Source organism: Xiphophorus maculatus, chromosome 4, assembly GCF_002775205.1.
Source record: "Xiphophorus maculatus strain JP 163 A chromosome 4, X_maculatus-5.0-male, whole genome shotgun sequence".
In the NCBI taxonomy this organism is placed as follows: domain Eukaryota; kingdom Metazoa; phylum Chordata; class Actinopteri; order Cyprinodontiformes; family Poeciliidae; genus Xiphophorus; species Xiphophorus maculatus.
The window spans coordinates 15,581,332-15,843,549 of NC_036446.1; the positions used below are offsets into that span (position 1 = coordinate 15,581,332).

The 262,218-nt window shown below is 38.4% G+C and overlaps 11 protein-coding genes across 20 annotated transcripts; 2 read left to right on the top strand and 9 right to left on the bottom strand.

The window, feature by feature from the left end:
• Positions 1-6,669: 6,669 nt before the first annotated feature.
• LOC102221934 (ammonium transporter Rh type C 2-like) lies at positions 6,670-11,192 on the bottom strand. Its single transcript, XM_005807696.2, has 11 exons — positions 10,904-11,192; positions 10,239-10,431; positions 9,961-10,111; positions 9,735-9,882; positions 9,488-9,654; positions 9,251-9,388; positions 8,925-9,061; positions 8,280-8,404; positions 7,990-8,063; positions 7,838-7,914; positions 6,670-7,751 (listed from the first exon to the last, which is right to left on the bottom strand). The coding sequence occupies exons 1-11, from the start codon at positions 11,112-11,114 to the stop codon at positions 7,718-7,720; spliced, it is 1,455 nt and encodes a 484-aa protein (XP_005807753.1). The 5' UTR covers positions 11,115-11,192; the 3' UTR covers positions 6,670-7,717.
• Positions 11,193-23,989: 12,797 nt separating this feature from the next.
• On the bottom strand, positions 23,990-53,235 carry fes (FES proto-oncogene, tyrosine kinase). Of its 2 annotated transcripts, none has more exons than XM_023331751.1 (18): positions 52,869-53,235; positions 52,120-52,293; positions 45,917-46,013; positions 45,654-45,837; positions 39,912-40,049; positions 39,707-39,826; positions 39,448-39,570; positions 36,954-37,149; positions 35,995-36,075; positions 33,984-34,106; positions 33,441-33,563; positions 32,707-32,760; positions 30,334-30,452; positions 30,136-30,230; positions 29,938-30,061; positions 24,577-24,734; positions 24,348-24,470; positions 23,990-24,264 (listed from the first exon to the last, which is right to left on the bottom strand). In XM_023331751.1, the coding sequence occupies exons 1-18, from the start codon at positions 53,091-53,093 to the stop codon at positions 24,122-24,124; spliced, it is 2,400 nt and encodes a 799-aa protein (XP_023187519.1). In that variant the 5' UTR covers positions 53,094-53,235; the 3' UTR covers positions 23,990-24,121. The 2 variants fall into 2 exon arrangements, with proteins under 2 accessions (XP_023187519.1, XP_005807754.1); XM_005807697.2 differs by having other exon boundaries at positions 33,897-34,106.
• A 5,393-nt stretch (positions 53,236-58,628) lies between these two features.
• LOC102222459 (furin-1-like) lies at positions 58,629-145,518 on the bottom strand. Of its 4 annotated transcripts, none has more exons than XM_023332001.1 (16): positions 145,341-145,518; positions 135,371-135,688; positions 101,182-101,280; positions 95,402-95,497; positions 93,476-93,604; positions 93,293-93,369; positions 83,801-83,889; positions 79,973-80,145; positions 78,199-78,411; positions 74,031-74,131; positions 72,870-72,973; positions 70,747-70,864; positions 67,589-67,768; positions 67,382-67,506; positions 65,624-65,746; positions 58,629-63,074 (listed from the first exon to the last, which is right to left on the bottom strand). In XM_023332001.1, the coding sequence occupies exons 2-16, from the start codon at positions 135,572-135,574 to the stop codon at positions 62,488-62,490; spliced, it is 2,418 nt and encodes an 805-aa protein (XP_023187769.1). In that variant the 5' UTR covers positions 135,575-135,688; positions 145,341-145,518; the 3' UTR covers positions 58,629-62,487. The 4 variants fall into 4 exon arrangements, with proteins under 4 accessions (XP_023187769.1, XP_023187771.1, XP_023187770.1 ...); XM_023332003.1 differs by lacking the exon at positions 145,341-145,518 and adding an exon at positions 144,755-144,927; XM_023332002.1 differs by lacking the exon at positions 145,341-145,518 and adding an exon at positions 141,218-141,277.
• Positions 145,519-150,866: 5,348 nt separating this feature from the next.
• On the bottom strand, positions 150,867-169,138 carry LOC102229901 (stereocilin). The gene is made up of 30 exons (XM_023331985.1): positions 169,057-169,138; positions 168,597-168,745; positions 167,362-168,483; positions 166,053-166,077; positions 165,396-165,954; positions 163,090-163,977; positions 162,948-163,010; positions 162,743-162,868; positions 161,825-161,991; positions 161,560-161,746; positions 161,208-161,323; positions 160,901-161,033; positions 160,604-160,789; positions 160,051-160,089; positions 159,794-159,970; positions 159,435-159,584; positions 158,512-158,570; positions 158,288-158,411; positions 158,108-158,190; positions 157,893-158,028; positions 157,270-157,472; positions 156,994-157,084; positions 156,702-156,873; positions 156,436-156,605; positions 155,476-155,631; positions 155,245-155,387; positions 153,697-153,845; positions 153,348-153,445; positions 151,106-151,253; positions 150,867-150,992 (listed from the first exon to the last, which is right to left on the bottom strand). The coding sequence occupies exons 2-30, from the start codon at positions 168,682-168,684 to the stop codon at positions 150,904-150,906; spliced, it is 5,847 nt and encodes a 1,948-aa protein (XP_023187753.1). The 5' UTR covers positions 168,685-168,745; positions 169,057-169,138; the 3' UTR covers positions 150,867-150,903.
• Positions 169,139-170,926: 1,788 nt separating this feature from the next.
• On the bottom strand, positions 170,927-183,541 carry LOC102229643 (growth arrest-specific protein 8-like). Of its 3 annotated transcripts, XR_002752614.1 has the most exons (12): positions 183,384-183,541; positions 175,704-175,796; positions 175,304-175,501; positions 174,250-174,450; positions 174,115-174,169; positions 173,825-174,030; positions 173,400-173,555; positions 173,221-173,301; positions 172,931-173,140; positions 172,773-172,838; positions 172,525-172,622; positions 170,927-171,167 (listed from the first exon to the last, which is right to left on the bottom strand). XR_002752614.1 is itself a non-coding variant. In XM_023331867.1 (11 exons), exons 1-11 carry the CDS (start codon positions 183,441-183,443, stop codon positions 172,575-172,577), a joined length of 1,374 nt encoding a protein of 457 aa, XP_023187635.1. In that variant the 5' UTR covers positions 183,444-183,541; the 3' UTR covers positions 171,484-172,574. The 3 variants fall into 3 exon arrangements, 2 of the variants coding, with proteins under 2 accessions (XP_023187635.1, XP_014330155.1); XM_023331867.1 differs by lacking the exon at positions 170,927-171,167 and having other exon boundaries at positions 171,484-172,622; XM_014474669.2 differs by lacking the exons at positions 170,927-171,167; positions 183,384-183,541 and adding an exon at positions 176,012-176,395 and having other exon boundaries at positions 171,484-172,622.
• Positions 183,542-184,256: 715 nt separating this feature from the next.
• On the top strand, positions 184,257-191,623 carry LOC102229123 (lysosomal protective protein-like). The gene is made up of 11 exons (XM_014474667.2): positions 184,257-184,549; positions 186,409-186,520; positions 186,604-186,741; positions 186,818-186,976; positions 187,630-187,721; positions 188,546-188,630; positions 188,705-188,857; positions 188,945-189,090; positions 189,799-189,961; positions 191,069-191,158; positions 191,234-191,623. The coding sequence occupies exons 1-11, from the start codon at positions 184,371-184,373 to the stop codon at positions 191,315-191,317; spliced, it is 1,401 nt and encodes a 466-aa protein (XP_014330153.1). The 5' UTR covers positions 184,257-184,370; the 3' UTR covers positions 191,318-191,623.
• Positions 191,624-194,004: 2,381 nt separating this feature from the next.
• slc38a7 (solute carrier family 38 member 7) lies at positions 194,005-203,839 on the bottom strand. The gene is made up of 12 exons (XM_005814370.2): positions 203,739-203,839; positions 201,322-201,680; positions 201,188-201,241; positions 199,679-199,823; positions 199,017-199,161; positions 198,841-198,939; positions 198,688-198,745; positions 198,489-198,603; positions 198,233-198,380; positions 196,136-196,335; positions 196,006-196,057; positions 194,005-195,460 (listed from the first exon to the last, which is right to left on the bottom strand). Exons 2-12 carry the CDS (start codon positions 201,568-201,570, stop codon positions 195,358-195,360), a joined length of 1,368 nt encoding a protein of 455 aa, XP_005814427.1. The 5' UTR covers positions 201,571-201,680; positions 203,739-203,839; the 3' UTR covers positions 194,005-195,357.
• A 688-nt stretch (positions 203,840-204,527) lies between these two features.
• On the bottom strand, positions 204,528-212,158 carry got2 (glutamic-oxaloacetic transaminase 2). Its single transcript, XM_005814369.2, has 10 exons — positions 212,001-212,158; positions 209,471-209,627; positions 209,239-209,367; positions 209,094-209,153; positions 208,849-209,010; positions 208,516-208,620; positions 208,191-208,341; positions 207,847-208,012; positions 207,098-207,248; positions 204,528-205,730 (listed from the first exon to the last, which is right to left on the bottom strand). Exons 1-10 carry the CDS (start codon positions 212,081-212,083, stop codon positions 205,608-205,610), a joined length of 1,287 nt encoding a protein of 428 aa, XP_005814426.1. The 5' UTR covers positions 212,084-212,158; the 3' UTR covers positions 204,528-205,607.
• A 3,148-nt stretch (positions 212,159-215,306) lies between these two features.
• On the bottom strand, positions 215,307-232,225 carry LOC102228863 (calretinin-like). Its single transcript, XM_023331809.1, has 11 exons — positions 232,025-232,225; positions 226,542-226,618; positions 224,934-225,023; positions 224,748-224,828; positions 223,770-223,826; positions 222,224-222,301; positions 221,713-221,768; positions 221,585-221,624; positions 218,286-218,339; positions 215,951-216,022; positions 215,307-215,828 (listed from the first exon to the last, which is right to left on the bottom strand). Exons 1-11 carry the CDS (start codon positions 232,116-232,118, stop codon positions 215,712-215,714), a joined length of 816 nt encoding a protein of 271 aa, XP_023187577.1. The 5' UTR covers positions 232,119-232,225; the 3' UTR covers positions 215,307-215,711.
• Positions 232,226-242,217: 9,992 nt separating this feature from the next.
• On the top strand, positions 242,218-246,646 carry cmtr2 (cap methyltransferase 2). 4 transcript variants are annotated; one of them, XM_023331901.1, is made up of 3 exons: positions 242,218-242,241; positions 243,373-244,632; positions 245,340-246,646. In XM_023331901.1, the coding sequence occupies exons 2-3, from the start codon at positions 243,382-243,384 to the stop codon at positions 246,387-246,389; spliced, it is 2,301 nt and encodes a 766-aa protein (XP_023187669.1). In that variant the 5' UTR covers positions 242,218-242,241; positions 243,373-243,381; the 3' UTR covers positions 246,390-246,646. The 4 variants fall into 4 exon arrangements, with proteins under 4 accessions (XP_023187669.1, XP_005807772.1, XP_023187670.1 ...); XM_005807715.2 differs by having other exon boundaries at positions 242,223-242,300; XM_023331902.1 differs by lacking the exon at positions 242,218-242,241 and adding an exon at positions 242,243-242,266.
• A 6,886-nt stretch (positions 246,647-253,532) lies between these two features.
• Positions 253,533-261,167, bottom strand: LOC102227189 (putative sodium-coupled neutral amino acid transporter 8). Its single transcript, XM_005807716.2, has 10 exons — positions 260,979-261,167; positions 258,876-259,074; positions 258,008-258,164; positions 257,827-257,928; positions 257,682-257,739; positions 256,517-256,631; positions 256,291-256,438; positions 256,022-256,224; positions 255,480-255,531; positions 253,533-254,253 (listed from the first exon to the last, which is right to left on the bottom strand). The coding sequence occupies exons 1-10, from the start codon at positions 261,165-261,167 to the stop codon at positions 254,145-254,147; spliced, it is 1,332 nt and encodes a 443-aa protein (XP_005807773.1). The 3' UTR covers positions 253,533-254,144.
• Positions 261,168-262,218: the final 1,051 nt, after the last annotated feature.

The following is a 262,218-nucleotide window of genomic DNA, read 5'->3' on the forward strand; positions in this document are numbered from 1 at the left end:
TGACATCACTGCTGCGTGCAGGAGCATGGTGGTGTGTGTATGTTTTGAGGGGTGGGAGTGGAGGAGTGGGGCGCTGCGTTTGTTTGTTGAGCAAACCGTGGGAACAGGGAGCTCTCCAGGGTGGCGAGTCAGGGCCTCCAACAATACATATGCTGTTGCTTTTCACCCAAACACCCTCCCTTCCCAAGAGAATCATTACTCTCCCCACCTCTCCTGTCTCCGTCTTTCCCTCCTTTTTTCCACAAATTTCCCTCCTTTGCTTGTCGCACTGTAGGATTACCGCCCCCTCTCTGTGCAAAACAGCTTGTGCAATTCCTGCAATCGTTTTAGAAAGAATCTTTACTGGGCTTAAACTAAATGCATCCATGGTCATTTCTAGTAAAGTAGGTGTCAAAGTAAAACACCCACACAACAAAAAAGGGGCATGAGTTACTATGTGTTCTGATTTCTTCCTCCATTACAATCCAAGAAAGCAAGACCTTTAATATTTTGTAACTGTATGGAAAAATAAGTGTCACTGCCCTCTTCCAGAGAAGCTCACTCTTTCAGTTTTTGACAAAAAGGAGTCACTTTTTTAATGATCTATACTCAACACAACTGAGGACGTTGTTTCCCTGTGGATTAATAATAATCTTTATTTTACACAAAAGAGATAGATAGATAAAAAGAGAGAGTCTTTTGCAGAGGTAAATGCTAATTAGAGGTTATTTCTGCACATTTACCTTCTTTAATCATACACAGCAGGTATTCTGGCTCTCAGACATTAACATGTGTTACTTTGACTTTGATTTGTTGATAATGCTTTGGTTGCATTAAGTAAATTGTTGGTTTTGTCGACAAACTCTGGGGGTTTGTTGAGGATTAATCATGTGCTTCATTTTTGGTGTCCTTTACATTTATTTGTCCAGGAATTGGAATTTCAACTTAATGCAAAATGTTAGCAAGTGGAAATATTTTAGCTTATTTTTCTTTGGCTTTTCTATCTACAAATATTTAGCATCCTATATGAGCTTAAGTTTAATATTATTATTTTTACTTAATGTCTGAAAGATGAGCAGCAAACTCTGGGACACCAGGAAAGCCTTGCAGGCCTCTAAGGGCCTCCCAGGCTGCAGCATGAAACACTTTTTAATCTGTTGAATCTAGTAACTATTATGCGCCTAAATGTTTCACTGTTATTCCGTAGGTTATGCCAGATGTTTCATAGTTGGTAAAGCATGGGCCTACTCCTGTACAAACTGCACAACCTAAAGAGAAAATGATCATAATGCTGACAGATGACATAGAAACCTAGAAAGAAAACAAGTACAGCATTTCAACGCCAGGAAAATTCAGTTGTAGTTAAATAATTCCTATATTTTCTACTTTGCATGTTTTGCCCAAATGTCGATATTTCTGTCACTGATTTTCTTTTAACTAGTATATTTTTAAAGTGCTCGATTAGTTATTTCTATTTTTAGGAATTATGTTAAGTGTCTTACCAGCTGCAAACAGATATATTTACAGATGTGTCTCCTCCAGATTTACTGAAAATGTTGCCGATTTCTTTTTGCAACTAGAATAAATTAAAATAAAAGACTGAAAAAGCGTGGCATGTCTATGTACATATGCCCCCTCCTGATTTCCCAGTAATAAAATTCAAGACGTTTCCCCCCCTCATCAATGACTTATTTCGTGAATAGGGTTCGCATTAGTGAACAAACGACTTAATAAGAACAGACAGGCCAGAGAGAAAGTTTGAAAGAAGTTGACAAGTCTACTATTGGTCCTATTTGGCTTCATGAAATTGTGGCAACAAAAAACAAACATTGCTGGGAAAAGTCATGAGAAGTCTTGTTTAAAGTAGGTGACGCAGCAAACATGTGGAAGATCGTCTACTGATCAGCTGAGACTGAAACTGAATGTTCTTACTTGCAAAACGTTAAAAAAACTAATAGCACAAAACACGATGTTGGCAGTATCATGCCAACGTCATGCTCTGAGATGTCTTCCTTTCAGTTTGGCTGAATCTGAGCTACTTTACAAGGAAAAGTGGGGACAATTTTCAGTAGGCTGTGCAAAGGTGGGTTACACACGCAACAAAAGGCTCACACTCTTTACTGTAGCAGAAAGTGTTTCTACAAAGTACTGCCTCATGGGTGTTGAGCATAATATAAATGTCTGACAAACATTTCTGGTTTTAATTTTTTTAAAGTGTCATTTTCCTTCCAGTTCACAAGTAAATACCTGTAAAAATAGATTAAAATTACTATTTCATGGGAAAGGGTAAAAATCCCATCATATCTATAAATAAATTACCTTATTAATGGCAGAATACATGGCCTAGCAGCATAAGGTAATATAGATCTAATACCTGCTAAGCATTGATTAGCTCTCTGATCTGCAGGTGCATCTAATTAGCCAAATCATTCACTTTGGATTCCTCACATATTTTTTTAAACCCGCTTTCGTTTCTCCTTCTTTCAGTCCAAGCGGGGAACCAGTGGCCTTTGTGACCAAATCTCCAGCTATGAATAGTGATTCCACTGGTTTTTCCTCCACACCAGTGCTTGCTGAGAGGTCTTCCCCCCCTGAGACCTTCCCCTTTGACCCCAACAAATGAACTCCTGTGAAGCACATTAAAAAAACAGGTTCACGGTCCTTCACTGGTTCACGGTGTGCAGTGCTGTGGACGGGACTCTGTATGAGGAATTTAGGTGAAACGCATGAAGACCTGCGGGAGATTTATTACCTTACAGTAGGAGTTGAGATCTTGCCCCTTGGCATCGTGTGATCATTTTGTGAACACAGAGAAAAAGTTTAGGACGCTCCGTCTGTGTTGAAGCCCGGCTGGACTTGGCAGCCTGCTCCAATCAGCTCAAACAGATGATATAATTGCCAAGGCAAGATAGGATGAGGCCATCGCCTCTGCAGTCCTCCCGTCTCCTTCTTGCTTCTATCACATCTATTCTCTCCAGCTCTATACTCGCTGATTGTCCTCCCCTCCCTCATTGTTCCACGATCCCTCCCCAACAACAGGCCAATTTGTCCCTCCAGCTTGGCTCCCGCCTTCCCTCCTGCTGTGTTATTTAGCCTCTTTTCTGCACTTCAATGGCAGGTACTGATTAGGGAACTTCCACGACATCTTTGCGAGTCCTCAAAAATCCCTCCTCCCCTTCTCAGCTGCCTTTAATCTGATTACAGGCTTTTCAGAGGAGTCCAGTCCCAGGAGGACAATAGCAGACCAAGTGGTTTCACAAACACTCTCCCCAGGGTCATATGATCTACGAGGAGAGGTGTGTTTACTCTCCTCTGGCATCAGGTCCCTGGAAGCGCCATAATTTAAGAGAAACATCTATTTTAGCAAAAGCTTCCTGATCCTCCTCCATCTTTTCTTCAAAGAAAATTTCTACATTCTCTTAACATGCTTTATTTGAGTTAGTATTTGTTGTGTTGACCTGCTTTTCTATATATAAAAAGATGAAAAGCCATTTTCAAACCTTTTAAACATACTAATGCACCAACATTCACACAGCGCCATAGTGAAAATGCAATTAAGCCAGTGGTTTCGTTTCTGTGCTCCAGTCTGTTTCATATGTTTTATGATGTGCCTGTCAGATTTTGTCTTGAAAATATATATTTTTCTTCTTTGGTATTTTTTGCCACAATCATCATAGAACAAACTTTTTTTTTCTCCAGAAAACCTCAATAGCGTTCCTTTAATTGGCTTTAAATACTCTTAACTTTTCTAAAATTAATCACAATTCTCTTGAAATTGTTTTAAAGCTCTAAGCTTGTTGTTTAAAATCCAAAGAATGTTTAAAACTTCTGAGTTTTGATGCCTTTTATACCGGAAAACAAACCTTAATGCAACCCTGTAGTTGAATGCACCATCTTTTAAGAAAGGCATTTAAACGGATAAAGACCCGGACTCTATGTGGAAGTTATTGTACTCAGACTCTGAGGTGACAGCAGCAGCTTCGGCCCTCAGTTAACCTGTTTAACCTCATCCTTCAATAAAGCTTCTGCCAGCAGATAACCTGACAAAGCCAGCATGCAGCATATGTCCAGCCTCTGTTTTCGCAGTTCATTAATGTCACAGTGATTGGTCAGGAGATGATCCTATTGACTGGTCTGTCCGGGCATCATTACCATCAGAATGAAAGGGTGCGAAGAGGCCAGAGGCCTTGGGGCAACAAGTGTCCAAAGACCTCAGGGAGCCGCCTTAACAATCTGAACCTCTCCATCCTCACAGCGGACGTCACAGAGAAAATGTTCCTGCAGACGGCTCTCAACGAGTCTCCTTGCTTCTACAGCTTGTTGTCAGATTCTGCTTTTTGAATATTTATGACTTTATCATCGTGTGATGCTTTAAAAGCTTACAGTTGGAGCCAAAATACTCTACTTGCTGGGCGTGCCGTGGTGGCGTAGTGGTTAGCGCGACCCGTATTTGGAGGCCTTGAGTCCTCGACGCGGCCTTCGCGGGTTCGACTCCCGGACTTGATGACATTTGCCACATGTCTTCCCCCCTCTCCTTTCCCGTTCCCTGTCAGCCTACTATCATTTAAGGGACACTAGAGCCCACAAAAGACCACCTGGAGGGTTAAAAAAAAAATACTCTACTTGCTGTAATCAAATACCTGAAAAATGTGCTTAAAAATGAATGCGTGGCTATTTCACATCATTTTTCAAAGTTTTTGTGTATTCGCTAATTTCTAATTTGGACACAGGATTGTTTAACATCTCTACATTGCTGAACGAATCAAGTAGAAGTTAGCAAACCAAAAAACGTTAACATTTTCAGTACCATGAAAAATGCAATTGATTTCTGGTGAGGAATAAATAATAACCAATATGTTTGTGGGTCTAGAAAGGGATTTAAAGATGTCTTGAAAGAATGTGAAGTCAGTCAGTTTTCTGTTTAGTAGTTTGCAAATGGAGGATCATCAAAACAACAGAACTTAGTCCTAAAACAACAAATTATATGTCACAAAACCCTAAAACGTCACCACAACACAAGAGTCTTTTTAATATTTATGTGTGTAATTTATTTATGTGTATTAAGTTTTTGCCTGTATGATCACAAAGAGACTGAACAGACTTGACTGGAGATGTTTTCAGAGGGAACACAGATGCAGACCAGGACTCCTATAATAATGCTCTTTGGACAAACAAGTCTAAAATTAAATAACCTGCACACCAGAAGAAAAGATGCGTTTAGTATAACCCAAGTGGAACATTACAGATATAAAAAATACTGTGCTGCAGCAGAACCTGACCAACTCTAATTTGTCATGTATCAGAGAGTACTTAGGAAAAATGTGAGAACATCTGTAAAATGAAGCAGAATTAGTCCCTGCAACATCACAACGACCCCAAATCTGACAAAAAGTGGACGAAAAATAAAAAGCAAAAAAAAACAGGTATTTATCCTGAAATGGACTAAACATGTATAAAAAAACCTCAAACACAATCACAGAGAGATTGGTGGATGGCTGCTAGAAGTATCTCACTGAACTTACATACCAAAAAGTATCATTACTGCAGGTTCTATAATAGTGTAAAAAAAATCTATTAATTTTAAGAATTAGAAAACAAAAAATAGATTAAAAAAACATTTAAGCCTTTTGCCAGTTTGTTGGTGAAATGTGTAGCGATCTGGATAGATTTTTATTGTATGTATTTATCAATTTGCTTTGCAGCTCTGTTTCTGTGTGAAGTGTCAGGATTCCAAAGGAGACAATAAATTATATTCTAGAAAACAATCTGGAGGGAAAAAGTTTGTTTAAGGCATCAGACCCCTGAATTAGTAAATGACCCCAATGTCTGTGAGACAGTAAGACCAACAATAATGGGGTTATTTTTCTTGTTGGATTGAAACAGATTAGATAAACTTGACTGGTTTGTTTCTGCAGTGCTGAATTAGAAAACAAAAATAAAATCCATTGTAAAGAAAAATATAAAAAATGTCAGAGATTCATGAAAAGCTTCCTGAATCTTAATGCATGACTTCAGAGTTGCACATTGTTTTATTACTAACATCTCCTGCTTGAACAATTATTTCTACTGTTCTCTCATTTACTGGTAGAAAACTCTATATAGGCTAAACTTAAATTTTGGCTTGTTTATGGATAATGTGGGGCCAACAGACTGTATATTATCTTTAATGAAAAATAGACTAATAAAACTCTTTAAGTTACGCCCTACAACCTTGAACTGCACTAATTTGTGTTCAGAACAGATACATTATGTGTGTTATGCAGCGCCACCCTGTGGCTTAAAGTAGGAAAATCCAGATATTTATATTGTTGCATTATTTTACATCTTATTTTAGTGCAGGAGAGAAATTCGGCCTTTTCTGGGAATTATTTTATTCTTATTTTCCTCTGATATGTCTTATCACAAAAGCCACAACTTCTGCCATTTGTCATATATTTACATTCAAGGAGTAACGTTTCACTCAGATTTTTCTTACTTCTTGTTAATATTTGTGTGTGTGTGTGTGTGTGTGTGTCTGTGTGTGTGTGTGTGTGTGTGTGTGTGTGTGTGTGTGTGTGTGCGTGTGTGTGTGTGTGTGTGTGTGTGTGTGGAAATCTGGGGCACATCTTTGCTTTTCAAGCATCTTAATTTTTCCATTGACACATCTTACAATTCTAAAACAAAGTACTAAATAATCCACAAACTGTGACATTATGATTCCTCAGAATTTTTTATTTGTTTTATTTCAGGTAAATACAATTTCATCCTACAAAATCTAGAACAATAATATGTCAATAAGAGAAATAACTTTTGAAACTGTTAGAGTTTCAAAAGTTATTTTGAAACTCTGAATAATATGCCAGAAAATATGTCTGGCCCATTATTTTACATACGACTGAGGTTTTATTGGTGGTGAGGTTTCACGCTGCATACTGATAAAAACCTTATTTTTTTTTAAATACACAAGACTTTTCAACCCCTACTGTCTCATAAACCTTTACAAACAATTCAAAGGACTTGTAATTAAATATTTAAACAGTAGCTGTCAGAATTAGTCCTGTTTTTCTTAATAAATATCATCTTAGGACAATCCTGTTCGTGAGATGCAGTCATTAATGGAGCACACGTTTGTTAGATGTTTGAAATCTGAGTTTTTCTGGTGGTGCACTTCCTTTGGCAACTGGAGTTAACAATCAACATTCCAGCAATCAAACTGAATAAATTGTATCATGGTTACTCTGTAAGAATTAATGATAAATGCAGACTACTATGGAGGTAGATACATTATTCAAACCTGTCATATTTGACAACACCAGCCTTTTTCAAACCTGATTATTTCCTGTTTGCATTACATAAAATAGCACATTTTAAAATCCTTTTCAGCTACACAATTTTCTGTAGTAAGTTAAACTGCTTTAGACATAATTACATTGAAAAAGTATTGACAAAAATCAGCTTATAGAACATAAAAACATCCAACTTCACATCATACAGGCTGAAGTAAGAACCATGGTCACAGCAATAATTTATAACATTTGTTCCTCAATGAAACGTCCACACTAAATCTGGTTGAATTGATTTTAGATCTAAAAAGAAAAAACATACTTAACATTTTAGTTTCCGATAATCAGATCCTGATTATTGTATCAGGTGTAGAAGTCGTCAAAAAAGAAAAAATGGCAAAGTGAAAACCTTTATAAATTATGTTGCTGAAGAGCTGCATTATGTTCAAATTTAAACTTGGGCCAACAGCTTGTCTCTAACTCTGCTCAACACAGAAACTGGACTCGGTTCTGCCAGAAACACAGAAGAAAGTCACAGTTAGCTAGAGGTTCAGAAAAAAGGGGCAAAAATAGTGTAAACGTGTGAATACGCTTACATGTCTTGGCCTTTGTGAATCATGTGGTTGTTGTACTCCAAAACAGGAGGAAGAGTCTCCTCCTCTTCCTCAGGAAGCTGCAAAATTATGTTGGTTAGAGACGTAATTTAAAGGGAAAGAGCACCACCTAGTGGTGGAAAAGGTGATCTTACCTCCCAGTAAGCCTCATCGTCGAAGCAGTGATCATCAGCAGCGTCACCCCAGATAGGAATCTTCAGGATGAACCCTTTTAAAAAAATAAAATAAATACCTCTGGCGTCCTTTGATATCACATCTCAATGTACATGTATGCTCTTTCCATAAAGAAATATTAGCATGTTAGTAATTGTCAGTTGCTAACATGCTAAGTCAGTCAGTCTGACTCAGATTTAATGTTTTTTTTTAATATGCATTGCCAAAATAAGCACAGAAGCCAACTGCATCCCACTTCTTTTAAACTCACCAACAATGGCTCCTCCAACCAGTCCAAAGGCAATCGACACACATGTCCCAGCAGCTTGATATCCTCCCTGCGTTCCCATTCCTCTGTTTGCATATTTGCCCTCCTTATCAAATACATTTATCAGCCTAGGTGGAAATAAAAATGTAGATAGAGATGTATATCAGATTTTAATGAATGGTTAACACATCTTTACATCAGTTGTTGATGAAGTAAGGAGATTTTTCCTGTAGCACTATCTGTCTGGAGAACCAAGGTCTGGGGTGTGTCAAAAGGAAAACAACATATATTGTCTCTCTTTTCTGCATCTTTCTGGTGATTATTTCAATATAAGCACCAAATCAGTGATTTGACCGATGACTGACGGATAGTTGTGACCGCTTTTGGCTGACTACACTGAAAGAGGAAACTGAAATGCTTAGGATTTGGCCTATAAGTGGTCTTTGATTTGTGCAAAATGGCCCCAAATTGAGTCAAATATCAGAATGTAAATCTATAAATTAATAAATCAAAACAAAAATGTTCTACAGCAATTACATTTCTTAATATTTTTGTTATTATTGCCTCATTTGAGAAAACAGGAGGGGCTAGTACAGGGAACCACCACTTGAATGAGGTTTGAGTTATGACTGTGTTCATTTGGCTCACCCTTCTTTACTGTAGACATCCTCACTAGCCGCTGCAGCAACGACAGCACCGAGGAAGCCGCCAAGCATTCCTGGGACGGCATGCAGATTGTGAATACCGCATGTGTCCTGGAGCTTTAAGGTTTTCTCCAAAAAGGGCTGTCAACAAAATTAAAGTTGTTTCTCAATCTGTCCATTTCATGTTGAAAATGTAGATGTGCCCAAAATAACTCTTCTGAATAAGTTGGTACTTTCCTGCCATGCTGCCAACTTCCTGTTTAAAACACATTCTTGTCTTTTTTCCACCTCTACGTCTGCAGATGACACAGTAAAAATATGCAGACTTACTGTGACAAAGACGAAGCCGAAGGTGGAGATGATGCCCATGCAGAAGCCCACAATAAGCGCGCCGTAAGGAGTGATCATAAACTCTGCTGCTGTTCCCATGGCTACAGCACCTGCCAGAGTGGCATTCTGGATATGAACCTGTCACATAAGGGGGAAAGAGGACATGTTATTCATGACAAATATGAGAAACATGCCTGATTATTGATTTATTAAGAGATTCTGCTTTAGCAAATGTACCATATCCAATTTTCCTCTTTTGTGGAACATGCTGGACAAGGCAACAGCAGTGAGAACGGAGGAGGCGAGGGCGATGTAGGTGTTTATGAACGCTCTGTGCTGTCCGTCGCCGTGGTCTGCGATAGCTGAGTTGAAACTGGGCCAGAACATCCACAGAAACAATGTACCTGCAATCAGATTAATAATTTACCTAAAAATCTGTGAGAGAAGAGTTCCAAATTTTAAGCCAAAATAAAGCTTTAGTTACCAATCATTGCGAACAGATCCGAGTGGTAGTTGGACCCGTGGAGCTGTTTACTTTGATGTAAGTTTGGTCGATAGAGCACCCAGGAGATGGCCAGTCCGTAATACCCTCCAAAGCAGTGGATGACCATAGATCCACCAGCATCTCTGCACTGCAACGTAAGCAACACGTCAGGAAAAACTCTCTCTAAAGTGAATGAAATCTGGTTTGATTGGTCAATCAGACTCACGTGAAGCAGTTCAAGGATGATGTATTCCTCCACAGCAAACAAAGTGACACCAAACAAGGTGACAACCATGAGCTGGACGGGACTCACTTTACCCAGCAGGGCACCGAAGGCGATCAGAGAGCCGGCGCAGCAGAAGTCTGCGTTGATGATGCTATTTGGAAGAAGGAGAGTTCAAGCTCAACTGGAAATATGTCTTTCACAGATCACATCAGCTGACAGGTGAAAGAATGTAGTTTCACTTTAGTTACATAATAAACTCCACAGGGAAAAGTACTTACTTCTCGACCCCAATGTAGATTTTTCCAGTGTCCAGATCAAGGGAGTGGAACCAGCCCTGCATGAGAAGAGCCCACTGCAGGCCGAACGAGGCGATCAGGAAGTTGAAGCCCACGCCGCCGTAGCTGTAGCGTTTCAGAAAGGTCATGAGGAAACCAAATCCAACAAAGATCATCACATGGACGTCCTGGAAACCTGCAGGAAACATACGCCGGGTTGTTATGTAACAGCTTATTCCAAAGAAGACAACGCAGTTTCTAAAAAAACAATATCTGTACAACTCCAAATCCAATCTGCATGATTTAAAAATGAGGTCAGTTTATTTATGGAAGTTTCATTTATAATTTTATCCTATATGTGCAATAATATTTCATGAGAGTAACTTGTAGAAGACAAGGATTTTTGTTGCAGAATATAGTTTTGTTCAACTGCTGCCAGGCTACCCATATAATAGATATGACAAAAATAGATCATCTTTAATTAAATATTTCCCCATAAATTAGTTCTTAGTTGCTGTAAACACCTGGTGTTTTCTTTGGCTCTGTGGAAAAGTACCTACATTCTTCCTGGCAGAGAAAGAAACTGACAAAAGCACATACTGCATTCAGACATTTTTTCTCAAACATCCATCACACATTAAAATCTCTGGCAACTTTTTCATACTTACTGGGATATCTGAAGTAGAAATCATTGTCAATGTCGGTGAGGTTATTTTTATGTTTGTACTCCACCCAGTGTGCGTCTGATTCCTTGCCATAGCGGATGAAAACCCCAAACAGGATGATCATAGCAATCTGCCAGACAAGGCAGACGGCTGGCAGACTCACACGGACGTACGTGTTCTTCTGTGGACCCAATCTCTCGCAACAGTTTCCCATGATGATTGTGATGGTGCTGACCCTCTCCTGGTACTGGTCCTATCAGTCCGGTTCCCCGTCTGTGTCTTGCATTAGCATGTCATCACTTTTATAAAGCGATTTGTGTCGGGGGCGGGATCTTGTCCACCACCCAGAAGCAAGGTGTGGACTCATTACACCTGCTGAGAACAAAGCCACTCCTAATCTGATGTTTCCAGACTGGTAATATCACTTCTAGAAAAGTGCTGCGGGAAGTGGAAAGCACAACACAGCACAGACAGAATGTGCTACTGAAATTAATTATTAAAAAGGAAAATGTTTGATGTTCTCATGTTGTGCTATTTCTCTAAATGCTTTTAAAAGTGTTGCACTGTTGTTTGTTTGATTATTGGAAAAGGTTTATTGGTTTCAGCTTTTTGAGAACAAGTTAAACTTTTACCTTGTAACTGGTAACACAGAGATATCAGAAACACATAAATCTCATATTAGTAACTTGTAGTTAATGTTCTAGGGACTGTGAATATTTAAAGGAATTAAAGGTTAGCTGTAACATATGAAATGTCTTTGCTCCAGCACAACACAGGGAAAAGTAATGAATATCAATAGGCAAAATGCAAAGCAAATGTATAAATAAACAATATACAACAGATGACTAATGTTGACAATTGAGCATCATAAAATTAGACACAGTAACAGAATCTCCTATGATCTTTTATGGCTGATTCCTGGAAAAGGAGAGCTAACCTGAAGAAACTGGGTGCAGAAGATCAGTGACTTAAAGAATACTGCTGGTACGTTTATTAATTTAGAAATGTTTGGATGAGAGTTACTGCAAATCAGATAAAGTGTGTGGGTTTTAAAGGATCTTGGATGAAGAAGTGAAGAAGGTCTGTATAAAAAACTTCCAAACTGACATCAGTACAAAGTAATTCTGGGAGAAGGTGAAGTTTAACAAAAAATCAAGCTTGAGTTTCAGAATGTCATTTCCTAAAACCAGAACTCAAATTTCTGGTTTGAGTTCCAGAAATTAAAAAAAACTCTTTCACTGGGATTCAAAATGTGCACTCAGTTAATCTTACAGCAACATATTGCGGATTAAATGAGAAGATGAAAGAAAAAACACTTCAATGTCTAAAATATATACTGAATATCAACCTGAAAAGATTTTTTTTTTTCACATTTTAGAGTAAAACCTGAAATGTAATTTTTAACTACTTTTAATGAGATTTAAAATAATGACAATCTACATGTCGAAATGTCATATTTAGAATAACAAAACATATTTTCTTCTTCATTATATTCGTATTTTACCAGTTTAATGTCTCACTGCTAGCAGTTTTGACCATTGTCTTCGTGGAAGAGTGTGAGGAACATCTTTGACGTACAAAGTCACATGCTCACCACCTTTGAAAACGTTTTGTGTGCTTCATATCTCACTGATCATCTGACCAAAGATAAATTACAGTTAAAGAGTTCATCATATTTCAGGTACGGCTCCTTGAGTGACACCTAGAACATTCCACTAGATATCTGTTTTCTCATTTAAACATACTTTTGTAACACTGGCTTATCAGAGATCTTGAGATAAATTCCCAGTATTTTCTAAGGAGCGATGAACGATAAAGATGGTAACATTCGATTGAACAATGGTAATAATATTATTTTTGAGTGCAGAGTTAATGGTCTGGAGTTTTTTAGTGCTGCGTTTTTATTTGACGTTTTCAGTTTCTAAAAGAGGTCATTTGTTTACAAGAATATCTAGCCCTTTCATGCATAGTGGTCACTACAGTGGACAGCTATCTAAAAGCCATTTTCTTGTGCTTCCTGTGGATTTTTATGTTATAAATGCACACAGACCACTGAAGTGGACACTAATGCATCATAAAATATACCATCAACTACTGGCCATCAGCTGCAAATGCAAGAAATTATTTTTTGTTAAATACAATATGGCCGACAGACAAAAAAGCATGAGAACCGACCCGGTCCCTCCTTCTACCGTAGACGACTCTTGCAAGTAAAAAAAATATTGTGACATCAGATAACCCCTAAGGAACAATACTACTGATGTATTTTTCAAATAACAACTTTGTATTTGGAGAAAATTACAATTGATCACATAAAATAAATACATTTAAAAAAATTAATTTTTACAAAACAATTTTCCTACCTTTTTTTATGCCTTAAGAAAAAAAAATTTAAAAATGGAAAAAGAATTCTGACACAAAGGATCATAATTCATGCATGAAAGGGCTAGAAAACAAAACATAAATATGCTTTCTAACTGAGTTGAAAGTATAGACACAAAGTGTATGTTAAGTAATTTATCTTCTTGTGTTCTTAGAAATATGCGCTGAATGCTAAATTAATGCAAATTTCTAAGCAAGATTTTGTATTTCAAGTGAAAAAGTATCAGATCTCTTCCACATTTCTTCTTGTTCCTTTTTTGTACACTGACATTTTTCAGATAATCAAACCAATTTTAGCATCAAAAGTTTCTGAATTATGATTTCCTTTATTCAGTGAAGAAACTTATAAATTCAACCTGATCTTATGTGAAAATTATTCACCCTAAACTCACTTGGCAGAAACAAAAATTGGTGAAAAGGATGCGTGACAACTGGCAAAGACTCCCTTATCACTGTGGAGAGGTTTGTTAATTTATCCCTATTTGAGGATTTTCAAATATAAATATTGGAATCAAATCAAAGTCCAGACTTTGACTAGGCCACTGCAATCCTTCTCATTTTTAGCCATTTAGAATAGGACTTGCTAATATGTTTTGCATTATTCTCCCAACTGGCTTAGAGCTTAAGTTCACAAACTGGTGGTCAGACTTTCTCTTTTAGGATTTATTTATTTCTGCAGAGCTGAATTCATGTTTCCATCACTTACAAAGAAATCATGGAGAACCAGCAACGTCTCTCCAGACCAGCGTGTTTCCACCATCAAGTCTGACTGCTGGTATTAATTTAAGCTTTTAACCATTTTCAAACCAATATATCTCACTACCTTTGTTTCTCATCTGCTCTTAAAGTCATTTAAATCAAAGTATAGAGTGTTGATGTTTCTGCCTACTTCATGTTGTCAGACAATTTCTTCCTATGTGTTCAATTCAACACGTCATGACTGGATAAAACTGAGCTCAACTTTGTAAAACAATTGTTCATTCACAGTCATTGCTTAAATCAGATTGTTTTGGATATTTATTTTTTATTTAATAAAAGAAACCGTCATTAAAATTTTTATTTTAAAGTGTGTTGTGTTTAGTCAGATTACATACATCCTCAGGTTATATTTGTGTTATTAATATTTAATACCTTAGATGGAATAGCTTGTTGGCGAATAAGCAATTTCCCCTTGGGGCTCAATAAAGTCTATTCTATTCTATTCTATAGATCTGATGCTCAAATCTGTTAGAAACATTTTGATATAATCTACAAAGGATATATGTGGGGAAAACACTTTACAGCTCGGCATGTTTTTCATCTTGTGCAGAACTTTTGATCATCAGGACTATATTTTCCATTTTTATCATGCTTATTTTCCACTATATTTACAATGTTGTTTAGTATTTCAATTAGCCAATATGACCAAGTCAAAATTAAATCAACTTTGTCAAAGTTGACAAAAGCATAAATGCTGCATAAGTGGTAAAGCGATAATGATGCATCTGTTAAAAGGCTCTTTTAAAGGAGCACTTTGCTCCTTTTGGTTGATGAAAAACATGTTTACAGACACAGAGAGTCCTCAGTCAGGAGACAGAGAGCCATGAAAGTGAGGAATGTCACTCAGTCACAAGGTCACATTTAGACATCTATACACAGAAACATTCAGGCAGCTGAAAACCCCTCAAGCAAAAATAAATCTTGTTGTTATTCAGTACTTTGTAAATATTTGGGCCATGCTGGAAATGCGGCTGTCATATAAGTTTACAGAGCAGATAAATGACCAAATGTTTTACTAGAATTATATGATTTTATTATGTTTTCATGCAAAGTATAAACATATAGAAAGTTTCCACACCAAAATAATTTACATTTGCCAGTTCATTTTGGACGTAGTTGGATGAATCAGAAAATACAATTTTTAAACTCCCTAAGCAATCATCAGCTTTAGTCAGTTTTCTTGTTCAGCTACAAAAAAAGTCAGGAGTTGTTGAGTTTATGGTCTTTAGAAGTTAAAGAAGGAAAAGTTTCTCTGTTTTAATGCATCTAATATTTATTTACTTCCCCTTATTTAACAGTGAAACCAGCTAGCCTTTAATACAGTGAGAAAAACTGATATAAGTCAGAAAGTACAGAATTAATTCAAACAGAAAATGCATGAAAGCATAAGAACAGGGCATTATTAGAAATAACCTCCCACAAGAGAAAATGTGTTGAACGATACTTGAAACCAATTCAATTCAGTGTATTTACATAGCCTCAACTCACAACAAATGTTGTCTTGAGTCATTGTACAAAAAAATTCAATTCAATCACACATATATACCAATTAATTATCTTCATCAAAAAGTACAAAATGCTCAAGTAATTATTCGGTAGTTTAAAAAATGTTTGTCTAAGGAAACCCAGCAGAGTGACTTTGTTTTGTTGACACAACAAAAAATATCAATGTAAAAAAGTTCACACAAAAACTCTTAAAACACACCATCAATTATCTCCCGGTCATCTCTCGTCAACCACTCCTTCAATAGCTTGGTTAAATATTGAATAAACAAATGATTCTGTTTACATAAATGAGTCCTTTACCTGCGCTGTAGGTTGAATAAAACCTCCTGAGTGTAAAATACATGTTTTTGTATCTAGAAAAGTCAAAATAAGTGAATAAATCACCAGATTTATATTGTTAATCTCTCATAGAAACCACCAACCTAAGCAGATCGGGGAACTGTGATGTATGTTAAGATTCCCCCAAGGACCCTTTAATATTGGAAATGCAGAATTAAAGCCTTAAGATGTTTTTTTTACATCTGCTGTGTCAGTTTAGTCCTGATTAATAATCATATTTAAAGAGTTTTCAGCTGGATTTAGCTCAGAGCCCACAGGATGCTGTTTCAACAAGAGTTGAGGTGCAACAGTAGCTTTTGTTTACATGTCGCTGTTACAGATTCCTCTCAAGTCTGAGTCACCTGCAGACTGCACCAGCAAAGACGACTGCATTTTATCACCTTTATAGTGAGAGAGAGCTCTGTTACAACACAATGTTCACTTTACATTCTCCATCCATTGCTGCTGAGGGTGGGACAAAAATGGAATGAATTTTTGAACAGGGAGTGCTCAGATTTGCTTGGGTCAAAAACAAGCAACAAAATGATCAATGCGAGTAAGTATATTCTTTAATATACGTGGATATATTCACAAAGTATGAGTACATCCAGATTTGAAGTGAGAGAGTTTGAGATTAATGCTGATAAGAGCCAAACCAGACCTGCTTTGTTCCTACAGCAGCTTAATTAAAGTTTACTTTAACTTATCATTATCGTCAATCTTCTTAAACTTGCTTCGTGATTCAAGAACCACCAGGACCAATTTATGGGGAGGCAAATATTCTTAAAAACTTGGACTTTTCAATGATAACTAGTGCAGGGAACACACTGAATGCTGATGATGGCTCTACAGAACCCCACTTCAAAATTGTAAAAACAATCTTTTCACCTTTTTTATATTTGTTGTTGTAAATGGGTTTTAGATGAAAAACTTACACCTGGGATTATTATGAACTAAGCCTCAACTGTGCTAAAGAATAAACCCTGGTTATTTTGACATAAAATGTCTTATAAAGTAAAAAATGAAAAAAAAGTTAGATAAATAAAAGTTTTTGGCAAAACATAATTTTTTTAACACGAGTTTAAAACACATGCTCATATTTTATTACAGAGTGACAGATAAGTCCACAGACAACAGAGAACAGGAGCTGCAGACGCAATGATGACGTTTTGAGCAGAAAAGGGAAGTGACTGTGGAAATGTGGAAACATCTGTCTGTAAGCCAAGTGATAAATACTAAGAAATGATAAAATATTGCCCTGAATAGACGGAACAAGTGACAGAGGAGCAGTACGGAGGTTTCAGATCTAATCCAAAGAAGGAATCTAAGTTATGCTTCGTCACATGGTTTGGCGCGCAGCACTGGAATGAACGCAGCACAGATACAAAGAGAGACTGTCAATCTCAGGTAAGTGAGCCATACCACAGTTATTTAAACAAAAATAAAACTTTAAAGGTTTCCCTGTTGTTTGTTTAGCATTGTCTGGTACTGTGGCTGATTAAATGGAGATGAATGCACATCCAAACACAAACTGCCACAGTACACGAGTCAAATTGGGCACACTTTGATTTAACGAGCCAACCTGCAGAAAGTGACTAATATTGGAGGAATTTCTCTGCAGGTACAGAAACCGCACAAGGACAGATGCCATGGAGATATCATAGAGTCAGCCGATCGGTCGGCTTGTTGTTGGTGACGGAAATCTGCCCCACCGCAGGCGATGTTCCTTTCTGATAATTTTCAGCATGAAGAGCAGAGGTCGCCTTGTCGGCCAGCATCTTTGCTCCTCACATGCTGCCCCATGCGACAGCATGCAGAGATCTTTCTGCAGGAGTTCAGTCACATGACGCAGGGAGACGCACAGTAATGACTGTGACCGAGAGCAGCCTCCATTCTCAGATGGAGCAACATCAGTTGTTGTTGCACTTGCAGTTTCTTCTTCTTTTTCTTTTGCTTGTTTTATTTTGTAGATCAGAGAATATCCCGTGTTTATTTTTCTATTAAAATGCACACTGATGTTCAAAATACAGGTGTCATGAGGTGAAGCAGGTTATTTTATCCTCCACATTATTTAAATAATGTTTCTCTGTCTGGTAGCATATGTGTTTATTTTGGAACGTGGTTTATTTTAAAAATTAAGCTCACATAATCCACCTTATTTGTTTAAAAAAATTTTCAAACATGATGATTCTCATGTTGGAATATATATAGTATAATCATCCAAACAACAGATGTGATTATTTCTCTTCCTCCTGTAGTTTGCTTATGATAAACGCTAAAATATGTGTGAAAGAAAACATTATCTTGAAATGAAAAATATTGAATTAAAAGCAGTCTTATTTTTAAATTAAAATATATTTGTACTTACAAAATGCTTAGAGAAATAGGATATAAAAACAGATGGGGGGGAAAACCATTACTGTTTTTAGAGTTTTCCCTAAATTGTTTTCCAATTGTGGTTCACTGGAAAAACATTGGATCTTAATTAAATATTCATTTTCAAATTAATTTCTAAAAGTTCAAAACAATAAAAAAAATCCACTTTTTGGAATTCATTGGAGAATGACTCCAATGAATTCTCCAATGACTACTGGAGGACTACTCCAGTAGTCATTTTTACTACTGTTGCTGTAAAGAAAAAAATACACTGAGATTATTTTAACTTGAACATCTAGTTAGTAAGAGTTAATTTATTGTCTCCAGACAGATTTACTATTTGACGAAACAGTTAAGGTACCAACTCTAAAAAAAACAACTCCCTGCTGTTGTCTCACACAGACACTTTAACAGTGTTGAAATCAAATGTGACAATCTTAATTTGGTCAAATTTGTTGTGTACTTATCGCAGCTAAAAACCAGACGTGCCTGTAATTCTGGAAGCTGACAAATGATTTGTCTGATTAACTAATCGATCACTCAAGCTGTCAAAAGAGCAGGGAGGAATCTTCTCCTAGTGCAAGAACTTTGTTCTGTTCATGTTTTGTTTCCTTGGAGGCAAATAAATCACAACTCTTTCATCAGACGAACTAAACGTTACAGAAAACAAGCTCAACCAGTGAGGTTTCAATTACAAAACCGCCTCAGGGGGGATGGAAAGCGTCGACTGATGAGGGACACACCTTCCTCTTTGCACAAACTGTATAGAGCTTTATCTAGTCTAGAGGACTCCAAAGCACCTCAGAATACATTCAGTCATTCACGCACTGATGGTGGAGTTACGTTGCAGCCACAGATCCTCTGTGGCTGACTGGCAGAAATAAAAACGGCTCTACTGGACCAGTTGGCCACCAGGAGGCAAAGCGGATGAAGGTGACTGAAATGGACACACCATCAACCCTACAGGATGAACTCTGACCTCCTCAGCCGCTGTCGCCCCATCATTCTCATATATAACTTGTTTGGGAATTTCTAGCCGTGATATTCAATTTCTAATAAAAAGTAGCAACAGTTATTCATATTATACTTGAATGCCTGTTTTTTTCCCCTCTTTTATCTACAGGATTAATCTCAAATTAGGTTTGTAGCATGAAGTCTCAAAGCATGTTCTCACTGCAAAGAGGATTATCCACACTGAAATGTCTAATCCACATTAAATAAACGTCAAGAAAAGAAGCTGCACATATTTTCATGATTATTTAACTTGATTTAATCTGTGCAGCTGATACAAAGGACCAGACAAAGGTGTTTTCTTAGGTCTCTGGTGACAGTATGTAACCTCTGAGTTACCATCACCAGCAGACAGGTTTGTCACTCAGCAATGTCACCTGCTTGCTCTCTAAAAATGCAGCTGTTAGCAGAAGTTTTCCTCTCCTGTCACATGACAGATTTGAACAATGCGTTAGGTAATAGCTTCTGTTTTTGGCAGGAGAAAAAAAAGGCAAAACTATTCATTGTTTTTTTTCATCAATTACCAGCAGGAAACAATTTGTCCATTCATCTGAGGTAACACATTTATGCACACAAGGTCTACAGGGATCTGGTGCCTATTTCCAGAAATGAAGGGGTGAGATGCAGGACTGCACTGTGGACAAGTCACAACAGCAACACAGACAAGATGGCAATTATGGGACGCCCCCTTAGTCATGAAGTCTCCTCATTTTACGATGTCACCAGGTGACTCTGAATCCATCCTTGCACTGATCAGGTGTTTGGAACAAATCAATGTGTGGATGTTACCACAATGTTCTCCAGTTGAACAAAAACAGAACTGAAGTTATTATCTTTGGACATAAACAGGAACGATCCAGAGTCAACACAATAGATATTACAGATAGAAACTAGAGATCAGGCATGAAATCTGGGTGTAGTGATGGATTCTGACCTAAACCTCCAGAGTCACATAAAGACAGTTACAAAGTCAGCCTTCTATCATCTTAAGAACATCTCCAGGATTAGAGGACTAATGCCTCAGTGAGATCTAGAGAAACGTATCCATGCGTTTGTCTTCAGTCGCATTGATTATTGCAACAGCGTCTTCACAGATCTGCCTAAAAAAAAATCAATCCTCCAGCTGCAGCTGATCCAGAATGCTGCTGCTCGCGTTCTGACTAAAACCAGGAAGTTAGAGCACATCTCCCAAGTTCTAAAGTCCCTACACTGGCTCCCTGCAGCTCAGAGAATAAACGTTAAAATACTTATTTTAGTTTATAAATCACCAAATGGCTTAGCAACAAAATAAATAAAAAAGCTGCTGGCTGTTGCTGTATCAACCCTCCAGACCACTCAGGTCTCCTGGTTCTGGTCAAAATCTTTCATAAACACTTTCCTTGCAGAAATCCTTCCTATAAGGACTGAAACAGCATAGGGTGTGTCGACATTACATTAAACCTCATGGATTAACCATGGGATGTTCCTCAGGTTCACACGTTGTGAAGCAGATATGGTTTGTTTGGGAAAATGTAAGTATTGAGTCGATGCACTGAATGCTATTATTTTTTTAAAGTTATTTTGATACAACAGAACATGCAGCAGAATAAACAATTTATCACAAACTGGTTATAGATGTGAATGAAGTAGCAACATTTCACCACTTGTTAGAAAATGCAGCTGTCTCTGTTTCTGTTGTAGCTGCACTTCATGCGACTCCTGCTTCAAACGTGTCAGCAGCAGCTCACTGACATTATCTGCTTTTGCACTGGTCACATCTCAGCTTTTATAAGATGATTTGTATTTATCTCAAAGTTAAACAACAAAGCTGCAAATTTTGCCCCTGAAAAATAATTGGAATTTTATTTATTTAAAACAGATTCATACCCAATTTCTCCTTGAATTAAATATTAATTCAAATATTTATTTATGAAAAAAGTACTTTTTGTTTTTCCATCTGTTATTTGTACACAAATGGAAACGAGAAAAAATTGTAAAAATTGTCTGAGTGGATACAGATCAAAAAATATTTATACAAGTGTAGAGTGGCTCCTACACATCATAGTGCAAGTTTGTGTTTTCTGCAACGTGTTTCGTTACTAAAGGACAACTTCGTGTCAGATTCTCTCCTAGTGCTGCACCCAAACTCCAGTTCACTGTCATCATATGAATTTTCTCATTGACTTTAGAAATGAACTCTCCTTCAAATAATTTTCACTTGTCCTGAGATGTTGCAGCTGCAGTTGATAATGACTCTAGGGAACATGTTTCTAAGGAAATTCCTCTCAGCTAAAACTAACTACTGATCATCTTTTGGGAAAAAAACAAGAAAGCTAATGAAAACATTTCCATGTACTAAAAACAATTTTCCCTGACAGCTGCTTATTTAAATAGTATGACAAACCTTTTGAGTCATTTTGCATTTTTTTCTTTAATAAGAACAGAAAACTGAATAAAAGTGATTCACTTTGCGTTCATACCTGGAACCAGTTCACCAAGCTCTCTTTCAATGGGATATTTTTAAAGGAGTTAGGCAAATTATAATTTAAGATCATTTATACATGCATCACTTTGTATGCTGCTCATTGTTTTACCAGGCTCAGTGGTGCTCTAGCTTTGATACATTATCTAAAACCTAAATTAAACAATTCAGTGATTACTAAATGAAGTGAAAGCTGTGTAGATCTGTTTAAAGTGAGATTCCAGTTATCACTGGTTTCTAAGCTAATCTCTCCAGCTACAGACTTCTGCACCAGCACCAGGCCATCTCTCTTGTTAAAAAGCAAACCGCCACTCCTTCTTTATTTGAGAAAGTTGCAAAGCGTTGCACAATCTTTGAGAGGCGGGACTGGAGCAGGGACTATAACTCATCTAGCTTTATAGCTCTCTCTCTCTCTCTGCATGATCCAAGGAAGTTGGACCGGCTCCAGATGAGTATGTTGGAACAGGTTTGCACACACCCTCGGCTTACTACTCATTGCTTATTTGCACTTTGAATTACAACTTTGAATGGACTGAATCTAGAAAGATTATTATGTCTGGAGTTTATAAATCTCTGTTGTGGGAACAATTTTTGATAGGTATTTTTTCAACCTATATAAAAGGAACTTGTCTTTTTATTAGAAGAGAAAGGGAGTGAGTGGAATGTGGGAGAGTGATCTTAACAAAACAGGGGGGGTAACACTGATAACAAGTGAGGAGGATAAACAGAACTAAACTCTACACACAGACAGGTTTACAACTAAGGAGTATCTCAGGAAGGCCCCCTAAAAAACACTTGTGAAAACGTGAGTGAGTTCAAGGAAAAGTCTTACACACAGTTTATCAAGTTCCTCCTCTCTGGGGTGATAACACTAAACCTTAAAACTAAAAAACAACTTGTAATATAAAACTACTAATGTAAGGAAGATAACAAAACATAATAATTCCAACAATTTTAATTAATAAGTTTACAGACTCACCATGGGAATATTTTGGGAGAGTTTCTTTGTTATTTTTTGTGTCTTTTCTCTGTGAACCTACAAGGAATGACCTCAGTCAATTTTAAAAACAATACCTGGGTCACAAGTTTGAACGTTTTTGTGTATTTACACCAGAAAGGTTTGAAAAGCTCAGCTTACACTAATGCCGCCAGCAAGTCTCTTCCACATTTCCTGCAGGATATTTGATCCGTTTTCTTGATAAAAAAAAAGCCTTGGTATTGTAGTTTGCTATTTTCACTTGGGTTCCTGAAGCTTGATGAAAGTCTGCTTTATTTATTCCAAAGTTAGTTTTATGTATCCAATTACGTCCAAGTTTCAATCATATGTTGAAAAGAAAATGGCAGCCTGGCAGCCCCAAAGCATGATGTTCCCACCACCATGCTTTACAGTTCTGTTACTTAGTCTTAAATCCCCTTCTTACTGTAATCCCTCCAAACATAATTTCTGCTCACTGAGGCCAAATCGCTAAATCTATGGAAGTTTGACAGTCTTAATTAGCAAAAGCTTCTCGAATGGTATCAGCTTCAAACCCTTTGAAATATAAAGTTTATTCTTAAAACCAGATCCACACTAGGAAACCAGAAAACTTAAATTAACTCTTATAGCAACAGTGCTAAAATCAATGCCAGAAACTTGACGATGGCGATAAAAAATACCTTCAAAAGGACATTTACACAGAAACAGAGGATCAAAAGTGTATGTCTTATATCAGACCCTGTGTGTACAAATGTTTGTTTCTGAAATTCAGCGTTTTTTATGTGATTCCTTTAATCCTGAAAAGACCGAATGTCTTAAAAGCAACAAAAAAGGCAAAAATGTATTTGATGCTGCATGAAAATGTATCACCATGTCTGTAGATTTGTTGTATTTTCCGAACTGCCTCCTGCTCTCAAACATAAGAGATTTTGCCCCACAGGGAAACCCGAGCTGCTGTTTTTATTCAGCTGAAAATATAAAGTCTCATCCTTTAGGCGGTTACAGATTGTTAGTTCTGATTAGACTCTTGCATTTCTTTTACAGTGTTTAGAAAAAACCTATACAAACGCCCCTCAATTCCTCAGAGCAGCTTTACTGGACAACACAACTGGAGAGCGCTCTCTCTCTCTCTCTCTCTCTCTGTCTGAAATGAAGTTTTCTTGTGTTGAAGGCGACTTTGGGAAAGTTGAAATAAGAGAGAAAATGTCCCCAGGAGGCCAACCAACACACTTCCCGCCTCTAAAAGTAATTCTCCATATAGTTTTCACACCAAAAAAGTAAAAAAAAAAACCCAGTAAGATCCATTGATTTTCTTTTTTTATTTGAGTTCTTCTTCAGTGTTCAACTCTTCGCCAGAAGGAAACTAAATATATAAAACAAGTGTGCAGACTACTAATAAAAAGACAGAAAAGGCCTATAACAGAGAATTGCATCATATGATTTTGTTGTGTATAGCATTGAGCTCAGTCCGAATTTTCTTGAAAGTTGGTCTGTTTCTGGGGTCGTACTGCCAGCAGTTGCTCATGACCCTGGAGATCTCCACGGGGCAGCCGTGAGGAGCGGGCATCCGGTATCCTGCAACAAGAGTCACCATCAGCTCTCCGCAGGATTACCTGAACTCCAGCGTTTATCCTCCGCAGGCCGAGAGACGTCTTTACCTTTCTCCACCTCGTCACGCGTCTGCTGGTTATTCATGCTGGTGTAGGGCGTCATCCCCATGGAGAACGTCTCCCACAGTAAGATCCCAAAGCTCCACACGTCACTCTGAGTGGTATAGCGACCTGAGAGAGACAGCAGGGGGCAGCATTCGCAAAGGAAAAGGTGTTGTGTTCTTTTGACGGTTTGCAGTTTGCAAAGTGCAATAGGATGAAATGATTTTTGGCCTACCATAGTTCAGGGCCTCTGGAGCGGTCCATTTGACGGGGATCTGCCTCAGACCCCCCTCTGCAGAGTAGATCCCGTCATCTCGCTCGCGGGACATCCCAAAGTCGCTTATCTTCACCACGTTGCGTTCTGCAACAAGGCAATTTCTTGCTGCGAGGTCCCTAACAAAAGAAACAGATGCATTAGGGGAGAAAAATAGACAGAAAACTCATGTTCTGCAGAAGAAACAAGATGGAGAGAACAGACGATACTGAAAAGGAAAGAGAAAACGTGTCTCTGGTGTTTTGTGTGGGTTCGTTTTGACATTCTGTGATGCAGGCTGGGCAGCCATTCTTCCAGAAACCTGTTCTGATCTGTTCCCGCAGTGTGAACTGTACTCAGCCAGATATCACATCGCCGCCTCCTCCTCCTCTCCACAACTCCCACAGCTTCATGATGCCTCAATTCCTCAGCCCACATCCACTGTTTAACTCTCCAGAATTTTCTTGTTTTCAGAAATTTTCAATTTAATTTATCTCTACTTTTAAGTTTTTGTTGAAATGAGCTACAAGGACATTTCAAGTCTGAATAAAAGAACCTGTTAAATCTGTGCGCAGTCAAACTAGAGATAATGGGACTTTTCTCAGTTAGCTCCCATATGAGAAGAAACATATTCTGCTAACAGAATAAAATAACTTCTTTCCTGGAATGAAGATGCAGAGCTGCTCCTATCATAACTTCACTGTGAAAAAAAACATTTCTCTGCATGAAGTTTGATTACGTTTCAACTTGGGCACCGCGTCTGCACATAGGGGAAATTCTGCATATTTATATACAGTAAAGCAAACAGTTCTGAAAGAGCAGAGCTGTTTGCAATAAAAATAAAACAAAATGTACTGAAAGGCGGTGACAATTGTGATGCTGGAAAGAAAAATAAATGTGTGGAAAAACATATCCAACCATGGATGTTACAGAAGGTATAATGCATCCTCTCCTCCAGGAACTTACCTTAGATTACATTGCAAATAATGTTTCTAATTTAATAAACTGTCTAAATTTTTTTTAATGCTTTTTAAAATACAAAAAATAAAAGTTTATGATTGCAAAGAAAACAAACTCTTCAGCTGCAGAGATAATCAAAATTATAAAAATATAAACTCTCAGAAAACAAAGATACTTTTTTTATTCACCAAATGAAATTAACAATATAACTGACAACTAACAATATAACAATATAACACAGGACAGAGGGTGGAAGGAGTAGTGACCCCTTGTATTTTTCTCCATGCTTATCAGGTCAAACCACATAGTGCAATACGATATCACTGGTCAATCTATCCGCCAAATTCTTATATATATATTTTTTTTGTGTTGTACTTATATTTACTCATATTCTTATATTCTTATTCCTTGTTTCTTACATAATTTAAGGTTTTTCTTGCATAATTTAAGGTTTTGGTTACTCACATTTGGTGTGTACCTTAGTATTTAATTTGTATTTGTATTTTTTTGCACCTTTGCTTACTGTGTGTTATCTTTGTTTTTTGCCTGGGAGCTGCTGGTAACTTCAATTTCCTGAGGGAGTCTTCCCAAAGGATCAATAAAGTACAAGTCTAAGTCTAAGTCTAGTCTAAGTCTAAGTCGAAAAACAAGACTGCTTGTTTTGATACAATTATAAGTTACTACAGACTCCTGTAATGTCATGCATATTTAATTTTTATCTCCAAATGAGTAAAATAGATGAGTCATTCCTGCCTTTTTCAATCTGCAGCATCACATTGATTTAGCAGCATTAGTTTAGACCCGATTGTGCCAGATGTTGTTCTTAAAGCTCTGAAGAAAACCTAATCAGGCCAGGACTTGGAGTTCCCTGAAAATCATAGAGAAAAATTATATTCTAATTTTCTTCTCCTTCTTTGATCACTTCAGCTTCTGCTCTGTTTTTGGGTGAAAAGTTAAAAAAATTGGTGCAAATTGTTCCCATCTGTTGAATCTGGTCGACACGTTTGCTCTGGCATCTGTTCGGCTCAATCTGCCTCCTGAATCAAGTGCATTGATAAACTAGTGAGAGAAAAATAGTAGCAAAAAATGTAGGATATTATGAAAATTAGTGACATATTGAGCTGACTGCATTTAAACATTTGCAGGTTTGTTTCTTACTACTTTTGCTGACATATTGTGTTTAAAGTCGTCTCTTCCAGTTTGAATAATTCAAGTTTTACTTTTTAAGATCTTGACTGTTTGCATTAAGTCTCCTTGAACAATTCTGTCTTTTCAGCTTAATCTGATGCAGAACTGAATGCTTGTGTCATTAAATTACGCTCACGGCAATAAGTCAAAGGGGACTTTTCTCACGTTTTATTTGAGGAAATTCCGTTATTCCTGTTTTTTAAACTGTCATGACAACATATGAGGAAGTGTTGTGAGGAAAGGTAGCAGTTTGATGACGCCTGTGTGCTAATTTAAGGGCTTAAATGTCAGTCCACATCAAAGGAGCTTGAGCTGCTCGTCTTCTCTGAAATATTTCCAAAACTCAACATTAACATAAGGGTAAAGGTTGAAAATGATCAAATAATTTACTTATATTTCTCTCATATTCTGCTTTTGGTGTTTCTGTGCTCAAATTGGGAAACCCGGATCTGTGCAGAGAAGTGCAGAGAAATCCTGTTGCAACACGGGTTGAAAGGCCCCTCATAGAGAGCAGGAAGCCTTTATAAGATGCCAGATTTGCAAATGCATTCAGCAACAAAGATCTTCACTTCTGTAGACATGGTGTGTAATCTGAAAAAATAAAAATTAAAGTGGTTGGACAGCATTATCTTTGTTACATTTGGAGGAAAGAAGGGTAAACCTGCAAGGCTGAAAACATCATCCCAAGTGTTAAGTGTAGGGTTGGCAGCACCATGTTATGTTTTACTGCAGGAGGGACTGGTGCATTTTACAAAAGATGGCTATATCAAGAAAGAACATTAAATTGAAAAATTGAAGCAACATCTCAATATATCAGCCACAAAGTTAGCGTTTAAGAACACGTGGGTCTTCTAAATGAATAATGACTTTAAGCATAGATTAAATCTTGTTAGAAATTGCCTTAACCCTCTATGGCATGACTTTTTATTTTTGTGGGGAAGAAATATTTTCCTGCATTCTTTGGGAGCTTGGTGGTCCCTAATTACATGTCAATCATAAAATCGGATTCTGACACCTCCTGGAACCAGATTTGGGTTTGTTGCCTCAGGGTAACATTGGTCTAGAACACCAAGATTGTCTACACTGATTATGAGAAATGAAATACAAATCAAACAAAAACTATATTCATAAAAGAACTATTTTTTGGACAAAAATATGTCAAAAATCATGCCCCCCAAAAAATAAAATAAAGGAGCAATGTGAGGTACAGCTATGTGGTTTGTTGCCTGAGGGCAACGCCATGCCATAGGAGACAAAGTCAATGTTTTGGAGTGGATGTCTTGATCTCAGTGCTATGGAAATCTAAAGAGTTCAACGTTTTTTCTTCTGATTCCCCAGAATATTTTCCTAAAAGTCCTGGGATTCATCAAGATGTTTTCAGGAAAATCTGAGACGAGCCATAATGATCTCTTGGATTTTGTTTTGAAACTTTGTCATGCAGACCATTTTTGCTTCTTTCTTTTGGTGAAGACATGAACTCTGACCTTGGTTTAGGCTTCACTTGCCTAAACTTGCCTAAACCAAGGCAAGTGAAGCCTTCAGTTCTTTGGATGCTGTTTTGGGATCTTTTGGGATCTCATGGATGTGCTCTTAATTTCTGTTGGCCAGCCGATCCTGGAAAGTTCACCACTGTTCCTTTGTTTTTCCATTTGTGGATAATGACTCTCACTGTGGTTCAGTGGAGTCCAAAAGCTTTAGAAATTACTTAATTTTTTACAGACTTTTGGTTCTCAATTACTTTCTTTACTTGCTCCCAATTTGTTGGTGATCTAGGCATGATGTGCAGCTTTAGAGAGTATTTTGATGTACTTCACTTTGTCAGCCAGTCTTCACTGAGAGCAGTGGTGCAGGTGTGGCTAGAGACAGTCATAAACCACCACCACTTTTCATTCAAGACCATGTAGGTTTGCATCATTCTTTCCCTAATATTAAACACCTTCATTTAAAAACTGCATTTTGTGTTTACTTGTGTTGTTTTTGATGTTCTGAAACACTCAAAGTGCATTAAAAAAAAAGGAATCACAAAGGGAACAAACATTTTTTTACAGCACTGCGTAGCTGGAGTACAGGAGGCCCTCGCTCTGGATCACCCCACTCTAACCTTCCCTGCCGCAGGCGGCGCCGACTCATTTCCTCTGCAGTGGCTGAGTTTCTCTGAGTGTGACAGCTTTGCTGTTCGAGCTCAACTATCCATTCCTAGCGTTCCGGTTTGTATCAGCTCAAAAACGGCCGCTCTTGCACATTATAGATTCACAAAAGGAATCAGCTAAACAAAAAGGGATAAAAAACTGCACTGGAGGGATGATGGCTGGAGCAGAGTCCAAACAAAATCTCTGGTTCAAACACTTCTGTGTGTTTGTTGTCAGATGAAAGCTGCATGCCGCAGTGGAAAACCACCGCTGTGGAAAACCACCGCTGTGAAGCACTGAGTGAGGTCAAGGATGGTTTCAGGGTGCTGGGCTGCAGGAAAACTTTCTGATCTCTGTAAAATCAATGGAACATGCAATAAACATGGATAACGCGCCATCCTGAAGTTTCACACTAAGCCATCAACAGCTTTAACCCACACACTCAGACTGAGCAAGAACCAGTTGGCAGAGAAGAAACAGACGAATGATGACCTCAAGATGGCTGGTTAAAAGCTTCACCTCAGTCACTTTACAGGAGGTCCCCTCAAAGAAGGAAAGATTGCAGCAGTGAAAATGGCCGAAATCCATTCTAGTAAAAGGTCACAGAGGTCACATGAATGCCTCAAAGATGTGATGCCTTTAAAATGTAACTTTTTTATTATTCTGAATCAATAAATTCAGAAAGTTTTGTTTTTGACTTCAGTGGCAGTATTTAGGGCTCCAGAACTCTTTTACATGGATACAGATTTTGCTGTTTGAATGCATATTAGTTGTTACGATTGTTTAAACATTCCTTAAACTTTGTGAGTCATGTGAAATATTAATTTTACCTTTCATTTATTGTGGGCGGAATGACATTTCCTTTTGGCTAAATGAAGATCTTGCCTTAAATCATTCATCATCCATGCTGCTTTTGTAAGAAAACTAAACTAAATCACAGCCTTGCTTTAAAAGTTTCACAAGTTTTTACTAGTTGGAAAGATGCGCAAAAATAAAACTCACTGTACAAAGATACCAGAAGGATTTTTGGTGATTTATTTTGTCAGTAAAACACATCGCCACCAACCTGTGGATGCACTTCTTACTCTCCAGGTACTCCATTCCTGCTGCTACATTTTCAGTCATTTTGACCAACATCTTAGGAGTCAAACCGTGACCCTCGTTCCGCAGGAAGGAGAGGAAATCCCCACCTAGAAAAGTTTAAAACAGAGAGTGAATGATGCAGCTGAGCGGACGGAGCTAAAGATGCAGAGATGGTGTCCACCTGAAACGAGCTCCATGATGATGTAGATGGGCTGTTTCTGTGTGCAGACGCCGATCAGTTTTACGATGTTTGGATGGTTGTACTGCTTCAGGATCCTGCAGGACACGTGAGCAACTCAGAGAGTTTGCTACTGATTGATCTGTGTGTGTGTGCGGGGGCGTGCGGGCGTGTGTGTGTGTGCTTGGGAGCCACACTGACCTGGCCTCCATCAGGAACTTGCTCTTATGTTCTGAAGCCAGATTCTCTTTGCAGGACTTCACAGCTACAGGAGTGTTATCAGAGCGTAAACGACCGCTGTACACCTCTCCAAAGTTGCCCTGCAGAGACATTTTTAAACATCTATGAAGCTCCTTCAAGATCTTTTCACTCTATCATAGACTTCTGTCACTAACTGCGTTTCCTTTAACCATATAATTCCACAACTTGACATGTCAAAAATAAATTGACTTAACTTTTCAAAGAAGCTTACTTTTTAGGTCTATAATGAGGTGGGGTTAGTGTATTTCGTAAAACTGCAATGGAAATATTTTTTTCTAGACGTTGCCACTGGTGCAAACCATGAAGAGGAAGACAACAGGAAGTAGTTGGAGGATGATGGTCCAGCATGATTTTAAGGACTAATTGATTGAACAAACTTATTCACATGTGATTTTAATTGCATTTCTTATTTACTGCAATTACGAAATTGTGTATTTTCAACATTAGTGGAATAGTGACAAAGTTTTGAGCACATTTGTAGTGCAAACACAGATATAATCTTCTTCATTTGTTGCAATTGCATCATGTTCTGTGCATCTTTTTGTTCTTGGTGAGTTTTTTTGGTTATTCTGTAGTTTGCGTAGAAAATCTAAACTTTTTAATTATCACATTTTAGAGTTTTGGATTAAAGAAATAGTATTTTGTAAAATTGTGCAGCGTCTTAGCTGTCATTCAGCCTTAATACTGAAAGGGCCAAAAAGTTTCTAATCTTTTATGCCACGCATGAAGTCATTACAAAAGGTGGGAAGTTGTGTGGAATAAAATAAAAAAAAACTGGTGTTGATATAGATCTCAGCAAGACATATGTTGCATCACCTCTTCTAATAATAGCACTTAATTTTTGGTGATTTAATGAGACTAAATTCTGTTGCTTTAAAAGGAAGATTGATTTTAATTTTGTCTAATGGCTTTCTTCAGCTGAGAAACGGCATTAAAATTCAAAAGTTGCATCTCAGACTCTAAAGGCCTTTTGCAGTATCCTATTTTAAAAATTAAACATGAGTTAATTTAGAAAAAGACTGAACAAGTTTGGATTGCTTGAAATAAAAAGGGCTGCCAGAAGAATCTGTCAGCACTTTGCAAAGTTGCATGAATCCCACGGCTTCTGGAAAGATGTAATTAGAAAAGATTAGACTAATGTAGAAATATTTGGTCCTAATGCACTGCAGCATCTTTTGCAAAAAGCAAACACGGCACAAATTTTCTTCTCATAGAACATGAACGCTCTGCAATCCAGATCAAACCTTAACTAGACTGATATGTGGTGAGACCTTCAGTGAGCTCTGTACATATAAATGTCTGAGAACATCAGCAATATGAAGCAATGTCAAAAAAAAGAGACTTAAATGACTAATTCAAACTGTTTTGACTAAATCTGATCTCACAAGTTGCTCGGGATTTTTTTCCATGACTTCAAATATATGAATGTACCGGTAATAAGATATTAATAGTTCAGATCCTAACACGATATCCTGCACTGATTTCTATCCGTGTCCTGATAAAAACTCTTCCTTTCTCTCTTCAGCCCTGAGGACGCAGCAGCCATGATTTCCCAAAGGAATCTAAAACTTAACAGCAGATTAAATGAAACCAAAGAAAGACTGTGTCGTTTAAGGATCTTAAATTACTTTTTCCCCTTCATGAGGATTTAAATTGGGCTTGCAAATGCAGATGCAGTAAGTGTTCTTGACCTGCTGCAGAGATTTTTTTTTGTATAGCCTCATGTTTTACTCTCGATACTCACGGTTAAAATCTGTTTTTAATAGCCCTTCTTACAACCCCCCACTGGTTTTGTCTTACATCAATGCATCCATCAATATTTGCTATCTAACAGAAACAGTGCAATGAAAATTTTACTTTTAGATTACAAAACAGCTTGAAGGTTTAGTGTTTCACAGATGAGTTAACTTTTCTCCAGCCTTTCTGTGTTGTAACATTTTATACCCAGCAGTGTTGCTGACCTGTAGCCAGCAAACATAATCAAGTGGGACCGCTGTGGTGTTTCCGCCCGAAGCAGTTTAAATTTAAGCAAAAGCAGGCAACATCAATAGTCTTCCTGCTGTGCAGAAATTAACTCCCAAGTGAAGGTACAATTAAAATGAACTTTCTAGAGACAGAACGCTCAGAAATCTGAGTTGAAGTAGCAGGAACACCAAAACAGGCACCAGTTAGAGGAAAACGTCAGAGGGAAACCACAGAGGTGCAGCTAAGCTTGAGAATATATGTTAATTTTTCCATCACTTTCACTTGAAAACAGTGTTGAAGTCCAGATTTTTTTCATTGTTTCTGCCAATAGATGTGAGATGTACTCACCTTTCCAATGAGGGGGCCCAAGATAATGTCATCATGTTCAAGCACCCATTTATCCTGCAGGGGTTGGAAACCAAAGGAGAGGCTGCGTTACTCCGTGACAGCAGCAGGTTACAAAGTGGAACGGTGAATATTTGGGAAGAAATTTAATAGAAGAAGATTAGATAAAAAAGACTTTTGCACAAAATCATTCTTAGATAATGACATTTCATTCTGCTCAGTTCTGCCTATTTTCAGCTTCTTTCAGAATGAGCTGTTTTAGGGCCTCCTGTCACTTTAAATCCAAATAAGCTGCTGCTGGCCACACCCTCTCACTCAACGCTTACACTCACACATGAACATTTTCTGCAGACAAATGCAGAATTAAACAAACGTACATCTTTGAAAAGCAGAAGCAGAGCCTTCTACGCAACCAACAATTATGCAGCAAATGGTTTCTGGATGGTAAGTCGTCATTGTACAACGCACACAGCGGTAGGGCCTGCTGACCAAATTTGCTGGAGCTACACTTGGGTTGCTAGGTAACGGTAGAGTGGCTGCCAATTTGGGAGGTGTTTGAAACAGCTAATTTTAAAGACACCAAAAAACAGCGATGAGAAAGCAACACAGTTCATGCAGCGGCTTGGACAGAAAACCAGAGCGGAGCGCCAAAAGCCAGACCACATAGATAACATCAGGTGATAATTATGAGCACAAAGTTTATTAGATGAGCAAAGTTATGAAAATCATGGTTTTACTTTCAGTATTGGTTTCTTCAGGGTGGCCTCTGTCTTCCTGGTGACGGGTGAACGAGATGACTGCAGGTGATTGATAAGCTTTGGGATGCTGTGGAAACCTTCTCCATCCAGACGGTACAAATTCTACTGACACACATGGAAACGAGTTCAGAAGAAACCGTACCGACATAAAATGTTGTTTTTAATTGCTATACTAGCCGAACTGATGTGTTCTTGTATCCAGTTGGTGTTGAATTAGCAGGATAAATACACAAGCTGGGGAAAACTACATAACTGCTAAAATGCTTGCATAGTTTTTATTTACATAAAACATTTTTAAAAACAACATCTTTTTCAAAACCTTTGAAGATATAAAAAAAACTGTATTCTTAAAAAAAATTGAATGCAATATTAATTGAGGATGGAGTGATGCAAGAGAGTGAAATGCGAGCTGTGCTTTTAGAAAGGTTTACTTACATCCGTGTTCTGAATGAGGAAGTGCTTGCACGATCCTTCCCACTGCACAGAGATGACATACACCTGTTTTTCCTGACTCATCCTCACCAGAAAGTCTCCGTCGTTCTGGAGCAGCTGCTGCACCTCCAGCCTGGGAATGGCTCCGTGGTACCAGTCCTGCTGAGACAGGGGCCGGTCCACTTCCTGCACGGCGGAGGGGACTGGGCGAACCTGGAAGCAGGAGGAGGAGGACAGGGAGATGGGATCTTTAGTGGTGCTGGCAGGAGTCTCAGGAAAATAAAAAGAGACAGAGGATGCGCAGAGATCTGGGAGAGATTATTTGAAGACACTTCAGTCGAGACTCTATAAATGTTAAAAATCTGAGCACTCCACCGTCCGTGCATGCCTGTCGGGCACCAGAGTGATGTGAAATAGAGAAGGAGGAGCAGCTCACTCAGAAATTACATTTTATACTTCAGGTGCAGCATTTTAAATTTCACAGCATTTCCCCCATTTGAACTCTCCACCCCGTCGGTGTGTTTCTCAGCATTTTAAACGTAAACTTGCTGATTGTGAGGTAGAGCTGAATTTGGGTCGAGCAGAACTTTGAAAGCAGTTGACCTTAAAATGTCCCGTGCAGCATGGTGTCAGAGCTTGTTAAACCCACGGGATGTCCTCCGAAACTCTGACACGGCGTCTGCAGAGTGATTTATTGTTTGTTGCACTGTGAGGTTTGGGAAGTCAAAAACAAGCCCTGCAGTCAACCTGCTCTAAGGTAGGACCAAAAGAGGAAGGGACGTTACCTTCAGCAGGAACAAATGTCCTTCACTCATAATATAATATAATTATATAAAGCTGTAACCAGTATAGCTGTGCTGTGGTGGCGCAGGGGTTAAGCACAGCCCATGTATGGAGGCCTTAGTCCTCGGCGCGGTCATCGCAGGTTTGATTCCCGGCCTGGTGACCTTCTCCCTTCTCTCATTGCCCTCTTTCCTGTCAATTTACTATCAAATAAAGGCCACTAGAGCCAATAATAATGAAAAAAAGCTGTAACCAGTACTATGAGGTTAAAGAGTGCACTAATCAACTCCACAAATAAATGTCTAACAGAATTTAATGAGAAACAATATTATAATAATATTGCCATATTTTATTATTTTAACATAATATAAAATAATTATATAATATTATAAAATTATAGTACAATTTTATATAATATAATAAAATATTAGGAAAAAGTCTTATCTATAATATATTATAATATCCATCCATCCATCCATTTTCTAACACCCTTGTCCCTGTTGGGGTCGGAGGTGCTGGTCCCGATCTCCTGCTCACGTTCTGGGCAAGAGGCGGGGGTCACCCTGGACAGGTCGCCAGTCTGTCGCCAGGCAACACAGAGACAGACAGGACAAACAACCATGCACACACACACTCACACTATCTGACAGTCATGTTTATGGACTGTGGGAGGAAGCCGGAGAACCCGGAGAGAACCCACGCATGCACAAGGAGAACATGCAAACTCCACAGAAAGACCCCGGGCCGGGAATCGAACCCAGGACCTTATTTCTACCAACAGTGCTACCAACTGTGCCACTGTGCAGCCCTGAAACTATGATTCATTTAAGATTTACTAAAACCATCATGATCTCTGTTTCTTGCAGGTAAGACAAAAAGTTAATTTCCTTAATTCAGGCTGAACCAGTCCTTATAAACCTGCCGTTATAAATTTTATGACCTAAATTTCTCATTCATATTTTCGTATATTAGTCTCACATTTATCCCTGGCTCATTTCATAATCAGTTATTGACTAATATTGGCCTTTTTAATTTAATGAGATCATGATAAGTTAATGATCATCTACATTCAGTTCATAATTTCTGTACAACAAAGATTGTTTTTCTGGCCCTTATTTGTAAGATGTTACCAAAATGTGGTAATTTTTATTACCTTTCAGAAGGAAGAGAAGTTTTATTCTGATGAATTTCATAAACACTCAGTTTGTTAGACTGATCTGAAGTGGAATTAGAATCGTTTTAATTTCCTTGGGGAAATATTTGGCCATGTCCACATAGTTATTGTTCGCTGCATAATGAAATATGAATCCCATCCTACCTCAGATTTGTGTCTAAACAGGTTGCTCAGGTTGTTTATGATCCCGTCCACGAGGATTTTACCCGAAGTTTGAACATTTTCCTAAAAATAACAGAGCAAAACATCATGGTCAATATAAATGTAAGCTGTAAAATGGAAGGAGAAACATTTTTATGCAACAAACAAAAGGTAATCAAAAGAAAACATTTGCTTTAATTGTTGTTATTTATGTTTCATGTTGCTTTCAGTTTGACTCATAATGTAACCGAATGATTAACCATTTCAGGACATATTTTTGTTCCAGTAATCCCGTTATGCTGCAGTAATACCGTTAAGTTTGAACAGTGACCTTGGTATTCTGAATAAAATTTTAAAAATAAAAAAAAGCAAAGATTTCTCTCATTTGCAACAGTGGATACAAATATTTCTGTTTTGTCCTCCTACCAACAACGACACTGAAAAGTTATGCAACTTTTTTTTTTAAATAAAAGAACCTTGTGAATTCAAAGCATAGTCAAAGGAAAATAGCATAAGGTTTACTTTAACTAGACCAATGTTTGGGATTTGTTACCTGGTCAATCTATATAGAAACGGAAAGAGGTGAAAACATCCAGCATATCTGCCTCCCAGCAAAGGCTGCAATTTGTTTTTGTTTTGAATTTTTTTCCTGAAATTTTATTTCTAAAATTTTCTCCAGTTTTGTGTTGGTCCTCATTTCTATTCCATGTTAGTTTTTTATTTAATTATTTATACAAAAACCTCCAGCTTCAACTTGATGAGAAACTTTCTCTGTACCACATCAAGACTCGCTCATTTTAAAACCAAATGTCGGTGGTTCTTCCCCACCGAAAACATCCAGTCACTTTCAGTGAGACGTTACACACATTCTGCAAGACGCCTGTTTACCGGCCTGCTTCAAAGAACTGACAACAGCTGAGGAAAAGGCAAACCAGAAAAGGTCTGCAGCAGGGGGAACATACATTGCTTGTGCTGGATGAAAGCGAAACAGAGTCCATGTCCAGCCTGAGGGCTTGTGGAGGTTCTCTGAAGCCCAGCTGGTCCAGTTTCTCCTTTAGAAGAAGTCTCTGAACCTCCAGTTTGGCTTTTATACCCTGAGACAGAGCAACCTGCTGTCTGGACTCCTCCATTGCATGTCTCTTGCTGAACTGATAAACCCTGAGGAGAGAAAACATAAATAAAGTTACTTTTTTTGTATTTAGCACAGCCTGAAGTTCACTATCTGCACCTCAGTCAGCTGTGATGGTCCATGAAACTAATCAGAAACATGCAAACAGCCACAAGTGTCAGGCCACAATAACATCCTGAGCGTGCGAAGATGTTGCCATCTGCTTTTGATCGCTAAGGTTGTTTGTGTTATGAAATACTTGAGGGGTTTCCGGAAAACAAGTTCCTGAATTTTAACGAAATTTCTCAATTTGACATGAAAGTTGGGAAAAATATGTTGAGCAGAGCAACATCACAGTGAACATTTTAAAAAAATCTATCCCTTAATTTGACTAAAAAACAAAATGATCCACTTCATGTGTTTATTTGTCTTTATTGTTGGCCGACAGTTCAACATAAAATATCTTCTATCTGCATTCGTCCCAGAGCTGCTGATGCAAGATTTGTTATTTTCACAACTGTTGCTCTGATTTCAGCAGCTGCAGCGAAGTGGTTTGTGTTGGTCTGTGTGGTGAGCGGCTTTGCAGAGCTACTGGTTAACAGTTTAGCCAAAGATTTCTTCTTGTCTGTTATGATAATCATGGGCCTACTGACATTTCAAAGATACACCTGCCTACTTCCTGATCAGCTTGTGGCTCAACCTTACAGTTGAAGGCTCCAATTGGTGTGCTTTAAATAGGACCTATTGTGCAGAATTTACATTTTGGACATTTTTAATACTTCCTCTTTTACTTTTACTTTTAAGTGCAAACCAAGCACTTAAAAACACAAAGCCATTTTCTGGTAATAAGTTAATGTTTTATAATATCTGGAAAATTAGCTCTTTCAACAACCTCCAGATTGTTAAATCACAATCACTGTTACCTAGCAACCCCAGCAAAACCACAGGACGTTTGGTCGGCTGGTTTTACCACTGTATGGACTGTACAATGGCTGCTGGATAAGACAAATGTTTTCTTGTTGACTTACTACACAGAAATCACTTGCTACATTATTGTTGGTTATACAGGATGCCCCACTTCTGCTTTTCAAATATTTGTGGTTCTATAAATACGCATCTGTTTGCAACCGTTTTCATATGAGTGTAAAAGTTGAGTTGGGGGGGCGTGGTCAGCAGAGGCTTATTTGGATTTAAAGAGACAAGAGGCCATAAAATAGCTCATTCTGACTAGAGATCCAAATAGACAGAACTGATCAGACTAAAATCTCATCATCTCAGAGTGATTTTGTGCAAAAAATGTCATGAACATGTTCTGTATAACACACAAACCTATCCAAACCTATTCAAGGAAAATAATAGTTCTCTTTTTAAGATCGATATGACTGTTTTCCATTGGTTTCTAACAGACATGAATCAAGACAAATGTGCATGGAGAATCTAAATTTAAAATTAGGACTCCTTTAATCTGCAAGCTAACATCCAGGGGGGATGGAAATCGACAGACGACCAGAGAGGAAACTTTCTGAAAAGGGTTAACAGAACTGCTGAGAGCAGATCAGATATGATTTTAGGTTTCAAATATGAAAAATGCAGGTATGCCCATATCATGAGCCGCAGTAACTTAATGGTTGACATCCCGCTCTTCCTCCTTCTGACTGATGATGATCCAATTACACACAGCCAGCAGCATGCATGTCGGCTTTCTGTTACTTTACTTCAGCTGCTAGTAAATTATTTGCCATGTGCTGAAAACAATGAAGCATCTGTTAAACTAGCTCTTCCCTGAACTGTGTTTCCCAGTCTTGAGATGACAATGTTTGTGAATTGTTTCAAGAGAAACAAGCCGAACTGAATTACTGTGCAGTCTGAAGCAGAGGAACATTAAGCCTGACAGCTTCAAAAAGGTCACAGCAGGTCAGCTTGGAACAGCTTTTATTGCTGGTTTACAAAATGTTTCTGTGAAAATCTGACCCGAGGGCAGCACAACCTCCACTTACCTAAAAACACCTCGAAAACACCATATGTGCTTCCTGCCTTTCTTTAATGATTGTCAGAGTTGTGCAGATAAACACTCTGTTTCCTTTTGTCCTTCAGGAGCTAATTAATGACTGGATCAAACCTGTGACACCTCTGGACAGGCTTGTCAACCGAGAAAAACGAGGGAACCGAGATTCATAACTCCATGCATATTACTGCCTTATTGTTATTAATAAGGTGCTTGCTGCCTCTTGAGACCAGGCTGGCTATTAGCAGTCACTCAGGGCTGCACACAGAGGCAAAGCGGGAGCAAAGTTTCAGCAATTTGTTTCCTTCATTGTGTGAACGCAGCAGCCCTACGCTCTCTTCACCTCTGGCCTTTTTTGTCTCCATCCAGCTCGTTCTCCAGCTCCAGCTCCAGCTGCTCCACAGACGTCTGCTGAGAGCCCAGAGACCGAGCCAGGGCCAGCAGCTCCTCTTCGATCGCAGTCAGCCTAAGAGCAGAAGTACCATGAGGAAAGAGGGGAAGTAAAAGGAGTGTTTAAAGGAAATACAAACAGAAAATAAGAAGAGGAAGTCATTGAGATATTAACAGAGGAAACTGGGCCTTTGCTATCTCATTGTTCTCACTTGTGCTGGATCGTCTCCAAGGTGAGGTCATTCAGCTCGACCTCTTTGGGCCTCAGCTGCTCTGTGTCCTCCAGGAGGCTGCAGTCAAAATCCGCACAAACAGGAATCTCCCCGACAGACCTGAGATCAGAAACACGGACTCAACAGCTTCACCTCCATCAGAGTATCATGATCTTTACTCTGCAAAGGTTTTGCGTCTTCGTACCGGTTCTGCTGGATGAAGCTCTCGTATTCTCTGTGCGGGTCGATGGCGATGAGGGCGGATGACATCTCCCTGTGGACCTTCACCACTTCCTGCTGGAGGAGGGTGGAGATGTCAAAGTATTCCTGCAGGATCTCCTTCCTGGATGTGAAGAAGTTGGAGAGTTATTCACCTTTTCCAGCCTCCTATGAATTACATTTCTTTTAGACCAGTGATGTCAAACTCATTTTCATTTTGAGTCTAATCCAGATCATTAATGTCCTCAAAGGGCGACTGTGCCAGGATGTACTGATAAAACCCATTAATAAACTGTAATCCAATTATCCATCCTTAGACAGGTTAAGATAGGCCTATGGGCTAAACATTTCCATCACATTTTTTGCTCAAAATCAATCTTAGATAATGAGATTTCAGTCTGCTCAGTTCTGCTCCTTTCAGAATGAGCTGTTTTATTCCCTCTTGCCTCTGCTGGCCACGCCCCATCTCAACATTTACACTCTCACTTTATTCACACTGCAAGCAGCTGCACAATTATACTGCTGTACATCTTTGACAAGCAGAAGTGGAGCCTTCTGCACAGCCAACAAGAATGGAGTAAGTGGTTTCTGAATGGTAAGTCAACAACAAAACACTTGTCTTGATTTGATTTGATTTGATTGATAATGTAATATTTAAGCACATAGCTCTTTTTTGAAGGTCCTATAAAAAGTTATGGAGGGCCACATTTGGCCCTCAGGCCTTGAGTTTGACCAATGTCAAAAAAATGTATACACAAATAATCTTAATCAAGAATTTATCTTCAAATAAAAATTTCAAGTGAGGTATGCATTTGTATTCAGCTCCTTGGAGTCAATTACTTGTATAGCCACTTTTTGCTGCCGTCTCCAACTTTCCACATCAAGAGTTTTTTTTATTTGTTTGGTTTTTTTTAGATCAACTTTCAAGTCTTGCACAGATTCTCATAAGTGTGGCTCTCCTGCTGAAAGTGAACGTCACAGAACAGCTGAGCTGATACAAGACTTAATTGCCCACATATGGCCAACATTTACTAATTGGGTGACTTCTGAAGGGAAGTGGTTGCACTGGTTTCTATGTAGGGACTTGACAGTAACAGACGTCCAATACAAATGCAGGTGAAGAAACATAAAAACACCAGAGGAGAACGAAAACCTGCAAATGTAACTACTTTCAGAAATGTTCATTTGTGAGACAGGTTTGATTGCTTGCATGATAATATTTAAATCTGATTAATTTCTCCTATAAAAATCTGGTAATATGATGTATCGGAGAAGAAGAATTAAATAAACTGTATCACAAATACAACCAGAGAATCCTTCCATGTTTAACTGAACTAAGGGTGCCTCTCAGGTTCAAAGCATCCTCTGATGTAAATGACATCCATTCAGGAATCCATGCCTTATTGAGTTTTATGAAAAGGGTTAAACGCTTTTGAAAGGGGCCACAGTTTTTCCCATTTTCACCAAAGCCTCTCAGAAATGATCATACGGGTGTCTGCATTCTGAAACCTCTCATCTGTCAAAGCAAACTGGAAACTCCTGGTCAGATCTACAACTTTCTTCTTTTTACAGCTTCAGGTCTGATTTGACTTCATCCTTTTTCATTAATAATGATGAAAGAATTAAGGGGTTCTTACAGCACTTCATTTTTCAGTTTAAAATAATTAATAACATCAGTAATTTGGGGAAAATTAGGCGCTTTTTAGCAGATATCTTTTTTATGCTTTGACTCTTAATCATGTTTGATATGTGCAATATAGCTTTTGGCACCAGTCATGCACAAAATACCCAACAGGTTTGGGCATAAATTAGTCAATCCTCCTTATTATGGCGACTTTTATCAGCTCCTCTGAGCTTCACTTTTATGTTGTGTGTAAGTTGTGTCTTTCTTGAGTTTTATTGTTTTACATAATTTTATGTCCAATGTTTTATGTATTGAGGTTAGCATCAACCTGCTGAGGGACAAACAGATAGAAACCTTGGGTTATAGTGCAGCATGTTTATAAATATTGTGTTTTTGTCCATTAATATGCTCCATTCCTGCTTAAATACATAAATAAATCTGAAATATGAGCCTTGGATCCATAAGTGCAGAACACATGTGTCTAACTCAAGGCTCGTGGGCCAAATCTGGCCCGCTTTAGCTTTTTATGTGGCCCTCTAGACTCCAACTTACATCAGTAAGTTCTTCCACATTTTAGTAAATCCACAAAAGATTTTACTACAATTTTTTCTCAAAATAGGCCAAAAACATTGTGTTTAAGAGACTGCTTTACTTGACGTAAAGTTGTAAAAGGTGATTGATGTAATTAATAAAAAGTCACATTTAACATCTTATATTAGCGTAAATATTGTAAAAAAAAATCTTTACAAATATTTCTAAATGAACACCACAAAATCTGTGACTTTAACCACAAAAGAAACACAAAAACAATCAAGAAATTCTGGATGGACTGAAAAGATCTTCAATCATTATCTCATTTTAAGGAACACTTGCTGAAACCAACAGATATTTATTGATACTTGAACAGTTTAATGGATTCTATCAGTAAATTCTGACACAACCGGCCCTTTAAATAAGATTTTTTTGATTTGGCCCAAAATAAAAATGTGTTTGATGCCGCTTGCGTAAAACTGTCCAAACAAAAGCATCAGTATTTTTAGAATCAAATGTTTTTAAATTTAATCTGACTTTTGCATTTTTCTCTGTTTTGCATTAAATAGGGGTAAAACAGCTCCCTTCATATTTTTGCATACTATTTTTACTTGCTACATACAATAGATAAAGTGGTATCAGCTATAAATAAAAGTGCAACAAATCGAAATAAAATGAGATTAAAATCCATGCATACAGACAAAGAACATTTTTTATGTTAATTAATAAATAAAGTAAGCAGAAAATTGGTGGCTCTTGTCTTTTGAGTGTTGCAGTGAATAACAAACCATTTTTTAAGTTTTAAGCATCAACTTTATCTGCACTCTACTCTTCACCAACAATGAAGCACATGTTCATCAATGTGTCAAGCTAATGTTAGCGGGTTAATGCTCTGTGTCGTTATCTGGGTTCTTAGCTTTAAACAATGTTTACTTGCTGGCACTTCTTTTAGTCTCCACATTAATACTGTCCATGTTTTTCTCAACAGGAAATAATTTCTTACATCCATATTTGTATATTTTCAGTTGTATTATTATAAGAGATATATACTGTAAGTGTAGCAGCCTTTGTTCGATGAAGGGCAGGCTGGAGAAAACTGAGCTTCTTCCAGCGGTTTCTCTCACATTTTACTAAAACTTTAAACCACAGGAATAGCATGACGGAAAATTTCAGCAGTTTTGGAACCATAACTTATCAAAACCTTGTCAAAACCTCCGTGCTGGTACCGAACCGAACCTCTACTCTTCATTTTATCCAAACGGATTACTGACTGCTGCAGCAGTTGCTGCTCCTCATCTCTGAGTAAAACGTCAACATTTTATCGGGTTTATCAATATTTCTCACTTACTTTCAACAAAAAGAAATTATTATGAATTATTTATGCAGCTGAAGCTTTACTTTGTTCTTCTGCAGTCGGTTTGATATTAATAGCCTCTGTTTGAGAACAGCAAAAACAACAATTCAAAGTGAATAAAAGACTTCAATTCAAATCTTTAAATAAGTGATGAGGATAAACATGTAAGATTCAAAGAAACATCAACAAGAACAAGTTAGAGAGATTGATGTGTGTTAGTTAGATGGAAAAGTTGTTACAAAGAAAAAAGCAGAAAAAAGCTTCCCTTCAAGCTGCGGTTATTTGGGTTTGTCTATAAAAACATGAATTGCAAAAATGTGTAATGTTTAAAAAACAATGAATATTTTAATGTTAAGCCAATATTTTTACTTGAATCCATGTATCACAATTAAAACATCAATAACAAGATAATTATACCGCTAATACTTTATCATTAAACAACAGTGGAAATTGTGTCCCTTTTTATTTCAAATAAAAGCAATTAGATTCTGTTAAACATTCAGAAGTTAAATCTGCAGCTGTATTTGGAGCCACATGTATGTTTTCCTTCAGGAACTTTGAGATTTTAATTTTCGTCCTCGTCTGACCTCACGTGCAGAAACACACCTTCATGTCTGCAGGCTGATCAAAAAATAATGCCACATTAATCCAATCCCAGCCTGGTTACATTAGCAACCCATTAAATGTGGAGTCCACTTAAAAATGACTACATTTAGATTTTAATCAACTGCACATCAAGTTCCAGCTCATGTGTCTGACCTTTGACACGGATGCTGACCAGAGGTTTCCCTCTGTCCAAACCAGCTGTGTGAGGTGGAAAGATTCTCTGATGATTTACTCAGGAGCAAAAGATTATTAAACCAGTCAGACTGGATCAGAGTCTAATTCACTTTAAACCACATTTTAATCATCTTTGACTTGAATCGAGAAACATTGTCTCAACTTTTGCACTGCTTTAATTTTACATCATGTTTTCGCTCTTGACACTTTCAGTTTTGCCACAAGTGTTTTACTTGTCCTTATTTTTGCAAACAAACTGCAAAACAGCCTTTCTGTGAGAACTAATTTCTGCTTCTATAAACCGAGTTGGATCAGAGAGCTGAGGATTTTACAAAACGTCTCCGCGGTCGTTTAGCGGGACGCTTGGACATCGCGCAATAACACGCAGTCTTGTCAGTTAATTTTAGCTAAGCTAAGTAAAGTATATCACTGATATATTTTAAGTTGTCAGTACAAATTCTCAGGAAAGACCAGAAAATGTGGGAAGAAGAGCCAAAGAGAAAGAATAAAGTGATTCCTCATGAGGAAACTTGTTTGTTTTACACTTTGTAAAAAGAAAAATTGCTGTTCTTCTTCTTCTTCGTCTCATGATTTGACTGTTATTTCCTGATCTGCAGCGTTTATGACGCCGCTCCCTGACTGAGGTTAATATTTTTATTACTGTAGCTCATCTTAAAGTCGTAATTATAGAGACGCTTAGCGGACGACAAACGTCTTGCAGGTTTTAAGTACAGCGGACAGGAAAGCTTCAATAAGCTACATCAGGTAACATACTGACTACAACTTTACAGAACCCGACTTTGTAAACTTAGAATATCCTTTAAATCGATGCAGGAATAAATATATTTAAGAGTTTATTATTGGTAATTAAAGAATCTGAAAATATTAGGCAAATGTTCCTACAGTGCTGAGAATAAATAACAAAACTGAGGTCAGCTTTTTTTTTCTCTGAGACTGAATACAAATCAAATCATCCGAGATTACTCTTTATTTTATTTTACTATATATACTATACTATAGGATGCAAATATAACCTTAACTAATTTGCAACATTTGTCCTGAGAAGGACCTTTAGCAGTTGTTTAAAATAAAAAGTGTAAGTTCAAAAGTAAATAAAATAAAATAATGCAAAATGGATATAAATTTATGTATTTTAAACTACTGTATTTTAAACTACTTTTGGTCCAAACAGACCAAAAGTTTGGACACAACTGTGTGTCTGTACTGTATATATATATATATATATATATATATATATATATATATATATATATATATATATATATATATATATATATATATATATATATATATCCACTTCATTTAAATGAAAGTTTGTTGAGATTTTAAATATATGTCTCTAATTTTTTTTAAGCCTCTCTCACACACACACACACACACACACACGCCCACGCAGACTGTGTTGAATGCAGCCTTACAGGATGAGCACCATCTCCTGCTGCAGGGTCTGCAGCGCGCTCAGCAGAGCCGGCTGCATCTGGCTGTAGTGATGCTGATGGTAAACCTGAGCCGCTTGCACTGACAGCACATACTCATTGTGGAGCTCATGCAGCTTAAGGGAAGCCTTTATATAGCGCTCCCTGTTCTTTTCTCGCTCCTTATCTGCATAAAGAAGAAAAAAGTACAAGGTGTGTCTGAAGCTGATCCTGTTTAGAGAAGTAAAAACCCTCAAAGTTCTCACCTTTACTCATGTCCTGGTACTTCCTCCTCGCCAGAGCTGCGTCTTTAACCGCCTGCCTGTAGCTGCTCTTCAGCCTCTCCAGCTCTGTGTGGGTCACCTATGCAACCAAAATAAAGCACTTTTGAATTCATAAATGACAACATAAATTATGACTCCGACAAGATGTTTTTTCTTTTTCTTTGTTTTGCTTTGGGTTTGTTTTTTTTTTGTCTTCTAGCTAAAGTCTTCCTTCAAAGCACAAGATGCAAGTGAGCTGGAACAAGAAAACAAATTGCTTCACGGACACTGAAGAAGCCAAATCAATTCAGAAACTGACAGCAAACCAATGCAGAGGCTCTTGAACGTGTAATGTGTTCTCTCCCTTTGGTCAAACACAAAATCAGTCAGCAGCAGAGTTTCAGTATTACTGCCTCTGTCTGCTTCTGCCCTGCCTACAACTCCACAACTCTTCTCATTACAACCACAAGGTTGAATGCATTTACTGGGATTTTCCGTGACTGACACACACTAGTGTCTGACTGCGAAGTGGAAGAAAAGCACATACAGTCTTCGAAAATCTTAAGGTGTTTGTGTATTTGTATTTACCTCCTTTTACTTTGATTCATTTAAATAAAATCCAGTGTAACAAAATCCTTTGGTAAAGAGAGCATGGCTCTGCGTGAAGAAACTTATTGCTGACAGAAAAATAACGTATTGGTAAGTATTGCAATTTGCAAATGTGTGGGGAAAAAGTAGGCCAAGATTTAAAAGTGTGTGAAATAAAGGAAGCAAAACACACAGTCTCTAAAATAAAACATGACTTCATATTGTGACGATGATTTTCTTCATCAGCGACAAGAAGTAAGTCAAAGTTCATGAGTAGATAAATCAGATTAAACAGGGATTAAGGAAGAAAATGTGTTAGAAGTAAAACCTGGAATAGGATGAAGGTCAACCTCTCAAACAGTTTGACTGCATTTCCAGATTTTTTAAAATATATATATAAAAAAGGAAAACCATGAATCCTTTTTACTTCCACATAGCAGTTATGAAGTGCTGTTTGTTCCTCTGCTGATAAAATACCAATAAACAATTTGCAATTTGTCGTGTTATTGCGCTTTATAAAGCATTTATTAACAGCTTTTGGAGGCGTCGGAAATGGCAGAGTGAATATAGCCGGGTGTCAAAATAAGTGTAAGCAGGACTCGCACCTTTGTATGTTTCATCCGTTTATTGCTTTTATAAATCAGTCATGATCAGCAAACTTTAGCTTTTTTGACAAAACAAAATACAAAAAATAGCATTTAATATCAAAAAATGATTTCTACAAAATAAGCGACTGCATAATTTAGTCCCTTCCCACCAGTATTTAGTAGCTGCACCTTGAGCTGCGATCACAACATGGAGTCTGTGAGTCGGTTTCAACAGGGATTACACATCTGGAGACTCTAATTTTACTCCATTCTTTCTTGCACAACTCTTCAAGCTCTGACAGATTACATAGGAATCAGATTCTTTTCAAGTGCTGTCAGGAATTCTCTATGGGATTGCGCTCTGGGCTTTGACTGGGCCACTCCAGAACATCCACCTTGCTGTCTTCAAACCAATAAATGTTCTCTAACTCTAGCAGATGGAAAGAAATTCCCTCAGTATTTCTCTATATTTGTAACACTGAATTTTACATAATGCTGCCAGCACCGTGCTTCACTGTGGGGATGGTGTGTTCGATGTGATTTGTTTTGTTTGACGGCCAATGAACTCCATTTTGGTCTCATCAGAACAAATAACTTTTTTTCCATTTGACCATGGAGTCTATCTAACTGCAGTCAAATTCTGATGTAAGTTTTTTTTTTAAAATGTGTTTCTCATTGCCACTCTCCTTTACTTAACTTAACTGAGGTTATGAAGATAGTCTTTCCATTTCTTGATGATGGATTTCACTTTCACTTTTTTTTGGTATCCATCCCCTGACTTATACTTTTCAAAAACCTTTTCTCTGACTAGCTTGGTGTGTTTTTTCTATCTTTATGCTATAATGGTAGCCAGGAATAATGATTTAATGAATGAATGGACCTTCCAGATACAGGTGTCTTCACACTACAATCACCTGAAACACACTCACTGCACTCAGGTTATTTCTGTTACACTTTTTGTGAGAATATTAGCACAAATTGGCTGGACCTCTGTTGAATTAAGTCAGTCACTTTAAAGCAGGTGAATAATTATGACTATTGGTCATTATTTTTTAGAAATCAGCTTCCACTTTGAAGGTTTTTGTAAATGTTTTGTCAAAATGTGTTGCTCATGACTGATTTGTAAAAACCAATAATCCAAGGGGAGTGAATACTTTTTACCAGCAGAGTTTCTTTGCACCTTGAGAGTAAATACCATGAAACACAGACACAGGAAGTGGACAGCAGACCTGCAACATTTCTCCTCTGAAGGAACATGAAAGCTGAGAAACAACATTTGAGGAAACGATCTGACCTTTGTCGTGTGGCTGGCTGGTGGAAACGTTTCAAAGCTCTTTGATAGCATCTCTGACTGCTCTGTTGGCTCAGTCAGGACAAAAAAAATAGCTATTGTAAAACCGCACAGTGATGCTCGCTTTGCACTGCAAAGTAATAGCACCATGTTAAGCAAACGACCCAACAAATGTTTGTGCTGCAGCCCAGCACGGATTTACAAAACTTTGCACTTCATTTGCTTGATGTAATTGGATAATAAAACAAAGAGGACGGGCTGGTTTTAAACTGCACTGGGCTCTTCTGCTTAGGTTTATGAGAATTATATCTAATTATAAAACTGCTACTCATCTCAACTGCAGAGGCAAACAATCTCCAATGCTTTGACATGTTTGTTTAAGTCATTTTTTATATGCAAACACACATTATTGCCAATTTTCCACATTGTGTAAGTCAATTTGTGTTTTGTTTACCCAGAAAGAGGAGAAGACTTTTGGAAATGGTCGAGACTGGAAGAAATAAGATGATGTGTGTAAAAGTCAACTTTAATTTTACAATGTACCTTTAAATTGATTGTTTATATCTATCTATCTATCTATCTATCTATCTATCTATCTATCTATCTATCTATCTATCTATCTATCTATCTATCTATCTATCTATCTATCTATCTATCTATCTGTCTGTCTGTCTGTCTGTCTGTCTGTCTGTCTGTCTGTCTGTCTGTCTGTCTGTCTATATATATATATATATATATATATATATATATACAGTATATATATATATATATATATATATATATATATATATATATATATATATATATATATATATATATATATATATATATATATATATATATATATACTGTATATATATATATATATATATATATATATATATATATATATATACTGCTCAAAAAAATAAAGAGAACACTTTAAGTGTTAAACACCTGTTTAAGTGTTCCCTTTATTTTTTGAGCAGTGTATATAATGGTATTTAAAATACTTCTGCAACAAGAACAAAACCTCAGTGATCTAAAACAAAACATGTTGAGTCTTTTTATTCTCATTTTTTATGTGAAAGTGGAAGGAAGGGAGTCTTTGCTGAGTGTGTCTGCATTATTAAACTGAATATATTAGCGTTTCTCAGCGGGGGCGACGCCGCCCCCCGGGGGGCGTTCAGAGGACGGCAGGGGCGCTGGCGGAAATTTTTACAAGAGGGGGGCGCTGCGATTCCTCTGGGGGGCGTTTGGTCGAAAGTAAACTTTCCTTCTTAAATGCACAATAATGCCAGTTTAGACTTTAAGCAACTTGTTAAACTTGTATTGTGTAACATTAATACAAGATTAAAACATGCTTGGCTGCAACTGTATCGATGGCACAAAAAAAAAAAAAAGTTGTGCAAAACTCAGAACCGTGACATACAGTAGAAAGGAGCGACAAACTAGATGAGAATCATAAAAACAGAGAATCCGACGCTCAACAGTGAAAAATCAATATGAGTGGCGAATCAAGACATGATGCTTATAGGCGGCGCGGCAGGTGAATGACATGGTGAGTGAAGATTACTGGTGGTGAGCGTCAATACAAACGATAAGATATAACTAAAGAAAGAAACTAAAGAGAACATAACAATAAACCAGGAGAGGATAATACTAATCAGAGAAAACTAAATGGAAATGAATGAAGAACAAAATGCAAGAATAAACTAATAAACTAAATTAAATACAGAGGAATAAGCAGGTATGGCGAGACCTTTCGAGCACTAATTAATACAGAGGACTACAGTATGGCAAGAACAAACAAACAAAAAAGATATAATCCATGTTCCTGTCTCCTATGACAGGAACATGGCATTAAAAGGATCTGAAACTTTTGTTTTTCCACTGAAAGCTCTGGTTTACGCAGTAAATGCCATGTGGGTAAAATTTTATGGATGATACTCTGATGTCCCATTCTCTTGAAGGCAGCACAGAGCTGCACCACTAGAAACTTTCAGAAACACTGAAGAGAAGAAGAGCTATGATAAATGTAGCTGCAGTTCTATTCATGTTTCAATGTTGCAGAGCAAATAGATCAAAGTTTAAACTGGTCTTGCTGTACATCTTTTATCTGGTCATTTTGTGCAAGATTTAGCAACTAACATCAGAAAATGGCACAGAACAAGAATATTATTTCCCACTCTGATTGGCTGCTGTTAGGCCTACCGATTTCAAGTTGAATGCTGATTGCAATTTTCACAGACACCTGTAAAAATAATTTTTATTCAGGTGACTTTTTGTTTTCTGGAAAATTACTATTGATGATAAATACAAAAATCAAAACATCAACAATAGTGATAGTAATAAAATAATATTCGGTGCAAAGTAGCCTACAATTTCTTTGGTGGGAGACGGTGAGGGAGCTGGATGATGGACAGTGGGGCGCTGGCCCAAGAAAGGGTGAGAAACACTGGAATATATTATTAGGAGTCTTGAAGAATATTTTTCTGAGTCTTCTGAGTTACAGGAAGGAAGTCCAAATATGGACGACGATCATGATGATCTATAATGGCGTCGTCTGGAAACTCTGTTATGTCTATAAGTAGTATTCTCGATAAATAAAAAGAAAATAAAAGGTAACATGTTTGATGGATGCATGATGTTCATGAGAGGTCCTCACTTTCCTGAGAACTTTGAACTGAGCAAATTTATTTTTTAGATTATAATTTAATGGTGCTCAACTTAGACATGAACAAATTAAATTACTTTTTGGGGGAAACTAAGGGTAGCCATAAAATGTATTTTCCTTGACCTTCAGCTTGGTAACTGCTGACACATTTCATCTAACCATGAAAACCAAAATTTTAGCACCTTAACTTTTGTTTTAGCACTTGAGTTTTTCTCTGAGAATTAGACGCTCTAGTAGAGAGGAGGAGAGGACAAGTGCAGCTCGTGTTACTTCTAACATTTCTTTCAGAAGACTAAATTTCTAATATTTACTTTGGTGATGATTTTGTCACACATTAGACTTTAACAAAATCAGAATTTTATCTCGCTAACTAAATATTTAGCTTATAAAAAAAATATTAACTTCTGACTTAAATATTTCACTTGGAACTCTGACTTTTATAATGTCAATAACATTAATAAAATATGACTTTGACAAATGAACAGGCACAAGGTAATAGAGAAATTACCTTGTCATTTTTCTATGACAAGGTAAATAAACCAAATTACTGCTGTTGTATTTTTACTCTTTTAAAAACGGTACGCCAGAGTCCCAAGTCTGCTCCTCACAAACGTTAGATCCCATCATCAACAAGCTCCCAAAGTCTCTCCAGCGTCCAGAGCGTCTCTAAAGATGCTCTGGATCGCTTTTCTTTTCCAGATCATACTTCTATCTGGTCTTATGTGTCAGTTTGTCTATAAAAGCAGAGCTATGCTTTTAATCTCATTGTACAGCTTATTGTGCAATGACAACAAACCTAATCTAATCTAAAACAATCTAGTCTATGGCTGTTCCTCGCCACAGCAACACAAAGTTGACGCTTTTAATGCAACTTTTAATGCAACTTTACAATAAAAGTGTCATTATTTTTGTCATGTTTATGTCAGTGTCACGCCAGCCTTACGCACACCCCTTCAAATAAAGTGTTTACCGAATATTAAACATTTTAAAGACTTTTAAAAACAAACTCCAAGAGTTAGAAGAAAAACACTCCAGCAGGAAGTGAATGTGTGATGGAAACACCTCTCTGTGGTTTGTTTCGCACCTTGTTGAGCTCCTGCCGCAGAAGGCTCCAGTGCTCTGCGTAGGTTTTGCGGAGCTGCTGTTTGTCTCTGATGAGCAGAGTCAGTTTGCTGATGGGCCCGTCCAGGAGCTCCTCGGAGCGCCTCCTCATCACCTGGCTGAGGGACTCGGTCTGCGAAACCAGCACTCCCCACGACTGACACACACAGTGGTGGGGAGAAAAATCATCAGCTTTTACGTCCAACTCAAGAAAAACATTAAACAGGTTTTAGATCTGAATACAACGGCATGCAGATTGCACGAAGTGCCATAAAATGCCCTGCTTCCACTTTCAACAACTGAAGCTTTACAACATCCAAATGCCATAGATACCAAACACTGAGTGACTACATCCCCTTTTCTGGTGGCTCACCAGCATTTTTACCTGAATAGCAAACCATATTTTAAATAATCCATCTTCATGAGCTCGTCAGATATTCTGAAAGCCATGCAGATGAAAAATTAAAAAGATTTTCCAAGATGAGTAATGGTATTGCAAAATAAGTGCAATCTTATGTGGGACTAGGAATTCATTAACATTAAATTAATGGGGCGACTAGAGGAGAAAGGTCTCTTAATAAAACCATTTTACAACTTTTGGTCTTTATTTATATTTTTCTGATACGTTTTTTAAAATTAACATCGTCTACTTTGACATTTTTAGACTCAGAAGATAAAGTGAACTCTACCAGATGTTTCAGTCCATCATCGTAGAAGTAGAGAAGACCCCACCTTGTTGAGCTGACTGATGTAGTCCGCTCCCGGATTGGTCTGAGGCCGGTCCATCTTCTCGGCCATGGCAGTCATTTGGTGGAGTTGCACTGAAAAATCCCGTTCGCTCTTCGCCCGCTGACCCATCCACTTCTTCATGACTTCCATCAGGTGAAGCTCAGAGTCCAGAAGCCTCATGACGGCCGCGTGCGCCTGTGGACACCGGAGATCCTCACCGAAACCCATCTCTGGACTGATGCAACCTCCTTCTGCCTGGGATGCGTCGTCAGCAGCGCGTTCTCATGAGTGAAGCAGCAGCTGCTCTAATGACCAGCAGAGTCTCTCTCTCTGCGGCCATGCAGAGGTTTCACTTCCCTCTGAGCAAGAAAGAAGTGCACAGCGGTTCATGAGAGGCAGCACTTCCTCGTGTACGTTTGAATGTGGTTCTACTTTCAATTTGCAAACAACTTTAGTGGCATAACACCTCCCAAACTCCATCATATAAATGCATGTGTGCCATAAACACACATGCAAAATATATATATATATATATTTTTTTACTTCTCTGGGGAAAAAAACTAATGAAAAGTAGATGTTGAACACAGCTTGTGTTAGAGCTGGAGTCATGCTCCTTATCTACATAATTCATCATGTCTGTTCATTTGCTGCTCTGTGCAGCACAAACATGAGATTTGTGCTGCACAGATCTGTTTGATCGGCTCGGTTGTGTTTCCTGGGCTCAGAGATATCTGCAGGGTCTCTACAAGAACACATTCAAAGTCATCAGTAAAGCATTTAGCCTCATTAAGTTTCTCTTTATTTGGAATTAGTCGATTTACTGCGACTAAATGATGAGAATCTTAATCATTAAATCATTTGAATTGTTGTGCTTGACATGATGATTCTACTTCCTTCACATTGCTGCTCTGCTTTGCCGTAAAAATGGGTTTTCCTTGATTGATGTAACGTGTGTGTTACATACAAACATCCTCTGATTGCATGGTTACATGAAGAAGAAAACTGAACAGTTTCTGTTTGACAACCTCTAAAAATACCGTCAACATGAAACAGGTGAACTCAACATTGGGCAACTTACAAGAATTTCTATATTCTAGGTGGCATCAAAACAGGATTGATTTTATTGTTACTGCCTTGAATCCAATCAGAAAATGGAAATTAAACTGCCTGGCAGTGGAATATACATAAAAAATGAATATTTCCCTCTAGAAAACAATTTTAAACATCTTCTGAGCAAACAAAGATGTAGTTTTATGGGAGGTTTGGTCATGTTTCATCATTTAGTGAAGCTAAAACAGGTGTAAAGCACTGATAACAGAGAACATGTTATTGTTTTAGTATAGATTGGTTTGCAAATGTTGTATAAATAGACCATCTAAATGTTTCCCCAGAATCTCAACCAGGCTGTGAACTGTATCATCACATCATTATAATCTATATAATGAACTAACATGTTACATTTCTACATATATTTCCTTTTTTGACAGAAGATTGTCCCTCAATATTGATTACAAGAAATTAGCAAACCAGCTGCTCTTAAAGCACACACCGATATGTGTAAGTCCTCCGTCACAAACTATTCTGATGCAAAAACTATAGAAAAAAGACCCCATGCAGACAACAAGAACTGACCTAAATTAAACTAAATTAAAACTAAAATACAGCATGACAAGGAAGTTGTTCTGACTAAACTGCATTTAAAGCAGCTTCCCCCCAACTATCGAAGACACAGTAGTCTAATCCCTCAGGCATTAAATATTTTACATGTGGAAATACAATATATTCAACGTAGGGAAAGAAAACTGACTTCTAAAGTTTTCAGAAGAGACACAGACAGACACAAATCACATCTATGTTGATATCTTGGACAATAAAAGTGCAGAAACCTTCAGCCTGTCCAGAGCTTTTCTGGTTGGCCTGTGTTGTTAGAATCAGTCGGATTCAGCAGTGTTTGAAACCTCAATCATCCACCGACTCATGGAGTATGTTAACCCCCTTTAATTACACCTCCTGCATTGTAAGGGGTTCCAAAGGTGCCAAAAATGCTTGTACATATTTATGTGTGCTCTGACTTTTATTTACTTTGCCTTTGGGAGCAATAAAGTATTTTTGAGTTGAACTGAATATGCTGCTGACTATGTGAGTTGTGTCAGAAGTTGGAACTTGGAGCTGGTTTCACATCTAGTTAAGAAGTTGGAATTTAAACTTGGCGACATAAACAAACGTGATCTACAAACATCATTTTAAGCTTTACTTTACATAAGCAAGCACCACTTTCAATTTGTTCGCTTTAGAGTCACAAACTATTCTGATGCAAAAAACTATAGAAAAAAGATCCCAAGCAGACAACAAGAACTGACCTGGGTAACATTTCCAGTTACCCAAGGAATGTGGCACATTTAAACACAGTCTGCAATAGGTCAAGCTTTAGGGATGTTGGGTGTTTTTGGCTTATTTAATAATAAAGTAATATTTTAAGACAGGCTGGAAGGAAAAGGAAGACTGTGGATGAAGAAGAGATGATGCCAAATTTTTTCATTGGTGACCCAGTTTATCCTCTACAGCCTCACTTAAAGGAGCCATTGAATTCAGGTGTGTTGCATCTAAGAGTTGACATTGATAGGTCATTCAGCGACAGGTCTATCCAGGAATAAACATACAGCTTGCACTGGATTTCAAAAGAACATTGGTTGAATTATTTTTCTATGGTATACCACAAAAAATTCAGCAAACAATGGAGAGTCTATGTTGTATTAAACCAAAAGTTTTCCCTTTTTTTTGACTGAGCACAGCATTAAAGTTGGCCTTTTGCGGTTATTTTAATTTATGAGATGGTTTTATTGCTGAGTGCAACCTCGCTGCTGTAAACTCCTTCACAAAATTACACCGACCATAAATTAGAACCACTCTCATTAGACAAGCTTTGGAGGTGAAGAGGCAAGATTCGCTCTGCAAACACAGACCACAGAGGAAACAGCTGCAGAACTTGTTAATGCGCTGCATGCACAAAACCTGGACATGGGGTTAGATTATTAGGCTGTGTCCACTGGCCCTCGGGGGCCACGGTCCCGCATGGTTAAGTTATCATGATTCCAAGATTTAAATCTCTGAATTATTCCCCTGGCCTGTTTCCAGGTTCTGCAGAGGTCTGGGTAAGAATCTGTTCATTAAATTCAGCTGTGCTGAACCAGAGAAACATCTGAAGCATGCAGGACTCCAGCTCCTAACGACTGGCGGTGGACATCACTGCTCCGGGATCTGGACTTTATCATCTTGAAGTCCGAACTCGGACTTCAAGACTACTCTTCCCCTTTGAATGTCACTTCAGAGTCACTCAAGAGAAATGAGTGACTGAGCACAGGACTGGTACAGCTTTGCATGTCTTTGTGGTGCGTAACAAAAGACTATCTATTTGAGGCAACTGTGTAGCGAGCATGTCTACCGGTTATTTTTTTCTCCTAAATATTCGCATCTCTACGGCATCTCTAAGTGCTCTGCATCTTAGAGCACTCAGCTCTATGTGAATTTTTCTATATTTTTTAGAGTGCTCTTGATTACAAAACACTGGTGGGAAAAGATGCACAAAAAACAAAGATAATTTCACATTGAACAATTTGAGTGGGGACAATGGATGAATTTTCATTTCTAAAAGCCACTGTGGGTTGCAGTCACTGATTTTCTTGTTTTAAGCCATTGCAAAACCAGAGACAGTATAAAAGTCTTCTTTTCATTAAAGTATATTTTGCATTTAACCTGCTAACATCCAGTTGGTGCAGACATGTTGCACTTCAATGGAGAAACATGGTTGTGACGATGTGCTGAAGGCGGAGTGTCAAAAATGAGCAGGAGGTTCTTAAGGAGACAGAAGCCCAATTCAAGGTGTTAAATTGAAAAAACAAATTTCTCTCAAGTCATGTTTCATATATACAGCATTTCATAACAACAGAAATTAACACAGATACTAGATAGTGCTACATAGTGCCACAATGTGGCTGGAAAATACATAACATTGCCCCTTTGACACCTGAGCAGGCATAAAGACTGATGACCTTCATGCCACAATGCATTTTTGAGAGTTCTTTTATGCACCTTTTCCTAGCAGTTTTTCTTTCCACTTAATTTTTAGTAAATGTGCTTCATTATAAGATGTAAACAGCCTGTGTGTCTGTGGTTTAGCCTCCTTGTGAAGAGTCTTCATCATCCTCTGCTGGGTAAATGTGAAGTCAGTAGAGTTCAAGTAAACCTTCAACACTTTTGAATTGGCTTTTTGTGATGCTTCATGAATTTCAGGTTTTGGTGTTGAAAGTATCTTTATATTCTGGTAAAAATGTCTATGTGGGGAAGAAGTTCCTTGAATTTCCCATCTGTCATTGAGCTGCTAAAAATGGAAATGTCCAAAAGCAGCAATAGAGTATTAAAATTCTGGTTTTTTTTCACTTATTTCCCTATTATCAACTTCATGACTTGACATTTACTCTGTAGCTTTCCTGAGCAGGAACAACTCGTCTACTGCTGGGAACAACTGGAATATTTTAAAAAATAAACTATGCAAATTTACTCATATTTGGAATAAGGTGTTTTTTTAAAATACAAGGCACCAGCTTTCTGTTTTAGTTGCATTATTCTGCTGCAGAAACTTTGTAAATTTAACTCAAAATGTATTTTTGTACATTATTAATTCAGCGGATGCACATAGGAAGGTTGAGTCACAGCTTCAGCACCGTGTTTATTTCACTTCAGCTCACTCAACAGACTAAGATGTTCATGGAAAAAAAAACTTCAGGCGCTCGAGCATTCTCAGACCTTAATACCAGATTTAAATACAAAACACAAACTTTAGGAATACAATGGGGAAGGATTTAAATACCTGAAAACAAGAAACTTCAAAAGAAGGAAAAAAGGAACAAGAGAAAGGAAAATAAGGATGGTAAGAAAGTTGAGACAAAGAAAGAAATGGCACATGGAAGGAAATGTTTGACAGGGAGAAAGAAAAATTAAAAACAAGGAGGAAAGGAAAGACATGGGCCCAGTAGAAGAGAGACAAAGGAAAGGGGAGGAAAGGATCCAATGAAGGGGAGAAGGGAACAGAAGTACACAAAGACGAGGAAAACCGAAAGACTTGAGGAAGATAAGAAAAAATGGCAAGAATGGAAATAAATGAAAGACGAGAAAGGAGCTAAGGTAGAAATGAAAAGTGCAAAAATGAAAGAGACAAGGGAGAAAACAAGAGGAAAAAAGATACATGGAGGAAGGAAGAAAATGGAAGGAGGTAAGGAAGAAAGGGAGGCAAGAAGCAATGAACAAAAGGAAGGAAGGACATGGAAAGCAAAAGAAATGAAAGCAGGGAAAAACAAGAAAAAAGGAGAGGAAGTACACATACAGGAAAAATAAAGAATACTGAAGAGAAATGGTATGAGGAAAAAAGGAAAGAAAAGAAAAGAAGCATAGAAGGAAGGTATAAAAGAGATGATAAGTGAACACAATGATGACAGCTTCAAAGTACACGAGGAAGGTGGGAAAAGAAGGGCACAAAAAAGGAAAGGGCATGAGTCAGTCAAAAGGGAGGAAGCAATGAAGGACACAGCTGTTAGGAAGGACAGAAGAAAAACAAGCAAAATGAAAATGAAGAAAACAGGAAACCAAGTGAAAGTGAAAATAGTCTGAAAATATTTTTCTTTCTCCAGGCCTTGGAAATGCTGATTAAAATTGCATAGTTTTCCCAAAAGCACAGGAACCCTGGAAAAAAAACGAGTAAAGACACGCTTAAATTTGCATAGATCTTTATTTTTAGTAGAATCTATAATTGACATCAATTAAATAAAAAGGAGAAAACAAAAGAAAAACATCTTTAAATTACAAGAAAATTACACTGCACCATTCATATAGTACAAAAATAGGCCTTATTTTAGAGTTATGTCCCATGTAGGATAGTCATTCTTGTACATTAATCATAGGTCACAAATCTGTAAGGTACTGTGTGCAGCCACAGGTCAGGATCCTCACCAGGAGGCGGGAGGAGGTCAAAGGAGTGGACTGAGACGGCTCCTCCATCGCAAAGTGTTTCGCTTCGACTTAAACAAGTTTGTGCGCGCAGATCCGGTTCAGCCCTTAAGGTCATGGCGATGGGATACATTCTACCTCCTCCCTCCGCAGCTGCTCAACAGGCAACACGTCGTCACAGATCACCGATGGGTTTCAACTAAACACGCCGAACGCAGCTACAGGAGGACGAAGGGACGAACCGACCTGGAGGCGACACGTTCTAATACGAAACAGACGGCATCTGAATGATTGTCTTTGGTTATGCCAAAGATATTGCTCCTATCAACTACGTCCGAGTTCGTGTGGATAACTTCAGACTACATCCTAAAAACGGGGACAGGAGCAACACCGAGCTCCGAGTGACAGCATTAAAACGACATGATGGGTTTCATCTTTATGATCAGAAAAGAAAAATAACTAGCATCAAACTGATTTTTGTCAGCATTTAACAGCTTCGAGCTTTACTGCCAGCGAGGTGGGGGCCACACAGTCATGAAAAAGCTGCTTTCTGGGACTATTAGCGAACCGGTTTCCTTTTTAGTGTGTACTTTATATCACATTCTGGCAGTGAAAGCTGCTGATGGGCTTCAGCAGCTCAGGAAGCACAAGCTAATTAATGCTGCCATCATTCAGGAGTTTCTGTAAAAGTTAAACCCTTGAATGAAAAGAGTGAGAATCGGTAAAGAGTTGTAGTGAATAAATCAACCTAAGATGAAAGAAAAACAAATCAATCTGTGAGCTTTAATGGGCTCCAAAAAGTTGCAAAGAAAGAGTTTGAAGCGGGTAAAGGCAAAGTGCCTTTTTCATTATAATTCTTCAACATTCATATTTTAATTGGAACCTGTTTTGTTGCCCATTTTCTGGTGTTTGCACAAAGCCGGTTGAGTCTGAGGCCGGAGCTCAGTGGAGACCAATCAAAGCATTAATGGCGGTAGGCACCGAAGTTCATCACTAAAAGCAACTATAACAACTTTGTTGCTTTTGAGAGTGTTTTCCACCAGATCCACTCTCATGGGTCTCTTTCCAGTCCAGAAACGACCACACTGCAAAAACACAAGATCGTACCAAGTATTTTTTGTCTAGTTAAGGAGGCTAATATGTCAGTACACTTTGAAAAAAAACAGAACTATCTTACAGGTAACTAATCAGCAAGATATGAGATTAAGTGAACAACTCCTTAACATTGATGCCAAATTAAGAGTTCCACTGACAGATTATTTCACTTATAACATGAAAAAAATCTCGAAATAATTTGTCAGTGGAACTAGTACGTTTTTTGACATAAAGTTAGCTTTCTCTTATTTCTAGTGTACTAAGATATTTGCACTAGAAACTAGATCAAAAATACTTGGTAAGATTTTGGATTTTTGCAGAGCAAACATGTGTCTCTCTTGCATTTTGGCCATCTGAGGGGATTTTATGGTGTTTGACAGCCTCCATACTAATATACCTGCATCCCTCAGCTCAGTTTCTGAAACACCTGTGAAGACTTTACAACACCAGTGGTTAAATTAGAAGCTAAAATCGATCTGTTTGTGTGCCTTTGCACCCTCTTGCACTCAAGACAAGGAAATTGATTGTCAGTGACATAAACGTAAGAGGAAAAAAAACACAACAACCAAAGAGTTTGAGATCCAGAAGGAGACGCCCCATTAGAGATGGAGAGCAGAAACGCCCCTGTTGGTTTAAAGGTTGATTTAGCACTTGAATGCCAGCCATTTTCATCTGTGAACATTTCATCTCAGTAACCCTTTTTAAAGCCCATGTGTGACCACGCATGATGCCGATCCTCAAAGGCAATACATTTAAGAGAACAGAAGAGTTTCCAGGAAAGTAGAGCTGACAGTTTCTGATTTACTTTCGCCCTTTCCCTTCTGAAACATGAATTTAGCACGCGCACCCCGTCACCTAAATCACCAGAGAAGATTTTCATGCCTAACCCACATTTAAATTCACCTCTGTAATTAACAGCTCCTCTAAGAGTCTGCGAAGCCTCGCTGTGGGATATGAGAGGTAGATAAAAGGATGAGCAGCTGCAGCTTTCTATGCACGCCACCATCTGAAAACCTCTCCCAGCAAGCTTCAGCATTTTTGTGCAGAAATTTAAACAAAAAGGAAGAAAACAAAAATCAACATGGCTATAATGGATTTAACAATTAGATGCTTATTTCATATGATTACAGCTCAGGAAGGAAAAAAACTGATATCACTTAAGGAGAAATGATATTAATAAAATCTCTTTGCTGTAGTATCATCTGGAGTATAAAGTACGCCGACTTGATGATTTGAATTTCTGATTGGATGAGGATTGGAGTGCAGGGACACTGATGAGCTGAGGAGCGCCGTCGTGGGGCTTTAATCAATACTCGAGATTTGAAGAGCGGAGGAAAGAAACCATCACTTACTTCAGAGGCCAGGTGAGTCAGGTGATACTTTACGTCCTGACGCACGAACCCGCATCCAGTCATTACAGCAAGAGGCTGGTGTTTGTGGGGCTGAATTGCTCTGACAGCAGGGGAGAGCCTTGATGTATTGTTACGGCGTCGGCGGAGTCGAGGAATCAATCACAGGTAAGTCAACACCTGCCAGCTGCTTTGAGGCTCACACATGCGCGGCAGCGCCTCGGCTGATTGACCTCTCACCCCTGAGGACGGGTGCATCAGATGCAGCCATTAAACATCTACGGTTGAGTGTTTGAGATTCTTATCGTTTGCTTTTTTGGGGGGGGCATTTTTTTTTGTCCTAAAGTGCAGAAAATGTGAGGCTGGAATCTAAAACGATGGAGCAGCTTTTAGTTATTTCTTGCTTTTTAAATGATTAAATTTAAATTCTTATTGCTAGTTATGCTTTTCATTTGAAAGCACTTGAGAAGCGTGACTCCCTGCTAAAACGTTGGATTTTGCTGCACCGGTTTCAAATCCTGATGTCAACAAATAATGTGGAGAGAATAAATGCTTTTAAGTGAATGCCTCTTTAATAACCGTCAGTTTGTCATCAGCTAAAATATTAAACGACAGGAAACGCTTTAAACGACTTCACTAGGGGCGCGACGCTCCATGCTGCTCATCAGATCTCGACACCCTTTATTATGAAGGCTCATTCATTCAGAAATGCACACGCACACAAAATCATCTCTTACTCTCACATTCAAAAATCTCATCTGGCTACTGCACTGAGACTAATGGAAGGTAAAGGGGGGGAAAAGCAGGGAGATGCAGTAAATGATAAGCATTTGTTTACTGTAACAAAAAGGAGCTGGAGGGAAATGAACTCTGCACCAACAGATGCTGCGAGTGATCAGAGGTTTGGAGGAGGGAGACACCTGAACAGAAATGCAGCCAACTGTGAACAGAGCGAAAAGCTTAGGCCGTCCCCAGCTTTCAAAAACAGCAGCTTCCCATCAAGGCTCCCACAACCAGTTCCTAAAAGCAGATGAGGATCTGACAAGATAGAAAGAATAAAATTAACTGGGTGTATGTGCGGACGAGACTGAGCACCGCGAACAGCCCTGAAGTGTCAGACAGATGGAGAGGAAGGGAGTTTAAAAGTAGAGCAGGAGGAGGAGGGAGTTATGAAGGCATTAAAGAGCACTTTGTGTTTTGATAAAGGCAGTTCTCTCGTTATGGACGGCGAACTCTTCATTTTCTGAGTCAGTGTTCAGTCCGTCGTCCCCCCAAACCGTCGGGATGCCGCGGTACGACACCACTCTGCTCCCCCTCAGGCTGAAGCCGCCGCCGGGCTCCAGCAAGGGCAGCTTGATGAGCGCGCCGGAGCGCAGCTGCAGCATCAGGAAGACGCCCGCGAAGGTCGCAATGATGGCCATGCAGCCTAGCACGGCGACGGTGAAGGGCAGCCGAGAGTCGTGCTTGAGCCAAGGCTTCAGCTCCTCCATGAAGGCCCCCGGCGACTCGCGCATGGAGTGGTTGAGATGCAGGCAGGTGCCAGAGACCTGGTTAAGGGAGCTGTGATCGGGGCAGGTCAGGCAGAACGGGGGGCTGAGGCTGCTGCAGGTGACGCAGGGCGACGGGCACGGCAGGCAAGCCGGGACGGAAGCTGGCTGGATGTAGTTCCCCACCGTGTAGTTGAGGGGCTGGGAGCCCACCGCGAAGCCCGCAGGACATTCTTTCACACAGCCCTGCTGAAAGAGGTAGTAGCCAGGGTTGCACTCTGCAGCGGCGAGAGAGAGACAGAAAGTGAAATCAGCAGCTGCACTCAATATTTACCCCCTTTGGGGAGTCAGAACAGCCAAAAATAAGGAATAAAAAACCTCCAGAGCTGGGGCAGTTTTAATTTATGAGTCTCAAGTGGTTTCACTCAATTTATAAACATTAAACTTCAGTTAAACAATTGGTCACATTACAGAGTATTTTGAGTTTTCAATAAGTAAATACACAGTCAAGTTAGAATAGAGTAGAAACGGCCTTTATTGTCGCTCAAAGGGGAAATCGAGATGCAACAGCGCCATCAGATATAAAGGTTCACACACAAAAAAGTTCCTAAAGTCCTAAAAACAACATGTGCAAACATCAGCATGTATTTAAATACTTATTGATTTTGTTGTGAGCTTTGATGGCTGTAGAGTCTAATAGTTGATGGGAGGAAGGATCTGTGCCAACGCTCCTTTGTGCATTTAGGATGCAGATATTTGTATCCAGAGGTTGATTTTCGGTCCCCAGACACACATTTCAACATACACCACAGAGAACAAATATGACAAACTGGAAGCAGAAGTGGATAAAAAAGAAGTTTACCAGAAGGAAACACAAAAAGCTATATAACCTGTTTATCTGAGTGATAGGTATTGGAACAAAACCATTTTTAAATGTTGCTCTTTGGGACCCAGAGACCTTTTGTATAAGGAACAAACTGAAACTGTGTAAAAAAAAAGGTTGTCGAAACTGGACCAGCCAACCACTGGAGCTGCAGTTATTTCCCAGAACAAATATGGAGGAAAGGAGGAACTAGTCATTTTGTGCCTTTGTAGATGTAGTTATTCAACTTTGTTGAATGAGATTTTATTGTTTGTCACAAGACGATTTGTGCCGAACATCCATTACTTTGTCCCGACAGGTAAATGTTTCATATCCGCTTTGAGAACCGACGGTCTAACTCTAAACTAATTTCTCAAGCACTATTTATATTCTGCTATAAGGTAATGGCTTATGTGACAACTACTAGTCATTTCAGGATATTTTGTTTTAATCTGCAGTCATGTTTAGCATTAACTATAATAAATGTAAACAGACAGTAGTACAAAGTTTCAAATAAAATACAATTTAAGCATTTGTACGTCAACCTAGCTCCACAATTAATACAAATACTTCACTGCCAATAAAAATAAATATATAATATAAAAAATAAATAATAAATAAATAAATAAACTAAGATACATCTTAGTGGTTGTAAATGGTTTCTTTAGAGGTAGAAGGAAAGGGCAAAGTAGCAATAAGGTTGGATGTTGGTGAATTAACCTGATGTCAGTTAAAGTCCAAAACTAAATTAATAAATCAGTGCTGACGTTGCACTTCATATTAAACATTAAACAAATATAAAGTTAGAAATATTCTGTCCTTTTTTACTTTAGGTTACAAGCATCTTACTGAAGCAACGGTTTTTATTTATTTACGCTACTGCTACTATAATGTGACTGTTGCTGAAAGTTTTATCAAAGTTAAATAAAAGTGTTAAGAAAATTATGGATGTTTCTAGAACACAGTTTTCCTGTCTTTTCCTGCACATACAATAGTTTTATTCACTGGTTATGTTACAAATACAATTTTAAGAGGTTTTATTTGCAAAAACAAATATCTGACATGGCCTTCTGTTTACTTCACAAATTCTAAATAAATGTAAATGTTTGCAGCTTTTCAATTACTTACTATTTTAACAGCTTTTATTCATTTTTAATAGAACTGATGTTTAAGATGTTCTTTAGAGAAAAGTCAGGATGTCCCTTTAAACTGGGTAAATTTCCTTTTTCTTATTTTGGTGAAAACCTTTGCTGAATTCTCTCTGCTGTAAAGACAGCAGAGACATTCCCACATCTGTACCTGTACCGGTCCAGGTACAGATCACTGCCTATAATGATCATCAGCAGCATGAGGGCCTCAGAACTGAAAACATTAGGCTTGAACGCGGCAGCATTTTAGCATCTAGAAAATAACATAATTGTGATTCAGCTGTCATGCAGCACTCTGTTTTTGAGATACACAATTATCATAACGCTCTGTCTGCGATGATTCAAATGCACGATAATTGCATTCAGTCAGCATTCGAGTGCCAGCATGCATGACCCTCAGACAGCCTGTAGGGGTCACACCGTCTCCACCTCCGTCAACATGCGGCTGGATTCAGACTAGGCTCACTGGGAGCGTGAAACCTCGCCTGTAGCAATATTTGTATTGGGAAGAGCGGAGAAGAGCTTTAAATTAAAATGAGATTAGCTAAGAGACCTGAAGTGAAGATTATTTGATCTCATCAGAGGTTAGCTATTCATTTAAAACACTGACGATGAGGTCAAGGCCCCCAAGCAGGAGTGTGGTGAAGATCTGAGTGAAGCTGCTGTAGAAACGCCAAGCAGGCGGGTGCAGCTGAGCACAAGCTACCGCATGTTAGGGCTTTCACACCAACGCGCTTCCTTTTATCTGTTCTATCCACCCTCTGAATGCTGCGACTTCCTGCGAGGAGTTAACCAGGGGGAAAATAACGGGTCTTACCGATGCATTTCATACTCAGATCCAAAGTCTTGCATATGTCGCTGTTGGACTGGGGCTGTTCAGAGGAGCTGGAGGATGGTGAGCCGGTGCCGTACAGCACCAGGGTGAACTGGGTCAGGGTGCCTAAAATGAGATGAGGAGATAAAAACAGAAATTAGAAGTAGGCCTGTCAGAAGCTGTAAGGCTCCCACACTCCCAGGGGATTCTGGTAATTGTATTCTCTTGATATTTCTGACAGAACATGACTCTGCGACACATTTCAACAGAGCAGCCTCTCTCTGTGACTAAGTTCAGTTACTGAAAGGATCCACACACAAAAAAAAACAGAGAAAAAAAGACTAAATAGTAAGACTTTAGTAAATAACTCTGGACTAATGGACCTTTTTCTGGCTGTTTATCGAGTTGTGGGTGAAGCAGCTTTGTTTATTAAGCACTGAGAGATGGATATGAAATCCAAAGGCAAACATAAAAACACCTTTTTGCTATAACTTATGCTGCCTCGTGTACTCCTTGCACTGGTGACCTAGAAATTGTTCCCTGCCCACGATCCTGAGCCATCTTTCAATCCCCTAAAAGCACCTTGAGGAGATGAGGACAAAGGAGGCTTCAGGAGGAGCTTAGAGCTGAGAAATCAAAGGTGCATCCTTCCTTCGATGTTTTTTTTTCTGACATTCTCTCAGAGATGAGGCAGAAATGCGTTTTAGTATAATGAAAACACCCACAAGTTGTTTACTTCGGTGTTCTCAGGCAGAAGTACAGAAATCAACAGGTAAACTGGCTGCTGTAAGGCAACGCAGTATAAACTAGTGCAAAGAGAGAGAGCAAAGACACCTCGGCTTCAAGAGCCACTTGATCGCTAATCGCCTTGCAGTGAACCTTGACCCTCTTAGCTGAGGTGCAGACACAACAAATTACAATGAGTTGAAGAATCTTAAATAATGGTGGCTAGATCTATTTTTCTGTACTTTTAAAAATAATTTTTACACATTGAAAAAAATAAAAAAAACAACTCAGGTCACATCACAAAAAGGTGAGCAGAAAAAACAAATGTCATCTTTGCATTTATTTAGTTCATTTTGAACCCTTTCTATACTTGGGTTTCAGAGACAAATACTCTGTATGTAAAAATTTGTATTCCATTTCGTCCAATTCTTAAAGAATCCTTCCAGACGTAAATTCACTGAAGAGGCCATTCTATACTTTTCATAAATTTATTTAATGATTCCAATTCATTCCTCTTTTATTACAGGGTCCTTATTTTGCCATTTACTCATAATTGCAAAACGTTAGTTTTGTCAAATATTTGTCTGCTAAATTAGTTTACTCCATATACTCGTAGGAATGTGGAGTAAAACCCATATTCTATATTCTGACTAATAATTAAGTGAATAATGCTGGCCGACTTCTGCAAATAAGGCTGGAGAACTTGACAATCCCAAAAACACCTGAATGTGATCTGCCATATAGTTTCCACATTCCCTTCAACATTTGGCGTTTTGCTTTTGCTTGATTTCATGTGTAATAAAAAAATAAATAGTGATGTTGAGGTTGCTACAGGAATTTTACATATATCAAGCCATTCATCTTCAGTTATAATTGCTCCCATTTACTATTTTGATTTAATGTAAAATGCAGAAATTTTGTTAGGTTCCTGCAAAGATGATTATATTCTTTTCACTAATCTTGCGTTAATCTTACTTAATATTATGGTTGATTCTTATAAATTTAATTTTCCAAGTAGAAAGAAATCTGCTTTACCGTAGTCACTGGCACCGGCGACATTCTCAATCTCCAGTCTCCACACGCCGCTGGGGTTCTCGTCCCAGGAATGGGTGGTCATGAACGCCCAGTCATTGAAACCCTCCGATGAATAGTCATGAGGCCTGTAGGAAACCAAGGAAGCAACTGCGTTAAAAGGTTTGTCCACTGGGACTGAATGCATCCATATTCTGGTATCACTGGTACCTCGGGTGGAGCAGGGTGGAGCGCGTGCCGGCGGGGCTGATGAGGTGGATGGCCAGGTTCCCCCTCCGGTTGTAAGTGAGGGTGAGCCGGGCCTGGACGTGCTCTAATGAGGTCACATAGCTGTCTGAGCCCAGGCAGGCGTCCACGTTTTTGTCAATCAACAAATGGCTGCCAATGTTCCTGTAGGGCCACAACAAAGACGGTCAGGAACAAACATCATCTTTGCTTTGTTGGATTTTTTTTTATTAAAGGTTTTCTTTTGTCACAATTTAGAAAACAGTAAGATTTGGCTGCTGTGAGGGACTGTGAAGGGTGAAGAGGATTAATGCCTTAGAACCTGTAGCACCGCTGTTCTCAGGCGGGTAAAGCATCAAACACTCCTTCTTTCCTTCACCTCAAATCCTCTTAGGAGATTAGACACATCCACAACCGTTCTGAGGACGACCGCAGCACCGGGCTTCGGATCCACAGATGCGAACATCTTTTAACAGCCGGAGTGATTCTTAAACTTCACATATTGTCTCAAAAACAAAGCCTGCCTCTAGTTTCAGTCCAAACATATACACATATTTTAATCTCCATTAAAGGATTACCTGCAGTAAAACACTTTGACCCGTAAAGCAGCTTTACTGTGGAAAAGACGTCTACAAGCTGAACTTAAAGCGCAGTGGGGGAGTGATAAAATGCAGCTCTGTAACCTGTAATTAGTTTCTTTTCAAACCAGATCTGCTACCTGCATATCATTTAAGATACTGGGTCTAAAACGTCATCAAGGTCTGCTGCAACAAATGACAGCTCACACAAGGCCTGAGATCCTAATAAACATAAAACAGTTACTTTCCACTGTCACCACAAGCTACTTCTACAAATTGTCTAAAATGTTGCTAAAAACTTTGACACTTGAACTCACAGAGTTCCTTTAAATCATGTTTTAAAAACCCACTTGTTTAAAGCTGCCTTCGATTCATAATTACTGGAACATGGATCAATATATATAATGTACATTTGCTTGATTTTGATCAAGCAAATATAGATGCATTTGACAAAATTTAATGTTTATTGCTAGCTTCATAATTGGTTACTGTATGATGTTTTCATGGTGTAAAGCACTATGTTGCTGAAATATTCGATACAAATAACTTGACTTACTTCAACCCTTAAAGCTTCTTTAGATATAATTTATTACCCATTAGCATAAAAGTAAACTGGCTATCTGTATTGTAAAATAATTAGGATCATTGTACTGTATTTTCACTGCTATAAACTGAACAAATTATTTACTAATTTTGGACTGAACTGGATTGTGCATACAGTAATTGCATATGAATTTTTAAAGTGTCTAGAGATGCCATCTGCTGTAATTTAGTGCTGTATAAATAAACTAGATACCGGCAGGGCTCATTAAGGTTGTTTTATATAGTTATTTTCCTACCATGTTTTTTTTAATAATCACCCTTTTTGAGCCATTTTTTCCAAAGGCAACACCTCTGTCTCCCTCTTCTGTCAGTGGGAGTAATTACACCCTTAATGGACGTGGTGGATATGAATAAGCCCCAACATAATGATGCTTGACAGGCAGCACTTTAAAACACTGACTCTTATCCTAATGGCACCAAATGGGGGGAATTCAATATGAGGTATAAATCAAACATTGAAGATATGAAGTTGATTTTTCTTTTCCTCCCTTCTTCAAGCCTCAACGGACAGAAATCAGTATCAGCCAGAAACTAATTCTTATTTCTTTCAAGTGTTTGTACGATTTATCTTAGCAAACAAAAAACAATTCTTTGAGCCAACCAAACGTGAGGCTTTGTGATGCTGCGGCTGGGTAACCTAGGAGAAACAGGAGAGTGTATCGAGACTATAAATCATCTGTTGAAAAGCTCCCAGAGAGCTTCCAGCTCATCCACCTGGTCTTTTCTCAAAATGCTCTCTCTCTTTTTACTCATGATTACTTGCCATCAGCATGTTAAATTCTCAGTAACAACAAAATGGATAAACAAATAAATTCATTACACATTCAGAGGTCACAAAGAGGGCATGAAATTCAGCTTACAACATATCCAACCTTATTCAGTTGGGGGAAAGCTCAGAGGAGTTTTTCTTCCAGTAGTATTTTCTCTTTGGTTAAAAATCTATTTTCCAAACATGAACACAGAAGCTGTCCGAATCACAGATTTTAGATAGCAGAGCAACAAACTGATGCTATTCTGCAAAACATTAAGAAGCCTTTTTGATGTGTTATCTATTATACAAGTACATCTCCATCTGTGGCTGAGATAAATCCCTGCAATTATGGGCGAACAGACATTTTAATCAGATACAACTCTGTTCGCACAGCACTGCCAGCATGTAGAGAATGCACCGTTGGTAACAGGATAATTCCTTCTTCTAATCATTTTTTGTAAATCACTGTTGATAAGCGAGTCAGCTAAAAACCTAGAATGTAAATTGAATAACCTGCAGCTCCCAGACTCTCGACCATCTGCTCAAACCCAGCGAGACGAGTGACAGCGAGAGCATAATGAACAGAGCATGTCACACAGAGTTTAGTCCGTGTCATCAGGAAGAGGGGTGGGAAAAAGATGGCTGAAGAATAATATTGAACATGTAATTGGGAGAAGCCTGAGCAGACAAATGTTGGCGGAGATTTTAATGAATGCCACCAGGTTGATGAAGATGAAGGCACAGCATTTGACTGAATTGATGCATGAAGGCTCAATCAGACACAGACATCTCATTCACATGCATTTATGATGATGAAGCATTACAGCTTCACAAACTTGACTGGTTCAACAAAATCCTGGAACTGTTTTCCATGCTGAATCGACTCCATCGTAATTTTGTTGATTATTCTCCAAAGTTGTCATATTAATTCAGTCTACAAGCAGCTATTCTTGCTTTCATCCTTTTCATTACAAATGTTGTAATCAACACAAAATACAGACATAATGCTACAGTAAGTGCTCCCAGGAGTACATTTTGCTAAATAACACATGAAAATTGGCCATCTTGTGCAACTGCTAATAGCAGATTTGTGGTTTGAAATTAGTTTGCTCATTATTTTTTGTCAGATGGATAATTATTTAATGTTTATAAACTGAAATGTTAAATGAATTGAGCACAGTGAGATCTGTGGTCATGTACAGCATACAAACCTCGGCTCACTGAGAACGGAGATCACACACTTTCTCTGTGGCCCCACATTTGTCCATGTCTTCGCCTGTGATACAATTGCACTGGCATCAAGCAGACCGTATCCATATGAATGACTAACTGCAGAAACAAAGAGAGAACAGAGATGAGATTTTCAGAGATGTCCTGAAGGTCTGTACTGGTCCAGTTTTAGAAAGTTTTCAACTTGATACACGTTTTTAGTTCTCATTCCACAGTCCCATTTTAGCATATCTTTTTAACATGAAGACTTTTGTGATTGCATTGATTGCACTTTTTTGCATTGTAGCTCAAAAGATCATCATCTCTAGGCTAAAGCATTGGTTGGACATCAAAGATCCTATCTTTTTGATGCATCACCAACAACCTTTTATATTTAGCCTTGGAGGTGCTTCAGCTTCAGCTGTGCCTCCCAAACCTCACTAGAGTAAATCAAATATTTAGGTGTGAGAATGGAGTCTTCTTAGACTCGATAGTCACGTTAAATGCCTGGTAAAACCCTGTATTTTCCAGTTTAATTGGTTGTCAACGATGAGTGTGTATTCTCTCTTGATGAAACACTGAAACACTAATCCTGCTTTTGTAAGACTGTGTGTTGATTGCTGTAATGCTTCTTTGTGGAATTAGTCCATTTTCCATATTTCATTTACAACTGGGACCAAATGCCTGCAGTTGATTTTTACTGGTACGAGCAAAAAAAAAAAGAGAGAGCCTGTTTCTCCACTTTTGGCACCCCTTCCCTGGCTTTTTCACTGCATTTCCTTTTTTTGTCTTTAAGCCTCTTAACAGTTGTGCTCCCTTTTATCTGTGAACCGCTGCATTCTAATGCACCGTCTCATTCCCTCAGGTCAGAAGACCAGATGCTTTTATATGTTCCAAAGATGTGATGAAACCTCAGAGGACGTAGAGATTTTCCTGTTGGAGATCCAAAACTGTGGAATGCTTTGGTTTTGTATCAAGCAGGTACATTTTCTTATGGTTTCTAAATCTCTGACTTTTAATCCAGTGTGAATTACTGACAGCGTCTTCAAATTCATTTCCTCTCTATCCTACTTGTTCTAATCCTTGACAATGTTTTTCTTCATAGAATCCGCTGTTCCTGTGTGATTTGTTTATTTCTTATGTTTGGTTTAACTGTGCAGCACTCCCGTCAACGTGTTTTATTTTTATTTGATTATAAACAAAAGACTGTGGCACTGTAAATCCAGCATTGTGCAAAGGTTTTAGGCAGGTGTGAATAACTGACGCAGACTAAGAATACTTTCAACATGGTATTTTCACCATGTCTTCGCCTGTGATATAATTGCAATGGCATCAAGCAGGCCAAGTAAGCAGTGAAGTAAATTACCAAAAGAAAAATCTAAATCAGCAATATTTGGTGTAATCACCCATTAAGACACCATCAACTCGGGATGCACTGTGGTGGCGCAGTGGTTAAGCACAACATGAGGAGGCCTTAGTCCTCGATGCGGCTGTCGCAGGTTTGATTCCTTTGCCGCATGTCTTCCCCCTTCTCTCATTACCTACTTTCCTGTCAATTAACTATCAAATAAAGGCCAATAAAAACATTTTTAAAAAGACACCATCAACTCTTCAAGGTATTCTTCAAGGTTTTTGAAGAAATGCACTGGGTCACCTCTAAGAACTAACCACAGATTTCCTGTAAGCTTTCTCAGCTCTTCCGGGCCTTCCTGATGGAATTGGACAATTCATGATTATCTGCGTCTGTCAGCCTTGAGGACACCAAATATTGTGACCAAATCAAATGCAGCATCAAACTTGTAAGGAACAAGCACCATGCTTCACTGTTGCCTACAGACGCTCATTACTGTACTGCTCTCTCGCCATTTGGTGAACAAACTGCCTTCAGCTGCAGCCAGATATTTTAATTTTTGAATCATGAATGCAAAGCACCTGCTGCCATTTTTTTCTTGACCCCAATTGGGAGTCTACCAGCCTCATATCATGCGAAAGAATATAAATTTTTCTCTGTAACTCTCTTATAATACCCACATTTGGTCAGACTTCTCTGAAAAGTAGATGTAACTCAAACTAACCTGTGATTGATTTAAAACTGACCAAACAAAAATAGATTATATTTCTGTACCTTTGCGTGCAACTCCATTGGTTCTCCAGTCATTGGTGAGCAGGTGAGCAGGCCGAGAAGTTCGCACAACCAGATGCTGCATGTCCCTCCAGGTGAGGTTTTTACTGGAACAAATGGAAATGGATGTTAGCACGTAAGAAAGGCACATACAGCCTAACGTGTATAATAACATATGCTCTAGCTTGTAAATCAAGCTGAAGCTCCCAAGATCAGGCTACAGTTTTAACTTGCAGGTGGACAGATAAATATAAACAATGAGCTCAGTGTCCAGGCAGTCTCTTAAATCTTCAGCCAGCATGTGGTTGGAGGCTCATTTCAGCCCTTTGGCAAAACAAAGAAAAACTGATGAGTCTCTATTGTTATTCTTTCCTGGAGAACACTAAGATTTAACCGGCAAAAAAGGGTTAAACACAGTCGGAGCCTGATTTGTCTCCTTTTCATTAACTTCATACAAGCTTTAAATTCATTATTGCTTTTTATTGTGGATTTGGCTTAAATGACGGCATATTACAAAGTAACTCCAACTAAATCCTTTCTCATCAAATTCATTTCCATCTACAGTTTTTCCCCTCAATCATTTCACTCTGCTGCGAGACTAATTACTTACATCCAGCCTTGTGCTGAACATATTTTATGACCGTCCATTAGTGCTGGGTGACCAGATAAGAATGATTAGTGCTCCGAGCTATTTGTAAAAGCACAATTTAAATATGCGGCAGACGGCTTGAATAACTTTATATTTTAATTTTTAAAAATAAAAAAACAGCATTAAAATGGATGCTGGCAACACGACCAGAGGTGACTTAATCCAACATGAAGGCTATAAAACGTATCAATTTATTACTCTTTTTGAAATATTCACACTTTTTTTAATGAAGCGTTTGCTGTCAGGAGTTTTCGAGCCACATGGCAGGAACTGATAACATGTGGCCATTAATTCAAGCGGCTTTGAAAACTAATTTACTCAAACTAAAAACTCTCAAACTGTCCCTATGAAAATGAATGCACAACTTAACGAGGTTGTTGTGTACACATTTCGTTTTTCCTTTTTGTTCATTAGATTAATTTTAATCAAGTAAATTTGAATAAATATGTCAGAATTTAAATGAGGCAGTGCAGCTCATGGTCCAAACTCATAGAAAAGTGGTGATAAGCACTTACTTGGCTTCTAGGGCGAGAGCGATGATCCCAGCAGCCAGGGGGGCGGAGGCAGAGGTGCCAGTGTGAGAGTCGGTACATTTGGATTTGAGGTCTGTTGTAATCTATGGAAGAGAAGCAAAAAGCTGAACATATTGCTTTGTTCTTACAGTGCTGTGAAAATATATTAGCTGCCTCACATTTGCTTCTTTTTTTTTTTGCCATTTTGTGTCACTTAAAAGTTTCAAACTAAATTTAACTAACACAGAGAATCAGAATAAAATGTTTTCTTTAAAAACCGGTTGTGCCACCTGTGTTGGCAACAACAGGCATCAAGAGTTTATGATAACAGGTAAGATTTTTTACGTCACCATGGAGAAATTATAACCCAGTCTTGTTATAGTTGTTTTACTTCAGACTCTTTTTCATAAGTGATGGTCTGGTCATACAGTACTTGCTTCAAAGGTCATACCACACCAAAGCAATAAGATGTAGGTCTAGGCTTTGACTGAGCCATTTTAAAACCTGTCACATATTTGAGCTACTCACCTAACAGTGTGTTTCAGATTAATGTCTTGCTGCTTGTGCTTGATTTTAAGGTCACAAAGCGATGAGTGAACATTCTGATAATAAGTAATGGATCCATTAACTCTGGCAAGTCATCCAAATACTGAAACAGCAACATAGCCACAGATCATTACACTCTCAGCAATATGTTTGACTGTCATGTTAATGTATTTTTTCCTGAAAAGCTGTCTTTGTTTTACACTAGATGTAACGAGGAACACCGTTTCCATTACATTCCACTTTTGTGTGGTCAGTCCACAGAACACTGGGGAATCAAAAAAGTATTTCTCAGGTCCAAGATGCCTGTTTGTGTTCACTAAGCAGTGGTTTTCACTTTGGAAATCTTCCCTGGTCACCCTTTTTGCCCAGGTTGTTTCTTATTATTGAATCATGAACATTCACCTTAACTGAGGCAAATGAGGCCCGCGGTGCTTTATATGTTGTTCTGGTTCTTTTGTGACTTCCTGGTTGAATCCAAATTGCTCCTTGGAATAATTTTGGCCACTGTTTCACCCTTAGACCCTTTCTGAACTAACCGGTATCAATGCGTTGGTTTCTGATCTGATCTCATGTTTCTTTAGATAAGTGCGTGACATCTTGCGTTTTAAGCTCTTTTAGCCCACTTCATGTAGCCAGAAAGGTTATATTTAAGTATTTTTCTTTATTATAAAGGCCTACAAAAAAAAGGTCTGGGTGTGGCTCGGGAAATGTAATCAATGTTGCTAATCACAGTTAAAGGTTTAGAAAAGTGGTAACTAATTTTTCAAAAAGGGCCAGGTTTCTTTGGAAAGCTTTGTTCCTCTAATAAAATCATCATTTGGAAACTGCTTTTTGTACTTTGGTTAACTTTGAATTTGACACAATATGTAGTTTGATTTTATAAATCTAAATGCTTTCAGGCATTAAGATAGTTAGTGCAAGTATACTTTATAATAATGCTATATTACAAACGCTAAATATTCGTACAAGCTGACTTGCGCCTTAAAAATGCATTTGCAGGATTCCCTTCAAATAACCAGATAAGTTGGAATTGGCCTCAGTAAAATGAATAAAATCCTTTACTCCTCACCACATTCTCATATGTTATCCCATACTGCTTGTATTTGCTAGAGGCAATAATCATCAAACGCATAAAGAAGCAGACGGTTAAAAGTAAAAAGCCGCCAGCTAGAAAATCAAACCGCGGAAAGCATGTGCTCTCCTTCTCTTTAAGAGAGACTCCTTTTAGAATGAACTGCTTCAGCAGACATCCCCTAAGTGATCCACAGTGGAGGGCTGTGGATTCACTGGCCAGCTCCCAGATGTTAATATCTCCCACCGCAAGAATAAAAAGTAAGTTGCTGCAGAAGCAGAGAATTTTTTCAAAGAAAACTCTGTCTCCAATGGTACAAAAAAAGTCTTTTTATATGTCAGAAGTCTTGCATATGAAAAGCCTGCTGTCCTGCAGGATGATGCAAAAGAAGAGGCCTGTCTGTTACTGAAGAAGACTGATAAAATAAAAGATATATTTCCACAGGCTTTATATAATGATTATTTAAAAAAATAAAACCTAGGATAGTTTTGATATTTCTAGAAGCTCCCCCTTGCTTCATTTGGTTTCTAGTTTGGTTTCCAAAGCAAAACAAAAAATCTTAAGATCAAAATATTCTCTCTGGTATAAACTCACAGATGTCAACATCTCTCCTCTTCTCCAGCTCTTTATTTTAAAGTTCATGAGTGACATCATAATTAAGTCGGTACATCACAGACACATTAAGGGACCAGCCACATGTCATGAAGTTGTCATCGGCTGCCTGTCAAGCTCTTCACGCTGCATGGCTGCATGCTAAAAGGAGGCAGTCAGTTTGTGTGTGTGTGTGGGCCTGTGTGCGGGTGTGTGTGTGTGCGTAGGGGCGTGTCTGCATGTGTAAGAAAGAGATTTAATGCTTGTCACAAGAATGTTAAGCAGAAACAGATTTGATGGATAGAGCTCCAGCACTTTGCTATGAACTTTTTAATGACTCAAAACAGCACAAGGTCTGAAGAAAAGGTATGTAGCAATTGCAACAATTAACTGTTAGTTGAAATGGAAAAAAAGCTGCTGCAATAAATTTGACGATGGGTTAATGTACGTAAAAAAAAAACCTTGTTAATCAGTTAATTTACTTGCCAATAAGGTAAATATCCAAAGTGATTGATTTCAAAATGAGTGGGTATTTTCTACTGTTAAGAATTACATTAAACAGGAAATACATGTACATGTTCAGTTATAAATGTAGATTTATAGTATTTTATCTAGTTCCTCTCTTTCAGCAGCAATCATAAAATTAGCAACAACCAGACCAAATCTGATCATTTAAGTCATGACTTACTGTTTTCAAAAACATTTATTCATCCATACTGATGACATGTCAATGAAAGTGTACATCAGTTTACATACTTCATCCATCCATTTTTGCCTGTCTTGAAATTTGAATCCGGTTTAGGCAAACCCTGCTTTTCCGAAGGGACAGTGAGGCATTTCCAAGACATTCAACAGATATAATCTGTCTACATTTGCTTCCTGTCAGTCAATTTGGACACTCCTAAGCTAAGAAATGTCAGGTTTACTGGATGCCGGAACCCATTTAGAATCACTCCTTTCAATTTAGAGGAAAAACAACTTTTCCCTAGTGATTGTGCTTCTCTGCAACGTCCTCTAAACATCCTCAGATGAGCAACACCCTTGTTTAATTTTGTTGCAGACAGAGAAACAATCTGAGGTTTAATCTCTGACTCTGGTAGCAAACAGGACTAGATTGCAAACTTAAAGCAGGGCCGCTTTAAGTTTGCCCTTAAACTTCATCTTCGATTACACTCACCGGTGTAATCGAAGATGCAGATGAAAAACAATCTGTTTGCCTTTTTAACATTTAATCATAGGTCAAACTTTTTTCCCCCAAATTACTGTGTGTAAAGTTAGTTCCCTGTCTGAAGTCCACAGCAGAATCTGTGTGTGTCTGTGTGTGTTGCACACATCAGCTGTGTTTAGCTCCCCTGACCAAGAGTACCAAAGTACTCACTGATAAAGAATTCTGGTTATTCAGATTTCTCAAACACCGAAGTGGTCGAAAATATGGAAACATGATCACTCAGCAATTCATTATGGAGGAAAACAAGCAGAGAAAATATTTACATATACAAAGTGTGGACATCTGCTTTCAATATCTCCATGAACATGAAGACAAAGTAATCACCTTACAAAAACCTTTTTTTGTCTAGATTGAAAGAGTCCAAACAAGTTCACAGGCTATAGCAAAAAAACTGTTTGTGTTCCCTGCTAATATTTGAATATTATCTATTAATATCTCTGGGAGAAGGAAGTTGAAACTTCAGTTTTTGAACTATTGAAGGCTTAACACTAAGCCCCTTGTAGCTGGAATATTTTTTTTATTTATCCAGTTACTAAAGGCAAAAATGTAATTATTTTTTACAAATCCAAAGCCTCCATCTGGTCAAATATTTTAGGAATGACAGCAGGTCCGCTTTGAAACCAGTCAGCAGAGAAAGGATGGAGAAACTCAAGGTAAAGTCAAAGCTTTTGTGCAACAGAAACATGAAAAGGCAGACAAACGCAGAGGACACGCTACCCTCGGCCCCAACTCACAATCTGTTTCTCATTGATGTTCCCCGAGCTGTAGGTGGTGGCGAGGGTGGAGGAGCAGGCCTCACTGTACCAGGGGACGTTGCCGTTCTGCGTGGTGCTGCTGATGGACAGAGTGTAAATGCTGTTGGTGTAGCCGTCGCAGTTACAGTTGTCCTTCTCTCTTCCTCCATTCCCAGACGCCCACACAAATATGGAGCCCAAACCGCCACGACCCTGAGGAGCAGAAAACACTCTTATAAAAAAGCTGAACACTAGCAGGGGGATATGCAGACTTAAAGGTTTTATCACTATATTTTGCAATAGTATTGTGATGACAATAAAAGGGACAATAAGAACTATTTATCACATCTTTTTTTAGTTAGCTAAAAAAAAGCAATCATAGCCCCACAAACTTAATGCTCTTGAAAAAGATTCCCACTTGTTATGTGCTTCTTTACAACACCTGCCACATAAACAAGTGTGATTCGTATCGCTACATTACCCATGGTCACTGTATTTTCACATTTATTGGCATTTATTGATACTTTCATTGGACAAACAGCAGAACAAATAGTAAAGTTGTCAGTCATAGTGATATGGACAGTTTTGGGGGGTTTTAAACATTATAAATAGGAATTTATCGCGACAACAATAAATCTAAATTCTTATAAGAAATTTATCACAATAAATGATACGATAAATGCCTACCCTACTGAACACGAATCCTTTTGCTTAACTGCCTCACAGACCAACAACAGACAAAGAAGAAGAGATTCTCATTCAAACTTTAGTAAGAATCCCAATTATAGGATGGTGACTGTATCCTGGGCCATCCCTCAAAGAGGTCCCATTAAAACCCAGTGTACATCGCCGGGGCCAAGGTGGTCACTCAGTAAATTGCAAAGAGCTAAGTATCGCATGACAGCAATGCAATACATAACGACTCAAAATGACAACAGCTCATTGTAATAAATCATCTAACCTCTCAGCCTTTAAAGTGCAATAATTTTCATCTAAGAGCTGCTTTATTGTATTGAGTGGCACCATCTCTCCATGTGTTGATCAATTCCAGTGATGCACCACCCACTCCACTATCTGACAACGCTGTCACAGTGCCAATTATTTTAGTAGTCAGTGTCAGCGCTTCCAATCAGCTTTATGGGACATGCTTTGAATCCTACAGCCTCACAGCAAGAGACAAAGCAGGCAGAGACAGTGTGAGGAGCAATCTGTATTCTTACAATTCTGTTGACTTGTTCATTTCTCATGTGGTCCCAATGTGCCAAACGCAAAGAGCTGCGATCAGCAACAAGGCTGTCGACATCACAATATGCATCTTTTCATGTTTAATATTCAGACTGTTACTGTTAAGACGCTGACAGACTGGCTTTTAGCATTAATCTTCTGAAATCTCCAATGTTTGTGCATATATATATAGACATTAGAGATTAACTGGGACTGTTTAATCATTCAAAGCTGCAGGAAAGCCACCTTTATTATAATAAATAGCCTTACAAAAATACCTAAAACAGTTGTTCAGATGACAACACTGCTTTAAAACAAATGGGGAGAGGAGGGAGGAACCTGCCGGAGACAGTTTTTTCTCCCTGATTGTCCTCGCTGGCGGCTTTTAGAGGACATTTCTTCCCATTCGGGATGGCCAGGGTCAAAAACTGCTTTGTCCCTCTTGCTGGTGTCCTCTCATGCCTGAACAGTTCAATTACTTACTGGTGAAAGGAGGCAATACAGAGGCAGTAAATAATTCTGCCCCACACAGACACAATCATACACCCACCTCTGTGACTCCTCGAAGAAAGGCTTCCTTGGCCAGTTTAGCGGGTCCATCGACTGTTTTGCCGTCGTCCTCTGGGCCCCAGCTGGCGCTGTAGATGTCGATATGTTGCGGGTTCAGACTGAGAGACTGGGCCTCCACCATGTCAGTCACTTCTCCATCCAGCATGCGCACTCCTGCAGCCAGGTTCACAGCAACAGATTTTCTTTAAGCACTTCTCATTGAAAGTAAAAATGGTGAATTTAAATGAATACCTAATGCACACAAATCACCAGCTTTATATGATTTGTAGTCAAAGATCCCCGGTCTTCCAACAGGGTTAATCCAACTTTAGTTGAACACCACATGACCCCATTTCATTAACGTTATTTAGTTAATAAAAACTAAGCCAAGCTGTCGAAGCAGTGTGTAAAAAAGCTGATTACATATTTAATACTGTCACTGCAATTAGGAGGATAAGCAGCAGCCAGGAAATCCGATTAACTCACCGTCAGCCAGTGAGAACCTCTATAAATGGCAAAAGTTTTGGCAGTTTGCTGCTTTGGTGCATTAAGATGAGTCAACGAAAAGACAAGGAGTAAAAACTTCAGCAACTTTAGAGGAGCTGTTGCTGCTGCTTATAAATCAAGGAAGACTTTTACAGGCATTTTAAAATGGTATAGTCTTTTAACAGATGCATCTCAATAAATTAGATTATAATTTACTTTAGCTACTCTTTAAAAAGAGAACCTTGTGAATTACAAGCATTCACTGCACTTCTAGTGATATATATTTTATTTATGATATGTTTGATGATTAAGGCTTACAATTGTAACTCTTAAATATAATAACGATGTTTCTCAGAAAATTTTACTTTGCAGGTTAATATTATAGTTGGTCAGTTATTATTTGATATAGATTTTAGTGATCGAGATGCTAAATACCATCAAGAGCTGTGAGGACTCCAAAAAAAAAGAATAATGAAGATAATGTTGGCTAATCACAACAATATCACAGTCACATGTTGCTATCTGCTATGCTGCTATCATGAGTATCTACTCTCAAGTAAAACAACACTTAATAAAACAAATAGTGTTCATTGGAAAAGACATCCAAGCCAATCAGTGCCAACAAAGCACTGAACAAAACGGCATAATCTACATATCTCTCTCCCTCGCCTCACTTAGGGTTTTCAATCCTCAAGTTTGATAGAGTAGCCGCAAGAAAACATCTGCTAGAAAATGAGATGACAGGAAGGCTTAGCTTTGCAAAGCTGTGCATGAACAAACCACATAACTTCAGGCAAAAAAAAAAAAAAATCCTGTTGACAGACAAAACAGGAGAGATTAAAACTATAACACACAGCTCCGAGTTTAGTAAAAACAAATCACTGCAGAGAAGAACAAACACCATGTATCAATAAATGTGGAGGAGTGATGATTTTAAATTTCTTTCTGCAGTCACAAGACCCTGTAAAGGTTGTAGCTGGTGTCAACTATAAACTCCTCTGTATTGAAAAGTATGTCCAACAGCTAAAGCCTGGTTCAAACTGAGTCATGCAACTGGACAATAACTTCAAACGCTACAGCAAATTCACAACATAATGACTCAAAATGCGGGCAAAAATATGGTTCGCTCTTCAACAAGGATGTAGCTCAGATGAGAAAAACCTCAAATGTTTCCTCTTAGTGATTGATATGCATATTAACATGTGTTATATATTATGTAACCTACATGTGTTTCATGTAAAGAACATTCAGAATGGAAGGAAATGCCACTAGTGTGCAGATGCTATCATTTCAATTTAGAGCCAGCAGCATAATTCAAACAGTAACTCTACTGATTTTTGTCTGTACTCGAGATGGTTGTAAAAGAAATACCAAAAGAATGAGATCTGTTGAATCTTGAGTGAAATCTCCTTGAGAGTTAAGAAGACATCTGAGACAAAGCATTCATCAAACAAAAGAAACGGTACTTGACTCTATAGACAGGATTAGAGCAGTAAATTGAACCAGATTTGCACTTCATTTTGCAGATGCAAACAAACCAAAGTTAATCAGTAAGGTACAAATAAAGTGAATTTATAAAGAACAGTAAAAAAAACAAAAAAACAATACATGAAAACCAAAATTCTCTGAATTTGAGGAGCTTTTCCAACCTATCATGTATACTGTATCTGTATGTAATAAAAGAATCTAATAGATTGAAGCAGAACTTACGGTAACTTAAAAAAATTCTGCATTAATTAGAGTACAAGAACAACAAACTGATGTTTTTTATTAGACAAACCAAAAGCAGGCTCCCATATGTGAGTTATAATAGATTTTCCATTACTCCATCTGCAACAACTTATTAAAAAAATGTCATGCACCTCATACATTGTCTTTAAAAAAAAGAAAATGTATTTAGATTTGCAGTACAAGTTATTGAATTTCTGTCGCTTCCTTTTTCTCTGACAACATCAGCACAGTACAGAGGAAAGGTGCATTTCAACTCAGCAACCCAAAATGCTTTTCCTGTGGAACTCATCTTCCTTGAATTTATTTTATTCTACCCCATCTGTCAGCTGTGTGCGTTTACACTGTGAGGTACAAAACTGTGTGGTTTACATAAATTACGTCTACTGACGCTTAGCAGTTCCTCCTCCTGCAGAAGAGATGCTGCTGTTACTATCTGGGGATATAGATCTCCCACCGCAGAGTCCAAAATATGATTTAAAACAATGAAGTCAGACAAATAAAGGATTAATATAAGATAATTTCATAGCATTTATTATTTAACAGCTATCTAAAGTCAGTCCAAACGCTGTTCAAAGTTAGAACAGATTTAATTCAACTTGGTCAATCCTGCTTCCCAAGTCTGTTTAGTGAAAAGAGAAAGAAGCCTCAGCTGTAAAAATAAAATGTGGTAAAGATTCCCATGCATACATGATTATTTCACTGTGATTACCCTCTGAAATTGATGTGAAATCACTTTAAGCTCAAAGGAAGCTGGTAATAATCCACATAACTAAACAATTAAAGTCTAAAATTTATGTCCAGAAGGAGCAATGACTATGCAGCAGCTGCACATCCGTTTCTTTTAAATATCTCACAATAATTAAAGGCTGTGATGTTTTAACTTTGCATTTTGGAACATAACAATAGAATATGAGAATATTACTGGATAGATTTCATTAAAATAGCCTTGATGAGAGCACTCACTCCACTGAATTCATTTAATTAATATTTCCACCAAGTTAAACAGATTTTATTGAGTTATTTGAATGGTAACACGCTGATTTTTAACATGACTGTGTGGATTTCAATGTTCCTTCATTGGAAACACATCAGGCATTATTTGTAAATTACATGATTTTTAAATAATCCCACACAAGTCACATATATATGTATATATTTTTTTGCTAAAATAAAGTGAAAGAGCAATTAGCCTGACATTATTAAAGTGGAAGCTGCTGATGATACTTTTGCACTGAAGGTTATTTAAAACCCATAGTCACAAAATCTACATAATCTACTATTTCTGCTGAACATCGATAAAAACTGAGAGAAGCGAGTTTGACAATACATGCACACAAATTGAATCAAGGCTATTGTACTGTGTCATTTCAGGAACCACATCTCATGACTGTTACTCCTGGCAAAACCAATACACTTACAGCAGCGTGCCAATCCTCCCAGCTGCAGCGATGCTTAAAAAGATTTAGAGACATGCTGTGTCTGAGAAATGCAGTGAAGAAGTAAAAAAAAAAAAATCAGGTGCTGCAGGATCACTATTTCATTTTAGTATTAGGCTGTTCAACATGCAGTCAAAAAACAACTGTGACGTAGCTTTGAGTAATCAAATCATTACCTCCAATCTTCGCATTGTAGGCAACGCCGATTCCACAGACCCCATTGTTGGCCACGGCCGCTACCTCTCCAGCACATCGGGTTCCATGCCTGGAAAGAAGGAAGAAAAAGAAACAGAAAATCCTTATTCTCGTAAATTTGGTCGACCTGCTGACAACCATTTACTGCACGTGCAGCCAAAAGAGGGCTATATGTCTCTTAAAGGTTACATGAGAAAAGATATCTCCCATCATGTGGTGTGGCAAAGCTGTACAGTGAGACGATACAAACTTTTGGAGACAGGTACTTGGCATGGATACTGTTAAATAAATTCATCCGTGTGGGCAATCCATTGTGCATTATCTCCAGCTTTGTAGCATTAGTAACCGTGGAATGCCTCAAGCTTGAATAACGAGGAAGCTGTGAATTAGGCTTGCCATTTCCATTAAACATGAGCCCCTGCGGTAAGGGCTAGCTCCAGGCACCACAGTGCGGGGATCCAAAATAAGAGCGCTAGAAGGGCAGATGATCCCACCGCAGTCAGGTGTGTGTACCCTTCCCAGCCAGATGGATACACAGGTTTTTAAGCCCTAAAATCTTTAGCTAAGTCTCCCTGGACTGCAGCCATTCCTAGACAGGAAAGCTGGATCCAAGGCCGTTCATTCACTGCTCAAGAAACATTCTGAGTCAGCCAGGCTCGGCTGAGATGCTCTAGCTGACGAGCCAAACCAAAACTAAATAATCAAACACAGCAACAGCAGCCAACATCTTCCACTGATAAAATACTCTGCATATAATGTCAGGGTAAGGACATTTAGCTGTGCTTTAGCTTGTAGTCTGCCAGTGGGGCTATTACCGGTTATTAATCTGTAATGAATTCTGCTGCCATGGTGCATTTTGAACTGTACAAAGAAAAAAAAGCAAGAGGTCTGAGGAGGCGCAACCTGAATCTTCAGGGACATCTAATTAGAATCAAGATTTCTGGCTTCATAAAAAAAAGCTTGAGTATACTGACATAAGGTCAGAGGACTGTAATTCACTTTCCATTCCCCTGAGTTTTCTTAAGACACAGTGGTGAGCTCAGAGGGCGAAGGCTAATGTAAATGCCACAATCAACAGTAACACCAGGACTCCAATATGTCGCAGGATGTTATTTAGAGGGAGACAAGGCTTGACTGAAGCATGCAGAGAGAAACATGGTGGCTGGGTATGAATAATAAAAAAAAAAGCTCATTGTAGACTCAAAAAGAAAAACACCTTCACACAAAAATGTCGTCTGAGTCATTTTCCACTGAGTTTTATCACAACATCCCTGGAAGTGCTGGTTGATGCTCTTTGGGGTATTATGTTGCTCTGCATCTGTTATTTTTGTGATGCAGCTGATAAGCAGAAGCCAAGGTGTATGTGATCAGATGCCAGGCATGCACAGACGCATTCCTCTCGTTGTCAGCAAAACCCCTTTTCCAGCTGTTTTTAATAGAATAATTTCCTGGGTAGGCCGATGTACAGAATGCAGCAACACTAGCAGAGGTCAATCTTTACACTCTCATTATACAAAAACGGCTTGCATTATCAGTACTCTCGAACTAATTATTGTGGGAGAGATATAACAATCCAAGATGATATCTTCTAACTTCTCCCACTCACTTGTTAAATGCCGAAGAAAACAGCAGGGATACATCTGACAGTAAAACACTTTAATTAGAGACCTATTCCTTAAACAACCATACAGGGTGGTTATATCAGAAATATGCCAGGGAATGGCAATGTCACTAATCATCAGGCCACCACACAGTCTGAATTTTAGCTCCACTGAGAACCTTTAATGGGCTGGAGCAAATCCATCATTAATAGTCTACCAGTGAAACAAATGAATGCAGCGCTGGCGAGAAATCAATGACACATTGCATACTGTAATTGTTAGGAAACAATGCAGACAAAAGAAAAGGTAACAAACATCTGGTCAAGTAAAATATTAGAGGCTTTCACCTTTTTTTGCTGGGCAGTGAAAATACACAGATGACAAATCATGCAAAGAGTCAAAGTAAAGGGTTTCAGGAATGTGCTTAACCACAAAGCTCTGCCAGAAAACCATCGGTACATGTTGGCATTGATCCTAAAGTCTGCAGATCTTCACTGCAAGGTTGAAATGCCAGTCTTATTGATGATGGAGATGGTGCAGAGAATTATAATACCTGTGCAGTAAAAAAAAAAAAGAGAGAAAATCTCTTGTTTAAGCTACATTGAGATCTCAAGACCAAAGGGCACCAAGTAGTTTTAATTAAAAATGACCTTTAAATGCCAAACGAAAGCCAATTATCTCACTGTATGAACACAGGCTGTGGATTTTCTTTTTCATTTTTATTTATTCCATTTGTTATGGAGCAAAGGCTAAAAACTATAAATCTTTACGGGACAATATCGGGAAAAACAGAAGCGGTCAACAGGATATGCGTTTATTAATGGTTCCCCTAGGGGACAACTAGTCCTCCAACAAAAAAGGCAAGATGTGAGGAAATTTTCTACTGCTCTGTGGTGGCTGAGCAGACTGCACAATGCACAAGATCATCACAGGATGCACACCAGTAAGCATAGATGTCAGGAGGAACAATGAGCTGATGAGTGGGAATCGTTAACAAGTCACCCTGATTAATTCTGTAATACCTGCCTCATGGATTCCCTTACACACTTCACAAACAAAGCAACATTAAACTGCTTACCCGCCTTCTGCATATTTGATTATATATTGCTGTAGTTTTATGTAGCTGCGGCTAGTATTTCAGACAATTGTACAGGCATAAAACTTGTAGAGACACAAACATACGACAGATAAACTATTATTCCACCAAAATTAAGAAGACTTGTTCCTGTGCTTCATGCAGTCAAAAACAAATGATACAAGAATCAATCAGTGTGGATTCCCCCTAATTTTGACACATACTAGCAGTAAGTGCACCGTTGGACTAAAAGGTCAACACCTTTTCTTTTCACGCAACAAATGTTACACCCAACATCCTGATGACAAAAGAAACAGGAAGATAAATGTGGTTTGTGTTTAGACACGTATGTCCTAACACATTCACACCAGAATCTTGAGCAGTTCAAGGAAAAAGAAAGTAAAACAAATGCTTATTGGGTTCCTATATATTCTTCAGCCTTGTTAGATACACATGGTGTAACGATAGTAACCATAATTGATGACAAAAATAAAAAGTTTTGTTTAAACATATGGAGAACCAGTCTGATGGAGGACTGTTGGTACAGAACATAACTGAGTGAGGTGAACAAGACAACCTAAAGAAGACAAATTACCAGCATTAACCAAAATAAAAGCCTTACAGAACCCATGTAAGGGAGATAGTATTGCAAAACAGATGTCTTCCAACCTTATCCAACCTGCAGAAATAGCACATTAAAGAGTAAAAATGGGAGAACAATCTCTTTTATTTGGCTGTTTAAGAAGGGGATCTGCGGAAAAAAGGGAAATATTAACACCAGACGGACCCGATCTGATACAATCCAAGAACCGGATCCGATATGGGCATCATTCTTTGATCTAATGTTAGGTTTATAGACGACAGTGCCTATATATTTTTTTCCTATTCACTTATATAACACTAAACATTGATGTTAAAGTGTTTTGGATTGGAATAGGTAGCTGATTTAAATGCAGATAACAGAATCTGATCTTTACCCAAGAATCATAAATCAGAGCATCTCTATGGTTATACCTGACGAGATCTAAATTTGGCTCCTGCTGTTTAAACTCAATGTGAAAACTTGGCTCAAACAAACAAAAGAAGAACAGAAATCATTTAAGAAGGACTTGATTACATAGGATTAGAAATATTGCATTCTTAATGCTTGTGCTACTGAAATGGACTGAGACACTCAGGATGTTTATACATAGATTTTAAGAGAGTATCACTTCAATTATTATCTTTAGAGTGCCAGCGCTCCCACATTTAAAGATTTACACAAAGCATATGATTATGAATCTCGCCTCAGAGCTCGATTACATTAAAATAAAACTTTTGAAGAATCCGAGGTTCCCGAGGTTGTAGATAGTGGCATTTGCAGTTCAATAGTTCCTTGGCTTCACTAAACCTCAAAGGTAAATCAGAACAAGTGTTCTGCTCTGCTCCTTCTTGAGTCAGTTAATGGGCCTGTCTGTTAACTAATGAGCTGGTCTGCAGCACAAAAGGGCCAGTGATTTTTAAAAAAATCCAAAGTAAAGAAACCAATCTTTCAAAATAAAATGAATTAAGCATGTCCCAGGGAAGTCAGGCATCACTTGATTGCAGCTTTGTAAAATCTTCCTGAGTTTTCAAGTATTTCTTTTATATGCTTGTTATATATGTCAGAGATTATCTAAAAATATATAATTAAAACTACAACAGCTGACACTAAGTGTACTTATCAAAGTTTATGGTTAAATTTATACAGTTCTATAAGCAGTTCCACCCACAAAAATAATTGTAAAATCATTCAAATAGGTTTTTAGAGAAAAGCCTGGAAAGAGAAACATCTAGATTACATGCTGCTTTAGATAAACATGAGGGTGACTGGTGCTCTCCACGGCTTGCATGCAGTGAAAGAAAGGCAGCCTTATGGGAGTGAACAGAGTTGAGCTTTCAGAAGAGAACAGACAGTTACAGTCTCTCATATTCAGGCCCTCACACAGGTTGTTTGAACGTAGATCTGCACAAATGGTACAGTATAGTATACAAACACATGTAGAAGCACACATACAAACGTTCTCCCTCTAAACTGGTCCAGCCAGATGGAAGCCACAAAGGGCTGGGTGGCTCCAGATAGGAGCTGGAGTTTGCTTGTGAGAGCTGGAGAGTGAAGGTTAATCCACATAGAGGAAAACCTCAATAAGAAACGTCTTTGCTGGGCTCTGGGCCACCATGAACCCCAGGAGGGGCTTAACCTTCTTCGACATAGATTTTTGACTTGAGGAACTGCACATGAGGCATTTTTATATGAAATCTTTCTCGAGGAATACCACCATTTAAGGTTTTATTAATGATAGTGGGATAACTTTCTGGGACACCAGTCCCAGAGTGTCTTAAAAATCACTCAACTAGTCAGCACTAGAAAGCCATGGTTTATTGTTTGTATTGAATCATTACTTGTCAAACTTTTCTCCCAGTTGTGTGTGGGTTTAAAGAAGTAACCTATTTTTAGTGGGATTAGATTCACAGACCTATGGTTGTCCTCCCTATCTCCCAGGATATGACACAAACATACCAACAATCTTCCATCTGTAGCTTACAATACACCTCGTTTTCCCAAAGTCTAATCTTCTCTGCCCATCATCAGCAATCACACAGCGCCTCCCCTTAAAAAGGTTTCCCGGGCCAGCGGCCAACAAACAGCAGATTACTGCAAATCAGACATTAAAGGGGAGAAGCAGGGGCAGGCAGCGAGGGTGAGGGGGAGACAAGTAGGGACCTTTCTGAGCCAAGAGATTTGCTGTTTCATTAATGCTGATGAACTTAATTCAATCCAATTCACTGCAGGGCACCATGGTGGCGATAAACAAACCCTAACGTCATCTGGAGACACAGCCGCAATAATGATGTTTTCTACACGCAATACCTTAATACCACAGCAAATTTACTCAGACTATAAGAGAGTCTTGGTGGTACTGTGATGCTTTAGGAAGCCAGAAAACTGAAGTCCTGTTTCCACTGAGCGGTACAGAACAATGCGGTGAGCTATTTTGTCTGTTTTCATTGTAAAAGCAGCCTTTATAATCGACCATTACTGCACTATTCCTGGGCCAACTTCAGCAGTAGGTCCATAGGACAATGCTACGGTAGCTATTGGCAGCACAAAACACAGTTCAGAAAAACATCTCTGCTTGTGATAAGAATGAGACATACTACTGCGTCAAATTTGCTGTTGCATTAGTATAACGCAAAGTAAGGCATTTGGGTTTAACCTCACCTGGTCCTATATTTAGGACCCAGTTGGCGGTAGAAATGCCCTCCTAAATAAACTGGGCCATAAAACAGCGTACCAAACAGCAACAACCCATGTCTCATATACCACTCAATGGAAACAAAGAAAGGGTTTTGAAAGTACCAAAGAATTAGGATTTTCTAGAGTCTGAGAGTGCATCTTAATTAATTAGATTGTCTTTAAAAGCTTTGAATATTTCAATAATGGAAATAAAGAACTGTATATTCAGATTAATTATAGAGTAGTCAATTTTAAAACTTTTAGTGGTGTTATTTTTATAATTATGGCTCATAGCTAATGAAAACCAAAAACAAAGTGTCCCACAAAACTCCAACATTTCATCAGGCAAATAGAACAGAAATGTTATGTTAGTTACGCTATAAGTACGTGTTGTTGCGCAACACCCCCCCCCCTCCTTTCTGTCTCTACTCTCTCACTCTCTACTTCCTCTTCTGAGAGGGGAGATGTGCTACCAGCTCTCCTTCTAACGGGTTAATTGAGTTTCCAAAATCTGCTGGGATTTACCCTGTCCAGAACTGAAGTAAACTCTGTTTAAGCTGGTTTCGAGAAACGATTCGCCTGGTTTCTGACGGCCAACATCCAGGTGTCCCACCCTTCTTCCCTCTGTGAATTAGCCAGACTGAGCAGCCTACAGCCAACTAGTTTCACAGAGCACACCTGTTAACGGTCGCTCGTTCTCTATTTTACAACTTGCATTTGTTATTGAACCAGGTAGGTTTTAGTGACTCGGGCGAGTCCCAAGGATGTTGTTTTACATTTGGGCTACCAGCAACCTATAAAACATTTTCCACCTCTTCCTCTCCAGAATCAAACATCACAGCTATTTTACAACCATCAAAGAACTTTAAGGTGACTCATTAACTGAATGTCCACAACATCTTTTAGATTTTCTTTATGCTAAATATTTTATTAGTAAGGCATTTTTGCAAGGGTCAGTACAGCTTAATTCAGTAGCAGAAATAATCAAATAAGTAAAATCAATCATCTAGTCTATCTTTCCCTACTGCTGATACTAAGAACTAAAAAAAAGGAACCTTTGAGAGAGACGGACGGAGCCTGGCGCCTCGAACCCCAGACCTGGCACGACGACGAAGAAGGTGCTGCAGCAGGAGGAAGACGCCGATCGATGAAGGCCAGGATCTCCGCAGGTCTGATGATGAAGAAGGTGTTGCAGCAGGAGGAAGATGTTGATCGATGAAGGCCAGGATCTCCGCAGGTCTGATGATGAAGAAGGTGTTGCAGCAGGAGGAAGATGTTGATCGATGAAGGCCAGGATCTCCGCAGGTCTGATGATGAAGAAGGTGTTGCAGCAGGAGGAAGATGTTGATCGGCGAAGGCAGGAATCTCTGTAGGTCTGATGAGCTTCTTCTCCGCATGGATGGTGAGGTCACACAGGACTTGGTGCTGGCAGGAAAAAAGGCACCAGTTCTTCTTCTTTGTCTTTGCCTTTGTCTTTATCTTCATCTTTGTCATTGGGGTCTGAACCCAGCCGATGAGAGAAGTGCGATTTGAAGCCACAGGTTGTAGGGCTGACGGGTTGGTCTCCATGAGAAGGTCAGTCTTCGGCTCTGTGGCCCCGGCTCTTCTTCAGCTGCAGAGTTCTTTGTCCATCTCGATCTTGGCTCGAAGCTGCCCGGAGGATCCAACGAAAGGTTCCTCTTTTGCACCCACCTTTTATAGGGTTTCTGACTGCTTAGACAGATGATCTCATATCCATCACTGTCTTACAGACATTTCCTGATGTCTGTGCTAATGTCTCAGGGTTGCTCAACCTCCTATGTCCATTGCCTGCACAACCTTTCACCTACTCTCTAAATAAGGCGTTGATCATCTCTGCTCTCCTGTTAGTTCCTTGCCTTTCACCTTTCACCTACTCTCTACCTCCAACATATCAGTGATGTTTAATTGCAGTTACACCTTTTACACCATTTCAAGTTCAATGTCAAAATCACATTTATATCACATTTATTTTCTTTAGCTTCTCTGATTTATCATTCATTTATGATTTTATAACCATAACTTATTAATTATACTTATTATAATCTTAATGTGAGTTATTACAGATGTTTTCTGAAAAGAAACCAAGAATAATCCATGATTCTAATTATTTGATGCCAAAGTTACAGTTACTTGTTTTTCTTGTAAGTGTTCCCACAAATGTAACTGTAAGTATTATTACAAGTAAACCAATATTAATATAAGTATTTTACTTTGAATCTTATCAAATTACTCAAAATGTTTTAGATTTCATTCTTTAAAACTTTCATGCTTTGAAATAAGGAATAGTCTCAGCTATTTTTTATAAATCTGCAGGCTGGAACTTACTTCCTCTTTTTCCAGGAAACCTGCTTTTCCTGTTTAATGACTCTTTCTGACTGACTATGATTTCTTATGATTAGATAGAAAAAAGTAGAATTAAAGCAAAGTTTGCATGAGACAAAACAACACACACAACCAGATTTATTTTATTGACACTTAAGTCTACTGCTGGGCCTTGATGTCACTTGAGTGATTCATTTTAAAGATAACTTTATTTATTATTACTGTTAAACTAAAATCTCCAGCATGGGGAAGTGGGATGAGCTCGGATTTTCTTGACAACGTTATGTCATTGAGAATCATGGAAAGGATTGCTGACTTGACAAATGCTCAACAGGTAATCATTGAGATCCTCTACAAAGAAGATGGCTGCTCATGCAGTGCTAAATCCAAGCGCATCAAGGGAAAATTAAGTGGAAGAGAAGTGTGGTGGGAAATGTATAAGTCTAGAGTAAATTTTTCAGAAATACGGGTGATTTAGGGAGTCCAGTCACTTGCTAGTGTTGCGTCTATAGTCCAAAGCCAATGCAGAGGAATTCCAGGACATTTTAGAGCAATCCATGACTCACTCTGGTGACATGCTTTATGCTTTACTCATTTTCCAGAAGGACTTGGCACCTGCTCATACTCCCAAAAGTACCTATTCCCGCTTCAATGACCAGGGTATCACTGAGTGTGACTGGCCAACAAATTGGCCTGATCTAAACCCCAAACAGAATCTATGGATTCTTGTCAAGTGAAAAATGAGAGACAAGAACAGGAGCTGAGGGAAGCTTTACAACTTTTCAGTAGGCTGACATTTCTCTTTTAAAAATCACTTCTTCATTTTTTCAGCTTTTGTGTAATTGTCTAAGCTCAGAGAACGTGTGACAATCACTAAAATGATCAGAAATAAACATTTCTAATTCCTCAATTTGTAAGTAAGATTTCCCTTCCTAAACTTAATGAGTAAAAATCACCTATTTACTTTAATAAACTTGTATTTATTCACCAGCGAATAAAAGGCTTTTTATTTAGTTATGCGTGACAGTTACAGTATTTATACACTAGACGTGTGATGAAAGCAGAAATTGAGCAACAGGACTTCCACTCAGCATGTGTCCAACAGAGGCACATTTACAGAAGCAGCAGCATAATAGGCCAGGGAAAGAAGACACAAAGCAAGAGAACAGATGAAACTGTGATCAGTATAAACAGCTACCTGTTGTCATTAAGCTGCGTGTACCGAGGCGTAGGATCGGGGTCGGCATCATTCACATCATAACTAGCTTCCGGGTCCTTTAAAAGACAGAAGAGCAGCTTGCGTCATCAACTGTTGGTTAATTTCTTTTTAACTTATATACCAAAAATCTGTTAAATTTTGTGTGCGTTTTCATGTACTCACATAGTTCTGCGACAGGTCAGGATGGTTCTTCTCTATCCCATCATCCAGGATGGACACCACCACCCCTTTACCTGTGTAGCCCAACTGCCACGCAGCTTTGGCATTCAAGTCCTGGTGGTTGCGGTTGTACTGAGAGCAAAGATGGCAGATATACGAGAATAAAACTCATTATGGAATAGAGGAGAAAACACAAGACAACTTACTTATTTTAAAAATTACTGTTTTTGGGTGAAATGAAAACAACTTTTATTACCGTTTGAAACTTTTCCATTTAAAGTGAAGCAGTGATGGTATGAGGAGCATCAAGGGTGTATATTTAAGGATATCAGTATCACATTTGCTCTGACTACACTTCCTATAGCTAGCAAGCAAAGAAAAGTAACAGTGAGGTGAGTAAGGGCACACCGAATGCAATTTGCATGCTTTTGACGTTTAACTTGACCTTTCATCAAAAGTCACATTGGGCTTTCAAACGGTTCAAAGCTCCTCCTCTCAGAGTTAACCATTAAAAAGTAATGTGTCTGACGTGTCATCCAGAGCACTTCTCCCCTGGATTTCAGTACAGTACCATGTGAGCCTGGGTCGATCAGACAGAATTAAATTACTCCACAACCTTGTAAGATCCTTGACATCCCAAGCATCAAGAAGAAAAATCAATTATAACTGAAAGTTCTAATTTTGCAGACTTACTCTGATTTGCAATGCAGAGTAAGTCTGCAAAAAAAAAGGGCCTTTTTGTGGCTGACATTTTTAATTCTGAATGGTGTCCATCAAGCAAATCCTTCTCATTTTCAGCAAACTGACAAAATCTTTGTTTTAAGCTGTATCAGTAGTTTATCAGTGGGACATTTTTTTTATCTCATTCAAACAAATTAAAACAGAATTAAACATGCTCAATCTAATGTCAGATCCACAGCATTAGCATATGTCCATCAATAAAACACTTCTAAAAGGACCTTCCTCTACTAAAAGTCCTCTAGCCTGTTAGCTTTGATTGACAGCCATATTGGTAGGTTTTGTAGATGTGTTGTAATCTTAATTTAAGATAGGGTTTGACAAGATGTTCCATCCATGAGACATGGGAAAATTACTTATAACCTTACCCTGCTTTAAAGTATGTCAGGAGAAATACATGTACACATCTTTTTTTTTCAGATTTTTACTTATAAAAGATTTTCAAAGTTTAGAATCACTAGACAATTATTCTCTATCTATCACAAAACATCCCAATAAAATACACCAGTTTGTGATTTTCTGCAAGACTCTGTAAAACAAACCTTACTTTGAACTGTGTGCAGTTTTCCTACAGCTTTTAGGCTGAGGGATTTATAGCTCATTAATAAAAGAAAAAAACTTCAAAATGAATGAAAATTATATACTATTAGATGTATTACAAGAAACTAAAGGTGCAATTAGATTTCAGATAAAGAAGTTTTTTTCCATTTTGCCACACAGGATATGACATAAGTTAGGGGTAAAGTACTATGATCTTACCAGGATGAGTAACAAATACCAATTCTACAGGCATTTGTGGTCTTTTACTTCTTTTCTTGTCAAAACTACTAACTACAGGCTCTGTTCCTGCAGTTTGTGATTCAAGTCTGTTTTGCATCACCATGAATCTTCTTCTGCCTGCAGCAACCTCACAGTAATTGAAGAGCGGCGCTGAACTGAAAGTCTCAGGAGTTGTTACCACTGCTTTTAACGGCCTAATGTATCAGTGGCATTCCTCAAGTCAAATGTGAAAATCAATCCAATAAAAACAAGACCACTTCAAGGTAAACTGCACCCGTCTCGCTCTGCCTTCTCTGTTTGTTGCTGTGCTTTTTATGAACTACTGCAAAGCCAGACTTTCTGTTTGGACACCACTGCAGCTCAGGCAGCTTCTGCTAAGTTAGGTTTTTGTCACGCACTGTTAATACTCACCAAGTACCACTGGTCTCTGAACTTGGGATCAACAAATTCTGTGGCGGTATCCCTCTTTTTCCTCTGTTTGGACACCTGTTGCTCTGACCAAGTAACCTAAACAGAGAGGGCAAAAACAAAAAAATTAGAGACAAAAAAATATAGATGTTTCGTAACTGTCAGTGAAAGAAAATAAAATGCACAAGCAACATCACTCACGACATTTAAAAGAGGGGGAAAAAAAGAGAAGGTATAATTATGCGCTGCCCATGAGTGTCAGCATGCCAAATGAAATAACTTAGATCCAACTCTCACCGGGACGGCAGCTGAAAGAGTGAGATTAGAGGCACCGGTTCATGCTGGACTCCTCTCTAATGAGGCTCACTGATGAATTCCAGAGCAGGCCAAGCCTAATTAAAATTTCTGGTTTGTGTAAAGTGAAATGCAATGCATCAGAGGTTATTGTGAATATGTGTACACCTGAACATGAATGCACATTAGGGTGGGACGCGTAACAGTACATAAGTGTGCAGCGGGCCATCATAATGGGGGAACACTTGTAGGAAATGTTGGCAGAGTCAGAGGGCTTACAGAGAAAATGTTTCTGAATATTACTCCCTGCGCTGGATTGTGTTTTCAGCACAGGCAGACACTTAGGTTGGCATGTCGAATAGAAAAAAAAAAAAAAAACATTTCAAAGAAGAAAGACAGAACTGTCTGCAGCAAGGACAGAGTACCTGATGTGAAGGACAACTAAATTACACCCGATCTCCCTTTTTACTCAAGTCTCTGGTGATGCAGACAGAGGGAGAGGGACAAAGAGGGAAAAAGTAATGAAGGTTATATTAACTGCTGAAGCAATGTCATAATGGAAGAAGAATGCTCTTCAAAACATTACAGAGGTCTGGGTTTGGGTTCAATCAGTTTAAGAGGATGTGGAGTTTTTATGCTATTCTAACAGTGAAGATCAGGTCAGCTTTGAGCTGCGTCACTATGGCAGTTCACACACTCTGAATCAGCTCTAGCTGGTGATCAAATACAAAAAATAAAATAAAATCCTTAATAAAAAAGGATTTTTTATTATCCATTACCAGAATCAAAATTGTAGACTCTAATGACTTTAAGGCTTTAAATGCATCAAGCAGCAGCAGGTACTTTGATTAACTTTGAGTTCCATAACAAATTTAAGAAAATTTAAGGCCATAAGCTTTGATAATGAGTTATGATATTCTTTACATTTTCTATAGGATTACAAAACGTGCAGAACATTTTCCTACTTCATGTTCTATAGTCCTCAAAGGCAAAATTGGAACAAAACGATAAAATAAAGTATAAAATAAATACATTTCTAAGTTGGTTCTATGCACCTCTAGTTGCAAGTGTGGGAAAGTGAGAGGAAGCAGCTACTGTGTTGGACCCTCAGACCTCATAAATCAAACATGTAAATCCAGAAGATACTTTGAAGTACATGTTTAAAGCCTATGCCAGAGCATTCAGGACATGCTGCTAAAAACTTTGTAGTTCTTTTGGTTTGAGGCTTTAAACCCATTAACAAAAAAATTTATTTACCAAACAAAGAAAAGCTTTAATCCCTGCAGTTCCGAATTTTGCAGACAATGTTCTGCAAAAATAAATTATTCAAAAAGGAACTTAGACAGACTATCTAAACAAGCATTTATTCAATACTGCTTCCATTTTTTTTTTTACTTCATAAAGCAAGCCAAGGCAAACACTGCTTTTAGTACAATCAGATCAGGGCCTATAAAATCTGACATCACAGAATCAGTTAAGTGGAAGAGTTGCTAAAACCTAATTCTAATTCATGAATCACTGAAGGTCTGAGACACTCTCCAGGTTCACAATAGTTGCATCAAATTTTGAACACTTTAAGTGGTCAGACAGAGACAGAGATGAAAAGGCAGCTAATGGAGCACTTTGCTTCTTTCTTCAGCTTAATTACGGCTTTCCATTTCAATAAGACGACAAATTTTTTAAAACAATCTCTATGGACAGAAGAAAGATGTCATTTTCTGCATTGACTAAACTTCATTTGATTTCAACTTAGATAAAAACTATTTCTTTTCTTTTGCGTCATCAGGATGAGGGTGTGATTTCCCCCTTTTTGTTTCCTAGCACCTTTTCTATCAAATCTGACACTCTGGTTTCACACATACGCAGGGAAAGGCTGTTGTGTGTAGGACATTTTCAAGCTGACCTATATGCAACGATTCATATGTGCGGTGTGTAAAGTGTGTGGTGTGTAAAGTATGGAGCAACAAACACCTCATTGCCCTTGTTATCTGGATATTTTGCAACCTTTCATATTTATTCCATCGCTGCATCAGAATTTTGAGCGCATGGGATGTTGCAACCTTGAATCCTTGTAAGCTGTGAAACACAATGCAGAAAACCACAACGCGCAAATCATGCTGTAACCCCGTGTACACCTCCCTCGACTGTGGAATGTCTGCTCCTAACACCTAACCAGGAAATGGTAAAGATGTTTTACCAAGACAAACAGGAAACATTGGTTTAACAAGCAGCACGTCTACAGCTGGGAGAAAATTTACAGTAAATGCTCAGCAATATACCGTACTCTTATCAAAACGCCTAAAATCCCCCCGTTTTGAGTCTTTGGCCAATTATTTCTTAGTTTGCATAATGCAACTGAAGAATTATGGTACTTGTTACCAGCTTTGGCAGGATCCGCAAGAAAGCACACTAGCAAGAAGACTTGCGTATCTTCATCTTATACACTAGACGACTCCTCTCTTACAGCCAACCTTAAGTAAAGATGTTTGACATTTTAAAGGAAGCGCATCCATGATGATACAAAGTCATTTAAAGATGTGACAGACACAAAACCTTTAAAACGGTTTGCAAAATACCTATTCATGTAGTGTTCAGCCAATCTAATGGAAAGCTGACGTTCAAAGAGTTTGCCTTATCTCATGTTTAGGAGAGAGAGTATTTTTCCTCCAACAAATAAAATCCCCGCACACTCATTTTGTCCACCCTCTGCTTTGTCCTTCCAAATTCAACAAGCAGAGCATGGCTCCCCTGTGACAAACTGGAACCAAAGCAGCAGTATTATGAAGGAATATCCTAGCAGTTTATGTTACTATGAAGCTTGTTTAGGTGTAGCAAACACTGCTATTACTGCAGAAGTAATAAAAGCAGTAACAAAAAATATCCCATAAACAAGTGTTGGATAATTAGTTAAAATCGGTGCTTCTGCTGTGCCTTATGCCTTTTTATTGTCTCTCTTGAAAAAAAGGACATTCACTAAAACAAAGTACTGTACGAAACAACAAATAAAACCAGAATAAAAGAAAACAGAACAACGCATGGGCGTAATAGATAAAGCTCTAACTCACTTGCATTTTTGGTTTATAAAGTCTGGCAGATGCCTAGGTGCTTTCATGAGCAATTAATCACACTTCAAATAGAATTCAGTGGAACATTTAGGCTTCATCTCAACTAGTTTAAAAGCTGCAGAGAGTCTCTCCAGGGTTTAAAAAATCCTCGTATTTTATTTTAACCCTTTTTTGGGTGGGTTGGAAGCCGTGTGGTTCAGTAATATGGGAGCACAATTAGCAATAATCTCACAGTTGATAGGCTTTGATCACACTGTTAATTACAGAAAAGTTCAAATATTGATGTTTATGTGAGGGAGGGAGCCGAGGGAAAGTGTGCGAGTAAAGCAGAATCGGCAACGTTCTCCTGATTAAACCAGATTGAAAATAAATTAAAACCCAACTCTTATTTTAACAGACAGGAGGAGCTGAATGTGTAACGGTCCATTTTGTCTGAGGAGCTGTGGGACAAAAGGAATTCAACAACAGGAAATGGAGCTGCGACGTTAAAGGAAATCCCAGAGAGGGAGGTGGACTGCTTCTACCGTGTAAAACAAGCTCAGCAGACGCTCGTCTATTCCCGCTCAGCACCTGTGCAGCGCAAATTAAACCTGTCAGTCAGAGGGCTGCATTTCTACAGACTGATGCCGAGATTTATGAGCGGAATTATGGCTGATTGCAGTACTCAGCTTAAATATAAAGTCTTTTCAGTTAAAGATATGAGTTACTATAGCAATGTTCCCCAGCTACACTGCTGGTGATCATTATTAGCAATGGAAATCACACTCATGTTCAAACTCAATGCTCTGGTTGTGCTACATAGTGCTAAAAAAAATTCCTTAAATTTATTCCCAATTTTGCACAATTACCTCTAGGTATCAGAGGATCACAGGCCATCACTTTCCATAAATATTCAAACACCAACTGAGAGAATGTGGAATGCAGCTACGGCTGTGCCGCGCACTTTAAAAGATGAATGCGCTCGGTTTTTGATTTTTCATAAGTTTTAGTGACCTGCAGAAATTGGAAACTGAAGAGTAGAAAATTTATTCAGGATGAAGAAAAATTGCCTGAAATCGGTCCACACTGTTGTCTTGCATCATTCACAAAATGCTCCGAGAGCACAACAAAAATAGAAAGAATAAATAAAAAAAACAGCAAGAACTACCTAAGACAAGCTGCACAGCATCATCAAGGGCATTCCAGTTCTTCCATTAAGGTAAATTCATGTGTTTTAATCATTCTTTGTGGCAGAAATAATTAGTGAATTAATGCATCAAAGGAAACTCTCTGAAGGTAGAGCAGGTTGCTCACTAATTGGGGGCTTTAATACTGGCTCCTCCTTTCGGTGAACCCCTCAGGCAAGACCCTGAGCCCAAAATCATCTTGATGGTTAGGCGAGCATTTCGCTTAACATCCTGCCGCCACCAGTGCATCGACCTTGACGTGGGGAAACTATTTTGACCCATTGTGTCTTTTTTTGCCCTAACATTTAGACATCTGTTTCTACGTGAGTTTCCACACTTTATTTATGACAATGCTTCTTAAGTATAGCAAAAAATGTAATATTGATCTGGACCTTTTGTTGGCAGTTATGATGGAGGATCTGTCAACGCGGGGTCTACTTTCAATGCATCTACTTTCCCAAAGCATATAGCTGTAAATCACATATGGTGAAAAGAAGCAAAGATTTCTAAGGTGGCACTGACACCTTATTACATCTGCAATGCAGTAAGAAAATCCAGGTCTGCTCATGCTTTTCATTGGGTTAATTATTTTTAATTAGTACCATGATTGAACACTACTTTCTTTTACAACTCTAAATAGTGCAGCGTTGAGTTTTCTACTTCGATTTACCAAACATGATGATGTAAAAAATGTATTTTAATTATTCCCATCTCTATGTGATTACTGTACAATCAATATGTTAATGAGTTATGTGCATATTATTACTTTAGATTAGATGCTGGAGCTAAAAGACATTCATTTATTTTGAGAGGAAGCCTGAAATTTGTTGTACAAATAGACAGAATTATAAAGTAAATGTTCCATATTTCCTTTTAGGATCGACTGTTTTAAAAAAGTATTTCTCAGTTTAACATCAAACTGTGGAATCCTGTCTCTTCAACCTACAGGCAATAGAGCTAACTCGGTTGAATAAGTAGAATAAAACAATGCTCTATATCTAGACTCCATCTGACCTGCAGTACAGGAATGAGACAACCTTAATTGCTATGACAAGTACTAACTGGAAGGCTCACTGCAGGCATCACAGTCCTAAAGGTGGGAAACAGCAACTAAAAATGCCTTTTAGCTGGAAAATAATAACTTCTCACTTTTCATAAAGATGCAGCTGTCCCCACACCTCAAAAACTGTCCCCAAAAGCAAGCCTTAGCCATATCCAAAGCCAAACACCCCGTTACCCCAAGAAATAAACCTCTTACCTTAGGATCTCTTTCCAGACGGACTTGTGCCCCTCTGTGATCAGACAGCGATCTCTTTACCACTCTGTGATGCCGGAAGTGATAGTAATCACCAAATACCTGGAAAGACAAAGAGATATGATCACCCATCACATCCTGCGGTTCAGATCTGTCTGCCTATAATCTGATAACACCTCTGTATATCCTCATAGCATATCCTCTGCCGCTAAATGACAAATATTTCTATAAACTTTACAGAGTGGCAATAAACAGAGTAGCAGGCTGGAACAAACACGCTTCTACTCTAAGATGAAACCAATACAACATAAATATTTGCAGTCATCTGGCCTAGCACCGGATTTTTTTTTCTTGAACATACATAACCTTTAACAGCATCAAAAATGTTCCTTGCAGTTTGTTTTTACTCAGACAAGTCTTCTCTGCATTTTAAGCTCCCTGGTTAGGTTTGTTCTGTCTTTAAACACAGGGATCATCATAACTCTGCTGTCTAGGTAAAATATATTTATACATTTTATCTGGAAAGCTCAGCTCATTCCCCCACAATCCCTTCCTCCCCACATGGTGCCACTCCAGTGTGCACTGCAACATTCCCTTGGTCTAAAAGAAGAACAGCTCAACCCTCATCAGCCTCCCTGCTCCCATTTAATCACAGTAAACAGGCTGATTCCAGCAGGGGACACAAAAAAGGCCCTGCACACAAACCCGGCAGACAATAGGGAAGCAATAACCAAGAGGAAGCCCATGGTTAACTGTGATATTCAGCTCTGAAAAGGACCACCAAAAGCCACAAGCCTGTGTGTGTGTGTAAGAGAGCAAGAGAGAACATGTTCCTTTGTGCGTAAAACTATTAAAGAATGACACCAAAGTTAAATGCTGGTCTTATAGAAAGAAGGGAAAGAATGCAAACACTTACAGCCATTAGCTGGGCTGGCTGTCCCCTTTTTCTGAAGAAGAAAAAAATAAACCAGGCTGAGGGTCAGCTGTTTAGATAAGGTCCTGCTTGACTGGACTTTAATGAAAAGTTCCTTACAAAAGACGGTTCAACGATAAACCCACAAACATGAACCTTCCTTTCATGTTTACCGAGAGAGTGAGTCTCTCGGTATTTTACTGAAAGAGTCATGCACCATTCAGTGACAATGTGCCCTTAGAGAAGTCAAGCCAGCATTGTGGAACAACAGAGGGAAAGTTGGGCCATTGACTTTAATAGCATGCTGCTCAGGAACTCACGTCTGTGACTAGATCATATTTTCAATGCACAATATGCATGTGTTTTTTATGCCTCAAAATCAGCTGAAAGGTGCCAACTCAGAATTTGGGGCTAGGGTGCTTTGTTACGTCACTGATCCATATCAGGAGGTGGTCATAATGACAAATGAGACGGATAAACAGTTATTCAATACAAAGCAAACTCACCAGCAGCTGCAGCAGTACAAGGATATGCATGGTGCTCATAAGGAGACAAAGGCACACACCAATGTTACTTGCATTTAAAGCACTGAGTCCATTTGAACAGCTTGCAACACAGTTCAGGCAACAACCTTTTGGTTCTGCAATCCCAGCTGCATGCTGTAAAAACACACTGTCCTGGAATCTCATGGGATTACATGAAAGACAAATTAAGCTGGAACAGGGTTGGTACTAGTTAGGTGTTAATCGCGAAACTGTGGCCGTGTCAAGAAGTAACAACCTGCACAGAAATAAGAATACCTTTTACTACCCCCACACTGTTTTTATTTTGGTTATTTCATGACACACTTTGGATTTTTCCAAAGTTGTAGTGCTTAACCAGAGCTGGTGCTAGTGCCAGATCTTCACAATCATGACCTACTGATCAGAGATCAGTATCAGCAGTGTTGTAAAAAAAATATTAATAATAAAAAATTAAAATAAAAGAAATTCAACCACAATATTTACATCTGTATTTTTTTTTAACCCTTCCAAGCAATTTTTAAAAATTGGTAAGGCTGAAGAACTGCCATACAAACAAGGAAAAAAGCTAACTCCTCCTTTATTCTGCGTATTGACTGGAAGATAAACGTCCAGTCAATATATATCAAATACCATTATATCTCTGTATTTGAGATATAACTTTTTTTAATAATGATAAAGATCTGCATTTGTACTGTTTTTGTCTTACGAGGAAGATAAAACACTGTGGAATTTTAAACATGATCATTTAAAACTCCACCAAAGGGGGTTCCCTCCTCTGATCTAGCTAAAATCTGGTTGTAAGTAGCTCATAAATGGTAGAGCTTGCAGTGGTGGAAACATAAATGACTGTTTAGCACAAGAAGTGGTTTGTTGGAGGAAACCCCCAGTTGGGGGTGTCAAGAGTGTCTTCAGAACTTTGTATCTTGAATCATTAAAATCTTACACACTCAATTAAATGTATAGATTTAATTGTTAATTTACTGATACATCTCTTACTGTCTGTCCTCTTATTGGCAAAAAAAATGGCTATTTTCTTTATTGTGATGAACTGGTAACTGTGAACAACTTTTCACAATCGTGTTAAGTCAGGAACAAGATTTTTTGCTGTCTCAGTGGGAACTATGGGAGGACCAAAACTGCAACAGTGGAAAAAGCATTGTGCACAAGCGATAAATTACAAGATATTGAAAAGATAACAGTATACGGGTCGGAGATCTAAGATATAAACACCTGTATGTACATCTGCACATGTATATGCATAGAGTCGGCTTAATTTCAGGTAAACTGCTCAACTGTTGCAAGTGTATGGACAGACACGCATTCACACCTCATTCAACAATGTGAACCAGAATCTAGTCCTTCTAAATGCAAACTCTGCAGCTTGAACATTGTCTGGCAATCAGCAACAACACTTTAGGGGCTCATGTTTTCAGCAATTCTAACTCAAGACCACACGGTTTCTTAGGGGGTTTAACTGCTTTCCACTGAGTTGGAAAAAAAAAAATGCCAATTTACAACTAACGCATTTAGATGGAAAACCGATGTGGAAACAGATCAAGCTCTGTGACCATTACTGATGTGATAAGCTTGGAGCTGTTACAGCACAACAGGCCACTCAACATGTGGTCAGTTACCAGAGCGAAGCAATACTCCATCAACATTAAAATGCAAAGCAACGCACAGCAGAAAATTACTGCCTGCTGGTTTGTTTGCATGTATGGTTCCTCCCCTACTGCCAAATTTACCTTGTGGGAAAGCAATTATCAAAAAGGTCTGATGTCTTATCCCCACTGACTGTTGTTGACACAATTATGTCTTACAAAGAGACAAACAATGTCAGAAGACAAGCTGTTAAAGGAGCTTGGGGCTGTATTAAATTAACAGAAAACCGCAGCCCATATGGAATCGTGAACATCAAAGACAGCCAAAGGATTTCACTGAAGAGTGACGTCATTGCAGTTCATTTCCAGACACTTTTGACAAGGCATTCTCCTTTTGATTTTGATACCATCTGATTTACAGCCCTCACACAGAGTGGAGCATTAACATATTTTCTTTACACATCAGTGAGCTGAGATAAAGTGGGAGCACAAGTGTTTTGGCCTTCTAAAATAGTTCAGCAACTTGTTTGTGTAATGAGGCTGAAGTCCAATTAGCAACTGTTCACTGTGGTAAACGGGTAGGAGAGGGGCACCAGTTCCCCACAGTGGCAGCCGGACATAAAAAAGCTCTTTCTTTGAAAATACAGCACCCTGACCTGAACCCATACATCTGAAAATACTTTTACTCATTATTTATACCTTCCTTAACCATTTTTACTGCTTAAATCATATATAGAGCTCTCAATCTGTCGCCCTTTACTCAATTACCCTTAGTTTTACTTGGCATTAAGGGTATGCATATGTTTAAGAAGGTTCAAAGCTAAATCAACACTTTAAGCCTCTCACTTACCTTTTTAGCCTTGACTGAAGCAAACACAGCAATAGAGCTGCACTCAAAGAAATGAATTATTGACTTAACATATTTTTTTATGTCGACAGGTTCCACATAATTGTATTATGTTAGTTGAAAGATAAACAGATATAGCAATCTAACATTATGACTTTATGTTTAACTAAGATAAAATGAATGAATTAACCCAACTACTTCAAATCACTTCAGATTGACAAAATAGAAGTTAGTTGAACTAACTTAACTATTTTGTGTTAGTCTCACAAAGCAAGCACTCTTTCAGTGAACTTATGTTTTATTTGTTCACTAAACATAAAAAAATTATGTTACTTTAACCAAAATTAGCTTTCCATCAACCAATATGTTTTTTAAGTTAACTAGTTATTTTCTAGTTAAGTTAACTAAATTCAAGTTTGTCGACAGGTTCCACACAAATGAATAAACATGTTTATACAAGTCACTGTAGTGTTGGTCAGAAGGACGGAACCGATAAAATAGGAAGGAACAAACTATTGGCCAATTCAACCCCTCTTATTTACAGACGTGACATCTATTCTCAACAAGTTACTCGACCGTTCCTCCTCTGTGTTTGGAGAGCAAACAGATTAGCATTCTTGGCACCATCCGCTTTCACTTCAGTTGCTCACAGGACATTAAATTTGTTCATTTTAATAGTGTTGACAAAAACAAATGGAAAGAACAGGGCAGTGACATATGGAGGTTTATAGCCAGAAGGAGAAGTATGAAAAGATACTCAGTTTAATATCCACAGCGGCTTTAAAGGAAAACATGGACTATGTTCTGTTTTAGTCACTGACTGTGGGTAACAACACAGATCATTAAATATCTGCATTCTCTCCAGAGACGTTGACCTGGGATATGAGTGAGTTTGTAAAAAAATGCCCAGCAGCAACTTTTGTCTCCCTTCTAGCAAACACAGATGTGTCAAAACTGCACAGGAAATCTCTTGAAATACTTTAAGTGCTGTTCATTTGGTGTGTTTGGATGTGGCAACTCTTCAGTATGACTTTAGAGCTGCACTGCTGAGGGAAGAAAGGAATTTCCAGCTGTCACTGAAGATCACTCACTGGACGTTTGGCTCCCCCCATCCTCAACTGAAGGATGTCTATTCTGGGTATCATCCAAAAACCAAAGATGCCCAAAAGTCCTCAGTGTCATTAAGACTTGTTAAAAAATAATTTACTTTCCCTAGTGAGCAAAGATAAGGAAATTAACTCATTTCTTGTTAAAAGTTTTTATATAAAGGGCAAATATTATATGGAAAAGCCATAAAAACTATAAAGACCCTCTTAATAGGAATATGTTGAATGGAAGATATATTGGCAGAACAAAAAAGGAAGGCATTTGGAGACAAAGATCATCTCTGCAGGAAACATGAGTGAGCTCCATAGAAGTAATCAGACATACACAGAATTTTCCTGAGCCAACAAAACATTCTATAAGTTTAAAGGAAAGTTTTGTGTCAGGATTGTTGGACTAACTGAGTCTTCAATTTACGTGAAGACATATCTTAAACAGGAGGGAAGACAGCCCAACAAATCTAGGACAGATACCTGAAGTATCCAACAGCCAGATTAATAAGGTGACCGTGAAGTCGTTTGTGAGGGTCACGTTTAAAATATTTTCCTTTACAGTGGTTCTTGCTTTTTGTTCTGTCATTTCAGTACAAAATGTCAGTTTGGCTAAACTGCTAAATCAAAGTTGTGCCTCACTTCATCAGTGTCTGAGCCAAATTAAAAGAGTGACAGCAGCAGTAGTCCGATTGTATTGTAAGTTCTTTTCCCTTTCACATTTTAGATTGAAGCGAGTTTTTAGGCACAAACAAGCCCCTTGGGAGGAAAGAGTCTGTACATAGACTGAAAATAAAAAAAGTTGTCAAAGGTTGAGTACTGTGGTGTATTAGAACCCTGATAGAGTAGGGAACTTCACCAATTTTTGGTTTCATTCCCAGATGCCTTGTTCCAACTTATTTAAACACAGTAAAAGTGCTAAAATAAACTGACTTAAACATCAGTTTTAAGAAGACTTAAACTAGTCAATAGAACCTTAACCTGTATGATGCATGGTTAGTTTTTCCATTTTATTGTCTGTATATATTCCACTGTTGATTTATGCATTTCATAATTATGTAACATTGTATTTTCAAGTACAGTGGTTCACCTTAAACTCAATTTTAGTGTAATAAAAACATGTTAGAAAAAAAATGGCCTTTAGCAAAGATTTTAAATTTGCTGTAATACATTACTAAAAATATTTCCTTGCTTTTTCTAATTCAGCCTCTTGGAAAGAAGTAATATTAAAAACATAAGTTGTACCACTGTGTAATAAATACAGATCTTTAGCAGGATGCCATTTTCTAATTTTCTTACCACATCTCAGAACTGGTAAATAATGACCACTGTAGCCTTATCTTTATGGTTAAGATATGGATAAATAAAAAAAAATCAGTCATGGTACCACAGTTATAGGGATACTAATTGGACTGGTCAATGAAAGCTTTCATCACACGTCTAAGTCTTTAATGTTTACGCTGCTGGAAAGGCAGTAGTTAAAAAGGCAGAACAAATATGTTAGGTTTCATGTACAAGATCAGAGCCCAGAAAACACTAAGTTTGAACAGACTTTGATAATCTTTCATAGAAAAGCCAATGTATCCAAGAAATACACACACAGTCAGTTAGGTTCAAATTTGCTGTTAAATACTGTAAAGCCAAGAAAGGGAGCCATTGTTGCCTTTAGGGATTCCACCCCATTGCTAGTTTCAGTCATGGGTCTATCACATGTCTTCTCACAGTAGAATAGTTGTCAGAAGAATAGCATGCATTAACAAGGTAGAAGGAAAGAAGAAGATGAACTCTGTGGCCTATGACCGAGTGTAATAATTCCCACACCAGTCCTAAGAGACTGAATGTGTCAGATGAAAACCTTCTGCAGGCAGTCAGTTGTAATCTCACAAAGTCAGTTCATCCCGAGTAGACAACCAGCAGTTCCTGTAGTATTTAGGGCTTATTTTAAAGAACGCACTGAACCAAGTCTGTACTACAACTCCCTCAGTGTTCTGATTGCAGATGCTCTACAAAAGGCAAAGAAAGTGCATTAAAATGGATATTGGCAAGATGAAAGTAAAGCATTTTAGTATTTGACATTATTTATTAATTTTGTCTTACAACTTTTTTTCAGTTCTGATATTTGTGTTGTCAGTTTTAGTTTTGCTGTGTTGCTTAATTACAATTAGTCATTGTTGTGTTGTGTTGGAGAGGACGTTTTAATGCCACTTTTTTATTACATATACAAATGTGAAAGTGTCAAAGGTGAGATTTCAAAAAAATGCAGTCATTTTGGTAGTTATGGGAAAAAAGTAGCAATAACAGCTCTAGCAACCTTTCTGAATAGTTAAATGGTTTTGGTTTAAGAAATAATGACAGTACTGTGGATGAACTAATCTTCAGAGGGGAAAAATGAAAATGCATGAGCCTTTTTGCCCATTTATGCAAAATAAGTGACAGAAAAGATAATAATGTGGAAATTGGGAAGAAACACCAAGACATTAGCCAGGATGTTAAAGCTTAGGAACAAGTGGGTCCTCTACATGAACAATAAATTCAAAGTATAAAAAATATCAAATTAGATACAAAGTTCCTAACGAATGGAAAAGAGTCTGATATATTGTCATACAGTGAGAATAAAATGGTTATGTGGATATGATTTCAATTATACATACATTCAAGCATTTGAATACACTAGGCTTTGCGATGACATTTCACTTTAAAATACCTACATCATCAACTGTCAACCAAAGTATTAGGACTTTGTAATTTCACCACAAATATTATAATGGTCCAAAATCATAGTAATCTAAGCTTAAATTGAATTCAGTGCCACAGGCGGAACTGTTTTCACTCGGGTATAATGCTTTCTGAAGTTTCAGTAATTTCTGCCAATGCACATTAACCTTGTCATGAGCACTTTTACTCACCGATCCCAGTAAAAACAGCTTTCAACTCTATACTGCTTATACTGTCAAATACATCAGGCAGAAACAGGACTCAACTCAAAGTCCAGGCAGCGAGACAGAAATAGTGTCTAATACAATATTAATACAAGCTTTTTCACAAGCTTGTATTAAAACTATTAACTGTTAATTTTTACTCTGGTTATTTAATCACTTAGTTGACAACCCACTTAGAAATGATTTACATCAATATAATGATGGACAACATGAACAAGTTGTCTTTATATCCACAAACACTTCGAAGAACAAAAAGACGTTGTTATGGTAACTCGTCTGTTATGGTAACAGACGAGGATCCCACTCTTGCTGGCATCTTTTTTTAATCTTCTTTTGCATAGCCACAGCGTTACAGGTGTGAGGTTTTAATTTTTGTTCTGGCTGTAAATGTGTGCATATGTATGATAACAGCTTATTTCTGCCTTGAAGGGCATGTTCTTATCTTTGTCATTTTGAAGAATGGCAGAGAAAAAAAATGTAGGCCTCTGTGTCACATCAAGTTTATCCCCCAGAAGAGAAGATTAAAATTAATCAAACCGGGAATATAAATTTCCCCTTTATTTATATTTTTTCATGCTTAAAAAATAAACAAGCCTCCAGTCACTAGGTGGGAGCAGTGCTCAAACTAAACAGGCTCCTTGTTCAACCCAGCAGAGGAAGCCTTCACAGGCACACTGGTGTACAGAACTGAGGCGGAGAAGTTTGTCATAGTGAAAAAATAAATAAATAAGGGCAGCAGAGGCAAATAAAGTGATGGTAGCTCGCAGTGACGGACCAGGAAATATCACAAAGCATAAACAGCCCTTAGGTTTACTGTGAATGTGAAATGTTATTCACCTTTTCAGCTATTCCGATAAGCTAAAACATAGGCAATGTTGCAAATTCTATAAGTTAATGACTTTACTGTTTTTTTTTTTTTTTTAAAATGATGACTTGATGAAGATAACAAGTAACCAATGTTGACGATATAAAAAAAAGTTTTGAATGTTAGTGTGTTCAGTCTAAAAATGCACATCCCAGTGAATCATTTGCACTTTTTCTCTTTTGAGAAACACACAGAGTGAGCAGGTCTTAATTAAATGTTACAAATTGAGTTAGCATACTGAACTTGGGCATTTTTAAGACTTAAAAGAATAAAATAAATAAAAATGTACGTTGTTGCAGCTTCTTTTATTGATCTCTTTTGATAATCAGATGATTGTATGCAGAATGCTGGAGCCAGAAAGTCATACAATGGTTTGTAGAGACATATAACTACTGAAAATATCATCAGTTTCTCAACAGTATATCAATTTAGGGAGGTTTGGAAAAAACAATTATGTTCCTTAATGGGGTCATGGCAGAAAATAACTAAGAGCCATTGTCTTAGACGAATCTCACACAGATCAGAACAGATGTTTCAGTTTTCCTCTGATCATACAGTCATTTCAGATGGACTACTGGCATCCCTCAAATACTGTATCAAACATTTAGCCAGATTTAGTTTAATATAGTTAGATCAATGTACCAATGAAGTATCAGTGTCCTGGGAACAGGTACAAAACAAAGGAGACAATAAGAAAAAGCCTATTCATTTATTTCTCTCTATAAATCTGTAATACTCTGCAGTTTGCAGGTTTTCTGCTGCATCATACAGTATGAGCACTGCAACGCACTTCATGCATCAATGGCTTTGAAGCTTAGCTTCCTGTGATCTGCTCTCCAAAAGACTTTGCAGTTTAAAGCATTAAAAAAAAGAACTGGGTTCATTTTTATCCTACTTAAATTGTCATTGTTTGTTCAGCAGTAATCACAAATTTCTAAAATGCTGAATCTAAAACCTCTTCACATTTTGAGTAAATGTGTCAGACACCCGGAAGCAGGAAGCGCTTTGTGCTCAGTAGGCTGGAAATAAAAGATTGTTCCTTTGGAGTCCTACTAACAGCTGAATAATCTGTGTAAATATGTTCCGCTCTCTCATTCAGATGCCCTGATGAGCTCATCCTCATTAGTGGACGGCATCGCCCGGTACACAGAAAGACTGAATGTGTGGAGAAAAGGGTTGGGGGGGAAATGGGGGTGCTGTGGAGAAGTCTGGCAAGCAGAAGCAACTCAGCGGAGATGGAGCAAATTGGAAAGGGACAGGGAGGAAGCAGGTTTTTATCAAGAGGGAGACAGTTTTATCACTGTTAGAGGGGATTCTATGATTGCTTTTGACACCGTGAGGTTATACTAAATCTAATCAGAGCTTTGAATCTCTGTTAAATACACAGCAAAACTGACCAGCATGCAATTCAAAATGAGAAAAAGGTGCCATTTGATAAACAGATACTGAAGAGCTATTCTGCTCCAACTGTGGTTGCCATTTTCACTTTCTTATATTTTATCCCATTCCCAGTGTTCTTTTGGCCCCTTATAGAATACATACTGTTTTACACAATAATAACTCGCTGTACCACCCTTAGCGCTAACAACTGCTCAAGCTGCTCAAGTGATTACTGGCAATGAGTGTTTTAAGCTCGCACTTCGAAGAATTGTTTTAATTCGGCCACATTGGGAGGCTATCGAGTATGAATAGTCTGTTTAAGATTATTCCCTCACAGCATCTGAATTGGATTAAAGACTTCGACCACAACAATCCTCAACCTTGTTAGCAGTTGTTGGGGTCTTGCTAAGTGACGGACAATCAAACCACCATGTTTGATTGTTTGTTGCTTTTCTGAAATACCAGGTTAGCTACACACGTAAGTTATGGAACGTCCAAAATTCCTACTTCTGTTTATTTTGTCACCTGAATATTTTACCAAAGGTCTTGGGGACAGTTACAATGTTTTTTGGTATTTTCTTGCCATTTTCTTTTTGGTCAGTAGAACCTTCAAACTCCTCTGTCGGTATCAAATCAAGCAACTGGATAAAAGGTGAAAATAAAGAGGTGGGTCTCAAAAAAGTTATGAATGTGGGATTAGATACAGTCACTTTCCTTTACATGTTTGCCATGAACCATAATAAAGAGAACTGACAGAGAGCCTAAGTAATTACATATTTATAACACAATTCATATAAAAGCTTTTTTCCTAATCCAATGCTTCAGAGCTGAATAAAACCTGAGTCCAAGATAGAAACAACAGGAGACCTACAAAGAATTCACTGGCATTACAGCTGAAGTATTTTTGCTTCACAGCTTCAAAGACCCCCTGCCACAAGTGCTGGCACAAATACTGTTATTTAAAAAGGCATGAAAGCACGCCGTGTAAAATCTTGAGTTGGACAGAATGTTCACTGATGAATAAGCATGAGCAGTGATATTAATACAGTGGTGAGTCATAAAATACAAGCAGTGCTACAAGTTGATTTATTGCATTTGATTTTTTTTATCAGATTATATGATTTCTGTTTTTCCTTAAAATAAATAATAGATTCAACAGATTTCTGCATCAAAACTGGCGCATGAACTATTTCGTCTGTAAAGTTAAAAAGTAGAGAAACACCTGGCAAAGTCATCATTCCATATTCAATGTCATTAATAATCTGGAGACATTATCTCTGTGCTTTTCCCCATTGCTTACTTCTACACAAAGCACACACACACATACACTTAGCGATAATGAAGAAGGTGTAAAAGGTGGCTGCCAGCGGGACAAGAGCTAATAAGATTTAACTCTGCTGTCTAATTCCACCTCCCCTTTTTAATCTCAGAGCAAAGACGGAGCACGCAGTTCCTGGACAGAAATACCAAACTGGTTCTTCTCACCTCAGCGAGGGACCGCTGGGGCCATTTTAGAAAGCTGCACTCTCTTAATTTCCCACGAACTTACCGCCTAGGACATTTCCATCATTGTCCTCTTCATCCGCAGAGGACCAGCTACTTTAGTGGCTGTGCTCAGTTCACCACCGCAGGTAGCCCAGCTCTCTGCCCTCCAATTAAACCCAGTGTGATGAGGGTCTCCCAAAGGTGCAAAGAGCCGGCGATCTGAGGGAGCCTTGCCTTCACAATGTCAGGAGCATTTTCTCAAACAAATCCTGTCAGACATACTCCATTTTGCATTAATTTAAGAGAGGAACTGAACATGTCAGCATCATGCCAGAAGAGCACACTGCGAGTTCCTGTGAAAAGTCACATCAGCAGCTCTACTTTATCGGACCATGTGACATTCATCACATTTAAAAACAGCAGTTACGAATAGCATTCAGTCATTTATGATGGTGAGGTTTAGTTCTGCGTTGTATTCAAACGCAACCAGACATCGCTGATTAGGATTTCCTATTGCATGCAGTGGAGACCTAAATGATTAAGGAAACCAAATGTTGGGCACATCTTTCTGTAACAGCTGGCAGTCTCAAAATGTCATTAATTTGGCGTAGAGACATGTTCTTGTGTAAGGGAACACTACAGGCTTGGTCGGCATCAATAATGTTATCACTAAGATGCTAATTTAGACAAAATCCTCCTGCAGCTCCCTCCAATCTGATACAAGAATGGGCACCTCAAAATATGCTTCAAACCACACACACACACACACGCACACACCCGCACGCCCACACACACATTCCCACTTTCACAAAAATCCATCCAAAATCAAATTTCCAGCTAAAAGTACTGAAACAGGCAAAGAAAACTGCCACATCAAAAACTGTAAAATGCATCACACACAGCGCCATCAAGAGTGGTGTGTAGATGTACAGCAACAGCCGTTCTCCAAGTATGTTTTGCAAGCTGGGCTCTGTCTTCGAGGTTTTCCATAAATCACCTGCAGAACAACTAAACGCTACCTGGAAACAGCCACAGACCATGTCTGAGAGCACTCTCGATATTTATCTGCTGAAGGAAACCAGAGGACATCCAGTAAGTAAAAAAGGATAATTTCCTTGATACAATTCAAAGATATTACAGGCCAATCTTGCTACACACAGGGTATGTTTGGCACACAGTGGCCGACTGGATAAGATAAGGCACTTTTTAAACTGGTATATATTTAATCACTGCACTTGAGATAATATCTCAGACTGGGTGTGGCTTTAAAATTGTATTATTTATCCCTTACTGTAACAGATGAGATATCGGCATATGGTTTACAATCAGCTACAACACCCACTCATCTAAACATAACACTGTGCAGATCATCATTTAAAGATTTAAAGACTCTCAGTTACTCCAGAGCAAAGATCACTAGACATATGATGTCTAAAAGAAAAACAAGGTTTCAAAAATTTTACAGAGCAAATTCCATCTAGTTGTTTGGGATGCCAGAGCAAGTTTAATAGTAAATGAAGGGATTTCCAGCTGAGTGGAGTTGCCCCTCTCCTGTGGTTGAAAGAATAAAATCACACTTTTCCCTCACAAATTACAAAGACATAGAATGTGTTAACCGGAAACATTTCTGGTGGGGAAAAACAATGACAGTCATTGTGTGAGAACTAAAGAAAAATGACCTACCACTCTTATTAAGGAAGGAAGAAGGAAACAAAACAAGGAAGTATGTGAGAAAGGAAGGACAAAACATTCAGACAAACGAATACTTAATGAAGTCTGGAAACTGAAATCCGACTCCATACATTAACACTTCTCCAGACTCTGGAGGAAACCCTAATATTTACTGCTGCACGGTTTTAATAAAAGGAAATAGATCCTATCTAACATTTTTTTCAGTTTTAGATTTGTGTGTAAATATCATAATATAATATTTTGACTCAGAGTTATTGTGTGAAAATTTCATCCCTGTCCAGGCCTGGATCTGAATATATCTAGGCCATGACAGAGTAACGACTAGTGGTGAAAATTTATAGACTTACATGAAAGTGCTGCACTAATAAAATCTGATAGGTACATCAAATATAAAAGTTTAAAGCCAATTAAATGCAAAATGTGCATTTAATAGTGGCTAATTAGGATACATATTGATCAGCATAATGGTAGTCATAAGGAAGCAGTGTCTGTGGTAATAGATCAGAAACAAAATTAAGAAAAGTGGAAAAGTCAGAAAACTTGGATCATTAAGGGTTTATCTCTTTTTTTTAAAAACAGTAAGTTTTGGGAAGACACATAAAAATCCTAAGCACACTATGCCGAGGTAACGTAAGCAAGTTAAATTAAGTGGGTGACTGCCAATGAATAAAATTACCCATAATCTGTATTCCCTCAGCATACGAACAAATGGGGTCTTCCAGACAAATAATTCAGCAACAGACAGAAAAAAATACTAAATGCAACCACTTGGCTGATTTATTCATAGTAGACAGAGGAGTGCAGAAAACAACTTGCGTCTCAGCGACATTATGAGAGTGGAAAGCAGTCAAGAGTCTTGTCATGGAACATTAAAATCATATGACATGGCTGCCTTTATTTCGGCTCCTTGTCAAATAAAGCTGCGCTTGGCCTGGCATGGGAATGATATCAATCACACACTTGTTCCTGAGAAAGGGGAGCATTATAGTTATTAAGCATCACACAGCTCCGCATAATCTGTGCAATGCTGGAATAGAAAACAGCACAGTAAAGCCCAACAGCAATACAGAGTTGAAGTAACACAACACAAGCCTGTGTAGAGAGTTGTGCATACAAGATGAATTACCTGAAGCAATTACCAGCATCCCAGTTTTACTCAGGTGACTAACTTCAACATCAGACCACATGGCTTCACAGACTGCATGCTAAGTGTGCACCACTCAAATGAGCCACTTTAGTCATATTTTTACCTCATCAGCAACATACTTTAGAGTGACTGGCTTTCTCATCACATGCAGTAAAATGTTTATGGCTTGGGAAAGGCTCAAAACATCAACCAAAGCAACTTTATTAACCTTTTGTTAAGGTTCAAATTTAGCAGACCTCTACACTGGACAGCTTAAGAGAAACTGAATGGGTCCCTAATCGTCACTCCTCCCAAATTCGGAGCCATTTTCAGCCTTGTGTTTTTCTCTATATACGAGCTTACAGCGGGAGAGAGAGAAAACCCACACAGTCACTCATAATACAACGTCTACATACTGTTATTGACATTACAGCAGCAACCATTCAAACTGCAGATCCTTTACTTTTCCCAGAGGAGTGTTTGACACGGCATCAATACACCACAAACACACACACGCAGCTGAAAGGCAAATCAAAATCAAAAGCTCGCCTCTTCTGCTGCTCGTGCAGTTGGGTCACTTTAGCATAACTAGGCTCTAAACCCTTCACTGAACACATCTGAAACTGAAGCTGCGCAATGTAAATGTGTGTTGTGCGTTAAGGAGAGACTGGAGCGTTACGAGGTGCACACACATGGCCGCTGTCAACGCCACAGGCTGTCACAGGTGACATATACCTCTGTAAACATGTAATTATCTATCTAGGCTGCGAAGGCTGCAGTGGAATCAAACAAGCTGGTAAGAACCGAGTCAGCTGGGTTTTATTTCCACCCCCAACTCCCAAGCTTAGGCGGAGAATGTCAAGAGCTGAAGACATCACAGAGTAACTAAGATGAGCTCAATTATCTCATCGTAAACGCAGACATAAAAGGCAGACTGCTTCCACAGCAGCTGCTTATTTCATCTGCGGACAAGCCAGAAGAGAACTTCTCCATGAAAAACCATTCTTGGTCGGAAGGTTGGTGAAAAAGAAGACTAATATTTTACTAAGAGTCCCCTCATGCCTCTGTGTGTGTGGGTGGGATGGTAACTGCTCACCCACACAGCTGTGTTCACATATGCTGTGCAGTAAGTCCAGACTCCGCAGGTGTGTGGAAGCAGCGCTGGGCTGACAGCTCCATCACTCTCCTGCTGCGGCACCTGTTCAGCCCGAACCACTGGCAAACCCTCATTTGAATGAGTTCATTAAACTTAGTGGTGTCTCATATATTCTGGCCAGGCTACATCCGACCTTAATCAACTATGAGTGGAATTTTACAAAACACATAAAAAATAATGTTGCTATTTAGTGATACTCGTATACATGCCGTTATTTTTAAAAGGCATTGGCAACATTTTTTGTTTATTAAGAAATATTTTTCTGAGTTACTGTTGGCTAAAGTGAAATTGGGACTCAGATGCTTTTACACAGAGGGACTGCTTTCTGTTATCCATTTCAGAATTAGATTTTTTTATTTTTCATTTCATTTATTGCTTGTAAGCCAGCATCAACAGCAGGCAAATTTTGTGAAATGTGTATTTGCCGTACATACGGTCTGTCTAAATTTCACATCAGTTTTTATTTCCTGTTTAGACACTAATAATGTGTGTGTGTTTATGACATAAACATGAGTAAAAATTTAATTGGTCTCACAGTATTATCACAAAATAAATCCATCTATATAATTTGTTTCTACTTTTTAATAATGTAACAGTGTTTTTTTCTACATATATTCATTTGTTTTGTTAAATTGTCATTGATTTTATTTTTTCCTTCTTTCTTACTCACATATTTGGTTTTACTGTGTCTCTTATTATGTTTGCATTGAATTGTGTGTATTTGCTGCACCGCAATAGAGAAAACCTTTGAGTTTCTTACGTTGTTAATTGAACTCAAAGAAATCAGAAATCATCTAAACACAATTTAAACTTCAGAGATCCTGGGACTAAACTAAACACCCAATATATTTACCTTTGTTAATTCTAGTAACATGAAGTTTTCCTAATCATAATTTCTAGGATCAAGGACTTTCATGTCAGATAGCCCAAATGGATCCCCACTGAATAACACTCAAACAAAATTTTTGGGACATGGTTTAAAATACCCATCCCATAAGCTGACACATGTGACAAGTTTTTCAATTTAAGCCTCTTGGTTGAAAGTTTAATAGTTGAAAATTTGAATGAAATTACAAATTCAAACACTAGCTGGCAGCAGAGTTTATGTAGGCCTCTAAATTTGGCTTCCCTGCATTGTTGCGACAACAGTCTGGATAAACCACACAAACCCAAGTCAAACAACCATAACATACAATTTCTAGAAAAAATATAGTGTGTTATTATGGGTGAAGTGGAATAAACATATCAAATATATCGTAAGGAATAAACTTCTAACTTAGATTAGGACTAAAACTGATTTAAAAAAAACAACTTAAAATTGGAAACAGAAGACTTTGCTTTTTTCAGAACATTTTCTTTATAGACGCTTTTGGAACCAATCAGTCTTTGCCCAATCCTTTCTGTGTGGCCTCCAAAGGTTTGAGCATACCACTTAATTAAATTTGGATCAAATCAAGCATATTAAATTGGATCAATAAAACTGCCTAAAACTGAAGAAAGTAATCTGTGTGGAAATGACTAAGATTTCCTTCTATTTATTTAACCCTTATTGTTTTTTATCTTAATGTGCCATTTGAAACATTTACAAGCAGATAAATCCAGCCCAACTAATGTCAAATATTGGTTTTAGGAGGGCTCATTAAAATGCCTTTATCGATCTCATGGGTGTAACAAGAGTGCTGTGCTTTGGAGAGAGTGTTCCTGACTTTTGGTGGCATGTCAGGTCAAACGACCAAGACAGGGACATTCCGTTCTGAGTTGAGCCCAGACTGAGGTTTACAGAGGACCAACTCAGCCCAGATGCAAATCACCCAAGCTGGATTCAGCTAGATTCTGGTGGTCAAACCAAGCTGCAGTGTGGAGGCTGGAACAATAGCAGGATAGCTGACCACAACAACTTCCTGGACTCATTAACACTGCTAGCATCGCCTCCTATTGACCGTCTTTAATCAATGGGATAAAGCAGGTGAGCTTTGAAGCTACTCTTGCTTTATTTTATCGGAATAATCAGAGTGTATATATTTAGGTATCTACTTATTACTCCCTCCAGTCAAATTTTGACTCAACTCTTAACAGCCATTACAAGCAACCAGCATAAGGTTTCCAGTCATTTCTCTTTCAGTGAGTAATTGGGCCAATGGGAAAAAACAAGTTGTACCAGTGTCTGAGGTTACCGTAAAGTACAACAACAAGGATGAATGAAAATAGTCTGAAAATAAACGAACAAGTCTGATTAGTGCCAAGTAGAGATAATAAAAAGGTCTGGAAAGCAGTGGGAGGCAGACAGTCTTCTGCGGACTAAACACCGAACCCACTTGCTGGGAAAATTACCCCAGAGCTCAGCTCTGCATCGGACTCAGTTATTTCAAATATACCATAATTGCAGTTCTCCTAGTTTACTTTGTGCATTTGAAAAGCTTGGGGAAGGAGACAGCAACACTGGAGTCAGAGAAACCTGCAAAGTGGAGAAAATCCACCCAGACGGCAGGGAGCAAGAAGCGAATTACCCTGGACCACTGCCCTGGGAGAGAGACTGAGCTGCTGGGGCTCAGCTACTGCCGCCCTCACTACGGTATCCTGTCCAAAACATGGGAAGTATTCCCTAAACTGAAGAGGCTTTCAGAGAAACAAATCTCAACAGATGGACCCTTCTTCCTGAACAAATTCTGTGTTTACAAAGCATCTGGTTTTCTACATACTTCTGTAAATACAGCAGCAATCCGAACATTTTTTCTATCTTTGGATCCTTAGTCATTTTGGAGCACATTCTAACACCAGCTAAGACAGATAACGCTGGTTTAAATTAAAATGGTTCTTTACTGCAAATATAAGGAAGTACAGCAAAACCAGGTGCTTCAGTTAGTAACAAAAATATAAACAGCTAAAACATGAAAGGAGGAAATGAATCTGTGCCTGCAATCTAACTTCTAGGAGGTTATTTGATTCTTTTTATTTTATTCTACAGAGCTTTGCATCTTAAGGGCTTCAGGCTGAAGTCCTGACCAATTCATGAACTCTGATTAAAAGCAAAATCAGTCAGTGTGTTTGACTTTCAGGTTTGATTTGGAAAGAAAAAGTACAACTTCCCAAATCAGAGCAGGAGAAAAAAACGCCTTCCTCGTATGGATGTTCCCTCAAGTGCTTTAAAACCTGCTGTGCAGAAACGATTAAACAGGAAAACTTAAACAGCGTTAAACCCAACGGTGCCTACACCATGAATTATTACCAAACATCTATGGTAGATGTAGGAAATGTGTTTGAGAAAAGCATTCTCTAACAGTTTGGCAAGTGTTATAAATTTAATTAGCTCTGTGTTTAGAAAGGTCAGGCTTGAAAACTGCAGATTTTCTTGAAAGTTCAGGGTAAATTATCAGCGGAACCAGCTTCAAAAACTTTGAGATAAGTCTGAAAGACATTAGAAAGAAAAGCTGATGGGTTGCTAGATATTCCATGAGGAAATTAAATTATCAAGTCAAGTTGTGTTAAAAAAAGAACAAAAAATATCTTCTTTAAGGAGTTTCACAGTTTAATAATAATAGTCTGTTATCAAAATCAATAGTTACTGTCAGAAGCAAACCCTACTACCACAGTTGTTATTAATATTGGTCCTGTTGCTGGGTTTGATATGAAAGCTGAAGGATAACCTTGGTTGCTCAGAAACCTTGGGGTACTCATGTAATCTTTAATGACTATAATCCTTGTATTAGTAGTCTGTAAATCAGATTTTTTTATGTTTATTTTTTGTTAATCTGCTACATTGATAAGTAGATTTGATGCTCGAATATTCACACATTGGACTTCATTTTTCTTAGTTGAGGTGTTATTTTTATATTGGGTTTCTTTTATCTTGAAATACACAATAATCCTGAACAGACATCATTTCTTCTTTAAAGAAATTGTAATTCACCCTCAGATTATTTTGTTACATTATAAAAGGAGTTTATCTATGTACTTTAGAATAGGTTTAACGTAGCTCATCATTGCTATGTAATATAAAAAGAAAATAATGTGCCTTTAGATATTTTTTTCTTTAAAAAGGCTAAATAAAGATACAACTCCTACCAGGAGCCAAGACCCATACATTTAAATTAAAGTATTATTCCTGAAACACACAGCGGTTGACTCCCACAGTTAAAGAACAAACAAATAAAGCAACCAATTTAGTCAGCACGGCTTCAGTCACAGCATAACCATCATAGACAATAAAGCAGATAGCGGGCACCCAGGGATTCAATTTCACAGACAGGAGATGAGGTGAGGGGCTGGGGAAATCCCGTAACTCACTGATGCAAAGCTTACATCAGCAATAAAATATTCATGAACACTTTAACACCCTCAAGAACAACCGGTGGTCGACACAGATCTGATAAATTTCACTTCCTCTGCAAAGTGGATGGCAGATGCAGAAAGAAGCAGCTCGCTTTAGATCTCGGGTCACTTGTCTTTCGGCTGCGAGTCAACGGTAGGGAGGCTTTTGTGAGAACCGAGGAGAGCCGAAGATCCTGTTGCTTCAATAAAACAGATGAAATGACAAGCTGGAAAGATAAACCCGGCATTTTCTGGAGTTACCAGGAAAAATATATTTTACCTCCAGGACTTTTACGCAAGTCTTCTGCCAAGTTGGCAAGGTGCCAGTATATTACTGGAAACGCTCAAACAACAAACATGCAACCTACTCAGAACGTAGCGCTGTGGAGAGGGAACAGCCTCGTGACTGAGGGGTGTGGAAAACAAATTGAAAGAGCAGCTCAAACAGATCAGTTTTTCTTGTTATTTTTGACAAGGTGCAGAGGAAATAAACTTGCGTTAAATAACTGGCATCTAGTCACGGAGCGAAAACTCAAAAAGTGAACAGACAGACGAGACGGGTAACATTGCAACTACAAATGACTTAACAAGGTGGGGAAAAAAAGAGTCTTTTTTTTTTTATCAATGGTACACAGTAGCGAAATCAAATGTTAACTGGTTTCATCCTCGTTTCACTTATGCAGACAGAAACCAGCAGCTCTGTGAAACTGACAATGAAAACGATATCTGATCTGAAACCTAAAGCCTGCGTCTCTGTTTCACCGCAGCGCATCCAAACAGCTCAAACTCCTCCTACCCCGGCGAGACTCCTCATGTAAAAGGAAAAACTAAACGAAGCTCCACCCAGCTGGCCCATTCCTCCCACTGTCCTGCCTCCATTAGGCTCGTTAAAGGCTGCTTTACATTCACCTCCTTGTTTTCATTGTTAAAAGGGGCTTATCTGCGATCTGACTCTTTGTGCCTTCCAACTTGTTACCGCTGACGGCTGCCCCGCCTTCCGGGTCAGCTTGCATGTGTGCCACATCAACAAGCATGAGGCGGCGAGGCCGGGTCGCGGGGCCCGCGCTGATGAAGGACTCAGCGGCCTGACACAGCAGAGAGCCCCGTCCTCATCAAGGGCTCCATGACACCAGACGCCAGCAGAAACCAACGACTTTTAGGAATCTGTGGCAGTTCTCTCCAACTCAGCTGATGAAACAAGACAGATTATTGCTTTCTTATGAAATGAAATTATTATTCATGAGGTTTTGTGTAATCATTGCACAATAATACTGGTGGGGGTTTTTTAGTCACAAACATGCTCACACCTGGACCTACAGCAGGCTTATCTGGTAACAGCTGGGTAAGTACTTGGTTTAACGACACCATGAAGTAATTTCCTTCCCTGAAGGGGTGTGTTCAACCCCCAACCCAGATTCAGAGTAAATAGGAATCATATGAATCTGCCTACTTTGAACACTTTAGTACTCCGGGGGTTTGAACTAATGAGTATTTTCATAAGCAGTCAGCGTTCTTGTTTTTCTTTTTGATTAAATCTGCTAATCGTCTCATCAACGAGCTGTCAAAAGTGATAAAAAAAAAGAGAAAAAAAAAAGTTCCACTACTGTCCTAACATTCTTCAAATGCTTCATCTCCAGCGGGAGAGCGCATGTGCGCACATGTGTGCATGCTCATACTTAAAAAGGTAAAGAGGTTCCTGTCCAAGTGTTTTCATGTCTCTCCTGCACATCTGGCTCTCGTTACAGCCTCTGTGACCTGCGTGTGGCTGGGCTCCGTCCCAGCCCCCATCGCTCCGCTGTGGGAGAGCAGAATAACGACTGAGTGGTGCTGGGTCCTAACTGCTGCGGTTCCCAGGACCCCTGGCAATATGGGTGGTTCACCGCTTTGCTTCAGGCAAGAGATTGCCTCCCACTGACCAGGCTGCTATTTGTCTTTTCATCTTTGTCTTTTGATTAAGTTTTTTTTTTTTTGAAGCCATCTCCAGAAGTGCTTCTAGAAATGGATTTCTGTTATTTCAGTCCTTTAGAAAATAACATCATTCTCCGCCATCATCTGTGGGATCATTTTGACCAGATAGTATTTTTTTTAATAACAGTTCTTAAAAAAAACAAAACATTATGAAGGACTGGGAAACATTGTGCAGCTCTACAGATGGCAGCAGAGTTCAGTCAGACATCATTAGATGGAACTGCATCTATTGATCTGATCCATTTAAAAATGTCTATCCTGATACGTGATAAACTGAAACATCTTCAGCTGTAATTTCTAAAGCAATGCTGCTACATAATTAGTTCCATTATTATAACAAAAGCAACATTGGAGGCTGAAAAGAAAGAGGCAATTTGTAACCTTAAGCATCAACATCTGGAATGTTACTGACTCATCCTCATCTGGGATTAGCTCATGAAAATGTATGAGCAGACCAGTAGCTATTTGTTGTTCACTGTGGAAACTGCAGCAAACACATTTCCTTTTATATTTAGTAGCGATAAAACAGACCAGTGCTTTTCAGACAGATACAGGTTTTCAGCTTCTCTTTGCAATCCGAGCTGCTGATTCCAACTTCTGTTTCCTAACGACGACATGAGGGGGAAAAAATGTGCAGCAGGTTTCTCGAGGTTGTAGTTCTGCGTCCCATATGAAAGTGGACGCTGCTTCAAGTCAACTCAAGTCCAATTTGTGTTGCACATTTCAGCAACAAGGCTGTTCAAAGCGCCTTACATCATAAAAACTCTCATCAATTATATAACAAGGCATGAATGTTACACGTTGTCAAATTTTATCATCAAAATCATGAAGCAAATACATCAAATATGTTGATCAGTATTCCACAAAGGCAGCTCTAAACAGGGAGGTTTTTAGCCTTGATCTAAAGGAACTCAGGGTTTCAGATGTTTTTCAGTTTTCCGGGAGTTTATTCCAGATTAGAGGAGCATAGAAACTGAATGCTGCTTCTGTTTGGTTAGAACCTAGTGATCTGGAAGGTTGAAGACTAACTAAATATATTTTTTCAGTATTTTACCTATATATGGCATCGATCTATCTATGGAAAAAGAGTGCAATATCTCATCAGCTGAAAAGTAATTAGAGATTTTTTTTTTTCTGGCATTGTTTCTACTGCATCATGCACACAGACAGCGAGTCAGTATTTTTATTTTATTTTTTTGGGATAATCACTTTTGGCTGGCAACTTTGTCCTTTTGCCACCGAGGTCTTTAGTTGAATGAACAGCATGAGTCAACTGTGAAGTTCATTAGTGTCCAAAGAGGAGCAGCTGTGGTAAGACGAAGTCAGAACTGGGGTTACTTGATGAACAACAGAGCGGCGCCCAGGATAAAAGGAGGCTCTCTTATTTACACCAGCAAGTACCAAACGCAGAGGCACCGTTCTGTCACTGACGAACCAGCCCAGCTTTGGTAACAATACTCTCCTCCCTGGATAAAGAAGCCTGTCTGCACCCAACGAGGGGCCAAATCCAACAACTCTGACAGCACACACCGATTTAGACGCATTCATTACCGAACTTCAAAGCAGCATCATCTCTATGGGTCTCTATGGGTGCTACAATGTCTGCGCTACGCTGCACACCCTTCAGCTGAAGTAGGACAGAGTCACAGCACAGAGTGCTGCGTTAAAGATTAATGAAGATACGGCAAAAAGCAAACCAGCATACAAAACATGCTTAAACGTAATCAAATATTTAGAAGTGAAAATCTGTGTGTGTGTTGCGGTGTTTGACTCGAGGACCCCGGAGAGGCCTTCAGGGCATCGTAACGTATCCGTAATGAATAGCATGATTGATGCTTTAACAGCAGCTGGATCTGGTCAGCAACAGGAAAACAAAAAGAGGAAAGAAAAAAAACAAACGCTCACTGTCCACACTGCTCTGTTATTCAAGGAGGAGTTTAATGTGGGTAGTGAGACATTTATCACCTCCAGGATGATATAGCGATGTTTGTGTTTAGGGCCAATTTTATATTATGAGGCCACATTTATTAAATGGGCCGTGCCTTGCCAGTACATAACTTTTTTTTTTTTTCGGACTGTACATGCTCGCAGGTTTTAATTAGAGTCGCACCCTATTGACAAATATTAGCTAAAACATTTCACGCAACACTCATTTATGAAAGGGATTTTTCCACATTAATTCACGTTTTCTCAAGCTGAATGCTCTTAGTGACGCACCTGCTTCTTTTTTTTCCCCCCCTAAAGTAAACTCGCTGACTCGTTTGAACGCCACTGATGAAGGGAACAATTATTCTCACTGTTTTCGTGAGAAGTTCAGAGTTAATTTCACACCGTGCTGCAGAGCAGGCTGAAACGTTCAAGCATTGTTAGGGAGAGACAATGAGGAGGAAAAACAGGGAGGTGTGGACTCGACTCTGACAGGGTTTAATGAAGGCGCTGAGTCTTGTTTTTTTCAGACGGGGCTGTGTTTGGCAATAATGATCACAAAAAGAGGAACCACCCACGTAGGACGGTACGAGTCATGCCGAGAAGCTCCAATCAGCACTCAGCGGGCTCCCTTCTTCTCCAATCATCGTCACGTCCTGCTAAAAGATTTCCCAGCAAATATCTCTGACCTCCTCCCCGCCCCACAGTTAATTATTTCATGTCTCTGGAGTCCAATTATGTACTCTGAACGCTCAGCTTCCTAATTTCCAATGTTTTCTACTTCAGAGTACTTGCAGGTTGCCATGAAGTTCCAGCAGATTGATGGGTCAAAAATAATTCAGGCCTTATCCGGCTGTGCAGCCTCTACAGTTTAGCAGAGCATCTAAATTAAGGTATTTGGAAGTCAGCACAATTAAACGAGCCCACAAGTTTAATGGCAGAACCTTAAACAGTTATCAGTTTCCACAGGTAACATTAACCGCAAATAATTAAAGCACAACAAACTGCTCTGCTCCTTCCAGCAGCAGAACTGTTCAACGAGCTGCTTCGTTTGTCTTAAAATATTCAAAAAACTTAATGTAGATTCGATGAGACGCTGAAACGGCACAACATTTTTCACTGTACTGAAGCTGACTTTGCGAGGCGCGATCCAGCAGATGAATTCAGTTCATTACATCAGGCTAATACTTCACGAGTCTCCACTGGGTTGCAACGCAGCGGAGAAGCCCCCCACTACTTTTAAATCATTTATCCAGCAGCATTCAGGTCATTCGGCGGAAAAAAAAAAAAAAAAAAAGGACAACAAAGAAATGATCTGAAAGTAGAATGAGAATGATTTTTTATTTGCAGTGTTTCAGACTAGAGAGAAGCAGAGAGAAAAGAGGGGAAGACGTGCAGCAAAGGCCCCGAGGTCGGGAATTGAACCCCGGACGGCTTCGTTAAGGAACATTAGCCGAAGTGAACAGGGCACCCGCTCTGCCCCTCACATGAAATATTCAATTCCTCTCTATGTGGTGCAACTCCCCTTGCATCATCATTCAAACACTGGACTACGTCACAGAAGAGACTCATATCATCATTAAAAAATTAAAAATTAATAAAACAGGAAGCATTTCTGGTTAATGGTAGCAGGACTGAATTTTTTAGCACTTGTCTAGTCTAGCTTCGCAGTGCAGTCATTTTCACTCTCTCATTCACTGAGACACAGATCAGTAGATAACTTAGGTTTAACTCTTTCCCCAGGGCCAACTCAACATGTGACAGGAAGACGCTGAAGTCAAACCCACAAGTTTCTAAATGCAAGACAACCACACCGAGTTACAGACACAACACATACATTTAACATGAATGCAACATAAGAACCTTAAGGGCTTTTTCTCAGTTAACGTGTTGTTGTTACCGGTGAACCTTTATCCTAAACTTTGACGGGTTACAACTAATTATTATTTTCGTAATCAATTATTCTGACAATTAATTGGATTTTAAAAGATTGCCAAATTCTACTGATTTTTCATTTTACCACTTGAGCCATTTTTATACAATATTAGACACTCATAAAAAGATTATAATAGTTCAATTCCTTTCTTAAACAACATTTAAATTATTATTTTTTTTTTTAACCCCTCCAGGGGGTCTTTTTGTGGGCTCTAGTGTCCCTTATATGATAATAGGCTGACAGGAAACGGGGAAGGGGAGGGGGGAAGACATGTGACAAATGTCGTCGGGTCCGGGAGTCGAACCCGCGACGGCCGCATCGAGGACTCAAGGCTTCCAAATATGGGTCGCGCTAACCCCTACGCCACCACGGCACGCCCCACATTTAATTTTTTTAATTTACTGTTAAAATGCAGTGATATAGCATTTCTTTAGTGTATGTTTCATAATTTGTAGGAAAGGATGCATCTGGTTTATTAATACTTCTATCATCAAAGCTCAGTCCTTCCTGCTCAACTTGATACCAATACACTGTAGGGCTGATTTGTTTTTATTTGTATTTACTGAGTAATAACTGAATAACAAAAAGTGCCAAATAGATTCTTTTTGTTGTATTTTTACAGAATTTAAACCAGGAGAAGCTAAAACTATACCGCTTTAGTTCTGGACAGAATATATTTACAGACACAGAATTCTTTTTTCCATATTAAATACAAAATGGATTTGACCAAAATAATGCTCTGTGTGTTGTTCTTTCAGCAAATGGCCTGTCTGAGTCTATAAACTCTAGTTAACAATTAACCGATTACTAAGTCAGTTAACAATTATCTCAATAATTCATTCATTACAATTAATTGTTTCAGCTCTAGTGATAACAATGATGAAAAAAGAGATTGTAGGTAAATAAAACATGCTCGTCCATCTTTTGATATCTTTCCGTCTCTGTGACAAACATGTTCACACAGGATCAGGATGCCAATCTCGTGTTGGCTGCTGCCGATGATCTGCATTAGCAATTCCTAGAACAGCTGATTGCATAACAGTAAGCTTCCAAAAACAATAACCAGACATGTCTTAATTCATATTAAAACATCTTACAACACTATAAAGCTAAGTGGAGCTCGGTTGATTGCTTAAAAGAAACTTCTGTGGACAAAGTAACCTAAATCCCACATTGCTACATGGCAGCAAACCAATTTGAGAAATCTGTTTTGATTCCTTTGAGCAACGTCAGAGTCAATATTCAGGTAAGAGAATACTTTTCTCAGCTGCAAGAAGGTTGGGAAAAACTTGTCAGGCGAATCAATTACTAAATAGACATCGACTGTAACACCTCTCAGTCTTTTATAATATCTATAACCAAATATAACACACTGCGAAGGAGTTTCATGTCTACAGTCTGTGCGATTTCCACTAAATTTAAGCTTCATTTTGTCTGATCTAATGAAGTCTTTACATTGTCTGGGTCAATATCAACCATCACGGTCACACTGAACACATCTGCTGAATACTTGTGGATCTCAAAGCCGCAAGCCTCGCATTGAAAGAAAAAAATGGTTCAAGTTGCATTAAAATTTCATCTGACTTAGAGCAACATCATCACGAAATCCTGTTAGGGTGTCAATAAGATGCAGAGCGAAAATCTCTGTGAAATCAACCTGTTCACATTGCACAGAGGGCTTATGGCTTTTTATTCTCGCCTGCATGCAAATGCAGCCACAATGAAGCATGAATTGTGGCTGTATTAAATTCTTTGGTGAAATATGTTGCAATATCCTTGCAAAGCCCCAGGGGGGGAAGGGATGTACTTTAAACAAGCTGTTAAAATTACAGGGAAATATCAGAAGTGGAAAGATTGGAAGTTGTGGCGTATCTTTCCCAGCCTACAGAACGGTGGTTTAGATAAAAGAGAAGTTCTCAAAGAGGCTGCCCTTAAGTGCAGTGCCGTGTCATGACTTACTGATAGCACGGACCTCATCTACTTCATCAGAACTTAGACGGTGTTCGCCCCTTCTGCACGGTTCTTTAATCTTGTGTTACAGAATATTAATGACCATCAAAAAAATGCTTCCACCACTTCATAAGGAAGGAGGAAGTGAGTGCTTTTAGTTAGATACTGGCCCAGATGGTGCCATGGAGTACAGTGAGGGTACAGTTTCCCAAACACAAACCTCCCTTACAGGCAAAGCCCCGGGGTAGGATGCTGCACTCTAAATAGATCAGCTATGAATACAGGTTATTATCCGCTGCCACCATCAGAAGTCCATGTTCACTTGAAGGACTTCTGAGAAATGCTGCTAAGGAATGCATTTTTTTTATATTTTCTTTTTTTACATGAAGCAAATATAAAAATAGATGTTTTTAAAATCAAACGAAATAAAAATTCTTTCTCATAAATAATCAAATCCAACTTCCCAGAAAAACTTGAATCTTGGTTTTGCATTCTGAAAGCCCAGCTGCCTTCTTAAAATGAGCACCTGATTCATGCCGCAACAACAGGAGGAAGCAGGAAACAAAAAAAAAAGAGCTTCTGGGAAAACGAGGCTTCTGTCAGTCATTGGGCGGCACTCGCACATACCGATCATTATAACCAGGATGGCGCGGCTTTCTGAGACTCTACGGCTGAGAACTAAAAGAAAGGCATTGATGAAAGTGAAGTTAATAACTCACTCCGAGGTGCAGCTACAAAGAGTGAAGGTTTAAGGATTCATCTTCAGGAAAAGAACTTTGATGTGCCACATAGAAGATGAGAAAGATGGTGAAATCCTAAGGTCACAAAAAAAGACAATGTTTCAGTCCCACAAACAGCAATAGCAGCAGCTTCGCCAGCAGCCAAGCTGATCAAATGGAAAAGGAGTTCTTTTGTTGCAGCGCTGCCTGCAGTTTATTCATTTTTAAATCATTCCTTTGATCTCGTAACATTTGATCCTATCCATGCTGAAGATCGCGCTCCTAATGATCCTCGGCATTCATTCGCTTGTGTCAGTCCTCATTACTGACCTCCGTCTTACCAGTAATGGCTTCCTTCAAATCCCATTTCACTATTTATTTAAATACCTCCCTAATGGGAGCGCAATCGGACCGGGAACAGCGCCACAATTTCAGGTTCTGCTTTAACTGCAGCGCAAGTTTGATGATGTGAGCAAAAAGAGGGTCTTTAAAATGCAAAATAACCATCAGCAGATGCAGGACTGTTGCTAACGCCGGTTTACTGCAGTGTGAGTCAGCCATTTCTTAATTGTATGACTTTAACTTGGTTTTAATGATTTGCCTTGTTTTGAATAGCACTCTAATCTAGAAGAGCCTTCGCAGCGAAAAGTCTAATCACTTGGTGACCGTAGCTGTTTACTTTTAAAAACATCAGGTACTTTCAAGTACATTTAATCATTTTTTGACAACATCAACCATTTTAAATGTGTACTAGAAAAAAAGTTTGAAAAAAAAAATAAGTGAATGACTTACAAAGTTTAGAGGATGACAAATGACAGAGCAACGAGGCAGCACCTTAATCCTGACAGTTAGTGCACTTCTGGGTCAGAAATTTCTATAGCAAACTCCCATCAGTCAACAGGGCTTCGGTGTTTCCACACCATCAAACAACCCACTCGCACCAGCCAGCTCAGCTTTATTGATTAGCAGGGACAGAAAAACAAAAATGGAGTTCGAATGTATTTTGACCTCAATGACTGTGCCAATGATAAGGACAGATCCATTACACCAGGGAATGAAGGGAAACAAGTAGTAGATCCTGATCAAGCAAACATTCCCATCATTCCCTGCTTTCTGCCCCCACATTTACACTTTCTGATATAGTCCAGCAGCAATTTAAAACCTCATTGTACTATTAATTTGGATCCTAATGAAAACTTAAACGGACACAGATCTGGCGTAAGATTTTGTTTTATTTTATGTACTGCAGAAAAATGTCCCTTTTGCAAACCTTACAGAATTAAGGAAAAGTTTTGGAAGTCATTTTTGACTGCATATTTTTAAAATAGAAGCATTTTCTATTTGTTAATGTATATATAAAAGACCCCCCAAGTTAAAAATGCTTAAGTCAGCCCATTACATGACAATAATTGCGACAACAAATAGCCAAACATCTTATGAAATATACACAAAAAAAAGTCACTTCTTTACCTTCCATTTGTAATGTTTTTCTTCCATCAATCAGCCTTGAACCTTTCTTGCACTGGCAGGTGGGAAATTCAAAAATCAGTTGTTGTTTTTTTTTTAAATCAGTAAACGGACCAGACTAAACTCTACCAGACTGAGCTGATGGGTGTGGATGCTGAGATTATCTGTGCGCTGAAATTAAGTCAGAGAAGCACAGAGACGTACAAAGCCATGTAAAAAGAAGCAGTCGTTTCCATACTGAGTTGAAACATGTTCATTCAGGCTGTGAGAGAGAGTTTCAGGAGATGACAGGAAGGTTAATCAGAGTACAGCACAATTGCTTCTAGCATCGATCTGGTGTGGAAGGTGCTGGATTTGAAAATATTTTATGCTTTTCAGGAATCTCAGAGTCCAGGTAAGGCTTTACATTGCTTGATAAAAACAGAAAGTTTGAGTAATGCTAGCTGTGCTAACCGGGCTAATTGCTAGCATAGAATGCTAAAAATAGCTTAAAATGTGTTACAGGAAAGCCTAAGGAAAACCAAAACTGGCTTTGAAAAGAAATTGTTCGCAACTGCATCCAAGAGCATCTAAGAAAATACAGCTTGTATTTTCACAAGAAATTTTGTTGTGTAGGGTCTCTTCTTAGCAAAGGGTATATTTGCAGAAATGTGTCTTTTGTGTGGACATGAATGACGGCAGACAGCAATAAATAATCCATGTCTTTAGGGTAGAAGAGCTACAGATGCCATATTGTAAACAGAGTGAGTGAAGGTGGAATGAAAACAACACCTGTCCAGCTGGTCTTTGATCCCATCATGCAGGCCTCCTGTCCAATGCCAACACAAACCAGAGGAGAGAATCTCAGAGCAACATCACAGCTCAGATATGCTACAGTCCGCCGCACGCACCCGCTTCACCCCCCACACACACAGACACACACAGCAACTTTAATCAGCTGTGGGGCAAAAAAACCTCCACAGATTTGTTTGTTCTCATTTCTAAACTAATGGCTTCATTTTAATCAATGAACAAAAATGCTATGCCATCAGCAGTGCAGTGCATCAAAGCATCTTTATTGAAGTCATTGCTTGTGATTATCAAGCTCGCCTTTCAAAGCTAATGAACAGAGTATTTATATATACCAGGCCAAGGCCGAATGGTACCTGTGCAACTGAAAAGGTAAAACTCCTGAAATAATGTTCATCTAGCAACCACCCTCATAATTAATTAATTAATCCTCTTATAATTGTTTGGCCCATACAGCATAAAGGGAGGAAATGCTCATCAGTTTTATAATGCCCAGGTGGCATCTTTAACTGCTCTTTGTTGCACAGTTGACAGTTAACACACAGCTTCGCTGTTGAATCCCGGCGAACATAAACTCCATCTTTACTTTGTGGCATCAGCAGAACCAGATTAATCCTCATGCTTTATTTCAGCTTTGTTGCTCATTAAATTTTCATTCTGCAATTCATTTTAAACAGGGAATGCCATTCACATGTAGTTCTTCTGGTAAGGAGTAAGTGTTCTTCTGTTGAACTCTTTCATACTTTGACTTTACTTTTTTCATGAGGTAAGAATGAGTCGCATGCATATAAGGTTAAAAGTAATAGAGGTCATCCGCAGCACAAGATGGCTTCAATGATTCAACAACACGTACCTGGTTGTTGTTTTTTTTTGCTTGTTTGTTTTATTAAACAGGGTGATTGGTCCTAACTGGGTTTAATTGGCCAACATTTAAAAAGGTGCATGCAAGGTAAGAGATCAACGTCATGGAGCAAGTATACTGGGAGAGATCACATCTGTTTTCACTTCAGTGACTGTTCAGGTCTTTACTCAGCATCCTTCTAAATATCCTCGTTAATGCAGCTTTATTAAGCAGAAACAGCCTCGGACACTCAGTCAAGAGCTGCTTTTCAGTCCAGCTCAGCTCAGACATAAAAGTCCAACTTCTAGCTTTCAGAATATCAGAAATTATCTGAAGCAAGCTGCTGAGTCCGACCAAAGCTCACACAGGGACTCTTCTCCAGGGAGCCGTTTTCTGAGCACCCAGGTGTAGTTGCTCTGTTTGTGCTCCCCCGCTTTCCGCAGCAAATACATACTTAAAGGATTTAAGTGCGTAGGATTGCTCATTAGTGTTCATGCTATGATGCGGAACACAATTAACATCTTTCCCATGTGACCAGTCAGGCCATATGGTGCAGTACAGGACACTGGTGCCTATTAGAGCAGAGACATGGTGGACTTTAAACATCTGGATGAGGAGTTGCTTGTTCTCCTCTGGTTTTCAATTGCAAAAAGCTCAAACTAGTAGACTGAGCTCTAAACATATAAATACTGCTTTGTGCAAACAGTAGAACACAAATCAATTGCATTCTTAAATATTTAAGAGTCCAAGTGGAAATGAGGATACTTGCGTGATTAAACTGTAGCCTTTTAACTAGAATCTACATCAACAATGACATCTACTTTTACAAGTAAAATATCTGCTGGACATTTAAGCACCGTCATGGATTTGATGCTCAGCAGTTAAGAAAAAAGAAATCTGAATAAAAACAAACACGTCCAGCAACATCTGCCTAAAGGCTTCACTAATTTACTTCAGTGTTTGTTTTTAAGGGAGAAGATGATGGGAAATGATAACCCAGGTGATCGGCTTCCAATGGAGCCAAGCAGGAAGTCATAAAGAAGGAAAATGTCACCAACGCATGTAGGAAAAGATTATAGTTTTTTTTGGCTCAGCTGATTAAATTAGACATAGTCACTTTGAGAGCTTTCTCCAAAGTATACAAAAAAATGCTTACTTTTTACTTAAAAGCATTTAGCTTTTTTTATGTTTTACATAAAGGCAAATTATTGATTTAACTACACCTCTTTAGCACACTTATAGAAATCTTCTGCATCACAGTTAGATGTTTCAGCTCAAAGACCAAATAAAGATATTATGAATCATTTCAACAAACAATTCACTAATAATGGGGGAAACAAATCTACCTGCCGTGTAAGAAATTGTAACTGCCCCTTTTGTAAAATCATGAAGCAACTGAGGTTAATCACTGTACCACAAGTATTTAGTTCAATTTAACTACCAAGAAACTCGTATATCATTTAATTAGAGAGTGTCTAGCAACATGAAGTGGGGCAAAAGATCTCAAAAAGCAACACACCATGCCCCTAATTTAAAAGAAAAAAAAACCTCATATTCTTCCTCCTGGCTCTGATTGGTTGTTTCTAATCGGGAGTGGTGTATTTCTGCAGATGGCTGTAGGAACACACGAAGGAGGAGAGGAGCTTGATTTTTTCACATACCATACTGTCACAACATGAGGACAGTTTCAACGCTCATAGAAGAAGACACATTTGTTTTTAAAAGATACAAACAGAAGCTTTAGTGGCTCCAAAAAAAGCTAAGCTTTTAGAGCTGCCTAGTAAAAGTTTCCACTTAAATTTGATTGAGGTGTTGTGGTATGACCTTAAATACCACTACTTAAAAAAACAATTCTGAAGAAGTGCAGACTGGGAATCATTCACTCATTGACACTTTTTGTAAGCCAGATGATTAAAATTTGCTTCATGATCTGAAACATTCATGTGTGACAAAAAGTTGTGTTTTATTTACAGTGATTTTTTTTTTACTCTAAATCTGAAAGCAATTCCAAGTCAGCTTTCAAATTTACATGTAGAGATACACTGTACTCTTAGACGTCGTCTAACCTGCTCACCTGCAAGCATTTTTCACATTCAAAAGCTCAAAAGCTTTACAGAAACAACCCAGGAACACACCTGTTCTTGTGAACTGAATGCATTAGAAGAAAAACCCTGTCAAGTTAACTCCTTGAAAAGGAAAGAAAGATCAGTGACACACCTGTAAAAGATATCCTTCGCACAACAATGAAGCACCTGCACAAAAACGTCAATACGAGGTGGTTTCATTGCAAACACAAAAGGCGAGCTTTTTTACTCTTTGAACATGTCAAGGTTTCTGTGTGTGGAAGGAAACCTGAGTAAAAATAGAAAGGCATAATGTTACTTTGCTGTCCTCCCACGGAAAAAAATGAACATAAATAATGAAAAATCATCTATAAATATTTCAAAGAGGGGTTGAAAGAGCATGCGAGGGCTTTTTGGAGAACCCTAATAGCAAATGAAGGCAGATATTAGCTACAGATACTGTGTGCAACAGCTTCAGGTTTCAGTCATCTCCTATTTGCATAGTCAAAACCTGGCCTTGGTAACCTCGACTAACAATGGCCCAGTGGAACATATCCCGGCATCATCTTAAGAACTACACCAAAAACAGCCTAAACAACTTACATGTCCATGGTTTATGAAGCCATGTTTCTTGGCAATTTGGTCAGCTTCCTCCGGACCGCCGGGTATGTGGACCGCCCATGTGTTGGTGTAGACCTTGTTACCCAGAGCCGATCCAAACCCGGACACCAGCAGCACAAACACAGCCCCGATTAGCAGCTGCAGCAGCCTGAGGCCTATGGAGGGAGATGGAGGCCCAGAAGCCATGGGTTCTCCTAAAGCAAGACAGTCACGGACCGAAGCAGCTCTCCAACAGGCTGGGGCTGCTTACAGCACATGCAGGTGCACAGGAAGTCGAAGGCAGCGAGAGTCGCAGCTCACCTGGAGAGAAACAAAAGAAGACGGGAAACCACGAAGCATTAAAACCAATGTACAAGTTCCAAAACAGCAAGCTGGACTGAATCCAGTATGAACAAAGAAGATTTATCACCCCGTGTTAACAAAAATGTAGGAGGAAGAAAACAGAAGAACAAGAAAAAAGATAAAAATCACCTCTTCCTTGATTTAAATATAGAAAGAGCTGAAAACACGACAGCTGCTGATTTTAAGAAACCGGCTGCTATGTTCATCTTAGATGTATGTGTTTCTATGAGCAAATAATATAAAGTTAGATATAAAAAAGAACCATTTAAAACATACAGCATCAAATGTATGTAGATGCATTTAAGATAGACTGCATCTTAAATATTATTTGAACATTTCGTCTCTGAAGTACAAAAAAAACAAAAAACATTAAGACAGATTTAAGATATACTAGATTAAATGTATTAAAATATATTAAAAGGTATACTGTGTCTTTAATTTTTCTAATTGCATTTCACTGCATTTACTTAGTATATCTTTACTTAAATACATGTGCAACTACCTAAGATATAACTGCGTTTTACTTGTATGGTATATCTGAAATTTTTTTTATTCTTGAGCAGAGATAACATATTTAGGACACAAGGTTTTCTAAATGTTTAAAAATACCAAAACTCCCTGCTTTCCTACCTTGTATCTTATGGTATTTACTTTATTTTTGCACAAAAAGGAAACATTAAGCTAGATTAAAGTAGAAGACAAACTGTCTCAACTGTTCACATCACAAATCTTTATGCCGATACATTTTTTATTGTTTGTGCTTCATATTATCATTTTAATGCAGCTGCCATCAGACTCCAATGCAACCAGCTTACAGTTCTGGAGTGACCTGGACTGCACTGGTCACTCCAGTGTTGTGTGTGTTGCATGCAACAACGCATGCAACACACACAACATGCTGCATGCAGCAACGCGAAATAAAATAAATGTTTAATAAAATGCTTACATTTTTAATAAACATTTAATTTATTATTTACCATTAAATCATTCAAACACAAGCTTATGCTTACACAGATCTGTTGGCCACGTAGTCTGGATGATAATCTCCTGCTTCCATGCTGTCTGCTAATTGTAAAATCTCTCCGAAGAGCTCACAGGAAAACTTATTACAAAGGCTGCCACAAAAATCAGGCGGCACTAGTGGAGTTCAACAGATCCATGTAAGCCCCGCCCATAGCTCCGCCCCTCAACTTGACAGATAAAATTGTGTCATGGTGAAGCTGCAGAACAAGAAACTAGGAATAATTAAATACATTTAATTAATAATTTGCATCAGCTATCATAAGTCTACATTTTAATGATAATACATCAGTTGTATGTTTATCTATTTTAGTTTAGTTTAGTTTATTTCAGACAAACCTTTCACCGACAGTGTAAACGACACAAAGTACATAATATATTTCTTTTTAAAAAAAAAAAAAAAAAAAACAATAAAAAAACAAAACACATCACATCGGTGATTATGAGTCTGAAAAGGAGTATGCTGAAGTATAACTTATGTAGTCATACCCCTTTTCCAGCTGTAATTTATTACAGTATTTTCAATGTCCGATATCCTTTCTGACAAAGGAAATAATAAGTATAATAAGATTTCCTCAGCTAGATGAAAATAGTGTATACACACACATGCACATCTGTACACATGCATATATATATATTTACATACACAAACATATATACGTACATACACCCATATACACACCCATCTGCTTATAGACAAAATACACTGTTATTTTCATACCTTTATATATTTACCCACACCTGCGCCGACATGCCACCTACTTGATGACATCCTACCTAAAGTTTTGGTTCCCAACCAGAATTATCCCCCTTGTTCTTCCTTATAACTTTGAATAATAGCTGCCTTGAGACCTTTCTTAAAATGTTTCATACTTGGACTTTGCTTCAGCTCTTTAGAGAGTTTGTTCCAGATCCTCACACCAACCCCCGAAATGCACAATGTTTTCATTGTTGTACGAGCCTTCAAGGTTCTGAAGTTAAGGTTTTCTCTATAGTCATATCCCCCCACTCTATCGGAAAATAATTGTTGAATCTTTTCTGGCAATATTTTATTTCTGACTTTAAACATAATCTGTGCAGTTTGAAACTCTACTAAATCAGTGAATTTCAATAAATAAGAATCTATAAATAGATTGTGGGTATGACAGTAAAAATCAACCTTATGAACTAAACGAATGGCTCTTTTTTGTAATGTGCATAATGGTTGTAGTAACGTTCTGTAAGTATTGCCCCAAATTTCTACACAGTAACTTAGGTAAGGTAAAATAAGTGAGCAGTACAGAATGTATAGGGCAGAGGAGTTTAAATATTTTCTAGCATTAGCAAGGACTGCAATACTTCTTACCAATTTAGATTGGACATATCTTATATGAGGTTTCCAACAGATCTTGTTTTGGATCAGTACTCCCAAAAACCTAATTTCAGTCACTCTCTCCACAATCATATTATCAATTTGTATTATTAAATCACTCTTCTCTTTACACTTACCGAACAGCATAAACTTTGTTTTATCTAAATTTAGTGACAATTTGTTAATATTAAACCACTCCTTCAGTTTACATAAGTCTTGATTCATTTCAAACAACATCTTTCTTAAATCTTCACCCGTGCCAAAGATGGTTGAGTCATCAGCAAATAATATATATATATTTAAATATATATTTAAATATATATTTTATGGTACATTTAACTAATGTCTTAATGAAGAATTTATTTATTTATTTTTGTCCCTCTTGGCCCTCCATAGATAGACAGTGTGTGTTATAGACAAAATGGGACTTCCTCCATCAAGGCTTTCTGCTTTAATATTGCTAGTAAACACTGCTGGGGCATAACTTTTATTTTGAAGATCAGAAACCAGGATTTCAAGGAAGTTAGCTTTTAAGAAGCGCTGTTCTGCTGAGATAAAGCTGAAAACTAAAACTCCAAAGAATGGACGAAGCGTGCAATTACAAAATAGAGCAGCAGTCACATGCTTCTTTTGTCTATTGCTTATATTTGATCCCAGCCTTTCATGTGGTCCAAAGTCCTGAGTCTGTCGCATGCATTGGTATGAAAGTCGAATAAAATGTGACATAACCAGTTAGAAAACATTAGACAAATATAGAATTTAGGATCACAAAGTGGCCTGGGTGTGATTATATGAGAGAAAAAAAACTTTTTAAATGCAAAATACATGTAAATGTACTTAAGACACACCAGATGTTAAACGAATCACATAACTTACAGTATTTACTTATTTGTTTTTGATCAATCAATCAAAAAAAAAAAAAAAAAAACTAAAGTTCCCAAACAGCAGGTTTGAGGAGCCCAGCTACGAACAGCCATTTAACAATTCGGCATGACGCAGTGAGCGGGACGTCTGGAGAGGACCTGATACTGTGGTCAGGCACACGGCTGCAAATTTAGGCCTCCAAACTCCCACGGGACGTTACTGTCAACGAAGGTTGCAAAAGAAAAATGCTTAGGTAGACCGAGTTGGCAACAGAGGTGGAGGAGTGTGGTTGGAAAGCAGGACCACACCCTTGATGCTGAGGGATAACAACAGAGTCCGTTTCAGTAGGAAGTGAAGTAGCCTCTCGAGGGTGAACGCCTCAGGCAGCAGTGGCAGCTACTGAAAAGGCTGCAGCCAAGGACGGCACATAAAAAGCAGTGGAGAGACATTTTTTCACAAAGTAGAAATTTTTAGTGCTTCCACTTTTCTTTTTTTGTAGCATGCTGCAAGATAGCCTCCCACTATAAACAAAGATGGAAAACCCAATTCCCCATTTTAGGTTTCTGCTACCAGGTTTGTACCCAGACACAAATCTTAGCTTGTTGTTTAATTGCTTTCTGACACACGTCTGCAGTAATGCTGTGGGGTCAGCTTTATTGTCTGTTGAGACTATTATCCCTCATGCTAACTGCTGTGCCACCGAATGAACTAGACCTCACTGAGCACAATGCTCCTATTGTGCGGTTCCCTCTCCGTGCAGTTATACGAGATCTCCAGTGGTGTCTATGGCGGAGCCACTGCTCTCACCTATTTCTTTTTCTTTTTACTCAGGTGTTATAAGCAATATAGTCACTTCTCCCATGTAAGCCATTGTGTTAGCCTCGGGAAGGGCAAACAAGCTCTTGAAGATTTCCCATGATGATATGTTGCAATGAAAGAATAATGTGCTTAGATGCAGCGGCGGCTCATTTTTCTCTCGTCTTATAAAAACCTGTTATTTCAAATTAAAAACACAGGAGCATTTCAGTGTAGGGGTAATTAGGGGCAATTAGAATAAAAATGCGATCGCTTCACATCTCTAAAACCAAATGCAGTACATTTTCAAGGGCAGATTGAAGCAGGATGTTCCTTTAAGGTCTGACTTGCTGATTGAGGATTGGACAGATTCTGATTTTCTCCCTTAAGGAATACATAGGAATTGCAACATCATCCCCATTTATGAAGCTCACACCCCCAACAGGCAGATTATTTTAATCAAACTAAATAAAAGTGCCTTGAAGAACACGCATTTAGTTGATGTGCTTCTGTTACGAATGGTGGGAGTTCTTAGTTTTGTTGCATTCAAACAAACAGGAATATTTAAATTTTTCAGTATCTGATTTGCCTCTCATTTACCAGTGTCTATCAGTTGAAAAATCAGCTTATTCAGATTTCTGACTGGTTAATCAGTGCATCACTAATATCAAGCAAATAACTGACGATTGTTTATTCAGAAAATATTTGACTCAGTGACGGTTGGATCAGCATCATAAAAACACATTTGCCTAGTTGAAAGACGAAAAAAAGTTAATACCACCATTAAATCTTAGAATATTGCTTAACGGTAGCACGTGGCTTATCTTGTGCTTGCTACACAGGGCCAACAAACAAGTGTTAACACACACTGTGGAAACAGCTGATCTGACCGACTCCTTGGCTGGCACAGATAACACATCAGCTAAAACATCTGCTCTTTTACTCTTCCATGGATCAGAGCAGACCTTCCCATCCAGTGACATGTTGTTCGCCTTTATTGGTGCGCAATAAAGAAAAATCCCGATAACGTGGGTTGGTTTCAAAGCACTAAAATGAAATTTCAAACCATTTTATAACCAAAATAAAAAGATGAAAACATCCTGAGATGTCCATTAGCAAAGTGAGAAGTTAGTGTCTTAACCTGCAATGTAAATTTCCTTCAGTAGATTATGAGGCAACTATCCACAGCAAATACCAGTCAAACAGGTCAACCTGTTTCTGTCCCAGAAAGACGGGCTGCTAATCCAAGTCAGGCTTTACAAATGCCAACATTTTATTCTATAAATAGCTTCCAAGAGAGACAAATCTACCTATGTCATGTTGAGGCAACAGGAAAAAAAACACCTCAAATTGACACTATATCAAAGATTTATAAATCAAATCTTTACAAACATCAGGTTCCAAAGAGGCTACAGTACAGAGAGAAACCTATCAAAAAGTCTGTGTGTATAACTCACTCAGTTTTGTCCTCTGTCCTTTGGTGCAACAAGCAAACAGAGTGTGAATGTTCTCCAGGCTTTTGTTTGATTTTCAGACACACGCTGACATTTAACTGCAGAAGCCTGTGACCTCATCAGAGCAGCTAACCACTCAGTTTCCTTAACGTCAGCCTAAATAACCGCACACCCCACGGCCAACAGACCGCCAAACTCCTGCAAGAGACGCTAGAGGAGTCAACATTCGCCACATTTAGCGTCTTTAGGCTCCCTGAAGTAAATTACAGCGCAGGTCAGAGTCTGACAATGCGTTGAAACGATATTATAATTAGCCAAGAATCATTAAACCCCAGCAGATAACTGTGACCTCATTACCGATCTCATCAGGACAGTTTTGGTAAGGAAGCAGTTTTTACACCTCATTGGTTTATTGTTTATGTCCTGATGATATTAAAAAAATAAAATAAAATAAAAACTCCAGCGGGTTTAGCCAACATGACCTTTAACAAGTTATTCTAAGTCCGCAATTACTGTCGGCCCGCTCACTGAGACACACAAACTACGTTCTCCGCAGTCAAAAACTCTCCAGAGTGTTTTAGAGATAATAGGCTGCGAGTGTAGCCAAGGGCTGAATTATGAATATAATACATGAATGAATATAACAAGGACAGCGCATATTAGCCTATGCAAAATTTGTGGTTTGTTTATTGGACCAACATACAAATGAGCAATTTATTTATTCACAGCAAGTCACTTTATAATTAGCATTGCAGGTGTTACGTAACCAGAGGAGCCCCTATTATCTGAAAAATCCTTAATTAGTTCCAATTAAATGTGAAAATCCAGCTTCCAGTTTCAATTAAAGTAAAAAAAAAAAAATCTTCCGTCTCACAGAATGCACACAAACATTTTAAGGAAAACACACAGCACAATCTCACTGATTTGATTAAAAACAGAAAGGATCAACTGATATTACTGCTGCTAAAATGAGTCTGTGCTTAAAAAATACTAGTCATTATTTAAGCCGCATAGTTTATTGAATAACTATCATAAGCACCAAATTAAGGTGTGCAAAACCGAAAATGTAAAAGACCAGGTTAATGATTTAAAGTCCAATAAATGCTAATAATGGGTCCGTTTACTCAGATGGAACTTCCTGCTGCTACAGCAGAGCAGACTGAGGATTTCCTTTCTCTTCCTCTGCAATGATGGCAAAGGGTATGACAAGTGAAGAAACAGTGGGTTGGTGGCAACTCATATCAATACAACAATTTTTCATAGTTGTATCTCAATTGCATGCTTTCCTAATATGGCACAGCTCTAGTTATATTTTTTATAACATACATTTTAGAGAAATGCATGGAATAAAGTAAATGTAATTTTAAAACAAAGTTTCCTAAATAAGAAGGATGGATGGCTCTTAATTTCCATTTCATGACTGTAATTTTTTTCTTTTTTACCACAAATAATTTTAAACAACCAAATTTGTATTTTATATGAGTAAAGGGTAAGTGTACAACTGACCAGCAGTGCACAGCAGCAGGTAACACTAACCCTTCCTCATGGCTAAGAAAACTCTACATTTTCTCCTGCATCCCATAAAAAATAATCTTGACCTTTGGAAGTCTTAATGTGTAACTTTATAAACTTCCTGCCTAACAATAAAGCTGACTCTGAAACCGAAGATCACCGTCGCTAAGCAATCGTTCTCAGACTGCGTCAGAAAAGCCCGAGCGGAATAGGACATAAAAAGCTTGTAGACGCTGGAAGGCAGCAGGTCTGGAACCAAATGACTTCCAGTAAGGCGTTATCAGAAGTGACAGGAGCACAGCCCAGAAGAAGATGCTTGTTTGTATCTTTGTTGGAGAAAGTCCCCGGAGGGCAAAGACGTCATCTGCAACAGTCACATCATTTCTAAGAAGAGTAACAGCAGCTCTACTCCTTTTTGTCAAACATGCCTGATTAAAGACGACGATAAGACGAGTTTTCGATGGGATTCCTTTTAAACGGAGAGGCTGCAGGGGCTTGGGGAATGCTGACTGAGTGCAACAAGAACTGAAGACATGAGGAGTAGTACTAGACGGCAAAACAGCGCCAACATTTCAGACTGAACTTTATTTTTAAACATCAGAAGGCACAAATGCAACAGTCTTTATTGAAGATACCAATAAAGACTGCTTGCTGTCTAAAAAAAGTTTTAAATATTTGTATTATTTCAAACCGATATATTTTATATACCGGAAAAAAAAAAAAAAACTATTTAAATGTTGGAAACAAAAACCCAAGTCTCCCACATGTTTTCCTTGCTTGTAACAACAGGGACAAGTTTGGAAGCACAACAACAGTCTTGGTGTTTAAACGAAAGAACAATAGTAACGCGGTTTTAAAACCGCAGTTGTTGAGCTATGTGAGCAGCAGACTGCAGGCTGACTGCCGGACCAGACAGCCCAGCTACTTAGCAAGCTTTGTAAAATATATAAAGGGGAAAACAGAAAAAACTAAATCTGAGCAATACACACTTTAAAAAAAGCTTTCCTACATTTATTTTGGCTTAAATCAATGCATTAAAATAATTTTAAAAAATGATAGAGATAACACTATTATAACTTAAATACAGTAATGTTACAGCATAAGAAGAACTCGGCGCACCAAAATTGCTTATTTTTCCTGTTAGAATTTTTTTTTACTTGTTAGTATTTTCAATATGCAACAGTTAATCACCAGGTAAAATAGAGCAACGTGTCTGATGGACATCAACAAATTGCTGCAACTCCGAGTCTCACTTTGGCTCCTGAAATGTGAAGGTCATCTGGAGAAAATGGGAGGAGGATGTGTGGTTCCGATGCAGAGTTCTACATTTTGTGGCTGCCTGTGAACAGCAAGAGCTCTGGTGGAAACGCTGCTCATGTGACATCGCTCTCCTTGTTATAACAAGAGTTAATAAAACTCTCAAAGACACAGGGTTCAGCTCTTAGCGGAAACAATCCCTCGTTCATATTTATATGTAAATACTGCGACCTGTTTTTGTCCTGTACTGAGAGGCTTCATGGTTTCTGGGATAAATACTTCATTATGTGAATTTTTGTGTTTGTTTTTACCTACTGCATGTCAGTGGGTTTCACAGTTTTCTGTGATTATCCATAATGACCACCAGCCGAAAATGTTTGAAATTACAGTACAAGACATAAACACAACAGGAGATCACTTCTCATAATGTACCAATGCAGCAACAACCCTGACACCTAGTATCAAGAGAAAGAAATCACCAGAAACTAATGCCTTAACCTCCTCCCCTATGGATTTAAAACAACCAGATTTATCTTCGTTACTTTATAAAGTTCCCTGAAAGAGGAATCCCGCTGTCCCCGAAAAATGCACACGGAGCACCAACAAAAGTCTGCTGAGAGCTGAGCCAAACTGCAGCACAAAATGGGAAGAGCCAAACTTCTCTCTCTCGATCTGGCCCCGAAACGCTCAAAATATCAATATTTACCAGATTAAGTTGCAGGGCTTGGATTTCTCGCCCCCTGTTGCGAGTTCTCCGTGGGGTTGACTCACCTCAGTCCTCCAGTTCGCCACAACAACACGGAGTCACAGTTTGGCTCGGAGCTGCGGCTGGAGCTGATCCGATGATGATGAGGATGGAGATGATGACTCCTCCGCTTGACAAATATGTCTGAAACTGTAGCGCTCAGTGATCAACGCAAACTTGACGCCACGCTGCTCCTTCTCACATGTGCCTCCCCCCCCCACCCCTTCTTTTTTTTACCCCTCTTTCCTCCCTCCTCTTATCTACTTCTGACGATCGTTTCACAATTGTTTTTTTAGGGACACAAACCGATTTAGCAGCGCGGATCGGAAGCAGCAGTTTTCCTACCGTCCGCACGAACAACCACAGAAACCGGACGCGGCGTAGTCGACGTAGCCTCCGTTTATGTGTGTGACCCCCCCCCCCCCCCCCCTCCTTTTGGGAGAACACCACAAACTGACAACAGCGTAGTCAATAATCCGTTGCCTGCTCCTAAGTGTCAGGGTTTCGGCGTAACTGGGGGCAGCTGGCTCGGTGAAAGTCGGCAGCCCGACCAGAACAAATCAAACACAACAAGCTAAAGCAAACGGTAAACTTACCAACGGCTCAACTTACCAGCTTCCTTTTACATCCTGCTCGATCCTGCGGCTTATTGTCTCACACTGCGGCGTTAAATCCGACGACGACACGGCGAAACGACGGAAGAAGGCGTGAAAGACAACTGCTGATGATAAACAGTCATGATACCCCTCCGGTGTACCACTGAGTGGTCGGTACAAGCCCCAGGAAATACGTCAGGATCATGGACAAAGTGGAGACGTTTGAGCAACACCTCCTCATGGAGCAGCAGCGCTGCTGCATCTCCACCTGCTGATCACAGGGGGAACTGCACCACGGGTGTGTCGCTCGAAACGGAGCTGACGCTCGCCGCCGGTTCCGAAAAGATGGGAACCGGCTCCCATTTCGTTCGCGTTATTTGTTATTTCAAGGCTTGCCCAAGGTTGAATGAAATCCTAAAAAATAGATTGATTTGGCGGCCCGCCTGTAAACAAGGCAATCATTAGGTAGCCACCAATGCGTCATTACATGTAAAATGTATTTTAGAGTTTACAAGGGAGCAGACATAAATTAGTCTCCCTTTTGCCAATAATTAGCATATTTATTCATGCCAGCGCATATTTTTTTTAATAATTCAGTTTTTCCCCTAAATTGCAATGATAATAAAACAATAAAATGTCACTATTTTATGTAATAATGTTATTTCGTGTAAACTTTGTATTTCACTCCATTTACATTCATTCTTTAAGAAAGTCCTGCCTGTTATTGCTACTGATCTGATCCAAATAGTAAACTCATCGCTCTCATCAGGCGTTTTCCCCCAGGCTTTGAAAACAGCAGTAATCAAACCACTTATAAAAAAGAACAATCTGGACAAATCACTAATGCAGAATTACAGGCCGATCTCCAACCTCCCATTCATCAGCAAAGTTATTGAAAAAGCTGTGTGTAAACAATTAACTAGCTTCCTAACTATAACCAACCTCTTTGACTCCTTCCAGTCTGGTTTTCGTGCTCACCACAGCACAGAGACCGCCCTCGTAAAAGTGTTTAATGACATCCATATAAATACGGACTGTGGGAGAACCACAGTGCTGGTTCTGTTGGACCTCAGTGCAGCTTTTGACACTGTTGACCTTGACATATTACTGAATCGACTGGAGAGTTGGGTCGGACTCTCCGGACCAGTGCTAAACTGGTTTGAATCCTACATAAAGAACAGGGATTTCTTTGTTTCAATTGAAAACTTTTCATCAAAGAGGTCAAAGGTCACATGTGGGGTACCCCAAGGTTCAATCCTAGGACCCCTTTTATTCAATATTTATATGCTCCCACTAGCTCAGGTTATAACAGGAAATAATATTAGCTACCATAACTATGCAGATGACACACAGCTCTACATTACGATGTCACCAGGTGACTCAGAGCCCATCCAATCACTGAACAGATGCTTAGAACAGATAAATGTGTGGATGTGCCAAAACTTTCTCCAGCTGAACAGAAACAAAACTGAAATTATTATTTTTGGACCTAAAGAGGAACGATCTAGAGTCAATGCACAGCTTCAGTTATTACAACTGAAAACCAGCGATCAGCCCGAAACCTGGGAATAGTGATGAACTCTGACCTGAACCTCCAGAGCCACATAAAGACAGTTACAAAGTCGGCCTTCTATCACCTGAAGAACATTTCCAGGATTAAAGGACTAATGTCTCAGCCAGATCTAGAGAAACTCATCCATGCGTTCATCTTCAGTCGTATTGATTATTGCAACAACGTCTTCACAGGTCTGTCCAACAAATCAATCAAACAGCTGCAGGTGATCCAGAATGCTGCTGCTCGCGTTCTCACTAAAACCAGGAAGATAGAGCACATAACACCAGTTTTAAAGTCCCTCCACTGGCTCCCTGTAGCTCAAAGAATAGACTTTAAAATACTGTTGTTAGTTTATAAATCACTGAACGGCTTAGCACCACAATATATTAAAGATATGCTGTTGTTGTATCAACCTTCCAGACCTCTCAGGTCTTCCGGTGCTGGTCTGCTCTGCATCCCCAGAACCAGAACCAAACGAGGAGAAGCAGCTTTCAGCATCTATGCACCACAAATTTGGAACAAACTTCCAGAAAACTGTAAAACAGCTGAAACACTGACTTCCTTTAAATCTCAACTGAAAACCGACCTGTTTAGAATTGTATTTGAAATGTAATCAATTACAAATTTATTGATGTAACTTGACTTAATGATTGATTCTATATTGCATTGTGTTTCTGTGTTTGTAATGATGTAAAGCACTTTGAAATGTCTTGCTGCTGAAATGTGCTATACAAATAAAATTTGATTGATTGATTGATTGATTGATTATGTTTCCGTTTTTTCCAAAGAAATACGACAGAATTTGAGTCAAGTTGCCTATGTTTGCACATTGTGTGTTTCAGTCAACAATAAATAGATTACAGTGGTCACCCAATTTAATCAATCCTCCTCTTTCACCACTTTGCAGCCTCATTTTGTACCCAAATGTTGGTATTTTGCCCATTTGACAGGTTATGCCCTTAGAGGTTTAATATTTTTTGCTGTGTTTGATTAGTCTCAGAAGCTGGAGCTCAAATCTGAACACCGTCGCACCCGAGTTATTCTAGTAGCAGTTTAAATAAAGAATGGGACTTGCCATTTGTTGTGGCTTTGGAAAAAATACAAATTCAGGAACTTTTGATTAATAGAAATAGTGTAGAACTGGAGTGTACCATCCTTTGTCTTTAAACAGCCCTCACATGTGCCGCCCTCAATTGGAGTGGTGCCCTAGTCAGTGAGCCATATCACTCATGTTCAAAGTCACCATTGGTTGGCGCTTGGAAATTCCCACTTTATGGTACAAATGGAACGCAGTGCAAGTGCGGAGCCATTTGCAGGCTTAGTTAGTGAATGGAATCAAATGATCCGGTTCCAGGAGAAGAGCTGAAATTCTACATGAGAGGTTTCATCTGACATGCAGGCTGTGTGAGTCAGGCTGATGCCAGCCAGCCAGACGGCCAATTTATCGTGGGGAAAAAACATGCACTAAAGAACCAGTAAGCAGACTGTATGCCAACAAGCATCATCCTGACTGAGAAAATTGTTCCCAGCATGAAAGGATTATGAATCGGCTCACCGGGCTCATCCCCAAGGTCAGGAGACCCCTGCAGCTCGCAGCCTCTCTTTGAAGTGATTAACAGTTCTTGCTTAATAAATCAATCAAACCCCTGCAAACAAGCACTAATTTATGACATGTTTATTTTAAGCTGCGAATAAATTAAACAAATAAAAAAAATAGTAATAAAAGTGCATCAAAACATTAAAAAGGCAGCAACTCTTATAGAAAGTCCAACAAAAAGTACATCAATAAAATCTGAACCCAGAGTTTGTTTTTCTTCAAAATGAAGGTTTTTTTTGCACAGTTAGCTGCCTGTTCTAAAATTGATAAATGCCAGAACAAAGCTAGATTTTCTATGTCGCAGAGTTTTTTGATAGTATGATTAAACTTGACTTTAATTTGAAATATGCACCATCTGGGTCGTCCCTGCAGCCAACTCTGAACTGGTTCCCATCCGTGAGGCCACCTGTGTTGCATCTTTTTAATTCATTTCATCCATTTCATTCGCCACCATCGCTCCGCTTGTCTCTGTTGGATCGATTAAATAATGATACACAATGCCAAGAAGAGAAAGGGGGTGATTGAAGTGTATTAACATCATAACTGGATTTATTTCAGCTCAAGCAGAATAAAAGTCTCGGTGTAGGATTTTGAGTGAAGGAATTTAATCTCCTATTGCTAAATTAAATTTTTGGCCTTGATTTGTGCCAAACTAGCTTGAACATGTTTTAAATGTTAATTCATCTTCTTTACCTCTCCTTTATTCTATGACCGACCATCTGTAGTCATGAACTGAGTCTTCAATGGTCCTTGCACAAGAAAGTGAGTGTTTCCGTGGTCTCTTTAGACCAATGACAAAAAAGTTAACCTTTTTCTTCAGTGAGTTTTTCCCATGTTCACTAAGGAGGACAGCATGTGCTTAGACTTTGTAATATGTGTATGACAAGTGTGTATTGTGTTAAAACCACATAAAGTGTCCTCAAATTGTGTCATTTTCAAATTTTGTTCAGTTCAATGAAAAATGTAGCTGTGTTCCCAACTCCCTGTTCTGTCCATTTTGCAGCCCTCCTTACTTCCCCACTCTTTAACTTCATGATATAAAAATATGTTGCGTATATATAGCCTCTGGTGCTAAAGAAAAGGTTTCTAAAAAGGAGACATCACTAAATTCAATGATATATACACATAATTAGGTTCATAATTAGAACAATTTGTCATTAGAAGATCACCATAAACAGACTCCCACACTAAAACAGGTTCTTTTGAGCCTCCAGCTATCGAATATTTTCCTGGAGCTCTGCCAGCAAATTAGGTTACAGCAGCATCTTCACCCCCTTTAGCTACTGTACATCATCATCCTCACTTCAACAACTACAGCGTCTTAAACAGGTTCCTCTCCAGTCCTGGATCGTGCATGTATCCCTGCTCCGACTGATCTGTGTGAAATAGTCGACTTAATTCCAAAGCTGTTCCCCGATTCTGCAGGAGCCTGCTGCTAATCACCTACTATTTGAGTTAAAAGTTTTAAGTTTCTCTGCACTTCCAGTGGTCTGCCAGTAGGTGGAACTGAATGGAGTGACCGACTAAAGTTCATTGAAGTGGTCAGTTACCTATTAACCGTCATAAACTGCTTTAGAAAATTGACTTTTGAATGTAGCTGCAACTACATTAAATGAGTAAAAATAAGATCTGAATTTGGATAACATACAATTAGATGTATTAAAACTCATTAAGTACGATGGTTTAATTAACACAAAGCTTTACAGAAGATCTAACCTCATTAACGCCTCCAGCTGGCTGTTTGTCTGTTGACTAGAGTTGTTTCTTTATTTTACCCAGAATTTAATCTTTTATCTTAACATAAATGTATGAATGTTGCATCTTTTTGGTTAAAGAAACACACCTAGAAACCTAATTAGTGTTGCAGAGGACAAATTTTGAAGTTCAAATAAATCCAGACATTACATTTGCTGAATTTGCACAGAGGACGAGGGGTGGCATTTCACACGACGGGCTCCAGGAGCTGCTGTTAGCAAATCACTGAGCCAACAAGAGTTATTACTGAATGTGTGCGAGAGTTTAACGGTCTATTATAGGTTTCTGATTCCATTTCTGTTCTCACTGTTCCAGTTTGGTTCCCTGCATGCAATAACATCTCCTCTCAGGTCTATTTCCCTGGTTATGCTGTACAAATGTTAGAAAGCCTGTTCCTCTGTCAAATAAACATTAATCACTGTCACCGCCTGTTGTTATTGTTCGAACAAAAGGTCAATAAACATTGCACAAGAACGTGAACAGTGATTTACATCCTATTAAGCTAACAAATCTCATAAAAGCGAATCATATGAAGGTACAAAGCACATCTGGTGCCTTTGTAAATTCAGACACCATTACAATGAAGAGTGGGGTAATTGAAAATATTTATTTGCATTACAAATATAATACCAGGAGAAGTCAATGTGAGAATCAATTTTTTTCCCCATTATTTTAAATTAGCTGCTGTAACAAAAGGCACAGAGCCAGTGAGCACAGAGCGAAGCTGTCCGTGTTCAGGAGCGATGGAGAAGAGTTTCGTCCTGCAGAAAACATGGAGCAGAATTCATCACAACTGAGCTCCCACGGTTTGACACAAACAGACTCTTTAGAAAGGCTGACTGCAGTTTTCTCAGAAAACAAAACAAGAACACACCTCTGAGCTCCATCAGGACGTCTCCCTCGTAGCGAGCCAGTCCAACAGCGTGCCTCTGTTCGGCGTCCAGCTCTGCCCACTGCTCCTCTGTGACGGCCCACGCCTGCTCTGCACTCAGCCACGATAACTGCACTGCACTGAACACCACCTGTGGCACAGAACAAGAAACACGGTCAAACTGTTGCTGTAATACTATATTGTAAGGCTAAAGCTTGTCATTACTCTTTTTAAAAGAAAATCGTGTCTCCATCTGTCAGTTTTTATTGATTAACACATAATAATCCTGCTTCAATTTTTGCAAAAAGATCAGAGCAGAGTTAAAAGCAAATCGGGAAACTGGGTCTGATTTATTTCACACTTAAAGCAAAAGAAAAGTGCCTTAAATCTTCACTAAAAACACTGTTATCGTTCGCAGTCTGTCCAGTGTAAGTAGGCTGCTAAAGTAAAACATGTTCTGTGGCTGAAAGCTGGTTACTAAACTGCTTCAATTCATTAAACATTTCTGAGTTGTCCTGATTAACAAGAGAAGATTGCAAATCACATTGTCGCAAATCAACTAAATTAAAGTCAGGATTATAATTTGACATTTTTTCCTTTTACTGAAAATATTTTTGTTATTAAATTCAATTTAAAACAAATAATGGTTTCTCTTTCTTACTTGAGCCTTGATTGTTGCAACAGAACGTTTTTGACTTATTTTACAGTTCTGCACATCAAGTTCATTGAAAGACATTTTTGGACTTTTCCAGTCAAAACAAGTCCTATAATCAAGTCATGACAAGTCAAAGTTGCTGGGAGAAATTCACCAAGCGTTTTGCTCACTGTGAATGTGTGCAAATGAGAGCAGAGACGTCCTGGGAGAGTTTCTCTCTGTTCTGAAGCAGCTTCCTCACATTTGAACGAGGTATGATGAATTTATCTAGAGGAAAACCCCCCTATATTGATGTATATTTATGTGAAATGCAATCAGAGCAGACCTACTTTAGATTCTGAAACAGCAGAGCATTTTGAGTCATATGGATAGAGTGAAAATCTACAGAGAGCTGATGCTATTGCAATATGGGAAAAACCAACCTGCTACACCAGTGGATTTAAAAAAAAAACAGGATAGGAATGTTTCTAGAAAGTACTAAGTATCCTCCTCATGTCAATCCATACTTTTTATCTTTGAATGAATCTGTTCAGATTATCAGTCTTTTTACTGTTTTTTTAATATCTACAGCAGAGCATTAAAATCTTTCCTGTTATTGAATATTTCTCTCTCTATGTCTTTCATTAATTCTGCAACCGCTGTATAAGCGGCTAAAGGCAGGAAATCTGCAATAAAATGCAAAAAACAAGTCAAATTTATTCCTGTCAGCAGGACCTGAGTGGCACGATTGTGTCTACACTTATATTGTGCAAAACTACATCATAAATCCAGTGCAAAAAGAAAGCAGATATTCAATACGTAATCCCTGAAAACATTAGAATATTCCAAAAGGTTTGCAGTAATCTTAATGTTCTAATAACTGATCATGTTTTGTATTGGGAAGCATGTTTCATTTATAAGTATGAAGACCTTTCAATTATTTTGTAAATGTAAGAAATGTTTCATTTCAGTTTTGGAAACCATGAAAATCCTTAATGTGATCACTGCTTAAAGAATTAGAAAATAATGATTTTAATAAAATGACTGCAAACGTTTTTGTAAAGCTTTATTTGTAAAGGTAGTGACTGTCAGAGAAATGTAAAAATTCAAAATGCTAGCTGATAAAATATCCACTATTTAGTAAATACAAGATTAAATTACTAAAATGTAAATCAGTAATTATAACATGCTATTATTGTTTGTTAAACTTATTAATACTTGTTTCATATTTTCTTCATGACATGTCTATGATGAAATAAATTAAACTGTCATTATAGCTTATTAATCCAAGGCTACACAATTATTAACGACATACTAAAAAATTAAAATTATTATATACATCTAATTAAATCAAATTATAATCAAAATGTAAGCATTTCATTACATATTGTATAATTCATTCAAATATTAATTATAGGAGTTGTTCAAATTAATCTGAGGTATGTATTCCCCTCTTTATTACAATTTAAAAATATGTATTTAAATAAATTGTGGTCATTTGCAGCTTATGTGCATAAAGCTTGTCATCTGTGCTGTAACTTGCCTGTTAGCCTGCATTGATACTGCAGGTTCATCTGCATAAACACCTTTTTATTAACAAGTATAACTCACTGCCATCTTTTTCGGAGACATCAGCGCTACAGCTTCAGGGGTGATTCCCTCCATTTGTTCTTGCAGCAGAGCTGACAGCACTATATCAGGCAGGCCCGCTGGAAACACGCACAAACACTGAAGTCAGGTAATTAATGTTTCTAATTTCAAATCACAGAAAAAGTGTTCAAAACAACTTTTCCTTCCTCCTTCTCAAACCTTAACCCTCCGGGAATGTTTTAATTGGATCTGTCTGTCTAACAGCTGCCATTTTCAACCATAACCCTTCTCACTCTTTGAATCTAAGACGAATTTTAGAAGTCTGTGCACAGGAAGTTTGCACTCCGAGGAATAAAGTGCTCCACTGTACCTGCAAGTGTCCCGATTTCAGTGAAAATCTCCGGCCTCCAAGCACTGACAGGACCAAAGGCCTCTGCTCTGGCCAGGCAGTTTGTCAGCGCCTCCATCTGCTGCTCTGTGCAGGGCAGGGTCGTTTCCCGCAGGAACAGGACGGCCACGCTGCAGGTTCACAGGAGTTGTGTTGTTAAGATGCCACCAGTCGTACAGTTGACGTGTTCATTCATTTTATCTTCTAGAATCAGCTCACTCTGTCATGCTGCACAAAAAACTGCTATATTTCCTTCTACTAATAACATGATGAACAACTATGAAACAATTTTGTGTCACTGGAGTCAAACAATAGAACGGACTGAATATGGATTTAAAACAGTGCCCAAGAATCAAAAAGTTTAAAAATAAATATTAAACTATATTACTCACAATGGGAAGTAGGGGATCGACACAAACATGTATGACGAGTTTCTTTCTTAATTCTTTTGTGTTACTGTTACAAATACGAGTAAATTATTATTGTGACATTACTATCATCATTAGTTTTTTATTTTTATTTTATTTGTTGGTTATATAACTGAATTTGAAAGTGTCATATACTATGGTTTAAAGCTGCAGTTAGTAATTATTCTGAGGCTGCAAGTCTGGTTGTAACTTAGAAAAGCCATTGTTGCACGCAATAACAATAATAATAATAACAATAATAATAATAATAATAATAATAATAATAACAATAACAACAACAATAATAATAATAATAATAATAATAATAATAACAATAATAATAATAATAATAACAATAACAACAACAATAATAATAATAATAATAACAATAATAATAATAATAATAATAATAATAATAACAATAACAATAATAATAATAATAATAATAATAATAATAATAATTTGATAATAATGATAATAATAATAATTTGATAATAATAATATAATAATAATAATGATAATAATAATAATAATAATAATAATAATAATTTGATAATAATGATAATAATAATAATAATAATAATAATAATAATAATAATAATTTGATAACAATAATAATAATAATAACAACAACAACAACAACAACAATAATAATAATAATAATAATAATAATAATAATAATGATAATAATAAAAAGTGCTTGTCCTGTTATGAAAGTCAGTTTGTAATCATTTATCTTTTCTGTAATATAATTTTTTTGTAGGTTCATTAGCACAGTAAATTGAACAGGCATATGAATAATGCAACATGTTTTTAATTACACATTTCTGATAATTACTGTGTTGGTAAGTGATATATTTAATTAAATTAAGATAAGGGTTAGTATTAGATAAGTGTTCACTTCTTCCCACTCCTTTTCAAAAAGAAAAAGAGTGGTAAGCTTATTTATTTGCTTCTTGGTTATGTATGCAAATGTTTTCTCTTGTTCTACTGGTTATTTGTTTTCTTTATTTTTAAAAACCTGATTGAAATAAATAAATGTATTTATGTCTGATTATTTATGTTTTTATGAGATTTTCAATAATTTAGAAAATATTAGATCTACGTTGCATATTTGACCCACCTGAGGTTGTAGGGGCTCAGGCGTTTAATCTCTGTGGGGTTCAGACCGCAGATCAGATGGCCAAGCGTTGCCATATCAACAACTGATAAATGCTCCACTTTCAGTCCGCTTTTCCTCAGCACACTTAAAACCACCGCTCTCATCTGAGAAAGGTGAACACCAGCGTTCAATAATTATTACTATGCAAATTCAAGCTTTCATCAAATTGTAGATCTAGAAAGAGGAAGTTACTTTTCGAGGGGTCCAGTTCGTCAGCGAGCCCAGATGTACCAGCACGCCCAGATCAGTGAGACTGGTGTCCTGAAGCTCTCTGTCTCCCATCTCTGTCAACAATGATCCCAAAGCTAGCACCTGATCCGCTCTCAGCTCCCTGACCGGACTCAAGGACTGCATCGAACGAAGCAGAGTTCATCCACAGAATATGTCAGGACATTTCGGATTCATATCCTTTACAGCAACAAACTTTAACATGGAGTACCGTGGTTTTAATTTCATCTTTAAAATAAAAATCTAAACAGTGTGTTGTGCATTTATAGACCCATTTTAAGAAATTTGAATATTACTGAAGAGCCAATTTATTTCAAGAACTTTGACACATTTATAGAACAATTACTGTACATACAGATGGATGTTTGAAAGCATTTATTCCTCTTTATTCTGATTATTTTACACTTAAAGGTAATTAAAGCATGGCATTTAGAATATGGCATCAGACCAACAAAAAAAAACAAACTATTTTTAAAAACAGAAATGTGAGATTGATGAAAAGCATGGAACTCAGCTTGGGTTGCTAGGTGACGGGCTGGGCTTTGCTTGGGTTGCTAGGTAACGGGCTGGGCTTTGCCTGGGTTGCTAGGTGAGGGGCAGTGCCTGCTGATTTGTGACATTACATTCGGAAGGGTTTCGAAACAGGTCATTTTAGAGACGCCAAAAAACATGAACTTATTGCCAAAAAATGGCAGGGAGTTTATTTTTAGCGCTTGGCCTGTTTTTAGAGGCAGTAGACCCAAATGGAAGTACAAAAATGAACAAATGTTAGTTTGCACATTTTTGCCTCCAGAGATCTCGTAAATGGTGAGAATTTATTAATTTATAAGCACCACAAAATATTGTGTATGTCGCAGGAAGAACTGTGTGAAAATGCCTTGCTTTTGTTGTGAGGGTTGTGTTGTCTTGTGGAGTTTCTCTGACCTGCCTGAGCTTCACCCAGAGCGACCGTCGCTGCTCAGAGCTCAGCGACGGATCCTGACCAAAGACTTCCACACACTCCTTCAGCTCGTCTAGGGACATGCGGCGAAGCTGGGTGGGGGTCCAAGCAGACGGGAACGTTCCTCTGATGTCCGCACAGCTTGGGACTGGCACTAAGTAAAACACACAGGCGAAACCAGTGCTATAATTAAAATGTAGTTCACATGTAAAATGTTTCAGATTCAGTTGATTGGAAGCATGTGCTTAACCTTTCGCTCTCCGGTTTCGTGCTTTGACAATTCCTCGAATTAGACTCCAGGTCTGCTTTCTGTGGTACTGTTGGTCCACACACTGACTAATACAGATCCCACCGACCAGACTTTTCTCCCAGCGCTTTTGACCCACCAGAACCTGCTCCACTGTGGTCTTGTTTAATACCGTCTGTTCAATAAAAGCAAGATGATAAATTTACAGAAAAAGATTTGTTTGAATTATTCTCATAGATTAACAGAAGTAACTAGTCTGAATTAGTTTACAAATTAGTTTATTTGAGACTCTTACCAGGGGAATGGAGTTGATCTGCTTTGTTGAGAGAGCAAACACCAACCTTCCCAGATGCTCAACATCCCCAACCTGCCATTTGGATGGATTTCTGGCAAATAACCACATGTAATGTTATCATTACTCCTGCTTTATTAAACCAATGTCTATATGTAAGCAATGCATGAAACACAAACTGTAAACTGTGGACAGAATTTTCAGTCAAAGATAGCCAAACTTAGACTCTACATCCATCAAACCAATCAGCTAATCCATGCGGAGGTGAAAATGTCTTACCCAAGCAAATCTCTCTGAGTGAGAAGGTCACTAAAGTCTCTGAGCGCCTCTTTGGGAAGGCAGAAACTCCTCATCTCTTCCAGCCGCAGAGCCAGCGCTCCTTTGTCCACCAGAGCCAGACTGTCCCTGTCCAAAAACGGCAACAGAGGCCCCAGGACATCCAGAAGGGCGCCATCAATCGTCCCCTGAGCCAGAGAAGAACCCTGTGGAACAACACAAACACAGAGATGCTCTAGATTAGCTTGACTTCACAACGTCATCATTCCACTTCAGTAAAAACTGCTGAGCGAAAAGAAGACTACTTCCAAATCATTTTCCATCTGCTTCTGAGCTAACAAATATTACTTTTAATATTTTATGACTCCCCATCACTCAGCCTGGTTTAGATTTCCTAAGAAAATTGTTCCTGAGTTGGTATTTCCTCTGAATTGTCATGGCAGCTTTTTATCACTTCAATTACCTTAACACAAACCTGTGATTTCCTATTCCACTAATTAGTGTTTAAAATTACACCGCCATCTGCTTTCCAATCACACTTTCTCACCTCAAACATATTGCAGTGTGCAACCATGTTCACATCTTGCAGTAAATAAGGCATTTGTGAAGTTACAGTAGTACCTTACCAGCTCAGATAAGGCCTTCTCAGCTAAACTTGTCTGCTTATAATGAGGCAGTCTCAGGAAATCAAGAAAGTGTAGCTGAATGTGGCTCAGGATTCCTCTGACAGATGCATTTGACAGGTTCTCTAGCATTGTTACACTGGAAAATAAACAAACAGTTTCAAATGTAGTTACTGGAGAAATGCGCTTTGTTTACCTAAAACACTTCGCTTACTTACGGTAATGTTGCTGCAAACCCAGAACTCAAAGAACCGAGGTCAAGTTCAGGTTGTTTCCGCAGCTCATCTACAAGGCATTTTCGCTGGAAATATAATAAAAATAGCATAAACATTATTTCTGAACTGTTTGTTCGGAAATAGCTACATTTTATGGCTGCATGAATGAGGTTTGCTTCTTACCAGAGCCGGTCTTGGACCTCCAGGTAGATCAGTCAAAAACTGCAGCAGCTCAGTAAAATCTGTGTGGTTGGTCAAACGCCTCACAAAGTCACAACTCATTCCAGCAGCAACATGACCCAGGTCTCTGTTGGCAGCAGAGAGGACATTGTTGATTATTACTGGAAATCTAAGTGGTGTGGTTATGCTACAGGATCAAAAGTAGGAATACAGAAGGTCAGACTTACTTCACCGTCTTGATGGTGATAGTTTTGAATTCATAGATCTGTCTGAACAGAAATTGAGCCTGTGCATAAAAATGAGAGATTATTGTACGTTTTAAAGGGGCAGTATTATGTATTGTCAGAAAATGACTGAAGCAGGTTCTAAAGGTGACTGACCCCTGCCCTAAAGTATTGGTTCAAAACAGTTAAAAACTTTTTTTAATCCTTTTTAGAAGCAAAGATTACATTTTTCAGACTTGTACGAAGTTTGATTCGTGTCCTATTATTACTTTTTTTCAGACAACTCTTAAGCCAAGAACAACATTTTTCTTCCATGGAAACAAAACACTGAGTGGTTTTATAAGCATATCAGCAGGAGAGCAGCTGCTCCAGGCAAAACTTTGCTGCTAAAAATGGCCAAAAATATTTTTTGTTTGCAATAAGATTAATTCCTGCTTAACAGCAAACATACAAATTAAGGTTGCATTGTAATTTATATCAATACAGCAGTACTGGCATTAGTATAAACTCTAATATCTAACCATGTTAAAGATTCAGATCATAATATGGACAATGTGTCGTAGATTTCAGCATAAGTGAAAAGGGTGATCTTTATTAAATTAATTCAGGTCTTGTTAGGCTGAGAACAGGTGGTGAAAGCGCGCTCATACATTCTTGGCTGTGATAAAAATCCCTCTAAGGCAGCCATTATTAATTTATGCCACACTCCAGCACACTATTGTACTACATCCAAAGTAATTAGTCTGATGGCAGCTGATGTGAACGGAGGATTAATATCCTGAAAGGCTCATCTGAAGCATATCTAATGGGTTGCAGATAAAAGGGAGCAAGACACCAAGCTGAGAAGATTCTCCTTTTTACCCACTGTTGACGTTTCACAGAAATGCGAGGCTGCACACAGGAGCCGATTATAGAAGAATATGTACCTGCTGTGGAGACCACTGTACATCTCTGTATGCGCTAATGCCTCTCCAAATGGTGTCGCCACTCATAGCTGGTATCAGCTTTCTGAGAGGGACAAAGGGAAGCAGACAGTTTGACTGCTGAGAGAAGTTCCTCGAGTCTTTGTGGAGAGTCTGTCAATAAACAACCAATAAAAATAGATATTAGACACTACTGCTGTTCCTGAAAGTACAAATTAATCTGATTCATTCACCATTTAAGACTGAGTATTGAGATTGAAACTTTAAAATGTGGCATGCAGCATGTGACATGAAGTCCTCAGCAAACTAAGAAAGGAGAAGACGGTGAGAAGTGATGCTCTAAGGTGACAAAGCAGCATCACCTCCTGCATTGCATTGAATAACATGGCTCTGTGTCCAGGCTTGAGCTCAATTTGCAGCCTTCTCCAGCACGGACAGTGGGCATCCTCACTGAAATCAGTCCACCGGAGGTCTTGGAGCGCAGCGGGGAAGAGACCGGAGAGTAACGGCTTCAGGCTGCACAGGTTTTCCACAGAAAGCTGGCAGGAGGAGAGGGACACTGTGTTGAGAGTGCAGATGGCTGACAGTCAGTGCAAATGTTCTGGACATTATTACTTACATTGCTGTCTTTTTTGATCTTGGATAAAATTTGAAATGACTGAGAAGAGGATGGAAAAATGTGTTATACAACAAAAGAGTTGACTTTCAAAGAAAATTCACGCATTTTAAACGGTAATGGTATTACAACTTATACACATCATGTCACATAAACCTATGAACTTCAGTGTAGTACTGTTTACATAATTGTCATCATTTCTTTATTAATGAAAACCTCTCACTGCAATTATAGATGCAAGTCTTTTGGGTACGACTCTGTCAGATTTGCACATAAATGACAAATTAACAGAAAAAATGAAAATTATTCAAAAGATTTATTTTAAATTTAACTTTTCAATCAAAATCAGTATTCGATTTTTGTGGAAAAGCAACATGCATCTCTGTTCCACACAGGATCTTTGGGAAAAGAAATGAAAGGCTTTTGAAAACCTTTATTGTAAGATATTCTGCTCATTATTACACACCCACTGGGCTGAAACAGACAAAAAAGCCACAAAAGCAAAGCAGAATAATGTGAAACTAAAAGTGTGAAGAAGCACTCCCTCCCTGCTGACCTGCGCTGGTGAAAATGTGTGAAAACCCGGCTGTGACAGGATTTCCAGCAGTCGTTGTGAGGTGAGTGACAGCAGGAAGGAGGCTCCTAACTGGGGCAGCAAACCGCTGAGTGCAGACAGCTCTGAAGATGTCACGCTGCTGATGTTCAGCCTGCTTGATACTGCTGGGATCAACCAGGATGACAGCTGTAGTGTCCATGGAACATAGTTAAGCAGAGTCAGTCAAGCAACTTATAACAGCACATAAAAACAAACTCTAGTTTATGCTGCAAGTGATCCAAGTGGTGTGCAACTCACCCTGCCGCTGGAACTGATGAGCCCCTTGGAAATGCACTGAGACAGCTGCTGCCAGAGAGCAGAGGACACAGCTGGGTCCTGGAGATATAAACCCAGTTCTGCAGGATCCAAGTAGCACGCGAGAACTCCTAATCTGGAAAAGCACTTTATTCTTTACCTTGCTTTTCTTCAAATCAAAGGTAAGTTCAAACAAGTCTTGTAAATATGAGTTTCCAAAGGATCAGCTGCATGCTGCTTGTAATTACAACATAGTTACAAGTCCTATAGTGACCCAAACATTAATAAACATAAAGAATCTCAGTCCCACCTCAGCAGGTCATCACCAGTTAGGTTCTTTCTCTTACTAAAAATTGTCCGTAGCACATGGCGGCCCCGCACGCCATCCAGACTGCTGTTGCCTATCAACTCCACCAGAGGAGACAGCTGAGGAGATAATCAGTGAAATGTCGAAACTAATTAAAACAAAATTTACTAAAAATAACAAAGTACACAAAGGCACAGAATATAAATTCAGTAACTGCATTACCCATCGGGCTTAATTATTATTCCATATGTTTTGTTTTTCTTGAAACAACATAGAAGACTTTCCAGCTCAATATTTAGTGTTTCTCCTTATTCAGCACTGCAGTGACCTGAGGTGCTTTTATTTTATCTCTGACCTGTTGAGATGTCAGCTGCTGAAAATGATGGACAGGTAGGTAAGGCAGAAGTGGGAGGATGGAGCTGAGGAAGTACGGAGGCCATGTGGGCACGTCGCCCACCATGTTCAACTGCAGCAGTCGTTTCACAAAAGCCTTCTTCTGCAACGACTTCATCTCTGAACTGTGGTCACGAATGGCTGTCAGCCTGAGGAGCAACAACAGAAAGATCGTTGGAGGAGAATCATTTTTAAATTAAACGTTAAATACTCTGCCGGTGACTCACACGCTGTCGTTCACAATCAAGGAGGCTGGGAAGTTCATTATGTCAGAAACAGACATGAAGGGGATGAACTGAGAAAGGTCAACAAAGAGCTCTGGGGTCACTCTGGGGAACTTGTGGATGAAAGCCGCTGTCATTGTCTCCATGGCCTGCAACTCTTGTTGAGAGGCCTGAAATGGAAAATTAAACAAGATGAGAGAAGACACATGTAGATTTATTTAAATAGCTCTGAAATAACCACAAAAAGTACAAAACATTATGAAATAGGTAATGAACTCTGTCTTTGCTTTGCTCATGAGAACCAACAGAAACTGCTTTAGCATAACATTAAGGGTGCTCTCACACGTAACACTAAGATAGACCCGGATCGATTGGGGCCAAAATTGTAACATTTATAACATTTTCAGCTGCTGCAGTTTGTTTAGACACTGCACTGTGTCAAATGATCCAAACTCAGTGAAAAATCAGTTCTTCACCTTGTCTGAGGTGGAGTGACACCAAAAACAAAAACCCTCAAAGACACTGAGCGAACTTCCTTCTTCACAAAATGTAAACAAAAATGGAGTGGCATCAGATTTCTTTTTTGTCTGGTAAAAGATCACTCATTTCTCCTACTAATGTTTGTTTTGGTTGAATTTACCCAGAATGCCCTGTCCTATATTCCGTTTCCTGCTTTTGGAGAGATCTCTGGTCCATTTGCATTCACATATGCATTAAAACCACGCCAGAGTACTTTTTATCTGACCAAGGGTATTAGGGGTGAACTACAGTTCACTTTCTTGATCCGCATTGATTGGGCATTCACACCTCCCCAACCGAACCAGACATTCTAGGCAAACAAACTGTAGTTTGATTAACGTGGACTAAGCAGGCATGGTGGAAATTCACCCTAAGAACTATGAACAAGCTTGTGGAGTTAACCTGGCTGGTTTCAACTTGAAGCTGGTCCCAACTTTGATGCATGTGGGAGATAAATCTCTTCACAGCCTCTTTCTCTGCAGACATCACCAGAGAACGAATGCTGTCTTTTGGCATCTGGAGATACTCCTAGTGAAATAAAACGTCAAAAAGTCAAGAGAGCCAACCAGTTCTGCAAAATGCAACTATAGCTGTGAAGACGCAGTACCTGCAATAGAACCCTGAGAGCGGACGAGTTTCCATTTTGCTGGATGAGGTCCCAGAGGACGGGCTGAAGTCACAGCAGAAGCAGGTTACTGACTTGTTGTTAGTGTTGGAGACAGAAAGAGAAATGAAAAAGTGCATCTTACACTGAAGCAGCTCAGCAGGTCCTCCTTCACGGTGGTGTTCTGCTCTCTGCGCAGGAAGACCCCCACGGTGTGAAGGACGCTCGTGGAGGCCTCCGGTTGCAAGCTGGCCCAGGAAGTGTTGTCAAGGAGACTGGACAGGAGGATGGCCTGGCCCAGACCCTGTCTCGCCTCTCGTTCTCCTTCGTCCAGCCCCGAGGACAGACCCACCACAAAGTCCAAGACACGTAGCACGTAGCCCAGCACCACCAGAAACCCCTCTTGCTCGCCAACGTCCATCTCACACACACTCAGCTTGTGTATGAGGTCGATCAGCATTGGGGCCGGCTCCACGCACAGCTGGGAGGTGTCAAACTCATATCGTGCTGGAAGCATGTCAAAAATCCTTTGCAGAAGGCACTTACTGCTTTCCTGCTGAGCCTGCAGATCTGAACAAACATCTGCAAACTGTGGTATCAGTCCTACCAGTTGCTTGTACAGCGTAGCATTTAAACACATGTGCTCTCTCAGTCCCTGAGTCTGTCCACACAACTCCAGCAGTGTGAAGTTGGTGAACTTTTCCACAGTCCATTCTCTGTACTGACAGGGCTCTCTGAATGTGTCGTCAAAGGAGAGGTTGTCAATCTTGGAGCAGTATGCTGCAGCCCAGCTGCCTTCTGGCAAGGATTGCTGGGAACCAGGGGAGTCTCTGCCACAAAGAGCTGAGATCAGTACCGAGTTATTAGGAAGGAAGCAGTTTCTGAAAGCTTCGGCATTGAGCGACCTGCTGCCCAGCTGAGCCAGACAGTTCTCACTGAGTTCTGGATTCACTGCTGCATCTCTTGACAGCTGCACACAAAGGTCATCGATGCTTGTGTGGTTAAAGAAATGATAGTCCTGTAGTGCTGCAGCCTGCACACACAAGCATGGAGATTAGTGAACAATTCCAGTGCATAAAATCACATTAGACCAGGGGTGGGCACTCCTGGTCCTCGAGGGCCGGTGTCCTGCAACTTTTAGATGCATCTCTACTTCAACACACCTGAGTCAAATAATGAGGTCGTTAACAGGACTCTGGAGAACTTGACTGCACTTAGGAGGAGATTCAGCTGTTGGATTCAGGTGTGTTGGACCAGGGAGACATCTAAGAGTTGCAGGACACCGGCCCTCGAGGACCAGGAGTGCCCACCCCTGCATTAGACCTCACCTTTTACACACATCTATTCACTTTTCACCATAGTGTTTGAAAATTCATGACTTTAACACTGGTCAATTAAGACTTTTAAGTCATAGAGATGATGTCATTATTGGCTGACAGTGCTGGTATTTTTTTTTATCTCTGTGCAGCATTTGAAACTGTTGACCATGATATTCTAGTTAAGCAACTGGAGAGCTGGGTCAGACTCCCTGGAACCGTACTTCACTGGTCAGAGTCTACCTAATGAACAGGGACTTCATTGTATCAATACGTAACTTTTCAAAAATCATTTTTGGGGTACCTCAAAGTTCCATCTTGGGACCCTTTTATTTAATATCTACCTGGTCCTGCAAGCTCAAATTATAACAAGTAATTAGATTAGTTACCATACCATATGCAGATGACACAGCTCTACTTTATGATGTCACCAAGTGACTATAAACATATTCAGGCGCTGAGTAGATGCATAGATTAAGTCAATGTATCGATGTGCCATTACTTTCTCCAGCTGAAACAAAACTGAAGTAATTATTTTTGGACCCAAAGAGAAACAATCAGCATCCAGCTTCACATTCAGAGACATATTAAGACAATTTATTTCCTCAAAATTCAAAGAGATTATAGATTATTGATAAAACTTTTACATTTGATCAGCTCATTGAATTTTCTCGTTAAGAAGCAGTATTTTTCAGGTTATTTCTATATCCAGTGTTGTTTTAGTCTTATGACGAGGGAATAGTTCTTAATGGAGTAAATAGAAGTGTAATACTGTATTACATGTTATTCATTTTATTGTAAATCCAACTTCGCATTATAATATATACATTATTATGTGATTTGACAACATAAACAAGTAGTAAATCATCATTCCTTGCATAAAGTATGTATAAAAGAAGCTCTTTCACTAGAAGAATTAATCTTTTATACTGGTTATTCTATAGATATTAAACTAATCAATTAGTAGATAATGATAAATTCTGTACACGTTCATATATTTTAATGTGATTATCAATTTTACACATTTTTCAGGTGGAATTTAATTTTAAACCTGCACAGTTTCCCTGAGGAAGGTTTGTGCCAACTTTCAAACTCTCAAACAAAAGTTTTCACTCATTAAAAATTTACTCTTTACCTGCTGTGCTTTCTGCAGCCAGAAAGAAGAGTTGGCACACACCGTGTTGTTGAATTCATGGGCAAAGAACTCAGTGCAGACATGGACCCAGAAGAAGTCCTCCTCAGCAGCAGACAGGTACCAGGCTGCATCCGAGCAAGTGGCATGCAGATCGAGCCCTAAATGAGTCGCAGCAGGATTACCCGACCCGTTCTCGCCTTCAAACAGTTTGCAGTAGAGGAAGACGGTGAAGTTCGAGACACCCGTCAAGCCTGGGATGGAGTCATTACACGCTGCCTCCAGAATTTCTGTGGAGGTGAAGAACTCCATCTGTTTCTGCTTCCTGTTACTCTCTGTGAACTGTCTGGGACCTGCAGCTGAGGGTTTATGACTTTGAGTCTGTTTGAAGGGTTTCTGTGAAGATAGAGTCTTTTTTGAAGATGACTGAGCTGGCAGTGGAGGTGACTGTAATTTCCCCTCCTGGGTGGAGGGGCAGGAGAGAAACGGGAGTGAGCTTGGGAGACCCTGAGAGCTGGCGCCCAAAGCCTGAGCGTTCCACGTCACATTATGTCTGATCCCCCTGCAAAGCCATGGAAACGATTATTCGAGTGTGAACGTCTTTGCAAAGAAAACGTTAAAGAAAAAAAAAACTGCCCCTCAACAATGACATATACTTACCACAGGATCAGCTGCCTTAAGTTGCCTTAAGAAAGAAAAATCAGAGGCAAATGTTTGAAAATCGAAGCGAAATCAAAATGAATGAATGGCAGAAAAAGCAGCTGAAGCCCCCTGCAATGAACAACTATGAGTGATGCAACAGCTCAGCTCAGCTAACAATGCCCAAGATATAATGTTACTGACATCAATGGATGGATAAAGAGCTTAACTGAGCCAACAACAGAAGCTTTCACTGGACTGAATGATTATAAAGATTTTAAAGCAGTGTCAGTCACTGTCACATGAAACATGAGCCAGACTGATTAAGCTCTTAAAAAGGACTTAGATGCTTAATTCAGCACAGTGCACAATTTATTGGCAACCCTTGGTTAAGATTTGTAGAGAAAACCAAAACATAATGTCACAAAAAATAAATAAATGAAAAAATAAATCTTGATCTCACCCGACCAAACTACACAGGTCCAGTTAAAGTCTCTGAAGAGTTTCAAAACCCAAATATTGAAGGAGTTTTTTTGAGCATTAGCCCCAAACAACATGCAGATAGCATCAAATGAAAGAAATTGTAATATGAACTGAAAGGTTTATCATATTAATTGCAATAATCACAAAAGTAAGGATTCTGCTGGGGAGTTTCTGAAATATGGATGTGACTTTTCACAGTTCCTAAAATAAAACTTACCCATTATGAAGCACACACCTTCACTTGACAAGGTATATGGAGTGGTGGTGTAGTACTGCTAAACAGCACACAGTTATTGCATTTACTCATATTTTCAACTTATGAGTGTCTGTTGATATTTATTCATGCTCCTATTAATCGATCATTGGACTAACTAAAACCTTATTAATCCCAAATACACAGTTTTCTTTAGGTATACCTAAAAAACCTTTTAATCATTTATTAAAATATTTTATTTTTTATCTTGATAGATCACAATTCTCATCACAATAATTTTACCTAATGATAAACTACACAGTTGTCGCTAATTGAATGGGTGTCCCCAAGAAGTCTTCAGCTACATTTATTTGAATTTGTGATCAATAATTGTGGCACCAATTATTAGCAAAAAATAAAAAGATTATTTCATTATGTGGGTGATTGTTTTGTGGTTATTCTCAGGAGCATCCAAATGTTTGGTAATAATCCACAACAGAAGCATTTGCTCTTTGTACTGCAATTGCTTTTTTTTGTTTTTAAATCATCAAACATTTTCAGAATTAGATACTGTGACTGACTCTTTGATTGTTTTGTGTCATCCCTAACATGTCTGGCAGCTGGGTAGATAATCATCTCATCTCTCATACTCACCCACAGAGCAGCGGCCGTGAAAGTTGGGCTGCGGCACTTCCACCAGGCTGCTCACATCATCGAGTATCGCCATGGTAACTCGTGACACTTTCTCCCTCAGGCTGCCGTAGACAGAACTGCCCACCCTGTGCAGAAGGCCTCGTCTCAGTCCATCCAAACTCTGCACGAGAGCGAGGTTTTTCTGGGCCTGCTGCCCGCCTCGATCCCCGCCACCTGAACGAGACAAAGCCTGCAGCAGGAAGCTCTGCACCGAGTCCAACTCATCCTCTCTGCTCATCATGTTTTCCGCAGATGCATTTGCTGAAAACCTGTCCTGCCTCAACATGGCCTCAGGGGGCAAACTGAAGGGTTTAAAGCGTCCAAATGCACTGGGGTCCTTGCCGTGTCCTGCAGGTTCCCCTGCTGGGTGCAAACTGACCACTGGCTTCCAGTTGCGTGTTTCCAGGTACTGCAGCAGCTGCTGAAGCCAGCTAACACTAAAGGCGCAATCGCTACGACCCTTCAGTGCACAGATGAAGCCCTGAAGGCCTGCGCTGGCCTGGCCGTAAGTCCCGCTGATTACAGCCTGCAGTGTCGCCTCCAGCACAGCGCTCACCGTCCTCCAGTTCTGAGATAAGAAAGCCAAGATTGGCCTCTGGGGCTGACGCTCGGACAGAGTGATGAGACTCTGCAGGAGCCCCAGCAGCCAGTCCCAGTGCGGACTTCCTCTCAGGGACAAAAACCAGTCCTGCACTTTAACGCTGGGTCTGGGCGGTACATGGCCGTTCCACTGGTTCAGGGCTGCGTTGCCTTCAGACTGGAGAAAGAAATGCAGCACCTTCTCCCAGAGCTGGTCCTCATCTTGCTCTGCGGGTACGTCCTCCAGCTCAGCACCCATCTCTTGCAGATACAGAGAAATGTTGTACAGGAATCCAGAGAGACGGCGTCTGTCTATTGGCTTGTTTAATGAAGGAAGGTTCTTACTGGGAAAAAAAGTTTTTAACCCCCCCATAATGCTTCTAACCCAAGAGGGCAAAGACTGGTCCTTGTTGGTTTCAGGTGGGGGTCTCAAACCTGCTTCTTTACTCCATTTTGAGACGATCTCCTTCAGGAGAGCATCTCTGTGGTCCACTTTTTCACCTCCTAAAACAGCAAAAAAAAAAAAAAAAAAAAAACGAGACAGCTTGAGCTAGCCTTGAAAAACACACAGACCCAAATAATTACCAGCATGGTAATCACAATGGCATCTTACTCACCTGTCCTCTGTCCAACCAAAACAGCACAGACTATGATGGTTGTGAATTTAAAACCGGCCATTCCTGACCCTTTCTTCACCATCGTCATCTCATGCCAGCATGTGCAGCACGAAACTGGTGTCACATTTTTCTTTTAAGGGTTTTCTTCCCTGTAGATTTAACAAAAACTCTGTTTAACTTTCATTGAGTTTTATCTTTTATATATGAAGCAGTAGGAATAAACATTATAGCAGTCAGAAATTATTAAAGCGTAATGACTGGCTTGCATTGCACCTTCCAGGTCTCCATAGTGTGATTAAACCAGACAAACTACAGGCTATTAGAGTCGAAAGCTTTGAATATCTAAAGTTTATTCGTGTGTTTATCATTAAAGTTAAATTAATTTCAAACATATGCCATTATTTTCTATTAATATGTAAAAAAAAGAAAGTAAGGAAATAAAGAAAGATTTTTAACTTACCAGTGGTTATAATCCATTTTTTTCTTTAAGTGTCTTACAGCATCTTTTTAAACTTATTGTATCCATTACACGGTGCGCTGCCCTCCTTCTAAGTGGGTCTCTATTTCACTACCGCTGTGACTTTCTCTACCTTTCACTCTCTTTCTGGCACCCCTCCCACCACTGACCACGACTACCCCGCTATTTTAGATGTATGAGATGCATGACTGCTTAGTTCGTAAGGTTTACGTTTATTTTAAGCTTCCAATGTGGGATTTATTCCACTGTTTTGTGTCGATTCTAACAAACATTTTACAGGCAAAAGCTTTGCACACATAACCACTGTTTGTTTAGCTCTCTGTGTTCTGATGTACTATGATGTTACAGGAAGGTCACAGCTCTCAGCTATGTGTGTAAACAAGGTGAAAATCTGGATCATATTAATCACACCCAGGATATCTATCCTGTTCTCGAACCGTCCAGTGTCTCCTGCTGACTGATCCCCCATTGAGCTGGGACTAATCTGGTGACACTGGGTTTGTTGGGGGTGTAGTCTTACCGAAGGGGCCGGGTCAGCAGGACTGTGCAGCCTGTCACTGTTTTAGTCTCTTCTATGCCTCAGTCGGACAAACGTACAATTGGGCCTTGTGCAGGGGCACAAGAGCAGTCAAAGCACTGTCTGCGGGCTCTGAAACCCAAGAGGGCCGGGTGAAAGGACCAGCCCCTCCCTCCGCCTGCTTCAGCTCTGTGATACTGCGGCCTGCGCAGGGACAATAACTTCCTCCTATATTATTGATGCCACAGGGAACAGCAATCACTCAGTGCAGCAGGGCTCGATTCACCACGGGAATAGTCAATGAGAAACTGGATCCGCCCCATACCTTCCTCCTCTCTCTGTTGCAAACTCGGTCATGGCAGGAGGGAAATCAGCTGGCGAAAATGCTGCTGTTGTTGAGATTTTTTTTTAATTCATGGTTGGAGGCAAACCTTTGGTCTAGATTATAAGTAGAAGGGGAACAAAACCATGAAAGCCAAGCATTTTATATCAGAAAGCAGGAAATTCTCTTCTTGTCATGCATTTTTTAAATTTTCCGCAGTGCAGTGAGAGAGAATTTTACAGGTTTTAATTACACAAAGATAATCTGAATAAACACCCAAAGCAGTTTTTTTTATTTTGATGTCATTTATTAAAGAAAAATAAATCTTTAAAAATAGCTCTTACCATTAATGAAGAAGTAATTATTCCCCTAATTTAATAACTGGTTGTATCACCCTTGGCAACAGCAAGTGCTATTAAGCCATTTGTTAATGGATCTTTTTCTCTGTATGCTGTCAGTCTTGGTCAGGTCTCTTTTGTAAAATAGATATTTTGATCTCGATGAGACAAATTAGGTTAAATAAAGGTTATTATTATTATTATTATTAATCTTTTCATCACCATGGAGGAATTGTCACCACTCTTCTTTACAGAATCCAGCCACACTGGATTCTGGTGGTCAGTGGTCATTCCACTGCATTTCTATCAGATTTAAGCAAGGGCTTTGACTAGGCCACTCCAAAACCTTCATTTTGTTTCTTTAAGGATTCAGAAAATTAATTTAGTGTGTTTTGGTTACTTGTACTGCTGCATGACTCAGTTGTGCTTGAGCTTAAGCTCAGAACTGGCTACTCCCTTGTCCATCAGTCATGATAAGTCTTCTGGGCCCCAAACCAGAAAAGTATCCAGAACATCACAATATTTTTATGTCTCAATATCATATCCTGTTTCTAAATTTCATTTGCTAGTTTTAAGTCAAATAAAACACTGTGCACCTTTTCCAAAATGTTCCACTTTTATCTAGCAAATTCACAGAATGCTTTTTGTAAAAGTCTTGTTGATCATAAAGGTGTCTTTTTGGTAAATGTGAGCCGGCGCCGGTTTCCGCCCTGCAGCTCTCCCGTGGATGCCATTTACGTCCAGTCTCTTTCTTATTGTTGAATTATGAACACTGACCTTAGCTGAGATTAATTAGGTCTGCAGAGCTCTAGATGTTGCTCTGGGTTCTTTCTGACCTCCAGGATGAGTCTGATACTTGAATTTATTTGATGATCTGAAACATTTAAATGCGACAAAAAACAAAAAGAGAAGAAATCTGTAAGACAGCAAACACAAAAATTCTATAGTTAGTTGCTGATTCTTGTATTATTTGTTAGAATTAATCAGTATATCACAGATTGTTTTTCATGTTTTAGATGGACATGAAGATCTCTTCAAATTTGCTTCCAGTTTAATGAGGTTTAGACACTTGATCCCATTATATTGATTTGAGTAGTGAATAAATGCAGCACAGCAGCAGGTCAAAGATTTGTCAGACAACAAATGCTGTAGAGAGTTTCTCTCTGATCTATTTGATCAAACTCACATACCTAAAATTTATGGGGTGTGGGCTCAAAAAAAAAAAAACTAACTTCTGCAGAAACAGTTTTATTGTATCAGCTCTAAAATTATTACAAAGTCACTGGTACACAGCAGAACAAAACAAAGTCATCTCCACAAACCACTTAGCAAAATTAAGTATTACAATGGCTAAATAAAATAAATGTTATACTGTTACGTAACACATACAAACATTTCTGCATTACTTCTTTTCTAGCATTTATCTTAGAGCAGCCTTTTAGATGCACCATGACAAGTTCACAGTCATATTCAATAAATTAGAGCATAATAACATTTAAACAGGTACTTCTCAGTAAGTCCATAATTTTTTATAACATATATGCACATATAAGCTTATATATATTTAATTGGTCTGATGTAGTAATCTAATCTTGGATGCCATTTCATCAGTTGTGAGCAGAAAATCACCACAATTAACAGAAATAAAAGCTTAAAATCATATTAGTCTGTGTGTAAATAATTTATAATATGTGTCAGTGAGTTGAGCTACAGAACCAAAACTTTAGTTAAAGACAAAAATGTAGCGGGAGCCAAAAGCAAAAAGCCCATTTCATTTCACTAAAATCACCTAAAAAGCTTTGATTTTATAAATGATATTTGATTATAAAACCAGCTTACTTTACCTAGGAGTTTATACTGTGCATAACTAAACATTTGGAAGAGTAAAATCTAACTATTAAATAAGGTTTTGTCCAATATGTGACTTCAGCCCTTTCACATCCTTAGATTACCGTACACAGATTAAATGCCATCAAAAACAGTTTATGCTTCATAAGGGAAATCCCTTACCTTAAGCCAAATCTTGATAAACATGCACCTTTTTCATTATAAAGCAAATTATTGTAAACACCTAGCAAGATTTGTTTTTATTTATTCCACCAAAAAAACAGGGTAGCTTTGGTCACAGAGCTGTTTTAGGGTTTCAATATGAGGTTGAATGTTTGCCTTTGAATTCCTTCTGATAAGGTAATTTCCTGCCCTAAATCAATATTTAGTTTTGTCAAAGAGTAATTAAACCAAGAATAAAAGAATGAACAAATTTAAGATCTGACCAGATAATCTAGCAACTTGTGTGGGAAATCAAGGGCTCTTCAAGATCTTTTTACACCGCGATGACGCCTTCCGCCCTCTCTAGCGCGGCAGTATGAGCCTGAAAGACACACATTTATCTCCCATGAATGTGAGTGAAAAACTCACATGATCTGTTTGTAAGACACTGATGCAAATCAAACCAAAAGTTTCAAGCAACAGTGCGATCAAATGCAAGGTTCTCATTTTCTCAAGTAAAAATACGACTGACCGTTGATATCAGATATCTTTTATGCTTTAGGTTCTTGATAGCAGAATTTCTGATCTCCAGTTCTTTCTGCAAGCAAATGTTTTTTTGTTATGCTTTTGAAAACATTCTCAGAGAACTTATTAAGAGTAGCCACCAAAGGTGTGAGCTCACGACATTACCTCGACTTTGTGAGTGATTTCAGTGACAGCGGTTTGGTCCACGTTAGGGGCTGAGATCAAGGCGTGGAGCTGAGCGTGGATCTGCTCCACATGGTCATTCAGAGCCGTCAGCTCATCCTCCAGAGGCATGAGAGACAGATCTGCTTGTTTCTGCGCAATGTCGATTTTCTTAGGAACAGACGATTGTAGTTCCTCCACCTCAATCTGAAGCTGCACAAAGGTTAAAAACAACTTCAGTCATATGAATGCTTCTTACACGCCAGCCATCAAAATCTTAAAAAGGATTTTACCGTCCTGAATTGCTCTTCCAAGTCTTCAAACTCTGTCTTCTTGTCTTTCAGGACCTTTTTTTGAGGATTTATTAATTGTTTCTGTGAAACACATTGTAACAAATTATATTTAAAAAAAGAACATTAAAAAAACCCCACTTATAATAGCAACCAGTTACAAAAAGAATCATCAACACAACCTCTGACTGTGAGAAGGATTTTGATCTCCTTTCAAGACGGCTATATTCATTCTCGGTTTTTGCAACACGCTTTGCAAATTCTTTATTTTCTTTCAAAAGAGCAAAAAATTCATCTTTCATCAACATCAGCTCCAAGGCCTTTTTATCTCTGCATTCCTATAATGACAAAAAAAAAAAAACTTATGGGAGTTAAAAACAAAAATTACCACACCAAGGCACACATCAAGATTAAAGCTGCAGCAACTGAGAAATCTAAAAATAATCACCATTAGTAAAAAGCATGTGTGTGTAAAGTTGCATTTTTTTGTATTCAATTGTTATTGAATAACAAAATTACATTAAATCAAAACAAAAAATATATTTTAATCAGTCAATTGAAATTGCATCAAAAATCAGTCTAATAGCTATTTTATTTACGGGCTTACCTTAAGAGCTGTGATCTCTTTTACTGTATCTCTGCTCAGCATACTAATAAGCTCTTTTGCGTCACTTATGCATCTCTCAATATCTTCATTAAGATTGCCAAAGTGGCTCTTCCAGAGCAGCTCTCGCTCACATGTCACACTTTTCATTATGTTGTCGTGCTCCTTTTCCAGCTGTTGAATCTCTGTCTTGTTTCTGACTGCAGTTTCTGATTGAACAGGAACCAAAGATGTAGCTCATTATATTGCTGACACTATGAAATGCAGAACTGTGTAGCAAATTAGTTGCTCACCTCTCAGAAGTCTCTCCCACTTCTCCCTAGCTGCAGTCATTTCTTCTTCATGTTTCTGTTTGAAGGAAAAGAAGAACACTTGAGTGCGCGTCAGAAATGTCGAGGTGTTTTAATGTCATTCTGTACAGGACGAACCAGCAGAAGCTCTTTAAAAACGTCCTCACAGCTGGACTCCTGCATCTCAACCAGGATGCCCATCATTTCCTTATACAGATCTGCCTCCAGTTGACTCTGCTCATCCTCCAGCACATCGGTTGAGGTTACAATATCTGCTTCCAGCTCAGTGACTGTGTTATGGTGTTCACACAGGAGGTGCTTCATCTTCTGTTTAAAGACCTGGCAGGAAAGATATCAAATGAAGCTGCATAAAATGGAAAATCTATCCAGTTTTTCATTCAAAATGCACTACAATTATATGGGCTAAATGGTTTTATCTTCTCTCCGATGTCTGAAAGTGGTGACGCCTTTTAGGTGGCTGTGATTCATAACGAAGGTTAAGCATTCTTATGTACAGTACAGACCAAAAGTTTGGACACACCTTTTAATTCAATGAGTTTCCTTTATTTTCATGACTATTGACATTGTAGATTCACACTGAAGGCATCAAAACTGTGAATAACACATGTGGAAATATGCACTAAACAAAAAAGTGTAAAACAACTGAAAATACCCCTTATATTCTAGTTTCTTCAAAGTAGCAACATTTTGCTGTGATTACTGCTTTGCACACACTCTGCATTTTCTTGATGAGCTTCAAGAGGTAGCCACCTGAAATGGTTTTCACTTCATAGGTCAACCTGCCCTGTCAGGTTAATAAGTGGGATTTCTTGCCTTATAAATAGTCATGAAAATAAAGAAAACCCATTGAATTAGAAAGGTGTGTCCAAACTTCTGGTCTGTACTGTACTTCAAGCTACAGACTGAAAAAACTCATTTTCAACCAGCTGATTGTTTTCAATCATAAATGATCATCATAGGGAACAATGTCTCCTACAGTATGTGAATAAAATATAATAGTAACTACTACTGACTTCCAAACTGTTCTTTGCAAACATAAGATTGCACACAGTACTGTGGATTACACACAGGTGACCTTTTACCTTTGTCAAAATATATGTTTGTCTGAACATAGACGAAAACTAAATTCAGCCCTATTTGTGATAGCGCAGCCGCAGTATTTGAGCATTACCTTAATCCCCACTAGGTGATGTGCCTGATCATCCTCTATGGCCTTCTCCAGGTTTTTAAGTTCAGCCTTAACCTCCGAATGTTTTCTGTCAGTGACTTCCCGAAAGGACTGAATCTTGTCTCTCTCCAGCTGGAAGTAATTCCTCTCCTCCCTCTCTCTGTCCAGCACCTCGCGAAGTCGCACAACATGGTCTTCTATCTGAAAGACAAAATTTCGCTGTAAACTATCCAAACACGCTGCCCACACTTTGTAAACAAAGACATAAAGTATGTGGAAAAAGTATGTAAACCCAAAACAAGGATATAAAGAGGACTGTCTTAACTGGTATGAAAAAAAAGACAGATGTTAAGGTTAGTGGGGTTCAAACCTGTACTTTAAAACATTTAAATTATAACCTAACCTGTTCCCTCGATATCTCCTCCTTGGTGAGGCCATTTATTAGCGTGGGGGGCTTCGCTTCCGCCTTTTTCTTCTTTTCATCCTTTTTGGGTGGCTGTTAGACAAAAAGAAGTGTAAGCTCCAACTTTCATAGCTCCTTGGCTACTTTAAATGGAAACGCCATAATCATTTCTTGCTTATTAGCCTAACACCTAGCATTTCCGGAGAAAGCCGGAGCTGTTACCAACGACATTCGGTAATTAAATTAAAACATTTTTAATTTACGGAAAGTAATTCGTAAATTAAAAATCATATTTAAAAACATTTTACCATAATTCGTTTAGAGTCGATAACGATGACGGAACGGTGATTTCTGGGTTATGTGTTTAAGATAAACAACGGCCAGCAGGTACAACTCCAGTGGTCTACACTAAGGTTTCCATAGCAACAACGCCGTGAATGCGGAAGTAACTAGTATTTAAGTACATTTATGGCTTACGTGCTTTTTAAAGCAAAAAAAGTAAGGAGACTTTTACTTTTCTGTTTCGTCAATGCAGTGATTAAAGGCACGCTCATGTAGAAACAAGGCGGTTATAAAACTCTTGCTTTACATTTGTTTTGCACAGTTACAAAAAATGTGCTTTGTGTGTCTCCCCCAAATTCATGTTTTCTTTTTGTTTCTACTTCTCCACTTCGTGGGTCCCAAATTTGTATCATGATTTTTCTGTCTGACTCTCTTAAACCTGCAATTTGTGAAAATGTATAGAGTGCCAAATGTACCAAAATGTTATTTTAAAAAAATTATTAGACATTTAACATGTTTGAAATCGAATTGGTAATAAACACATATAATAGATAAATACATGTATCCCTAGTTATTTGTGTTAATTTACTGAGCTAAATTAAACGATTACCTAAAACTGGTGGCTCATTTTATGTAAAATCATATAGAATTATTTCAACAAGTTTGGGTTTCATAGTTTCTGTGTTACCATAAAATTGGAAAAAAAAAAGAATAACACTTGTTAGGTTAACCAGGATATTAAATTTACTGCACAAGTAGACAATGTTAGCATCTCATAACAAATGAGTTATGGCATTTTTTGACTCCATAATTTTTAAGTCTATGAACATACCGTTCCCAGCAGAGTTACAGTTTTGATGGTAATAGACAGAATAAAGCTTGTACTGTTTAAGTAGTTCCAAAGTTTATGTTACTTGTCACTTAAACCAGCACAAACACAGATAATGTAAAGGTTGAGACCATCACACGTCTGATACTTCTGCAGTATAATTCACACTGCAGAAAACGGTTTCAGTGCAAGGTTTTAAAACTGAATTAAGACAGTTTTTGTATTATAATTCAAACTTTATTTGTTGACAAAAAAAAATACTTAAACCAAACATACATCATAAATCATTGCTCATGAAGAAATGTAGGCATTGATGCCCAAAAACAGCACAACGGGATATCAACCAGGTAACTCTCATCCTGATTACAGTGACCTTTACGCCTTAGATGGGGATGTAGACACCTGGACGATTGGAGGGAACACTGAGACCGAAGCAAACATAATTAATGCAAATAACAATATGCAAGAAATACAAACATAAACAAAAACTACAGGACACTTACCTTTTGAGCGAATGAACTGGGTGAACAGATCTGCATCCATTACTTCTAACAAAAAGAAATGGCATGTTAAATTTATATGAAGTCAACTAGGCAAACTTTAATCAATATATCTTCAAGAACAGCATGTCCAACCTTTGGATGAATCTACGTGATTCTGTAGTTCTTTTGAAATGTTTTGACCTAGGAATAAAACATTTACACATTATACTAAAGAGGTGCACAGTTCCATAGTTGGAGGAAAATTATATTAATATATTTTAACATACAAAATCTGCAGCGGGGGACATTTTCATGAATTCAGTCACCTTCATGCTGATAGCCCTAAATAAATCCTAGGACAAATAATTGTCTTCATAAGTCAGGGAAGTAGGAAATAAAGTTCACATGTGTGTAATGAAATCTCAGTATAAATCAAGGTGGCCTGTGAAGCTGTCACAGGTTTGTTGGAAAAAAACACATCAGATTATTTCACTAGAAATATCTAGTGATATATTGTATATTCATAATTAAAAACAGAATATATTATGTAGCAACTCCAAGAATACCCGAGACATTCCCTTTCACCTCGGCTAAGAGGCTTGTAGATAAGAGCATTCATTGGAGAATTAGTCAAGAAGCTTATGACAACTCTGGGAGAGCTGCAGCAATAAACAGCTCAGATGGGAGAATCTGTTGAACAGACAACTTCACAGAAAGCCCCATTTTACAAAAATTAATTGAATGTCATGTTTCTGGTCTGCCGCAAGCCATGTACAACACAACAGGGTGGTTTGGTCAGATGAAAGCACAACTGAACTTTCTGCCTTAAATGTAAAACGCTGTAAATCATCTCTAATGTGAAATCTGGTGGTGGTGTCATCATGATATGGGATTGCTGTACTTCTGCATCATCAGTGATCCTGGTCAGAGGCAAAGGGAGATTGATGGAGATAAGTACATTTTTATTTATTTTCTTTCCCTTAAAGAAAACCTGTTAAAGACTCCAAAAAAACTTGATGCTGAGACCGAAGCTTACCTTCCAGAAGGATGAGGAAATTCATATGACTAATTGGCCTAGTCAAAGTTCCAATCTAAATCCATTTGGCAATCTTAAAAAGTCAGTCCTAACATGCAAGAAAACTTGCACTGTAATCGCATTTAAAGGTGGTTGCATTAAGTATGGATTTAAGTGGGGGATGAAGTGAAAAAACTTATTTTATGCTTTTATTTGTAGAATTTATTTCCACTTCAAAACTATGAGCTACTTTATGTTCACCCGTTACAAGAAACACTGATGAAATACAGCAACGTTTAAGTTTGGATTGACTAAATGAAAAGTTTCAAGGTGAATGAATACATTAGATACTCACATGCAGACTCTTCTGTTTTGTTTGGGCTAGAGTTTATAAAAGAGGATTCTTGAAGTTGCTCCATGTCCTGCTCAGCTCCCCATTCAGATTTAGTGCTTTTTGCGATAAAAGCTGATGCCTCCCAGAGTCCATCATTGTTTTCCTTATTTTCTGACGCAGATATTGCCGACTTGGCAGACTGCAAAATTTCTTCAGACGGTGGGACTGGAAGTACAACGAGAGCAGAGCTGACAGTTCTCTTGTTAAGAAGGACAACATCTATAGGCCCTCTGATGCTTTTCAGATAGATCTGATACTTTGCTGGGCAGTTTGGGACCTGCAGGAAGATACAGCCATTATCTCATCTGAATGAAACCGCATCAAGGACAGAGGAAGCAATAAGGATTCCTAATGAAGCAGAACTTACAGCTTTGGGAATGGGAACATCTAGCTGGGTGCCTGGCGGTGCTTGCACTGCCAAAATAATGTGACCTGGAGGGAAAGTAGATAATTATGATAACTTTTATGCAATTTAAAGCGAAAAAGAAAGTTTCTTTTAGCCCCTTGAACTGCTATATTCTTCCAACTAACTGGTGAATCAGCTAAACATCAACTCATTCTGTTTAGATAACAATAAAACTTCAATTGTTCAGAACTCATAATTACATTATCAAACTTTTGAGTACTTTTATGTCAAAATCAGCTGAGCCTTTTAATTATTTAATCCCTGCCTTTGAATTTTTGAAGCCTTGCAGGTTGAATCTAAGCCAAACCAAATCCTCCGGATTCACAGCAACTTTCTCTTCCTCTGATTTAAACTTGAAGGACACTTCAGTCAGAGAGGCTGACTTTTTAACCCTCATGCAACTTTAATGGTTTTGAACCTTACTTGACTCATGCTGCTATAACAATGTTCTTCAGTCTAAAAAAATATTCCCCTTGATTTTCTTGTTGGCCTCCTCAGTGCCGTCCTGTGAGAGCAGGTTTTGGTCGGATGCTATATGTCCATCTTCATTATTATGTGATGTTGCATTAGTTGGTGGGAGCTTTAGATGACACCCTGAGTTGATATGCCCTTGAACTGTCACACATCAAACACATAGTATGGACAGGATGTGCTTGGCTTTCTTCCAAGCAGTAAAAGTTTAATGGCCTTGGTCGATTGTTGCAGAGAATCTGGATAAAAAGTGATATTCGACTAGGCTCAATAGAGTGAAATCTTTAAAATATTTCACCAGAGCAATATAGGCCAGGTAACTATAGCAGCATAGGATAAAGCAGAATTCCCCCAACTGTATTTTTTCCCATATAATCCTTTATTATTATTGCAAAGTGTTTTAAAACAAAGTCTGATGTTCTCTCATACACAACTTCAAGTTACTATCATGTACTGTAAAAAACGAATTACCCTTTAACCCCTTTAAAACAAATCAGCCATAAAAAACCCAGCCTCACCACTGAAGCAGTTGCAGATATCGTGATTGGTCACATAGGTCAGAGTTGATTTGAGTTAAGAAATATTGATAAGCGATATAGTTCAGCATCAATGCGACACACATGATTAGTTTGAATCTGATCACTGCAGTGCCAAAAGAAATTAAGAAACATATTGTAAGCCAACATGTTTATGTATAAACTGCTGCAGAAAGGATATTTTTTCCATTCTTCTGTTTGGCTCCTGATGACGTCTTGAACCAACATCCTCTGCTGGTCCAGTATAGATTCCTTCCACTTCAAGTCCTCCAGCTCAGAGTTCAGGTTCATGAATCTGTTGTCAAGAGGTGTCCCTCTTGGAAATCAAAAAGAACGTGTCAAGCTGTTATACAGACTCTGTTTTGCTCTGCAATCCTAATATGCAAACCAACAAGAGGTAAAAACTTACACCCATTTCACATGGCGCTTGGATATTTTGACAATAAGACCGATGCCCTCCAGCACGTTTGTGATATCGTAGATTCTTCTGATATGTTTCACAGCCAGAACCTTGAATGCCTGAAAGAGTATATTAGTAGCATTAAATTAGTATACCGGTAAATTAAAAACAAACACAATTATGTTAAAGACAGCCCAGATGTCATCACTGGGATAAATATTAAGAGATGCAAACATGCAGTCATTTTCAATAAGAATGAAATTAGGTGTTCCAATGTGTTGAAAATAACCTTTCAGCAGGTATTTAACATACTTTTCAATAAGCCAATATTTCTGTATTAAAATGTTGTTTTACTGGTCTGATGTAATATAATTTTGAATTAGCTATAAGTGGAAAATTATCATAATACAAGCAAAATAAAGCCTTAAAAAATAATGATATATGCAATGTTCCACTTAGTGAATTGTGTTACTGAATAAATAAGATGTTTAAATATTTTTCAAATGTGTTAAATATAGCCATCATTACACTTTACCTATTTAAAGTGTTTTACCTCCTGTTTTTACTGACAATCATGGCTTACAGCTAATAGAAATACAAACTTAGGTTTTTGGAAAATCTTGAATATTACATGAGACCAATAAAAGAAATGTCATACTGAAATATCATGCTATTACCTACACAATTACCACTTTACAGCTGTGCAACAGTCATTGTCTCCTTCCACAAGGAAGACAAGCTGCAAAACAGTCATTTCTAAATAAGTTGGCTGATCACAAAGTGCTGTATGTAAGTATAAAACTGGAAAGTTGGAAGGAGAGTGGTAGAAAAAGCTGTACTAGCAACAGGAACAACTGTAGAATGGAGACAATTGTGAAGAAAAGTCAATTCAAGAGCTTGTGGGGATTCCCAAATTGTGGACTGCAGTTGGAATCCTATTTATTTATTGAATACTAGAAATTGCCAACCTCCTTCCTTGTTTCTAATCAAAATCAATCAATCAATCAAATTTTATTTGTATAGCACATTTCAGCAGCAAGACATTTCAAAGTGCTTTACATCATTACAAACACAGAATCACAATGCAATATAGAATCAATCATTAAGTCAAGTTACATAAGGATGTAAAAGCCGTACACATAATGTGCAAACAATCTAGACTTTAATGTTGAATGAAATATTATAAAAGTAGTTAGCTAATTTATATTAAAAAAATGAAATGAACTACGTTAAAACGGACTTTCAACACAGACTATTTAAACTTGGGGCGTGTTGCGTTCACTGTTCAACGTACGTGGTTCAGGTCCAGCTCCCCGTGCTCGGCCTCCTGTAGCAGCCTAACAAACCTCTGAGTCAGAAGGGTCAGGCTCTTGGGAATCCTCTTGGAACTGAGGTGTTGTCTCGAAACAAAGGTTTCTTTTTCTGGACTTTCTTCAGAATCCATTCTACCGCACAGAACAATCAAACAAACCCGATTTGAATTAGCGGCGCGGTGCCAACAACCGGAATGTTGTCCTTCAAAATAAAACCCCGGTCGGGTTTCCTGTGTGTGTTTTCTTCGAAATTGTATTGTAATGTTGCTGATAAACTTATATGATTTTTTTTTTTATAAAGACAACTAAATTACGCGCTTACCTTTTCTGGTTTAATGGAAACTAGAACCAACGTAGTTTCAAGCAAAACTTTATTTTTGCAACATTTCTTAGCGGAAGAACTTTCGTGTACGGACAAGAAGTTAGTGACTCTTAATGACAGCGACTTTTACATAAGATAAAAAAGTTAGAAATGTTGGTGAATGTTGTCGTAGTTTAATTTCTGATGTCAAGGCCGTCTTTGATTACTGTTTCATTTGAACGTGTCTTGTTTTGTGATACGAAGCTTCCTGCTGCCTTCAAAATAAAAGCTCAACCACTTTTTAAATAGTCATTTCTCATGAATGTATTTACACTGGTTGTACATGAAAATTGGACAAATAACATAGCTTCTATTTTCAAAAATATTTTTCTTTCAATAGTGAGGAAACCTGTGACTAAAGTCTAAATTATTTTTGTGCAAGGGAGCGTGACTCCAATATTATTAACACTCTCTTCCCAGATTGCAGTAAAATGATTTTAGCTTGAATAAAAATAGTTCAAAACATATCAGATATTTTTTATATTTTTATAAATGAAAGGTTGTGAAGCATCTTAATGTTAAAATTAGAGTAAAAATGTGGTGAGTCTTTGAAATTGATTATCTTTTCTTGCGAAATTTCGTAGCACAACTTTATCTGAGGCTATTGTGTCCACTTATCAATCCTTGTGGCTCAGACTTGTCTCTGCCCTTTGTTTTAGGTTTTGCATTGATAAGCCCCACGATTGTGTTTGTCAGTGGAAAAGCCACTCAGCAAATTATTTTTAACCTTCTTTTTCCAAGGTCTGAGATGAGTAAAATTATCTCTTGAGACGTGCTCAAAATAAAAGCACAGCGTATTATGTTCTTTGTCATTGCTTTTATTCCAAGACATCTCTGTGTTACAACTTGAGCATGAAAAGGAAAAAGAAAGTATTCATAAAGAAAGAAAAAAAAGTCACCATCCTCCATCAATTGTATATAGGCTACCTCAAGGGCGTAGGTTTGGTCTAAGTTTTGGTGGGACCTTACAACTTACTGACCAACCCCCGCCCCCTCAACGACCATTTTTGACCGGGAGGGTGGGGGAGAACAAAATTGGCTTAATAACCCCCTCCCAGCCTCCCGATGTGAAAAAATATTAGATAATTAACAGACCTATTCTACCTCACATTAAGTGCTGACCTAAACACCGGACTTAAAAACAAATGCGTTGCGTGATATCTAACTTATGGGTCCCCTCACTGTACTTACAGCCGAGGTAGCGAAATAACTTCTAATGTCTGCCGTCCTTTTCTTTTTTGGTGGCGACATGGTCTCGGAGACTCATAATGAATGTCAAACTCAGAAGGAGACGCGTTCACTGTCAGCACCGTGGACCAAGCTTCCGTTCCGCGTGTGGCCAGCTGGCCGCCGCCTGGTGCAGCCAATCAAAGAACGTAGATCCACGTTCTGTGAGCCAATAGCGGGTCGTCATAGTTCATAACAGCGGATTTTAAAATGAATGCTACCACTGCGTAGTATATTGAAATATTAAACTAATCAATGTAGATTTTCGTTTATTTATTTTGTTTTTGTTAAAAAATACATATGTTTTTTTTTTTTTTTAATTAATATGGCAAAAATTGGTCGGGACTATTTTATATCCCTTGAATATTGGTCGTGACATGTCACGACCGTCCACACCCAAACCTACGCCCATGGGCTACCTGCGCTTCCAGATATCTTTTTGTTGTGGATTTGAAACCTCATCAAACTTTAATTCAAAATGTGAAGAATCAGCAACAAGAACTCTTAATATTTTTGAATGAACAGCACCTAATTTATTTATTTTTTTAAAGAAATTAATAAAAAAAATCTGTTTGTGTTTTCCTCTGACCCAAATTGTTGGTAAAAACTACATCCACATCTTTGAAGAAATTACTTACTTTTATTCTCATTAAATTTTCTAATTAATGTCTCTTTTTTATGTGCATGTTTATTATATTCCAAGAAAATATTCTCTATTGCTTTAATTTGACCACAATGGACACAGCAACCTGTAGCATGTTTAATATGGTTCCTTGCTTTACCTAATTTAAAAGTGTTGAGCTGTTTCCGTGTTCCGGCACGCAGAGGTCACGTGACTCCGCAGCAGTCATATGACGCTAAGTTTGGATCTTGGTGTTGTTCCGTGCAGGAAGCTCTTATCTTCGTCTCAGTGTCTGGGGTTTCGGTGTGACACACAGGTGAGGTTGAGCGATGCACGTCGGCGGTTTCCTGCTGTGTTTGCTGTCCGTCCTTCAGCTCGGCGCCCGGGCTCAGTACGCCCCCGATGAGGTCACTCATCTGCCGGGCATGACGTTCAAAGCCAACTACAGTCAGTGGTCTGGATACCTGCAGGCAGGAACTGGGAATAATGTGAAGTTTCTCCATTATTGGTAAGAGACTTTGTGACTGACTGATGGTGATGGTGTGAAATGTTTGATAAAATACTTTAAATGTCATTTGCTAAGATGTTGAAACTACCAAAGATATGTGTATTAAACTACAGAGAGTATTATGTAATTATTCTTTCATATTTCAAACAATCTCTTAGCTGCGGCGAGATTTTCAGTCACCGTGTTTTGTACTGTTGGAAAAACATGTGACAACCTAACTTTCTGGTTTTGTGGAAGAGTCTCTTTTTCTTCTTCGGCTACTTTGAAGATTAGCTAAAATAAAGAAGAAAAGATAAGAGGAAAATCTGTTTTAGTAAAAGCTCATGTAAGCCTTCTTTAGGGATTTTCCCAATACGAAAAAATATAATCACTACAATAAAGTATCTCAACATCAGGAAGTGAGCGACCAGAACCGCAGCTGATGATGAGAGATCAATCAATCAATCAATCAATCAAATGTTATTTGATTAGCACATTTCAGCAGCAAGGCATTTCAAAGTGCTTTACATCATATCAAACACAGAAACACGATGCAACACAGAATCAACAAGAGGTGCCAACAAAGTACTCCTGCATTTTGCAGTAAAGGCACAGGATAGGAAATCAGTTGTTGGAGGTATTTGATTGAACTGCTGAAACCTGCAGTGACATGTTGTGTAAATGTTTCAGACGAATATTTAATGATCCCTCCTTCAGTGTCGATGTGAAAACTGAGGTGATCCTTCACAGATCAAATTCACTTCATCCCTAGTCTTCCTCAATGCGCTCGGTCGCCAATAACCACCAATATCGTTCTTCTAGTCGACTATTTTAAAATAGTTTGAGGTAAAGTTTAACAGGAAGGAAGAGAAGATGTTGAAAATTAATAGGTGAGCTTGCTGCTGGCATTCTTTCCAAGATGAATTTCTTTTACACTTTTCTCTGTAAATAAAAGCACTAGAAGTTAAACACTGATAAAAAAATGCTATTTGCCCAAAGTCCAACAAGAAAGAAAAATTACTTTAATTTTTATATTAAAACAAAACTTTGCAGTACCCAAAGTGGAACAAACTAAAATTCGCTCGCAGCCGAAGAAACACATTTATATTTAACTATAAGCTCAGCTTTGAACTTCCTCTCCCAGAACTAGAACGTTTTGAGAGTAATAAAAACCACAAGAACTAAGAAGTTACCCATAAATAACTGTGACAGCTTTCCTCTTGCTTTAAATGGGAACTAAACTCTCAGAGAGTTAAATAAATAAAGACAATCATATTTCTATTGACTGAATTTACCAGCTGCAAATCTTTAGTTGCAATCTTTCTTATTTTGTATACAACAGTTATACATTTCTAGCGACGTTGAGGGGGGGGATATTTTATTTTTTATTTCACATTTGTTGGGTGTTTGGATCAGAAAACCACAACCTTTGCAAGCTCCTACTAAATAAAAATTGTCAAGAGCTAGAAAAATAGTCCTACTATATAAAATGTGCTTTTGTAATGCGAAGATTTCACTTCTGCATTTGGGTTTGGAACAGAGAGAGGAAAACGATCATCTTTATTGAGTGGAGCATTTTATTTTTGGGGTAAAAGAAAACCAGTATGTAATGCTTGGCTTAATGACAAAGAGATTTCTTTAACTCATAATTTAACTGCTAATTTTTAGCAGCTTTTCCATCCAAAGTTGAGAGGAATCACTTTGAAGGATCTGTTTTCTGCTGGTTCTGATCCTGCTCCTTGTCACAAGTTTGTTGCAAATCAAATGTATAAATCCTGGCTTCCATGTTGCTGAAAAATTCTGTAATTCTGTCTGTTGTGTATTAACCGTCACTCCATGTTGTGTATGACGGTTAATTATTTATCTCTGATGTTCTGCAGGTTTGTAACTTCTCAGAGAGATCCGGCCACAGACCCGCTGGTCCTCTGGCTGAACGGCGGGCCCGGCTGCAGCTCTCTGGACGGATTCTTGTCGGAGAACGGGCCGTTTCATGTGAGCTCTCTTGTCGTGGACTTCACTGCATCTGTGCACTGTTGACTCAGACAAACTTTAAATTGTTAGGCCTTTATTTGCAGGTAAATGATGATGGAGCCACTCTTTACGAGAACAAATTCAGCTGGAACAGGATCGCCAACGTGCTGTACCTGGAGTCTCCTGCAGGAGTGGGATACTCTTATTCTGACAGTAAAAAATACGACACGGATGATGATCAGGTACGTTTGTTTCTCTTGCTTGGACCAAAAAGAAAGCTCGCAGATAATTTGAGACTGTAAATGTTCTTTTTCTCAGGTTGCTGACGATAATTACAAAGCCCTTCAGAGTTTCTTTGCCAAGTTCCCGAACTTTACTCAGAACGAGTTCTTCATCTTTGGGGAGAGTTACGGAGGCGTTTACGCTCCGACGCTGAGTCTGCGTGTGGCAACAGGAAAGGCTAAGATCAACTTCAAGGTGAGGTGCTGCAGGACAAAACGTAAAAGTAGAAAGTTCAAGAAGTGGAAGTAGATGAATTACTCGGAGTGAAATGTTTTCAAGGATTTATTTTTTTATAATTATTGCTTGCAGCAAAAAATTTCAACATTGCAAATGACCAGTAAAAGATATTTAATACAGAAATGTCAGCCTATTGAAAAGCATGTTCTTGTATTGAAAAATATTTTAAATCAGTTGCTTGTCCTCATTGAGGAGTCAGTTGAGGTTTTGAGATCCTCTTCACAGATTAAACAAAATATAGAAAAATGCTAAAAGACATTTTTCCCATAAATGATTGAAGAAAGACAAAGAAATATTGTCTGTTTTTGTTTTTCTTTGTATGTTTGTTAAATTGACTTTGTAGAAAGCCATTCATATTCGACCAATAGTTGTGGTTATCAATCACCTTCGCTTATATTTTATGGGTCAAAAGCTGAAAAATTCTGAAAACAATAGTAATTACAAGAATGTTTAATTTTAACCTTTTTTTATTGATTGCTTTCATACTAAGCTCTAAACTTTCTAAAAAATAATTTCAGATTTGTATTAATTCCAAACCATTATCATAAAAACGGACAGAGATGAAAAGTTAATCTGTTTTAATTGAATCATTATAATGTTTGTCTTTTCAGGGCTTTGCGGTGGGAAACGGTCTCAGTAGCTTTGCGCTCAATGACCAATCTTTGATCTACTTCGGTTATTACCATGGCCTGTTTGGAGAAGAGTAAGCAACTCTTTCTACTGTCAGTTTTTAAGAAATTGTACAAAAGTATATGAACCTCAGACGTTCAGGAACATATTTCTGTTTCGTAATTGTAAATAAAAGTATCACTTCTGTAACGTCAATAGAAAAATAAGCTTTACTCTTCAGTTTGCTGTTCTTGTCTTTTTAAATTGCCTCCAATCTAATTGGTTGAAATCCTTATTTGTTTACCAAATGTTTTTAGTCTAAGAACAAATAACAATTTTAACAGTGGTTTCAGATCAGTATATCAGGAGAAAATCCCTCTTTCTGTCTGAACTTTGGTCTCATTTGGTTACTGGGTAACATCGTTGAGTCAAAGCTTGTTTCTTTTTATTTTGCCTGAAATGTGTCTCTGCTGTTAAAATGACCATGTGCAATTGTTCTCCCAGCTTTAAAATGTCTTGTTTTTGTCTACTATTTCATTCCTGTTGTTTGATTTTTTTTTTAACAACTACCAATAGATTATTGCATTCGAATTGAAAAAAATCCTTTAAATTTTTTTGGGGGGGATATGCATAATTAATTACAGAAATAAAAACAAATCTTTCCTGCTCAATGAACTTATTATCCTCCCAGCTTAGACTTGGAAACACACATAAAAAAAACTTAAACTGTGTAAATGTTAAAGTTTTTGTGGGTTCTAGGGGACTTTCAGTCCCACTCCATCAAATAACCAGCTTTAAATGTATAAGTTTGTGAATTTACAGTGAATTTTCTGTTCCTTTTTTTTTAGATGGTTTCTGTCATGTGACAGCAAATCTTTTGCAGATCGCTTATGAGGTTTGTTTGTGCTTCATGTGCAGTTTGTGGCGTGATCTGAACATAAACTGCTGTGACGAGAAAAGCTGTAACTTTTACAACAACACTAATGAGAAATGCATGACTCTGGTATGTGTCGACCGTCCTGCGGGAACTTTCTGGCTTTCCAAAATGAAGATCAACATTTCCTTTTTACTGCTCAGGTGAACGTGGCGTTTGTTATCGTGTATGAAAGTGGACTCAACGAGTATGCCCTCTACCTGGACTGCGAGGGCCTCAGAGCGTACCACAAAGGATACGAGCGAGCAATGGGTCATCTCTTCAGGAGCTACAGGAAAAACCTGTCCAGCTTCAAGGTGCTCTGCATTTCGATCACTCGTCTGTGAATCCATCAGATTCTTTTTAATGTCATGCAACATTACTGGTGATGATGTCGAACGCAGCTTCCAGATGTCAAGATGTCCTCTGTGTCTCTGAGGGGCGTCCCTCCCTGCATCAACAGCACGGCTCAGACAAACTGGCTGAACAGAGGCGACGTGAGGAAAGCGCTGCACATCCCAGACGTTCTGCCACCCTGGGACATCTGCAGGTAGATCCACGCAAACAGGAACATAATTTATCTCACGTTTTATTTTAAAACTGCAAATAGGGCTTACCCTTTCAACTAAGAGATTTTTTTAATAAGTGACGGCGATAATGGAACTAGAGCTGAAATGATTAATCTTGATGGATCAATTGTTGAAATGATTGTCAACTAACTTCGTAATTGCTAAATGAAGTATACAGACCGTTTGGTGAAAGAACAAATGAAGAGCAGTAAAGACGAAGGAAAAAAAAATATTTTTTACATGTGTGAAAATATGTTCCATCCAGAACTCAGTTTCAGCTTCACCTGGTTCAAAATCTTTTTGTAAAAAAATCTCATTTTGAGCTCCTTTTGCATACAATTATTTCAGTTGATAATAAGAAAATGTGACTCGATGCCACTGAGCTTTTCATGTTGATGGTAGAATTAGTTTTTTAGCTGCAGATGCATTCGCTAAAGGAATGCTGTGTTGTTGCCATTCAGACAATAAATGTATTTATTTTCTTATTTAAAATCTCGTTTTACATTTTAATGCATTTCTGATATTGCATAAAAAAGGTAAAGGAAAAAATCTGCAAAATGTGCCATTCTTTTAAATCCAAGTAATCGATAGAATAATTGATTACTAAGTAATTAGTTGCAGCGCTAAGTGGAACTACTGTGAATTATTGTTTTCAGATAGTTTATGTTGATTATGTGTCCTTGTTGCAGTGACATTGTTGAACAACAATACTCGATGTTATACCACACAATGAAGGAGGTTTACCTGAAGCTGCTCTCTCTGGACTTGCGAGCGCTCGTCTACAACGGAGACACTGACATGGCCTGCAACTTCCTGGGAGACCAGTGGTTTGTGGAGGACCTCGGATTTAAGGTGCATTCTGAAAATATTTTATTTAAATCCATAAATACACAACTTCTTAAATGTACCAAAATATGCACACGTTCTCTTGATTTATAAAGATTAAATGTAGCTGGAGTTACTTGAGTAAATAGTTTTTCTTTTTTCTGTAGAGCTTTGGCACACCCTAGTGATGGAGTTGAGGTAGTTCAACTGTCAGGGAGACTTGATTTGCTCGTCAGGCTAAATGTGTTTGGTCACCTTCTGAAGATGACCAAACCCCCGATAAGAACAAGAAAAAGAACCGCTGCTTTTCTTGCCGGAAGAAAGTGGGCCTTACTGGTTTTGACACGTATTGGTGACACGTACTTCAGAGTGAGAATATGTTATTAATGCCTGAGGTTGAAGTCACCAGCCTTTCATCACTTCTGCTCACTAGTTTTGTTTTTTTCCCCTGTGGATTTGAATAGAAATAGCTTTTTTTTGTTCCACAGAGAGAAAATTCAGATATGGTCAATCTTATTTATAAAGCACGTTTAAAAACAGCTATTGACTATGGCACAGTGGTGTACAGTATTCATAAAAACACCTGTAAAAAAAATAAAAAGACATAGGAGTAAATCAAAATAAATTAAACAGGACAAGTAGAATACAATGTCAGACCTTATGTAAATGCCAGAGACTAAAAATGAGCTTTAAATGTTTCAGACTCTGGGAAGATCTAATGTTGTTCCATAAATTCGGAGCAGTGGCAGCAAATGCCAGGTCTCTCCTCTGCTTTTAGTCCGTCAGAGCAGTTTATTATTTGATCAAAGCTTTCTGGAAATGGAATAGTAGTGAAGAGTATCCTGGAGGTAAGTCGGCGCTAAGCCATTTATAACTTTTAAAAACCAATAAAAGAATTTTAAAATCAGTCTGATGAGAAGCTCAGGTTTTCCAGGTTCCGGCCGAGCTGCAGCCTTTTGAATCATTTGGAGATGTTGTAAAGAATATCAGTCCATATAATTGGAGTGATCCAAGTGTGTCGTAATGAAAGCATGGATAAGTTTGTGTTCTTTCTAAATGATTTAAACCAAACAAGCCAGTTCTTCATAACGCAGCTTTAAGATTTGCCTCATCACTGTGTTAAAATCTCTCCAGGCAACCAGCAGGTACCAGCCCTGGATCCATGATGACCAGATTGCCGGTTTCTATCAGCAGTTTGGAAACATCACTTTTCTGACAGTGAAGGTAAGCGCTGATGTTTGCGTGAAAACATGTCCTGATTCGGTGAGTGTCACAGATGTTGCATTTCATGTGTTTCAGGGCGCCGGCCACATGGTTCCCCAGTGGGCGCCGGGTCAAGCTTTCCACATGTTTCAGTCCTTCATAGAAAACGGACGGTACTGAGTCTGTGGAGGCAACCTGCGTTTTGCAGCCTGACGGCCATGTTTCATTTCAGGGAAGATCCATTTGCTGTGCCTAAAGACTGCTGAGGCGAACTGACCTCAAGTTTGATATCTGTGTTTTTTTTCTTGTGGTGGGTTCTTGCATATATGCCTGTGTGGTTTTATTTCTTTGCTTGAAGAATGAGAATAAATTCGCAGTTTGTTTGATCATATTTGTTATGGCAGGACTGTCACAGTCCAGAGCAAAGCTACAAAGGGAAGATGTAATCCTCAACATGTAACTGAAAATAAATTATATTAAAATTGAGCCGATTTCTGGATCTTAATGGGGAATGGAGGGGAAACCATTCAAATTTACCAACAACTTGGAGTTGTAAGAATAAAGTCTACAAAAAAGTGGAAATGGGAACTCTTTGAATCAGTCCAAACTGGTGTCTAAATTAAATTTCAGCTAAATTAAAAGTCCTCAGGAGCCATAAATCCCGCTCTGCTTAAAACACAAAATTATTTTATTATGAATTCTCTGGTTTTTATCTCCTCAGCAACAAACTAAATATGAAATATTTGAATAAAATAGAAAAAGAGCAATTTGTTTTTGGTCTAAAGAAGGTCCTCATGGCTTAAATCCAGGGAGGGTGTAGCAAAGTTTAATTAATGGATGCTTTTGAGTAAATAGTCATTGAATGTTTGGGACCCTACCTACAATATTTAAATTAAAGCTAAAAACACAACTAATAAGTTATGAACTGCAGTTAGGAGTCACACTTTTGTTGCTCTTGCTTTAAGGGAGTTGTTACATGCAGTGGTGGCTGCATGTGGGATTCCTCCCAGTTCGGGTTGCTGCTGAGCTCCGGTGGGTTAAGCAGGCCCAGCTGGTTTCACTCTGTCTCTTGATGAGCAGAGTATAAAACTAGCTGGGAAACTGACTTTCGGGGCCTCTTGGCCAATTGGGCAGCATGTGTGCTGCAGCTTGGTGGTGCTGCAAATGAGGATTTTTGGTCTACTAGAAACCCTGGTTTTCATTGTTATTCTCCCTTTTCTTTTCTTGTAGGTTTTCATTTTCATCTTTGAGTTTTCTCTGGATCCCCCAGAATAAACCCTTTAATTTTACCCTCCTGGTTTTTGCCTCTTAATTTTTCCTGGCTTATCTATTGTTACAGCCCCCCCTCCTCCAAAACCCCTAGACTGCCTTGGGGATGTAACAGGAGTCAATTGCACTAATTTAAGGTTCTAATTATTTGACTTTTAAAGCATAGTATGTGAGCTCTGGATTGATAATGTCACTTCAGGAAAAAATGTTTGTTGTATTAATATTGCAATATAAATTTTGCTGTAAAACAACGGGGCCCAAAGTGGGCCCCCCATCCTGGAGGGCTGTTTTAGTTCTCTGCCTGGTGGTAGTAACAACGTTCTCAGCGTGTCCGTGTCCTTCTTAGGCCTCTCATGATCCGTCATTGGATCCAGGTATTAAACCAGGGTGTGATGATTTACCCCCTCCCTTTTTGTTTTTGTTGTGAAATTGTTAGTTGTAGTGGTGTAAATATTTTTCCAGGAATATAGTCTAGTGCAAATGTGTTTTTCTATATGGAAATGGAAATGTTGTCTCCACCCCTTAATTAGAGCCAATGCTTTAAAAGCCAGGTGGTTTTAGATCAGAGGGAGACTCTCCCTCCTGTTTCAATGCATGTTATGCTGTGAACTGGAATGAAATGTTTGAAGAAGTGCATGAAGAAAAACATTCGGAGCTCTACAATTTCTGGTTTCTGTCTGATTTCTCATTGCAAACCAACACAGGGAGAGAACTAAAGTATGCAGGATGCCGGACCTCCAGGACCCACTTTGGGCACCGCTGCTATAAATGCTCATTGTCCTCCTTTACGATGTTTATATGAACCTTTTGCATCCGTCTCACAGATCAAGTCAAATCAAAAAAGGGAAACTTATTTATAGACTCATTAAGTACAGTGATAGAAATGTCCTGTTCATGTAATTATGGTTTTCAGCTAATAAAACCCAAAAATTCAGAAAATTACTTATGAGGCCAACAGCTATTTAATAGAAATACTTGCAAAATCATGGAAAAGACTGCTGACTTGACTGACAGATGGCATCCACAGAAAGGGAGCAACCAAAAGGTCAATGGAATATAATGGAAAGCTGAGTGGAAGGAAAACATAGTAGAAAAAGACACACAGAGTAATCAGCTTTTGTTGTAGATTGAGACAAAGTCCATTTAAAGTGACAGGTACTTTTGGACTCGGTGCTTCCAGAGCCACCATGCAGATCTATATGAGGGACACAATGAAACAAACTGACCAAGTGTAGGGTGTAAATCTTAGTTTTACATAATATTCTAAAAAGCTAATGTCATAAACAAATTCAGGCCATATGTGTTTAAAGAATCTGTATATTCACATTTCACTTTAACTGGAATAACTAGTTCATTGAAATACAGCTGCATTGTGGAGAATGTGATGTTTTGATATTAAAAGGACTATTTGGAATGGTATAACTGGCTACATTCAAATTTTCACTCTATTACTATACATTGTGTGAAACTGAGGCTTTTAGTAATACAGTATAAACCATCAAGTTAAATTACTCTTTAAATAGGGGAATGCCAAAGAACCAAGACCAGTCCATTTCTACACAATTTTGATTAAAATGTATAACACCAAACATCTTGAGTTATTTTGTTTTTAATGTATTTTTTATTAATCACTTTTTCCACATGCTTTTAAAATTCATTGCTTTGAAAGATTTTCAAGTAATTCTAAAAACAAGGCCGTCAGATCAATATTTGATTAGTGTTGATTTTTCCTGTAATAAATCAGATGAAGCAGACCCAAAAAGTGCATTAGGGAAAATATAGATTAAAAAAAAAAAAATCCCAAATGCTTAGGCACAAAACTCAATATATATGAACAAAAGATGGAAACATTAGGAACGAGTTTAAATAAATACACCACAACAATTTTGGCTTAGATTGCAGCAAACCAAACAAACCATTTACAAAAAAAAGAAAAAGATCGTTTTAAAGTGCTTTCCCTCATCTACAAATTACATCATTTTAGGAAAAGAAAAATAAAATAAAACTTCAGCGCTGACACACTAGTCTTCCTAACATTTACTACATCTTCCTTTAAATGTAAAAGAGCTGCAGTTATAAAGCACAGATGTCTGGACCATTTGGTGTCCAACGTTTGAAGTTTTCTTCCCTTGTTTTTCCCCAGTAAACATGACTTCCTGATACATTTTAAGTTAATTTCTTAAAACTGGCTCCTTAAAGGGGTTTCCAACCCCAGTCCTCAGGGGCCAGGGTCACCCTGTGCTCAACACAAATGATTCAGATGACCTCTTCCGCAGGTCAATTAGTTGTTCAGTAAACCAGTCATTCTTTTGGTTGAACACGACACCGACCCGTGTAGACCGATTCGGGACACCCGGGTAATCGTGACAGAAGCTGCATTTAATCCAAGTAAGCTTAAGAGTTTTTACTTAAGCTGTCCAACGTAAACAACAAAAGAAAATCTAAATAAATACATGATTTACTCGGTTTAAAATGTACATTAGTCTCGCCCCCACAGTTCAACTTTGGCTGAGCGCCGAAGCAAAATGCTTCACCTTTTATCCATCTGCAGCACCTGGATTTGATGACAATGTAGGACGGAAACATCGTCACATTTTCAGTGATTAATGGCGACATGCAGGGTAAAACTCACAAATTGGTACAATTTAATTAATAAAAAAAAAAAAATCAATGTGATTATAAAACCCCTCCGCCCAAAGTCCTTCTGCTCTTGTAAACCAGACAGGCGTCATGCAGAGTTGAGCGGCGGGGTGGAGAAAAAAAAAAAAAACAATCAGTCTGATTCCTTCTGGAAGCAGATAATGGTAGAAAAACAAAAATGCAGTTTTTAAACTTCACTGAGAAAAAAAAAAAAAAACAACTAAAATCTGTCCATAGTGGTTCCCCAACCAATCCTCTCCAGAGTAGCAGCACGGTTCTTGTTACGGAGGAAACAGCAGACAGGATCCTTCTTAGTTCACAACGTCCTGGTAGATGGAGTTGGACGTGGTGAGGCCGAAGATGAAGGCTCCGACTGTTACCATGGCAACGCCAAGGAACACCAATAAATGCCAGCTGGGAAATATCAAAACACGAAGGCAGAGCTCATAAAATAACATACTTAAAAGCTGCTTTATCTGCATAAATATTGGTGTTAATTATCTGTAAACTACATAAAAATAAAAAAAACTGTAAAACACACATTCTTAACAGCTACTAAAAGGTTTAAATCAAAAGGTGTAGAAGTCAAAGATATTTATGTTTTACAATAGGGCATGGGCAATTTGGACCACAAATTTCACTATATGGCAACATAAAATAATAAAATTAAACTTCAGTCTTCTGAATTATAAATGTATCACTATAAATTGTTTAAAGCGCTAAAACGCCTTCCATACATTAAATTGTAGGTGAAAAATACTGCAGAGCAACACACCAAAGCATACAGTTACAGCTCAATCGTTATTACTTATTTGTAATGTAGTTATACAAAATGTGTTTAATTTTAATCACTGAAATAGTTAAAGAACATGCATGTGTCCATTTTTCTAAAACTAAGTATATATATATTTTTTACCATTATATAAAAACAAATGTTTGCAGAAAATAAGCAGCCTCACCTTTTAGTTCGAATGTCTGTCTCTGAAAGTTTGGCCTGCATCAAACACAAACCTGTGAAGTTAAAGAGACATAATGAGACGTTTAAGCTCCACCTCGACCTGAACGAGAGCGCAGGACGCGCAGCGTTACCTGGGAACACGAAGATGAAGCAGGCCGCCAGTCCTCCGATCAGCGAGATGACGCGGCCGATGTCTGGGATGAAGAGCGCGAGGACGAGGGTGACGACGAACCACACCAGCGTCTGCAGGATCCTCCTCCTCCGCTCACGGCGAACACACACCTCCACCTGCTCGCCTTGGAAACGCAGCCACAGGCCCTCTACCACCGCCCTGCAGGGGCGAGGCATCGCAGGACAGAACGGGGTTAGAGTTTGTGATCGGGCTGAGAGATAAGTTAGTTAATTTAATAAAATAAAGGTTTTTTTCAATGGGTTTCTATAATTCAGACTGATGTCAGCACAGCTAAAACATTTCATTTTCCATTTATACATCTCAACTTTGAATTCAGGTCTAGTCTATGAAGGAATATTAGGGCCAGGCTAAGATTATTGTTTTTATTTACAAGAGTAAAAGCCACAATATTACAAGAATAAAGTCGTACAACAAAATCTAAATGATTTGACTGTAAACTTGAACTTTACCAGAATAAAGTCATAATATTAAAATACAGAAATAATTTTAAGAGAACTTCTACTTAAAAGAAATAAAATGAGGAATGTTTAGCATCTTGTAAAGTTATGATTTAGTAACTTAACTCATCAGTATCAAATTATTTTCAGCAGCAGGACTGAATTTATTTTGAAGAAGGAGCCACACAGACTGAGCTGCTCACATCACATCTCAATAACTCAAAAATATCATTAAAAAGACTTTTGTCTTTGTAATTTTAATACTTTTTTGGCAAAATTTCATCTTTATCCTGCTAATATTATGGCTATGTTCTCATAATTAACCAAAAATTCTCATAGCCTGGCTTGAATAACACTCTGTTATTCAATTTACAGAAGAAATTATTAAAATGAAAGTTGCTTTTTAGAAATTTGTCTTTTGTATAATATATATATTAAAATCAGATCTGCTATGAAATAAATCTGAGATTTTTAATTGCAAGATAAGTTTAAAAGAACCTGACTTAACTCTTCAGCACATTACAGAAGTAGAAACACTTTTATATACACCTGCATACAGAAACTACACAGAAATGTTCCTTGCTACAACATTAACCAAAGGTTGGGCAGAACGTTTCATCTTGACTGAACATTCAGCGTTTATCCTGTAGGCGACTGTCCTATAATTATTAAACTACATCCAAATCTACTGTTAATGACTGAAGAGGATATGAGTTTATGTTAAAGATAATTATTTGACATGGATCTAAAAGAACTTTTTCATGCTTATGAAGTTAATCCACACTAATTAAACTTCTTCCTCCTGACGTCTTTGGGTGTAAAATTGTATGAGACATTATTCACACATTCCCATTTTTGTTGTTTTTCTTATTATGCAGAATCTGAAATTTAAACTCCGGGATGCAAAGAAAGGAAATTTTATTGATACGCCTGACTATTTTATCTAATCTTAACAGGCAACCATCCCAAAATGCCAGGAAAAAAAACAAAAAAAAAAAAACACCTCAGCTCCCAGTGATTTCTGTGAATCGAATGAAAACTCTTAGCTTTCCAAATAACCTTGAAAGTTTTTCAAACAGTCAAGCAAAAGCAAAAAGAAAAAATCTGTTTGTAAAGTGGAAAAACAACCAGAGTGGCGCTCAGTTTCTTTGTGTCAGCATAAAAAGCATAAATCAGATGACATTCCACTTCATGATCACAGAAGTAAAAATAAAAAACAAGAAGTGATCCCTTAGTAAAGATTTAAACATTTTAAGAACTCAGAAATGTCATTTTCAAATTAATGCAGGGGAGATCAATTTGAGAAGTATTTTGCAGGAGGAAATAAAAATAAATCAGACTTTATGGAGGGAATGTTTCATTGAGGTAATCAAATAAAAAGAATCAGGATCTGTAATCAGATGCTTTTTCAAAAATAAGGGCGTTTCAAAAATGATAAATCCTGGCCGAGTCCAAATTCATGGGTTGCCTCCGTCAAAGCAATGCAACGAAGGCTCCAACAAACTGACACTTTTAATTGTATTTTAATATTAAATATCCACATTGGCTTTAAAATATCTGTGCTTAACCCCCAAAGTTGCCTTTCCATTGGATCTTACCTGCCACAGAAGTGTAAAATGGGGTAGGAAGTCACCACACAGAGGACAATGAAAGCTCTGGCAATGGCCACTGCGATGTCATCAGGAGGGTAAGACATCAACACGTCCTGATTCACACTGGAGCCAAAGGTCAGGAAGCCGCAGACGCCTGATCACAAACGAGTTACAAACCAAGAGTCAATAATAATTCAACAGGAAACGCATGAAGGGAAGCTGTACATTACTGTCAGAGAGATATAATTCAAAGGAAACCCACCTGTCCCTGTGTAGACAAAAAGGCAGATTATCATGCTGCAAGTGACTACAAACCCCCACGGTTTGATCGCCTTCGTCTTCATGCTATTAAACACCGGCACACAGCTGACATGGCACTGCCGAGAGAAAGTAAACACATTTAACTCAAGTAACAAACATATTTTTAGTTTTAAAAAAGACGACACGAAATGAGGAGATACCTGGAAACCAAAGCATATGGTGGGCATTGCATTGAAAACAGCAGTCCAGGAAGCAGAACTGTGAACGACAACGACGATGGCTTAACAACGAGCAAAGAAAAGTGATGTGGATGCAGGCGAGTTGGGAAAAACGTTTATATTTTCAGGACTCACGTGACTGGAGCGTGGTCTGGGTTCATGTCTTTGTCTGGAAAGATGTACTTCACAATAACCACAACGGTAACGTACCAGGTTCCCATCACACTCAGAGCACTACAACAACAACAACCATCAGGTTGATCATCACACAAGGCAAATCCAGAGCTAAATCGGGAGCAGATCCCCTGTACCTGGCGTATTTCTGGAAGCTGATCTCTTTGGGGATGGACAGAGGCAGAATTACCAGGACTGCAGTGACGACGATGGTAAACTTCCTGTCTGTGTACCAGTGACCCTCAGGTGACCCGTCCGTTTCATGAGCAGCAGCAGCGACCACTGCAACAAAAACAAATGTTTTTAAAATGTTTATATTTTACCCTTAATTTAGTTCAGGGTAAAATATTATTTTCAACAATTATTCAAACATGAGAAATGCTGAATCAAATCCCCGACTTTTGCAGAGTGTAGGAACATTCGAAATGTACAGGATGTAATGAAGACAGTTCAACAAAAAAAAAAAAAAAAAAAAAAAAAAAAACTGTCTGAAAAACTGTTTTCTGTTTTCAGCCAGAAAACATTTCCGTCACCTCGACCAGAGGCAGACAGATCAGGATTTCTGCTTTGTCAGCATCTCAGACAAGGCGTCACATGAGGCATTTACTGAGAGAAAAAGCTGAGCAGAGTCATAATGAATGCTCTTTGCACCCATCTTTAACGTTCTGCATTTTCCATGTTACTGCTTAACCTGAGCATGTCAAAAATCTGTCCGGATAGATAAAAACATCTGAACTCAGAGAACCTAAAGTTCAAAGCCTCCAGTTATGAAGCCTTATTGATCAGAGACGATACTTACAACGATCCAACTGGTCGCCGATGACGATGAAGAAAGCGATGCATGTCCCAAACGTGTAGATGGCGATGGCCAGTTCACAGAGGATTCCTGTGACTTTCCCACAAGTGGCTCGAACAACTTCCTGATAGGTGCCCTCATTGCTGACCTGCAGAAACCAGGCAGCTGATTTACAAACATGTATTGAATAGATAAATTTATATAAAACACTTAATGAGTTGATAATGAAAACTTTTTATAGCGAGTTCTTCCTGCTGAATTGTTTGTGTGCTACAGATCCTGCAGGACTCAACTTAGTTTTTTGGTTTTGTTATATCTGAGCTGTACAGGAACAGAAAGACTTGCATTGTTACAATTCTGCTTGTCGTGATCAGGAACAGAAAGACGACACAGAAATTTTATTGCCAAACAATGTTGCTTCTTGAAAAGATTTGAAGTCTCTGCTTTTGCCTGGCGAACTTTAATCTGTTTTATTAGGATTGGCTGTGATACACCGACACGGGGTAGAGTATAGCTGTCGATTGGAGGGAAAATGAGGTTTTCCATTTACCTTTAAACACAAAATTGTTTAAAGTGGAGCGTGCCCTGTTTACACAGACACCACTAAATAAAATCTAGTGTAACTAAGTGGGTCACGTGAACTCACTCATATCATGTTCGTGTGATTTAAAATCCTGTCCTGTGAAGGACGGATGGATTAGACCGGCGTGTTGGACCACAAAGAACAAGGAACACACTGATCAGGGATAAAACGGTTCAGCAATGATCAATCCAGAATCAGAAAATGTAAAGATTATGGCCAAACTAAAAATGCACCAACCAAACAAGAGTAGCAGCTCAGGTGGGAGAAACCAAGACTTGTACTTTTCTATCCTATTCAAAGAGGTTAGGTCTACAAAAATGAAAATTTACCATCATGCACTGCTCTGCGGTTGTAAGGTGAAAAAGTATAACGGGTATAAATATGTTTGCCAAATCTAGTAAATGTTGTTGCAGAACATGTTGCTGGTTCAGCAGAACAGATGGAAACAAAAAACATACTAGGCCTGTCGCAAAAAGCAATAAATCAATTAATCGCATGATAAATTTTAAAAAATCTCTATTTGCATGATTTTTTTTCCTCTTTCTAAAAAAATAGAATAGAATAGAAGTACTTTATTCATCCCAGCAGGGAAATTACTTTAAATTAAACTGGATGACAGGAGTCTCAAGTCTGCTGCTTTGGTCTCAACTGGCCCCTTTTTATGAAGGACAATTTTACAGAGATTTCAAATTTAATTTATTTGCCATTTCTGTTATATTTATTTATTTTGGATATTTAAAATGTCTTCCAAGTCCAACATTACATATTAATTCAAATTTAAAGTTTATTGGTCTTTGATAATGTGCTCTTGCTTTATTATGCCATTACCAATTGAAAATGGTCTCAAAACAGCATCATCATCATCACTAAAACTTCTGCGTCAATTTATCATGCAGTAAAATTTAACATCGTGACAGGCCCAAACGTACCTGAGAGCAATAGCCAAGGATCACCAGCCCACTGATGATGAAGATGAGCATGAACTGTTGCAAAAGCAAACCACAAAGGGAGTGTTCAAACGTTTCATAAACTTGTGAATATTGCAGTTCTGGTATCCGTTTACCATCTGCAGCATCACTCCTGCCGTCACTCCTCCAGCCATGCTGAAGGCAGCAGGAAAGTTGAGCAGTCCCGCACCCAGCGCGGCGTTCACCACGATGAAGACGGCACCCACAGCCGACACGCCCCGGCTCCCCTCTTCTGCCTCGGGGTGCCGGGCAGAATCCACGCTGGGGCTCTGCAGGAGCCTCGCTCGTTCTCCGGAGTCGCTGCTGATGTCGCCCCAGTCTTGAACGTCAGTGTTGACCGCCATGAGGAAAGGAGCCGAGAGACGACCGGCGTCAGCTGGAGGACAGCGACGTTCCGCTGAAGTTTCTCAGCTAGCTGGAGGGATCCTGGAACGGTGAGGCTGTTTACTTCACTCTGCAATCAAATATTGATTATTGGGATTGCTACATATGTGGGATTTCCTATAAAACTCCACTCACTGATATGAGCAAGAGCAGCTCCTAGCAAAAGCATTACTACCCCTTGAAATTGCTCAAATTGCAAATTTCATTGTGCCATTTTGTGATTTTAAATGACAGAGCAACATCAAAAGATTTTGCATAATCATGAAGTGAAAAAATATATACATTTTTTTTTCACAAATAATCTCAAAACTACATCTTCAGGTCCCTTTTATGTAGTTATAAAAACAGACATGTGTGCCAAAGAACATTAGAAAAAACAAGGTCCAACATGCACAGCAGGCGGGTCAGGGAGAAAGATGTGGACAGGTTTAAAAGCAAAAGTTAGGATATAAAACAATACTTAGTATTTATTTAATTCAGTTCAGTTTATTTTTGCAGCACAAATTCACAAGACATGGCGTCTCACACACACACATTCCAATTGGTCCTACTTATCAAATAGAACAGCATGCTCAATTAAATATTTAAAGTGGATTAAGAAGTTTCTACCTAGCAGGGGTGCCCAAAGTCGGTCCTCGAGGGCCGGGATCCTGCATGTTTTAGTTCTCTCTCTGGTGGTAGTAACATCCTTTTCAGCAAGTCAATGTTCTTCTTAGGCCTCTAATGAGCCATCATTGGATCCAGGTGCATTAAACCAGGGAGAGAAGTAAAACAAGCAGGATGCCGGCCCTTGAAGACTAACTTTGGGCACCCCTGACCTAAGGAAACCCAGAAGATTGCATCGAGTCACAGCTTTGCAGCATCCACTCCTCCTGAACCAGGAGTTAATTAATATGCCACATCACTATAAACACGATGGCAGCAGATGCATAATCATGTGTAGAAACTTAAAGCTTAAATCCAACCCACAAATCTTTAAAAATAATTCTCTGTGAACGCTCTTCCAATCTGACTGAACTATTCTGCAAAGAAAAATAATCAAAAACTTCTGTCTGAAGCAGGGCAGGAAACAAATTCATGTTCTGATTTTTATTTGCAAATAACAGAAAAAGATTCATTCTTCTGTTTTGTTGCCTATTTGTAAGGGTTTGCAGGGGTCTCAAACTCCAGTCCTCGAGGGCCGGCATCCTGCAACCTTTAGATGTGCCTCTGCTGCACCACCTGAACAGAATAATTAGGTCATTAAGGCTCTGGAGAACTGATCTACACAAGGAGGAGGGAATTAAGCCATTTTATTCCAGTTTTTCCGTACCTGTGGCACATCTAAAAACTGCAGGACAGCGGCCCTTGAGGACTGGAGTTTGAGACCCCTGGTTTATAGCATAAAACTTCATTAAAACGCACTAAAGTTTTGGATGGACAAAAAAAATTTGAAGGGGTCTGAATAGATTTCTAAAGCAATAGTGTCAAATAAATTTTAATCTCTAAAAGCTCCACTACTTCCCTCAATTCTAACCAATAACACATTATATAGGAAGCTGCTAAACTTTGATCACGAGTGTTTCCTGATAGACAGAACCCGGGATTTGGTTTACACTTCCCCACAAGTACAATTCAGCATATACTAGCGAAATTACAAAGAAACAGATTTAAATGGATACATTTTCCTTCCTTCGGATAAGATCCGAACAAACAGGGTTGGGGACAGGAAAGAACAGACAAATGTCATTAAACTTAAATGTGAAGGCAGAACGCAATAATGGATTGAATCTTTGCCTTTATTTTCATTTTCCATGCACATTGCGTCTCTGTGTAGCGACACTTTAAAATGTCAAAACAGCTTTAAAGACATTCGTTTTTCAGGAACGATGTGAATCAATGAACGGCAACTAATGACGGAAAAATAACACACGAACTAAATTTGGTTTCCTGCTGCTTCCCAACAGAAACACGCCGCGGGCATTTTTATGGTTTCGCTTAATTAAATCAGTGCTTTTCTTTTACCAACAGCCTCGGCGTCTTTCAGGGCACCAGCCATGCCCTTTGTTGTTATGCTAAGCTAGCAAACGATATCCGAACGTTAAATACGAATAACAATCAGCAACAAAACACATTAAAATACACCAACCTGATTTAAAGGTACTACGACCCGTCAGCTGCCAAGGAAGGAACCACAAAACGCCGACACCGTCTCCATCGGTGCCATCTAGAGAATGATGGCGCTTTTAGCTCTAGCGGAACTGACGTGTAACTGCCACGTGACTTCTTCTTTGTTGGAATTCTGGTTGTTGTAGTTTTTCATGATTTGATTACCGTACCAAGAATGCGGAAATGACCGTATTATGCGAGTTTAAAATATCTTAATATGGTTATGATTAATATTTATGTCTTTGTAGAAGCATAGAAGGTGAAAGAAAAGTATTGGTAACATCCGGGTTTTGAAATCAAAGAAAACGTGAAAAATAAACTTAAGAAAAGGTCAAATTTAGATTACGAACTGGTGAAAATATTAATGATATAGAAGTTTTAGAATGATAGGTTGAAACTTTATTAATTTCAATAAAGTTGAAATTAATGTTGAAATTGATTGACGCTGGTAACAGTTCTTACTCTTCTAGAATTGCATAAGAAAATATTAATCTTATGTATAAATGTACTCAATTTAATGTTTTACATTGCAACATTAGCACAAAACGGCAAGATAGAAAACACTGCAATTTTAAAAACCCATCTGAACTTTTAATAAAAATAATTTATATGCATCATATCTTTGTAAGAATTTGAATGCTCATTGGTCTAGGAATGTGCAAAGAAGCAGATAACATATTTATAGTTGAAGTGTAAATGGTTAAAGAAAATTGGCGGAAAAAGCCAAAAATGTTCCTTGAATACTGAAAAAAATTCAAATAAAGCCAAACATTTTTCTACAAGGATTTATTGTTTGTTCAGTAAGGTAGATGACCCATGTTTAGTTTCAGACAGGAAGCAGAGAATGGAGCCAAAGTTCCAGGAATATCAGCAAATGACACCACAATTGACTGAAGCCCTGCTTCAGGCAATTATAAATGCCTGAAGCAGGGCTTTTATAAATGCCCTGCTTTATAAATGCATATTTTGATAGTCTCAAAACATTGATAGTCTCAATGTTTTGGCCATAAAGAGATTTAAACACTCAAGTATAGCATCAGGACAAATGAGACTTCTTCTGTACATGTTTCTTTTAGATTACTTTGGATTACATGGGGATACGTTTTGTGGTTTGATGACATGAAAATACCCATACGGCATAGAACCACCTCCAGTGAACTATACGCTCAATACGTCCATTTTACTCTTGACTTTTGTGCTCTTTCTTTTAACCGTGATGTCAACTGAGAGATTGCTGCTCTGTGAAGGAAATCTGAAGATCTCACACAAACCTACAGGAAAAGTACAGAATGCAAATGAGATAACTGAGTCATTTTAAATACGGAGACTAAATAACAGCGGTTGATGAAATTAACAAAAGTGAACTGATGACCAGATAAATGCCTATTCTCACAGTAAAACCCAGCTACAAATTCAAATAGTGCCACACAGTTGATAAAGTGCTAAAACACCACCAACATAAATTAAAAAAAAGCATATTTTCTAAAGATTTTCACAAAGCAACAGAGATCTCAACTTGCACCTAAAGCTAACATGCATTATCCCAATGTTACAGCGTAATGCATGAGGGTCAAGAGCAAATATTTAGAGGGACAGAAGTGCAGAGTCAGCAGCTGATTCCTCAGAATAAATAAAGACTATCAGCTCAGTCACAAACGTTTTGAACATGGCAAAAGGGCATCAGTTCAGTGAAAACTTGCAGAAAAACAACCGTTCCATGTTGAAATGATTATGACATCCAGAAGAGAAAAAGTAAAACTAAACATCGACCCGTCCTCTGAAGGTGGAACAGAGGGACACACAAAAGGCTCCTCAACATTCTGATTCTGTTCTTCCAGTGCGATCTGCTCTACTTGGTGACCACATGGATTCCCTCTGCCAGGTAGCCCACATTTGCAGTCGTCACGCCCGCCATGGAAATCCTGCCGTCTTTGGTCATGTACACCGAGAACTCCTTCGTCAGGCGCTCAACCTGCAGGAAAAATAAAAACAAAAATTCAGCAGAGCTTAAACAAGCGCTGGTAAAAAAAAAAAAAGGAGAAAGAAGACAGGCTTTTTTTTAATCCTTCCGCTGATCTTTGATTTAATAATCAGACAGGCTGCACCAAATTGGTGCTGGAGTGCCTTTTCACTAAGCAAGTTTTCTTCAGCAGGGCCTCAAACTGAGCCCTTTAAAGGTAACATATTATGTTTCCTCATACTAGTTAGTATAGGTATGTGGTCTATACTAAACATGTTCATCACATTTTTGCACAAAATCATTGTTAGATGATGAGATTTTAGTCTGATCAGTTCTGCATCATTCAGGATGAGATTTTTCAGAACCTCATGTCACTTTAAATCCAAACAAGCTGCTGCTGGTCACGACTCCAACTTAGTATTTACACTCATGTGAAAATGGCTGCAAACAGATACGCAATTATACAGCCATACATCTTTAAATAGCAGAAGTGGAGCCTCCTGCACAACCAACAAGAATGTTGGTTTCTGAATAGTAAATCAACAACAAATCACTTGTCATTTCCAGCAGCCATTGTACAGTGGTTAAACCACCTGACCAAACGTCCTGGAGCCCCGATTGAGTTGCTAGGTAATAGGGCTGGGCTTGGCTGGGGTTGCTAGGTAACAACAAAGTTCCCATCAATTGTGTTTTAACAATCAGGAAGTTTTTGAAATAGCTAATTTTCCTGACAAAAACATTAACATATTGCCAAAAAACTGGTTTGTGTGGGGGTTACTTTAAGTGCTTGAGCTTTTATAGAAGCAGCACAAACTCAACAGAAACTCAAGTATTAAAACATGAAAAATGCAAGTTTGAATAATAAGTCCACTCTAAAACCATTAATTAAGCTGCTCTTATAACCAATTAGCTCATCTATAATTTGAATATAGTATTATAAATGCAGACTGCTATTATCAGGTAATAGATTTATATTTATCTATGGGCTTACATAGAGTTTGTCAGTTTGAAAGGGTTAAATTTATCAGAGCAGATTATCTAGTAATGGAAGGATGATGCATCTCTCTAATGCTGTGTCTCAACTTTTCAGTATTTTCTTGGCTAAATATTCTAATATTGCTTTATCACATTTATTTTATCCTCAAACTTCTCAATTTTTAAGCTCAATATGCAGGACTAGCTGATTTCCAGGAAAATATAAATCCGAGTCATCTAGAAGGAAGAAAATCTTTTGAAGAACCCTTTTGAAAATAAACTACTGATAAAAACTATTTTGAAAGATCTGATCTGGCTCCATTAAACCCAAAATATTAATTAGTTGCAGTTTTATATTTTTACCCAGTGGATTTCCATAGAGAGCGCATTATTCCTGCTTGTACCTGTTCGGGTTTGAGGCCGGTGAAGCAGAACATGCCGATCTGATCGGTGACGTGCTGCCAGTTGTGGGAGGAGCCCTGCTGTTTCAGACCCGCCACCAGCTGCTCCCTCATCTTAATGATGCGGTTGGCCATGCTATGGACTTCCTCCAGCCTGACAGCACAAAACAGAACAAGAAAAACCTGTTAAAACAACAAGGTGCCATGGCACGTCTACCACTTCAGTTTTATTCTTATTACAAATCTAATCGTTACAGTGCAGCCACAAGATTCAAGATATTTTGATGGGATTTTGTGAAATAGAAACACATAGTAGCAGAAAATTTAGTGAAAGGAAAATGTTTTTAAAAATGTATTCTGAAAAATGTAGAATTCTTATTAGGACTGAGGCGACAAATTAGATTAATTGTAATGACTCAACTATTGAAATAGGCTGCAGAATGTGGCAATTTTCTTATCCAATGAATTAATATATTGTCACAATAAACAATAGATTAATCAATACTATACTAATCACCTGTTGCAGTCCTGATGAGCTGAATAAAAACACTTTTTTTTATTTGTGAAACGTGTTCCTCAATCCTTCCTACTCAGCTATGAACTTACAGACCTGGTCTATTACACAAAATATATGGAGGTCTATGTCTTAAACCTGACAAAATGTGGAAAAGTTCAGGTTGTTGGAAAACAGTCCAGCTTCTGAGAGATGTCTGCTTTCGGTTCAGGTTCAGCTTCTGTGTTAATATTTTTACCAGAGCGAGCGCAGATCTGGTGTGTTGAGGATGGTTGCAGCGATTCTGGCGCCGTTTATCGGTGGGTTGGAGTAAATCGGCCTGATCAGGATCTTGAGTTGGGACTCGACTCTCTTGGCCTCTTCTGCGTCTTTGCACACAACAGTGAAGCCTCCCACACGTTCACCTGTGGTAACCGAGAGAACAGAGTCAGGCAGAGCCGAGGCTCCATGAACTATCAAGGGAAAACACTCTGCCTGGAGCTACTTTAAACTCAGATGCCCACAAAGGTTTGCCACTAGGTGGTGACAAAAAAACAAGCTTTTGCTGCAGGTGTTGCAGTCTGCTATGATCTTTATGCACACCGTAGAGTCCCATGTTCTTGGCGAAGGACTGAGACAGCACAATGTTGTGGCCCGTCTCGATGAAGTGCCGAACAGCCCAGGCATCACGATCAATGTCGCCGCTGGCGAAGCCCTGGTAGGCCATGTCGAAGAACACCAGCAGGTTCCTTTTCTGTGAGGTTCAACATGCAGATAAGAAGCTGTTAATATTTGAAATGATGACACGACAACTTCCTACTGTACAGCTTATATCAGTCATGGAAGTCTTTGTTAGAGAGCAAGATGATAACAGCAGCAGGTTTTATCAAGATGCTCCTAGAACCGGAGCCAGGTGATCGTTTCTCACCTTCACGATGTCGCCGATCTCCTTCCACTGCTCAGGCCTGGGATCCACGCCGGTCGGATTGTGGGCGCAGGCGTGCAGCACAATGATGCTCTTCTCTGGGATTTTCTGCAACACGAAATGAGTACCTGGAGTATTAAAGACCATTTTTATTTAATGATGATTTCAGAGTTTAGACTGTGTTTTTTTTCCTTCACACTTTGATAAACCTTGATTCTACAAAGCTTGAGTGTTAACAAGCTAAGGCTGAATTAGAGTGAAACTCAACCCCTCCTCAGATAAATACTCTTAATGATCTAAATGATCATTTTTAGCTCCTCACAGAGAGCTACTCACAGAGATGTCGTCCAGGGCTCCTTTGAAGTCGAAGCCGCAGGTGGATGGGTCGTAGTATCTGTACGCTTTGAGCTGCATGCCGGCGTCTCTGAAGATGGGTGTGTGGTTTCCCCAGGAGGGTTTGGGCAGGTACACATCATGTGGACCTGTATGGAACCGAGCCTGAGACACAGAAACAACAGATTATACAGTCAGCATGACCTTTAACTGTTTCTCTTTATACTGACAGTAAAACCAGCACTCACCAGGTAATTTCCCCCGATGCGCAAGGATCCAGTTCCTGAGATGGTCTGGACAGTGATGCTCTGAAGGAAGGTAAATTTTACAACCCCAACTGTTTGATTGTGACACACCAAGGTCTAGATTGCTTTATCAGACACCGTAACTTACTCTGCCGCTCTTCAGCACCTCATTGTCGGCACCGAGCGCCAGCTGGGCACAGGCCTTGGTAAATTCACCAAGACCACCGATGGGCAGGTACTCCTTATCCAACTGTTTGGATGCCATCAAAGCCTCTGCCTGGAGAACAAGCAAAGAGAAGTAAAGAAACACACATTTTTTAAACCAAGAGCATTGTGAAAATGAAAAAATAAATAAATAAAAAGCAGATTGACTGTTTTACCTTACGAACACAGCTGAGCACAAAAGGTTTCCCCTGGTCATCTCTGTAGGCTCCCACGCCGAGGTTCATTTTCTTTGAGTTGGTGTCCCTCTTGAAGGCCTCCGTCACCCCCAGGATGGGATCAGGGGGACCCATCTGCACTCCAGCCCACCATGAGCTGCACAAAACAAACAATAAAAATGGATGCTAACAGGACATCAGCTTTCACCCAAACAAAACCCAAAGTAACAACAAAAAGGTTGTTTGGAAGCTCTTACATTCATGACTATAAACACCAAACCACATTTATACAACAGTGTTAGTCATGATCCTGCTCACTGAAGTGATTCTATCCGCCTACTTAAGTTTTCCCTTCATGTGACCCCACTGAGCTGGTGACACATGAACGACACATGCTGCGTTTCAGGAAATTAACACAATCCAATTAGCCGTTTCAAAGTCCAAAAACAAGAAAAGAAAGTAATCTGGATGCAAAATACAACTTAGGACTGAAATTATTTCCACATTTACTCACTAGAACAAATGAGTGGAAACTGAAAATTGTAGTAATGGTGAATACACAGATATTTATTGAGGTAATTTCAAGGACATGGACTTCAACCCTGCAAGGGGGTTAGGATCAGACCTTAGGGATTTTAAAATGCAGATGACAAAGGTGGGCAGACCTGTCCAAAGAAATGCAAGCATGTTTCTTTTTCTTGCTCTTATTGCCTCTACTCAGCTTTGTTTTCTTGGAAGTCAGCCATAATGTTTCTAAACAAGGTTTGCATGTTTTCCTATGGAAACACAATGAAAAGTATCTGAAATGTTGTCCAAGTTATTTTATTGACTTCAATTAAATAAATAAAAGAAACCAAGTCTGATTTACTGCCGCCCATCTGACCGTTTAAGACTCGTCATGCACAGGATGGCAGAGAAAGCTGCAACTTTGAGCGTTGAAATCCAGTTAGGACAGCATTGAAAATGATGCAAATACTTTAAAACACATTAGGCTACATTAATATCATCATGAGTTGTATACAGATTTGATATAACTCAATTATTTATCTAAAAGAACATTTGAAAATCCAAAAACATATCTCCTGTGTGAGTAAATGGAAATAAAAGTTGCTACACGTGACCTCAGTTGCACTCCTTCCCTTATTCGTTGTCTCAGGTTTCTTCTACTTTATGAAACATCTGAACTTTGTAGCTAAATTTAGGAGAGAACTTCATGCAAAGGGCAAAAGTCTCAAATTAATGTTCAAACATTAGATTAATTTATTATAATACACTTAATTTCTTGGCAGGCATGTTGCACAAAATCTCAGCTTAGTGAAGGGTATCCAGATTATGTGCAATACTTGCAAGGTTAATACAATTAGAGCCACTCAAAATATCCCATAGTTACACTTACTATATGAATAAAATCTATATGAGAAAATAAAGGCTTGGTCAATTATACAAAACATTATGGTTGGTGCTTAAAGAGGCTGTCTGGTTTTAACCAGCAGACCAGACTGCACAACTTACCTTCAGTAATCAATAGATCAAATGCCTTTTGGCTAGATGAACCATTGTTTTCCCTTACCAAATGACTTCACTGCTCATTTAACACAAGCATCTTGTTTAAGAAGAAATGTATGTGCTTGGATACAATAGAGCATACAATTTATAGTTTAAACTTGGAAGGAGAATACTGTGTGTGTGTGTGTGTACGTTATTAATCTAATAAATCTTAATTTAAAGTGGTGAATTTTATTTTATTTTAGATCGCAGTTGTCTGAACCGACTGGAGCTAATAGCTTACCCTCCACGAACTAACTCAAAGGACGAACTGGCGTTGCTTTCGCTTCCCGTGTTTAGCCAATCACCGATCAGAGGTGGAACCCAGTAACCTATCAGCGCGCAGAGGCGAAGAGTTAGCCAATGAACTCACGCGGGTTCACTGATTTGAGGTATCCGGGGTTTCCTATGACGTTGTGTGGACTTTAACGCAAAAACTCTGCTAACGGTTTACTTTATTAGAAAAAAAAGGTCACTATTGAAGGCAACGTAACTTAAGCGGTAATTATTATGAAAAACACGCTAACTCGTCCAATTATTTCCCTCCACATGGATGCATTCGTCTCCACGGGGTGTGTGTGCCACGGACCAACCAACGTGACTTCGACCAAACCAACTGTAACAATCACTAAATTATGAGTTAAGTAAACTCTCAGAGGATTCCTTGAAATATAAAGGGAAAATCTGGTAAATAAGAGAGAGAAGCGAACCACCACACCGATGCTAGCGAAAGCCGACACACCGCGGCCTGCTGAAACCATTTGACCCCTGCCTGCTGCTGGTTAAACGGATAACATGGCCTCGTTATAAACCGTCCCCTAAAAATGGTTCGTAACATTTAAAAGTGACTGCGCATTTAAAGAGCAAAGAAATACTAATAATCTGCATCATGTGTTAGGTTAAACACTAAGACGTAGACTGGTATAGGAGCTAAAAGCTCACTGTCCTCGGGTTACATGTGGGTTAGTTCGGGAGTGTGGTTTACCTGTTGCGGCTGGACAGAGCTCCCAGGGCCGGGGAGATGTTGCCCAGGCAGTGGATCACCTTGTTGGACTTGAGCAGAGCCATAGTTGCTGTGGTGCAGAGAGGAGCCTAGCAGGATGTGGACAGACGTGAAGGACAGGGGTGACCAAGCTGATACGCCTACTGTACGTGCTGACGACAGAGCTGAACGTCACAAGCGAAGCGGACCACGTTGATGGGAATTCCGTTTCGTTTTAGGGATACGTGTCGTTTGGCTTGCTTGAGCTTCACTCTGTGTTGAGATTAAAGTTCAATTAGTAAATTAATGAACGCGCCATCGTAATTTAAAATATTGCATAAATGTAAATTCAATTTTAAAATGTAAACTTATCTTGTAAGCCACACACAGATATACTTAAACATTTAGTTCTGTTATTTCTACAGAATTCGGCTTGTAGCTACTGAAAACCCAATGATTAGTTTCCAAAAAAATAGGTAATTAATAAAGACCAACAAAAAAGGATTTTCAATTCAGACATGTCACTCTACCTATTAAAACATGTCTTTGCGCTATATAGTACTTGTACAATACTTTGCACAATACTTTGTACAAATATTGTGCAAAGTATTGTACTCCTTTTGCATAAATACATGCACTACAGCACTTGGAGGTGAGCAGGACGTTGTACTGCTGAGGTGTTAAACTTATGTCTGCTAAAGATTTAACGCAATACCAAACACACAAAACAAAAGTATTCTCTACAAACTACCGTTACAACTACTGATAATAAGGAACGTATTGTGAATCAGAAACTGAGCGTTCAGAAAATTATTTAATCGAGCTCATCAAAAGTCAAACTTTTATCCAAAGTTTACCCGTCTTTTACTCAAAAATATCTATCAAAATCAACAGATTAAGAAGAAAACAATACATTTGTACAGCATCACATATACTGGTTAAAACTGACTTATATTTAAAAAAAAAGTAAATAAATAAAGCAAAAAAAAAAAGTATTATTTAAATGACATTTAGGTTTATAAGTTGCAATTGTTCCCCTCATTTATTGTACTGATGTTCCACTAGAGGGCAATCTTAGACAATGAAGTATCGACATTAAAGTCGATGCTCTGACAATGCCCATGTTCAGGTTGTCCTTATTTCAGAAGTTTTTTGGTGCTTGATGATTAAAATTGACCTGCGTGGATTCAAATATTTAAATAATAAAGCACTAAGAGAAGGAACGTATCTGGACCTGAACCACTGCAATGATTTCAGTTGTGGCTGAAGCTAAAAAAAAATAATTTAAAAAACCCTTCAAAAATGTACTTATTACGCTTATCTCAGTCAAAAGACAATTCATTTAAACTAGATGGAGAGTTTTCATACTTTAATACCATACCTTTTTAATACTTTAAATTAAAATCACCAGACATTGCAGTGAATAATTATTTCCCCCTTGATTTCTTCTATTTTTGCTTTTTTACTTTAATGTTACAGATTATAAAACTAATTTTAATATCAGACATAAGTATAGTCTGAGAATAGATGTAAAATCCAGTTTCCAATCATGATTTTATCCATTAACAGAGAAAATCTGTCTGGTAATCGATTTTGTCTTACGATCTGAAACGTGTAAATTTAACAACCAAAAAAAAAAAAAAAAAAAGTAAAAACAGATAATATCTAAAACTTTTTTTTCTGTTTCTTATCTTTATTTAGCAATAAACACACTGACAAAATATATGCTCTAAATGCTGTATGAAACAAAGATGCAGAATTGTTTTTGTTTAATTTTTAATGTCTGATGCAGCTGCAAGAGAAGAAAGCTCACACCGAGCATCTTAGAGTCTAGGTGGTTTATCACACTGTGGAGGCTGGAAGTCCATGAAACACTTTTCTCAAACTCAGTGGACGACAACAGCGTCTGCTGGCAAACCAACAGAGTGGCAGAAAGAGGCTCATCCCTGGCTTACATGTGGCTCTGCATCTGTCCACAGAAGATATGGATTAACCCAGAAGAAAGAAGAGAAAGGAACCAGGAGGCATTGCTGTGTCAAAACTGGTTCATTCTCACCTTAGAACTGCATATATTGTGATTTTATTTTTGCTAAAAAAAAACTTCCAGAAAAAGATGACAGTTTCTTGCTGGACCAGTACTACCTCTCAACAACTGTCATCTGAAGCTATATAATAAAAAACAGGTTCAATTCACTCAAAGGAAATAAAAGTAATCAATTTAACCCAATCGTAATGCAATGTAGCCAGGTTTAGTTGATTATTAAATGTCAGTAGGTGATCTGATGTCCAACTCAGCTGACCAGCAGATTTCACAAAATCTTAACTTTGCATCAAACCATTTTTCAGTGACATTTTGAATGATTCTTGTCATCTTTTTTCCACCATTTCAATCAGGCCAGAGGTCCAAATAGTTTTACAAAACCAAAAACAAGTGAGAATATTTTTGCTTTGAGTTAACTTTAAATGTAACCTTTATTTTCTGCTGCAGAACAAGGTCATAGCGTTTGATTTAAGAAGGGGGAGAGAAGCAATTTCCACTGCATTGTGCAGAAAGTAAAGTCATCTGCTTCCCTCTCGCCGCTGCTCTGAGTGGGACTGATGTGTGTGAAGGAATCAGAGCAGATATAACTCTCTTTTCCCTTGTTGTCAGCAGTTAACAGCTTGGTCTACTGCTACTCTTTCACTGTGTCCTTCTGTACTTCAGTGAGGCCATTTACCGTCTACATATTTTTGGATATATAGCTCGTGTGCGCGTGGATGCAGTAATGGCGTGAGAAAAGTACGTTTAATTAAATATGTGCTGATGATTAATTGATAGACGCTACATGGTTTCCATCACATATGAGGGATAAAATCAGGAGAAAAACAGCAGATTTAAAATAAAATCTGGCCTACATTAGATTCAGTTTATATTAAGGACGTCTTGGCATTCGAAGACGGATGAGTCTTTTTCTGATTTGTTTTCCGAGATATAAAGTGGAAAACTGGTTGGTTGTAGTTCTTCATGCTGTGTCACGGCAGGCCATTTTGTGTGAAAGGCAGTGTGAACTGATCACCCAGCTCCTTCTTTGCCCACTTTCTCTCAAAATGGTCCGGAAAGAGTCGCCGAGTTCCTCTGAGACTCTATAAAAAATGGATCAGCACAAGCTCCCTCTTCAACACACTTTCTCTCTGCAGGAGATTAGAAAGAGAGGGAGCACTTAGAGGGAAAAACTCTCCTCCTGGTGATCTGTAGTGGAGATGTAATCTTTACACTCGACACAGAGGTGAGTGTTTTACAGCACCAGACAAACCTTTCACTGCAGCAGCTTCTGGATTTATGTTACATTTATTTATTCTCTCATTTGTATATTTCTGTAGAACAGTACCAGCCTCATGAAATAAAACAAGAACATTATAACAAAATAACCTGAAACAAACAAAACAATGAGATGCCGCAGAACAGAGTTCCTTCTCTATAACTACAGGGAACATATGTGATTAAGTTAAAAATACAAATGCATAATACACAAGATTCTTCACTTGCCATTTAAATCTCAATAAACAGCTTTACTTTGATGAAGAAAAGAAAGTCAGCGGGTATTTTCTGTGCTTTCAGGCGTTCTGTTTCTGGTCACACATGCACCAGGCTACATTGAGAGGTAGGAAGGAGGAAGCAGTGCAGGAAGACAGGAGGGTCCCAGGAAGGCAGGCAGGAGGCAGGAGGCAGGCAGGTCACAGCGTGGAGTCCCGGCACAGGACGATCTCCATCTCAGTGCGGTACAGTTTCCCTCCGTCAGCCAGAGCCATGATGCTCTTTTTGTAGTCCACCAGCCCGGTTGAGTCCAAGTCCTGCCAGAAACGACACAACCAGAGAGAATCACACTGTCTGAGGCTGCAGCTCCATCTCCCTGCTATATCTGGCCTTCAGAAGAGGGATGGACGTGTCAATCAATAGGTGAAGTATTCATTACCATTTTGTTCTTGTCACAGAGGTCCTTCAGCAGAGCATCCAGCTCCTGCTCATCAATGTAGCCATTACCGTCCTGATCAGAGAGAGAAGAGGACATCATCGAAAAAAGACGTTCCTTTCAGCTTCACATATATGAAATCATCCCAAACCCGCTGCTGTCATGTGGATTTTAGCCTAACGAGGAACACGGAACATGTACAAATATGGACCTTATGTATGGAGAGTGAAAAGTGCCACATTACAAGAGTTTACAGAGTTTGTAGTAAACAAATTACAGCAATTTACAGAGTTATTTTCACACTCCCAAAGAAAGTATTGACCCAGAATCATAGCAAACTTTAAAGAAGTTGTCTTGACTTCCTGTTTGAGCAGCCAATCAGATGTCAGGGTCTATAGAGGAATAATCAGTCAACGTCACACTACATCAATATGTCGCCTGCGCATGTCGCCTGCAGAAAGCAAGCATGAACACAATATTCTAATTATTTAAGCTATTTACAATTAGGCTAATAAAATGATCTACAACTAACAACCAGTGCAGATCACCTCTCTTCGCACGCAGCTCTGCGGTATCTGCAGATAGGTTTTATTTTTAGTACAGCGTCTCTGCCTCCTGTTCAGTCTGCTGCTACACTTCTGATTTCTGATGGCTTAGTTTACCGCCTGCCCTGACGCCTGCAGCCACGTGCTCATTTTTCTGATAATCATGACCAGAAATGGAAGAAATTATCCTTTTATTTGCCATTTGTGCACTAAATGCAAATTCTATTTTTATAATGAAAAATTTCAGTTGCAGGAATATCCTATTCCTTACCCAACGCATCTCATTGAGACCTGATCTGTACATGGAAAATTACTTTAATGTAGCAAATAATGTCCAGCCACTGAAGTTTGGGGCATTAACACTAATGTCAGTTTGGTATCATAACTTATTTCATCACGCTGTGATAAGCAGTTGTAGCAGTTGCAGTCATCCGCTGTGTTGGCAAACAAATAATCCCTCAATATATAGCTCTCATACAACGTCGCTCTAACTGCCAGCTGTCTTGATCGGCGGTTGCTATGGAGTTGCTATGACAACAAAACCCAAACCACAAGCTTAGGACTCGCTTTCGCCTCTTTTATAACTTATAAATAATTTAATTGAGGCATGTTTAAGTGATCATATATTAAATATATTACTTCTGTATTTATTTCTAGTTTTAAAAAATTAATGTTGCATTTAAATATTTACTTCATAAGTTATTTATGTATTGTGACTTGGCACTCTTCACCCTCAATACTCTTGGTGACATGACAAGTCTGATATTTTTAGCAGGGAATGACAGAGATAACATTTGTTTTAAATTTGATTTATTGAGTAGTTAATGTTAAAATTTTACCACCATCTAGTAAAGGAGTAATTATATACTCAGTTATTACTAATTCAAATATTCTTTCTAGAGTTTATGTTTTATTTTTTTAGGCAATTACTAATTCATTTAAGTAGTAGTAAATATGAATTTACCCAATTGTCTATTTCATTATATTTAAGAATTTTAAGTCGTATAGATTATCATTAAGCCTGTCACAATAAGCAATTAATCAATTAAAATTAGCTCAATAATTTTCATTTTGATTACATTTTTTTTGAAAGGGAATTTTGTTTAGAGAGTTCATAAATTATTTTATCATAATTTTGATTGTGTGTGGTTTTTATTTCCTCTTAACTTGTTGTTTTTGGTTGTTGTGTTTTATTTTGGATATTTAAAATCTCTTCCAGTTGCAGCATGAAGTGTTCTGTACAAAATTAAAGATCATTGAAGTAGCATTGATATGCATTATTATATTAACTGAAAATGGATTCAAGACAACAATACTATCAATAATCGCAATAATTTCTGCCAGAGGCAATTTATTGTGACATGCCTAATTATTATATATATAAACTTTAGTGATTTACTTGTTTTTTAATTGGAATTTAAACTCATAGATAATTGCTAAAACTGAACATCTATTCAATCTATATGAAAGAATGCCTTAGTCTTTGAAATAGGTGAAATATGCCACTTTATAACACAAAATGTGCATAAATCAACTTTAGAAATGTGAAAATAAGACTGATAGCGATGTACTTTCATCAAATATACATTAGACAGACTGAAATGAAGTTCCCTGGAGAATAAATCCATATGGCCTGATCGTTTGTGTTTCCACAACCCCCATCATGCAGCAACAAGCAGAGAGTGGACAGATGTCCATCGTAAACATGTCTGGTCAGCGATCAGCCTCCACAATCAACAAAAAGTACTGATTTTATTATCGTCCGTATTTATGTTCAGAAACACGTTTTTCACCTTGTCATAGAAAGTGAAGAGAGAGTCAAACTCCTTAACGGTGAGTCTGATGCCCTGTAATGTCACACAAAGACAGAGAAGACAGAATAATTAGAAACCAATGCATATTTCTCGAGAGCGGTAAAAGCCCCAGATCTACCACAGATATTAATCCGTGCAGATTATGATAACTGGGACTAGAGTTGAGTTAATCCTCATCAGACTGACTAATCCTCTGTCAAGAGAAATTGTTGATCTGCTCTCACAGTCCAGCACATTTAATGGGAACAAACAAGATGGTTGAAGAATCCAAATTCAAAGACACAAATGTGTTGGAGGTGCTCAGTTTAAGCTATTTCTCCCAGTAATGCTTGATTAAAGGCTATATGGCCAGAGAAATTACACAAGAAAAAAGTGAAAGTAAGTAGAAGCTCTGCTGGTCACATAAAAATCTAAATTGGGCATTTATCAGTTTTATAGAATGATCGGAGTTTAAAAAAATAAGGAAGCAGGATTGACAAAATCAGGAATCCCAATTAACTCTGGAGGTAAACTTCATATTTATTATTAGAATATGAGCCATTTCTTTATTTTCAGTGCAAGCAGATGATGTTCACCAGAAAATATTTATTTGTGTTACTTTTACCAGGAGCTGACAGCTACAAGCTGGTTTCTGCTTCCCAAAATAAAATTAGATTCAAAATATCCAGGTCTTCCACCATTTTTACAATTTTCTATTCCTTTCCAGGATTAGCAGACTAATGTCTCAGCAATATCTGGAGAAACTCATCCATGCGTTTAGTCACACTGATTACTGCACCAATGTCTTCACATGTCTGCCTAAAAAAAAATCAATCCTCCAGCTGAAGCTGATCCAGAACGCTGCTGCTCGCATTCTGACTAAAGCCAGGAAGTTAGAACACATCACACCAGTTTTAAAGTCCCTACACTGGCTCCCTGTAGTACTTTGAAATGCCTTGTTGCTGACATGTGACATACAAATAAAATTTGATTGATTGATTGACTGATTGAAATAGGCAACCAGGACGATCCTGATCGACGTCAACTTTTTACTTTCAACACAGAGCAGCTTCCTGACAGACAGAGCTCCACCTGCACTAAATAACACCAGGTGTCAAACAAGTTGCATGCTTGTGGTCCTTGGGATGATAATCTCCATTACTGTAATCTAAAAGATTAGTCTACATCAGTGAAGTGCATTCAGGGAAGCCAGTTCCTCACCAATCACTGGTTTACACCCATAAAAACTCACTGCCTCCATTTCGATAATTATTTGGCTCTGCATGCAGTGTTTAGGGCCAGCTACTCTAAGCAGTTTAAATCAGACTAGCATGCAGCAAGGAGGGCTGAAGTTTAAACTCTTATTTCAGAAACACGGCAGATAAAATCACAAAGTCAAAGCCAGCGGATTACAGAGTTCTACATTCACAACATGAAAGCTTGACGGTGGTTTTCCACTTTGTGTCTCCACCTGGTTTAATCTCCAGTGGCCACTGTGAAGCAGGATTTGTGCCATGCATGAAATGCTGAGGTTGGACAAAATGTGCATGCAGCGTGGCCAAACAAACTGGCTGCGGCTTACTTAACCGGAACAACTGAAGACTGACATGGTGGCAGGAAAAGACAGAGATTTAAAAAGCATGCGGCTTTTTTCTGTGTTGCGTTTCCTTGACTTTTGCAATTTATTCTCTACTTACCTTTGGGATGACTGCATGTATTTTAAACAATTTTCCTCAACTCATTTTCTGACTCATTAATCAGGTTTTACTGCTGCCAGTGTGGAGGCAGTTGCCAAAAAGCACTACACTTTAATCTATTTGTGTCTATAGTGTGATGTGCCTTTTGGCAAGACTCAAAAAGTAAAGCAATGCCAATCTAAAAATGTGGGATCTTAAGAAGATGAGTAAAAATAACAAGAAAAAAAATAAAGCTGAAGCCAAAATGGACAGAAAATAAACCAAAACGTGAATAAAGGCCTTCTGCATCCGGCTAATAATTAAACATCTATGATTAAGGATTGTGGAGTTGTGCGCTAGACTGTTTTCATGACTTTTAGTTTAAAGGTAAACAAAAGAGACAAAAAGAAAGCCAGCTAAAAGACATTGACAGTGATTTTAAAAATAAAACTATCTTAAAGAAAATGAAATCTTCTTTTCAATGATACAGGAAAAAAAAAAACATTATAATTGCGAATCCTTGAAGGAATGAACATTGTACTTTTTAATTTCTTTCCATCACAAACTTTAATATTTTTAATTGGGATTTTATGAGACCAACCAATGATGACAAAACTGAAATGTGAAAGAAAAAATTTTTTTTTTCAAAATGTTTATAAGTAAAAATCTGAAAAGTGTGGCCTGCATTTGTTTTGTCCTTGGGTCAATACTGTCCCTATATTTAGGATTCTGGGCTGGACTTCGACTAGGCCAGTACTCTGCAACCTTCACAAACCACAGAACCGGTTTTTGCTCTCAATCCAGCTAAATAAAACTTCAGCGCTGCAAATGTTACATAAGCTTTTACAAATACGCACTGTAGAATATTTGTTTTATATAAAATAATTTATATTTTCAGGTTAAAAAGTAAATAAAAGTCAAACTTTTGTAAAAAAAAAAAAAAAAAAAAAGAGGAATGATGCATTTTCTATGATGTTGATATTTGTGGAAAATGATCTAAACCATAAAAGCACAGAGTTTCCATCCTGCTGACAAGAATGGATCTAAAAAAAAAGACTGTTGTGAAAATTGGATGCAATTATTAATAAAATACTGCTAAACCTGTTATATTTATTTATTAACATTAGTTGGTTCTGTACATTTTTTAGCCAAAGTTACTAAGAGCCATCAGATTACGAAGTCGTAGTCTTTAGCATTTTAATGCATGAATGTATTTTGATTTAAAATACATTTAAATCAAATGTGTTTAAAGCAGGAGGGCTGCTTGATTACAGTTTCTGTCCTGTTGGAAGATTAACAATATAATGAGATCAAATTACACATTTATCTCTGTTTACCAGTTAACTGACCTCTGAAGGACTGGATTTAATTTAGGGGTATCAGAGTAAAAGATGTCTAAATCCATATACACAACACACTTTTCAGAATTTTATTTGTAAAAACATTTGAAACCATTTGCTTACTCATAAAATCCCGATAAATTATATCGATGTTTGTGGCTGTAATATAACTAGACGTGAAAAAGTTCAAAGGTTTTAAATAAACACTCTTGCGATGGACTGTATTTTAAAAAGAAAGTACTTGAAAGTTGATGTTTTTTGTTTTTTGACGGCGTAATCTCACCTGAAATTTGAGCAGGAAGTTCTCCTGGACCGGCAGAAGCCTGTGGTGAAAAACATAAACCCGCCAGTGTTGATCTGAAGAGCAACTTTCAGAAAGAAGAGCAAATAAAACCGAGAAGTGACGCTCACCTCGCCATCTCAGAGAGGCCCAGCTTACCGTCACCATTCAGGTCAAACATCCTTAGCTACAGAAAAATAAAATTAAAAGGGAATTCATCAGAGGAAGTTTAGGGGAAATGTTGCAAACATTTATCATTTGTCCACTGAAGCGGTCGGGTGTGCTCAGCTCACAGATGGCCGACTGACCCTGGTGGCAAAGAAAGCAACGTCTCCGCAGTGCAGGTGCGCTATGTGCAGCAAATGTGATTAATATTTAAGCCTCCACATAATGCTTCATTATGCATATGACCAGCAGTTAGCTGTAACTTATGAATATGGCATCATCAATGGGCAAAAGGTCAAGATCTTAAAAAATGTATTTTCAGACTTCAACTTGTGTGGCTGAATCTGAAGCTTTGATGTTTATCAGAACACAGCAGCATGATTGATATGTGTTTATGATTTTTATATGTATATATACAGTATATATTGTATTTTGAGAGGCCTGTAATGCTTGTTATCTAAACATTTTATCTCTCACGATTGTCTGTGTGTACTCGTTGAGCTTCTTGTCATCATAGTCTCTGTTGGCCTTCTTCAGCAGGTCCGACAGGAAACCCTGAGATGAGAAAGAAACCAACGATGACAGGACTTTAAACGTTTTCATCTGACTGCAATCATGGTGGAAATCAGAGGAAATGAAATGTAGGAAGTATTCTTTATTTTCAAAAGTAGAGGAGTGTGAAATATCTATTAGCATTTACACCAACAGCATGACAATCTAATACGCATGCAAAAAGATGAGAACCCATCACTGCCATGAATTTTCTGGATAAATCTGTCCATATCTACAGAACTTTGAGTTTAGTTAATCAGTTTTTCTTGTATATTTGTTCATTAGTAGTTTTTTGCATTTTGATTATCTTCTGTGGTTGATCAGATTTATTATGCTTCGATGATCCTGATTCTTTTATGGTGTATTTATTCTGTGTTTAAAAGTAATTTTTCCTCAGTTTTGCTCCTCACACAGCTGCAGTGCATCCATTTAATTACTGTCACCTGTTTCAGGCTCTACTAATCATTCTCACTGCATTTACTGCCCAAATCTGAGTCACTTAAATCCAATTTTCTCTGTACTCATTTATAGATAATTTTAGATCCATGTGCATGCTTGTTATTTATTTATCTATTTATTTATTTATATTCAGTCATACTGAATAACTTCAATCACTTTTAGGTGTATATACAGCTCTGGAAAAAAATTAAGAGACCACTTAAAATGATCAGTTTCTCTGATTTTACCTTTTTATATTTATATGTTTGAGCAAAATGAACTTTGTTCTTTTATTCTACGTCTCCAATATGCCAAGCACAAATGTAGTATTTATTTGCAGAATATGAGAAATGGGTAAAAAAAAAAAAAAAAAAAAAAAATATGCAATGCTTTCAGACCTCAAATAATGCAAAGAAAACAAATTTATATTCCTTTAGAAACAATGATACTAATGTTTTAACTCAGGAAGAGTTAAAAATCAATATTTGGTGGAAAAACCAGGAGGTTTTCAGTGCAGTGGGCTCTAGTTTTTACCAGAGTTGTACATATTTTATAAACTTTTATCTCTTATGTTTATATTTGTATTATTAATATTCAACACCTTAGATGGAGCAGCTTGTCAGGGAATAAACAATTTTCCCTTGGGGATCAATAAAGTATATTCTATTCTAAACTCAGCATATTTAATCACTCTATGTTGCGTTCCCTCCATAGTTTGCTTTGCAATTCAATATTATTTTACTTTTGTAAACCACATGAAAACATTTCTACCTGTCTGCCTTTAAATCAATAAGACTTAACCACAATGGCCTCTATGTACACTGACTGCACAAGACTCCACTGCTGAACAAAGCATGTTTTTAAGATTCGCGACAGAAGATTTGGACAAGCCTGCCAAAGCCCGCACTATTATTCTGAACTCTTTGCTGTCATTGCAAAATATACTTTAAAATATCCTGAGGACATTTAATGGTTTTTATCTAACAAATGCACAAAGTGCTCCAAATGCTGTATTAGAAGCTTGTTGTGTTACCTTGAGCTCATTGGACTCGATGTATCCGCTACGATCAGTGTCATATCTCCGCCAAGCCTGCAGGAGAAGATTTCATGTTTTTAGAGAACATCTCAGTAACAACTAAAAAAACATAAACATCTATTCAAACTGGAGTACAGCCAAACACACGTATTGCCTGACTTTGTGTTAATATAGAATTTGTCAAAAGATGGATACCTAAAACGCTTGCAGCACTCTCTGACTCCCTCCCCTCCACGAAAAGCTGCAGAACATCCATAATGTATGGCTTTTCTGAGAATAGCTTTAATACACGGAACAGCCTGAACATCCCACCATAAAATCCTCCTAAAAGGAAATAAGTGAAGTGTGTATATGTGTGTGTTTTTTTTGTGGAGTGCATGTTCAGTCACAGCGCAGCTTATGTTTGATGGCTCTCCGTTTTCCCTCAGATTACTTTAGCATCAAACAACAGCTGAGGAAAAAAAGCAAAGTCGGCAAAAAATGCTGCATTTTCATCAGCGTCAACGCTGAAATACTTATTTTGAATTAAGCAAAAATAATACTTTTAGATGTTTTCTTCAAGCTGAGGGTTTTAAACATTAAACATTTGTGAATGTTTGACCCAGAAAACAAGCGTCCAGATGAATGCTGCGGCAGTCCTTCCTGAAATGCCACAACATTAAAACAGACGCCCCAACTTGGCACGGAAACTGAAGGAAACATGAGGCAGCTGAACGCGCGTCCCACAGGACAGGCTGTCAAGGCGAAGCTCGCTGGAGGCGCTTGTGAGGAAATTTCACAGTTCAGTAAGGTTTATCAGATATTCAGTGAACAAACTCAGAAAACAGAAGACCTCAACTGAGAACAAACATGGCTAATTCTTACAGTCACTGAACATGAAAAGGTTGACTGAGCACATCTACTGTAAGGAGTTACGTAGGAACAGTTTTCAACATTCAAGGCGAGGGACACGGATGTGAAAATGTACCAACTTACATCCATGAATTCAGCACTGGATCTCACAAACTCTCTGAAACAGATCAGGAAGTTTTCCTCCGTCGGCAGAATCTGGACCAGCTGCACAAGAACAAATTGATGCGTTTACTTAAAAAGCTACTGTTTGCTGGGAGGATAAAAAGACTTGTTAAGAAAAAGAAACAGGAGTAAATTATCTGGTCTCACCTCAGACATCTCAATTCTACCATCAGAGTTCTTGTCAAAATTTGCCATGAACTCCTTCAACTTCTCCTTGAACAAAGCGTGTGAGGGATCCTGCAATGACATGAAAACGTTTTTCAGTTTGCTCATATTTTGGCTTTGCATGTATAAAACCAAACTTCAGCACTAATAACAATAAATGTATGCATCTTAAATAAAAATTTCCCTACATTGTACAAAAAAAATCTTGTCTTTTTTTGCTGTTTGACATTAATCAGATGAAACTTCTTCTGTTGTAGATCAGTTAGGCTTATCAAAATTATTTATATTTGCTAAATACCAGAATAACGAGGGGGGGATTTTTTTTTTAGACATTTTTATTAATTTCATTAGGGAGAACAATGAAAACACTAAGATTATTATCTCTTTAAACCATTTGATGAGGCCATTGCTATATTTTATTTCCATCCATTTTCTGTATATTCTCGTCCCTAGTGGAGTTGGAGTTATATTTTCTTTGTGATATTATAAATCAAAAATACAAGTGTTGGAAATGGGTGCATAACAAAGGCAAAAATACAAAAGAAAAGAGGGAAAAATAGAAAAAGAGTCCAGTGTAGTACTTGGGTATTTGTAGTGTTTGTATAGAGGAAAAAATAAGATAATGTTAAAATAACATTACTACTATTAAAAAACAAATAAATAAATAATAAAACAATAACAACATTAGTGATAGTAAACTGAAGCTGTTTGTCTTCAGTTTACACTAAGATTACTATCTCTTCAAACAAGTTGATGTTGCTACTGTTGAGCAGCTAATTAACATGTTTTGTTGTGAAATGTGGCCATCAGCCCAGGAACCAAAGCACTAGGCCCGGTGAAAATGCTGACTGAAGCTGGTAAAACAGCCTCTGTACAAACACAAGCTATAAAGCCAATCAGACAGGAAGAGGCCATTTCTCCAAAACAAACATATAAAATCAAATTAATGTTTGCAGTTCACATAGGGGCAAAAACCTTAATTTTCAGAGCTATGTCCTGTGTGATGAAACTAAAATTGAAGTATTTGGCATTAATAACAAGCATTGTTACATTTAGAGAAGAAGAGAGACGTTCAGAAATTTGAGTATGAAATCGTAACTGTGAAGTAGGTAGCTGTATTATGTTGCCAGAGAGACTGGTGCGCTTTATAAAAATTTAATAATTGAAGCAACTTACTTAAAGCTGGGGGACAAGTATGTCTATACAATGACTCTAAGCATACTACGAAGTCATTCAGGAGCAACAACATCCATGTTTTGAGTGGCCCTTATCTCAGCCCCATAAAGAATTTGTCTGCAGAGATGAAAAGTTTATGCAAGCGAAAACACCATTTCAGTCAGGAAAAATGGGTCAAAATTACAACAAAATATTGAGAAGCTTCAAGAAGAACTATTGAAACTATCTGACCCAAACTACACAAATTAAAATGCAATAAACAACAAACTTCTGACATGAAGCAGAGTTTAAAAAGTACATTTTCATTCTGGTTAGCAAATAAAAATAATTGATGCAATAGGTGTGACATTGACACTACATTAGTTTCACCTGCAGAGTGTTAGCAGGATTATGACAGATGAGAAAAACACCCACCACACCGGCTCCTCGCCTCGCAGTCTCCAGCTCTGTGAAGAAGCCCTCCAGCTCCTTCCCCTCTATGTAGCCGTTTCCTTCAGAGCACCAGAGGAGCGAAATTAGTTTGGCACAACTGACGTCACGATGCTTTTAAGTCACTTTAAGCTTTGTTGACCGTTCAGAAGTTTGATTAAAGTTTAATAACCACTGAGGGTCTTTAAGTTTTGAAGCAGTTCCCAAACCTTGAGTACTGGTCCAGCTTCAAGTCCTCTGTGATTAAACAGAAATAATCAGTTTATAAACTAATTTGGAGTACACTCCTAGTTAAAGCTGTGTTTAAGTCATTATTTCTGACATTTGATTAGTTTGGTAATGCCAAGTAATGCCTAAAGTGAATCCCAGAGCTCCACAACTGCAGAAAAAAAAAAGATTACCATACATCTAAACAATCTTCAATTATTTAAAATTGAGTTTTGTTAACTGATCAAATGGATAAAATATTCTAATTTACATATCCATGTCCAGTTGTAAAGTGGATTTATCCGTAAGTGAGCTCCAGCTGGGACAAACAAACTCCACCAGAGTGAAGTGGCATTGGAGTGTAAGCAGAATAATGAGCATCTTCTTGCCTAAAAGGGCAATCAGACTGATGCTTACTGGAGCGTCCTGTCCCTCACTCTGCATTGCACCACTTACAATGGCCGCATTTTAGAAAATCATTTAGTTTGTCTTGAGGTCACAGGTTATACAGGACGTTCTGTGGTCATTTTTAATCATTAGAGCGAGTCCCACCTGTCACCAGTCTAAACACGGGAAAGGGGTTTTAGTGCAATTCAATATTTAACAGGAGACGTAGATAAACTGTTGTCCCAGTTCAAAGGAAATCATAAACATACTGAACTAAATGCAGGGACGTGTCCCATGACTTATTCATCTTTTAATCTCTTATCCACTCGTTTCTTTTTTATCGTTTCTACCCCCTTCCCCCCAGCTCTGTTTGCGCGGTACATCTGATTGGTGCCACCGGCTGTGCGCATGTGAACTGGTGTTTCAGACAAACCAGAGCGGAAACAAAAAAAAAAAAAAACAGCACAGAAAACATAACAAAGATGAACCAGCATTTATATATACTGCTGGTTTTTAATTCAGTATCATGTTTTTCATGTCATTATTCATTCATCCAACTAGAAATTTATCAACAACAACAAAGAGGACACTGGGAAATATTTTCTAAATCAAGAACTTATTTAAAAAACAGAATTACTGCATAACAGTATTTTTACTTTTTTAGTTATTTCTGTGTTAACCTGCTAATATCCGTTGCGTAAATGGCGAATGGCCATTTACACAGCCATTCGCCTGTGTAAATGGCTGCAAATAATTGTGCAATCATACAGCTTTACATCTTTGAAAAGCAGAAGTGGTGCCTCCTGTGCCACCAACAAGAATGCAGCTAGCAGTTTCTGGATGTCAGGTCAACAACAACACTTTTGTCTTTTCCAGCAGCCATTGTACAATATATAGAGTAGAAAAAAACAGCTGATTAAATGTGATGGAACTCTGCTTGGGTTGCTAGGTGACAGGCGGTGATAGGTATTTTTCCTTTCGAACCTACATAAAAGAAAGAACCACAGACAACGTGTATGAATTTTATATCAAGCTTTTGCAAAAGGAGAAGTCTCTGTCAACTGCTCCTCCGAGCAATTCACAGAGCGTTCTGATCTGCTTCCGCATGAGCTCCTGTTTTTATTGTCAAAGAAAAACAGGCAAGGGGGCAGTCAGGAAAAACAACAGAGGTCGTAAACCTTCTAACCCAAACATCTAACAACCCAGTTCCAGATGTGATATCTGATCAAAGGTCTGAGCCCGGTTCAAATCTCGGTCAGTACTGTCAATAAAACAAAATACGACTGTTCACAGGTAGTTACTAAATTAGGAGGTGTTCTTGCAAAAGGATTTAAGGTCTGAGAAACTCAGTGTTAACTATTTCTCATGAAATTGAACAGACAGTAGTGACCTCCAGGTCAGTTAAGGAAGAGAACACTTTAAACAGAAAATCACAATGATCTATAGGCTGAATGTGAACTAAAGTAATAATAAAATGATAATACCAAAAAATCTCTAACAGGCGGGGCTTTGCTGGGGTTGCTAGGTAACGGTGCAGTCCCCATTGATGGGAATTAATCAAGAGGTTTTTGAAACAGGTCATATTCCAAAAAATCATTAACTTATTGATGCAAATAGAAGCATAAAAACGTGCAAAAGGGGAATTTTGCAGACTTTTAGATTCTGTTTATCCCAAAATAAATGAACACATTTGATTTGTCTTTGGTTGTACTTCTATACGTTTGAAAAAGAACTAATTATCTGTGATAAATCTGATAAAGCGTGTTTATCCAGAATCCCAGAGAAATGGCTGTGTTCTCAGTTCATTGGTGGTTAGTGCCAGAGTTTAGCTGGGATCTAACTCTCAGCTGTCACATGGAGCGCACCACTGCACACTGAGCAGATGAAGTCCCTTTCCTCTCCATAACATTTTCAAACCCGGCTCAACTTCTGATTGCTCAACGGCACCGCGGGACCATGTCAGCTGTCCAGCACATAATGGCAGAAAATGACATGAAGGCTCATGTGGCAGACTGAGTGTTTCATTGCCGCATGAAATAATGCCGCAGGATTTGTTTCAGCCGCTAAGACGCAACTCATTTGTGAGATTAAAATATGTTTCAGATTTTGAGAGATTCGCTTTAAAGGTCAGGTATCGCTTTGAACTTCTTTTCTTTTATTCATTCACTGACATACCCTTTAAATTCCCACAGCGTAAACATCGGTGAATTTATGCCGAATGCTCTGATGTTTATCTATCAGAGCATTCATTAACTATGAACAAAATGTCTCCAAATAAGTGGGTTGAATTCCTGTTCAGGTTTTAACATCATGGAAGAACACAGCTGTAAGTTTTCTCAGGACAGTTCCATTAAGATCTGATTATCCAAGGAGGTCAGAGACACCATGGTTAGAAACGCCATGGTTAACCAGTGGAGGAAGCCATAAATCCATAAATTCATCCATCATCCATCAATCCATTCATCTGTCCATCCATCCATCCATCCATCCATCCATCAGACCATCCAACCATAAATTCATCCAACCATAAATTTATCCATCCATGAAATAAAATTACATCAGACTTATATAGAGGGGTTAGTAGGACACTCAAAGAAACAGTCATTTCAATTCACACACTGATGATAGCAACCTAGTGGATAGTAGCCACAGACATCCATCCATCCATCCATCCAAACATCCATCTATCCATCCATCAGTCCATCCATCGATCCATCTATCCAACCATCCAACCATCCATTAAACCAAACATCCATCCATCACCCATCCAACCAACCATCTATCTATCCATCCATCAGTCCATCCTTCCATTCATCCATACATCCATCATCCCGAATGTCTGTCCATCCATCCATTCATAAGACCACCCAAAACTAACTCCATCCTTCATCCATTCCTCTATCCATCCATCTATCCATCCATCATTTTGCCCATCCATCCATCCATAAACCCATCCAACCAAAAATCTATCAATTCATGGCACCATCCACCCACCCATCCATCCATCCATCCATCCATCCATCCATCCATCCATCCACCCATCCATCCACCCATCCATCCATCCATCCATCCATCCATCCATCCATCCATCCATCCATCTGTTAAGCCTGGCTTTTGTTATAATGTCTAGCCAATTAAAAATAAATATTTCTGCTTTTAAACTGTAAGTAATGGACTGGGAACTTACTGATATTAGCATAAAAAATGTTCAGTAATCCTGACTGTTGTCAGTCCTTTTCTTAAAATTTGCACAATGGTCGAGACAAACCAGTAGGAATACTGGGATAAACCAGAACATAAGCAGTTCTTTATGGTGCCAATGTGGAATATGTACTTCAATGCCATCAGGCCATGTCATTTGATGAGAAAATCTTTTGAGCTTATATGGACCAGTTTGAAAAGGGCTTAACGGTAAAGGTCACGGGATCTTCTCAATGGCATCCAGAATAATCCTTACTGAAGTTGCTACATGGAAATCGGTTAAGCTGGAATGACTCACAGAGGCAGAGAGAAACAATGGTGGAGCTCTGCAGTCACTCAGGTGAATAAATACGCTGCATGTAGTCAGGAAAGAACAAACGCACCACTTTGTATGAGAATTTCTCATTTTGCATTTAGATTTTTGGTTGAATTTCTGAATCAAGTCCACTGATTTGATGGTTTGGCTGCTGTGGTCGTTATTGTCATAATCAGGGAGGCTTCCAGAACCATTTCAGTGGGACACCCAGTCGTAGTTTCCAACACAAAACTAAGACAGAACAACAAGGTTTTGATTCAGGTATGTTGAAAATTACATCTGTAAAAAGAGAAAACCTTAATCCTCACTTGGACTTCATAAAATAAACCTGATAGGTCGTAAATTGACGTTTTCAACTTAAATCAGCTGATTTGATATGTTAGAATATGCTTTTTCAGACCTAGAGAAATCTAGTGCACATTTAAAAAAAATAAATACCTCTACCAATTTATGACTTTAACTAGTTAATATGTCACCTTGGTAATACTAGAACCAGGAGTGAAGGCAGAAAATCTAAGCCAGACACCAAGACAAAACATAAAGCATGTAAATAAATAAATAAAGCTACACTATCAATAAATATATAAATCCATCCCTGTCTCCACTTCTAAGAACGCACGCACAAAAAATTATGCATATATTTATTTTTCTCTGTTCATAAAGGCTTGAATAAATTGAATAAATTGTTCTTGTGTTTGTGAATTTAATACAGCAAAACCAAAACTGCATCTTTGTACTGTTGACTCATAAATAGTGATCTTCCACTGTAAATTAAAAGCAAGTGGCTTTCCTTGTTCACATAATAAGTACTATTATTATTAAAAGTACAATCCAGTTATCATACACCAGTTCATATCCAGTAAGCTCCTAGGTTCAAAAAGATTCAGTCATAGATTTAAAAAAAAAAAAAAGCTGTTTCACTCTTATGTCCTCCAACGTCTCTGCCTCTATTTTTCGCTTTCTCTCCTCCTCCTGCATCCTTTTCTCTCCCTCCTTTCTTTTCATCTTTCAGCATTTATCCAACCCTTCTGCGAGCCCCTCCGTCATCTTTATTCCACTTTCCATTTTTCTTGCACCTTCGGGGGTTTTTTTTACTTGCACTTTATTATCTTTTAAACATTGAAATAAATGAAGTAACAAAGTTACCAAACGAGAACCTCATAAAAAATGAATACGTTGCATGATTTGCAATAGATTCACATTTATGCTACGTAGCATCAACTTCAAACTCATTCTGTTTTTTAATCTATTAGTAATGTTGCCGTTAAAGACTGTAATTTAACAATTCACTACGTAAAACAATACGAATCAAATATGTCCTAATTGCTCTAACTGATTAGCAGCTGCCTTCACTGACCGTCTGTGTCAAAATGTTTCCAGATGTCGATGAACTGCGCCGCGGTGAGCTCGGCCAGGTGCAGGTGGGGCAGCTGCTCCGCCTGAGTTGCCATCTCTGCGGGTTCTCCCTCCTTTGGGTTGGTCTGTGGTACTTGGAAGTAAACTTTTCCCGGTGCAGAGCTCCTCAGATCTGTGAGCGGCTCCTCCTCAGCCCGAGCTTTTTAAACCACCCGCTGGCGGAGCGCGCTTCTCCTGCCCGCCACACGGGGGCGCAGCAGCCAAGACGGCGAGGGAGAGGACAGCAGGCAGCTGGCAAAATGCGCTCATATTGCGTTGTTTTGATACGTCAACCTATCATGGCGCTCCTTTTAAAAACAAAATTAGATTAAGGATTTTAATCTGCAGAGGATCTAAAAGGATCAACCCTGATATTCAATCTCTCTGCAAGGGGATGAATCTGAAACTTAAAATTAATTAAATTTTACGACTCAGTGGAATATTATAATTTGAAAGTTATGTTTGAAATACTTAACTACCATGGCGTAGTAAGGCTATTGTAAAGAGAAAAAAATGAGTATATTTGCGAGAAAAAAAAACTTTCAATACATTTTTGGCTCAGCAATTTACAAGTCTTTGCTAAAGATTAAGCTCAAAATTTCTGACTTTGTTCATTAACTAATTTTCCACGTTTTGAAATCAGAAACTTCCACGTTATTTCTAGAAAAATTCTGAGTTTAATCTCCAAATTTCTGGGTTTTTTTTTAGCATTCTTTTTTACTTTTGGAGCTCGGGAATGTCCTGTTTTTTTCTAGAAAATTTCTGAAATTAGTCTAAAAATGTCTGGGATAATTTTTCTTGTAAATATTTGACTTCTGGAGCTCAGAAATTTCTCCGCTATTTCTAGATAATTTCTTAGATTAACCTCAAAATTTTCTTTTTTTCTAGCTATTTGTTTTACTTCTGGAGCTCGAAAATTTCCTTGTTTCTTCTAGAAAAATTCTGAATTTGAAAATTAAAAAATTTACAAGAAAAATTAACATTTTGAGATTAATCTCACAAATTTTCTTGAAAAAACTTGGAAATGTTATAAAATTTCCAAAAGTCAAAATGTTTTGACTACTACAACTCTGAAATGTCCAATTTCTTTCAAGAAAATTTCTAAGATTAATCTCAAAATTTCTGAGTTTTTTAGCAAAAATATACTCTTCGTTTTCTATCTTTGGCCCTAATATGCCGTTGTTCATAATAGTACATAACAAGCACATTTGCAAAAAAAGATTTATTAAAAGAGATAGCATTTATAATTAGAGAGGATCAGCAATTTTAAAAAAAAATACAAATTAATAAAATAAAAGTCAGAATTAAATAAATGGAACATTGTTTTTTTTCTATTTAAGGAAGAAATCTGTGGAAAAATCAGTCTGAATAAACTATAGAGAGTATTTTACATTTATGAAAATAATACAATATAATATTCCATTAAGGTACAATGAAGTGCATTGGCTCAGATGTGTCCATATGGATGGTTGACTGATGTTTTAGCAAATTGACTGTTGACTATTACATGGACTACTATTTTTTCTCACCTTCTGTTTTCATTCAAAACTTTTGTCTATATCAAGATGTGACATGTTCATTTTAAACTCTAAATGAATAAAATAGATAAATTACACATCTCTTATTTTAGGGAGCATATGTAAGAGGAAAAGTTTTGAATAGAAAGTTTATTGATGTGCATGGCATGATCCTGTAGGAGCTGCAAATTGTCATAAATCACTCCTGCCGAGTTGGAGTACATATGAGATGAATAACCCTCCCTCCATTCTTTCATTGTGTTTTTATCTTCTTCCTCTCTCCCCTCTCAGTCTTATCTCAGCCTCAAACTACATCTGGGAAAAAGCCAAGAGCTTCTGAATGGCCTCAAAATCAGCAAATCTTTTCTGGTCGTTTTTCTGGTTAACTTTTTCCTTGTCTGATCTTTCCAGTTTCCAGAGCTGCCTCCCTCTCTGTTGTTCGAAGCGCACCAGGCGAAGATGGATGCTGTGAAGGAGGGAGGAGGCAATTAGAAGGAGGAGATGATACATGTCTGCAGAGCTTTGCATTGCTGATCAGAGAGACGTGGAAAAAACTAGAAGAGTTCAAGACAGCAATTGGCCATGTAAAACCCAAACAGTGCAGCAATGTAGTCTAATTGACTTCCTATCTATATATTTCTTATGTTTTGGTTAGAGTTTTGTCACACGTAATAGTTTCAGATAAAGGTGCAGCATGTAGCTTTAATATAAGAATGTTTTTTACATATTTGTTATGACAGTTTGTTGTGAGACAGAAGATCTGTAATGAGGTGAACCTCTTCCCTGCGCTGCTACTGATACCTGCACTACTCCCAACCAAAAACAACCAATCAGAGCCAGGAGGAGTGTCTTAGTGCTGTCAATCAGTCTCATGAAGTTACTGCTAAATGAATTAATGGTGGAGAAACAACTTACCATTCCAGAAAAGCTGTTTATTCGTCGTAATTAGAGTCCAGACTAAGTAGCCTGAGCATTCACAACAAGTTAGCTTCAGTGTACCAGAGAGCAAAGTGGGAGGGTGGGATGTACAGCGCCACACAGAGTGGTGATTGACAGCGCTGAGACCCTCCTCCTGGCTCTGATTGGCTGTTTCTAGTTAGTTCTGGAAGCACTTTATGAAGGCAAAAGAGCTGAACCTTTTCACTGACAATCTGTCTCATACCATACTATCATGACATAGTGACAGTTTCAACAAATATGTAAAAAAATATATATTTTATAAATGTTACATACTGCCAATTTAAACACATTTTGAAATTAGAGAGAAATAAAATGTGATTAAATATCAAAAGCAGGTTAGGACAGGGTTAGGTTGGATAAGCATGCTGTTTTGAAATGAATGAGAAAAGTTATTACCTAGTTATAAAAAGTAATGTGTGAATAAGTGTCCCCCTGTTAGCCATCCTTACTGCTGTGCTTCAGATAACTTACCTGCTTTGTAAATTATTTTATAAAGTAGGTAACACTAATGGAAGGATAATATCTTTTAGGACTTTCTTGTAGAGTAGATTATGGTTTGACAAAGTGAAGCTTTTGCTCCAACTTTCACTCCGGTTCTCAGGATGGATGGATGATTTCTGAGCTGCTGGTGACAAGAAGAGAAAGTCAAAGCTCTTATTGAACAACTGAACAACCTGTGTGTGAACATGAATATTTAACCTCTTAAGAAGTAATAAAAAATCATTCCAGTTCAAATATAAAGCCAGTCACAAACACAGCCACATTTCCATATTATGAATTTCAATTAGGTCTGTTGTGTTAGCTTTGCATGTCAGACACGCTTTTCATGTAGATTATAGATAATAGTGCAATCCAGCTAATGGTGTGTTAACAGCACCATGAAATTTAGATTTGGTAAAGTGGCATAACGCTCATATTCAACCAGCAGAGTGGAAATCAGGTGATGAAATGTTGCAGACGCCCAGCAGTTTAAGAAGCTTTTAGTTTGACTGAGATTTAATTCTCCTAATGTAGCAATAATGCAGCATCTTTGGTTTCTGTGTAGAATAATTCAGGGATCAGGTGAGCAAATCCTATTGAGTTTGTACATAAAAATAACAGATTAGTGCTCAAAGTAATTAAATAACATCCTATGCAGTACATATATAAAATGGTTTATGTTAGTAATGCATTTTAATAATTATAAGCATTACTTACATTGTCTGACATTATATATCTGTGTACATCCAGCTCAGAGCTTTTATGCAGGATCATTTCAAACCCATTCACTCTTTCAAAATGAACTGATGAACAGCAGTTTTCATCATTCCAGGCTTTAAGTCATGTGCATAATAATCTGGAGCAACTGGACTGGCAAAATCTGTGCTGAAATGCTCTGAATTTAGTTTCTGCAGATTAATTTGATTAATCTGACCAACCGATTTATTACATTTGAGCCAGATTATATTCCTGCTAATAGTCAGTAACTAAAATGGCAGCTGATCATTAGGGTTCAAATCATCAACTTGGAAGCAGTGCAGGTTCTTATGAACATTTTTACATTTTATTTATGTTCAAATAACAACAACACACAGAACTAGGGGTATTACTCACTCACATACATAAATCCTAACTAAACTCAGTCTGCTGTAAGAGAAATACAGGAAGTTTCATGCATCTTTGTGAGGTTCGTGTGACAAGACAGTGGTGTGTGAGAAAATCTGGGGGAAGTAACATGTTTTATTCAACATGTATGTTCTCTAAATAACATGGACACATTGAACACAGCTGTACAGCGGCTTTTTCTTGATGAAATCTGGCCTCTGGCGTTCCAAAAACCCTCAGCTGCTGAATAAATATGAGCAACCGCAGCTAGCGAGACGCAAAGACACAAAGGAACATTATTAGTGGTTAGTTTAGTACCTGATGAGCCCCTCACTGAGGTTTGTGTTTACTGTCTAACCTCCAGCAGGATAAACAATCTGTGGCTAATTCGTCTCTCTGATCAAACAAAACTATGCAAAGCTTTCTGGCTCTTTAATTATGCGCAACAGGGATTAAAGAGAACAGAGTTGTGAACAGTGGAGAAGAATAATGGACAAAACAAACTGCATAAAGTTGTCATTGATGAATCTTGGTTCAGTAAATGACAGGAAACTGGGAGATGAGATCCAAACAATTCAGTCTCAGAGAGTAAAAGAAATAGTTTCAGATGGTGAAAGCTTTATTTCGAACCATTTGTTTGAAAGGAAACCAGTCTTGTTTGCAGTTTGCTGCAACCCAAACAAAGCAAACTTGTGGAAGAAGGAGCTTTGTTCTCTGAAACTAAAGTATTGATCTTAGCATACTAGTATTGATCATGTTCCTTTAAGCAAACCTCCAACAAGCTTTTTTTTATCATGCAGCCAATCTGGATTATCAGTAGAAATATGTTACGGGAACAATTCTTCACACCAAATTCCTCTTCACTTGATGCAAAGCCGCTGCCTCTAAAACTGCATAATTATGCGCTCCAGAGAACAATAAAAACTTACTGTTGCTAAGAATGAATGTCATAGTGGGATTATCTGGGTGGAAGTGTGCTTGTGCATTAAACCAGGACCTCTGCCACATTTTTGCTCTTGTGTTAATGTGGCTGAGCAGCAGTGAGAGTGGGAGTGTACACTTTTTGTAAATTAGAGTGACACTGCGCCTCTTTGCAATAATCATCTGTTTTCATCAGCTCCAGCCTGAGTGACTGCATCTTAATCACCAGAGATAAAAACTGCAGCAGCAGCCAAACAATGAAGACTCTGTGCTGAAAACAGATAAGGCAGAATCCAGCTTGTGGACCGTTTGGCAGATTGTGCCGGGATTTTCTTCGGCACGACGAGACAGGAGATAAACACCTTGCTATGACAATAAACTGCATCATCATTCCCTGCAAGTCGTGTGTGCAGACAACAAATACACGGCTCACCCCATCAAACAGTGGGACACGGGAGCTAAAATTGCATAAAGCGCCTTGAACATACACACAACCCTAGCAGCCTGTTTCCCATCATAAAATTGGGATTTTCTCCTTTTTTGTTGAGCATTCAGGAGAAGAAAAGCATCTGCCTGGAGGCAAACGGGACAACATGATCTCCCCCAGTCCATGGGGAGCAATTAAGACCACAGACTTGCTGAACTCACCTCTGCAAAAACAATCCCACCACGAGGAATAGAGACACCTGAGAAAGAAAAATAAATCCTCATGAGGAAGAATTGGATGCTGGAGCAGGGGGAGGCTGTATGCTCATACAGCAAGGCAAGAACTTACAGGAATCCAACATGGAAGAAGAAAAATTCACCATCTGAAGGTGATGGTGCTGAGAGATTACTAAGAACGATTCTGTGCAACAATCTGCTCAATATGAAATCAAATTACAGAATATTACCAAATTAAAACCTTCAGCAACAATTGTTTTAAGATTACACATAGACAAAAACTACCAGAAGCCTTCAAAAGTATTAATACAAGTTGAATCTTTCCACGATTTCTCATGTTTGTCCGCCACAAGTAGCCATGTGTTTCATTTTTACAGGTCAAAACTACATGGTAAAACATTTAGCCGTATTTAGCCGTATCTTCTACTCTTTATGTCAAATAAATGTGGCAAGTTTTAGATTTCCACTAATGAGTTGTGTTATTTTTTTATTAATTTAGTCAAACCTCCAACAATTGAATAAACTAGAGTTTATGGTTAACACTTAAAAAACTGAAAGAAGAAAAAACAGGAGTGGGAACTATTTCCCAGAATGCTTAGCGGCTTGATTTTGTAGTGCGTTACATTGATCTGACTCTTGTGTGTTATTAAGTTTGCAAAGCTTGAAGATAATATCCTGTTCACATTAAATGTTTTAGAGCAGAATTCATTGTGATGTTTAATAAAATTCATTATCAGATCAGAAAGTTTGTTCATGCAATTTCAAACAAGAACTTTAATTATTCTAAAGTAAATAAGCTTTTTTTTTTCTTGCATATTGTGAAATAATTATATGGTTTAAATTGCAGCATTAAATTAAAACTCATAATTCAAGATTAATGAACTTAAAAAACAATGTTTAGTCAACTTGTCTCTTGTTAAATCAACTTAATGAACGTTAATTTCTGAGTTAAAATCAAAATAATTTTCTTGTTGACCTAAATTGCACTTTTAAGGCAGCAGGTTGAATTTTATTTTCAAGTTAAACCACCTCAAAATGTTTTACAGTGTACAACCTCAGTTTCAAAGAAGTTGGAACGTTGTGTAAAATATAAATTAAAACTGAATGTGATAATTTACAAATCATTTTGAACTTATATTCAATCAAATACACTACAAAGATTAGATATCTAATGTTTAAACTGATAAACTTTATTGCGTGCTAATAAGTTCTTAGCTTGACATCTCTAAGCCTGCATGGCACATAACAGTGTCTTATTTGGTCGACAATCACAACATATTTCCTCAACAACAAATAATTTTCAAACATAAAATCCAGGAATGACATTAACAGTTTTTACCAACTGATAACATGAGGTTTCCCATTCTGTTGTTCTGCATTGTAGAAAAAGTTAACTGTGGCTCAGGGTGGATATTTTATTCCTTTTCTTCAAGCTAAGGCAGTGTTAAGGGTTTATGTCACAGCCCATTCTGCACCCACCACCCTTCATCATCAATGATTCAGGGAGAAGAAATATGAATCTGTGCAGACAAACGTGGATCACACGCATGGAGGGAGAAAGTTCAACCCGAGGGGCCACATCGATGCAATGAATCACAGGGAGTTGACAGGCCTCCGTATGAAAACTCATGGAGGCGCGACGCTGGCATAGTCTTTAGATGGATGTACTGTAACCCATGACCTTTACTTGACATTTTTTGCCCAGGTTATTTATCGAGTATTATTAGTAGTAGTGTTATTGATCATGTATTAGAAACCAAACACAGATTCAGTCAAGTATTTGTTGAAGAGTTTGCACATTTACACAAGGAGAATTTGGATATTCTTCCTTTTCTGGCATTTTCTCCCTAACAAAATGTGTTATTGTTTATTTTTTAATAACATTTACTACTGCCCCCCCCCCGAACAACAGCATCGGACTTGATACAAACGACGCGCGCACCCCCAAACTTATTGCATCTCTGGCAGTGCTGTTTACATTATATACATGTATAATATAGGATATATTTATTGGCCAACTGATTTATCGACCAGTTGATTTCTGGGGGCCAATTTCCTTAATTTTGGGGGATCGTGATCGGCCAATACTTATACATGAATCCCATCTTATCCACTAATGTTATCTTCGTAAGCAAAGGTTTAAAAATCAGTCTCTGTCCTCGTCTGCTCTGCAGTGAGAAGTTTGACTGAGAGACCGGCCCACCAGGTCAGGTCTGAACGTTTACAGTTAACAATATTCACCCCACTGATGCCAACTCAGCGACTTTCTTGCTACATTTAGTGACATTTCAGACAAAAAAAATCATATCAGCCAAAATCAAAATTGTCAGGCAGAAAACTGCAATTGGTGCAGCCGACAATCTTTGATTAAATAAATTTCTCTTAATCGTTACTCCAATAGATAAAAATGTAATTTACACCAGGTGAGTCTTTCTCACCCGCGAATGTGGACCGGTACCGGTACTGGACAGATTCTGAGCTTTTAAATGATTTTAACAGAAGTTTCACATAACTTAGAAGTTGGTGTAAAAATAATGGTTGTTTTAGCCACAAAATGATTATGCTCAGCAGCAAACAAAATATCCCCAACTACAGCATAGAGCAGCTCATCGATGTAGCAGCACGGTGTTTTGAAGCCAAAAATATCTCAGAAATATACAGAGCCGACCATGAGAATCAACTCATTTAAAGTTTAAACTCAGTTTCACACAAACACAAAGTTTGGCTGTTGAACTGGACCGTTAAAGCTAATTTTCTATTAGCAGCTTTACAAATCTTTTACATTACCAAGACACATTAAAACAAACCTTTGTCTTGGCTTTTTTCCTCCTCTTTCTTTTCTCCCTACCCGAAGGATAAGTCCTTTTTTGAGACATTGCTTTGCTTTCTTAACTTCTGACTGGAGCTTTGGATGTTGGGATGCTCTCTGCACATTGCAGCTCAAGTTACTGGCAAAGCGTGCGGTACCACCGCGGGCCCCCAAGAGCAATTTCTTTTCTTTTTATCCATAAAATAATGATTTCTACATACACTATCAAATAGATATTATTGTAAAAATAAATCACTTCATAGTGAAATTGTGTGTTTTTGATATTAGAACGACATAGAAATTATTACAAATAATAATAATAATAATCAGCTTCACTGAGGGGGCCTCTTAGTGGCCTTGGGGCCCTAAGCGGCTGCTTAGTTTGCTTTGCCTTGGGCCGGCCCTGCTTTAGAGTCTGTTTTCTTTTTGTTTTGCTTGTTGGCCTGCAGAAAAAAAATCTCTTAGTGGTGACAATAAATGCAGAAGCTGTGAATGTTAATGCAAATAGTTTGTGTGTCTGTTTACATTGTAAATTATTACATCCACAACTCCAGATGTGATCTGGCAGGTAAATCTTTTTCCAATTCGGAGGTTGATCTTTTTCCTGTCAGTTTTCAGAAGATGCATGTTTCGACTGAGAAAGGTTTGGAGAGACTTTGCTGTCAGACAGCAGCTGTAGGAGGAGAGAGAGCGACTCGTTAGCATCACTGTGACAGAGAGCAGATGTTCGTGATTGCTGTTTATTCAAAGTCTGCTCCCTTATCTAGTCATAAATAAAAATATAGTTGTCATCCTTAGCATTCATCCCTGAATAAAGATGTTTCTGTTCCACATTTCTTTAGTATCCACATTTCACCTTCAAATTTAATATTATTTTAAATTAATTAATTCTTAGCATATAATTTTATTAGCTTATAATTTAGGTATTTTTAATCAGTATGAAGAATCTAACAGCAAAAGGGCCGACTCCTTAATCTCTGTTTGTTAGTTTAAAAGTTACACAGCATCTGGCAAAGCATCTGCTTCAACATGACAGTGTCATCAGCAGACCAGCTACCATGAAACACATCCAGTGAAGTGGCAATACTATCTTTGAATCCTCTGTAAAACAGACAGGTGTGGCGTGATATAGACAGGCTGGATGCAGCTTTTCAGTTCTCAGACAGCATTTACACAAAATGTAGTCTGACATTAAACTTGTGGCACTACAACTAAGAGCCACCATTACATTTTATTTTATATGAAGCAAAATGTATGAAATTTGGCATGAAATCTATCTATCTAGCTAGCTGGCTAGCTATGTGATTGATGCAATGCCAATGAGGATAAATCATTTTCAACACACCATTTTTTTTTTCAACACACCTTTTTTTTTATCAAAAAGTGCAAAGAACACCATTTATGGAAGCCTGTTTCTGCCACTCTGTAAAAATAAAATTATCTCATTATTTTGAGATACAATTTCATTATAATGAGATAAATTTTTTTTTAACAGAGTGGCGGAAACGGGCTTCCAGAACCATTTTATTCATAACTTTTATAATGTTTTATCATCTTAATTGTTTTATTTTTTCAAATGCTACAGGGGGAAGCATAACTTTGAACCGGTCAAATCTCTGAGCTACTCCTTTAAGAAAACTTCGACCACTTGTTTTCACGCATGCGCACTGTGCGCTTTAAGTCACGTGGGTGGTGTGTTCCGTTTCCTTACGGAACATCAGCTGGGTGAGTGTCTGTTCGCTGCTTTCAGGTAGTTTACGCTGAAATTGACACACCGCAGACAGGTACAGACCTTTCCCTGAGGGAATAAAGTTTTAGAAAAATACAAATGTTTTCGGGTTTTGAAAAGTCCGTCTGTGACCCGCTTGGACGTCACACGATGTAATCATGACATGCTTTCATTATCCTCGCAGCTCATACGGTTTTCCTCAGCCGCTTTGGTGCATTTTTCAGAACATAATTGAAATTCTCAAAACTACTTGTTCAATTTTTGTGCACAAAATTAAAGCGGTTTTCTCATTTCTGTGAACAAACTGCAAATGCCTTTGTACGTCCATGTAAGTGGTTATGTGCAATAATTATACTGACAACATGACGAATAAATTTGACTGTCGTATTCAAACACAATGAAACAAGTACTTCTCATTCTGAGGCACTGTCGTGTTTATCGACAAATATTTAATTTTCAGAGATGAATTGAGGATTTTGAGAAAGAAACTGGATTTAGCAGGTAATTTATGCTGTTAAGCTGTTTGTTCAGAGAAATGCACTTAGTGTTTTGCAAATGTCGAAAATGATTCCCAAAAAAAAGAAGCGTCTGTAATTTTTAGCATATAAGTAGTTTTGCTAATCGCAATTGACTTAACAGGACAGCATTATGTAAAATCTACTTTTTTTTAGCTTTACATCACGCTATAATGTTGTTCCTTCACCAAAAACATACCTGGAGTGTTGCCTTGATTCTTTCATGTATGTTTGAGAAATCCTTTAATCTCCATGGCAACCATTCAGCTCTGCAAAATGTCTGGAGGGACTGAAGGCGTATCTCCTCCTACAGCTGCAGTTTCCAAGTTTCTGCCTCACAGAGCAGCCCTCTCCCACTCAGCTCCTTCAGACTAGCCAGCAGCAATTAGCAAACACCTGGTGGGTTTTCGGAGACGTGTTGTCAGTAGTTCATAGAATAAAAGAACAATGTTCATTTTACTCAAACGTATAGCTATAAAAAGTAAAATCAGAGAAACTGTTCACTTTGCAGGGGTCTCTTAATTTTTTCCAGAGGTGTGTAGGCTATATATGTTTGAAATTTAAGATGTGGATTTTAATCCTAATAATTCCCACATTGTATTTGCTCTACAGGTGGGGAGGATGAGCTCAAGCTGTGGCACAAGAAGAAAGGTCCGACAGCAGCAGCTCTCCTGCAGCTTGGTGCCGTCTGATCCTGAAACACAGGCAGAGACCCAGGATCTCTTTAACAAAGTTAAAACCTTTATGAAGCCAGTGGATGAGGAATGGCGCATCCCCGACCCTAATGTTGCTCTCAAACACCCGGCAGAGAACCACCGACACCTCCAGGAGCTGAAGGCGTCTCTGAATGCCGTGAAGAACCAGCTCAGTGACAAGAACATACAAGTGTGGCACCAACACACCAACTCCACCAACCGAGCTGGGAAGGTGATCGCTGCTGTTCGCTCGGCTGCCAACGCGGAGATCTGCACTCAGGCCTGGTGCAAGTTCTACGAGATCCTGGGGACCTTTGACCTTCTGCCAGAGGAGGCGCTTCAAAACGGGGAGCTGAACTCCGTCCATCTCTGTGAAGCTCCAGGAGCGTTCATCACCGCTCTCAATCACTACATGAAAACAAACGAGTCCACCCGCTACTGCGACTGGGGCTGGGTCGCCAACACCCTCAACCCGTACCACGAGGCCAACGGAGGGAGCACGACCATCGTGGACGACCGGCTGATCGCCAACACGCTGCCGTGGTGGTTCTTTGGCTCCGACAACACGGGGAACATCATGCTCCAGAAGCACCTGCTGGATCTGCAAGTGTTTGTGTCCAACATGCAGCGGGTCGACGTGGTGACGGCCGACGGAAGCTTTGACTGTCAGGAGAACCCGGACGAGCAAGAGGCGCTGGTGGCGTCGCTGCATTACTGCGAGGCCGCTGCAGCGCTGCTCCTCCTGAGCCCCGGTGGCTCCTTCGTCCTGAAGATGTTCACGCTGTATGAACACTCCTCCATCTGCTTGCTCTACCTGCTGAACTGCTGCTTCCGCTCCGTCAGCGTCTTCAAACCCGCCACCAGCAAAGCGGGGAACTCCGAGGTTTACGTCGTGTGTTTGAACTACGAGACCAAGGAGGAGGTGAGGCCTCTGCTCTCCAAACTGATCCGAAATTATGGCCCAAATCTGGCTGACAGAGAGGCGTTGTTCCCCAGCTCGGTTATCCCAGAGACGTTTCTGAAGCAGCATGAGGAGTTGTGCTCCTACTTCCACACCCTGCAGGTGGGGACCATCGGTGAAAACCTGTGGCTGTTTGAAGGGATGAGCACAGAGAGGAGGCAGCGGCTTGACCACATCAGAGACTGTGTTGTGCATGAATACCTGCAGCGCTTCCAGGTAAGACGCATGTTAATTAAATTGGACCTTTTATGTTTTTGTACTTCCATTTGGTACTTCCATTTGGCTCTGCTTCTAAAAACCGCTTCTAAAAATCGCTTAAACGTATTGCCAAAAAAATGTGTGGGTGTTTTTATTAATTAATTTATTCATTCATTTATTTATTGCCGTCTAGAAAATGAGCCGTTTCAAAAACCTTCCTGTTTTTAAGTCACATTCCATTGGCACTTTTCTGTCACCTTTCAACCCTAGCCAAGTCCAACCCTTCAGCCCAGCTCTGTTGCCAAGCAACCCTAGCTGAGCTTAGCACATTTGGTCAGCTGGTTTTACTGCTGTATGCGCTGCAAAATGGCTGCTGGAAAAGACAAGTGTTTTGTTCTTGTCCTACCACTTAGAAACCATTTGCTGCATTATTGTTGGTTTTACAGGAGGCTCTACTTCTGCTTTTCAAAGATGTTCAGTTGTGTCATTGAGTATCTGTTTGCAGTGTGTATAAAGTGTGAGTGTAAACATTGGTTTGGCATGGCCAGCAGCAGAATATTTGGATTTAGCAAGCAGTCATTTAAAACAGGGATTTACTATTTAGAACACAGACAAAAGTAATAATGTATCTGACTTTTAACCAGCCTCTAGAGGTTTATATTCTACTAGTCTCTCTTGTCTGTGGCATCACTTCTGGATATTAATTGTAGTATTACTGTGTGCAGGTGAGCTTTCTTCCCAGGAGCCGGTGGATTTCCAGGAACACGGTGAGTCCCGCCTGCTGCAGCGTGCCGGCAGGTCGACCTCTGGGCCAGAAGAAGCAAACCGGCTCCTTCAACGAGCGCAGGGAGCTGCAGAACCTGAGCTGGAGGGAGCGAATTGGGCGGAGCTGCCAGGCTGCGCTGATACAGAGTCACTGCACTGAGGACAGAGGGCTGGGCTGCGTGTTAGAAGGACCCCGCTCCAGCTGCTATGTAGATTCATGGTATGTTGTAACTGGAGCTGCGCTGCCTGCAGTCAGGAACTCTCCATTCTGTGACTCAGCGCTGTTGAACCACCTGAACGAAGCCCTGCAGGATGCAGCGGTGGACTGGACTCTAGTGACCCCCTGCCGCTCCTGCCGTGCGGCTTGCACTGCCTCCATTTTGTCTGAAGCTGGAGGTCTTGAGGGGAGCAAAGAGAAACGGCAGTGTCTGGTGTTCGACAGCCGCGCAGCGTGGGCTGCTGCTGCTGAGAGCCAAGCAGACGATTTAGTTCTGACGTTCAGTGAAGAGCCTTCGTTTCCTCAGAGAGGCTGCATCCTGCTGCACGACGGCGAGCCTCTGTACCAGCAGCAGCTGCTGGGATGTGTCCTGCTCGCCCTGCAGACCCTGAGCGCCGGGGACGCCCTGCTGCTGCGGGTGTTTTCGGCCCTGACTCGAGTCACCGCTGCCACTGTGTTCTGCCTGCACGCCTGTTTCCGCTCCATCTCCTTCAGGTGTCCACCCCCGTCCGGCGGAGTTGGGGCCTTGCTGATGTGCGTCGGCTTCTGCCCCGAAGCGGCCGCTCCGATGCTCCCAGTTCTGAGTGACGTGCAGAGCAGCATCCAGCAGCTGATTGGAGGAGGAGAAGGAGACATGGGGGAGAACCGAACACACGCAGGTGACAGACAGGTACTGCAGTTTGTTCCCATGGAGGAGCTGCTGAAAGGAGGACTAACAGAGTTCCTCTGGACCATGAACTCTGAAATCACCCAGCAGAAGCTGCACCTCCTGCTGCAGGAGGCAGCTTACTGAGGCTAAGGCTGCAGCGGATTATCACTCCAGAACAATACGACATGTCCGTTTTTATTTTTCTAACACCAACAAACAGAAGAACAAAACTAAAGGTGCAGTCCACTAAGTAAAAGTAAATTTTACTTCTTGAATTTAATTTTACAAATCAAAATTATGTACAGAACACTGCAAATACACAAAGTCGTACCAAGTAATTTTGGTTTAGTTTCTAGTACAAATGTCTCAGTACAATTGAAATTAGACAAAACCTACTTAAGCAATTTTTAAGTCAATAGTTTGTTAATATTGAAGAAAAAATACTAGTTCCACTGGCAGATTATTTCATATTTTCCCATATCGTAAGTGAAATAATCTGCCAGTGGAACTAGTACTTTTTTATAAATATTAAGAAACTCTTGACTTAAAAGTTACTTGTAAGTTAGTTTTGTCTTATTTATGTCTTATTCTTATATTCCAGATATTTTCACTAGAAACTAGACTAAAAATACTTGGCAAGACTCTCTATTTTTGCAGTGAATTAAATAAATGTTCAGGATTTAGTTATTTATTTTCATTTTGATGGTTATGAATTCGAAATAAATAATAAACAATATTCAGTTTCTCAGAAAATTTGAATATTACATAAGATCAATTAAGAACAATTATTTTTAGTACATGAAGGCCCTCTTAATGTTTGCTTTGCACTGCGTTTGCTTGATTTACTGCATCAGTGCAGCGTGGCATGGAGACGTTTAGCCAAGGCTCTGCTGAATAAGCTGAGTTTTAATGGCGCCTTCAGCTTGTCTGCATTGTTTCCTCCTGAAAAACTCTGTTTTATATTTTATTTTATTTGGGTTTTGGACAGGCAGGGTGGCTGTTGAGCACAGTGATTCCACATTTATTAAAGGATCAACACCAGCAGAGGACATGGTTCCCACTTTACCGGCTTTGCAAACTTTACACTGAACCTCAAGCAAATTCTGTGATTTCTAATCCTTGATTTAGAATTTGAATGCATATTTATTCTAAAAGAGGACTTTGGACCATTGAGTAATAGTTCAGTTGTTTTGCTCTTTAGTTATAATCTCTGGCTCAGCGCTGGCTTAACGTAACCAGTGCACTAGTTTTAGATTAAGCCCTAAAAATACTGATGATTTATAAATCTCACATGATTTCTAGATTTCCTTTCCCATCATCTCAAGGATAAAGTTATGCCTTTTATGAGCACACTTTTTCCTTCCACTCAACTTTCTGATGCTATGTTCATGCAGCCATTTCCTTGAAGAATTACATTTTGTGACTTATCTGGTTTGTTGGTCTTAAGTAATATTCTAATATGATGTAAAATTGTGTTTTAATTCAAATTGACAGAAATAACGAGTGGATAGTTTTCAGTCTGTGTCTACTTCTTTTAGTTTTACTTATCAGTTCTATTCTAATTCATATTGAATGAGGAAAGGGCTTCGTTCAGTTAAACGGTTGTAGTTTTACCATAGTTCACAGAAACGGATAAAAGAAGAGATTGGGAAACATTTGAGTCTTCCAAGACAACAATGTTGCTTCTGTAACTTATCTAGGCCCACGCCATTAATCTAACTTGTATTTTAGTTTAAAATTTCATTCAAACATTTAAAAAATGATAGAATCAACAAAATCCAATTTTTAGGAAAGCGGTTTTTGTTTAATAAGTTTAGTTTTAAAGTGCTAAAAATCCATTCTTCCACCAAAGTTTGAGATATACCTCCAAACAATCATGATGTCAAATATTGACCTGAATAATTGTGATTATTATTTTTACGTTAACATTCAGCTAGCCTTACATAGTGCTGAAACTGAACTCAGTATTTTCTTGCAGCAGCCAAATTTTTAAACTATCAATCTTGTTTGGACGAAAGTTGAAGCTCTCCCACTTTGAATAAACGGTGAACACATTTTTAATCTCTAATAATTTTCTTTTCAAAGCAGGAAAGATGCAGCTGATGTTATGTTGCACCCATTGAGCTAATTTGTGAAACTGTTCAGTACAAAGATTCATCTTTATTTGATTAAGATTAATAAGACCTGAAACAATTTGATCCAACATGATAAATGATCATCTGTGATTGATTTGAGGTTAACTGATCAGGTTGGTGCTCCTGATGTTTGAGCGTCCAACGTGTCAAATTAATTTAACCTTGTAAATTTCTTTTACTCCTTGTTATACGTGAAGCTGCAGGCGAGAACTAAAACCTGCAAGGCTTGAAAATGCAGATTATTTTCAGAAGATGATCAGCAGAACTGATCTGTGATTAAGTGGAGCTGAATAATAATCAGTTATAAAATCCTCTGCACCAAACAAAGAGGCTCTGAGTTTCCCCTGAAGTGCCTGTTGTTTTTGTTATGATTTATCTTCTTACCACGATGCTAAAGATCTTTTAGCTGTCATGGATGTTGACACTAAATTCCTGTTAATGCTTTTTTATTTCAGTTTTTCATGCTTAGGGGAAGACATAGTGCACTAATTTGTTTTATTTATCATGAAAGACTTTGTTCTTATAGCTGAGTTTAGTTTATTCTATTTTGTAAGAGTCTGTATAACTTATTTTCTTAAGAAAAATAAAAATGTGCACTGAAATAAATTGCTGTTGAGGCTGATTAAATATTTTTTGTTTGTGATACAAACTAAAACAGACTGTAATGAATATTTAATTCTTTTGCCTCAGAATATTCAAAACATTGAATATTAATCACCCTTAAAGAAGGAAAAACTCATATTTTCACTACTGATCCAAAAATATATATTATTCCATTCATTCATGCAGCTCCATCATATAGGACAAATATTAAATCTGCATTGCAGATTATCTGCGTTAACATGAGAATGGTGTCAATACAGGTTTTCTGCTCTGCAGATCTGTTGTATTTTTATTAAAACTGCACAATTTTAGAAAACATAACATTGTGATCTTATTTTACGACACTAATTGTGAGTAATTCACATTTTTCTTTCTACTCTTCTTTCCACATCATTGCTTTCTGATTAAGCTCTATTTGTGGATGTAAAGGACCATGAATATTCATCTAAACTGTCAATATGTTTTTTAATTTTATGTCCAAATTACCATGTGTGCTGCATTGCAATTGAGATATGGAACACATTGATGTCATATTGACCTTAGTAAGGATTTGATCTATTGTGCAGTTCTGATTTGTCGGTTAAACGCAGCATTAAAAATAACATTTAATGAAACAAACATTTAAAATTAGGATTTTAAATGCACTTATTGAAAATTCTCCTGGTATTTTTTGGTCTGAGATCGGGAGTCCACACAGACTAGTGTTAAAAAAACAATTATGTTAAATAAGTGGACAGTAGTTAACAACACAGTTTTCAATGTTTCCATTTGTCAAAGGAAAAAGTACAGTAGTAATCCAAACCAGTATGGCCCAGTGTAAATTAATCTCATCCCTCCTCGGTTTTGATTAATCACATTTTTTGGTTGAAATTATCCTGCCACACCAATGACTGAATACTGGTTGTTCTGTAATATCAGGAAATCACTCCACAAGAACCCGTTTGACAACATGAAGTAGGCTAAAAGATCTCAAAAACAACATACCCTGCCCCGTCTAAAAAAGAAAAATAATTATGAAGTTATTTCTAAAGCTTTGGCAGTTTCATGTCTACCAAAATTACTCCAAGATTCATTCAGGCTTGTGATACGACCATGAGGATCTGAGCAGAAATGCTTCAGACGGGGAGGGCTTCATGGCCACAAGACTAATGGAGTAAAACATATTTTCCACTTTGAATTTTCACTGTGTTGCAAATTTAACATTTCTGTTAACAAATTTAGGAACAAGCTGTAAACAACGTTTACTTTTTTAAACTTAATAGAAACAGATATATTTTGTGAACATTTTGTTTTTTTTCATAAAAGCATTTTTGTTTTTCCTTCTCTTCATCTGAGACACCATAGAGTTACGCTAACCCCTGACAGCTTTTGCTTTTGCAGTGGATGAGGTTAATTTACTTGGTCTGCAGACACATTTGAATATGTGAGTTAAAAGACGAACACAACCCCTGATCCGAGTGTTTCTACTGAGCTCTGCAGCAGATACAGACAACTGTTAAATCTGTGGATTAAGTGATCAGATGGTGATCTCGTGAACTTCGCATGAACTCAGATTTTATTGTGTTTTTTTTTTAGGTCAAATGAAGTCTAAACAACAGAATTACTCACATTCAAACACTTCTTAAAGATACGAATAAAAATACAGACGAAATGGTTGATATTGCACATGAGAGCTGATATTCAGGCTTGCTCTAAATTAATTTCCAAATTGTTTAAGCAGCATTCAGATGGAAAGATCACTCTGTCAGGATCAGCTTGTTCTCTTTCAGCTCAGAGCAAAAGCAGAAAGAAAACATTTTCCTGGAAGAACCCAACAACAGAAACCAAGTCAAACTTTTTTTTTTCTAAACACTATAAAATATCAGCTCACAATCTAACTCAGAGTTTATAGTGTTCAGCTGAGCTGCAGTAGCATACTGTTTAAATCACTATGGATGGAAGAGAACAGGGTTATAAAGGTCATGTGTGACTTTAAAAAATGAAATGTGTCCTGCAAATAAGAAGTCAGCCACATATATTCATTTTGAGAAAGGGCATCCTGGACCTAATTTCCCTCCAGTACCCAGTTTACTTTGCCTCCTTTGACTCAGCCTGTGACCCTATCCTTTAAAATGACTGTAAATCTAAAAACAAATAACGTAACCTTCTCTAAAACTAGTTATTTCCAACTTTTGTTCAACCTAGCCCCAGCTAGCAGCATAATATAGACAAAGTAAAGATGTGAATTCCACTGTGCTGCAAAGATTGATATTATTAAAACCTGAACCTACTATAAACACTGATGAGTATGAAGATGCACAGTTGCCAAGTTCCCAAGCATTTATGAACCGTTTATTGTTGTCGCAGCAGCGCAGCTAGCTCCTACAGGAAGTCAGACAAGTGGTAGACTAAAGTTTTGGCCACTAACGAATATAATTTGCAAACAATAAGAGATTTCAAGCTGCCTTTGCTTTTCTTATCTTCAGACTGGTGAGAAAATCTTAGTTGTGCACATCACTATCACTTTCAGAGCTAAACACAACACAAAGCAGCTGCTTTCAAGATTTTTTTAATATCAGATTTACTTTGACTTTCATGTAAGATAAAAACATGAATCACTGGAACAAATTTCTTGTTTTGGAGGATGTTTAGGCCAACACTCCTAGCACTTCCCAGTCAAAGTTCAGACTTTAATGTGTCATAGGACTTGAAAAACTGACGCTCATCACGAACAGCCTCTGCACAATCTGAGCCTGTTGAGCTATTGTCCAAAAAACGGGCTAAATTTGCAGCCTGACAGACTTTTTTGTTCTAGTATTGCTGTAAAAAAATGGTGGAACAAACTCCAGACAGCAAATTCAAAGATTTTCAGCTGGAGCTGATTACTGGTGAAGCACATGATCACATTGCTGACTTTGGCCTCCTGTACCTGAGAACTGAATCGATTCCGTCTCAGAGGTCAAAGATCTAAAGTCACCAGTTCAATAGAGGATGGGAAGCTGTAAGGACGGCCTTATCTACATCAACTGGATGTACAGAAAACAGTCATACAGAAGCATCTGAAGCTGCAGAGATTCTCTCTATTCCTAATTCAACTAATTGATATATTTGCTTTTTGAATGCCATACATTTTCACTGGTGTCCCACTATGACTCTTATCAGAACCAGTTTAATGTTAAAGAGGCCGCAGCCACAAAATGCTAATTACTAATCACAACTGCAGCAAGACTACTTAAAAGTCTGGGCAACCACTAATCTTTCTCTAATGAGGGCTTGAAATTATTTTTCAGTAACTGAAAAAATCTGATCTGATTAAGCAGAGAATAATTTAGGATTCCAGCTTGTTGGAGGTTTCAGTCTGTCAGTTTTATCCAGCAATGCAAAACCAGTACGGCCTTATTGAAATTATGACATTTTCTTCAAGAACAATATCTAAACAACTCTGTGACATTACAGTGGCTCAGCCTTTAGCAGCAATATTTTGACGCATTCAGACTGAGCTGTTTTCAGTTTAAATATACTCATTACAGGGATAGTCGGTATTCTGTAATGCTTCAATAATTTTGAATTTAGATTGATGAGTTGAAGAGAGCGAGCAAAACAGCACTAAAAATAGGATATGTGTACAGTTAAGCTAAATAGGCTAATTGTGTGAGCTGAGAACTTACCTGTGCCTTAAGTCAATGGAGCAAACTGCATAGTTTTCGCATGATGAATAGTTTTGTTATTAATGTTTTGGCCTACTAAAACATTGAGTTATTAATTGTAATAATTTAGATGAAATTGTAATTTGAGTGTACCACCCTGCTACAGTTTGTGCCCCAGTCTGGGGGTAATTCGTGGGAATTAAATAGTCACTTAGATGTCTGCCTAAAAAGTGATACCTAACCATTAAAAAGCCACAGTTTGATTAAAGTCATGCAGGTTGAGCCAATTGAAGCAGGGCGCTTGGATCTGGAACACAGTAAAAAACTCATTTATTCTCTATTTTTGCTTTAAGCTGTGGAATAATGACAGTCTCTCATCTGTTGGTACTGAATAATGCTTAGAAAAATTAAAATCTTAAGTTAAACCTTATATTTCTGGACAGAAAAATCTCAAATTTTTGCAAATGTGTTCCGACAGCAGAAGTGTTAATCTTTTGAAAGCTGCAAGCTAGTTAGAACCCTGTTTACTTTATAAAGCCATAGAGCAGCTGCAGGATTTATGAGGGGCTCTGTGTGATTTTCAAGCATTTTTTTCCCAGCTGCATTTAATGGATTTAAACATTTGGCCAGGTCAAACTATAATCCTGAGGACTAAACACAAGCAGAGTGTCACAGGTTTTGCCACTACAAATAGTTCCACCCAAGATGAAAACATCCATTACATAACAGAAGAATCCATTAAAGCTGCTCTGTATTTTCATGCTTAAAAAAACATTTTTCTATGAGTTCAGGCAGACATGCGTCATCTGCTTGATTCTTGAATTTCAGCCTGATATGTTCTGATAATCGCCCCCCCTCTGAGTCCAGAGCCTGACAGAACCGGTTTGTAGATTCACTGTAAATCACTTCACATGTGCACAGCTGCAAGCTGCGACCCAAAACTCATTTAAGCTTGAAGAGGATAAATGGTAAACGTTTCACTTCTACAGCAGATTTATACCGCTGCTGTGATTTAGGGTAGGGAGAGAAAAAAAAAGAGAACAGAGAAGTACTCAGGACCCTGAAAGAAATAAGGTTTAAAGCATACTTCTCATTTCACTCAAGCAAATCGTCACAGAGATGAGCAGAAAGGGGACAAAATATTGCCTAAATCGACAATAAACAATTTCATACATGATGTGAAGTGGGGGGGGGAAATACAGTTCAGTCATTTATAAATGGTGCAATAGCGCCCCCTGGCAAGGTTCAGTAAGAATACATGAATACTCAAAAAGACAGATCATCTGTATACATCTGCTGCAAACATGCTTAACCATAATCAAATATACACACAGACTTATTACACAAACATGTTCTGCTTAAAATAAAATCCATTTAAACTGAAAATTGCACAACACACAAACATATTCTATTAACACATGTTCTGCTCAAGAAGACAAAATGTATATTTATGTGTACAAGTAAAAGACAGACATGGAAATTCAATGTCCAGTTCGACAGAAGAGGTTTGGTTCTGCTGTAGAGGAGCTGCTTTCTTAAGCTTTGAACTTGTGGAAAATCTCCATCACAGCAATGGTGGTGCTCTGTCCAAAGATGAAAGCTCCAACCACGATTGTTACAACGCCCCAGATGGTTAAAATGTCCCTGCGATGGCAAACAAAACTCAACAAGTCAGAAGAAAGACGAGGAGAGCAGCTAAAGGAGCAGTGTTATGCATTTTACAGGCACGTTTTATAGCATAATCAAGTAACTAAGTTGCCTTTAGTTATAAATATAATAGCTGGTTCCATTTACTCACATCAACTTCAGTAACTTGGTGGGAAAAACTTATATAAGTAGTTTTATTACGCCATAGGTTTTTCTTACTTCAGTATTATTTTGAAATAATGCCGACTTTACTTGAGAACAATTTCTGGCCACTGTAAATCCCTCAAGTTACCGAGGAACTTGAATGAAGACCAAACATGTTTTTAAAAAATACATCACACACAGAAACACTTACAGTTTATGATGAAGTGAGACATCTTGTTTATAAATCGTCTTTATTGTTCTGATGTTATTTTCTATCCAGTGTCTGATGGGCCATTTTGAGGTCAAATAAACCTCAGCAGGTTTGTCCTGCATTGTTCCAGCACACGATCATTACTGCTGTAAGTATTATTTTCAAAAGTGTTGTGTTTGTAAGAAAAAATTATTTTAAAGAAAGTTTATAAAAGTTTGATTTGGAAATAATTTTTTGTAATTTTTTTATTTATTTAGCAATGATAATTAAGTTTTACTAATTTTTAATTTTATTCTTTTTTTTTATCTGAATTTGCAAACCATTTTTGAATTTTGCTGAATAAATGTTTTCTTTTAAAAATTAAATCAGTTATTCACTACTTGAGTAGCCTTTTCTTATTAATAATAATAATAATAAATATTGTTTTACTCTTACTCCAGTAGTTTTTTATGACTACTTTTACTTGTGCTAAAGTAAACATATAGTGGTTTTTGTCTAAATTTTCTTCTGACAAACCTCCTCGCCTTTATGTTTCTCTTTGAAAATGTTTCCTCCTCGCTCAGCTCCCATTAAACTTGTGCAGACGTTTTCTGACTGTAAAGGCATTTACTTTCTCAGTATCAAAGGCTTAATGCTCAGTTCATATACAAAAACTCTCATAAAATATATCTACAGAATTTCACTATTAGACCATCGACAAACTAAAAACAAAAAATATCCAAAAGGGCAGTAGGGTATTTATTATAACCACCAGTGTAGGAAATTGTATATGTAAAATTGTGGATGTTTGCATGCAGATAGCAGTTTTGTACCCAACACATTGTATTCATGTCCCTGTCCATGGTTTAAATACAGTATTTACACTTACCGGAGTCTTGGAGAGACATCTTCAGTTTGCATTGTGAACACTAAGCAAAGACCTGCAGCATACACAGAACACCACAGGACTTTTATCGCATAATCAGTCCGACAGTGAAGCAGAATTAAGGTGTAACCAGATAATCAGTTTGGTTCTGCTGGACGTTTCCTGTCTGCTAAAAAGAGAGCTTTGCTTTCCTCTGTCGCCCTGTGCTTTTTTTTAATAGAAAAAAATATATTTTTTACGAATAAAAGATGAAAATTCTTCAAATATACAGATCTTCATGATAAAAATGTTCAGAATCTGATTGTATTGAACTGAATTAATATTTTTCATGGACTGAATTTAATTGTATTTTGGTCTGAAGGAGCGCTACTGGTTAGTGGATTGTACATCTATGAATCTGAATTAGATTTGTTTAGTTTTTTAATGACATAAATTTCATTGATAGTAGACACAATGGTCAGACGGCTACATTAAATACCAACCAGTTCCAACGAGAGTTTAGAGTTTAAACGGGTTCTAATTGATAAAATAAAGTTTCTGCTTGCCAGGGAAGATGAAGATGAAGAAGGCACTGATTCCTCCAATGACGCTGATGACGTCGGCCATGTCTGGGACAAACATGGCGATCAGAAGCGTGAAGGAGATCCAGGCCACAGTCAGAACGACTCTGCAGCGACTCTCAAACGAATGAGTGACGACCCCCCGGCGATTTCTTTGAAGTCGTAGCACCAGGTTCAGGATCACAGATCTGTTCCACGCAGAGACAACATGAGGATCCTCAAAACCACACAAACTCCACTGAGACTTGATATACCTCCCCAGCAGAAGAATAATGGGATATATTGTGATGATCGATACTCCAAAAAGCAGCCTGGAGATGATCATCACCACATCATTTCCAGGATATGACATCAGAATATCTGAGGCTACGCCTTGCCCAAAGGTCAAGAAGCCATACACACCTGGTGAAAGAGAAGGTGGACGTGGTCAGCAGGTGAGAACGTTCTGGAGAAAGACCGATGTTTGAGACCTGAACCCACCAGTCAGAGTGTAAGTGAGCAAGCAGAAAAACATGGAGAGCACAGAGATGGCCGTCCAGTGGAGGAGCTTCTGGTTCTCCATACTGCTGTAGATTGCTATACAGGCTTCATGGCACTGCACTCAAAACACAGAAGGATTCCTCTTGATTTATTAAATGTGACCTAGTAGGCTTTCCTGAACAGGTTGGGATAAGTCTATTGGCTATACAAAATATATTCATCACATTTTTATGCATAAAATTATTCTTAGATAATGAGATTTTTGTTTGGTCAGTTCTGGCTATTTTGAGCTCCTTTCAAAATGACCTGCTTTAGGGCCTCCTGTCACTTTGAATCAAAATAAAGCTGCTGCTGGCCACGCCCCCTAACTCACCACTTGCACATGAAAATGGCTCCAAATAGATGCGCAATTATACGACTGTACATCTTTGACTCTGAATAACACCCAAAAGCAGAAATAGAGCCAACAAAAATGCAGCAAGTGGTTTCTAGATAGTAAGTGAACAACTAAACACTCGTATTTTCCAGCAGCCCTTGAACAGAGCATACAGGGGTAAAACCAGCAGACCAAACCCACTAGAATTCCACTTGGGTTGCTAGGTAACGAGGTTGGGCTTCCCTGGGGTTGCTAGGTAACGGTGTAGCGCCCGTGGAATGTAACGGCAATCGGGAGATTTTTTTAAACATCTAATTTTTCAGACACCAGAAACATTAACTCATTTCCAGAAAACTTCTGGGTGGTTTGTTTAAGCGCCTGGGCTGTTTTTAGAAGCAGTTGAGGCCTAATTGGAAGAATAAAATTTGTATGTTTAAATCCAGTTTTCTGATACTGGGCAACACATTCAGTAACAAATGCATGATGTTGTTGCTTTGCAGCCTAATGTCAGAAAATCCATCTCCCTCAGACTGGCCCAAATAGTATAGAAATCCTTGATGATTACATTTCATTTGATATATTTTAGGCATTCCTTAGAAGTGGAAATTATGTTATTGGTTTTTGTGTTTTTGAACATAAAAGAGGATTTTGAAAATAACCCAACAAAATCAGGACTCATTCCTCGGAAAATCATGTCTTAAAGTAAAAGAAAGTATTGCAAGACAACAGGAACCTAAAAGACATTTTGCTTGTCATTGACAACTTGAATGTGGTTGAAGATGATCGTACCTGGAAGCCAAAGCAAATGGTTGGTACCACACTAAACATGGAGGTCCAGGTACTGACTCTGAAAGATACACATATTTACTAAAGTAAATTAGATAAAACGCTAGACTTGTACACACACCATCCAAGAAAAATGAGAGGTACTGACCCTCTGCTTTGCTCTGGGTAAATAATCCTGTGGCTGTCCATTAGATAATGCTTGACAACGACGGCAACACAGAGATACGTAGCAGCAAGCGTCCCTAATACACTGACACAAGAAAAAACATTCAGAAAATTTAAAAAAAAATATATATGATGTTATCAGAGGTGAGATAAACACAGAGTACCTTGTGTATTTCTGTATGCCGATTTCTTTTGGGATGGACAGAGGCAGGATGATGAGAAGACACATGATGAAGAGGGCAAAGCGCTGGTCAGTGTACCAGTGATAAGGCATGTCTGCCTCACTTGATCCGGTCACAGTCTCGTATAAAGAAATACACACTGAAGAGAGAGAGAGAGAAAAACTGAGTTTCTGTTTACATTCTGTTGCAAAGAGTTTTTGATAAAGATAAACCCTCAAATATTATGTTTTTCTGCAAACGTGTGTGAACATTTTTGTACTCGACTTTATTTTGCACAGGTGATTTTTTTTAAATCTGTACATAAATGGCTAAATTTTGACTGACAACTTATAATTAACATAGCTACATTGGCTTTAAAGACTCCAACTACTGTAAATGTTCAATAAAAATTATTTTTGCAATCAGACTGTAACCAAAGTAACTTATATTGCAGATTAGTTTGCAAATATCTTTATTTTAAAGAGCCAATGTTTGCTACATGACCCAAGGACCTGCAGGCTGGCTTTGGAGCAAATATCCAAGCCAACAGAGGATTATGACACAAGGCATGAAAAGTTTTTGGATGCATTAATAGTGGAGCTAAATATCAGGGAAAACTGAAAAAAGCTGAACATTTGCTGCTTGAAACAACTCAGATAAGAAAAGCAAAAATATCAAATATCTGAAAGCTGAAAAAGAACATCTTTCAGAGCATGAGCCAAGTTTTAGTTTTCTTGACAGATTATTGTCTAGGTCACCAAGTTCATCAATGACACTCAAAGTCTTACCTGAGTTTACACGAGAAAGAGATAAAGAACATACAATTTTCCAAACATAAACTAGTTGCTGAGCTCGTTGTACCATTACTTACGTTTTTCCAGTTGGTCTTGCACCACCACCAGGAAGGCGACGCTTATCATGAAGAGGTTAAAGCAAAAACAGACTTCACAGAGCTGTCCCACAGCTCGTCCACACACCTCCCTCACTACATCCTGATAGGTCTTCTGTCTGCTGACGGACGACGCATAACCCAGGATGACCAGACCGCTGATGAGGAATACCAGAGACACCTGCAGAGGAAAACAATGAAGAGTTCAACACAAATCCATACTTGGTGTCACTCCCGCTTGAAGATTTTAAACCTATGGCCACGGACACACCTGTGAAAGGTGTACCACATCTCAAAATTACTTAATTTTTCACAGTAACTAAAACAGAAACACCAAACTTAGCATCAACACCATCACTTACAAATGAGAAAACAAAGATCATGATAGGATAACAGAATAATGAAGTGAACCACAATCCAACTCATTTCACAGGATTTAACACAATGCTATGTGAAGAAGGAGCTACGACCTCAAGAGAATCATTAAATTAAATCCCTCTAAAGACTGTAGAAATGAGTGACTAACAAATCTTTCTAAAAGTTACAACCCTATTGGCAGGGGAGATATAAACAAGAACCCAACCCAGAATTATTATTGCTAAAAAACATTAACTTGTGATTTACTCACAATGAGACAAAACATTTTTTATAACTATGACAATTTACAAAAAAATAGGAGATTTTTTATTAGGTAAAGCCAAAATGACCCAAATAATTGTCCCTATGAACATATAATACTTAAAAGACTTTTATGGGTCACAACAATGAGAGTTTTTATGCCTCACATGCTAACAAATGAGAAATAAAATTATGGACCTGAACAGGTATTAAGATTCTGTAAATTAGGAGCAAAATCCTGGAACAAAAACATAAAACTCAGACTGCTGCTTTGATTGTTCTTAGAAAGCATATTTTACCGCAGTCAGATGCAGTTCAGTGAAAGTCCACACCAAAACCTGAAGCCTCATTAGGGCTCACCTGTGAAAAAGGGGGCCTCTTTCACACCAAGAAGAGAGAGAGAGAGAGAGAGAGAGAGAGAGGGTTGCAGGTCAGCATTAGCCCAGCCAGTGCCTTCATCGTGATTCTCATCTGCCTTCACTGCTCTGTCTGGGATTTCTCCAATTGTAGTGGATTTCTCCAGCCAAATCAAGCTAGAAGTTGTAAATGACAATGTCAATTTCTTGCTCTATTTTAGAACTGTAGTCTGCCTGTAGTTTTAGCAATGGAAGCGGAGGAAGTGAATGAAATCATTCAGTCCGTGTTGGTTGCACTTCCAAATACTTAATTAACATTAACAGCCTCGTTCTACAGCTCAGCACTTCTGTCTTTGCAGTGGGGGATGTTTTTTTTTAATTGAAAGATTTGTACAAAACACAAGGCAGTAATGGAAATAAGTATTCAAATACAACTCAGAAATCAGAGTTATAGGTGCAGTACAGACAATAAACTAGAAGGGTAAGGAGAAAATAAAGCAAAAGGGAAAAGAAAAGGAAAAATAGAAATAAAATAGCTCTGAAACAGTATGATTTATGGCAACAAAACTGATCAATTGTGTTTTGCAGTAATGTTGAGAATTTCTTAGCATTAAGATTCACCATTAGGCTACTTTATGGGATTTTATGTAACATAACTCACTGGACACAAAACGGAGGAGACAGAAATGTGGATTTGTGTCAGCACAGTGTTCACAAAAGGGGAGGGTTGTTTTACAGTCTTTCTGACAGGATTTTGCTCCAAATGATGATTGTTCGCAATTTCCGGTTAGCTTCGTAGCGAACTGGCGCGTTACATCACGGACAAACATTAGTGCCTGGGTTGCATTTAAGACTTAAGAGTCCTCGCCGCCAGCAAGCAATAAAATAACGAGATTTCCACCATTATCTCAAGTTGTTTCGCCATACAAAGACTGGCGGCTGTTCGCTCACCGGAAGTACGTCATCGCAAACGTTTTTCCGAAGCGAAATCGTAGCCACCTGCATAAAAACGTCCCAACGAAACTTTCTGATTAAACGCTGAAGGTCTCAGTCGCAGTTTTGAATTCGACGGGAAGCTCAGAAAGCCCAGAATAATTGGTTTTGAACTCACCAGCTCCACGGTGATGGCGGTGTTCACACCCCCGGCCTTCCCAAAGGCCCAGGGGAAGTTGAGCAGTCCCGCTCCCAGCGCGGACTTCAGCATGATGAACACCGCTCCGAACGAGCCGAGCCTCGGGGGATCGGCTAAAGATGCCGACCGGGCCAGCAGGCTGATGCTCTCCCGGGCCAGTTCCTCCATGACACCGACCCAGTTTAAGCACTCAGCACCAGGACTAAAGGACACGTTCCCAGACAGGAAACCACTATGAGCAACTGGTGTGTGGGGAATATATAGACACACACACACAGCCTCACTTAGTTGGTCCTAATTTTGAATGTTAAGCATTTCACACTGGGGTGAAAAATGTGACACAAAAGTGAGCGTTTGCTTGTGTTCAGTCAACCACTGTCCCTTTATGTTCAGTATTGACAACATGAAGCATCTGAGATGTGCTACAAAACAGAACACAACGGCAAAGGAGGGCGTGGACTGTGTAATGAAAGTCTTCCCGTGTAAATAATTTACTCTAAATATTACATTGAGTTAAAATGACAATGAGAAACAGACAAATATTTTTGTTGTTACTGTTTGTGGTGCTTTGGCAGCTTCTTCTAATAGGCTTCTCTCATGAGAGCAAAACCAATTGAATGCATAGTTATCGAAGCTAACAATTTGAACTAGTAATGTAAAATGTGGATCTTTTTGCAACTGCAGAATTGCAATGTTTATTGTGTAACCTGGATGCCCAACTCTAGGCTTGGAGATAAAATGTCCGGCAGCTTTTAAATGCATTTTCTCCTCCAACACATCTGAGTAAGAGTTCATTTCTTGACTGAAGGGGGTAAAAATTAACTTTGCATTTTATGGTGTAATACTGTAAATATAATTCAGGTTAAAAAAAATTATTTTAATGTTTTCACATATTAATTTTTTTTTTTTTTTAGATTATTTGTATTTTTAGTCATTTTGTAGATAATTTAGCGCTGGAATTTGCCACCTTTACAACCTAAAGAGCCATTTTGCTCTTTAGCTGCTAATGTCACATAGCTTTTTGAAAAAAGACAACTTTTTAGACAAATATCTAGGACATTACTAATGAACCAAAGTTGTATTTCTATTTTTAGGTTTTTAAATAAACATAAAGGAGACTGGATTAATAATGATAATGGTCACAGATTCCAAAGAAAACAGATCTTAAAACATATCACTGGTACTTTTAGTGTCATTCTTTGTGGAAATCCAATGCAAA

Coding starts and splice junctions, on each gene's coding strand:
- LOC102221934 (XM_005807696.2), bottom strand. CDS start 11,114: ATGGGAAACTGTTGCGAGAGATTGGGTCCACAGAAGAACACGTACGTC. Junction 9,883..9,960: donor TCATCCTTGAACTGCTTCAC/GTGAGTCTGATT, acceptor CTTACGTTGCAG/TGCAGAGATGCTGGTGGATC. Junction 9,655..9,734: donor GGATCTGTTCGCAATGATTG/GTAACTAAAGCT, acceptor ATCTGATTGCAG/GTACATTGTTTCTGTGGATG.
- fes (XM_005807697.2), bottom strand. CDS start 53,093: ATGGGTTTCGGTGAGGATCTCCGGTGTCCACAGGCGCACGCGGCCGTC. Junction 45,838..45,916: donor GTACCAGGACATGAGTAAAG/GTGAGAACTTTG, acceptor TTCTTTATGCAG/ATAAGGAGCGAGAAAAGAAC. Junction 24,735..29,937: donor AGTAAGAAGTGCATCCACAG/GTTGGTGGCGAT, acceptor TTCTTTTGTTAG/GGACCTCGCAGCAAGAAATT.
- LOC102222459 (XM_023332001.1), bottom strand. CDS start 135,574: ATGGCTTCTGGGCCTCCATCTCCCTCCATAGGCCTCAGGCTGCTGCAG. Junction 67,507..67,588: donor TCCACCCTGCTCCACCCGAG/GTACCAGTGATA, acceptor GGTTTCCTACAG/GCCTCATGACTATTCATCGG. Junction 65,747..67,381: donor CGCCGGTGCCAGTGACTACG/GTAAAGCAGATT, acceptor ATCTCATTTTAG/GCACCCTGACCCAGTTCACC.
- LOC102229901 (XM_023331985.1), bottom strand. CDS start 168,684: ATGACGATGGTGAAGAAAGGGTCAGGAATGGCCGGTTTTAAATTCACA. Junction 163,011..163,089: donor ACCTGCTGAGCTGCTTCAGT/GTAAGATGCACT, acceptor CTGTGACTTCAG/CCCGTCCTCTGGGACCTCAT. Junction 161,992..162,742: donor TTCAAGTTGAAACCAGCCAG/GTTAACTCCACA, acceptor TTTCCATTTCAG/GCCTCTCAACAAGAGTTGCA.
- LOC102229643 (XM_023331867.1), bottom strand. CDS start 183,443: ATGTCGCCACCAAAAAAGAAAAGGACGGCAGACATTAGAAGTTATTTC. Junction 174,170..174,249: donor TTTTTAAAGAGCTTCTGCTG/GTTCGTCCTGTA, acceptor TCCTTCAAACAG/AAACATGAAGAAGAAATGAC. Junction 174,031..174,114: donor GTGGGAGAGACTTCTGAGAG/GTGAGCAACTAA, acceptor CTGTTCAATCAG/AAACTGCAGTCAGAAACAAG.
- LOC102229123 (XM_014474667.2), top strand. CDS start 184,371: ATGCACGTCGGCGGTTTCCTGCTGTGTTTGCTGTCCGTCCTTCAGCTC. Junction 186,521..186,603: donor CGGAGAACGGGCCGTTTCAT/GTGAGCTCTCTT, acceptor CTTTATTTGCAG/GTAAATGATGATGGAGCCAC. Junction 188,631..188,704: donor ATGAGAAATGCATGACTCTG/GTATGTGTCGAC, acceptor TTTACTGCTCAG/GTGAACGTGGCGTTTGTTAT.
- slc38a7 (XM_005814370.2), bottom strand. CDS start 201,570: ATGGCGGTCAACACTGACGTTCAAGACTGGGGCGACATCAGCAGCGAC. Junction 198,940..199,016: donor AGCTTCCAGAAATACGCCAG/GTACAGGGGATC, acceptor TTGTTGTTGTAG/TGCTCTGAGTGTGATGGGAA. Junction 196,058..196,135: donor CTTCATCTTCGTGTTCCCAG/GTAACGCTGCGC, acceptor TTAACTTCACAG/GTTTGTGTTTGATGCAGGCC.
- got2 (XM_005814369.2), bottom strand. CDS start 212,083: ATGGCTCTGCTCAAGTCCAACAAGGTGATCCACTGCCTGGGCAACATC. Junction 209,368..209,470: donor TGCTCAGCTGTGTTCGTAAG/GTAAAACAGTCA, acceptor CTTGTTCTCCAG/GCAGAGGCTTTGATGGCATC. Junction 207,249..207,846: donor CCAGATCTGCGCTCGCTCTG/GTAAAAATATTA, acceptor TTGTGCTGTCAG/GCTGGAGGAAGTCCATAGCA.
- LOC102228863 (XM_023331809.1), bottom strand. CDS start 232,118: ATGGCAACTCAGGCGGAGCAGCTGCCCCACCTGCACCTGGCCGAGCTC. Junction 225,024..226,541: donor CGAGGCGAGGAGCCGGTGTG/GTGGGTGTTTTT, acceptor ATGTCATTGCAG/GATCCCTCACACGCTTTGTT. Junction 221,625..221,712: donor GGCCTCTCTGAGATGGCGAG/GTGAGCGTCACT, acceptor TTTTCACCACAG/GCTTCTGCCGGTCCAGGAGA.
- cmtr2 (XM_023331901.1), top strand. CDS start 243,382: ATGAGCTCAAGCTGTGGCACAAGAAGAAAGGTCCGACAGCAGCAGCTC. Junction 244,633..245,339: donor AATACCTGCAGCGCTTCCAG/GTAAGACGCATG, acceptor TACTGTGTGCAG/GTGAGCTTTCTTCCCAGGAG.
- LOC102227189 (XM_005807716.2), bottom strand. CDS start 261,167: ATGGAGGAACTGGCCCGGGAGAGCATCAGCCTGCTGGCCCGGTCGGCA. Junction 257,929..258,007: donor GGCATACAGAAATACACAAG/GTACTCTGTGTT, acceptor TTCTTGTGTCAG/TGTATTAGGGACGCTTGCTG. Junction 257,740..257,826: donor TACCCAGAGCAAAGCAGAGG/GTCAGTACCTCT, acceptor TGTATCTTTCAG/AGTCAGTACCTGGACCTCCA.